At 44.4% G+C, this 238558-nt stretch overlaps 2 protein-coding genes across 2 annotated transcripts; one reads left to right on the top strand and one right to left on the bottom strand.

Moving 5' to 3' along the window:
- The first annotated feature begins 58442 nt into the window (after positions 1-58442).
- Positions 58443-185052, top strand: DCUN1D1 (defective in cullin neddylation 1 domain containing 1). Its single transcript, XM_086950651.1, has 7 exons — positions 58443-58625; positions 102410-102626; positions 126783-126951; positions 130662-130792; positions 134405-134487; positions 158159-158255; positions 180614-185052. The coding sequence occupies exons 1-7, from the start codon at positions 58623-58625 to the stop codon at positions 180691-180693; spliced, it is 780 nt and encodes a 259-aa protein (XP_086806777.1). The 5' UTR covers positions 58443-58622; the 3' UTR covers positions 180694-185052.
- Positions 185053-221843: 36791 nt separating this feature from the next.
- LOC147663129 (uncharacterized) lies at positions 221844-223517 on the bottom strand. Its single transcript, XM_086950648.1, has one exon. The coding sequence runs from the start codon at positions 223515-223517 to the stop codon at positions 221844-221846; it is 1674 nt and encodes a 557-aa protein (XP_086806774.1).
- Positions 223518-238558: the final 15041 nt, after the last annotated feature.

The raw sequence follows: 238558 nt of genomic DNA, 5'->3' as shown, positions 1-238558 counted from the left end.
TTGAGAGGGATTGCCCAAATAATTATTGGTTTTTCATTTGTATAGATAGACTTTCTAAGAGATGTTTTGTGCAGATTCATCATTCAAAGTCAAAGTTATGAAAAGAAGAGCCATAAAATCATTTTTAATTAAAACTGAAGAAACCATAACTAAAGGCGCTATCACTGGCTTTGCTATGTATGTTCAATGAAAAAAAAACAAAAGTTAAAGTGAAGGTATGGCTGACTTTGGTTAAAAATGAAAACCTAAAACCACTGAAATTTACAATTCATAGCTTACACAACAGCCATGCAAACCAATACTCTAAAACCGAATACAGTGCTTAAGACCTCACTTCGAAATGTTTATACCAATGAATAAAGCCTAAAATCAAAAACTAATTAAACAACTAATAGTACTTTCATAGTCCTCTTTCATGGTGTTTATATATGCTGCACGCACACACACACACACACACGTGTGTGTATATGTATATATTTATATATAATGATAGATGGATATATATAGATGTTACCCAGATGGCGACTGGGTAGTTATTGTTGAAATCATATTGGTTCCATAGGAAACACATTTTTTCTTTTGCTGATAACTTTGGCGCCGTTTGATGAATCTCCGCAAAACTTTCCAAAAAGTGTTTTGCCTAGTTTGAAAATGGCAAGTTTTGTGGTGTTGATCCTTCAAGCAGAGGCCGAGAAAAAAGGTGTTTTCCACATCCATTTTCCCATAGGAACTTTAGACACACCTACAGCTTAAACCGCTGAATGGATTTACACCAAATTTAGCAGAAAACTAGATCTCAACCATAAAGTGGTGGCAGCCATTTTCCCTGCCTTCGGCCAAAAACGTTTTTTTTATTTTGCTATGAATTCGCTGAGAATCCCCAGCCACGTTTTTTGACAAAAACAAGTGGTGTCTAGAGCGCTTGTGGTTTTTAAAGTCCTCCCGGGGGTCCAGGTCCTGGGTGAACAAATATTTCAACTTTGGGGGAGGGGCATACGTGGCCCACTCCTCAAGTCAATTTCAGCTCTGGGGAACCCAACCCCTGGGGCCCGGCTGCTTTAAGAGGGAGTGGTCTTGCAGTCCCCCTGACCCCAGGGACCCCATATTCCTGGGTACAGGATGTGTTGTTAAGGGGGGCATGCAGCCCCACTCTGCAGGCCGATTTCAGCCCTAGGAACCCCATTTCCCAGGGCCTGGGTTTTTTTTTAAAGGCGGAGGAGTCCGGGCATGCGTCCCTGCCCTAAGGTCCTGACCTCATTGATGATATCCGTGTGCATGGCGCAGGGCACAATTTATAGTTAGAATTATCTCAATAATCTATAACACATACCCTAAGGTAATTATATGATTATGTTGAACTTCAGTGGTTTTTAGAATTTAAAACTGAACATTTCACCTTGTTTTTTTCAGTGACTAGATATAGATGGGTGTGTATATGTATGTGTGTATATATATTTATATATACTAGCTTGCGCGTTGCTGCGATTTCAGAAGAAAGGAAATTTAAAGAAACTTGTTATGATAACATTTAATTTACATTGTGTGATTTTTATTGAAACTTATTCACTTTAATATGGAAAACATTTTAAAGTGTTTTAATTCTGTTTATTTATGCGAGTGCTTGTGGGTACACAGTATTTTTTGTTTTTTCCGTCAGGTGCGTACACGAATAAATCAGAAGGTTTTGCGAAGCGTGAGCTGGCCACATACAGTTGTCCATGTGAGAAGCACGGATTCTCCAAATCTAGTCCACACACTTGAAGCGATTGTCCTTGTGCTCTGTTTATGGTCATTGCAAAAGCGAGTCGCACCGGAAACTGTAAACGTCCAGTATTGGAAAGATTATGAGGGGCCGGGGGGGGGGGGGGGCCTAGGGGGGGCGATATTTAACAATTTTTTTATTTTATTTTTTTGCCAGAAATCTTCGCGGGTGTGTACTCAACAACTTTTAACAATTATTTTTTTTTACATTTTTTGGGGTTTTTTTGCCACAAACCTTCGCGGGAGTGTACTCCACAACTTCCCAAAGTTTCATGCCGATCAGATGAATGGTGTAGTAATGCATAAAGGACAGACAGACATACTTTTATTTATAGATACTGTGAAATCATGAAAGTATGTGATGTATCCTAAAGCTTTGAAAACCAGCAATTATATCAGAATGCTTGGCAATATTATAATCCTGGTGCAAAATGAATAACTGGGGAGGTGTTGGTCGGTGTCCTTAACTACAGGCACCTTAACCATTGAGATCTCTCAGACAATCATGTGTATAGGTTTGAGGTCTTTCATATTGAACTTCACCTAGTTTTACCGCCTATGTATTTTAATGGTGGAATCCGTGTTTATATAGCCATTTTATAAATACTCATATTTTAATATTTATAATTTTAAACAGACATGTATCTTGGGTTTATATCCATCTACCGTGGTTATTTGCCATATGTACTACATTCTTAACAAATGTTTATTAATGCTGCTATTTGTATAGACAAAATCAAATGTAACATCATGGTGCATTTATGCTGACATTACATATGTATATTCTTTTTTCCATTACAATTCTTGGCATGGCACGGCTGATTGTAATTCAAGTAACACTAGCACTTTAAAAGGGCGTCTAACTGTACGTAAGGCGTCATGTGATCAAGGTCCAGGTGGGACCAAAACGCGTCATGGCGGCTTTGATGCAGGGTGTTTTGGAATAAACGGCACGAAGAACTTTGGGTACGCGTGTTCATCCTTTTTCTACTTGCACGAGAAAGGTTTGGGTGAAGTACGAGAATATATATAGATATATATATATATATATATATATATATATATATATATATATATATATTCTTTTTGTCCCATAAACAATTCACCAGCTTTACTGCTGAACTTTTGTTGGACGGATGCCTCCATGCATGAAGGTAGAACCACGTCGTGGTTCGGCAGCCAAGCCTTTCTCAATGCTAGGTGAAGAAACAAGCATTGGAAATGCAATAGGTCTCACATTAGTGAAGTTTGATCTATTGGTGTTGTGGAAATGTAATTATTTTTTGAGTTATGTTTGTTTTTCCAATATTAAAAGTATTAATTGTGTTCTTTGAAATGGCAATAGTTATAAAAGTAGCAAATTTGACACCTATAGCATTAGTAAAGGTACATGTATAGTTTTTCCCTGTCTTACATGTATTGATCTGATAATTCTCAATGGCGTAGAATGTTTCTAAATAATTAATACTGGCATAATATTTGTTGTAATTTATAATGGTACTAGATTTAACGTTTGTAATTTATCACTTGACTATCGACGGCAGAAAGGGGCGTCGAAAGATGGGAGGGGGAGTTGGTATCCTTGGTTTGCTTGTGCTGGACGGTAGGGGTCAGACATGGTGCGATTGGGGGTTGGTTCTGGGCAGTCTAGGTGCGGGGTGGGGGATATGTGGGCAGCTGCAGTGCTCGTGGCGGCTTGAATGGTGGTGCAGTCTGAGAAGAGAGTGCTGCTGATACAGGTTGTTAGGTGAGGGGGGTGTCAGCCTCATGGGCCGCTCTGGAGCCTAGCGTTGTAATATCGAACGTTACGGCCATTAAGGGGCTCCCGATGGCTCTGGGGATGGTGCAGTGCAGGGCGAGCAAGAGGTGGGCGAGGTAAAGGGGAGTGGGGGGATTGTGGCACCAACGCAGTGCTCTCTTGCGCAGGACGTGGGGGGGTTGGCAGGCATCCAGGGGAGAGAGAAAATAAATGATTAAATAAAGTTTTCCGCGTAGCAGAACAGGCGGGTTGCAGGCGGTGCTTAGATGGGGTGGGCGGAGATCGGAATTAAGTGAGGAGATGGACGGGGCAGCGGGGGCGTCTCTAGGAGAGTCAAAGGGCTGCGTCTGGGGGAGCCGTGTGGTGTGTCCATTGGTGGGTGGTTGGAGTTGCAGTGCAGCGTTGGGAGGGGCAGTGCTAAGGGAGCAAGTTGGAGGGAGGCAAAGGGCGCCACATGGGCACAACACAGGGCAGCCAAGGTGGAAATGCACAACTCGCTGTGAAGTGTGTCAATGGTTTCATTGTGCTGAACCACTGCTTCCTTATGTGGTGGGAAGAAACAAAATGAAATGTGAATGACACTTTAAAATGCCATAGGATGACGATGCTGACGAAAAGCATATATTATGCTTTGGAAAACTGTTGAAGCTTGTGAGAAATCTAAAGCTATCTGTAGACGAGACCTAAAATAGCCTTTGTGGACAGAGATGATTTTAACAACTTTCGTTTTATATTGCGACTCCCTGTCCTCTTGAAGGTCTCGGAGAAACAAGCGTGCACATAGTGAGTTTGCCATGTCGTGTTTTTACTCATGGTTTGCACCATGTCAAGCAACCTGCATGCAGTCTGCATGCAATTCATATGTGGGTCCCTAGGGTGGCATAATACATGCTGCAGCCCTTAGGGACCCTTTTTACTACTAATGCCCTAGGTACCAGGGGTACCATTTACTAGAGACTTACAACTGCCTCACAATGTACCACCCCTGTAACACTGGCACGGGGGCCTGGTTAGCAGCGACCCAGTGCACATTAGTCGAAAAACATCAGTACCGGTGCCAACAAGCATTTGCAATGCAATAGGTCTCGCATTATTAAAGCATAAGCTATTGGCATTGCTAAATAATGCAAAACCAATAGCTCAAACTTTAATAATGAGAGACCTATTGCATTGCAAATGCTTTCTTAGATTTGCAAGTGTATTGGAAGCATATGGCTGTCATTTTTAGGGAACTACGTTTTCTTTTTCTTTTCTTTTTGTGGCCTGCACTTGCAATAAAAAATTAAAAAGTCTCATCAGCTTGCCAAGGCCAGACTTATAAACTTTGCCAATAATTGTTTTTCTGTGGATTTGCCCTGTTTTGCTTAGTTTGGCCCACAGCCCAAAAGATGCCAGAATACCTAGCCGTGGATATCAAATTATGAAGCAAAAAGATCCTTTGCATTGCTTACCAGTACAAACATCCCTGAGTTTCTTTACTTTTTCATCACTATAGCCACCTTGTGTGTATTAGGCTTCCTCCCGCTCTCCACCCTAGGCTTTCCCGAAAAAGCCAAGGATGTATCCCTCTAGCCAGCTTCGATTTTATCACAAAACATTGACTGCTCAGTCTCTGAGCCAAGTACACAATAAACCCTGGGTAATGATCGGGACTCCTTCGAGCTTGAAAATAGTTTAGCATTTGATGAGCCATGGTACAGTAATCTCTCACGCTTCAGTGCCGTCTGATCGCTATGGAGCGATAATGTAATAAGTACAAGGTCAGGGGGAATCCGACAGGATGTCCTGACCTAGGCGCCTCAATGAGAGTCCAAATGCTGTGACCCGTGTAAATTGACTCGGAGAAATGACATGGCTGAGGTAGCGAGGTGTGGCGGGGATGTGTTTATGTAGATTATAAACACTATGGGGCAGATTTACAAGCCCCTTGTGCCCCTTTTACGCCACCGTTGCGTCACTTTTGTGACGCAGGGCGTAAAAGATGCGCCATGGTGCGGGGTACTTACGTGACGCATCTGTGAGATGCGCCATGTTGTAAAGCCCTGCGCAGGAACGCCTCCTAAAAGTGGCTGAGTGAAATCTACAAGATTTCAATCAATCATTTTTGGGCCCATGCTGCATCAAAACCCTGCGCCAGCTTGAAGCAGGCGTAATGATTGACGCAGCATTGTAAGAATAGGGTCCCCCAGAGCATTGCTGGAGCTGCGTCGCGCTTGCGACACAACTCCAGCAAAGCGCCGCTTTTACGGCACAGATGTGTCACGCATCTGTGCTGTTTTTGCCCCATGGTGCGCCACATTGTGAATGTGGCGCATTCACGGTGGCCTAGGCATGGTGCACAATAACTGGCGCATCCCTTCTGATAGGCAGGGATGCGCCAGTTATTGTAAATCTGCCCCTATATCTGTTCTTGCTGTGCCCCATCTATTTTATTTATTTATATTTTTACAATTCCAGTTTTATTAAGTCGGCATACACCCCCTGAAAAAGTAAATAATTCGAACTACTTAAACAGAGGAAGGATTTAGGATGTCAACACTTGCCTCAGGTTTGGTGGCAAAGCAAGCCACAATGGCGGACAAGGTCTGCTGAGGCTCCGCAACCGGGCGGCCCAGAAGATCATCATAACTCGTCGACCGGGGGGAAACAAACGGCCCCCTGGACAGCGGAACTCCAGTGACACCAGGGAGTGCCCGAAAATAGTGGTGATTCCTGTAACAGACAATACAGCCGATGACCTCTGTCCCCGGGCCCGAATGCAATATGGCGGCCACCCGTCCCTAGCCCGAACTGAACTGCAAGACGCAGTCGGGCCGAATGATCCTTGGTGGCGGGTGCACGGACGGAGCGCTGGGAGCCTAAGCTGAGCCTGGTGTGGCCCCGCGACTCCGACCGCCACGGATTGCCATCAGTCCCTTATGTGCAGAAGGCCGTGCAGGACCAAGGTTCGGAGACCAGCGGCGACGACCGGACGGCGGCGACATCACCGAGCTACAGTGCATTATCGACGGATAGGTCGGGGACCTCCTCCAACGGTCAGCGGGTGACAGACCCCGGGGCTGACAACCTAGAGACCCCGCTCTGACAGGCCCTCTAACAGAGACTGCCTGACCCTGCCATGTCTCCTGCGAGATCGCAAGGCCTGCAATCAACCACCCACACTCCTTGAAGCCTGAGATTGCGGCGTTCTCAGAGGTGAGCAGGTGCGCGACGTTCCCCTGAGGTGCCCACACATCTACTCCCACCCAACAGACCTCATTGACCAGAGGAGGACCGGACTGTGGCCCGTCATTGCCTGACCCTAACATGGCGGCCAGGGTGCGGTGAATAAACTAGGCACCGAGCAACTCCCAGCCCTTAGACGCGGTGTGTGGATCCTATTCCAAGCAGGACCAGAACCATTGGACCGTGACCGTGCCCCGCAGCTGCCGTTCTCAGCGAGTGCCAGATTGAAAGTACCTGTGTGTTCTGGGGGGCTTCCAAGGTGCTGGGTTGAGCAACAGCCCGGGCAGGGAGCGGGCACCCCCTCCAGGTGGCACGACTGGCGGTACGGGGGAGCGGGCCCCACTGGGGTGCTGGGGACATACGGCGCATTACGCCCCTATAACAAAAGGGCCACAAGCAGGACAAACGATCCCCTGGGGCGCGCTGCCACAGCCCCGTCCCACGATCGACTTCACGGCAGCAAGGAGGGACACCCATGACCAGTAGTATGGGAAAGCCGAGGGTGACCCAACAGACATCGGTCCCCGAAACGGTGCCAGAAGATCAGCCCCGCGCCAACACTCTTTCTACCACACCAACGACCCAGCCAGACCCTACCATCTGAGACAAACTGGACCGGGTTCTGGAGGCCATTGAACTCTCCAGGGCCTCAATGGAGGAGCGCCTGGGCACGCTCACCACGGACATCAACCTAATCCGCGACGATCATCGGAAACTAGCGGAGAAGGTGCGGGAAGTAGAGAGATCCCTCGCTGATATACAGCCCACCCTGACTACGCAACAGCGGACACTCCAAACAGCCCTGGGTCGTCTGACGAACGTGGAGGAACGCTTGAATGATTTGGAAGGGTGCTCTCGATGCTGTAATATACGCTTCCTGGGTCAACCGGAGGGCGTGGAGGGGACACATCCCATTGAGTACGTAGAGGCCTGGGTCAAATCTTTTACTCCAACTAAAGACCGCACAGCGTTTTCTCGATAGAACGAGCCCACCGAGTCCCAGCTCATAGACCGCCATCCGGCAACGCACCTCGCCCGCTACTTGCAAAGTTTATGCATTTTCAAGATCGCAATGCGGTACTACGAGCCGCCAGGCGTGGAAGTCGAAAACCAACAAGTCATGGTCTTTCCTAACTACGCCAAAGCAGTGCAGAAACTCAGAGCGTCCTTCCCGGAGGTGAAGCGGCACCTGCGTGCAAATGACATACAGTACTCTCTGCTGTTCCCGGCCCACCTGAAAGTCCTCCACGCCGGCACCACACACTTCTTCTCCACTGCAGCAGATGCCTGCTCATGGGCGGACCGCCACTGTACAAAGGGACCGATCGCGGTCATACCGCAAAAACGTAGCCAAAGAGCACCACGAAACAGGAGACGCGCTTCCCAACCGACCCAAACACAAGGGCAACAGAACTGGAGAGATCCTGTGAGAAGACACGAGATCGACTCACTGGACCTGGAACAGATCATGCAGGAGCGTCGCAAAGCCCTCCAAGCGGTCACGGACCTGGGCCCCCCCCCTTCTGAGGAAGACATTGAGGGGATGCCCCACCTCTTCTCCTCGAGCAGTGAGAAGGACAGCAACGGGGCCTATCCCACAGGGGACTTTGTTACACTGCCCCTGGCCTCCCCACTGATTGATGATACCCTGCACTGAACACACCGGAAGATGACATCCAGAAGTATGCCACCACCAACAGACTCTTGCGAAGCAGAAACTCCTGAAGGGATGATACCCGCATAGTGTGTAACTGTACGCTCGTGACATCACACTCTTCAACGACGATCATTACTCCTTCTAACGCCCTAGCGGATTCCACCTCGCAGCCGCAAACTGCCTCCCCAACGTAATAGACAGTTTGCTCTTTGTTTCATAAGCATGAGTTTGGACGTATCGAGCTTGCCGATATGCCCCTAGTATTGGGACTGTTTTCCCACCCAGTTTTATGTTTTATTCTCCTTGTTATCTGGTCCCTTTCACCCCACTGGAGACATGAGCACCTGGGTCACCAGCACGTCGGGTAGGGGGCTTAAGAGAGCTATTCCTGAAGACAGCGCGTCTAGGTCACTCCCCTCTTCCGCGCACCTAACGGTTTGGATCGCGCAACACGACGCAGGTAGAGTTTGTCCTGCTTCCAAATGCAGATATTAGTATTCTCACCCTGAACACACGGGGTCTCCATACACCGCGCAAGAGATATGCAACATACGCTTACATTAAGCGCCAGCATGCGCACATTGCGTTCCTTCAAGAAACTCATCTCACAGCGCCAGAGACAGACACGTTACGATCTCGTTGTTGGGGCAAATTATGCGCCATGTCATACTCAGCATTTGCGCGAGGCACACTAATCTGGATCCGCCCGGGCACTCCCTTCCAGGAAACACGTAGAGTGGTGGATAAGGAGGATAGATATGCCTTACTAGAAGGAATACTTGACGGACAACCGGTTTTACTAGGCAGCATATATGCACCCAACACTGAACAAGATAGTTTTTCGGACTCCCTTACGAGCGTGTTGGCCCAATTTACATCCCTCCCATGGATCTTAGGGGGCGACTATAATTGTGAACTTGATGTTACACTCGACAGATCACACCCACCACCGCCACACTCCCCTGCCCTAGCACTGTCAGCACACTTCCACCGTTGGGTCAATCACTGGGCGCTAGTGGACGCATGGAGAGCTCACCATCCCCACAAAAAACTCTACTCATTTCATTCCATTCCTCACAACCTGCAGACCTGATTGGATATATTTTTGTGCACCCCATCCTTAATCCCGAAGGTCCAACATACTGATTATCTGGGCCGGGTAGTCTCTGACCAGGATGCACACATATTGCGCGTTCAATGGCGCCCCCCTCGGCGCCCACTTGGCACCTCCCACTGGACTGTCTCACTGACCAAGTATTCCAGCACACGCAGAGTATCCAGGACAATTTCACATGCAATGCAGGGTCCGACACCTCCTGACTAGTAGAATGGGATGCTTTCAAAGTGGTGACCCGGGAGACTTGTATCAAGCAGGTGGTAGGGGTACGCCGCACACTAGAGCAAACACTAGTAGACACGGAACGCAAACTGGAGACACTTACCAAGGAGGAGGATGCCGGGAAAGCAACGGTAGCCCGCGTGGCGGAGGCCAAAACGCAATACTAAACTGCCCTAGCGGACCTACGCGAATATAACTTTCGAGCTTACGCCGCCCGGGTCCACAAGGAGCAGGACAAAACGGGCACACTTCTGGCGTGGTCGGCGAAGCAAGACGTGGATACCAAGCCTATCACTGAGATTTTAACCCCCGTGCACATCTTCGTGCACTCATAATTACAAATTTTAAATGCACTCCAGCGATACTATGCCACGGTTTACAGCACCCCGACAAATTCTCGGCAGGAAGCGATAGGCCATTTCCTTGACCCGCTACCGATCCCACAAACCACAGACGCAAATAAGGCTGTGCTGGATCACGCACCTGCGCGCCGTGGAGAGGTACCAGACCTGAGAACACTTGTGGCAGCCTACACAGCAACCCCAGACGTACGCCTATTCCCTGCTGACGAAGGGTAACGACCCAGAAACACGTTTCCAGGGATGGCTGGGGCGAACCCGCTGGTGGGTGGAGCAGTGTGCGACCCCATGGTTTACTGTTTATTAAGGCTCCCTTGAGCTGGTTGAGCTGACAAGCTCGGGATCACGCACCTGCGCACCGTGGAGAGGTACCAGACCTGAGAACACTTGTGGCAGCCTACACAGCAACCCCAGACGTACACCTATTCCCTGCTGACGAAGGGTAATGACCCAGAAACACGTGTCCCGGGATGGCCGGGGCGAACCCGCTGGTGGGTGGAGCAGTGTGCGACCCCATGGAATACTGTTTATTGAGGCTCTCTTGAGCCGGTTGAGCTGACGAGCTCGGGATCACGCACCTGCGCGCCGTGGAGAGGTACCAGACCTGAGAACATTTGTGGCAGCCTACACCGCAACCCCAGACGTATGCCTATTCCCTGCTGACGAAGGGTAACGACCCAGAAACACGTGTCTAGGGATGGCCGAGGCGAATCCGCTGGTGGGTGGAGCAGTGTGCGACCCCATGGATTACCCTCTTTTAACCTCACTAAGAGCAGACAGTATTGATTGATGCATCAGTTCTGAGTTGGGTCGGCTACCTGAGAGGTGAGAATCAGAGGCCTTTGGTCTCTGGCAGAGTCCCATCTTTATATCAATATTCTGGAGCTGAAGGCCATCTGCTTGGCACAGAAAGCCTTTCTTCCATACATTAAAGAGAGGTTGGTACAGCTGTTAATGGACAACACCGCAGCCATGTGGTACAGCAACAAACAGGGTAGGTGGGGTCATAGATCTCTTGCCAGGAGGGCTTGCACCTCTGAAAGTTGCTCGACCATCCTGGTGGCGAACCACTTGGCAGGATCCCTGAATGCCAGGGAGTACAAGCTCAGCCATTGGTGCCTAGAGGATCACAAATACAACCGGAGGTGGTGCAAGGTCATTTCTGTGAATGTGATTGCGCATTCTTGACAGATTGAGAAATGCTCCATGTCAGCACTTCTGCATGCTGGAGTGAGCTTCAAGCTACTGAGTCAACCCACCATACACCACCTTCTTCCCAGACAAACTTGTTCTGTGGATGCGAGCATCCTTTTTACACAAAGTTGTGATGCCGTTTCACATCAGTTACACCATCACCATACGGGATGTTATGCTCCACCTCACCCCTTCAAGGAGGGGGAGAGAATTAATCACTTGGATCACAAGAGAACACTGAGCTTCTTCATAGATTGTACCAAAGGACACTGGGTGGACAATCAGCTCCATGTTCAGTTCTCTAGAGTGAAGAAAGGCAAGGCTGTACAGGAGAAAAACATCTCCTTCTGGATCATGCTCTGCAGCAAGATCTGCTATGCAACAGCTAAAAAGCAGCCTCAGAATGGACTGCGGTTCATTATATTGGGGCGAAACCTGCAACCACTGGAGTGGTGTCCCTTTCCTATATATATGCCAGGCCGATCCTCCAGACGTTCATGAAGCACTATTATAACGACGTTCACAGTTGTCAAGAGGGGCATTTTGCCTGCTCGACTTTGTTTGAGTCCAGTCACAGACCAACCCCCGAGTACATCCTGCTTTGGTATCTATTCAAAAGGCGAGGAATCTGTGGCTAGAAGCCTCTATCAAAAGAACAAGTAGCTTCCCTTTGGTAACACTCTTTCTGGAGGAAACTCTATTTAACCACAGATTCCTCACTGACGCTTCCATTGTCCACATTCTATGATTGGACTCTACATGAATAAGATCCCAAGTCGAGGAATCTGCACACTTGTAACACCAATTTGCTTTTGGAGCTCTGCATCTGGGGGCACGTTCAGTCTTGAAAGCAACCAACGTCCTCATGCGGGATTGGCACCTGTATGGGCTCATCGCATCATTTCTGGAGCGGGACGGCGTCCGATCCAATCCTGGGGAATATTCAGAACTTGAGGAATAAAGCAGCTAAATAGTCTCTACCAGAAAGAGCAATACTGAAGGTAAGTAATTTGTTTCAGTACTAAATCCCAATGACAATAAATGTAGTTTCTAGTATCCGGATCTCCTGCCATGTCAAACTACAAAGTTGGGGTCACATGAAATGGCACATGGGACCTCACATTTTGCACAATGTTGTTACCCCAAAATTATTGGAAGGATCACAACTAGTAGATCCCCAAACTCCTGTGGGTAACTGCAATTCTTTCATAGAAAAGGAGAACTGTCCTACAAAGAAATGATGTAGTAAGTTGGAGTGTTGGGAGAAGCTCTTATCAGCAGGAGATAGATAGAGAGATAGATAGATATTCACTTTAAAAAAAACAGGTTACAGGGACGTTATAGTTAGGAAGTGGAATTTAAAAAACCTTAGAAATTCACTGAAAAAAAAACAAAGTTATAGTTACCTTGGTGCATGAGTAATAGTTACTTGAGATAACTAGGACTGCTGAATTTCTATGGTTGTGTGTAAAATCTGAACCTAATTATAATGTCTGGGAACCCTAAGCAGCGCTGGCAAATTTTACAGTGAGTGATTCTGACCAGAAAGAAAGATCAAAACGGTGCATTTTACAGTCCATTTTTCCTTACTTATTTAATTGTAGTAACTTTAAAAGCATAGTAAATCATTACCTTAAAGAACACCACGATACCGAGTAATATGTACCCAAAGAAATTCTGACAGAGAACACCAAAAATAGACACAAGAGAGTAGTGAATCACAGAATACAAAAGTCAGACTAGTCCCTGTATAGTGCGTATCCAAGCCAGAAACTGAAAATGTCACACATTCTCACCCAGGCCGATACTCATGGAAATGTCACACATACTCATCCAGTTCTGTAAGCATGGAAATATCACAGAGATGCACCCAGGCCAGAAAGCGTGAAAATGCCACACACATGCACCCAGACCAAAAAGCATGGAAATGTAATACATACCTACCCAGCCAGGAAGCATGGAAATGTCACACAAAAAAACCCAGACCAGTAAGCGTGGACATGTCACACATAAGCACCCAGGCCAGAAACCACATAAATGTCACACATAAGCACCTAGGTCAGAAACCATGGAAATGTCACACATAGGCACCCTGGCCAGTAAGCGTGGAAATGTCACACAGAAGCACCAAGGCCAGAAACCGTGAAAATGGCAAACATAAACACCCAGGCCAGAAAACATGAAAAATTCACACAAAGGCATAGGATTGTGAGAAATCCAAGTATCACACAAAGAACAAGTGTCACAAATGAGCCACGCCCTTTCCGGCAGAGGTGATGAGGGTGTGGTACTTTGGCAGTGGAGCATTTTAAAGACCACTGTTGCAAATATGTTACTAAAACATGCTGTGGTAGCACTCGGTCAAGTGAAATTACTAACCATTCCCACTGACATTCCGTTTTACAGATAAACCTATGTAGCATTCAAACCATAATGTGTGGACATTGAGCTTCAGAAAATATTTGTAACTGCACACCACCAAGTAAGGTGTCTTGATTTATTTTGATCCTATTAAAATCTTTGTTTTCATCACACCTCAGAATTACGAAATAAGGTGCTATACTTTTCTAAATGCTGATGTCTTTTGAAAAACGTGTGCAGTTCCTTTACATATAGTACGTTTTTATAAAATCCTCTAACTTTACAGACACAGAATTAAAAGTAAACACCACTCTCCATTTAAAGAGTAAACAGCAATTTGTCAGACAACATAGCCTGACATTTGACACCCACACAGCAAATGTAACAAGATGGAAAAAAAGGAACGGCATCTTTATTGCCCATTCACCTTTTGAACTCCACCCTGGTTTTTGTGAGGGTGCTGCAGCAAACACGCACACTTACTTCCAGCACCTATGACCCAGGCCAGAAAGCATGGAAATGGCACATATAAGCACTCTGGCAGAAATCATGGAAATGTCATACATTAAGGTCAGACAATGCAAACTTAGCAGCTATGGTCATACTCCCTGCCAGTTCTCTCTGCCTGAGCCACCTTCTATACAAACGGAAGGGAGTAGTTATATCCTAAGAATAGGCTTTTTGTATTGTATATTGGATTTATATAGCGCTTATCACCCAGGGGTCTCTAAGCGCTTGCCTTGGGAACCCGTCCTGGCTTTTCCCTGTGAGATAGCCCCTACAGGGCATCCCCAAGGTGAAAGCCAGGCATCCCGCCGCGGGGGGCCGTTGTGGAGATTAAGCAAGCTTAATGCCCAGAGTTGCAGAGTGTGAACCCATGATTAGGTCAGGCACCGAAGCGAGAATTATCGAGTCCGTGGACATTTGAGCTGAAGACCCTGCCGCGCCGGGAATTGAACCCTGGTCCCGGGTCTGACCTCTGCTTCAGGGTCTGCCTGCTCTAACCAGTGAGCCACACTTCTCCACTTCTCTTATCACCTACCATGATGCGGTAGACACATTTGAACTGGGGAAAGGCAATTTCTGCAATATGCCAAAATAGCAGCTATGGCCCAACAACTCTGGCCGGCATCTCCAGAGGCCCCGGAAAGCACTCATACATTTGGTCACCATGATTTCAATGGCGGGCAGTCAGAAACCTGTCACTCACTTGTACAGAGCACTGAGAGATGATAAAAAGATCAGACCCCTGAAAGTCGAGGAGAAATGGCAAGTGGTTAGTCCACAGGAGCTAACGACAAGAGACTGGGAAAGAATTCGTGAAGGTGTTCGCAGAGTGCTAGTATGTAACAGATTCAAACAAATACACTACTTTATAGTACAAATGACCTACCTTTCACCCAGGTGGCTACATGCCATCAACGGAACTAGAGACCCAAAATGCCCCCAATGTCAATATACACAGGCAGATTTCGTACATAGGGTGTGGAATTGCCAAATAATACTAACCTATTGGACTGCCGTCCTGGAGCAATTGAATAGAGTAACGGAGTGGAAGATAGCCTTGGAGATAAAACCTGTCTCCTCGGTTTGATCCCAAAGAATCCCAAAGACAAGATGAGTAGACGATTCTTGATTCTGGGGCATACAATAGCTAGGAGGCGCATAGCGATCCACTGGCTGGGCCAACAGGGGTAGCAGGTGGATAATTGGAGAAAAGATTTAAAAGAATGGGCACTGGCCAAGGAGGCACATATGAGACATACTAGAAAAGATGATAAGCTCCTGGAGGAGCTGATGGCCTGGGGGGCGATGGTATAAGAGTTAGAGGAGCATGCCCCTCATTCTCTGCGTGAATCACAGGACGGCGAACATTACACTAGAATTGGTACTCAGTCAGGAAGCAGGTGGAGGGGACATCCAAAGACCAACTTAGAGGTGGATTTTAGATATCGATCTGGCAATGACCAGTATGAGGGCGGAGGGGGTAGTTAGAGGGGTTGATACATTGTTGGTCAATATACTTAAGCTAAGGAATGAATCTCTGGATTGAGAACTTGTAACATACTTCTCCCTACTTTTGTAATGTGACAATGAATCTACAGTTTTACCTGTGTGATACATGCTTATATATGAGTATTGACTATGGGCCAGATGTATCAAACAGTTTTACCCATTCTGTGTCTATGGGAAAAAGTGTTCGTACATCTACCCCTATGTCTTTGAAATAACAATAAAGATTTTTTTTTTTAAATCTATAAGGCCATGCTAAGCCATGCGGGGTGGCTTTGCATCGCCTCATCGATATAATTGAGAGGCATATGTCACCGGAGCATCATAAAAAATAGTGACGCTTCAGCTGCGCAGGCCTTCCTATAAATAAGCCACTTGATCCTTAATATTATTTTAATTCCTTGTTTTTTTATCACTTTTTATTGATTTGTCTTTTGAGATCTCTCTGATTATTTCAGGTTTCTGTGCATCATACCCAGAGCCATTGGATTAAGCGATTCAACCGATTCTGTGACATAATTCAACACATTATTATAGACTTTCTGCATTTGCCACGAAATCCATCATCTGCTTTATAATCAACAGAGTTTAACAAAACAATTGTTTAGAGCTCAATGCATTTGGATGCTAAACTGCTACTAATGAGGTGAAACCTTTGCCCAGGCAGTGTCAACATGAAAAAAGTAAAATAAGAAATATCACAAAAAGTGATGCATTAGGTTGCATATTTTGGCTTTTCTTGCTGCATGATTCGGTCCTCCTCTGCTGCGTAATTCCAGTGGCCCTTATCTATTTATTTATTAGCTTATTTGCGCAGTTAGTTAAAACCATTGCAATGGAGATGCCTCCAAAACGTCTTTACATCCTTAGTAGCAGGGCCAAACTGGCCGTCACATTTAAAAATCATTATTCAGACAGGACAATTTTACACAGTGGCCTTAACTACGAATAAAAAAACGTTAAAATCAGAGATAAATTGAACATTGTGACTTAATGTAGTGAGCGAGCACTAGGATGTACTATAAAATAGTCAGTAATACGTTTTTGAGGAGCAGGGACCGGATTGGGAGAGGCGATAGGAGGAGAAAGGAGGTCTTCCAAGATTCTCATGTATTTTCCGGACCTTGCGAGCGTTTGAATGTCTGTTCGTATAAATCAAAGTGCAGATGCCTCCAAGCATGTGTTAATGCCCCTTTTTTGATATAATGACTTTAGGAGAGCTCTTCTAGGGGCATCTAAGACAGGACAGCAGCACAAAAGATAAAGCCATGATTCAGACCTTTAATTGCACAGTCTGCAGGCCCCCTCCTCTCTACGTAGGGCCCATCGTTAAAAGCAATGGTTCGCAGTCCTAGGAGGCGCATAAACTTGATTCTGTAGTAGGGGATCTCTGTGTATAGTCATAATCTAGTGAATAGTCCCGCCCATGTGCGTGGACCCCGGAGCAATCAAAAATGATCTCTAAAGTGTCGAAAAAATGCAGAACTGCACAGACACTCAAGAGAGAATTTAAAGACATATAATGCAGCCTATAAAAGGCTACACTGTCCAGTACTTCAGCTAGAAATTCCACCCAAAAATCCACAAAAACAGCAAAGCCTGTTCAGATTTCCTTTGCCTTCAGCACAAACCCCTCTGGAAGATAGAGAGGAAGACATGGACAGACAAGCCCCATAGGCTGCCATTATGTGGCTCAGAATAGGATACTGTGCCTTTAAGAGAACTTTCCAGAACTTCACAGTATCCCAGAATGCCCTGCAGGTCTCTCTTACTTTCAGTTCTTTTTTCCGGCTCCTGCAAGCAGGACCCTGGAGCATTGAGCTCTCCCTTTTCAAGGGTTTTGTTGGTGTTTTTTCACTAAATTCGATTTTGTGTACTTTTAAAAGTACTTTGGTGTCTTCTTCTTGGCTGTTTTGCACCCTTTTGTTGTCTATAATGCCTGCATTATTTGACAAATGCCCGGAGTGCTCCAGGAAGAAGGCCAAGTCAGACCCCCATGAGGTCTGTATCCTCTGCCTTCCCTCTTCCCACATCCCTGAAGAGTGTGAGATCTGCCAAGGCTTCTCTGGCAGGACCCTGAAAGACCGACTGAAGATCAGGATTCAGGGTCTGGAAGAAAGAAGATTGAAGGCGCAAGGTGGGTCTGGAGGGGCTTCCTCTGCCCATGCTGAGGCCTCTGGGGGGCTCCCCAGAGGCAGGAAGTCCAGCACACGTACCCACTCTCCGTCGGGGTCGGTGGCACCCACCACGACGTCGAGAGGGAGGTCCAAGGCCGGCTCCCCGTCTCCCCAGGGCTCTGGGTCGAGAGAACGCTGCCCGTCGACGTCGAGGGACCTGCACAGGCCTCCGTCGACCCCAAGGACATTATCTTCTTCGGTGTCTTCGACGTCGAGCTTTCGGCGTCGACGGGTCCGGCGTCGACGCTCGCCGTCAGGGCGACACCGTCGATCGCCGTCGAGGACACAAGACATCATCGTCGTCGAGGGGATCCTCGTCGTCGAGACCGACGAAGCGGAAGCGGTCGCCGTCGAGGCGTAAGCGTTCGCCGTCGAGGAGGAAGAGGTCGCCGCCAATATGGCGGAGATCGACGCCGAGGCGGACGTCGAGGCGGTCGCGGTCGCCTTCGAAGCGCAAGAGATCGCCGTCGAGGCACAGAGGATCGTCATCGAGATGGTCCGGGTTGACGTCGAGACATGGCAGACGTTCGACACCGAGACAGGGGAGACGGTCGACGCCGAAGGGACGTTCGACGTCGAGGGACCGGCGTTCGAGGTCTGATCACCGTTCGTCGGCGCCGAGGGATGGTGCTGCGCGGCCTAGGGCTGTGGGGGGATCCCCTCAGTCCGGGAAGGATGGTGGGTCACCGGGATCGGTGCACTCGGAGGTCTCTACTCCGAAGAAGTCTGTTACACCTCCTCCTCCGCTACCTAGAGGTCCACGTCCGAGGGCTGCTACCTCTCCTCCGTTGCCTCCGCTGCCGCCTCTTCCGATCAGGCCAGGGGCCCCTGCACCGGACAAGCCTCCACCGGTTCCGCCGAGGTCGGTCTCGTTGCCCAGGCTGCCGACCCCTCCCAAGAAGACTCCTAAGTCTAAGGAACCGCGTAAGCCCAAGGCGGCCACCCCGAAGATTCCGGCTGGCCGTCCGAGGCCCAGAAGATCGAGGTTGCGCTCCGGACGGAGAGAACGATCGAGGAGCAGACACAGGTCCTCCACCCGTTCTAGACGGCGCCATAGGAGGCATAGGTCCAGGTCCAGTACGACTTCTAGGACCCGTTCCTATTCACCTACTCTGTCCGATTCCCCGGAGACTAGGGTGTCTCCGATCGACGACATCGGTACATTTCAGGAAGTTCTCCAGAGGGGGGCTGCGAAGTTGGGTATCACGGTGACGGCTCCTACACCTACGACGTCCGTGATATTCGAAACTTTGCACAAGAAGCACCTGTCTCGCCCTCTGTTGCCTCTGGTGCCAGGACTGGTCGAACCGGCACAAGAACTGTTTCTTACACCTGCAGTGGTGAAAGCTGCCCCGTCCAGACTGTTGAAGAAATACAGGGCTCCAGACTCGGATCCTGCCTTCTTGAGGATGGACCCAGTACCCGACTCAGTAATAGTGACGGCGGCCAGGAAACAACACTCTACCTCCCCGTCCTCCACCGTGCCTCCGGATAAGGAGAGCCGCTGGATTGATTCAGCGGGAAGGAAGGCATGTGGGACTTCCTCCACCACGAGGAAGGCTTCCAGCGACTCGGCATTATTGGGACGTTATGACCGTGCGCTGTGGGATTCCATGGAGCAGTTCGCGTAACTTGTGCCGCCTGACAGGAAGGAGGACTTCATGGAAATCGTGAAGGAGGGGATGCTGGTCTCGAACCAGGCCATCAGTGCCGCGGCGGATATCTCCTTGTTGGCCGCACATGGCTACTGCCACGGTATCAACCAGCGCTGCCATGCGTGGCTCAGGCTTATGTCACTCAAGCCTGAGGCGCAACAGCGAGTGGCCAATCTGCTGTTTTCCGGAGACACGCTCTTCGGTAAACACGTGGATGACGAAATGGCCCGTATGAAGGCCGAGGCGGAAACCCTGACGGCTGTGGGCTTGGAAAAGTCAAAGGACAAGAAACCCTACCGCCAGTTCCAACGGCGGTTCGGCTCGCAAGGGAAAGGAAGAGGACAGTCTTCGGGACAACAGCAGCAGCAACAACAGCAGCAGTTTCGAAGACCCTTCCAGAAACGCCAGAGGGGTAGAGGTGGCCAGCAGTCCTCTACCGCGAACAAGGGCCCGGCCGGGTCTCGACCCTGAGCGGTTACTTCCCCGTCATCCGTTACCCGCTCCGGTGGGGGGAAGCGTTCAATTTTATCTGGCAGAGTGGAGAAAAATTACTCAGGACATGTGGGTGCTGAATATTGTTTGCAATGGATACAGTCTTCGATTCATCAGTCCTCCTCCAGCGATCCCTCCGGTCAGCTCGCTGTATCAACTGCGCGAGCTGCAGGTGGAGGCCGATATCCTGTTAAGGAAAAGGGCGATAGAAGACGTACCTCTGTCTCAAAGAGGAAGAGGTCTGTACTCCCGGTTCTTTCTGGTTCGCAAGAAGGACAAGAACGAGTTCAGGCCCATTCTGGACTTGCGGCAGGCAAACCAGTGGATTCGCAGAGAAAAGTTTTGCATGCTGTCGCTGCATCAGATTTATCCTCAGTTGCAACAGGGGGACTGGCTTTGTGCCATAGACCTACAGGATGCATACTTCCACGTGCCCATCGCACACAAGCACAGGAAGTTTCTGCAATTTCAAGTCGGCACCAACCATTACCAATACACGGTGCTGCCTTTCGGGCTGAAATCTGCACCCAGGACATTCTCGAAGTGCATGGCATTGGTAGCGGCACACCTAAGGAAAGACAAGGTGTTTGTCTACCCGTACCTGGACGATTGATTGATCAAGGCCTCCTCCTTCTCAGAAGCTCAAGCAGACTTCCAGAAGGCCTGCGTTCTCTTGAACAAGTTGGGGTTGCACATCAACATGTCCAAGTCTGTCCCGATTCCGGTCCAATGTATTCAATACTTGGGAGCCACCATCAATACGCTGTCAGCAAGCGTGTCTCCTTCGGAGGAGCGACGGAGATCGATCCTTCGGAAGGCTCAGGCTCTTATCACCGCTCCATCTACAACAGTGAGGACGGTGTCTTCTCTACTGGGGTCGATGGCCTCTTGTATCTTCCTCACTCCTCATGCACGACTACACATGAGGCCTCTGCAGGAGTGCTTGGAGGACCAATGGGACCAGAGGAGAGGATCTTGGGACGACAAGATACGACTGTCTCTGCATGCTCTTCAGTCTCTGAAGTGGTGGTGTTCAGCGGAGAATCTCCTCAGAGGGGTTCCCTTCCACATGGACATTCCTACTCAGACGATCGTGACGGATGCTTCTCTCCAGGGCTGGGAAGCGCATTCGGGAGACTTACAGATCCAAGGCACGTGGTCTCAGACGGAGTCCACGTATCACATCAACTTCCTGGAACTCAGAGCTGTTCACTTGGCGCTGAAGGCTTTTCATCCATCCTTCCGGACCAACTCTCTGCTTGTACAGACGGACAATACGACCACGATGTATTACCTCAACAAGCAGGGGGGGTCGAGATCGCGCACCCTGTCTCGGGAGGCGCAGACGATCTGGCACTGGCTTCTGGCAAGAGGATTGACGATAACAGCTACCCATCTGCCAGGTGTGCAGAATGTTCTGGCGGACGCACTGAGCAGACTGATTCAGGAAAACCACAAGTGGGTCATAAACGACGACGTACTAGGAGAAGTCTTCGCAAGGTGGGGGACTCCAGACGTAGATCTGTTCGCCACCGCCGAAAACAGCAAATGCCAAGACTTCGCCTCCAGGTACTACCAGCAAGGGACGCTGGGGAATGCACTCTGGATCAACTGGTCGAACAGCTTTGTTTACGCTTTTCCGCCCATCCCACTGATTCCGGCGGTGCTCATCAAGCTGTCCCGGTCCAGGGCTCGAATGATCCTGATTGCCCCGGAATGGCCCAGACAGTGGTGGTTCACGGACCTTCTACACCGGTACCTCCTTCCACACATACGGTTGCCGTGCAGGCCGGACCTTCTCCCGAAGTTCGGGGGGCAAATGGTGCACCCCAACCTCTCGTCCTTGAGTTTGGCGGCATGGCTCCTGAGGTAGTGCAATATGGCCATTTGAATCTACCAGAAGATTGCATGGACATACTGAAGGAGTCTGAGGCCTTCCACTCGGACGTCCTACGCTTACAAGTGGAAGAGGTTTTGTATCTGGTGTGTGTCCAGGAACTTTGACCCTACGACGTGCAAGGAAGATGTCATCCTTCCCTACCTTCTACATTTGGCGCGGTCTGGCCTTAATGTTCATTCCATTAGGGTTCATCTTGCTGCATTGACTGCCTACAGTAAAAGCCCTTCACAGACTTCCTTCTTTCAGATCCCTGTGATCAAAGACTTTTTGGAAGGCTTGAAGAAAGTGTTCCCTCCTGTCAGGCTTCCTTCGCCTTCATGGGAATTGAATGTGGTGCTGTCCAGTTGGATGAAGGAGCCTTTTGAACCCATTCATAAGGCTTCGTTGCAGCACCTGTCCTGGAAGGCGGCGTTCCTCGTGGCCATTACATCGGCCCGCAGGGTGAGTGAAATTCAGGCGTTGTGTTGTAATGAACCTTATACTGTATTTCATGCTACTAAGGTTGTTATGCGTACTCACCCTAAATTTCTTCCCAAGGTTATTTCTGACTTTCATGTCAACCAAACTATAACTTTGCCTACGTTTTTTCAGAATCCTTCGTCTCCAGCGGAAAGGTCTTTACATTCCCTGGATGTTAGGAGGGTGTTGAAATTTTATCTGGATAAGACAAAAGATATTCGTAGGTCAGACCAATTGTTTATAAATTACGGATCAGTCAGGACGGGTCTTGCGACCTCTAAGCAGTCCATCTCTAGGAGGATTGTGTCCTGCATACAACTATGTTACCAGAAAGCTAATATGACCTTAGGGGGTAAGCCTAAGGCTCATTCCACCAGGGGCAAAGCTGCCACGACAGCCTTGCTCCGTAATGTGCCGATTGCAGAAATTTGCAAGGCCGCCACTTGGAAGTCGGTTCATACCTTTGCTAAGCATTACTGTCTGGACGCTGATGCCAGGGCTGATGCTCAGGTTGGACAGGCTTCGCTGCGGAATTTGTTCGCACAATAGTGGTGTTATTTCTCTTTTCTCCACCGACGCTTTGGTGTGGGGATGGGCTTGCCATTCTATTCACTAGATTATGACTATACACAGAGATCCCCTACTACAGAAGGAGTAGTTTCTTTTCTGTAACTCTAGTTCTGTAGTAGGGGTATCTCTGTTATAGCCATAAGCGCCCGCCCTCCTCCCCGGTGGAGAGATGTTCATGTAAAGAATGCTACAGGACTGGCGTGTTACGCCTTCAAAAAGAACTGAAAGTAAGAGAGACCTGCAGGGCATTCTGGGATACTGTGAAGTCTGGAAAGTTCTCTTAAAGGCACAGTATCCTATTCTGAGCCACATAATGGCAGCCTATGGGGCTTGTCTGTCCATGTCTTCCTCTCTATCTTCCAGAGGGGTTTGTGCTGAAGGCAAAGGAAATCTGGACAGGCTTTGCTGTTTTTGTCGATTTTTGGGTGGAATTTCTAGCTGAAGTACTGGACAGTGTAGCCTTTTATAGGCTGCATTATATGTCTTTAAATTCTCTCTTAAGTGTCTGTGCAGTTCTGCATTTTTTCGACACTTTAGAGATCATTTTTGATTGCTCCGGGGTCCACGCACATGGGCGGGACTATTCACTAGATTATGACTATAACAGAGATACCCCTACTACAGAACTGGAGTTACAGAAAAGAAACTACTCCTAATGGCACAGAATCGGATAACCCTTGCGAGATGTACATGATGCACTTTCTCCTTCCCTGAGTTTATGGGGACTATAGGTGTCCATGATAATGCGAGACCCACATTGCCAAAGCTGTAACATGAAGGGCACCAGTTTACCCTTGAAAAAGCCTCTTGCACTCTTTGCGCCGCCATTGCGTCACTTTTTGTGACGCAACAGCGACGTATACAATGCACCTTATTTACAACGTGGCGCATATAGGGAGATGTGTCACTTTATAAAACCCTGCGTCATATTATACCTGCATCAGGTATAATGTATGCAGGGGGGTGTTCCTACGCAGGAAAGCCTCGTAAAAGTGTATCTTGTAGATTTCACTGCGCCACTTTTAGGACGCCACTGCTTGCAGCAGGCGTAAGGAGTGATGCAGTGCAGTGGGAATATGCCACAAAATGCATTGCTGGAGTTGCGTCGTGCTTGCGACACGACTCCAGCAATGCGTGACTTTTGCCCCAACAGATGCGTCAGAATTCCTGACGCATCTGTCAATCCTTCCGCCATGGTGCGCCCAATTGTAAATAAAGCGCATCCGTGCTGGCGCAAGCATTTTTTAGGGTGGCGCAAGGAAAGTGATGCATCTCTATAAATGCGTCACTTTCTTGTACATCTGCCCTCCAGTCTGTGACATTTTTCCACTACTTGTACTGAAAAACATCTGCATAAACAGGTGTTTGTAAAGGGGGCACAGTTTAAGGAGTCACTCGAAATGGAGGCCTAACTTAAATTTGTAGTCATACTAACTAATATTCATGTTGTTCTTTAAGGTATAGTGCGTTTGGTTTTCTACATTGGCTAGAAGGCGACATCGTTGGCATTATAGAACTCCTCAAAAATAAATAAAACGATATGACGTCATTTCGAAATGCGTTTGTCTTCCCTTGGCCTCCCTGAACAGTTTAGTCTCAATGAGCCAGTGGGTATGAATGGCTTCCCACCCCTCGGTATAGAATAGTATATAGTGAACTAGTTTAACGGATGTAACCCCTAACTCACTGTCAGACTCTAGTAGATGCATTGTTTTAATATTTAAAAAGGACCTATAGGGGGCGCTCTAGGTCAGTGCTATCGACTTTTCAGGCCATGGCTGACGAGCCAATGAAATGTATGTTACTAGATGCGCGAGTCAATTAGCACTGCAATTTGTGTATAGTCAATAAAACATTGTGCCTTCGTAAATTCGGCTAGTGCGAGTTAAGGTAACTAGCGCGCAGTCAAATAAAGTAAAACCTAGACGAATGAAATGGAAAAACACGCTCCACAGGTAACTGGCTAAAAAAAAAAACTGAAAGATGAGCATAGACCACAAACACGAGCTGCCCCAGAGTACCTCGTAGTCATGACAACTGTCTGAATGCGAACAAAGAGTCTTGCAGAGCTCCTGCAAGGACACAGAGCATCGCGACTTGGCAGAAAAGAACTCAGTAACAATCGGTCACTGGAAAAAACAAGCATTGGCAAAGCCAGTGTGTCTGGGGATTTTAGAAGTAAAAGTGCGTCTTCATGGATTCGCGAGTTTTTGTATCGTTGAGTTGAGTGGAGAAATGTGAGAATGAGTGAATGGTTGGATGATTGAGTGAGTGCATGGGTAACTTAATCGTTGATGGAGCACTTGGATGCAGACAGATTAGAGCAATCTTGCAGGCTGAGGCCTCTGATAGTAGTATGTGCCATAAATGCTATTACCAATAGTATGTGAGTACATGCATTACACCATATCTGAGGGACCATTAAATATGAATGTCCTAAATGTATAAATAATTTCCACTATTATGCCATAACAAGCATTACACCGAGAGAGGTCAACATCATGCCAGTCAACTCTGCTAGTGGCGTGGTAAATCTGGAATAGGGACAAACACAGGACCTGATTTAGTATTTCTGAAATGAGAGAAAATCGTGCGATGGTCCAATCTTTTTGCCCATGTAAACTTCTCAATTTTTTTTCAGGAAAACGTGCCCTAAAGGTGAAAGCTGTTTTTTTTAATCAAATGCATATTTTACCTTATCCAATCATAGAATTAATAATTGCCCCAGTAATACCACAGGAAAGCTCATAAAAACATGACTTATGGTAACCTTCAAAACCCTGATTAATAGTCCTCACCGCTGCAGTGCTTATGACATAAGGCCAGACCTCCTCTCTAGGCTGATTACTGCTAATGTTTCCTCAGTATTTCTTTTATTTTTATAGAAAAGTCCATTCCTTACATAAACAAAAGCTCCTCCCCCTCCACATCCTCCTGCTTATCACTATGAGTGAAAAAGAAACTTTAAGAAAAGGAGGGGGCTAGGACTGTGCCGGGGAGGACTATGGATCGGAGTAATATGATGTTACCATTTAATTTCACTATTTGCAAAGGAAAGGCATTTGAGTGATAAAGACCACTGATACTCTGTTATATTCTCATTTTATAAGGACTGTAACGAGGATGGGAGAAGAGGTAATTAACTCATTACTTACCGGTAATCTTCATTATTGTTATTTACTTCTTAACAGATTACAGAATACCTGACCCAAAATTAGTATAATCATTTCCTAAATCCAAACAATAATGCTTTATAAACGTGACATAGTTCAATCAAGTCGCAGTAGGACAGATGTTTAGGAGTAATATACCATTAATCTCTTCTCAAGTGGCTGCTACACCTCTGGTAGACCTTCCCCAAATACTGTCAGGAATAAGAACCCCCATAGAAGTAAGCGTAAGCTTGAGCTATGGCATGTCACACCCACCTACGTAGTGTTGAAGGCGATAGGTTTTTCAATTTACTAGCTGGATTGTAGGATATAAAAAGAGATTTTGGCTTCCCAAATATTCTTGTCATTTCAAAACAAATAAGATCTGAAGGACTCTCCTTATATCCAAAGACAAAGGTAACTCAGATTCTGTGTCCAGCTGAAGAACCGGAAGAGCAACCTCCTGCGAATGAAATTCGGGTTTGAATTTTACATCTAACTTCAAAACTACCCTGTCTGGGCAGAACCTTGTGTATTGAGAAGATGAAAGAAAGTCTCTATTTGCCTTGGTCTTCTAGCTGGTGTAATGAATTGCTAGGGAGACCACCTTAGCTGTTAGCCACTGGACTGATGCATACTCTAGAGTTCACCTTTCCTCCTTTGTGGCATCCCGCTCCAACCTGACCTGCGGAGTCCCTCAGGGCTCTGCGCTATCACCCCTCTTGTTCAATCTCTACATGCACCCTTGATAACCTACCTTTGTAATAGCCCGGTCTCCGTTTTTAACTACGCGGACGACCTTCAGCTGGTTTTCAAACTTGATTCCACCTCAGCGTCTCGCACTAACTTCCAATCCACCATGCTGTTCATTAGCGATTGGATGTATCATAGCCAGTAGAAACTCAATCCTGACAAGACTGAGCTTGTTTTAACCGGAGGGCATGCCAACCCCTGGAACACTAGCTTTTGGCCTTCCCCTTTGGGTTCTCCCCTCCACCCCGCGGACTCGGTGAAGAGTCTTGGCATTATCATTTGCAAAGACTTATCTATGAAACCTAAGATCAATGCTGTTACCTCTTCCTGCTTTTTTCATCTTCGCAGAATTAGCAAAATCTGTAGGTTCCTAACCAGGGAGGCTCTTATCCTTGTCATCATGGCCTTAATCATCTCTCGCATTGATTACGCCAACGCCCTTTATTTTGGCCTTCCTGCCTACCAGCTCCATCGTCTGCAGTTGGTGCAAAATCAGGCTGCTAGGCTTGTCTTCCACCAGCCTAAACATCAACATGTCTCTCCACTTCTGAGGAGCCTTCATTGGCTTCCGGTGGCCAAACGCTGTATTTTCAAATTGGGGTGTACAATCTTTAAGGCCCTCCTTGATCAGGGCCCTGCCTTCATTGCCTCCAGAATTCACCGCTTTGTCCCCGCTCGGGCCCTTCGTTCTTTTCATCATAACCTGCTTGTTATCCCCTCATATAAACGGAAAAAACATGGTGGCCTCAGTTTTTCTTTCCTGGCCCCCAAGGTATGGAATTCATTTCCGAGCGAACTTAGATTCTGCCCCAGCTACCTCCCTTTCAGGACACTTCTTAAAACCTATCTGTTCCGGCAAGCCTACGAGTAATCATACGTCCATCAACATCCCTTCGTCTCTAGCGCCATGAAACCGCCTGGTGTCCGTGCGCTGAATAAATGCTTTTAACATAACATAACATTTCGAAAGGAGATAGTTGAGGACCATTTGAAACTGTTAGGAGGTCCCATGGTTGTACTTCTGCAGTGAGGATCACTCTCTCAAGATTAAACCTTTTTAGTTATCTTACAATTAGTGGAGCAACTTTAACAGCATTATTGTCGTGCTCCATAAAAGCCTCAATAGCTTCCCAAGGTTGAAGGAGATACCGGCAGATACAAAAAATCTACATCACAGGTCATGGCTGTCACACCAGGGGGAGGTCCCAAAACGCTTTTTCCCCATGCAATTTCCCATAGGGATTTTGAATGAGAGTACAGCCCGAACAGCTGGATGTAATTACACCAAGTTTGGCAGAAAGGTAGGTCTTGGCTCAGAAAGTGACCTTTTTAGGTTTCACCAGCACAGCGCTTGTGAAATCTATTGTATTTGATATAATGCTTCTGAAATTTATTGTATTTAATATAACTCTTAAAAGGGGCTTACATCCTGCCCCCTTGCTTTTCTTGCTTTTCATTGGCTCCTGTACTTGCCACTTAGATTTCCTCCGTTTCTATTGGCTGTGGCATACTGTTTCCTGTTGTTCCTCAGGTGCTTCTCTTATCAGTATCCTGTGACCGAAGTACTGTTTTCATCTGCTTTCCTGGGACTATTTTTTGAAGGATTTTAACTATATTGTTTCCTCAGAGCTCGTGGGAAATAGCCTTTTTCTATATTTAGAATCTGAGCATCTGTGCAGCACTGCTCGAAGTGCAGTGGTCTCAGCGTGCTGGTATTTTCGCTGTTGAGATCCTCCGATTTACTTTTTGTCATTTTCCCCACTTCAGTCAAGCGCACACAACCCAGTGCCCCTGGGACACAAGCATGGACTTACTTGAGTGCTTTCAGGCTAGTGTGCACTCAGTAGTCCTCGCGGGGCCAAAGCGGGCATCCTCTTTGGTGCACTTTCCTGGCTTGACGTACAATGGACATGTTGCTGCAGCTTCACCACGGAGCCTCTGATTACATTGATGGCATGCTGTGCACTGGGACAGAGTTTATGTCCAGTGTTGGGAAAAGGGACTACATGATACTTTTCTTGCAGGAGGAATATTCCTTTGTTGAAACATATGAATTTGCGAGGTATGTATAATTGATACACAGTAATGTATGCAAAGTATTAACTTGTTACAGTTGAGCGACACGCTGTATGTGTACGGAACTCGCATAAAGGGCACTTACAAAGCTTATACTTACAATTTGTATTTGTATAGCTTTCTTAAGCAGGAGGAGCCCGCTTATATTATAAGGAGCGCTTTCCAAGTGAGTGTGTTTAAAGGATATGACATTATTATTTTTCCAATTTCGTTGTACATGAATGGTGTTTATTTGCATGAAGTGTAATGCAAGATGGCCAACATTTTCCCCCTAACCTGGATTCTTCAGGAGAGTCATTTTTTTATGTTTACATAAAACTAATCATGTGTGTATTTAGGCAATCTGGAAGTATACGTAACTTGACTTGTAATTCCATAAACAATGAGCCTGTTGCTCTGAAACGCATCAGGCTGTTTTCTGACATTGTTTAGTCAATCATTCAAAATCATGCTAACAATTGCACCGTAGTGGTGGCCCGTCTCCTTCTTTCCCCGCAGATGTGGGGGACTTGGTTGAGGAGTGGATTTCTGGAATATTGAGGGCCTAGCTACCCCGTCGCACACTCTCCATAGTAAAGCGGCTTTGCGAATCAGCAACTTAATTTTATATCCGGGAGGAAAGGAGGCGGTGCTGGGGTCATTTAGCCCCACCCTGGGCGAGAAGCATTGCCTACTTGCCCCCGCCAAGAATACACCTGGATGGGATGGTCATGCGGTCTGGTGACCAAGGAGGTTTGAACTTTCCGAGCGCAACACAGGACACTTGTTTTGGTTACATCATGACGTCTTGCTGTCCGCATTACCACTGTGTTTTCCCCGGCCGCATCACTTACCTGGTCAGCACTACTGCATTCTGGGACTGGCAGTTCTTCTCGGCATTGGTGAACTGTTTCAGGTGAGCGTATTGAAGTTTCTAGGCGGAGCGGACTACTATCCAATCCGGAGATAGCAGGACATTCAAAGTCATGTAAGCGCCAGAACTCCCTGCTTATTCCTGGCCTGAAGAAGGCTACACAGCCGAAATGCATTTGCCTCAGCATTGCTGCATTTGGAATTAAAGAGCCTCCATGGTGTCCCCTACTGTGGCCTCTGCCTTTTTCTTATAGGAAGGTTTGCTCTGATATATACAGATATATATATATATATATATATATTTACCAAAGTTGTCCTGTGCTTGAAGGACGCCACTCCACCAGGATTTGTTCACAGAACTTTTTATTTGCAACAGACAGCTTGCAAGCAGAGTTCGTTTAATGACTCCCTGATGCGTTTCGAGACCATGTCTCTTAATCATAGGGCAAAGCGTGTGTGTGTGTGTGTGTGTGTGTGTGTGTGTGTGTGTGTGTACTCTGGAAATGATTTCTAAATCCTTAACACCTTTCCCTGAAGTATAAAATCATACATATACTCGACAGTGGGGCCCATGACACCGCGAATCACTCACGAAACACTTCCATCCTACTTCATGGATCAGTGAAATTCAAAGGAGAGCCACTGTATCATAGTGGAGTGTCTAAACTAAAACTGGATATTTATATTATTTACACCTGCAGTTTAAATGAGCTTACCATGGTTTTCATTTATTAAAACATTTAATTAGATACACCACCACTAAGGTTGACGGATCTGCTAGTAAAAAATTAGGCATAGAAAAACTCAAGATCAGCTTAATTCTCCATTTATCTAATTTTTATTAATAGCAAATTCAGCATGTCTAAAGAGTTATTCACTTTATTTATTTTCTTTATTCAAAAACAACAATTAAAGGAAAAAGAATTTATTTCGGACAATTAATCTCATTTGATTCAGAAATTCAGAAATAGACATTTTATTTAAATTTAGAAATGCAAGTATTAGCAAAAGACAGATAGTTCCCAATTTAATTTTCTCATATTTCCCTAACTTCCCTGACTAATAACTTAACCTAAGGCTCAAATCTCATTCAGAAGAAATAGAAAATTATTCAAAGTCTTACATCCCAGGAAAATCAGCATTCCAACAGCATCTCTCCAGGAAATCGAAAAGAAGTTTTTTCTTAAGTAAAATCAGCACTTTTTATAACTTTTTTCACTAACTTTATCTATCTACAAAAGTAACTATCAACATAAACGAGTTCTGATTGGACAATTTAGAGGTGGATGAGCATAACCTCATCTTTTTAATATTCGTCTTCCGTTGTGTCAGCAAAATCTAATAGGTACTTTGTTTAAGAAATTGTCCGGCCTAGTCACGTTCTCAAATTGATATATCCAAACATATTCCCACGTTATACAATAGTGACATCCACAGTTTTTGGCAGTCATCTGTATTCTCGGGACATGGTGGCCTTGAACCTCGCTATTCAGGCACAGTCAGCTTGCATTCATTCTCGGCTTTATTTGCGCATTCGTATTTCTCTTAGGGCCACAGTAATCCAGTGACTCCATTTTCTGATAGGCCTCACGAGTCAAAACAGGAACTATCATAGAAACAAACACAAATAAATGTTAAATATGGAACTATAAACCTTATGTTTACCTCCCCCATACTAAGGTTTCCCTGTTAGTTATTACCTAGCAAAGAAGCTACATATAAGCAATTTATACTCACATATCCTTCGGTTTCTGCCACAAATACATGTACAAAAAGCACATTTATGCCGCATTCCATTATCTCAAAGCTGCTTATTAGTTTTAGGACATGACATAATCACAAAATTAATTAATTATGATTGCAACATAAGCATAATTAGTTTCCCACGTATGTCTGTGTAGGTGCAACTTTTATTCTAAGTTGATTTGTTTCACACGTCATTCAATTAGTTCAAATTATGATTATGGAAGTGTGACTTCCCAAGGGGTACACAAAATGTTGTTTCTCCACCTTGCTCCATCAACTCCCCCCTTTAGTGATTTATCACCAAATATCTCCAAATTAAAAAAAAATTAACAAAACATGTTTAAAATTCTTCAGATTAGTATAGATTTATACTCTAGTATCTTTTTCTCTGGTCTCTTTAAAGACTTTTTCTCAGAATTCCTCCTTTTCTATATCACCTTTTTCTCTTTCTCTTTCTCCTTTCTCTTGGATCATCTTCTTTAATGACTTTCTAACATTTCTTCTCTTTCTGTATATGCAATATATTCTCATCAATAAAACTACTAATACTATTACTGTTACTGGAATTAGTATTTTACCTATAAACAAACTACCTATTTCTTGAAAATAATGTTTAACTGCTGTAAAACGTCTTCCAAGCCGTTCAAGAGCACCATCAACCTCCAGTCGTTCAATTTCTCTATGCAACTCTGTTATATTTGTAATGTACTTTTCAATGTTTTGACTTTTATCTGGAATGTAGGTGCAGCAACGGTGTACCTTCAGATTTCCACAAACTCCTCCTTCTATTGCTAATATTATATCAAGAGCAAGACCATTTTGCATTACCATAGTCCTCATAGCAATCATTTCAGTCTTTGCCATTAAGAATGCACCTGCTGTGACTGTTGACAAACGATCTACTATCGTTGACAATCTTCCAATTCGATTTGCATTGAACGATATTCCCACTGCTGGTATCAGTGCTCCAAAAACATCACCTATTATTTCTATAACACTCTCCCTTTTTCTACGACTTAAAGGTTTACCTATTTCATGAATGCCATTAGTACCTCTATCTACATGAAAGATTTTAGGAAAAACCAAACCCACTTAACAAGTCCCATACTATGGTCAGTTAATCTATAATAACCCTTGTTTCCATAAATGAAGTAAATACCAGGAAAAACTGGATCATTTCCCCCTTTAAATCCCCAACCCCCTAAGATTCTATAAGTATCTTTACATTGACTTGCCCCTACAAAATAATTATCATACACAGTGTTGTCTCTCCTAATACAACATTTCCCTAAGAATGGAGTGTCTATATTTATTGCTACATTCACATTTCTTTCATCAAGATTCTCGTCATTGAATGTCCAATATTTAGATTTTTCATGCTTTACTTTTCTTTTCTCTTATAAGCAATTCGCCTTCCCTCAACCATATCTAAAAATTTATTTTCTTCCACTCTCATTTTACATGTCACATTATTTTTAAATGCATAATCCTGGCTCAATTCGTCTATTTCTAAAATATATTCTCCCATAACTGTGGCAGGCTTTTTCTTATTCAGTGCATTATCAATCTTCAGTTTTGCAAAAACTTCATCTGAATTAGAATAATGATAATCCAGTTTACCTGTTTGATTAAACATGCTTGCAATCACACTACACGTAACTCCATATGTAAGTGGAAGGTGATGATATGTCACCCCCTCAGGAACAGATGCAGGTAATTTTACACACACATAACAATCACTAGCATCCATTGTCCTAACATATTCAGACAATAATTTTGAAAATGTAAAATCACTTATAGAGCTATCTTGATGTAATTCTGGCCTATATACATGCTGCTTGTTAGACTTTGATTCCACATTTTGTTCACCTGAACTCACATTATGTTTTAACCTCACTAGGTTATCTTGGAAAGGAATGACAATAGCTAAAATTATCCATACCAATATTAGTAATCCAGTGCAAATGAAGCACGATCGACACAATTTTATAAAAATAGAACATTTTGTTTTATGCTCATTGTTAACCATTTTTTTTTTACACAGCAAGTTTTTCTAACAGGTTTTCTTCGACCTTGTGTCACCTACAAGCTTTAAGTTTTTCTAACAAGTTTTCTTCAACCTTGTGTCACCTATTTTATTTTTCACTTACAATGCCTTCTCTTTTATCAGGATTTCAGTTTTACCTTTACCTCATTTCTTTGATCAATTACCACTTTTCTTTGCGATTCCGTCCTTTATTCACTTTTCCCATTTGTCTTTGGGCAATTCAAATTTTCTTGACTGCTGTTTATCTCTTCAGTTGGAGATAGAACAATATAAGTCCATTCAGGTGATTTGTACTTCTGATTTGGTCTTCTCACTCTTTTTGACCTTTGGACAACTTCTATTTTCTTTCCCATTGTCTCTCTTTGACTGGTTATTTCATTAACCTGCTCCTCTTGTTTTCTTTCTTTGTTAACCAGTTTGAATCTCAATCCATCATTTCCTTTAGGCCAATTATCTCCTTTACAAAATCTTTTTGTCATACGCTCCGTGGTGTTATGTTCCACTCTCCAAGCCCTTTTTCTCGGACTCTTTCTCAATGGAGTTTCATCGACAGTCTCACTTTCAGTATCTTCGACAGCTTCATTTATGATGAACTTTACAACGTCTATCTCTTTCTCAGTCAGTTTTCTCTTTTATCAGTTTGTTCACTCTGTTAGGAACATCTCCATAACTGGTACTTGGAATCTCATCCTTATCGTGAGTTTTTCTTTCTTTTCAAGTTTCAGCATCTTCGTTCCTGCTTCCAGAGCTTTCAGATTGTTTTTCAGAGTTGTCTTGCTCACCAGTTTTATGTTCACTTTGCTCAGTGTCCTTACTGGTGCCAGTCTTTACCAATTCTCGATCTTCAGATGGATCTTCAGAATTCGGTACTTCAAGAATTTCTCCTTCTCCTTCAGATGCAGAGCTAGTGTCTGATACTTCCAGATATCGACGTTCCTGTCGATCTTCAGTTTCTGGATTTCTCTCTTGTTCACCTTCAGAGTCTGAATTAGTTGTGCTTTCACCTTCTTCGTTTAGATGTTCAGGTTCTAGCACACGGATTGTATGGCTTGCATGCACCCATCTTTTTACTCCGGCACATTTAACAGCAGTGGTGCTAACCAAAATGACTTATCTTGGTCTATGCCAACGAGGTACCAAGCAGTTTCTTCTGCGGTGTACTTTTATGCGTACCCAGTCTCCAGGAACTAGATCATGAGCTGGACTTTTCTCCTTCGTGTTTGATTCAGTTCCCACCTGATGGAACACAGAAGTCACCACGTCAGACAAGTTTTTGCAGTAATCCAGTTTGATGTCATTGTTAATTGTTAACAATTTATCAACTAGCACAATTGCTTGTCTCATCACCCTGCCCATTAAGATCTCATGTGGTTTCAGTCCAGTTTTCGTGTCAGGTATGCTTCTTAAGGTCATCAAAACAAGTGGCAAGGCATCATGCCACTTTAGTCCTGTTGCTAAGCACATTTTTGCAATCCTGTACTTAATTGTTCCATTTACTTGCTCAACCACTCCTGAAGCCTCAGGTCTGTAAGCACAATGCAGTCTCTGACGAATGTCCAGTGCTTCACATACCATTTGCATGAGTTCATTTTGACAATGTGGGCCACAATCAGTTTCGATCGTCACTGGGAAAACAAATCTAGGGATGATTTCACGTAGGAGTAACTTTGCAACAGTTGGCCTATCATTCCTCCTTGTGGGGAAAGCCTCTACCCATCGGGAGGATAAACAGATGATCACCAAAACATATCTGAGTCTGTTACATGGCGGAAGCTCAATAAAATCCAATTGCATTCGTGTAAATGGACCTCCCTCCCGTCCTATGGTTCCCAAACTCACAATTGTTCTTCTGTTCGGATTAAACTGTTGGCACACAAGGCATCTCTGGCACAAACTCTCAGCTATCATCCTGAACTTGGAATTGTACCACTTCTGTCTGAATAAACGAAGCATGGCATCTCTCCCAATATGAGCTTGACCATGGTACATTCGGGCCATATTTAAGATCATGCTATCGGGCATTACTGTTCTTTCATCTTTGTAAACCCACATTTCATCTTCCTCTCTTTGTCTGCATCCTGCTCTTAACCAAACATTTTTTGCATCCTCATCAGCTTCTTCCTGCATTTGCCTCACTTCCAGCCAAGTTTCAACTACAGTTGTTAGCATTAAAGGACTTGAAACATGCTCTTTTTCCCTGTCCCGATTGATAGATGCCAGATTTTTAGCACAGTATCTGGCAATTGTTTCTACATACCTGTTACCTCGGGTGATGTAGTCATCCCCCTTTTTGTGAGCTGCACATTTCACAACAGCAATCTTATCAGGCAACTGAATCGCATCTATCAACATTCTCACAAACTCTGCATTTCGTATTGGCGATCCTGCAGAAGTCATGTAACCTCTTTGGGACCACAGTTGTCCGTAATCATGGACATCTCTAAAACCATATTGACTATTAATCACTATGGTAACCTTGATCTCTTTTCCCAGTTCACATGCTCGAATCAAAGCAATCAATTCCGCTATTTGAGCAGAACGAATTCCTTTCAGACAAGATACTTCCAATACATCTGCCACTGTACAGACAGCGTATGCTACACTCAAAACACCCTCATCTGTTCTCAGACATGAACCATCAACAAACATCACATAGTCAGATTCATGAAATGGCACATCTCTGATGTCTGGTCTTGGTTTGGTACAGTATTCAAGAATATCTAGGCATTTGTGATCAACCTCATTTCTCACTTCGGTTTCAATTGTATCAGGCAATAATGTAGAAGGGTTCACATTTACCAATCTAGAGATTGTCACATTTTCTGCTCCGTTTTTTCATATTTTGTCATCCTATTGTTGGTCAGGTACTGGGTTTTTGTCCTAGTGAGGAGAATCTCCACAGAATAAGGTACATACACCCTAACAGGAAATCCCAGCACTATTCCTTCACTTTATTCTAGACTGACGCTTGTAGCTGCTACTGCTTTCAGACAATCTGGCAATGCCTTTGCAACAGGGTCCAAACCGCTGAGAAATACGCAATAGGTTTTCTCCGTTTTCCATGTCTCTGAATCAGTACTGACAATGCACATCCTTCTCGTTCACTGCAGTACAATTCAAACTCTTTTTCATAGAGAGGCATCTCTAAAGCTGGTGCTTCAAATAAACTCGTTTTCAGTTGTTCAAATGCTTTCATTTCAGTTTTAGTCAGAACTATAGGGACTCTAAATGCTCGGGTTAATCTCTGCAATGGCTTCGCAGTCAGTGAGAATCCACTAATCCACTGTCTACAGTAACCCACCATTCCCAGAAACATCCTCACTTGTCTTTTGGTTTTCGGTGGCTGCATTCCTTGTATCATTTTAATCCTTTCTGCAGTGACTTGTCTGATTCATTTGGCAATCTTAGGACCTAAGTACTGCACTTCCTTCTGACAAAATTTTAATTTTGACGGAGACACTTTATGTCCCTCTTCGGCCAAATGATTCAACAATGCAATGGTATCTGTTACACATGCATCTTTTGAAGTGGGTGGATGTCTCAATCTGTATGGATCAGAGCTACTGCGTCAAGGGGGTGGCTGTTATATTTAAGAAAACTGCAAAGGATCGACTACTTTTGGTGGAAAGAGGAGGGAGTAGGGTGCTTAAAATAGTGGAACATCTACCAGCACATCTGTCAGATCATTTGGCGGTTTGTTTGGAACTAAAAATGGAGAAGGGGGCCCACCCTCCAAGGTGGACGCTGGATAGAACTCTATTATTAGATCAACAAGTGATTATACAATTGAAGGAGATAACGAGGGAGTATTTTTGCAAAAAGGGCACAAGTACTACAACTCAGATAATTTGGGATGCGTAGAACGCAGTTATAAGGGGGAGGCAGATTGGCAGTGCTGTCTTTCTGAAAAAGTTCATTAAGAATAAAATAAAGTCCTTTGATACATTAAAATATTTGGAAGAATTAGTTAGGAAACAGGATTAAGGACAAGTGTCTCAGGGGGGTTGGTCCCCGGAGGAGGAATTTAGGGAAAGGAAGGTATAGCTGTCTTGTTTGCTGGAGGGACTAGTTAAGATAAGGAAGTGGGAAGCGAGTAAGCTTGTGTATTATGAATAGGGGGAGGGGTACAGTAAACTTCTGGCTTGGAAATTAAAAACAGAGCAAAGCCGGAATAAAATCCCAGCCATCAGGATAGAAGGGCAAAGTGCACTCAGATGCGAAGATAGGGAGATAGAGGGGTCCTTCACACCAATGTGAGCAGCTGGCTTGGTATATGATATCCACTAATGTAAGTGGGCACCTTGCACCAGTCCAGGAAACCCTTGTGGTGATTTAAGAGGTCTTACAATCACAGAAAGCTCTCTAAGTGTTAGCTGTGGGAAGCAGCCTCCAGGCTTAGTCTTGAAGGAGTGTAAAGCAGTTTATTTTACCAGAATTCAATCATATAATATAGATTAAATGAAAAAGAACCTCAAAAAGTATTTATAAAAATATGTATTTATTATATAACACTATCTAGTACGTTACAGTATCTCCTATACAGAGATAATCACAAAGCACTCAATACTACAGCAAGAAATCACAGTAAATAGCACTAATACACGGAGGGACCAAACAATATACTAAGAAAGCGGTATAAGAACCACAACTCTAGTCAAGACAATGTTGAGAGGTCGTAAAATTGCTGGGACCCCAAGGAACCAATCATGGTGAGAAGATAGGGACTCCACGGAGAGTGTGTGCAGTGTTAGAACACAAACGCGAGCTCCGTACAAGTCTATGTGCAAGTCACGGTTGGACTTTTAGAGATTAAGGACCCTTCCCAGTGGACCCTGAAGAAACCCTGTGGAAGAAAGAAGTATGGAGAGCCACCCCACCCATGGATATCATAGTACCCACATTACCTATACCAGGGAAGCCTGGAATATAGGGGTGAAGTGGTGTCGGAAACCGCTGTCGAACCCAATGGAGGACTTCAGGAAAGTGCTGCTGCAGGAAAAGGAGAAAGTGTCCGTGGGCATCCAAATGTGGATTCTTGATGAAGAGTACCTGAAAGCAGAGGTGGACGGAGTCTATGTCACTCAGGAGTGACCCAAAGACTTGGAAGACGAATGCCCTCCGATATCGGGTGCCTCAGGGCTGATGACGTTGACCTTGACTTTGCAGCTCCGGGGACCAGGCGACACTGAAGATGACCAGGAGCCGGATACGAGCTGTCCCACAAACAGTTTAGGAAGAAAGCAGATAGATTGGGGTCCTGATTAGCAGGATCACAGTCAGACTAGCCAAAAACAGCATCACATCAAGCAAAAAGTGGGGGTAACCATAAGAAGCAGATCCTACTTTCCTCTATTGGGTGTCAAGGGTAACCATGCCATCTCCACTCTCATGTGCTGCACATTTTGCACCCCAAATTCCCTTTGGTAATTGCAGCGCAGTAAGCAGATCTACAATTCTTGGATCATTCTTAATGGGATTGCCAGAGGATGCCACAAAACCCCTTTATGACCACAGCTGCCCCAAATGGTGGACCATTCCAAAACCATGATGGCTATCAGTGAAGTTTGCAACACTCAATCCATTGGTCAATATCAAAGTCAAAATAATCTGTATTTGGATTTGTATAATCCATAAAAGAAATAAAAGATTATGTTAACCACATAAAGCTTATCTAGATAAAAACACCATATACAAGTCAGTTACCAGTACAAGGTAGATAAGTGCTTGTGCAAAATCATAGCCATTGGTCATGCACAATGCTCTTGCAATGGCAATTAATTCTGCTACTTCTGCTCAGGTTACTTCACACAAGTATGCTGGTTCAATAATTTATGCTCTTGTGCAAACTGTATATGCTGCTCTCAGTGCTTCTTGATATTTTCTCAGACAAGAGCCATCTACAGATAAAATTAAATCAGCCCATTCAAGTGTTACATCTTGAATATGTGGTCTTGATTTGGAACACAATTCTGTCATGGTCACAATCATTATCTATGTCATTGGTGTCCCCGCCATCAGGCACTGGCAAAAGTGTGGTGTGATTCAAGGTATTGCAACTTTTAACAGAAATGTTACCAGCCAGAAGAATTATTTGATCATACTTTGTTAGGAAGTTGCTTGTCAGGTGCTGAGTTTCAGTTGAGCTATGTTCCCTGAAGGCTGCACTTACCTTCAGTCAGTGCCCAGTGTCTCTCCAGAAGCTCACATGCTACCCTGAGAGAGAGATTTCTAATCAGCCACTGGTTTAGAAGGAGGACCAGCATTTCAAAAGCCTTAATTCTTCTCTGAGTGCAGCCTGTTACTTGAAGCATTTGAAAGTTCTGACATGATTTATTTCCATGCAGAGCTTAGATGAAAACTATTATCACCCGTAAAGCACATCCTAAAACACAAACTTTGACCTAATAGGAGTTATCCGAGAAACTTCACTGATATTTCTCTCATTTCACTTCATTTTGCATTCCCTGAAATGTTTTCCAGATGATGTATTACTGTTTTTTTTATTTAGCCTATGATTTTTGTATAGTGCATTTTGTGAACTGAGTTGCCTTTAGGTATCTGGGTAAGTTAGGGTTGTGGGTTGGTGTTCATGACGGGCCAAGAGTGAGAGCGGTGGAACTGAGGCTGAACGCAGGGCGAATTTAGCACAATACCTGTCAGTTGGCCATAAAGATGGTCAAAACTCATGCACAACCAGCCACTGGGCTCTCTGCTGAGTGCACCGTGCAGTAGTCACATATTTGCTAATATACCTGTGATTCTTTTGGAAAATGTAAGGAGGAGGGACAAAAGGAAAGAGAAAACATGAAATTTGCACGCAGAGGATTTCAGAAAGATGTGGGGAGAAAGGCACATCTAGGGCCACAATGTACAAAGCATTGGTCCCAGAGTCGCAATTGGCGACTAGTGCCGTATTTTGCAAACCGACCTATGTACTATATCAGTTTGCAAAATACTGATTCCCAGTGGGTTGCAGATCAATATACCTCATGAATAATAATAAAGTATGTTGCAATTTGCAGCCCACTAGGAATCGCAGCATCACAGTGATGGTTAGCTGCTGGGGTCATCAGATCACCATGTCTTTGACAGCTTCTAAATAAAACAATTTTTAGCTGGAGGCGGGGACGGATGACTATGCTGCCATAGTGAAAAGACGGAAGTTTGATAGCACAGTACAGGGGGTAGGGGAGGGAGACAGGGGGGTTGGGGAGGGGCGGTTGGTTTGGGGGGGGTTTCTTTGTCTTTCTTTCTCCTTTTGGTTTGTCCACGTCCACAGGTGCACTAGACATGTGACTCTGGAACAGAATGTGCCCATCGCACTGCACGAGATGACTTCATGACTATGTTGAACTGTATACACTTTTTTTACGGGGGGCACCTGTGGTTACTCGTTTGTAATGTTGTCCTTTTTTCTTTCAATGCTGCAATAAAATACTTTAAACCTAAATAAAACAATTTTTTTCTCCCAATGCAGCCCTTTTTCCTTAAAGGAATGAGAGTGTACATTGAGTATGAGTGAGCAAAATCTCAACTGACTGAGGAAGCAACACAACAGTTGTATAACCCATTGCAATCCCTTTACTCTGCTGAATGGCAACACAGGTTGAAGCAATGCTCCTCGGGCAGTCCGTAAGTGTAGCAGCTGCAGGATCTAATATAGCAGAAAAACAGGCTACTGACTGCTTTGCCCCTCTGGGTTGGTAAGTGAATACTGAAAATAAGCCCCCTTCTGTCTCAGAACAAAATAAATAAAATATTTTTCATAATCAGGCATTCCCAGAGGCGGTGAGTACAGTGACGAAGGGCCTGATTTAGATTTCGGGTGGCGGGTTACTCCGTCACAACGCATGTGTGTAACTTGGTCCTGTAGAAATTCTAATTGTAGCAGCAATTTGTGAATATTGTTGCTATAATTACTGAAGGATTTTGTTGAAAACCAGGATTCTGTTGAAAATTCTGTAAATTATGATTCATCATTTGAGCTTGAGGCAAGTTCCAATTGAACTGTCTTTGATTCTGAATGTTCAGCAAAGAGGCCAGTTGGGCGGGCAAGATGTATGTGTTAACCCTTTTCAGTACAATTTGATTCAGGTTCTGCAGTGTTTGAGGAACCATTTTCGACTCATTGTGCGCTCTTTCAGGATTAAATTTACACTTTTATTGGCAGTGCCCAAGCTTCCTACAAATAAGGCAAGGTGTAGTTCTTTCTTGCATGTTAATATTAGCATTATTCATGTTTGAATTATTGACAAAACCTTTACCTCTACGCTGTGGAACAACCTGTGGAAATGTTGTTCCATTTATTAAATTGAAAATTACTTTCAACACCAACTCCTAGCATGCCCAAATTTGCACCTGCAACAAAACCATCGTCAAAACCAGTAAATGCTAAAGGGGAACCTTTCGCACAACCATTCTCAAAATACTTATTCTACGGTACTACTAACATCTCCTTAATTCTTTTCTGTTTCACGTCAAAATAATGACTACAATACTTAGCAAACTTTCACTAAGGGATTTATTCTGTCAACACATCATGCTTTGCTGAATATGGGATCTAACTTCCAGGTGCAGACCGAATGTGAATGCTGAGACAAATGTAAAGGCTTCTTTTATGGGGTCTTAATCTCTGCTAAACCGTCTATAAATCTGCACCAATTTTCCATACTGTGCATGCACTGATTATTTGGGCTCCTGAGTCACCCTTATAATTGTTTATCAATTTATTTATTTCTGTGGAATCTTAGTTTTCAAATGTCAATCAATTTATATATCTCCATCACAACAAGTGATGGACTATTGTGAAGATTTACTTTTTTTATCAATTCATTTGCACTCAATCTACAAATCTTTAGGAAATATAATCTCAAACAATGTATTCAAATCTATAAAAAGTGATTTTGAAATTGTGACAACCCTTTCAACCACCGATTACCACTTTTCTGTCTCTTCTCTGAGATTTCGGAAAAATCTTTGTAAATGTCAGAAGATAGATCTCATCCTTCGAGCCTGCTCCTCCATGTACCTCTCTCAAATGGATATCCCATAACTACTTCACACTCGTATTCACTCAGGCTGGTTCCTTTATCTTTTTTAAATTTCTTCGGCTTCTGCGTCTTACCTCCTATCTTTGACCAATTATCGCTAAATCTTTTCAAACCTTCCCACACATTAATAACCTTATTAATGCTCTTTTATTCATTCTCATGCTTATGACACTCATGCTTAGCATTTCGTTTTCGGTCAAGTCTATTTGTTTCAGACCTCCCTTCCCTCAGTGGCCTCCCAAATTCCCCTCCTCTCATCTGGCCACTCTGATACTCAGTAAAAATATACCTCTGAGTCAGGACTGCCGAATATGGACTTTTAGAAGATACTGTTCCCAAGTTTTCACACTTCTAACAGGACTTCAAACACCTAGCATCCTTCAGGTTCTATATAGCTGACTCTTACTTCCAGACCTACCTTTACCTTGTCACTTTCTAGATTTGGCCTGGCAGAGCTGGTTTCTGCCACAGCTTTTGAATCTACTCTCAGAAAGAAATGTACACATGGTTGGCTTTTGGAGGAGTAAACATCCCTCACCTTAAACTAGTAGTTGTTTGGTGTATCATTCCATCTTTTAAAGAGTATATCCATCACAAAGCATGAGTGACTATTTTACATTGCAGAAACTAAAGTGAATTATCACATTTTATGCCACATTCAACTGTTTATGTCACACATGGATTAAAAACTCAAAGCCATCGTTTTTTCCCCCAGTTCCATAATTTCTTCTTTCCCATTGAGCAGCATGAAACGATGCATTTTAATTGTATTTGTCAGGCTTGACTGTGAGCTGAGCCCGACACTAACTTGGCTTCCAAATTGCTTTTTTTTAAAACAATTTTATTGACATTTTGTTTATCATAACTGTACCTTTTTGTACAATAATTTTCCACGGTGCACAGACAAAGATGAAGTATTTTACATAAACTTTCCTGCTGTATATATACATCGGAGACTCGTCCATCTAGGGTATTGGGACTAATAGACAAACTGTAACATATCCTGTAATCATTGTGTGCCAAAGTGTGTTTATTCACTTATGTCTGACCCAGACTCATCCTGTGGGGGTTCACATATATTTCCACGGTAGGCGTTCCACTTCCCCCATAACCTTGTCCATTTTTTGGGGCATTTTTTAGACTGACTTCTCCACCACCATTGCCATGTCCATGTCATTGCACCATTGACTGAGGGTAGGGTTGCGCTATATTTCGTTTGGCCTTTGTCATGCCTAGTATTACCTAGTCCTGAGCTGTATTGTTTAAATCCATAGGTTCCCAGATATTGAGAAGGCACGTTTTGGTTCTGAGAAAATCGTGACTGTCGTGACTTGTGAGAGCGTATGCATCACTGCTCTCCGATAGCGTGCTATTTTTGTAAACAAATCTAGGACCCTAGTGTAAATTTTCCCGATTCTGGCCCTTATATAGGTATACATTACCCAATCCTTATATAGGCATAGAAATCAGTACCATACTTGGCATGAGCCTTGCAGCCCAAATACGTCATGGCTACTTCCACTAGGTTCCGAGAATTCACAACGATTTCTTGGAAAAACCCGCCTTCAGCAGCTAGGGACTACCCCCTGCTTGAATATTGATTTATCCAAGAACTCCTGGAGTTTTCAAAGAATTGAGTCTTTGAGTGACGTTATTAAGTCCAATTATACGTCAAACTCGGCACCTTCAAGGTATAAATATGCCTACATTTGCCCAGACAAACACACTATGGTTTGGGAGCAGATCGACTAACTACTTGCCCGACGCCCTGCAGCAGCAAGTGCCGAATGAAGCCGACCCTCCAGCAGTCGCACTGAGAGACTCTGTCTTTTCTCCTGCCGAGAAATCCAGCTCCAGTGTTTCCGGCTTACCCTTGCGGGTATCTGGGAAGTAGAGTCCTGAGAGAGAGATACAAGACCTCCTTCATTCTAAAACGAAGGTACGGAGCTGATTAGACCCGTAGAGAATTCTTGGAATAGATTCTTGGCAGAGAACTACTAAACTTAAGATACTCCTCACTTACTTCTTCCCTTGTACTAGACTTAGGTTAGGTACACCGGTGAAGGCGTATTTTAGAAGCACCAGTTGAGTACTTTTAGTTATTATTTTATCACTGAATGTATTTTATACATTTTAGGCAGCTTATGGCTTAGAAACCATTTCATGCTTTTACAGTACTACTTTATAATACTGTTCATGTTATATGCCTTGTACTTTATAACCAGTATTACTATTGTAGCAGTACATTTCTTATGCTTGAGAAAGAAGACTGTTCAATAAATACTTTTTATTGAAAACGCCCGTCTCTCTATTTTCTCAGCACCTCTGGTGAAACGAAGCATGCACGATTGACTGAGTAAAATAGTTATCTATTGTTTCCGCGACTCTAGAGATTGATTTCTTATTCTTGGGAAACAAAGTTGTCATGTTTATGCTGTTGTCAGAAACTAATCCCTTCTTGTTTATTCGAGAAAGTTTCTAGTGACCTCTGAGCTAGCTGGCACTCACAATTAAGTTTACTATATTAGGTAGAGACCTAGTCAACCTCAGTCCTACGTCTAAACTACAGTATATATTATTCCAATGTGCAGAGCCTATTGGGAATATAGGAAATACACTACATGGGGCCCAACGTTTGGTAAGGCGATAATTTAACGCTAGATACTAGAGTAACTCAGTCGTGCTTTTCCCGTAAAATACTCCAATAGACGTCTGGAGTGGGTAAAAGGTTAATATCCACCAAAACTGAGTAGGACGAAAATCCTATGTATTAGTTTTTGTTTTTTTCAACGTTGAAGGATACAGTGTTCCAAAATATTGTGTACCTAATCTTTGTTTCCTTGAAACTTGTTCTGCAAACTTTCATAAAACAATGTTGAGTAACGGCGACAACAAAGCAACCGGTGGAGCTGCAGTAAATGCGAACCAACAGGGTTTAGACGTTACAGGGTTTCATGAAAATGACGAGGATGCTATAATCAGCCCCCGCAAATATAAGGAAAACCATAACTATAAAACTTATAGAAAATGGGGTATCATCGAGAGGTGGTAAAGTTATATTTGTTATAGAGGCACATGAGTATCAGCAGACAGAGGTATTCTATTCATGGATTACTTTTCCACAAGCAAATCCAGTAACACAGAAGTTCAACTACTACAAAGCAGAGGAACCTCCAGCGGAATACGTTCCTTTTGAGGACGTTGAAATACCACTAATTTACCAAGAGCATCAGCTCTGGTTTAATGGTGCCCTAAAACATCAAAATCACATCACCAGGCTCGGTCCACTAGGTAGACCAGGAGCTACATAGCATACTAGCCAGCTATACACCACATCCTGACATAGAAAATATGACAGGTAGAGAACTATTAGCTGAGCTAAAACAATTTATTAAAATACACAGACAATTGGTTCAATATGTCATACGTACTTTAACAGTCCAACCTGCTATAAGGATTCCACAGCACACCCCTCACCAGGGGAATACAAACAAAATCACACCCCAGACTATACAATCAGTCATTGGTAAATTGCCCTTAAAGAGGGAACAAATTCCGTTCTGGTTAGCTCAAAAAATTACCCAAATAGAGGCAGTATTTCCTGATAGTAGGCCTCGTGAAAAACACAGAATTCTGACAATCTGTTTACCAATGGGGATAGCACCACATTTGGAGGACTGTGACACTTGGGGTACAGTCTTTGCTTCAATCTACACAAAAACACATGGTGTACCGTCCATGGCGGTACTACCAGACGCTCTAAGACAGAGTCAGAATGAATACGGTCCAGAACCGGCCTTAAATCTGGGTATGAAATTACTAAAAGATTTCAAACAGGTCTCGGCTATATTATTAGCCAACATTAAAGATGAAGCAGCATCCGTAGCAATACGCCAAAAGTTAAAAGAAACAGTTATAGCAGACCAACCATATGAGCTTGCTAGAATTATTAGTTTGGGTGGGAAACCGTTAAAACCCCAACTAACTAAAAATCCTGAAAAAGTTTTATTAAAAATAATCTCACTACTCCTAAAAAGAAGTGGGAAAACACTAAACAGACTCTTCCTAAAGAAAAACGTTCTCAGTCCAGAGGAAGATCTCCCCAACGGGGAGGTAGGTCGCCCCAACGGGAGCCCTCTGAAAAAAGGTATAACCTTAGAAATAGGGATACTTTAAGAAAACCTGATAGATATCAAGATAATGATACACGTCCCTCTCGATCTTTTCAGACTTCCTCGCAGAAATCGGAAAGAAGAGGATGGTCAGAACACAAGGAAGAACGCGTCAAGTCCAAAGACAAAGAACACGTTCAACAAAGTAAAAAAGCTCAGTTTTCCAAAAAGAAGGTAGCAAGCATAAAGATCAGACATGCCGAGGATCTTGAGGACCCAACTCAAGAACGGGGAGTGGGCTCAGACAATGCTAGACAGTGCAGAAAAAGTAACAATAGCTCACAAGATCCTGATGGATCATCTGGAGATAGTGGCCTTGAATGAATGCATTCAAGCTGAAACTGCCGACACCAGGGTTAGTGTACCCCACAAGTTATATGAAGTAACACTCCGGATGGAGGGGGACATAACTAGAAAAATAAGAGCACTCTTTTGGGAGAAGCTTTCTAAGGGTTATGACATTCTTCTAGCTGAACAAGATTGGCCACCTGAATTTGTCAGGGAGTGCCCACATGGCGAATAGATAATTATGCCAGCCTTCTCAAATCACATTCCAATTTATAAAAAATACACATATGCGAGAAAATGGGCAGTAGCTCAGGCTCCAGCATTATATAAAAATCATGTAGGATGGGATGAGGACTCTCCTCACCATAAAATACAGTTAAAAAATCTACCTACTGCACAAAGGCAGTATCTAGTTAAGCAAGAAGCTAGGGAGATTTTAAATCAACTTGAATACCAAGGGGTGATTAAAACATGCACCTCGTCAATGAACAATCCTTTGTTTCCTGTCTCCAAACAAGACAATTCATATTGTCTAGTATTGGATTACAGACACTTAAACTCTTGTTGCAAAACGTTTGCAGTACAAAATGCGCACAGTGCAGCACTAATGATTAACATAGTGCGTAAAAAATATAAAACTACATTAGATATTTTGAATAGGTTTTTCTGTCACAATTTGCACCTGAAAGCAGGCATTTGACCGCTTTCTCAATAATGGGGACACAGCGACAATTTTGCCGTCTCCCCAGGGATTCAAGAATAGTCCAGGGTTATTTTCAGCCAGAGTAACAGAGTTACTACAAACGTAAGATGATGAAGCATTATCTTATGTCGAAGACATCTATCTTACAGATGACGATTTGGACGTGCACTTGAAAAGAGTGAACACCATAATACTTGGGTTCGCATCTGAAGGCTATAAATTAAATTTTAAAAAATCACGAATTGCCCACCTCAACGTCCTATTTCTAGGCTATGAGTTATCAAGTAAAGGCAAAAGCCTGGCAGCCAACTTTCTAGAGAAATGTGCGCTGCTCTAACCTCCAAAGACGCTGAAAAACTTACAGTCAATTCTAGGTTTCCTAAATTTTGGAAGAACTTACGTTCTAAATTACACAGAAAGGGTAAAACCTCTCTACGAATTAATCAAACCTGATTTCAAACCAACTAATTGGACTCAAACACACACAGAAATTCTGCGTTCAGTCCAAACAGACATGTTAGCAAAAACACAATTACAGACACGCGAGAACGTACGCAACCTTGTGATCCGAATCATCCCAGGGAGATGCAGATTCACATACCTGACCTTCAATGAAGGAGAAACGGTACCAATAGCATACAAATCACACTTGTACACACAAGCAGAAATGAAATTCACTTTTACTGAGAAAGTTCTGACAGAGGTTCAAACTGCAGTAGCAAAAGAGAGAGCCCTCGTACAGGGTAAACGCATAATGATCGTTACACCTGTACCTGCCTTTGAGGCAGTGACAAAAGTGAGCATTCCGAATGCTAAAGCTTTACATCCAAGATGGATACAATGGGTTAACTCTCTTGCTGCAACAGACGCTGAATTTGTGTTTGACCCATACTTAAAAACACAAGAATTTCTCCAATACGAACATGAATGTCCTCTGCCGACCGAGATTCTGCATCTAGAACATTACGGATGTATAATATATACAGACGGGTCAGCACAACCCGCAATTGAGGGTTAACAAGCCTATAGTGCTGTGTGCGCAATTGTTAAAGGTCGCTGGCGCGAAGGCAAATTTAGACCTATGGTCACTAAAACTCAATCACTCGTAGACTGTACAGCTCAGCGAGCTGAACTACAGGCTTTCAAGATGGCACTTGAAAATACTGGTCGCGAATTCCCCACACTCATAGTGTGCAATTCGTATTTCTGCGTTGTATCTTACAACGAAAATTTGCAGAACTGGGTTAAAAACGGGTTCAAAAATTCAAAAGGAGGCACAATTAAGCATATCACGCTTTGGGAACAAGTAGTTCTTTTGCAGAAAGAACTACAAAAGACTCAAGTGATTCATACTCTGAGTCATCAGCGTGATGGCGTTCATGTTGCAGGGAATTAATTGGCTGATGAAGCCGCGAAGGCAGCTGTGCTTCCGTAGCTGCAATCACCCGGTCAAAAACAAAAATAGACAGCGAAATAATACAAGCTGTCACTGCTTCAGTCAAAGACAGTGGTAAGACACTCCTGAAAGGCTTTCCAGTAAAGTTCTCATATATAACTGATGCGAATAATGTTCCTTTTGCTCAAATCCCTGGAGTGGGGGATAGGGCAATTCCAAACATGGAACATAGGTTAGGACTAATCTTAGCAGCTATACACGTAGGAGTTTCCGTCACAGTACCATTATTGAAACAGAGATACTGGTGGCCACGCATGAGGAAACAAACTAGAAACTATGTTCTAGAATGCGAAATCTGCCCAAAAATCAAAGTTTCTACAGTAAAACGTCCTGCACAAACGCTCCTTTTGATTTCTGTCAAAATATTGCACCTAAAAGCAGGCATTTGACCGCTTTCTCAATAATGGGGACACAGCGGTGTTTACCTGGACCACTGTGGTCCCTTAACAAGGGACGGCAACTATAAATTTATCATGGTCGCAGTCGATTCCTGCACAAGATTTATTTGGATGTGGCCCCAGCGCTCGGCTGACGCCAGAACTGTTATAAAGGATTTGCCAGTCTTTATCGGCACATACGCAATCGGCACGCTACATTCTGACAAGGGTCCTGCGTTTAGCTCTCGAGCTTACAAAGAGGCCATGGCTAGCTTGGGCATTGCATTGTGGTATTCTAGTCCCTTCCATCCTGAGGGCAATGCGGTAGTGGAAAGAAAAAACTGTGACATAAAGCAATCCATAACAGCTAAGGTATTAGGTTCGGGTGATGGGTGGGTCAAACATCTAATAAGTGTCCAACGTAGTCTTAACAATCTGCCAAGAAGTTCTCTTGGTGGAATCATTCCATATGAATTACTATTTGGTACTAGAATGATAATCGAAGACCTCGATTGTCAAACTTCAGTGGTAGAACAAAAACCCTTTGATGCCAAAGATCGTTTGGCTGTTTTACAGGACTTAAATGAAACAAGAAAAAGTCTGAGTAACACAACACAAAAGCCACCAGCCACTGAAGAAAAACCACCTGTCCCAGCAAGGCCTGTCTGGATTCCAAAGACTGGGGATCTAGTCAGGGAAAAAATTGCGGTGAAGAAGGAATTTGGGCCTTCAAAACAGTACCTGTCTTGGCAATCCAAGGAACAAGATCAGTAGTACTACCGCCCCTTGCTGGTAAAAAGGAGAACTGAGTCATGCCCATTGACCTGGTCAAACCACAACATGTGGCCGATAATAAGTAGTAGGCCCAGTGGACTCCCAAGATGTAGCAGACGACCAAATCTTGCTACAATCCAAGAGGTTCAGACTGAAAGACTTATCACCTTTGATAAACCTGCAGTAAGAAAAGAAGGACTATGTAACAAAGCCATGGAACTCGTGCCTCTTGAAACCCAAATAACAGTTCGTCAAGAAACACCTGTCTACAATGATGTAGCCTCTGACTATACCAATATGACAAAGGAAGAAGCAGCTCCACAGATTAATAACAATCCTGGTGCAATTCCAACAATTGACAGAACTGCCTCTGGCTATTTCATCAACTTGTGAACCTGAAGAAACACCAGCAAATAAAATGTTCAAAGGAAAAATAACAGAACTCTTTCATCAACTTGAAAAAACATATCTGGTTTCACCATGGATTGAATTTTGGATTGTGTTAGGTGTACTTTTCCTCCTGCTCTGGCTCATTCTGGTTTTAAGCTTGGGTGGTAGATGGAAAATACAGTACAATGGACACAGCAAGTCAGAAAATCAACTTGGTCCTAAAACCTCACAAATCATCTCATTGTGAAAAAAGAGACCTGTCATCAGTGAACATCACAGCCATTCCTATACCCGGTGGTATAGCATGGGTTAGAACTGATTATGACATCTATGGCCCGGTGGAAATGCTGAAGATTCTACACCAGTTCAAGGTTTCTTTAAGTGACTTTGTATCACCCAGCACATTTTCTGATGCGGAGAATGTGTAATATGTCAAAGATAATCGAGGACATTATACTATTAACTCTGATGTGTGAGACATATAAGTAATTCTGCAACCATGGATAGACTTTATTGGGGAGAAAACGGAAAAGGTTGACTGATGACTGCATATGATGATTTGTAACTGTTATATTTTGTCCTGAACAGCCCCGAATAAAGTGTTTTTTTTAAAAAACTGATCGAGTAAGCATTGTAATTGGATATTTTGGCTATCAACTAATACAGACCTGCCAAGATGTTTTTATGCCTAATTTTACATCTTAACTCTCTTTATGAAAACTAGTGATTAAAACCTTCTGACACTAACAGTTATCATGAATTGACCAAGTTCTCAAGTGAGTCTTCGAAGGATGGTCGGGTCTCTGCTGCTTGTGGTCAGTGTATGTAATGGGAATTAGTGACCTATATAAATGCATTGAACCATCAGTCAGACTAGCCTGTGTAGGTATGCTACACCTCTATATCTGTACTGTCTGCTTCCACTACCAAATGGTGGTACCTGATGTACGTTCGGACTGTTGCTGCCACCAATCCCTAGTTGGTTTCTCTTTAGTATGTCGCACTATCGGTGACTCTGACTATCAAGTTGTCGTGTCGCCATGCCTGACCCTATCTGGGACTTCCGAGTCAGGCATGGCAGGAAGCGGATGGGAGGGGCGGCGCGAGGGAGCGCCAGTGGATGTAAGGAGCAGGGTGAATAAAGAAGTGTCTACATGCAGCTCGTGTCCGCGTGTCATTTCAGCACGCAACATTAAAACTGGCGACGACGGTGGGATGCGACGACACCCCCGAGGCTCAACCGAAGAGAGAATGCCGCCTGAGGGCCGTTACAGCGGCAAAGCAGAGCATGCTGTCATCAAAGCGAGTACGCCCGCCTGATCGGCTCGCTCTACGGCCCACAACGAGAGCGCCCTGTGAGACAAACCCCTGAAGCTCTAATCAGATGAACAGTGCACAGCATTGGGGTTAGAACACTGATTCCCCATTACTAAAACTGGCATACAGAGGTCGCATCCAGTGGCCATCTTGAAGTCAGGTGCGCCCCATAAAGGAGCATTGCCACCAGTCCGATGGCCATCTTAAAGTCAGGAAACTAACAGAAAACCCCCCCTGGGCTGCCAAAATATATTTTGACGTCTTGTAAACGCTGCTGGGAGTATCAGAGCAGACAGTGAAGACAGCAAAATTTCACCATGACCACTCAGCCTGACCACACAAGATGCGTTGCCAGATCCAGCCCCAGCAGTGTCTCATGGACCCATACTAATGGGGGTATCATTCCTACATCCCCAGTGGAAGAGCTAGCTAGAAGACTTTGAAGACTTCATGAAAGGCTCAAGAGTAAATGACCCCGACCATCAACTCATTGCATTGAGGAACCTGGTGGGTAAAGACATTGGACAAATAATCAAAGAACTACCTCCAGCAAATACTGCGTCGTATGCAGACATGAGAGAATCCCTGAACTGGAAATGTCTTCAAAAACGTAACCTAGATTACGAACGCTTCACATTCAATCTCGCGTTCCAAGAACGCGATGAACCCATGGGCGACTTCATCTCACGACTAAAACGTCTGGTACGATACTGTGAGTTTGACAAATTTAACACAGAAGATGCGCTTCGTCTACGCATCATTGAAGGTTGCAAATCAGAGTCAGTACAACGTTGGTTACTAAAGAAACATTACTCACTTGACGACATTAAGGAACTCACATGTATAAATGATCAAGCCGAGGAGCACACAAAGAAAATGGAAGCTGGGAAAACAGAAAAACAAGAGCAAGCCCTCCAAGTTCAATCTCAGATGGAAGCAAGACGTAGGTCAGATCATCGGAGGCCTGGTAAGTCCACGAGCTGGTCCCGTGGTGGGAACAGAAGCGGCAACACCCAGAAACAACCTCCACACTGCTATTGCTGTGGCCTAGACTACCCCATACCGGGACCTGCCCAGCCATGGGGCAACAGTGTCACCGATGCGGGAGAGACAATCACTTCGAAGCGATGTGCCAAACTCATCGTAAAAAAGAAGGACCAGCTAGGCGAAGTACTGGATCACGCCACCACATGAGGGCCGTGCATGGAAGGAGAGATCGCTCAACGAGCTCGTCCATATCCAGCACCCAGTCACAGACCTCATATTGATCCCGCCTGTATACATCAAGAGAATCGTACCCCCTCACTCCCATATCGCAAGACAGTGGCGGATATGTGTGCATGGTGGCAGACCCAGACAAGTTGAAGAAATATCCCTGACTGCACATTCAAATGGGAAACCATTCCACCATATTTGTTCTAGACACGGGAGCATCACTCAATTACATCTGCACAACAGAATATGAGAGGATGTGCCCAAAGTCGAAGTTAGAGCCAGCTGCAGCGCGCGTCTATACGTGGATGTCTAAGGAACCACTGCGGTGCCTAGGAGGATTCCACACATCGTTAACTTACAAGGACAGAACAATCCAGGCTCAAATTCACGTAATAGAAGGTCCTGAAGCTGCTGACTGTCTTCTCAGCCTTCCCACAGCAGAACGGCTGAAGCTGGTAGAGATCCTATTCAAAGTGGACGACTCACCCGACATAATAAACAAGTTCCCGAAACTGTTCTCAGGCCTTGGAAAACTAGCCAACGTCAAAGTCAAACTACACATAAATGAGCAAGTAACACCAGTGGCTCAACAAAATAGGAAAGTACAGTTCCACCTCCAACAAGCAGTTGATGATGAACTTCAAGACCTGCTGAGAGCGGACATCATAGAAAGGTCGTCCGAACCTACTCCATGGGTGTCACCTGTAGTAGTCGTGCCTAAACGAGGACATGAGAACAAAGTGCGCCTGTGCGTGGACATGCGAGCCCCGAACACGGCCATTGAACGAGAAAGGCACCACGTACCTCATTTCAGCGACATGATCACTCGCCTGAACGGAGTGACAGTTTTCTCATAACTAGATCTCAACAAAGGATACCACCAGCTCAAACTCCATGAAAAGTCGAGGTACATCACCACGTTTACCACACACCAAGGACTCTTCAGATACAAACACCTTAATTTTGGTATCTCTTCAGCGGCGGAAATCTTTCAAGAAGCCGTTCAGCGAGTGATCCACCACATTCCGAACTCATTCAATTACAGTGACGACATTATCGTATTTGCCGCAACCCGCGAAGACCATGACAAAGCCGTAGACCGAATGTGTCATGCCCTTCTTTTTTTTTTTATAAATTATTTTTTTTATTGACAAAAGAAACCAACAATACAATTCACAAACATTGACCAGGGTGTATCGGGTGACCACTGTTACATATTTATAGGTGCTTCTCCCAACAATAATAGCGAGAGATTTAAAAAGGAGGAAACGGGCCTAGGCGTCCTCCTGGTCCACGTCTGTAAGTTCGAATTCTGGTGGCTCACAGATATCACCACAATAAGTATTCCAGGTTCCCCAGATCTTGACCGATTTGCGGGGTCGCCCCCTGGATACATACACTGACTTTTCACGAAACATACACCAATCAAGATCTTCCATCCACTTTCTTATCCGAGGTGCCTGAAGGGCGCCCCATAGCTACGCTAAATTCCGTTTTGCAATCACACTGTCATGCTCTTCTTAACGCCAACCTCACACTCAACAGAGACAAGTGTGAATTCCACAAGTCAATTCTCAAGTTCTACGGCCACATCTTCTCCGAAAATGTCATGAGACCAGATCCCGAAAAAAAAAGTCTCAACACTCGCTGATACTCCACAACCTCACAATTTCAGCGACATTTGGTCCTTCCTGGGCATGGACAGCTATTGCACCCGATACATCAAAGACTATGCAACCATCAGTTACCCGCTGCGAGAACTCACGAGACATGGCCAAACATTCCATTGGTCCAAAGCATGCCTTCAACAAGATCAAAGGGGCTGTGAGCTATGCCGCCCATCTGGCATATTTTAACCCCAGACGAAAAACTGAGATCACAGTCGACGCCAGCCCCGTTGGCCTTGGCGACATCCTAGCCCAGTATGATGACGAGAGAGACCAGCATCACATCGAAGCATATGCCAGCCGCAGCCTCACCGACATGGAGAAAGAGTACTACCAACCTGAGAAGGAAAGTTTGGCAGTCGTGTGGGCATGCGAGCGCTTCCATCTATTCGTAAATGGGAAACACTTCACACTCATCACCGACCATCAGGCCCTAATAACCAGCTTCGGCAACCCACGAGCAAAGATGCCTCCAAGTATCAAGAGGTGGGGGATCCGCCTGCAAGACTACGCGTACACCCTCATTCACAAACCGGGGAAGGCGGAGAACCCAGCGGACTACATATCACGTCATCCCCAAGTACGGACACAGACACATGACTTGCTAGCCCAAGAATACCTCCACTTCGTCATTGACCAAGCACGCCCACCTGCCGTCCCACTGGACGCCATTATAGAGGCCACTGCCAAGGATGCCACACTCCAAGATGTCATGCAACGAATCCGCACAGACTCCTGGAGACACCTGGAGGAAACACAAACCACCATTGCTATCAATATGCAAAAACTCTCATCTTTCAGACACGTCAAGGATGATCTCACAATCAGTGAAGATGGGTTGCTATTGAGAGACAGAAGGATTGTCATTCCTCACCAACTACGACAAGGGACCATCAATCTAGCACGCGAAGGCCACAGAGGCGTAGAAGAAAGCACTGAGAGAGAGGGTCTGGTTCCAGTCCCTTGACCAAATGGTAGAAGCCACGCTTCAAGACTGCCCACAATGCCAACTAGTAGGGCGAGAAGAACCACACTCCCCACTGCAGATGTCTGACCTCCTAGACAGTATGTGGCAACAAGTAGCTGTCACCTTCTTTGGCCCGCTAAAGTCTGGGAAATATGACATTGTCATCATGGACGAGTATTCCCGATTTCCCATTGCACATTAACTGTCATCCACAAAAGCATCCATCGTTATACCCATCCTTGACTAATTGTTTGCAGCATAGGGAATCCCCAAGGCAGTGAAGACAGACAACGGACCACCTTTCAATGGACACGAGTTCACAGAATTCACAAATCACCTGAATTACAAACACCGTAATCACTCCTTTATGGCCCCAGGCCAATGGGATGGTTGAACGCTTCATGGCCACCCTGAAGAAAACAATACAACAAGCTGAACTGTCCCAGCGTGACATCCAACCAGCGCTAAATGTAGTACTGGAAGCATACAGAACCACACCACACAGCACCACCAACAGGTGCCCTGCCACCCTGATGCTCGGGAAGACCCCGCGGACCAGGATACCGACTTCGGATGCAGTCACACAATCCAGACTCCTGACCTCAGATCACGAGACACTGAAGAATCTCGGTAGAAACAAGAAAGCAATAATGAAGGAATATGCTGACGATCACCTACATGCAAAGACGTCTGACATTCAAGAAGGAGACTGGGTATTGGTGAACCGAGAACGGAGAACTAAAGCCGAAAACCGTTATCATGCCCATCCGCTCCAAGTGCTGAAGAGAAAAGGGACCATGATCACAACTGCTTCCACGACCAAGAGGACCACAAGACATGTGTCGCACTAGAAGAAGTGCAACCCAGCGGCAAACGGTTGAGAAAACTAAACAGATGGGGACACAGACACCTCAGGTTCAAGAGCGGACAATCCCAAAGAACGCCTTTGTATAATCGACACGGGATATGAAACCAGAGAGAGGTGTCCTCCTTGCCGACCACAGAGGACCATTCGAAGACCTGTTCGACTTATTGAAGAACTCTAAGAAGAGAAAACATCTGGGGCAGCTGACAAATCACAAAAGGGGGAGATGTTGTGTCGCCATGCCTGACCCTGTCCAGGACCTCCGAGTCAGGTATGGCAGGAAGCGGATGGGAGGGCGGCGCGAGAGAGCACCAATGGAAGTAAGGAGCAGGGTGAATAAAGAAGTGTCTACCTGCAGCTCATGTCCGTGTGTCATTTCAGCCCGCAACCTTAAACAAGTAACAGTGATGTACCTACTTAATGTGACTACTGTAAAGTGCCCAATTTATGGGTTTAACCTACTTCTGCATTTTTTGTCACTCCCCAGAAGTTACCTTTGCCCCTTGAGGTCAGCGTAGTTGAACATTTTATAGACTTTACCACGTCAAGAAGTTCATGCTCTGTAAATATGTAATATATATTTGTCCAACCCTGATCGCTTCTTATAATGTAATCTTGTGTGAATTTACATCTTGTAGATATGTAATTCTAACCACTAGTATCTGTACTTATACTTCCTACCATTCTTATTTGAATTTAGAGTTCATCTGCTTGTATCTTTTCCTTTAGTGAATTAGCAACGTGTATATATGTAACTCTAACCACTACTATTTATTAATTCCTTTATGCGTTTTTATATAGCGCGGACTTTACCCGAAGGTGTCAGAATGCTTCACAATAGGAACAGAACTGATACATGAGAACATTACAAGTGAGCAAAATACAAAAGCAAACGTTACATTAAATGAAGCAAAAATGACAATCGCGAGCCAACAAAAAATAAGAGGTAGCAAACGGTGCATTACAAAAGTAACAATCGTGAGCCAACAAAATACAAGCTCTGTAGTAGACTTTTGTACTTACTACCATTCTTATGTGAATTTAAAGTTTTTATCTTTTCTGTAACTCATGTACTCCGCAGTCATTATGTAATGTAACTGGTGCTCCTGTAAAGAGCTCTGACTACCATTCCTATGTGATTCTTAGAGTTTATCCATTTGTATCTCTTCCTTGAGTGACTTTACAACTTGTACATTTGCAATTTTCTCTGTTTGTATCTCTTCCTTGTGTGACTTTACAACTTGTACATTTGCAATTTTTTCTGTTTTTGTCTTTTATGTAACTCATGTAATCCTAAATCCTTATGTATCGCAACTGGTTCTTTTGTAAAGCGCTCTGACTCCTTCGGGTAATGTTTGCGCTATTTAAAAGCGCATTAAATAAATAAACAAACAAACAAATAAATAAATAAATAAATAAAAGCATTAAATAAAATAAATAAATAAAATAGGTGCCTCGGTGGACTTTTTGAATAAATGAACATATAAATTTTTCTGCTTTTTTGTGTGTTTATTTTGGCAGGGTCATAGGGTGCCTGGGTGGAAGAGCCGCCTTGAAGCCCCGCTGTCGCTCTAGAAGGCGCCCGGCGTTGCTGTCAGCTCTGCCTCATATAGTGTTCCCACTCCGGGCCGCTGCGGTGCCGCGCTCTATCCCTTCCCCCGGCCCGGCACGGTTTGCCGGCAGGCCAGTGGCTCGCAGTGCGCATGAGCGAGAGCCGGAAGAGGCACCGCCAGGAGCCGCCGCCGCTGCCGCCGAGAGAGAGGGAGCACTGCCCGTCTCAGCAGCTACCCGAGCCGGGGTGGAGGTGGAGGAGGAGAGGAGGCCGCACAGCAACATGGTGAGTGCCCGCCGCCCTGTCCACCCGCTGCCGGGCCGCGCGAGGGAGGCCTAGAGCAGGAGGGATGCATGGGAGCCATCAGCAGGGGGAAGAGATTCACTGCGACACCGGCGGCCTCGGCTAGGCCCTCAGCGCCGGGTGCAGGCGCCGGGGAGAGGTGGGGGGCCGGGGCACTGGGTCCACCTGCTCGGGAGCACACTTTTCAAGGGGGTGCGGGTGGGGGCGTCGTGCCCCCCAGTCGAGAGGGGAGATGCTGCCTCCATGCTGCACTGCAGAGGCGGGTTGTTGTTATCCATTCACCAGAGAGGTGGTTGTTGAGCCTCTCAGCTCTAACGCAGTATGGTTGTTTGCCCCCTGCCATAGAGAAGACTGCCAGTCACCACCATCTGTGCAGCAGGCCACGATTCTCCTTAAGGTTACCCATGCTGACAATTAGACCACAACCCCAATATACAAGTTACCAGGTAACTTACACATGTCACCCCGGACAAAGTGTTCCACTCCTGATGTTTAGTTTAATGCATTGCATTCTGGGAGTTGTAGTCCTTCATTTGATCCAGTTGTACTAACGTTTCAGGAAATAACGATCTGTAAAAGAAGAGAACAGGACTCTAACATTGCTGTTTGGTGGCATGAAGACATCTGGTAACCTTACCATTGCGTAATATTATAAAAGCCATAAGGCCACTAAAATGGTACTGTACCATGTTCCTGTTATGGGCTGCCACTGACCCACGTTATCAGCGCCAGCGTATTTTAGTATGGATTTTTCAGCCAACAACGACTTGCATGCTGTGGGTTGTAATGCTGATATTTCCATAACAAGAATGAAGAGACAGTACCCAGCAGGCAATATGTTTATGGATAAAAAGCGACTGGTTCAAGGTGGCGCATGTGACAAAGGATCAGTGCAAAGCTATATTTCCACTTCATACGGGTGTAGTTTGCTCCATGCCTACGACTGCAAAGGTCCTAGGTGCCTAGTACTTACCACAAAAAGGTAGTAAATCACACTGCCCAAGATAGGAGCTAAGGGAGTCTCTCCATGTCACACACCACGGAAGGGAAACTGCCATGTGCCTCCCTCTACTAGAAAGGAGAAGAGGCTCCTTCATGAGTCTCACCACTGAAGAAGTGGGACTAACCTGTATCCCACCACAGATGAGTGGGTACCTGATTTTTCTCAGCCCAGTAATATTAAGGTAGTGGCCCTAAGTCTTCTCCCCAGATCCCCAGTGGGGTCTAACCCACACCCCCTAGTGCAGAAGTCTAGGATACTATTTGGTAAAGGTCTATAGTCAAGTGACAACACAAATGTAATATCCACAAAATTATAATAACCAACAATTACTAACAGATGAACTCACCACTCACAAGAAATTAGATGTTCTTTTGTATAAATTTATTTTATATTAAGGATTTATATTTTCATTTTTTTGATTTTTTTAGGATATATTCATTGTATACAGATATGTTTTTCATCAAATTCTTAATAGTGTATAAATATTAAAATCCATTGAAAGACAGACATAACAAAACACGTGATAATGCAATATGGCAAGATAGGTCACAACGCGCGTTTCGGCTGGCTAGCCTTCTTCAGGTGGCCATATATTGCACTAAATACAGTTGCAGAAAAAACTAAACGTCCTTTATGGGCTGGAGTATAGGATAAATATCTTGGGGGATATTATTCCGTCCACACGACTTTACATGATTGGTTAAGGTTGTATAGTCCTTTGAAGGTATTTCCTCTTCATTCACAAAATTTGATACTTAATGATCAGCTTTATATAGGTACCATTTTATGGCCTCTACGCTGGGTTGGGTATTAAGAAAGTGGTCATCCAGAGCGGGGTCAGCTATGCAACACAGGTAACTGGAACGTATGGATACATTTGTAGATATATGCCTGATGGGTTCCTATAACTAGCTTCCGAGAGTCAGAAGTCTTATGCTGTGTTTAATTCTTGTAGTCGTAGTTTCAAGAGAATAGCGCAGGATATGGCTCTCGTAAGTGTGGCGGTCAGCGAGGAAGGGCGTCTAGGATACTTCCATGCGTTTCACTTCAGATTCCGCCGGGGCTACTCCAATCTTCCATTTCCTAGGGTCGACTGCCACATGCAAATGTGGGTGGGCCCAACGTTCCCTACACAGGGGACTTCGTCCTGTCATTCATGCCAGTGGGTACACCTATCAAGGCCTGGCTTGCACCTAACAATGAAATGGGTTACAACACTCGTTCAGATTGTAGTCCTTGTTCCCTACCTCTTACAGAGGGAGCAGTGCTTCTACCAAGCCACTACCAAATTAGACTGGTAAGGCACATACCCACCAACACAGAAGTGGCGAGGCCCTGCCCTTATACCAGTGTAAAGGAGAGATGTCACGTCATTCTCGCAGTAAAACTGGCCAGGCTCTACTTTGGCAGATGAGGGCTTACCTGCCCCACTCACCAGACAAGAGCCTTTGCTACCCCATACTCCTCACTGCAAGCTAGGGCTACTGTAACTCACACCCCACCATCCAGTCCATATGCTCTTGTGTGAGACCTTGCAAAAACAAAGATGACCATTTTTGCAATCTAAACTGTAAGCAACAAACAATGGTCAAAACAGCTATTCATAATTTGAGTAATATGATGCAATGGAAAACTACTAGTATTTACTACCCGCCTGTTTAGGGATCTGCTACTGATTATCTTTGGACCATTACCTCTAATGGGGTGTCCTAGTGTCCCGCAGAACCTGGGGGATTAATGCTATAAGACAACAGTTGGTTCTGTAGGGAAAAGTACAATTTCTTTCAAGATAGGTTGTTATCCTGATTAACTAGGATATACCAATGAATGGTATATCCTAGTTAATCAGGTTAATGGTTTATCAGTTAATGGTTTATAATAATAATATATTATTATAAACAACACAAAAATCACTGACACAAAACAGTACTTTTTTTCATATATCGGAGACACACATAAGTTCTACATATTACAAACAGGACTATTATGCAACATAAACATAAATTGGGGCTCATACGAAAAAACGGTGTGCTCATATGAACAATAATGATGTATAACAAACAATTGACCATACAGAAAACAAAAAATTGCACATTCGGGTGTCCTTTCATAAGTCTTAAGTGTGCTCCAACATATATGCTCAATTCTTGGCGGTAGATATGTGAGCTATTGGTACGGAACGCCTATTTGTATCGTCGAAGTTTCGACCATCTCAACAAAGTGTGTTTGTGAAAAACTTCACAACAGGTCTTCCTCAGGACTAGAAAGTGTAAGCACAGCCTGGTCATAATAGAAACATTTGCTTGATGTTGGGCTCGAAGAAAAAACTCCTCCACTTGGTGATGAGGTGTGTAAAGGATTAAGCGTATCCCAGATCAGGGAACCTAAAAAGGAACCGTGAAAAGAAATCGTGCAGATTCAGATTTCTTGCAAGGTAATGAATCCAATTTGAAAGGGTTTATACTTATTAATTTCATAATGTTTATTTCGGCACAATTGAGCCAAATAAAAGATCCATAAAACATATATTTTCATTATTACAAAGTCCATATATGGGAGTTAATGATTTTACAGATAAGATACATACGGTTGGGAAATCCTTCTGTTTCAAACTTAATTTAAATAGGTTAAAAAGGCATCAAGATATAAAAAACACATGGAATTCATTGCTTCAGTACATAATCTTCATCATTTTCAAATGTTAATAACAAGGTTAAAAATATATGTACACGGCATAGTCTAAACAAAGTAGGAGCAACCTTTGTAACTATTAGCTTCAAAGTTATATTGCAATTCCATTTAGAGCTTCAGACCCACTTTATCACGTACAAAATTTATTGCTAGCAGGAATCTACTGACACCGAAAACTAGCACCTGGCTAGTATCGGTCTTTAAAATCCTTTCCGCTTCTTTGTGTGAGCGCACTCCTAGATTTAGACAAAGAGGTTTAATCCATCTTTTCCTAATAACCGCGTAAGCTGGACAAAAAAAAAGAATATCCGACTCATCTTCTCTTATATTACATGGGCACATGGTACATAGGTCACTAGTCTTTTCGGTATGTGTGCTTGTCCACCTTGCTTTAGTCATGTTTGTTTTCAAAATTCCATTCCTAAATTTCATGTATAGTGTTTTGGCAAAAGGTGGATGGACCTCGTCCAGAAACTGTTCGAAGTAAGCACTAACTTTAAATGCAAGGAACTTACTTATCAAGATTCGACCTGCTCGTTCGTTTAACAAACTCTGATCATTGTATACCCAGAATGCAGATTTTAATAGCTTTTTCGAGTTTTGGGTCAGTGTCAATGGCTCATCCCAAAACTGCGCCAAGCCAATCCTTTTTAACCATGTAGGGACATGTTTTAACCAAATATTTGCATTATTCTGGTCTAATCCCATTATTTCTTGAAGACCATCTTTGTAATCAACCAGCTCCGGTGTAGACCAGAGTCTCACCCAAAAGGATAATGGTCTCAGGATAACATGATGGTCAAGCATTACTGGTATTAGTGGTGTACTTGTCGGCAGTCTCCGGAGCGCCCTATAAAATTTGTTTTCGCTGTTCGCGAAAACGTTCGTGTTCGCAGACCCCCATATTTCCGCCCCATATAATGCAGCGGACTGGGCTTTGAATTTAAAAACCTCGAGTGCCGGGGAAACAGCCTTGCTATGACTGTTCCCATGTTTTTTGATAATTGGTAAGGTGGTCTGTGTTAGTATCATTCTGCTTTTTCTACTTTGGTTTTCCAACATAATTTTGAGTCCAGTGAAACGCCCAAGTATGAAAAGTTCTGTACAGATTCTAACTTTTGGCCGTTTAAGAACAAATTCCCCCTAAACGATTTATGAGGATTTATGGCCATACATTTGGTCTTTTTAGTATTAATCTCAAGTCTCTTACCGTTGCAAAATGTTTGGAAAGAATTTAATAAGGTTTGTAGACCTCTGGGCGTTTGGGATATCAATATAGTGTCGTCTGCGAATAGGAGGGCTGGAACCCTTTGTCCTTTTAATTTCGGTGCATCGTTTTTGCAGCCCTCCAAGTATGATGGGATGTCATTAACAAACAATGAAAATAGTGTGGGTGCCAGCTTGCATCCTTGGCGACTCCCCTCTTAATAGCGATGGCATTTGTTAGTTAGCCCTTTGGGCCCCATCTTACTTTAGCATAATTATTTTCATATAATCTGTTGTAAGAGGCTAACCGGGAGCCCTTGGCAATATAATGACTCCCATAACAATTTGCGTGGAATAAGATCAAAAGCAGCCCTAAGATCTATAAAAGCAGCATACAAATGCCCCTTCCCTATATTAACATACTTCCAACATAAACAAAAAAATCTAAAAACATGATCTATAGTACTTATTTTGGGTCTGAAGCCTGACTGGAACTTCGTGAGGACAGCATTATCCTCTATCCATGTGTTCATACGGTTTAAAATATACCTTGCATAGATTTTTTGTAAAATGTCCATTAAACTGATGGGGCGATAGTTAGCCGGATCATTCCTATTGCCCTTTTTAAAAATTAGTACGATTTCCGCACCCCTCCAAGTTTCCGGAAAGTCCATGCCTGCTGCTACAGCATTACATAAATAATTGATGTATGGCCCCCAAATATTGGTTTCATGCTTATATAAGTCACCCAGAATTTTATCCAGGCCGGGGGCTTTTCCATTTTTTACTGCATTGATAGCTAACGTTGTTTCTTCTAGATCAAATTCAAGTTTAGCTACACTAGGGCTTAATAATAACACATCCTTGTTTGATACCCCAACATTATCTGGTGACTTATATACTTATACTTATTAGGCTCAAGAAGGAGGTTTCACTTGTCAGCTCAAACCACTGAGATCCACAAAGTATTCTCTTGTTAACTTTCACAAGGGCAAAGTGAATGAATCCGTCTACTGCCTCAGACTGCTACATCCCCACCGAAGAGCGTTATATACCACTCCTCATCTTTGGGCACCTGCTATAACCTCAACCCTAGTACTGCAACAGTTTCTTTCATGAAGCCCTGCTCCCTTCATTTCCATTTGTCATTTGGGTGCAGAATACTCGAGCGACCTGGCCTTACTTGGCTCTAGGTCTTTAAAGCCATATTTTCTTGTGACTTGTGTCATGCCACCTCCCACCCATCAGTCGGGCCTTTGATCATACAACAATTTAAATCCTTCCCTTTTGAACTGACCCCCTCAGTCTTTCTCTCCCGCCCAGGTGACCTTCGCTGGATCTGTCCTATCCCAAAACTATAGTAGAAGCATAAATAAGGCCCAGTTGCAGACTACGTTCCCTACAAGTACACACATACATAGAATTCCACGGTTCTCATTTGGAACTGAGGCAAGACCAGGAGAGGCAGTCTAGTACTTGTTGCTCCTGGCTTTGCTTTTTCAGTCTGTCTGCTTTTTCTGGGTTTAATCAGTCCAGGAACATACAGGGCTTTTCCCCCCATACAGTCTGTCCTGAAGGGTCAGGTGACTCCTTAGTTTCTCAGCTGACAGACTTCTAGGCAGCAGACAAACCCTCTACTCCTCTAGCAAAAATGGCAGACTTCAGGTGAAGTTCCCTCCGCACGAAGACACTGGCTGTCAGGCAGCGACGAGTCCTAGTCACGCAGTAGTCCTTCAAGTACTATATGGAGCTCTCCTTTCCGTGATCATTTAGAACTTGGTACTGACACACATTTTCTATACAGGGGATGTAATTTCATTATCTCAGACTCTCAAACCACTTTGAAGCGGTTCTCTTGTCAGGCTCCTCTCCCGGCACATACTTTGTGTAAAGTGGTGCCTCTTGCAGTACATAGAACTGGGGCTGCAGCTCTCATGGCATGGGCTCAATAAACATTCAGGTTTATGCACCCTACCTGTCGTCAGCCTCTCTGAAGTAGGAGTTGGGGATAGACAGATGGGCAGGCCTGACCTAGAAACTTCCTCACCTTGCACAACAGAAACTGAAGTCCCACATATCACCCGTACCAGCTACCAAATGGCAGCTATCAGGAATAATTAATCAGCTGCCATTGCTAAAAAAGCCTCCATGTAATTTCTAAAAAGTTGCTGTGTGTCTGTCCTCACTTCAGTGTTTGGCCTGGCATCTTCCAGAAATCAAGCAATACACTTCCTCAGTTGGAGGAAGCTGTCCTCTTCCTCCATCTTTACTGTGGTAAATAATGCCTATTTGCTAAATTCATACTACACATGTACTCAACATACACACGCATGATGTCAGCGCAAGTGTCTGGGGTTTCATGTTACAGCGGAACTTTACACGAAAGGTGCCAATAAACCTGTATCAGTTCAGTTCAATTACTTTATCCAGCTAAAACATATCCATGAAAGGACAAAAAAACGCACAGTAATACATAAAACACACAAGTTCCTAATGGTCATAAAAAATGATATATAAAAAAAAAACAAGTACAGTACATAGCAATAAAAATATTATTTATACAGCGAACATCATTTTACGTGTGCGGGCGGCTGTTGTCAGAAATGCACCCACATGGGAATACTAATTTCATCATCTTCCAAGTTAAGTAGAGTTCCATATGCGTCTCTTCAATGGACAAATTAATACCTTTTAAAAAGAGGATGTAAAAACAATTTAGCGCATTGTATGCAAAACTTGCAGAAGAATAAAAAGTGCAATGTGGTTTGACCTGAACAACCATCACATGGGCATTGCACAAGATCGAGGTTAGTATGGAAATTAAGTGGAAAACATAATGGATACTTCACAGTATCTGTCCTAAAGCGAAAAAGGAGACCCTACTCCCAACAGCACATAGGTTTTATCAGGTAACTGGTCGGATCTTGATCATTCTCGTTGGTCATAAAGGTAGCTTTATTAGATTTCCTAGACTCCCTGTTGAGTCTATCCTTTCTATAATACATATATAGGGCCGCCCAAAGGTCTTTTTTATTTACAGTGTCTAGCTCATGTGGGCTATCAAAAATATGTTTATTAAAAAAAATGTTTATAATTGATCCTGCATAAACTAGATCTCACCTGGGCTAGCTATGGAATATCCATACCTTTTTCACAACTGAGTCAGTCTATTATATTTTCTCTTGTAAGAGGCGTTGCCATATTTTTCCATATGGTTAGCCATAATAGAGTGGGACGGGCCCTAGTGTAATCTTCAATGTGCTGTAAATTTAATTCACTATTACAAATGTATTGGGACGTGGAGATTGGGGCTCCCAAGAGTTTTCAACAAAACCTGTTCTCCTCATGCTGAATATTACTACATTTGGAGGTGCCCTATACCTCGGCACCATAGGTTGCCATAGGAGCGCCCTGAGATTTAAAACCTTTTTAAATGGCTAAAATAGTCCCTGACCTCCTGGGTTGGAGGAGGCTAAGTATCATGTTAATTGTTTAAGAAAACTTGTTCCTGCAATATATGATATGATCAGTCTATGAAACATTAGCAGCAAAAAATAGCCCCAAATAGTGAAAAGTGCTAGTGCATTGTAAACTCTAGTTGCCACCGGAAATAACATTTCAAGCATGCTTCCTCAGGCCATTCTAAAAGATTTTTTTAAATTAGTACATAAGTCTAAAGAGGCCATAAAATCGAAAAGTCCCGCGCTAAGAGATGCAAGGCATTAGGTGTACGGCCCATTAGGAGCAATTCATTGGCCTATAACGGGGCTGGGAGAATACGGCCAATAACTCCTGGGACGTCTTTAGAAAGAGCTGTTACAGAGGTGTGCAAGTTATTAAATTATAAAATAAAAAGTAATGGGGCCAGAACGCACCCCTTCCTGATCACTATAAAATCACCAATATCATTAGAAACCTCCCCATGCCTGTTTATTCTGATCCTGGCTTTCAAATCTCTATGTAGATATGCTAAAAAATGTACAAATGCCTCATCCATTCCATATTCTAAAACGGTAGTGCATAGACTAGACCGGTTAACATAATCAAAAGCGGAGGTCAAATCGCTCTTCAACGTCTACATGGCGCCGCTCGCCCCCATCGTCGGAACCTACGGACTCAACATTGTGTCATACGCACACATCACCCTACTCATCCTCTTCCTAGCCAACGAACCCAACACTGCCTGACACAACTTTCGAGAAGGCATGGAAGCTGTCACCAAATGGATGAAAAACAGCTGCCCACAACTAAACACCAACAAAACAGAAATACTCATCATGAGCCCGAACCCCGATGCCTGGAACGACACCTGATGGCCTCCCACGCCCTCGGAAGCCCGTCCACCGCCACACACGCAACCTGGGAATCATCCTGAACTCCGAGCTCAAAATGGACTGCCAGATCAACTCCGTCTCCTCCTCCTGCTTCCACACCCTCCGTCTCCTACGTAAGACCATCAAATGGATCCCCCTCTAACACCGAAAGGTTGTCACTCATTACCTGGTCACCGCAGACTCGACTACGGTAACGTACTCTACTCCGAGATAAATAAAAACCTCACCTGCAACCTACAGAACATCCAGAACTCAGCCGCAGGACTGGTCCTCAACCTGCCAAGGCACTGCCACATCTCCCAGCACCTGGGCACACTCCTCTGGCTCCCCATCAAGGCTAGAGTCACCTCCAAGATGCTTACCCATGCCCACAAGGCCCTCTACGACCCCTAACCAGCATTCCTGAACAGCCTACTCAAATTCCAAGCACACCAAAGGACTCTATCATCAGCCCAGCTCTCCTACGCCTTGATCCCTGTACCACAAAGACCAGATCGGGAGGCCGCTCCTCCTTCCTGGCGGCCAATGCCTGGAACCCCCTTTTGCTCCACCTCACAGACCACATTGCTCCCCATCTTCGCAAGAATCCTCAAAACCTGGCTCTTCGACAGACCCCCTCCTTGATGGACTAGAACCTGCACCCCCCCTCCACCCCTAGAGCCTTGAGACCCTTACGGGTGAGTAGTCGCGCTTAACAAACCCATGTTTGATTGATTGATTGATTAAAATCCATAAAAGCCAAGTATATTGGTGACCAATGGGCAATTGTATATTTTCCAGTATTTAAGTTAAGGTGGAGGCCTTGTTCAATTGCACCCACTGTGTTCCTGAAACCAAATTATGAAGGATGCCGGATAGAGTTCTCAACCCAGATTTTGATCACATTAGGCCATGTGTCTTTCAACCATTCTAAAACTATGATTACACTTTCCCCATGTATTGGTGCACTTAAAAATTAATTTTTGAATGTGATAAGTAATGCCAATTACGAGATTCCTGGTTACAATGGAGAATGACATGCAGATATTTTTGCTTTCCATCACACACTCCACATGTCTTTTGTAATTACAAGGCTTTTTTTCCTGGAGATAAGTCTAGCTGTAGAGAAGGACACCTTTGAGAGGAATGAGACAAATTTTAGGAAGACCAGTGAGGAATGAGTTACAGTACTATGTGTGTGATATTACTGTGGCCTGAACAGTCAGCTTTACGTCTGCTCTCTGTATACATGGTATTCATTTATTATTATTTTTTTTTTTTTAAACCTTTATTAGTTGCGCACAGTACAGAAGTGACAAAAAACAAGAGAAAAAGAAACATGACAGCGGCAGCATCTGCTATACAGTAAAGCAAGTCACATGGTACATTCAATAGAGAGGTAACAGCTGCACACAGTTCATTGCAATACAGGCATTGTTTCATGTGTACATCAATGGGCTGCCAGAGCGCCAGCATCTTCCCTGCTAGGTATTGCAGCTATTCTCCAGTGAAGGGATATGCGGGGCGAATCACAGCGCTAGGCCGTGCCCAACGTCCCCCTGCTCCAGCACCGATTGCAGCTCTGGGTGTATGTGGCTATCTGTGTGTGCGTCCACCCCTCCTATCCCGGGATCAGGATGGGCGCGGGAGGTCCCTCCCTACCCCATTGTCTCAAGGTCTTCAGGTATCCCCAGTCCCTCACTATCAATGTTTAATCATCCGTCATGGCCACCCATTGCATGTTAGGCGGTGTGAGTACCCCCCATCATGTATGAAGTAATATGGTGAATGCAATGCACATTGTCTATATGCTCACAGGCCCGGGGTCAGCTCGTCATCTCCAGAGGATTCGCTCAGTGTCGCCTGGGACAGCCAGTATACCTGCAAGGGAGACCAGAAGTCGCTAGGCGTGCAGCGGGTCGGCAACAGTTCCGCATATACACCATGTTGGTCCTGGCAGTATGTGAGGTCGTCAAGCCAGTCCTTAAATTTTGGCGCTCTCCCCCTTCCCCACCTGCAAGCTATCCTCCGCTTAGCAAGGAGCAGCGCAATGTCGACAAATTTGCGATCCGGTTTGGGCACGTGTTTGGTGTAACCCAAAAGCATCACTAGTGGCTCCATGGGCAATGAGCTAGCAATCATTATCTGGAGTGCGGCATGTACCTGTTCCCAATACGCGTGTATGGCTCCACATTCCCAAGCCAAGTGGAGGAAATCCGCGCCGCTCGCTCGGCATCTCACACATCTATCATCTTCCGAGAGATGGAACCTGAGTTTCCTGACTGGAGTATAATAATAGCGTTGCACAAACTTGTAATGAATTATTTTCAGCCGGCAGCTGGAGGAGACTCTCGCAGTGCCCGAGCAGCAGTAGTTCCACTGCTCATCTGTGAGCGCAGAGGGCAGTTCGGAGTCCCAGTTAGCACGAGCCTTTGACGACATCGACGGGCGTTGCCCACGTATAGCGGCATACAGTTTGGACACTAAGTGCTTGCCATCCGATACGAGCATGGTATGCAATGGCAGCACCGTCCCAGGTTCTTCCGGGAAGTTGGGGAGTATGTCTCGCATGCCCTGCCTGAGTCTGATATAGTAAAACACCTCCATGGGCGTCGGGGGGGGTAGCCTGGAACATCTGATCTTTTGTACGGAACGTCCCTTCTAGAAATAGGTCACCCCAAGTATTGAGGTGTATGCGTTTGCACATGGACCGAAATCCGGTTTCCGTTAGAAGTGAAAGTTTCGGATGGTACGCAAGGGGCAGTGCCGGGGAATAAAGTAAGGGGGCGTCCAGCAGTTTAGTTACTCTCCGCCAAGCATCAATAGTGCAGGTAACAGTAGTAGCAGGCGTCTCGACATCCCCAGTTAGTCCCATCAGCATGCCCTTAAGCGGGAGCGGATGAACGATCCAGTCCTCGGCAGCGATCTGTGGCATGAAGGGAGCGGGATTAACCCAATGATAGGAGTGTTGAGTCTGAGCGCTGAGATAGTATAATTCCATATCGGGCACATCGAATCCGCCCCTATCGTATGGCTGCGTCAGGACCCTCCAGCTAATGCGTGGTTGCTTTCCGCCCCAAAAGAGGCGCAGGAGCTCAGAACGAAGCCGTTTAAAAAAATAGGCCCCTGGGTAGTAGGGAATGTTTTGGAATAGATAGAGGAACCGGGGGAGGACGACCATCTTAATCAGGGAAGCTCTCCCTGCCATTGAGATTGGTAGGGCCCGCCAGCGGGATACATTGTCAGTCAGCTGCGAGATAGCCACCCCATAGTTTGATCGAATAGTGTCGTCCTTAACGAGCGACACCTCTATGCCCAGGTACCGCAATTCGGAATCACACCACTCCAGGGGGTAATCCAACGGGAACCGAGCTACTGAAGGTGTGAGGGGGAAGAATTGCGACTTCTTCCAGTTTATATGAACCCCTGATATGCCGCCAAACGCCACGAACTCCCTCAGCAGCGAGTTAAGGTGGTCTTGTGGGTTACGCACGTATAACGTGACATCATCCTCATAGAGCGAAATACTTATCTGCCGCTGATGGCAGTTAAAAGCACTAGCCTTGTGCAACTGTCGCACTCTACAAGCCAACGGTTCTATCGCCAAGGCGAAAAGCAGGGGCGATAGGGGGCAGCCCTGCCTAGTTCCTCTCGTGATTGGCATATGTGCCGAAAGCACCCCATTGACGACGACCCTGGCGACAGGTGAGGTGTAGAGCAGCTTCACCCAGGCTATAAAGATACGGGGGAACCCCATTCTGCCAAGTATAGCAAGCAGGTAACCCCATTCCACCGAGTCGAACGCCTTGGTGGCGTCCAGGAATATGGCCGCGATCGGCAAGTCGGGTGATATGGTGGGTATAAGGGAGAACAATGTGCGCAAGTTGTGGGACGTAGCTCTTCCCGGGACAAAGCCAGATTGATCAGGTAACACCAAGGTGTTCATAAGCAGGGACAGCCTCGTCGCCAGTACTTTTGCGAGGATCTTCGCGTCGCAGTTTAGCAGCGAAAGGGGGCGATAGGAATCCGTGTCTTTCGGATCCTTCCCCGGCTTCAACAGCGACGTTATCGCCACCTCTCTCATGGATCCCGGCAGTATCCCAACCTCGAGAGAGTCCTCGAAGACTTCCTTCAGTACCGGCGCCATGATGTCGATATAACATTTATAAAATTCGGCCGGTAGGCCGTCCAACCCCGCCGCCTTGCCATTGCTAAGGGACATAATCGCCTCCCTGATTTCGTCCAGTTCGAACGGGCACCCCAAGAACGCCCTATCGCTATCCCCAAGCCAACAGAGTGCGATATCGTCCAGGAAGTTCCCGAACTCCACCTCCCCCACCTGCTGCGTGGAGTATAAACGCTGGTAGTGCTGTAGGAAGGCGTTATGAATTCCCTGGGAATCTTGGTGAGTCCTACCCTCCCTATCAGAAATTTCCAGGATATGGGTGGCGAAGCGCTGGTGCCTCGTGAGAGCTGCCAAGGAAAAGAGAGAAAGGCTGGGTCCTGTCTCTGACCGGCTGGACCACTCTTTTATAACAAACACAAGAAAGTGCCGGACAGTCTGAATAGAAGCAAACAAATGCACACCTAGTATAAGTAATTACCAGGTGGACAACCCATTCGTGATTGATCACTTATGTTTTATAGAAACGTTTTTTGAAATGTTTTTGGCATCAAAAGTTACACACCACATTCACAGAAAGTACACAAATGCATTGAAACCAAAATACAATACATAACGTAACATTATAACATACAAATATAGTGATTATGAATACAATAAACAACTGTGCTATGCCTCACGATGCAGTGTTATACTGAGGCACCAATCCTGAGAGCTGCCAGCACCTTACCCGGTCGGTCCCCTTCGCAGTAGCGCCTAGCCGTCCAATATTTGCCCCGGAACTTCGTTTCCCTGGCCGCTTCTTCCTCATAGGTCGACAGCAGTGCCCTGAATTGCCCGGCGAGGTCAGGACAGGGGTCCCTAACCATCTGTGCCTCCAGCGCTTTAAGCTCTGCTTCAATTTTAAGTAATGTGCGCACAATGTCCCTTAGTATCCCGCAACTTTTAGAGATCGTGATCCCCCTCACTGTCACCTTAAAGGCTTCCCAGATCGTTTCAACCTTATCGACCGACCCTTTGTTCCTCGGAAAGAAGGCTTCAATCTCCTCCCCTAGTTCATGTCTAAAAACAGGGTCCAGCAAGGCTGAGGGGAAGAGCCGCCACGGCGGGCGCACCCTAGCGTACCCCGGCATCTCCAGGACCGTCAGAACAGGGCAATGGTCCGAGTAGGTACGAGGCAGATGTTTCACCCGAACAACTCCTCCAGCGAGGCCTCGTGAGAGAAAGCAGTAATCGATCCGTGCCCATGAGCGCGCATGTGCCGTAAAATGTGTACCCTCCCTAACTGTCGGGTGTGTGTGTCTCCAGCCGTCCACTAGTCCAGCCTCTGTCAGTATGCCCTGAAGTGTATCCCTGGCGTTCGTGTTGTATTGTGTGCTGCCGTCCGATCTATCCGCCATAGGGCATAACGACAGGTTGAAGTCCCCCCCCCAGAGGATGTGAGTGGCTTCAATGTCCAGCACATGGCCCCACAGCGACAAAAAAAATCCAGGAGTGTCAACATTAGGGGCATAGCAATTCACAAGTATTATCACATCAGTGCCCAATCTTCCCCAAAGAATGACATATCTCCCCTCGTTATCCACCCGCACCCCCAGCTTTTGAAACGGTAATCGTTTGTTGACCAGGATAACAGTCCCCCTAGAGTAGGTGGAATAGGAGGAAAACTCTCGCACACTCGCCCATCTGCACGCAAACTTAGGGATACCATTCGGGTTAAGGTGGGTTTCCTGGAGCATTGCTATCTGCACATGGTGCCGATCTAAATAAGCAAGCACATTCCTGCATTTGCGGGGGTTGTTAAGGCCACGGACGTTCCAGGACATTATGGAAACAGTATTCGGCGTGTCATCACCTGTATTTGCCACCGTATCCCTGTAGGGAGCTTTCAGCCATCACTGCAGCTCTCGACCGAAATGCACCTGACGCAGATCTTTCCGCTGTCCAGAACATTCTCGCCATGCAAACATCCGAGCGTTCACACACACGGAATCCAGTACCTACGCTCTCGTCACTCATTCCATACGCAACAGTAATTCTACGTTCAACAACAACTCTCACCCCAACATCAAAGTCCCGCATCCCCCCCCACGCACAACAGTTCAGCCCCCAACCCCCAGCTCCCCCCTCCACCCACTGAAGCAACCCAATCTTGCCAGTATCACATCCCATCCCCCCTCCCCGACCCCAACAATCGAGAGCATTTGAACAACCGTTTGGGGAATCCCCTTCTGAGGACACCAGAGGAACACACTCCAACACCCCAACACTCCTCCCTCGACCCGCATGCACCATACGGAGAAGATAGAGAAGGTGGGGTGATGCCTGGCATATGTTACCCCTGCAGGTTAGTACCCATATGACAAGACATTTTCACATATCCCCTCCCCTCATGCCTGAAAAAATACCAAAAGATTCAGGAGGTCTATCACAGGAGCAATCGCTACCCAGTTCAGTGTAAATTCCGCCTCCAGTGTGGACAGCTCTAGAACAACTTCAGCAGAGGGGCGGGTATATACCAAAGCAGTCGTCGCTCACCAGTGACCCGCAGAACAGCAGGCCTACCAGAAGAGCCATCACTGGCAGTTCTTGATCCCCACACCGGCAGCAGGCATCTCCAATCTGAGTCCAATCTCTAATCCATAGTTCAGAGCCAGCAAACCATCGTCCAGAAGGACGCAGTTAAGGATCCACGTGGTCAGCCGGGTTAACGTCTGCCTCTTCGTCACCCTCGTTTCGCCTGTCCCTCCTGGCGGCGCGCAGCTTACGGACATAGTCCTCGGCCTGCTGTGGGTTTGTAAAAAAATGCTGTTTACCCTGGTGGGTCACCCTGAGCCGCGCCGGGTATAGTAGTGCATAGTCCACTTGCATGTCCCTCAGTTTTTTCTTCACGTCTAGGAATTTCCTCCTCTGGTCCTGCACCATCGGTGTAAAATCCGGATACAGGGAAAACTGCACTCCGTCACAAGCTAGATTCCGAGCCGTGCGGGCTGCCCGCAATGCCGTGTCGCGGTCCCGGTAGTTAAGTAACCGGGCAATGATGGGACGCGGCTGCATCCCCGGCTTCGGGACCGGGCCCAGGGAGCGATGCGCCCGCTCGACGATAAATTGGCTGGAAAAGGCCTCCTTTCCCACTGCTGTGAGGAGGATGTGCTCCACATAGTCCTCCATGCGTCCAGTGTTGGTGGATTCCGGAACCCCCGTGACGCGTATGTTGTTGCGTCTGCTCCTCGCCTCCAACTCCTCGTTCTTTGCTGCTATCACTCTTAGGATGTTATCCATTCTGGTGAGGCGCGTGTCGTGGGACGCGGCAGTGTCCTCAGAGGAAGAAATGCGTCTCTCCGCCTCCCCCAGGCGCTCCTCATGGACCTCCAGTTTCTGTGCAACCCCATCCATTCTGGAGGACAGGCGGTCGACCTTGTCGACTATCGTAGCGAAGCCCTGCCGCATTTCCTCCATCATCAGCTTAAGTTCTGGGGCCATGGGGGCAGTGGGGGGCTCAGCGTTCGACGGCCCTGGGGCTCCGCCGGTCCCCGTCGTGCTGCGCAGCGGTTTCTTGGCAGTCGCCGGCTCGAAAGATAGCTTGGGCTGCTTGTTGTCGTTCTTGCCCATAGTGCCGCGAAAGGAGGCACCCACCCGGGCACCACAACTGGCTGTTCAGCACGTGTCTGTAGCCCCCAGAGAGTGCGCGTCGATGGCCCCCTCGAGCGGCAGCCCCGTACAGAGGGGTGTCCCTTCCTCGGTGCACCGATTGACCCAGGTAGCCCCTCGTCACAAGAATCTCCGCACTGGCGTATCCGCTATGGGAGGTGGGCGGCCGCGGCCGACACCGCGGTCCGGAGCCCAGGGAGAGTCAACAAGGGGTGGCGGCAGGCCGTTGGGGCTAGGAGGAGGTCAACTCGCTACATGCGCGGAGCAGGATTCGCAGTCCGGGCAGCCACTATGCCCTCTGAGTGTCCGCTGGTGCTTAGCAGGACCCCGCTCCCAGGTGGCGGCAGTGATCGGTGTCAGTAGCGGGGATGCGGGGAGATGGCCGTCCCACACGGCGGCTGCAGGCGCGTCCCGCGATGGTCTCCCTGTCTCTGTGAAGGGCGCCGGAGCAGCACAGAGCCCCCACACGTATTGCAGCGGCTCCGCAGGGGGAGAGACTCACCTCCGCAATCCCTCGAGGGTCGCCAGCCTCGCCCTCCGTCCAGGATACAGGCCTCTCAGTCCCAAGGCCTAGCCGCCTCGTGGAGAGCCGCGGCCTTGCGTGGGCCGATGTCCGGGCGCCACCGCAGTGCACAGCAACAGCGCCCACCGGTCCGGACGCTCAACCCCGTATCTCAGGCTTCCGAGGGCGGATCGCTCCCAAAGTTGGACCGGAGCAGCAGCACAGGCTGGGCCACCAGTGCAGCGATTTCTGGGCGTCTATTCGCAGGGGAACAGGATAAATGCAGGATCTTTCTGGCCAGGCTGCCAGAGCCACGCTAGAGTGCGGCCATTAGCTAGTGCGCCCTCTAGCGCCTTACCACATGGTATTCATTTAGTCTAATTTAGCAGTTTGCATTTCTGGCCAGGGCTTTTATGAGAGAATTTCATTTTTGGTAACCTGTCGCCTAAAAGTTTAACATACCGGCTAAAGAGTGAAGACCTAATTTTGTCTCCCCAAATGGGACAGGCAGAGGTTTGCAAAGAGTTCATTCAGCCTTTACAATTTGGTCTTGTGTCCGAATCGATACATCAAAACCAATATATTTCCTTCCGTTCAAATTGATTCATTTTTTCAATCTCTCCCTAATGCTCCTGATGTTTCTGTAGATTTTAAGTCATTGGATACCCCTATTTTGGAAAAGGAATTTCTCAATGCTTTTCATCTCTTACCCAAAGTTAAAAGACATGGCCCGGATGGTTTCACTGTTTGGTTTTATCTCCAATTTAAAAAATCTCTAATACCTCATTTATTTTCATTGATAAATTACTTTCTTGGTGAATGGAAATCAAAGGGAACCTTCACCCAAGCTATGCTTTGTTTAATCCCTAAAAAGGAAAAAGATCCCTCTTTATGCAAAAATCATAAGCCCATCTCTTTAATTAACACTGATTGTAAAATCTTCGCTAAAATATTGGCCATCCGTATCAACAAAGTGATTCCTGAACTTATTAATATTTATCAATCTGGGTTTGTTAAAGGAAGTTCTATAACTGGTAACTCGAGAACCCTCCTTCACATTATTCACCTTGCCTCTAAAATGGATTCTCCTATTGTTGCCATCACGCTCCACACTGAAAAAGCATTTGATAGGGTTAGCTGGGACTTTATGTTTGGAGCATTGAGATGGCATGGTTTTAGCCCCCCATTCATTTGTTATATTAAATTGCTTTATTCTGACCCCTCTACTTCTATATGGGTTAACGGAAGTCAATCTAATTATTTTTTTCTTCATAGAGGAACAAGACAAGGATGTCCCCTTTCTCCACTTCTTTTTATTCTTGATTTAGAGCCTTTTCTCAAAAAAATCAGGCGCTCACCTTTTATACTCGGGTTTCCGATTTCAGAATATTGACATCATGTTTACTGCGTATGCAGATGATATTCTGCTTTACAACTCCAACCCTTCCATTTCTTTGCCGGCTCTTTTCTCCTTATTACAAGAATATTCATCAGTCTCCGGCTATAAATTGAATATAGATAAATCTGAAGTTTTACCATCAAACAAATTCTGCCTATCTCATATGTTTTATGGCCCTGGCTTTGAATGGAATCCCAAAAACATCAAGGGCCATATGTATCAAAAAGTCATTTTGCGATTCTCAAATAGCGATTTTTTTGTGAATCGCTATTTGAGAATCGCAAAATGCTATGTATGTAGGATTTGCAATAAATTTTGTGAATCCTACATATTCCTTAATTGCGAATCGCAAATTACGATTCGCAATTAAGGAATACCTCCCCATTAATTCCTATGGGCCTAGAGGCCCATAGGAATGACTGGGAAGACATTCTCAATTAGCAATTAGCGAATCGCAAATTGAGAATGCAATTTCAAGGGTGCAGGGATGTCAAAAGGACACCCTGTTGCACCCCTGAAATAAGCATGGGTGCACATGTGGCGCACATGCATGCCCTAAGGGCATGTATGTGCTTCACATTGCACTTTGAAAAATGCAAAAAAGTGAATTTTTCAAAGAAATGGCAAATTACCACCAACTTGAAGTTGGTGGTAATTTGCGATTTCTTAAGGCCAAATTGCACTTTTTTGGTGCTTCTTACATTGCATTTAAGGAATCGCAAAATTTGCTCGAACAGCCAGGTCTTGAGCTTCTTCCTGAAGGAGAGGTGGTCTTTGGTCAGGCGGAGGTCGGTAGGGAGGGTGTTCCAGGTCTTGGCGGCCAGGTAGGAGAAGGACCTTCCTCCTGTTGTCGCTCTTCGGATGCGGGGGACGGCAGCGAGAGCGTGGTTGGTCGATCGGAGGTGACGTTTGGGAGCGTAGAAGTTGAGGCGGTTGTTGAGGTAGCTCGGGCCTTGGTCGGGTAGGGCTTTGTGTGCGTGGGTGAGGAGACGGAAGGTGATTCTTTTGTTGACGGGGAGCCAGTGCAGGTCTCTCAGATGTCCGGAGATGTGGCTGCGTCGGGGGATGTCGAGGATGAGTCTGGCTGAGGCGTTCTGGATCCGTTGGAGTCTCTTCTGGAGCTTGGCGGTGGTTCCGGCGTAGAGGGCGTTGCCGTAGTCTAGTCGGCTAGTGACGAGCGTCTGGGTGACCGTCTTCCTGGTCTCAGTGGGGATCCACCGGAAGATCTTCCGTAGCATGCGCAGGATGCGGAGACGCCGTTGACTTGTCTGGTCATGGAGAGGGAGGAGTCCAGGATGAAGCCCAGGTTGCGTGCGTGGTCTGTCGGTTTGGGTGCGGTGCCCAGGGCGGGGGGGCCACCAGGAGTCGTCCCAGGCGGAGGGCGAGGAGCCCAGGATGAGGACTTCCGTCTTGTCTGAGTTCAGTTTCAGGCGGCTGGTCGTCATCCACTCGGCTACGTCTTTCATCCCTTCGTGGAGGTTGGTTCTGGCGGCGGCGGGGTCGTTGGTCAGGGAGAGGATCAGCTGGGTGTCGTCGGCGTAGGAGATGATGTTGAGGTTGTGCTGGCGTGCGATGGCCGCAAGGGGGCTCATGTAGACGTTGAAGAGGGTGGGGCTGAGCGAGGAGCCCTGAGGAACGCCGCAGATGACTTCCGTGGCTGCTGATCTGAACGGTGGTAGGCGGACTCTCTGTGTCCTTCCTGCGAAGAAGGAGATGATCCACTCCATTGCCTTCTCCTGGATTCCGATGTTGCTGAGGCGCTGCACTAGGGTGCGGTGGCAAACAGTGTTGAACGCCGCAGAGAGGTCAAGGAGGATGAGGGCCGCTGTTTCACCGTTGTCAAGCAGGGCTCGGATGTCATCGGTGGCAGCGATGAGGGCGGTCTCGGTGCTGTGGTTGGCTCGGAAGCCAGACTGTGAGGGGTCGAGGGATCCATTCGTCTCGAGGAAGGCGGCCAGCTGCTTGTTGACGGTCTTCTCGATGACTTTGGCTGGGAACGGGAGGAGCGAGATGGGGCGGTAATTCTTGAGTTCGGTGGGGTCCGCTGTTGGTTTCTTTAGTAGAGCGCTGAGTTCGGCGTGCTTCCAGCTCTCCGGGAAGGTGGCGGTGTCGAGGAGGTGTTTATGATGTCCCGCAGGTGGGGTGCGATGACAGCGTCGGCCTTGTTGAAGACGTGGTGGGGGCAGGGGTCAGTCGGAGATCCGGAGTGGATAGAGTTCATTGTGCAGATGGTGTCTTCTGTGTTGATCTGGGTCCAGGCGCAGAGGGTGGTGGTGGGGGGCGTTGGAGCGGTCGTGGGGAGCGTTGTTTGTGGGCTGAAGCTGTTGTGTATGTCAGCGATCTTGTTGTGGAAGAAGGAGGCGAGGGTCCCTTCCTTTTTTTTTTTTTATCCTGGTGAGGTAGACTAGCCACTATTAAAATGATGCTTCTCCCTATTGTTAATTGTTATCTCTCTATGCTTCCTGTTTCCCTCCTGCTTTACTTCTTTAGCACCATTAATCATTCTTTAACAAAATATTTATGGAATAACCGTAAAGCTAGGATTTCTCTCTCCCGTCTACAGAAACCCAAAGACGTAGGTGGAGTCCATTGTCCCGAACATCAATTGATATCACACAGCATTCACATTAAAGCAAATTTGGCCTTTTTTATCTGATTCTCCTTGCCCTCCTGTAACATCTTGGAGTACACTTGAACTAGCTCAACTGCTACCATTTACATTTCTTACAGCTACTCGTTTATCTCAACCACCGAAACGTCTTTCCACTCCCATTTTTAACCACTCCAAAGCCCTTGCTCTTTCTCTGTTTCGATCTCATCTCTCTTCTAAGGACTTTTTCTCCCAAACCCCAATATGGTATAATACATTTTTAAAGAATAACAATAGAGCGCTCTTCTGGAAGGAATGGATTGATAAAGGTATCATTACTCTTCATCAATTAATGATGGACAATTGGCCGAGGGAATTCTCAGACATTGAGGAATCTTTCGGCATCTTAACACTCACTCTTTTCACTACCCCCTCTTGACAGCCTCTCTCACTCAAATTTTTTCTGAATTATGCCCTCCAGCTACTCCTGTTCGGGCTGCTTCCTCTCTAATTAAGTTTCTATCCCTCTCGGAGCTGCTGCCATCTATAAATTGCTCTCCCGTACTTTAGCTGATAGTTCAAAGTCGCCAATAGAACTATTATGGGAGGAAGACTTAACAGAAAAATTTTCACTGCAGCGCTGGGTATCTGTTTGGTCCAAAATACACACCTCTTCCCGCTCTGCTATTACTACACAAACTCTACTTTTTTTTTTTTACAAACAATTTTTTTTTACCCCTTCTGACTTATACAAATTTAAATTACTTGAATCTAAAAAATGCTGGTCATGTTCATGTGAAGACCGTTACCTTCACCATATGTTTTTTCATTGTCCGTTGAATGAATCACTATGGCTTCGTATTTGGTCCAAATTAAATGGACATTTTATCCACAATTTGTACTTTTGACATTACACAATTACACATATATTTTTAGGAGGCTCCTCACCAATATGGGATGCTCATTGTAATGCACGAAGATTTATAGATGTATTTATTGCCATCTCCCTCCAAATTATCACAACCACTTGGAACGATACTTCCAAAATTTCATATCAGGCTTGGTGGAACTTGTTATGTCATCACCATCGGCTGGATCGTGCATTCGCCACTTATGTGCTTTTACTAATTAAAAGGGATTTAGTATAGTCACCTTTTACTGCATATCTTTCTAAGCATGCTCTCCGATTTGTTTTTTGTTTTTCTTTTAAAGTACCTTCTTCTTCCCTCACCATCTGTTTACTTTTAACTCTTGCAGATGTTATAGTTATTGTTTTGGCACTTTTCCTTTTTGCCACTCCTTCCCTCTTCCCCCTCTATCTCTCATTTTCTATCTTTTATTTCTTCTTCTCTCTCCTATTAACATTGAAAAAACATTTTTTTATTAGTATAGTTTTATTTCTCAGTCATGGGACTCATTGTGAAAGTATTATAATATAACGCAGTTTGTTTTATCATTGTAAATTATTTACTCTGTAATGATCTATGTTTACAAATTGCAATAAAGCTCTTTAAACTCAAAACCAATATATTCCTTAAGTAATGGTAGGAGGATGTTGTGGTTTATAGTAATGAATGCAGAGGAGATGCTGACAATCACTAGCAGTCATGCTGTCCCCTTCATCATGCTGCCGAAAAGTTTTCTGTTTTCCTGATAATAGTTCTTTCGGTTCTGTGATCTAGATAAACTCTCATATTTTACATATCACAGGTACCTGTAAATTGCCTCCTAATTAGTGACATGTCCCTACACTATTTTCACATGGGCATATCCACATCTACCATAAAAGGCAGTAAGTAGGCTGCACTGCCATGAAATGTTTGAGCTGTCCTACTAATGACAATAGTGTTTAGTGGCCTCGATCTGCCTGTTATTTGACCCCTCTCTAGACTTCTATGTTCTACCATTACCAATTTTTTTTAACATCTAAGGTTTCATCACGACTGGGACTGTATTAACGGTGATCTTTTGAAACCTAGATCCTGTGAACAATTTCCTCATTGGTTTTGCCGAACAGTTTTAAATCTAAGCATTGTCCAGGCCACCTCAGTTTACTCGTTGATTCCTGACTTTGAAGTTATAATGCCCCTTCTTTCTCTATTTTTCTGCGTAGTTCTTCATGCATTCTGCCATGCTGATGGATTACCTTCAATTCAATCTATCAATCTCAATCTAATAATTCACCCCAGCAGTTAACTTTTTAGCACACCCACATTCAACTTGGGTTTTAAAATTTTTTAAAAAGATTGTTTACCTTTTTGATACCTTGAACCTGTTGTGTCGTAGCTTAAGTCACGTAATCTCACGTTCATCTGTTTTTCAACGTATGGCGCTTACCTGAACTGTTCATCAGTGATGAGAAAGGTTAATAAATGAAACACATGAAAGCTTGCTTCCGTTAGTTAGGGGCAATACTAGGTGGCGTGTGTCAGGCAGAAGTGTGTTGTGACACTTTATTTTTGCTAATCCTATTTTTTATTTTATTTTGATGAGGTGGGTATTTTTATTCGCAGTCACTGAAAAATAAATTGAACATTGGAAACTGTTTCAGTTATTAGGTGGTTCAAATGAGGACGTAATTGTCGATTCAAGCAAGGGATAGTCCGGTCTCGATAGGTGAACCAACCAAAGTCACATTCCAAAATCTGGGCGCACTGTATTTCTTAAGGCTTCAACTGCGTATTCTTTGCATAAAATGATGCTGCCTCCTAAAACGGTACAGTTGTTGGATATGTCTCTCGCTCGCGGGCATACCCGTCCTTACAAACTTGCTAATGTGTCACTAAAGCTCCAGACTTCAAGCGACAGAGCAAATATTGAGCAGTGAAAGCTGTGTTTGAAAACACTGCAGTTCAAATGAGGATACAACCCTGTGTTAAAAGATAACATTTTAGTCCAAGTAAAGGGCTGTTCTGGGTATAAAAGTAACATGGGTGTCCTCAATCCTTCACTACTAGTGCCTTGGTGAGAGGGCTTTGGATCTGTTTCACGAACCGGGTATCAAAATGCAACTTAGATGTGCTGAAGCTAAACTTTTTTGGTGGGTGTCAACCTGCATTCAGTGAGTACTAGCCATCAGCTTACTGCAAATGTTATTTCCGTGATAAGTGAAAGGATATATCTGAGCTTCGATAATGGACCTTCGATAATGGACCTCACTACTTGCATTTGGTTGAAAATATAACGTAGTCCACAGATATTCTGTTTTGAGTTTAGGGTTTAAATGCTTTGTTACGTTTTTAAAGTCAAGTGATTGGAACATTTGTGCAGTGCGGTTGTCTTCTGTGTTCCTAATCAAAGTACCAATTGATCCGACAAGAAGGGGGTTGTATGATTCTCCCAGGTTCCTAGCGGCAATGAAGAATTAATTAAAAACAAGCAATAGGACATGTGCCCTACAGGTAAAAGTGAAGCTAGTGGAATGCGTTCAGCCATAATACCTGATGGTGTCTACTTTTACATCAGGCATACCTTAATCGGACATACCCATATGACATCAGTCAATTTCTTTGTTATGCTTTAAGAAGGGCCTCCCTGCTCTTGTGTGTTTAAAAAAAGTATTTAAATTCCCATAGAGTAATAAATATAATCTACATTTGTTTCTGGCACAATTTGAATTGGTATGGCTTCGCAGCCCTTTTGGTAATCTGGATCTGACTTTCCAAATGAATCAAAAGTTTCCATTGCAAGTAAAGTCTGATTCAGCTACTGAAGATGTGCTAAATTGGTAATAATCTCTGTTGGGCGGATGTGTCCTCTTCATTGCGTTGTGGGCGAATGTTCTTGATATTTGGCTGAAAACAGAGAGCACCACCGAATTGTTTCTGCATCATCTAATATTGAAGGCATATCCATTGCTCAATAGAAATGTGCGAGTCAGTTGGTGAATGTGAGAGCTGTTGGATAGCATTATATGCAATTAATTGTTTAGGTGGGATGTATTGGATGTATGTTACGAGTTGTCGTAGTGTATTCCCTTGTGTGATAGTGGATGTCCTGTCTAACCTGTTCTGTTGTTGGTTCATGTGTGTGTCCATGCCCAGAGTGGTTTTGGAAAGTGGATTAAAGCTGGAAACCATCCAAGCAAGGAAATTAAGTGAGAGGTGGGAGAAAGCCAGTGGGCGTTTACAACAAAAGTGATGCTGGTAGGGTAAAAGTATGTATCTATGAGTGGAGAAAGTGGCGAGGCCGTGGGCAAAGGAGAATGGCAGAGCAATACCAGGAAATCCCTGGAGCAGAGGGAGTCAGAACTGATGGAAGTAAGTGAACTTGCAATTTAAGAGTATAGAAATTACAGTGATTAGTGTTCCTGAAAGCCTTTTGAACCTTGAGTATAAGGGGAAACCTGTATCTTTCCGAATTCACGCAATTGACCAAGATCTTATTAATCACTTGAACCAGATGGCGGGGTGATGGGCCAGGCACCGAGTTGAATTTGGTCTTCTGCAGCAAAGGGCTCAGAAGCTAAAATGTGGCAACTTTTTGTTTAAGCAACTGCCAGTTTCCTGTGGACACTTACGGGAGGAACAGCAGGCTATAGTAAAACGGAGTGGATGTTTTGAAATTAAGAGTACGTACGACAGTCAGATTTAACAGAACGTTATAGTGCTGGATAACCAGGGAGTTTTGAAGCTACAACATTAGCGGTTAGAGAATTGAGTACAACGTACTAAGGTTCGCCCCTGAGGAAGGCACTTTGGTAGTGCCGAAATGCATTGGGCTCTAACAAAAAATGTACAATATATGGCACTGTAAATCATAACATGAAGTGAAATGTTATTGTTATCTTGATTGTTATTTGGACTGTGAATAGAATATGAATAATTGTATAGCAATACTATGTGGTAAAATATACACATGATGAAAAGAGATAAAAAAAAGTTAAAATAAAAACAAGAAACTGAGAACTCATAGGGTTTATTATTTGTTGAACAAATGAAATTAGTTTAGGTGCATAGCACCAAGTGAACAGTGCACGGTTCGTTGGGTCGACATACCCAACATAAATAGGATGTGATGCATGGCAGTGTGGTGGTTGTCTGTACTGGAGGTGCACCAACAGAGCAGAATCTATCGGCAACTTTGACTGCACACTGATCATCTAGTACTAACTTATTGCCTCTGCCTCCACTATTGACGCTCTGTCATCACACACCGGCCATTTCCCTTCCTATTATTGAGATGTACTCGAAGTCAATTGGTTATCCTCCTCTTTTCCCACAGGATGACACTGCAGGATTCCCCCACACTAGTGCCTGTACCCCCAACTAGACTATTCGAGGGCTGAGCCAGGCTGTTGGGAACACTACATGCATGTTGGTCTTGCCTGTCAAAGTTGTACACTAATATCAGTAGAAATACTAAGCAGGGTACCAGTACATAGCAAGGCCAAATGCAAGATTTTTTTCCAGTGCAGGGAGTGCTTAATGTTGTTGTACAGTCACTCTTGATCAGCGCGTGGCTTGTCAGAGAATGGTACTGAGGGCTGCGGTTGGGGGATCAAGTTGCACAAAGACTGCTAACACCTTGGACAAGACTCTGCTGCAGAATCCTGTGTCAAGGGCATCCCCCCCCCCATCTACATAGTGCATCCTATCCTTTTCAAGCCTGGACAGCTCTTCCTAAGCCACACATGAGCATGGATGTGCCTTACCATCAGAGTGCCACGAACTAGCTGACTTGCTTTCTGTGGAAAACAGTTTAAACCTAATCGGTTCAAGTTCGCGCTATAGAAAACTCTAAAAATAAATAAATAAATAAAACCGTGGTGCAATCAATGCATGCGGTAAGTAGTCACAGAATTGCCTATGGAGTGTACAGACCATGACCAAATTATTTTTTATGTGCACTTTTCTTAATGCATATTTTAAACATTACATGTCAAACACACTATTATAAGAAAAATAGGTTTGTGAGAACCTAGTTATGGGGTTTTATGACTCTAAGAAATTTAGCTGAATCAGTGCGTTTTCACCATGTATGTCTAACATCTCATTTCCAGAGATATAGCCTCAGACTTGTCATTTTCTTTGTCCCATCATGTTTTCTAGATTTTAAACTGCATTTTGGAAAAAGGACATTTTCAGCCTTTCTTTTTTATGATTTGGATTGTTTTAGGGTTGACTTTATGAATATTATAAAGCAGCATTCACATTCCAAATGATGGAATGTGCACTACCTTAGAGCGCATCAAGAACCATACTCTGCACATTCAGTGAATGTTGCAAGTGATGCCCATATTTGTAGGAAAGTATTCTAGAAGGTTTGCAAGGCCCACCATTAATGACACAGTGAATCACTGAGTATCTGGGATGTCCGCTTACTGCTCCTGATGCAGCCAACCTGATTTTTCAAGAAGGTAGGGGTTCCCAAACTGTGAGGGGAGCCGCGCACCAAGCACTTTAATGCATTTAATGATGAAGGATCTGTTGGCTTCAATTAAACTAATGAGACTTAAATATATGATGTAGATGATTTGTAAGTGCGTGTAACAAGAGGGAGAGCGAGGACTAGGTAGCTAGTCCGAGTCCCCGAGGGTTTATATGTGATTAAACAAAGAGGACTAGCTTAAGTTGACCAAAGTGTTGCAGTACTCAAATTAGTTCTGTCACGGGCACCTTGTTGGTGTATTCATGAAGCCCTCACCCACCAACCTAGTTGGTGGCATGCTTCATCATCGGGCCCACCCAGTGACACCTAGTATGTCCCGGGTGTGCTACGACGCCTGATTACAGCGGAGCTGGTATATTGCTGAGATTGCAGTGAGGTTGAGTGAGTTGTGATTTAAAACTGCTTGGTGGTGGTCCCAGTACCCGAGGGTAAATTAAATTTTAATAACTGGGCCGTCACCAGCGGTTAAAAGTAAGGCTACAGGACGCGTGAGGGTGGCGAGTTACTGCCCCCTGCGTCCTTCAGATGGTCGAGATGTTTCAGCCAGTGCCTTAGAGTATTCTGGCTTTCCTCAGGACCGTTTTTTAAAAAGGTGTGGTGAAATAAAACAGACTAAGTGTTGTTGTGCGCAATCGCCCTGCCACACTAAGTCAACTCCTTTCAGTGTGATTTCCGTGTTTTAGCCACGCCACGCTCCTAATTAGTCGCGTATTTTCACTCTGATGGCACCACCAGTACCATCACACCTAGCCGACTATAGTCCTCTCACCTTGCACTATAGATCCGGCCACCAAAGCATTGTTCACCATATGTCTAAATTGACTACTGACTCTCTCTGTAAATGTTTTGTCCTTGTTCTTAATGTTTGTTTGTACAGGTATGCATGAGAAGGGAATCCCCCTCTCGCATATAGAAAAACGCCTTAGTGAGTGTATCACATAGTCTGTACCTCAACACTTAGTCTGTTTTATTTCACCACACCTTTTTAAAAAACGGTCCTGAGGAAAGCCAGAATACTCTAAGGCACTGGCTGAAACATGTCGACCATCTGAAGGACGCAGGGGGCAGTAACTCTTCACCCTCACGCGTCCTGTAGCCTTACTTTTAAACGCTGGTGACGGTCCAGTTATTAAAATTTAATTTACCCTCGGGTACTGGGACCACCACCAAGCCGTTTTAAATCACAACTCACCCAACCTCACTGCACTCTCAGCAATATACCAGCTCCGCTGTAATCAGGCGTCGTAGCACACCCGGGACATACTAGGTGTCACTGGGTGGGCCCGATGATGAAGCATGCCACCAACTAGGTTGGTGGGTGAGGGCTTCATGAATACACCAACAAGGTGCCCGTGACAGAACTAATTTGAGTACTGCAACACTTTGGTCAGCGATGATTTGCAAGTGACATGCTCAAAGCTGAAAACATAGTGCTTAATTGATGGCATGTCGAGGGAGATGACCTCCGTATTTCACTGGATCCCCACGTTCTAACACTCCCAAAGTAAGTGGAAGATGCCTGATTTATTTTGTTAGACTTGTTAAAAGCTTTTTTTTTTAAACGCATTTTACACCAATGCAAGTTATCAGTAAAGTACAATTGTTCTGTCTATTAAACGCACTAAGGGTTCGATTCTGGTGTCATTCAGAGGGGTTTTGAATCGGATACAGGTTTGCCGAATCAGATCCAGAACCCTTGTTGTCCACCGAATCGTACACACTTCCCAACGACCGAGTATGATGCTTGGAAACCGGTAGGCCTGTCCGAATTGGTTCCGAAAGGCTTTCAGACAGGTCGCATCTTTCTGAGCCTAATTGTACAGCTCTATGGACTCGGTTTCCAAGGGAGCGAGTACGATTACAGATTCGGACAGCCGTTCCGAATTGGGTTCTCCGGAACAAATTGACTGACTGCTGGAATCTGTCTTTGGAGGCCTGTAGCAGGACCCCCTTCACCAGGGGCCTTCTGAATCGGTCCTGTGGGGGTCCCCAAGGGACCCCCTTTCCAGCCATACACATGTGGCAGGCACCATGGTGAGCCCGCCACAGGGTGATGGTTTTCCCCAGCCACCCCTTTCTTCAATGTGAGCCTGTGTTCTTGTTCTGAACACAGGCTCCCACTGAAGTCAATGGGAGTCTGACCGAATCGTATCCAAAAGCATCTGGATATATCCAAACTGCTTGGTCGGACTCCCCCAATCCGAGTCGTACGGAAAGCATTCCGGAACCGATTCGATAGGATTGCTTTCTGAACGACATCAGAATGGACCTCTAAGTATTAATAAGCATTGACATTTGTATTTGAATCATAGGTACTTCCAGTACACATTTCTTTCAGTACAAACACATTTCCAAACAGGCCTGCTCTCTCCTTGAGCACAGGGAACTAAAACCCCATTAACAGCATAATGTCAACATTTGGAAGCAAGAAAGAGGGCCGTTTATAAAAAAAGAATCAGTGGAATGTATTTTACTTGCGTTGATTTGGAAGCAATTTTAGGGAGGAGACAACAAAAATAAAGCTGTAAGTGGTTTAAAAAAAATTGTGAGTCACCCTGCTGAGACAGGTGTGTTGGCACTTATGGCATGGGTAGAAATGGAAGTGCTTGCAAATATTCTTCAAGTGCAGAAACACTTTGCACCCCTATGCATGCAGGCCTTATTGCCAATCTAGCACTGTAAAGTGGGATAAAAAACGTTTGAGTGGGTACTGGAAAAAAGGCATGGGCAAAGAAGTGCAACTAGGAATATTTTATCAGAGGCGAAGCCTTAGTAAGGCGAAATACCCGGCGTATATGATTATAATACCTTCATCAGCTTCATCCAAAAAATTTCAAGGAGAAAATGCAAGTACTCCCGAGGCCGGGCTTACATCCACCCTACCCTCCAAAATAAATAACAGTGGGGAGCCATGGGCAATGGCCAATGGGTCAAGGGAGCCGCAGGTCGAAAATGTTTGGGAACCACTGAGGTAGGGGTTAGCAGGCATGTAATACGTTGCTGCAAGTCACAGCTACATACTTACAGACACTGCATTTTTTAAATATAGCTTATTGGTATTTTATTACAAGCATTTAATTCTAAGCGACATTACAAAAGACATGGTTTCCTTCAAAAACTGTATATAAGCAGTCTTGCTGATGAATGGAATATTCGTCGTAGTATCAGACGTCTAAGTGATGTAATGCACCTGCCAATAATGTTTGGAAAATAGAAACCCAGCAACCAACAACCTGCAACATGCTACATCTTGTAGCTGTGGGAGGGAGGAAGCAGAGTCTTAACAGAAAGGGAGAGATAATCTGTGGGGCAGCAGGGATAGTCCTTTTAGAAGCAGCATTCTGCTATTCCACAAGGAGCACATCCACTCTCTGTAGTTCACCTAAGTGCCAGGGACTACTATCACCCAAAAGTTTTTCTTTTAGCCAAGGTTTTTTTGATTGATAAGAGTACAGCATCTTCCTCAGCAATAAGATTTTGCAGTAACCATAACTCAACAAAAGCAGTTGAATTGACTTTGCTCATAAACTCACACCATGTGTATACGTAAATGAAACCGTAGTCACCATTGTTACACATACTCAACAAAAGCATTGACAAATACAAAATGCTAGCAGACCTGTTGGCCTTACCAGTGCTTGTGAGGTTTGGCTTTATGAATACTGCAAAGCGATATGATACATGCCAAAACCTAATTCCAGTGATACCTAAACTGGGCTTAATGCCTCTGCAGTTAGTTCATCTATCAGCATAATTATTTAGGAACTGACATGTGCTTTGACTTATTATTTTCCATTTTCATTGGTTTGGCGATGTTGGAAAATAAATGTGGTCTCACTGAATCTCTCAAATTGAGGAGTGCATTGGCTCACCGCAGCAAGGGTCATTCAACAATCCAATATCGTCATTCATATGTAGCATTGCAATATTTTATTGCACTGTGCTATTCGTGTCCGCAGTGTGATAAATAAAAATACTTTCAAATATTACCTTAAAACGCTTTTCTTTGTTTAGAACCTGGGACGCCTACAATATTAGATATTGCGCCCTTTACACATTCACCCCCACCCCAGTGTACCACCTGTGCACTCATCCCTGTATGGCTGTTGACACATTTATGGAGGCTTGTATGTTTGTTGGTAGGTTACATGGACGCCTGTATATTTGTCTGGATTTCTGAAAATTGATTTGTAGGTCTGCTGGGTATGTTCTATTTTAACCATATGTTCTGCTTCTCTGTGTGAATACACTACAGGAAATCTAAATATGTTAGCTTTGTTGATGATTGTTTAGTAGCCAGTTGAATACCTCCAGACTCCAATCAAATATGCAGCTTTCCTAAGAGAGGAGTAGCAGGAGCTGAGGTTTAAAACTGTTCAATTCATCCAGTTGTTGCCTGTTTATCTTTTGATGATACTGAAGATGGGTATAGGTTTGTAAGTATTCAAAATTGTTTTCCTGGCTGTGAGGGGGGAGGAAAAGTATGGGTCATCTACGTTTCAAACAAATCTCATACCTGGATTAATTGAATCTTCTTGGAATCCGCTATGTATGTTTATTGAGAGGGATGGCACACTGAACTTTGTAAAACCAGAGTCATTGTAGAGTAGGTAGTGATCAAGGCTCAGTCCATTTCTGTCTCACCCACATAAATGATGAAATGTGCCCGGCCACATGTTTTCTAGATTGAAAAATCTATGCTTCAGGAGTGTCAAATGCATTTAAATGAAACCAGACAGATGGGTTTTCACCATATTTTTCCCCATACAGAACCTTTTCTCCCATAAGGATGTGTGACCATATGGTTGAGGAAGTACTATTTGAAGACTCCACTTTCACCAAGTACCATCTTGGCACAAAGAACTGACTTCAGTGGCAATCCATTCTTGGGTCTAAAAATGGACTGCCAGTACAGATGTCAGAGAAAATGTTACAAGAACTTGGTGCTAAAAGAGCTTAGCACTGCCAGAAGTAGAACTAAATTGAAAGTCACTGGATCAAGTATGGCGATAGATTGCATTTTAGAGTAATAGAGACGTGATTATTATCTGCAACGCCGTTGGAACGGTGCTAGTGGAAAGAAAAAGATTCTGAATGTGAATTGGGACAGAGTTCAGGATTTGTGTAAAATGACAGATTTCTTATAAAACATGAGTCCAAAGTGGTCAACGATTCAAGGTTGGGAGCTGGGCTAAGAACTTGAGACCTGTAATCACAGATGAATACCAGTATCTTTAATATTCTGCTTTAGGACCTTTGTCAATGAATTCATAAAGTTTAGAACATAAATTTAAAGCTCAGGGTAGGTTTGTCAGAAGCGCTGCTTAGGTGGACCTCTCACATATCATTCATTTTGCATTTTTGGAGCAGAAGTGGCCAGTATGAGCATGCTTATAAAGCAAACTCTATCTGTATGCACACGCATCTTACAAAAGCAAACAAACTACTTTTTAGATTTAACGATCTTCGATGATATATCCTCTCACAGCCAAGTTGGACAAGCTGAGAAGTAGGAGTCCTATTCAAAAAATAAGATGAGGCTCCAAGCTAGAGAAAGTTAAGGCATTCACATGAGCCTCGACCGGTTTAAAGTAGCAAATCTATGCAGAGTACATGATTTGTCAAGTAAGCAGAACAAAAAGTAAAAATACAGCCTACTTTGTAGCCAGTTACATAAATGGGCCTAAATAGAAATTGTAAAAGCCTGAAAATATCTATGCTGTATCTTTAGCAGGCTTTGAGACCAGATCCTTAACGCGGAGGAAGAATTCACCACCAGCAAAGGTTGCATTGCCATGATATCTGGAGAAATGATATCGCAGACCACAGCCATTGTAAACCAACTTAAAACCACCATAAATGGGGGGCGTGGCCAAGATGGCGGCGGAGTAGGACGCCTTTCCGTGCCGCTCCGGCGCTGATCCAACATAGCAACTAATAGCACGATTTTGGGGGCACCCACGAGCCCCTAAGGTAGCGGAGACGTTCGCCTAGCGGAGCGGCGGACGTTGGCGGGGTCCCCGGAGCGGTGGGACCCCCAGAGCGCCTGCGAGGACGTTCGCAGCCTACGGCCTGTGAGACCCCGGGCTTTCCAACTATCGCGGCCCGGCGTGGTCGAGGGGCGGGGCCCTAGATCCGCCTGCAGGCACTGGAGCAGACGCATGGCTGAGCGGACCGGAGTTTGGACGAGGGAGGTTCTATCGGCGAGACCCGGCTCATACCCCGCCACGCCTGGGAGAGGACCCCTGGCCGAGTAGCGCCACTTGCATAACCGGTGGCCCCCTGCTAACGCCATCGACTGGCCCCCCACGTGGGTGGCGTCTGCGGCTTGCTTGAACTGTCCGGGCCTAGGGCCGGGTCGTTGCACGGAGCCGGACGACGACGGAGCACAGGAGTGACTCTATCGCTCATTGGTGGCGGAAGCTTGGAGGACCGAGGCGGCAGATCGCTGCCCCCCTGGAACTCCCGTCTGGGATACAGAAGACGCTCACGGTCGAGTGCCTGGGGGCGAGGAGCCTGGAAACGACTGGTGGCGAAGGAAAGAACCGAGTGTTTGGCCCGCCGGCAGCCTCCGCTGCATACTTGGCCACGTGGAGTCGACACAGAGCGTCATGTCTACAGTGCAGCGCAAACGTAACCAGGGAAAGGACAAGGCCTCCCAACAACCGGCCTCCCCTGGAGCAAGTGGGTCATCAAGGCAATCTGATGAAGACGCTCCGGTGACGAAGGCCTTCATGTCGGAGCTGTTTGCCTCAATCAAGGAGGACATATCGGAACTCAGGTCGCAGCTCGCCTCCGACCTGCGGGAGGTGCGGAGGGACGTGGACGGCATAGGTGAGAGGGTGGCGACCCTGGAGGACAGGGACTTGAGCGTCGCCACAGATGTTCATATGCTCCAGCAGGACATTATCCGCCTCACCGAGCAGAACCTGGACCTCCAATTGCATACGGAAGACCTTGAAAACCGCTCCCGTAGGAACAACATCCGTATACGGGCGGTGCCCTGGGACGGTGAGGCGGGAGACCTCCGGGGATACGTACAGGAGCTGTTCCTCCAGGTCTTAGACGAGGAGGACACGAAGGAGATACGGATGGACAGGGTGCACAGGGTGGGCCTGCCGCGGCGAGGGGGGGGGTCCTCCCCCCGACATACTGGTGTGCGTCCACGATTTTCAACTCAAGGAGAGGATACTGCGGAGGGCCAGGACCATCGACTCATTGCAATTCCGTGGCCATAGACCCCAGCTGTTCCAAGACTTGGCGGCCTCTACCTTACAAAAACGAAGGGACTTCCGTCCTATCACAGCATTCCTGAAAGAGAGGGGGATTGCCTACTCTTGGGGGCACCCCTTCAGAATAATCTTCAGATGGCAGAACCGCCTGGCCCAAGTACGCACACTTCAGGCGGCAAAGGAGCTCCTGGGATTGGCGGATGTTCCATCATCGCAGGCCACGGCGGCCTCCCCATCTCGGCGGCGCCGCCGATCGAATTCCTGGCACAGGGTAGGGCGCTCTCCCGCCGGATCCCCTACAAGACAACGCCCGGACCTCTCTACTAGCCTGCAGGAACGAGGAGCAGCGGTCGCTTCGGTGGCATCGGCCACGTTGACTGCTTCACAGCTCAGCTCTGGGGCGGCGTGAGCCCCAAAATGGCGGATTGGCGCCGGGAAGGCTCGGGCCTTCTGATCGAGGGTGTACAAGTACTCTGGTGGAGACGACCTTGATTACGGCCAAGGGGAATAGTGGCTTCATTCCTCTGGCCTGTCACTCGATTGGGGGCTTCCTACGAACTTCGGCCTACTGATCCCGTTGAGTATGGTTTTTGCCCTTTTTTTTCCATTTTTGTACACTGTTCTGTGTTGGTTCGGGGGGGTTTTGGTTGGGGGACTGTTGGGGAGGGGGGGCCGTGACGGCGGGCCTTTGGGGATGAATGTAGAGAATGAGTGGTGGAATGCGCGCCATGCTGTAGAGGGGCTGCACCTACGACGGTTCTGGGAATGCTTGGGAGCACGTGGTGGGGGGGAGGGGTGGAAGGAGGGTTGGCCGCCATTTTGTATTTCTGATAGCAAGATCTTTGGGAGGTGTTTATCATGCCGATTAGTATAGGCACTTGGAATGTCAAAGGCTTGAATTCCCCTCAGAAGAGACAGAAGGTCCTGAAATACCTTGTAGACCATCACCTTGATGTGGTGGGGCTCCAGGAAACCCACTTAGCTCGAAAGGATGAAATGCGGCTCCGACACAGGGCGTACCCCATTGTGTACAGGTCCTCAGCTGTCACGAAGCATCGGGGGGTGGCGTTAATGTTTAAGGCAGCGCTGCATTTTCAGCCTGTGGGAGTCCGCACTGATAGAGAAGAGCGGTGGTTGATGGTCAAGGGGCACATCCAGGGCAGGTTGTGTACGTTTGTGGTGCTCTACTTGCCTAATTCTGGCCAAAATAAGTACTTGCAGGAGCTGCTGGAGAAGGTGGGGGACTTTGCGGAAGGACTTGTATTCATGATGGGTGATTATAACTTGGTTTGGGATGGGGAGATGGACAGCTCTGGGGGTCGAAGGGCGGACACGGGGGTTTTCTCGGGGAGTACACAGAGGGGGGTGGAAGAGATGGGGCTGGTGGATGGTTGGAGGTTTTTTCACCCTGCTGTGAAGGACTATACGTTCTTTTCCCATGTGCACCACTCCTACTCCCGCCTGGACTATGTCTTCCTCAGCCAGTCCCTTAGAGGGAACATCTTAGATGCCGCCATTCTCCCGATTTCTGTCTCAGATCACAGTCTTCTAGTGCTCACGCTTCGGTGGTCGCCGCCGGACACCGCGAACCGGAAATGGTACTTCCCGGCCTCGGTGGTCCGAGACGATGTATCCCATCAGGCCTTGCGTCAGGCCATCCGGGACTTTTTTGATAGCAACCCTCCCTCGGACACGTCCCTAATGACCACCTGGGACGCCTTTAAGGCGACGATCAGGGGGACGTGCCTGGGCCTCAACTCACAATTGAACGCCTTGCGTAGGAAAGAGAGGGAAGCGCTGGAGGCAGAGGTGCTCACGCTTGAGAGGGAACACAAAGCTAACCCCTCGAGGGTGACTCTACGTCCCCTGACGGCAGTACGGGGCAAGTTGAAGTCTCACTACACGAATAGGGCTGAACTTACACTGCTGCGGCTGGGCCGGCTCTCCTACTCTGGGGGCAACAAGATTGGTAGACACCTTGCCCGGCAATTGAAGGACAAGAGGGAGCGGGAATACGTAGGTGGGATTAGAGACGTGGCAGGAGTGCTCCAGCACGATGACGGAGCGAAGGCTGGTATCTTTGGCCGCTTCTACGCTGCGTTGTACGCGGGGGGAAGAGTTGGACGCGGCTGATCAACGTGCTTTTTTGCAGCGCTTATCGCCTCCGCAGGTACCAGGGGCCTGGAACGATTTACTTGAGGCTCCGATCACAAGGGAGGAGGTCCTCGCGGCTATTAAAAACCTGAAACTACACAAAGCCCCCGGCCCCGACGGGTTCACCGCTGTCTTTTACCAGACCTATGCGACTGAGGTGTGTGACTTCCTGGCCGCCCTCTTTAACGACATGTCTGGACCTGGGGTGAATTCTGGGACCCTGGCGGAAGCAGTGATCACGGTCCTGCCGAAGCCAGGGAAGGACCCGGAGCGGTGTGCCTCATACCGCCCTATAGCCTTACTCAACATCGACGCCAAGCTCTACTCGGCTATATTAGCGAGCCGCCTGCAAGACCTGCTGCCGTCGATTATCCATGCGGACCAATCGGGCTTCATCAAAGGCCGCCAAACGCATGATAACACCCGGAGGGTCATCCACCTTATAGAGAAGGCGGACAGGTTCCGCATCCCGGCGGTCTTGGTGGGGCTGGATGCGGAGAAGGCCTTCGACCGCGTAGACTGGGGCTTTCTCTTCCACACGTTGCGGGCATTTGGGTTTTCCGATCGCTTTATCGCGATGGTAAGAGCTAACTTCTGCAGCCCGCGTTCGAGGGTGGCGGTGAACGGCCACTTGTCGGCCTTCTTCCAACACTCGCGAGGCACTAGGCAGGGATGTCCCCTCTCGCCCTTGCTGTTTGCACTCAGCATTGAACCTCTGGCGCTGGCGGTCCGGGAGCATGAGGGGGTGAAGGGCATCCCGTTCGCTGGGGAACAGCACAAGATTACCCTGTTTGCGGATGATGTCCTCTTGTCGTTGGCCGACCCCGCTAACTCCCTTCCGTATGTTCGTGATATGCTGCTGGAATTTGAGGCAGTGGCCGGCTTCAAGGTCAACTATGGCAAATCGCATGTCTTGAACCTGACTCTATCTCAGGCCGAGGTGACACGGGTGAAGGCGACGACCCCGTTGGCCTGGGCCTCGGGCTCCCTGCTATATCTCGGGGTACACCTCACCCCGACAGTGGGCGGTCTCTTTGCGGCCAATTTCCCGCCCCTCATGGCCAGATCACGCGTGGAGCTGGAGAAATGGAAGCCTAGATTCCTGTCCTGGCTGGGACGGGTACATGCTGTCAAAATGGTCCTTCTCCCCAAATATCTACACCTGTTCCAAGCCTTGCCTATTCCACTGCCCTCTACCTTCTTCAGCCAACTCAAATCGACGATGTTGAAATTTATCTGGCAAGGTGGTCGGGCGCGGCTTTCATTTACACTTCTGCGGCGCCTGCGGAATGACGGAGGGGTAGGCCTTCCGGACTTCCACCTCTACTACAAGGCGGCCCAACTTAGAGTTATGGTGGAGTGGTCACAGCAGTTCTCTGACAAACACTGGCTGCACATGGACCGGAGTGTGGCAGGCCGGTCCATCTGGGACCTAGCGTGGAAGCCGAAGCGCGACCGCCCGGTTAACGCGTACATTAGTACCCCCACGGGGACCACGCTGAAAGTTTGGGACACACTGGCCAGTGACGAGAGGTGGACGACCTTCCCATCCCCATTCACCCCTTTGCATTTTAATCCGGAGTTTTCCCCGGCGCTCACTGAGGGCCCCTTTGACGTTTGGAGGGAGGGGGGATGCCGGGCATTACTTCACTTGTTCCATGGCCCCGACCCCTTGACGTTCGAGAACTGCATGCGGGACTATCAAGTCCCGCCGGGAGAAAGGTACCGGCATTTGCAACTGCTACACTGGGCCACTTCACCCGCGGTGCGAGAAGCAGCGACGAGACCTTTATCCGACTTTGAGGCCTTTCTCCTGAAGACCTCGGCCATGAAGGGGGCTATCTCCTTTTTATATCAGCTGCTGCTCCGCTCGGCCCTTTCCCCTAGACCGCGTTACATGGAGCAGTGGGAGGAGATGGTGGGGAGGGATATCACTGACGGAGAATGGTCGGCGCTCTGGAAGGACATGACGCAATTTAACCACTCCATACTCTTGAGGGAAGCCCATTACAAAACCCTAACGCAATGGTACATGGTTCCGGCCCGACTTCATCGCATTTTCCCGGCGGCCACGGACAGGTGTTGGAGGGGTTGCGGCCTCTTGGGGGATTTCCGCCACGTTTGGTGGGACTGCCCGATCATTAAGCCCTTCTGGGCCGAGATCTTATCGCATATTAAAGACATTTTGCAGTACCCTATCGATGACTCCCCCGAATTCGTTTTGCTGGGGTTGAGAGATCCCGGCCTGGAACACCAATCGCGAGCGGACAAAAAGATCTTATGGCTGTGTCTCGGCGCGGCCAAGCTCACGCTGGCCTCGGCCTGGAAACGTAAGGAGGCCCCGGCGGTTTCCCTTTGGCACTCCAGACTGTGGAGACTTCTGAGTCTCGAGAGAATGGCGGATATATTTATAGGCAAATATAAAAACTTCAAGCACGTGTGGGGCCCCTTGGTGTCCTTTCTGTCTGCTGGCTTGCCTTCGGCTGTTTGCCCGGCGTCATTGAGGAACTTGCACTTGTTTCAACTCTAGAGTGTGCTTGGTGTATGAATGAGATTTGCGAGCGGCGCCGTCACGGGGGGGGGGGGGGGGAGGGGGGAGTTTTGTTTTTGGGGGGAGGGTAGGGGGCTGCTTTGGGACAGTTACTTCACCGAGATGAGGCATACTTGACCGCTGGAGAGCTCTTGGACTAGTTGCTGGCTGCACTGTTTGAGCTACCCCTGGCGGGGGATTGCTGCGGGACTGCCGACGTTACCAGCACTGAAGACTTTTTGCTTTACTGCCCTGCCTCATCTTCCTTTTCAGCCTTCCCACTGTGTGGGACCTTTCGTGCGCCCACTGTGACGCCTTTTGTTAACTGTCATTTTTTCATTGTATGCAAAATAAAAATTTTACAAAAAAAAAAACCCACCATAAATGCCACTTTGAGAAGGTTCAAATAAAAAGGTATTCTCACTGTTCGTGTGGTTCTCGCAGTGTACTGTAAATGCAGTGAGACACTAAGCTGCACCTATTTTTGGCGGAATTCACACAGCCCCTCTGTTCACAGAAAATAGGGCACATTATCACCTCCATTATTTCCCAACTTGAGATGCTTCTGAAATTTAAAAACTGTTCAGTAATTCATAACTTATCGTGGGACTGCTCCTTCATTCCAAAACACAATTACCAGACCTTCTCCGAATTTGGTACCATCAGTTTAATGGACAAGTGTGGTAAGCGCTCAGCGAATGCCAGCTCTGTTGAAACGCTGCTGACACCTATTGCTATTTTAACTTTTCTTGGTACTGCCTCCCTTCTAATCTTGCTTATTTGCACTGTTTAACTGATTCCTGAACATTTTTAACTTTTTTAACCTTCAAAACAACTACTTTTATTGGTGTACTTCATTTGAGAAAGGAGATTTTCAGCAGAAGAGGGTGGTTCTGCTTTTCACGAGGGGACAATTTGCCATATAATACAAAATAAACCAATATAAAATGGCTGGTCATCTTTTACATTTAAACACGAAGTCCAACACATTTGTTCATAGATAACGGCTAACAACTTTAATTTATCCAGCATTCCCCAGTGAAAAATCCAGTATATAAATTAATGATGAGATTCTGATTATAGGCATGTGCTGAATGTAATGGCCTACATAGGTTTGGACAGCCATTTTGAAACCACCCGCCATCACGCCTCCCATAGTCTCTCCCACAACATACCTTGTTCCCTTATCCTCTGCTTTGAAAAAGGACAGGATTGCTTTCCATTAATATAGATCCCATATCTTAAATAGTTGCTTTTTAAGTCTTTTCTTGTGGGCAACATATCCTTTACAAAGTAGTAGGAATTGTCTTATTTCCTTACGTGTTACATTTGTGTTGAAAAGAGCCTCTCTCAATAGTTTGCAGCCTCTAAACCTATTGAAAAAAATCACAGCAGACATGAAGTTACTCCTTTAATTTGCTTTGCAATATGCATGTTCCTTCTGCCCATTTGATTAGAATATGATATCAAAAGCTGTCTACTCTTAGCAGTTCTATCAATTCTTATCCAGGCTACCAGATGAATTGCAGTGCCCATGCCAAAAACAACTACTCTTATTTTTGCTATGTTTAAAAAGTAGCAGTCAATGGCTAAAATAGTTATAAACCAAACCTGGTTCCCATTTCTTTAGTTGCCTTTTGGTGTTATATACTGATGATACAGCTTTAATATCTAACTGTGATTTAGAGTAAAATTATTTACTGTTGCTGGTTCTTGCATAACTGCTGGACTGCAATGTTTACCAGAAAGTACTCTGCCTGTGCTGCCACAATCCGACTCATTCTCTACCACTTCCTGACCATAGACAGGACTGCGAGCATGACCCAAAGTGTAGGTCGGCCCATCGTATTATTGGCTTGGGCAAAATTCAAACTATTTGTACCATTTCTACTTCTCAGTCAGTCAAATACACTTTATTCGATTAATTAAAATCATAAAAGACATAAAAATTTACATACATACAAAAAATTGAGCAATTCATATATTTACCAACTCTGTGCAAGCCCCTTTAGAACAAATACGCTACAGTTAATCAAGTTAAAATCAGAGTGGTTATTAAAAATCGATCAGGTTAATACATTTAATGGCACGTTTTTCATTTTAATTCTAAATGTCGCAACTAGAAAACTGGCTACATAAAAAATGTTGCGGGTGCTACTCAACATCTGAAGACGAGTGAGAGCAGGTCTGACTTGAATAAAGCCAGCCTCTCTAAGGATTGGTAACAGATATTTTTTCCTTATTCCTGAATAAAACCTGCAGAACATAATGAAGTGCATTGTATCTTGTTGCGAAAAATTGTCGCAATTGCAGGGTGGGCAACCTTCTGGTTTACCCCATGATTGATAAGTACCCAGGGAATAATGTATCAAGTTAAATCTAAATTTCGTCAATAGGACTCTATGAAAGGGTTTGGTCACTATTTTTAGAAATGGCTCGAGTGAGGGAGAAATTGTTAGCATATAATGCGATCTAACTGTCGGTTTCAATAATTCCAGCTCCTCTGGAGCCAATCTAGTCCTTTCTACAAAGTGTAACTTGATCCAATTAACATTCTCCTTCCTAATGCAAGATGGGGTTGAATAAAGCTCCGGGCGTCCTAACTGTTTAAATGTTTTTCTCAGATATTCCAACCAGGGTACCCTTTTAGCATGATCCAATGCCACAACATCGCTCAAAATAGCATGGTTCAAAGTTATTTCTTGGTTGAGCCATGTTTTTACCCAGAATATTAATGGGGCTATTTTCAGCTTATTTCTACTTCTCATTTGTTTTATTGAAATGCTGCCTGTGGCAATTGAAATGGTAACTTCCTCCGAGTAAGACGCACAACGTTTATTTCTCCCACCCTACTTGCGGTTAGTGTTTAGTTTGCAACCAAGCTAACTAACTCTAAATGGCTGTATATATATATATATACAAGTAATTAAAAAGGAACAAGCTATCACCTGTTACCCAAAGGCGAAGCCCATCGATGTCTGCAGATCCTCCTCCCCCGAAGAAGGCTGAGTGAGTGGCCGAAATGCATTGGGAAAAATTTGCGTTTTTGTCCACCTTGAATAAATACTGAAACCACCCGTGATGTTGTGCGACTCAATCTTTCCCAGCAGGGGAAGGTGCAATGATATATATATATATATATATATATATATATATATATATATATATATATATATATATATATATATATATAAAAAATCTCCTCAGTTAATTCCTTCTACCCAAGGTCCGAAAACTGGTACTTCTGTAACTTAAATTACTTTGTGTATATAAAAGAGAAACATGTGCTCATGTAATCATAGGATGTGCCCCAATATCTCCTTTGTCTGCTATTCGAAAAAGTTGCCCTTTGGTTATTGCTCTGCTACTGCTCCATGCCTGACCTATGGTGTATAAAACGGACTCACAAAGTGTTCTTTTATTGCACCTGAGATGTACACATCCAAAGTCTATGGTTATGTGTGGTCTACAGAGAGAGTTTGAGATTGCCGGAAACATATTGCTACAGTAATCTGACTAAATCCACTTTCTCTGCTTCCTGGTGTTGTGCATTCCTTCCTGTGAGGTTGGTTTAGGGTATCTTTATTTAGGAAAATTCACTTGCTGCTACTTACTGGTTGTAACCATTGCTCCGTATGTGTCCTTCTTCAGGGCTTCACATCACATGCTCAAGAGTTTACATACAAATCCCACTGGGATTTCCTTTATGCAATATTTCCCTCTCTCAACAGTTGACTTGGAGAACTGATATGCTAATCTCTACAGTGTTTGCTTATTAACTGATGCTCAGAATTCTGAAAATTGTCTATAAAGGTGTGTTTAAACAGTATTCTATGGAAGGGCCTCCAGAACAAAAGAAATGGTCTAGAATTTTTTAATGTTTGCTAGACCAAAGTTAAGAAAATAATTTTTTTAGGCGATGAGGTAAAAAATATTTAAACTTTTTTGTAACTGTATCTTTATCTTCTTCTTATTCTACTAGAACAAGTTGAAGTCGTCACAGAAGGATAAAGTACGTCAGTTCATGGTTTTCACACAATCAAGCGAGAAAACTGCAGTATGTTGTTTGTCACAGAACGACTGGAAGTTGGATGTTGCCACAGACAATTTTTTTCAGAATCCAGAACTTTATGTACGTGACAGTAGTAAAGGAACACTGGACAGAAAAAAGTTAGAACAGCTATACCATCGATACAAAGGTGAGCACAGTGAATTTCAAAATGTATTGCTAAGATCTTTGGTGGCCTTGATTAATGGAAGCAGGCACAATAATGTGACCCTTTAAAACGTACTCAAAATTCATAACATGCAACTTGGTAAGAGAAATAGGTTTGAGGGATTCTGGTTTGTAGTATTCATGAATAGAAAACAATTATAACTTTTGGAAGTACACCTGAGACTAGGAAATTAAAGCAAAGATTGGCAAAGCCAATAAGTCTCGTCTGTGCAAGAGCTATTGGTGTTTTAGCCATGTGGTGCACCAGAGTGGCTGCTGTTCAGCATAGTTAAAATGTAGTGGGGTAAAGGAGAGTGGCATGGAGTGTCATTAAGTGGAGTGTTATAGTTCGGCATAGAGAGTAGTGGAGTGGCATACAGTGGAGTGGAGTGTTGTGGAGGGAGTATAATTTCGTGAGTGGAAGGGAGTAGAGCTGAGTAGAGTATCATAGTGGAGTAGCATTGAGTGTTGCGGGGTGGTGTAGAACATAGTGGAGTGACGTAGAAGGTGTTTCATAGTATGGTAGAGTGGAGTAGATTGTCATTGAGTGGCACAGAGTGGAGTAATATAGGAGAGTGGAATGGCAGAGTGGAGTAGGTTGTTATAAAGTCGAGTGGCATATAGTGGAGTGTGGAGTAGTGTGTCATAGAATAGAGTGGAGTGAAGTGGCATAGAGGGAGTTGTGTACAGAATCGTAGAGTGTTGTGGAGTACTGTTTAATTGAGTAGAGCGTCATAGAGTGTAGTGTCGTGGAGTTGCCTTGCGTACACTGGTGCAGAGTAGATTAGCATAGACTGATTTTAAAGTGGTTTAGAGTTCAAAGGCGCAGAGTGGAGTAGAATGGTTTAGAGCACAGTGGTGTATTGTGCAATGGTGTATAGTAGATTTTTTCAGAGTAGAGAAGTGATGTGGAGTGGTGCAGGTTAGAGTGCAGAGGTGTTGAATGCAGTAGCGTGGAGTGCCTTGATGCGGATTAGATTAGAGTGGCATAAAGTGCAGTGATGTGTAGTGGAGTGATGTGGAGAGCATTGGCGTAGAGTTCAGTGGCATAAAGTAGATTTTCATAGTAGACTGAAGTATAGTGGAGTGGTGCTTGGTACAGCACTGGCATTTAGTGCAAAGTTGAGTGGAGTAGTGTTGAATTGTGCAGAGTAGAGTGGAATGACCTAGACAGCGCAGTGTGGAAGAGTGAAGTAGTGCATAGTAGAGCATAGTAGACTGGGGTAGCGTATATTGGCATAGAGTGGTGTAGAGTAGAGAGGCATATAGTGCATTGTCAGTGTTGTGGTGCAGTAGATAAGAGTGGATTGGCGGTGAGTGCGGCTGTGTAGAGTGCACTGGCGCAGAGAAGACTGACGAAGATTAGAGTGGCGTAGATTGCACTGCTGCAGAGTAGAGCATCAGAGTGCAGTAGTGTAGCTTGCCTTAGTTTAAAGTGCAGTGTTGTAGAGTGTAATGGCATGCAGTAGTGCAGAGTAGATTAACGTGCAGTGGTGTAGAGTGCATTAGTTTTGAGTTGTCGTGTGGAGTGGCGCAGGGTAGAGTGGAGTAGTGTAGAGTAGATCAGAGTGGCTCAGAGTAGAGTACAGTGGATCGATGTAGAGTGTAGTGGCGTAGAGTGTTTAGAGTGCATTAGAGTGGTGCAGATGAGTGCAGAGTAGAGCAGCATAGAGTTCAGTGGTGGAGTGGTGCAGAGTGGAGTGGTGCAGAGTGGAGTGGTGCAGAGTGGAGTGGTGCAGAGTGGAGTGGCGTAGAGTGCATTGGCAAAGTGGTGTAGAGTGCTGTGGCATAGAGTAGCTTGTTTTGGAGTGGTGTGTAGTGGTGTAGAGTGCACTGGCATAGAGTAGAGTGGTACAGAGTAGAGTACAGTGTCGCAGAGTAAAGGGGCGTGGAGTGGTATAGAGTGCAGTGGTGCATAGTAGAGTAGTATTGGAGTAGAGTGCTTTGGCATAGAGAAGAGGGGTGTAGAGAGGGGTGGAGTGCAATGACGCAGTACAGATTCGCATTGAGTGGTGCAGAGTAGAGTAGAGTAGAGTGCAGTGCAGAGTAGAGTGGAGGAGGGTAAAGTGGAGTATGCATGTTGTGGTAGTGTGCTGCCAATACAGACAATGCACCTTCAATTGAAATGACCGTTACATTTGCACAGCCATACAGTTGTACTGATGAAAGTATACAGCCCATAAACAATAGTGCGTGGAAATGTCATCACCTCGTGTATTGATTTGTTTTGATCATATTAAAATATTTGTTACCATCACACTTCAAATTTCCCCCCAAATTTGCTTCATTTGTGCTGTCCTAATTATGATATATTAAATATCTCCACAGTTCCTTTTATCTACATTTACATTATGTTATGTATTTAAAGAATAACATTGTACAACCTGCATCATTGTCACGCAAATCCTCTCACGTTGAAGTTAGAGAAAGAAGAGTAAGCATCATGCTTCATGGAAGACAGAACCTGATATTTGACCTCCGATTTTGATTAAATAGCAAATGTGACAAGATAAGAGCACAATTTAAAGGCCTGTTTACAGAAATCTAGTACTAGTGGAAGAATACAGTAACTATGGTTTGGAAAAGGAATGGTCCAATTCAAGCTAGACATCATAAACACTCACAGCCAGCATATAGAAAGCAAGCAAATATGAGTTACAAACCATAAAGCCAATTGTTGGTAATGCGCGGAATACATTACCCGGGAAGATTTCCTAATGTCCTCCTTGTTGGAAAACCAGACCGCTGGGCTGTCTGGTAGGCTTTGACCAGAAAAACTGTTTAACCCTTTTATTACCAAAGTGTTTGCATGCTCCGTGGTTAAAGATGTTATATTCAGTTTTTTTAGTAATGTGGTTCCAACACGTTTACCTATTTTACTATCTATTGTATTTTAGGTGCATTTACCTAACTCTTCATACCCTTAACTGACGGGTAGCACACCACCGAGTTGTGCTGCTTTTGATGGAAGAATGTGTATGCCTTTATGGGTAGTCTTTTAATGCCATATGTGAGACGTGAGTTATGGGAGGCTTAATGAATTTGATGAGTATGGATGGCTAGAAAGTGGAGGAGTACAGTGTAGCTTATGTGGAGAGTGGTTTGGTGTTGTGTGTGTAAATGTGGTAGAGGTTCCTCAAAACTATGTAGCTGTGTATATGAATAAGTGTAAGATAAAGTATGAGAATGGATGCGGTCATGTACACAGATATATATATATATATATATATATATATATCATCTTGAAAGTGAAATAAATCCTAAGGTTCAAAACGCTTTGAATATGAGGCATAAAATATGCCAACGGTGAAGGTTGTTTCTATGGAGGTACGGTCTTAATTAAGTTTAGTATATACACTGAAGTTCACACACTAGCGGTAGAGGAGCAACCCATAGGATTAGGCTGCCGGCTGTGCCATACACCAGCCACAATGCCTTCAGCTAGAGATCGCATTGCCAAGCGGGACCAGATACTGACTAACCCGGTAAGCTCCACTTCACCGTCCCACCTGTCTCTTTTTCAATGGCCAGACCCCAGGTAACAGTCCTTTACCTTGATTCCTCCCCTCCCTCCCAGGTACTCCCAGCAACCTAAGCGATCGGACTCCCGACGGAATTTGGTGGTTCCCGATATTGGTAAGCTCCTTGTCCACCTTCCTGTTGCTTGCCATGCACCGATCCGAATCACTCGCCTTACTCTGACTACCCTCCCTGTTATTTCCTTTAGGTGACCACATTCACTCTTCCTGCCCAACCCATAGCCATGGATTTAACATGGTAAGCCCGCTTCTTCACTGCGCCGTTTTTTATCGTTTCACGTCACCCATCCACCTCTCTCCCTTTAACCGGCGCCCGGGAAGTCGATTTCGTCTTCCTTGGCCACACACGGCATGTTTATCACAGCCTTCCTGCGCCATTACTCCCGGAAATTACACCACTGCGGTAGTCTTTCCTACTCTGTAATGGTTCCGTTCACTGCAGCTCCTCGCCCACGTGGTACTGCAATTTTTCACTGGATCCCATACAAACATCCATATTCATCACGTTGGCAGATTCCCACCCACGGGAACTACTTATAGTCATTAAGTCTAAGGGCATATCCTTGTATCCACCCATTGGGGACATTCGGTTTCATCTGTTGCCCCACTCGCACCTCATGGCTACAACCTCTAGTAACCTTGATATATCCTGCCCGATCAGATAAATGTCTGAAGCCCCACTTCAGTCAATCTCACTTTTGTTTTTAGCCCTACCGTTAAGGATTGTTTTCAATCAACACCACTTCTCCACCCATCACCACGTTGTGAGTTAATATCTACAAATGTCGAGTTTATATATCTCCCCATATCTCTTTCTTCCCCACATTTTCTTTTAGGTTTTAGAGGCTTGCAATTAATTAGGCACTTACCAAATGTCCTGATGATGATCCCTTTGATTTAAAAGTGGGATCGAAACGCCGTCGACCATTTTGTGCCTTATACATTGTTTATATCATGTACTTTGTTGATGTAAAGGTGCATCTTGAAATTCTTGTTCTTACTACGATTTTGAGAACACTTAAAACTTTTTGCCTAAAAGCCCTTTCCTGTTCACCTGGAGTGTACTAAAGTGTTTGTGCTTAATTGGGGTACAGGCTTGTGCCCCACAACGTGAAACTGTTGAAGGAAATTCTCTTTGTAGTCCTGTTGAAAGTAAAAATATTTAGACCTCTGTCCGGCTGGACAAGTCACTTAATACAGAATCGACTGTGTCTGTATTTATCTTTATGCGTGATTCCTTGTTTCATGGGACCGTTGTTTTTTCTAAACAGTTGCTCCCTGAGGTGCTGTGCTGACTCGCTTGGGGTTCCCTTGTTGTTTGAAACATACACTCAGATAGGTCCAAGGTAGCGTGATTGAGGATCACCCATTATGCAACCAGTCATGGGACTTGCTCTAAGGAGTTCAGGCAGGGAGACAATAAACAACTCCTAGACAAACTATTATACTACCACTTATAGGATATCCTTTGAGGTGTCCTCACAGGAGTAGCATAGGATCAACGTAGGGGTTCCCAAACTGTGCGCCGTACCTCAAACTCCCTGGGGAGGCATCAAACCTAGCGAGGGGAGCCGCGCACCAAGCAGTTTAATGCATTTAATGTTGAAGGATCTGTTGGCTTAAATTAAACTAATGAGACTTAAACGTATGATGTAGATGATTTGTAAGTGACATGCCTAAAGCTGAAAACATAGTGCTTAATTGATGGCATGTCGAGGGAGATGACCTCCGTATTTCACTGGATCCCCACGTTCTAACACTCCAAATGTAAGTGGCAGATACCTGATTTATTTTGTTAGACTCGTTAAAAGGTTTGTTTTTTCCAAATGCATTTTACACCAATACAAGTTATCAGTAAAGTACCATCGTCCTGTCTATAAAACACACAAAGGGTTTGATTCTGATATCGTTCAGAAGGGCTCCGAATCTGATTCCGGTTTGCGGAATCAGATCCGGAAGCCTTGTTGCCGACCGAATCGTACACACATCCCACCGACCGAGTATGATGCCCGGAAACCGGTAGGCCTGTCTGAATTGGTTCCAAAAGGCATTCAGACAGGTCACATCTTTCTGAGCCAAATTGTACAGCTCTATGTACTCTGTTTCCAAGCGAGCGAGTACGATGACTGATTTAGACAGCCATTCCGAATTGGGTTCTCTGGAACTAATCGGCTGTCTTTTGGGGCCTGTAGCAGGCCCCCCTTCACCAGGGGCCTTCTGAATCGGTCCTGTGGGGGTCCCCAAGATTGAATTCATTGTTTCTATAAAGATACTAGATTTACAGAAGAACGACAAAGGCAAATTATTATCCAGGCTTCTCCAACGAGTAGCTCTGGAGCTACTGTTAGCTCTTAAGATGCCTGTGAGTAGCTCTCCTGTGCAGCCAATCCTACTAGATAAGAAGCTTTTACTTGGTTAAATAAATGTGTATAGCATCATTGACAAGTGTTTGTTCGAGAAGAAAATGTGTGTTTTTCCAAACTCCTGAGCTGATAGATGAATTTCCCAAATATATTTGAAGCTGGTGTTTGATAAATCCTTCAGCGTTTAGACTTAAAATTTATATTTTTTGCGGCAGGAGAGGCATTCCAAATTGACAATCTTTTTTTTACATTAGTGCTGGAACCCTTCCTGGTGAACTGAGGTGAACACTGCTGGTAATCTTGCATATGATGGCCACTAATGTAATCTTGTCTGATATGGTCACGATTACAACGCTAATAATATTAGTTGCGCCGGGTGATTTTCACTGAACATAATTAACTCTCATTAAAGTTGAGCTTGAGTATCTGTGATATAGGAGGACTACCGTTACTCATAGAATCACCATATTGGAAAAAGGACGACAATGGCACAAAGAGTGACATTGGAAGTGGAATGCACAATCTAATCTTGGTAATAAAGCAGGGCCAAACTAAACTAATGGGAAAGATCATCAAGAAAAGTGTGTAAATACTGGACAATATGTGAGGTGTAATTTTTTGCATTATATTAAAAAAAAAATGTTTTCACATAAAAAATTAATTTCTTTATATATAACACGATTACATAGTTTTAGGAGCAACCATTTCTGTGTAATGCATAACATGTAGCGACAAAAGCTCTGGCAGACAGTTATGATGTTAAGGCAGACCTACTGAATGGATTTTTTTTAATCGTTCTTTGTTTCTGGTGTATATCAGCATAGCCTTAGGCATGTATTGTTTTCTATTGTAATTGCATTTATGAAGCACTAACTACCCCTGTCAAGGCGTCAAAGCGCTTTTTCGGCGAGTAGCACGCTACTCTGGGACCGTAAAGGATTAGTGAAAGCCACACAACTGATAATTTCTGAAGTGCATATTTTACTGAGGGGGGGGGAGACGGACGGACTGGCGGAGCTACATGTAAACTGCTAGATTCTGCAGAGTTCCATAGGCGGAAATCGAGGCAGCGCACTGATTGTTAGCACCAGGAGCTTGTTCTGCGCTGCAAAATCGATCGAATGGCACCTCGCAGCATGCCAGAGTCCGCTGCTTCGTTGCTGCTGCTCGAGTAGGATTTGTACTTGAGCGACCTCTTTCTCACAGCGAATGGTCGCAAACGCCTGCATTGAGAAAATCTTGCCGGGTCCCCTCCTAATAGCACCCGAAAATAGCTCTAGGGGATGCCAATTCTCGCTCACCAACTTCCCATTGGCAAGCCACACGTGAGGAAAAACTTCACCACTCAGCAGATGGTGGAGTTTGGAGGAACTCGGCGTTACGCGGAGTAGCAAAAATTCCGCAATCTCCACTGGCAGAGCGGAATTTATCGCCCACATCTAATCGTAATGAAAGGAAGTGTTTAAGATAAGGCCAGAAGTCTACTAAACAATATATTATCTTACCAATTGCCTAAATGGTTGCTATTTCTATTTTTCAGTGGTGTCTGAAGTAGGATATTAAGAGTGGTTAATAGGTGATGGCAAGAATTGTTGTAGATGTCAGTCTACGGGAGCCAGGGTTTTCTTACAGAGTACCTTCATGGAGTCTTCCTGTCCAGGAGGTGAGGATTGCCAGAAGAGGAATGAGTGTGATATGATTTTTCTTTTTGTAGGAAGCGACTATTTAATCCTTTATATATGTAGATATCACTCATGGGAGAGGTTGATAAATGTTCTCTCTCCCATTTATTAATTAATCCAGGAACTACATGAACACCTTAAAGAAGGTCATTTGCAGTGAAATTTCTAAAAATATGAAATTGGCAGTGGATTAGGAGATCCCTGAAATATATTTCCTTGGGTCTTTAGAAGACAAAAACAGAGGCAGTTCATACCAGCAGTTTAAGGACCGACTTTCCAAGACCCCGTTTTAGGGCTTCTTATCTTTGTTAAACCATATTTTGCAAATCATGTTCTCCCTTATAAAATTCGTAAATGTTTGTGACTGTTATACGTTGTTGTTTCTGACTAATTAAGCTATGCTAATAATTCGTTTTTGCAGTAAACACACATGTATCTGTTGTGCCAAGTGACCCACTACACCAACCTTACTGTAGCCATAGCAATCTAATTGTGTAATGAGAAGTATAGGTTTTCTAAATTCTTATGCAAACAAAGCATGAATAATTCTGCTTCATCAGTGGAGACTGCAAAAAACAGCAGAGCAGCAGTTCCTGATTTCCAAAGACTTTACAGATTCACATCCAGGTGTCTGGTCTGTGAATGTGTCAACTTGCTTGGTTCTACTCCCGTAACTTGAATCAAGACCTGCAAAGCCAAATTAATTGGAACTGCAAGTAACTGATTTATTTAAAGTGTCTTCTGCTGAGGGGGGGGGAAGGGTCTTGCTTCAGCAGTGTAATACTGCATGGAGCATATTATTGCACAAAAATCACAGTTTGGCAAAAACAACAATTTGATGGATGGAAATATTGAATTGGTCTCCGCCACTGGCAGTCTCTTTTGGCCGCATCCCAATCCCATCATTTATCGAACACCAGGCAACTTGGTCCAAACTGAAGGCAACTTCAGTTTGGACCAAGACATATGTAAATCAGTCTTGACCCTGCTCCTCATGGGAACAGTCCAGCTCGAACAGCCAAACCAGGTCTTCCCTGAGCCAGAGCACAAACAACTCGGGACCGGTTTCGCCCTTATTAGGGCTCCTCATTCTCTAACATACGTAAGCCAACAAAGATGGTTAACATGGTCAAGGCAAATGCACTCCCTTAAAATAGCCAAACTATGGGCATTTTCCTTCTTATTCCCAAATTTACATCCACAATGCTAAGGGACGAAAAGCCATCACATCTGAGAGGAAGGTCATCCCAAATTCTTCATGCTCTGCAAAAGACGGGATGCTCTGCGGTAAGCAGAGTACCCGTCTCGAAATAGTATTTGTGGCAATTTACAGTGTCTCTTGCCCCATATAACCACAGATCTCACTCCCATAGATATCTCACTCCCATAGATAACCTTAAAGATATATTTGCCTCTATAGATCTGCAAGAGTGCCCCGATCGGTCTACCTCCCAGCCTAGATGTGAAATAAAAAACAGCGGCGATTGCTCTAGCCAAATACCCTTTCTTTTGGCTTGTCAAAGAATGCCAGCTCGGGCATCATCGAGCACTAGATAAGGAGAAAAACGTCAGTCTTGGGGATCAACCTAGTCCCTACCCCCTAAATGGATGTAGCTTAGCTGGTCTAGGGCCGACCAGCATTACAAACTGTTTACTATGATTTAACCAACAAGTCCAAGTTCTCCATGAAATGTACAGAGGAATTCAGCAAAAGTTGTAGACCCCTCACTGTCCTCGCCATGAGGACAGCCTCATCTGTATACAGGAGGACCGGCATTCTACGCTTACCTACCTGAGGACAGTTCATTTTTAGATTCAAAAGGACCTGCTCAAAATTGTTGATACACAATTTAAAGAGGAAATGAGCTAAGATGCTCCATTGACGCACCCCCTCTCGGGATGGAGAACTCATAGGGCACTTTAAGACCTTTAGAGTAATGGACTACAGCTTTAGTATCACTGTGGAGATCCCTTAAAAACAGGACAATGTCATAATCAATACCAGTAGAAAGCATCATCTACCATAACTTGGGTCTGTTAAATTGGTCTAACACGGAAAACAGATCCATAAAAGCCAGGTAGTTGGTGCCAGAGCGGCCAACGGTATATTTGTTCAGACCATTTATAAGTTTAAACATTGGTCCACAGTTGAACAACCAGAGAGAAAACTGTATTGAGCCGCAGCCAGGATGATATCATCTGCCCAACTCACAAGCCTGTCTAATACCATGCGACCCACCACCTTTACCACAGAATCCAAGAGAGAGATGGGCTATAGCAATGAGTGCTCCCTTTTTGAAGACAGGAACAATGGTGGATAGGGCCCAATTGTCTGGGCGGCCAATCTTGACCAAGGCGTTGATAAGTCGTAAGTACAGGTACTCAGATGTCCACATTCAAAATATTAAGGTCTGTCGGGATGCCATCAGGACCACAGGCCTTGTTTTTAGACCGTTCCAAAATACCCGTTCCTCTTGCACTGTAAATATGACCTCAGATTTGCCCACTGCAGTTTTCTTGGCTTCCCGTTGAGGTTGGATCAGAAGGAAACATGCCCTCAAAATGGCTTACCCAGTCATCCTGAGTGATGTGGGCGTCCAGTACATTGGCACTTTCGCCTGCCAAAAAAGGACTATTGATAATGCTCCAGAACTTGGAGCTGTTACCCAAGGTGCTAGCCTCCAACAGTTCTCACCAAGCCTCCTCTTTCAGGGCGGACATGCGCTTTGCCAGGGCGGCCTTGTAATATCTATGCTTTCTTGATGGCCAAGGGGTCTCTTGGTGTGATACTCTTGACCTCCTTCAGTCTCCTGGACACTCTTGAGTCAAACCACCACAGGCCTATACGAGACGAATACCTGCTGGTTGACTATGGCTCCAGACATGCTTCTGAAAGCCTCCAAGATGTCTGATGGGTTTGTTGTGCTATCTTGGCAGATTACAAACTCCCTATTTCACTGGGGTAACAAGGACTCATAGAACTGGTCTGGTACAATCTGACCCCACATGTGTCTTCTCCCCCCTTCCACAGTTTGCAGAAGCCCCTTGCTCCATCCTTAATTAGCTTTGCAACCCAGGGCCATCCGGGCGAGAAACACACCGGGTTATGATCACTGTGGATGTTTACCTTGATGAAGAAGTCGGAAATAGAAAAATAAAAAGGCTTAGATACAAGAAAAAAATCAATAAGAGTCCCAGAAAAGGGAGAGGGTGTGACTTCTGTTTTGTCCGGGGGGAACTGGTTCATAGCAGACATTCGGTCAAACTCATGCAAAATAGCATTGAGTATAGAGCCCTGAAAGGTATGTTCCATGTGCTGGCGGGAATGGCGCACACATCCCATATCTTTAACACCCCCCAACCTGAGATTCTCACACATATAAACATTGAAATCTCATACAATAAGGTCATCAGAACAGTACTTCTTGCTCTGGGTCATGTTCCTCAGTAAAGAACCCAATAGTGTAATATCACATGCTTCCATCGAGCAGGCTATCTCGTAAAACAATTTAAACAATAGCCTGCTCGTCCCGCTAGATAATGATATCACCTGTAAAGTAGGAGAAATGTGGGGCAGCATAACAGAGCTGCCTAGGGCTGCTAAAGACCCCCCTTGGCTCTTCCTGAGATAGAGGGTGTAGCTGGCACAAAGAGAGTTTTATAACTTTTCAAATGAAATCTATTTTTATCAGCCCATGTCTCCTGGTGGCATATCGCACCAAAGCCTCTTACAAAAAGCACCCAATCTGGATCATCAAACTTTCTCACAAAGCCCTGCAATATTCTATGAAATAAACTTGCACCCCTTACAGTCTTGATAACCCGAACCTAAAGGCCCAACCAAACACTGTAATGAAGGGACATCTGACGTGGGTAGACTGACACCCAGTCAATCGCAACATTCTAATGAACTCAGGGGTGCAAACATGTTCAATGTACTTATACCTGGAATTCCCTTCTGCTGGCTCCTGTAAACCACAGTTGTTGACCACCAACTCTGAGTATTTCCAAGTGAAAGCAATGGGTGGATCATAAGCCTGTAAAAATAACCCAGTGGAAGTACCACAATGGGCGAGATACGACCCCTGTGATTGAGTTGCGCGTTTGTACTTAAGATGCTATTTACCACCAAACGGCTGTTAAAATGAATAATAACACATTCTCCATCCCAGTCTTTCTTGCACTATCCACCCATGATGTTCTACGCAGCATGATGATATGGCTTTTTACCCACGACCCTAAGGCAATGTTTAAGTTTACCCCAAAGTACAACTTTGTTCTTCAGTAGGTCAAAGTCTTCCTTTGCACCTGAGATGTGAGGGATCCCCAACATTTTGAGTAACTGCCAGTGTCCATGTTAATGTCCTGTTCAGTGATGGAGTCAATGTAGATGAACATGCCGAAGGCACTAGATGGCACATACGCTGAGTTTACCACCTCAGACACAGGCTTAGGTAAGAGCTTGGAGCCAAGCTCCGGCACGTGGCAGCAAGTGCTAGGAGGGACTGTTAGGTCACCTTGCAGTAAAGTGGTCAGCTTGTTCAGATCGTTCTCAGTCGCAGAAAGGTGGTGTAAAGAGTGTTCTAGTTTAAGATTCAGGGCATATAGCAAGCCTACATTAAGAGCGTTTAGTAAAACCATCATGCCCAGGCTGGGCTCTGCTGAGGAATCTATGGGATTAGGTTGTGAACCAATGTTCTTCCCATGCTTCGCATGACCCTCTATCAAAGGGCACTTCCTCTTTGCTCTTACTCCCTTCCTCACTCCAGAGCCAACCCCTGGGGCTACGTACACTGTCTGTGGTGCTGATAACTGAGTGCTGTCCTGTTGAAAACGGGTCTGGGAACGCAGGCTAGCACCCTCAATCTAGGCCGGTGCCACATCTGCAGGGCCCGCAGGGGAAACTTGTTCCAGGGATGCTAGGCGTAGGGGAACTCTGACTGGGGAGAGGTATATTGGGATAGTCGACGAGTAGCCAGCTCAATTTCCTTATCCAGGACCCCTACAGCTCATTGCAAAAAAGTGTCCATAGTAGACACGGTGTTCACAGGCTCCTTAGAAGGGGATCCCACAGGCCTACTTCTCCCCATAATAGCAACCCAGGCAACCCTGAAAAATGGCCCAACTGAGTCTTAACAACTATGCAGTTAAGAATTAAGTAGTTCCAAAAGATGAAATGGCCACTAGGATGGCAATAAATCAGAGGGGCTGTATACAGCAGCACCGAGAGATAACTGATAGGCAAGAAGGAAGATAAGAAGGCTCAGGCCGCTGCTCCCACCAGTTCACACACAGAGCCCAGAATACTCCTGAAACAAGTAAAACACGCATTGGCATAGCCAATAGGTCTCACTTTTGGGACCTTATACGTGTGTAGCGTTACAGCACATGATCTTTTATGATTCAATATAGCTTAATTTCTGAAATATTTGTAAGGTTATATCAATCCAAAATTGGAACCTGTGGAAGCTCGTTACATTAGGAGCAGTGTTCTAATAAACGGTAATGAAGAAAAAGTGAAATCAAATATTTCCCTAGGATCCCATAATTTGTTAAAGCAGAAAAGTTTTGACTAATCTCAGATTTTGTGTTTGTGCAAGTCAGACACTAGACAAACCCTTTATCTCTGCTGTGGTATCTCACTGCGACATCTTAAGGTAACCAGTGTTTTCCGATGATGGTGCTAAATACAAGATGTGACTGACGTGCGACAGGAGGTATGTCAACAGCAGAGAGGGAGCAGTGGCAACATAAAACAGTAGTTTTTGGGGAGATACTGTTGCGTTTTCCAAGCTGCAGTCAAGATCCCTAATACTGGGCACACGGAGGATGAGTGGTGGCCAGGACTCCTCGACGAATGCAGCAGCCCCGGGCTTGTTCTGCTAAACACAGGTCGTTCCTTTATTAAGAATGGAAGCTCCGTAATTAAAGTCCGGGTAGTCAATACACTAGATCAAACAAGCAGACGGGCTTGGAAGCATACGTGTAAATAAATACCTGGAAGTAACGCGTGTGCCATGTCGCCACGACTGAGTACGTTGACTCTAACACTGTGTACAGAGAAGCCAAGATGGAGTTCAACACGATGAACGCATGTGGAGCTTATAAAACACATTTATTTTAAAATATAGTCATGTTCGGCGTGGCTGTGTTGAGATTAACAAGCGTTCGCAACAAAGAAACTCCATTTGTGTTTATTAAAGCAGAGAAGGGTGAAAATAGTGCATTTATCCACCGACGCACAGAACGGACTTTCATGTGAGTGCAGTGCCATTCATTGATGGAAGCCATCGAGGATACGTGTGCTCTTATGTTTTAGACCTGCCCTCATAGAGCATTTAAACCATCTGCTCACATGTGTACTTAAAGATTCCAGTCAGCCTTCAAAGCACCTTCATTCACTTCATGGAAAAACTAGTTTTAGTACATAGTGCGATGAGGAGGGGTGGGGGCTGACCCTGAGCCTTCTTCCAGCACCATTGCCCGGTTTCGGTTGATCTGAAAGCACGGAGCTGAGTAGGAAAAGCAATTAACTAAATACAGGCACACGATCGGGCGACCAAACAATGCAAAAGTCAGCAAATTGAAAGCGCGCATGGCGCACGGAATGTAACAAGCATGTTCCTGCGAGTATATAGGGTAGAGAGGCGGCGCCAGAGAAGAAAGGCGCTGAGATACCCCCATGTTTGTTTATGGAACTGAAAACAAGCGCGGCCCCAAAAGTTTAAGCAACCGCGCTGAGTTAAAGAGTAACATGATCCAGGAATGCAGCTTGCACACTGCGCGTCGCTGCTCGCTCCCGACACCCAAAGGCAATGGGAGTGAACCTTTACAGAAAAGGTGATACATGCACCCGCCTTTGGCCAATTGCGTGCTTTCATTTTTGAAAGCCACACGCAAAGGCCAATAGAATGTGTGGAAAATAAAAAGAAACACGCACTGTTTAGCGAAAGTCTGGAGTTATTCCAAGAGGCCCTCTCCTAGAGCAGCGCATGGGCGCTTCGCTAGGCTTGACCTAAAAGGGCTCTTACCTCCGCAGGAATGCCTATAATGAGCCCAAGACCAAGATCCTCAAGGTGATGATCCTAATTCTGATGTGGCTTTCCCAATCAATGCTAAAGGAGCTCCTGCTCTCAGTCGTTTTAGGGGATGTCAATGATAAACGGCGACCAATGGCCAATACCCTAGGTCCCAAAAAAACAGAAAACCAAGAGGGGGGGGCACAGCTCAGCCTCCTCCGGGCATGGATGCGCCCGCCCTTAGCCCGGGCGCGGCCTGTGCAGCGAGAAGTGATCAGCGCCTTTACAGCAAGGCATGGATCAGCTGGGTGCAGGCTCCTCCTTCCGCCTGAACAGGTAGTCCCTCTCCACCACAGACCGCAACGGAGCCTCCAAATACAAAAATAACGTTCTGCGTGAAGTGATCAGCACCTTTACAGCGCTGCGCGGGTCAGCTGGGTGCAGGTGTCTCTTTCCGCCTGAACAGTGAGTTCCACCACATACCGCAACAGAGCCTACAAATACAAAAATAACATCCCTTTACAAAATAAAAATACTGTTGGGTCCACTAGACTCTTCTAGTTATGGGGATAGATAGAGTTTGTAGGTTCATCAGGAACCCAGGTACCCAAATCCAACAATTGAGCGCCACCCTACAATCAATTTTCATTGTGTACGGAGTATTCAGCAATTCATATAGCAAATTAAAAAGAGTGAAAAATGCATATGAAGGAAACCTATGTATTCATGAAATGTACACCAGGTGCTAAGTTAAGGAGCAGTGGTTATTTGTACATTCTAGAATTTCTTGGTACACGTATTAGCACACTGGCTTACATTTGGAAGGCACAAATAAAGGGAAATCCAATTTGTAATAACAAATGTTCAACTATTTTGTGTTCCCACGTCTCCCAATAAAAATGGTCCCTCACTTGTTTGGGTAGGCTTAGTGCCCGTGACAAGAAAGGGTCCAAAAGGGAACATGGGCACATTACATTCTTTAACTGAAAGCTGATCTTTTTTTCCATTGTGGGTAGCTGTGAATTTTGGGCCTTAGCTCAGGCGGTGCCTTGGGAAACCTAGCAAACCTGCAAATGTTCTTAATGTGGTGGAGTGACTTGTATGGGTGTATTTATTGAGAAGCCCTTGCAAACCTCAAACTTTGGCTAAAAACCCACATTTTATACTCATTTCTGTGAGCAAAACATCTTTGGGGAGCCACAAATTTCCTACCAGCAGCATTCACCCATGTCTCACACATTTTCCTTGTATTTTTGTGACGTAAACTTCCATAATATGCAGGGATCCACAAAATTCCAACCACCCAGTGTCCCTTCACTGGTCCCGATAAAAACGATTACCCACTAGCGCCAGACATGGTCTGAAGTCATCAGATCATCTGGGGAGTTATTGGGGGGGCAGCAAAAGGGCTTCTACTGTCATCCATCATGAGATCATGTGGCTAGGGGCACGTGCAGGGGAAACGTCAGATCTTCCCATGTGGGTTGGTGCTTGGACATGCAGGACACATCCTTAGCACCAGAACACCAGTGCTTTGGACATCTCCAGCAATTTCATAGCACCGAAAGGGTTAACGAATTATGATTAAACGGAAGAAGATGACGTTCTATGCAAAAGACACTAGTAACAGAGGATGTGCAAAGAGAAGGTACATTTTGCAGAGAACATAATCAAAGAAGAGCTCATTTATGTTCATGAGTCAGATTATACTTCGAGAAAGCAACATATTGACAGTGTTTTTCCCTTGTACACTCCCAATTTCCTCTTCCTTTTTTTTCATTTCCCAGTTGTCTTGCCTAAGTTCTTCATACCCCTTTTTAGGTCTCGGGTAAGTCTCGCTGGCGAGATTTTATATTTTCTAGTACGGAGGTAAACGAGCTAGCTCTTCTCCATTGGCTGGCTTCCTATACGGCAGCCAGCCATTGGAGAAGAGCTTTGTCTGTCACTTTAAGCCCTGTCCGTTTTGGATTGAGGGGCGTGTTTTTTGCTGTCCTTTCTATCCTTGACGTCATCATTCACTCAACAAAAAACACGACCCCAGTCTGAAAAGGACGGGGCTTAAAGCGGCACTCAGGTGCTAGACAGCCCAAGGCCTGACACACTTCACCCGGTTGTGCTGCGGCCTCATGTACAACGCTCACACCTGAATGTGTCCGGCCCAAAACCTGACACTTGTGTAAGAACTGGCAAAGGCGCTGAGATCCCGCTGACTGCGAAGAGCCGTGTATAAACTGATGTGTTTGACATACTATTATTTATTACACAACACAGGGACATTTAGAGTATTCCTGGAACAGTCTATCTAGTGACGGTATCAGCCCACTTTACATTTACAGTAATAAAAAAAACATTGTCTCCAGCCAGAGATGGTTGTTTATGCCTCGAGACACTTAGCGTGTTTGTGGTGCTGTACAACAGACAAACACAAACAACACACAGGAGCTGGAACAGGAGGCGTTGTGGAGGCCGGCAGGACTTGCAGTCCTCTCCCAGTACCCCCACATACACAGATGACCACTACAAACACTGCGCACACAAACATACAGAGACACTACCTCCCGGTACACGCTCATGCACGGTACACCATCACACACCCTACACCTCCCGTAAACACCACACATTAAACGCATAGGGCAGTGCATGAACAAATGAAAAATAGTAGGAAGACACTTTAAACCACCCCATTCCCTCTCACACTTCTGCCTGCTCTGAGCCGGTGTATCGCTGGCGGGATTCCAGCTACCCGGCTGCAGTCTCGGTCTACAGGCCACGTATGGAATGTGTATGTACGTGTCAGCCAGGGCAAGCAGGGAGCATCGTCGGGTAAAAAAAAAAAACAACCCCGACCTAAACAAATAGCAACGACAGGTTGGGTTACATTTGAGGTTCCCCAATCCTACTAACTAATGGTTGAAAAAGTCACGCGTCGCCATGGATGCAGGAGGAACCATATGGATAAGGGGGCCTGACAGCAGGCAGGGCTAACAAGGGGCGCTGACGTCGGGGGAAATTTAGGAGCCCGTTGACACCAAAATACCTGAGACAGCCTTCCTCAGCGAAACTCTTGGTTTCAGAAATGACTAAGTTTATTTGTGAGAAAAATGGTTAATTTGCGTGACAGGAGAATTGAGTGCAACGTCCTGACTATTGAGTTGAAAGGTTCAAAATACATCCTCCCACAAGAAACATGCGCAGATTGCATTGATTCCAGCGTGGCCGGCATCTGACAATGTGCATCAGGACCGGGGCTGGGAGGAGGCAGAGCGGGACACTCCGGGGCAAGCAGGACACTCCGGGGCTCCGGGACACGCTAAGTGACCGAGGGTTCTGTTGTGGGAGCACTTAATCAAGAGCGTGGGTGACCAGAGATAGTGGACTGTGAGCAGAGGCCGAGCTGTGGCCTCTCAGCGAGTGCCGAACTTTGGCCTCTCAGCGAGAGCCGAACTGTAGCCCTGAGTCTCATACCAGGCGCCAAGCTGCACCCCCAAGGAGAGGGGCAGAACTGTGACCTCTCAACTCGGTACCTCTCTGAGCTGAGTGTGAGCCTTCACTCACTGTCGAACTGTCCACTCTCCACTCTGCCGGAACATCCTTATTGACGAAAAATGTTGGAATCGTCTATATTTTTTTTTTAATAAAAAAAACTGTACTTTAGCATGCAAACATTCCACACAGCCGTGCCTACCAAAAAGCCACCCGAGAAGTAGAAATAAGAAAAAAAACATATGGCGGTACCGAGGATTCGCATTGCTTCCGGACAGGAAACCGAAAACCTCTACAGATGCACTATTTTGTTTCTTGTCTTGTCTTTTAGTGACTTGTCCGGTGATACACTTTTTTTTCCCCTCTGGAAGAACAGATACAAAGTGAAATCATTTTTATTTATTTATTTATCCGTGTATAAAAAAAAATGCAAATAGATCCGGTGTCTAAATGCATTCAATATTTTTTATGATTGTTTTGTAAATATCTTTGCATATTATTTTTCTGCCATGAATAAATATGTTTGAAACTTGAAGATTCCGCGGTTTTAATTTTCCAATCTACCAAGCTCTGGGCAGAAGTAAATAAAATAAATACCGGCTTGTTTAGTCGTAGAGGACCCTTGAGAGGCTGGATAACAAAGACGAGCCAGAAAAACTCAAGTAAACCAGCTACTGACACAAGTATTTACAGAGATAGATTTATTGCCTGATTTCCCACTCTGCTTTTTTTGTGGCAAATGTTTGTTGCCCTCAAAGACCCCAGCCGTCAGCCCACCCGTCAACCTCTTCTCAGAGTCCGAGTGGCAGGTATGTGGTCCATTGGCGTTTTATTTTTTGCATAAGAACAAATGCTCCAGGGGGAACATTTGCCTTCTAAATGTGAGAAAGGTCCGGGGACAAAATGAACACTTTAGCTAGCCGTAGTAGCCTGCAGCTCGAGCTCTGGTGAGAGTTTACAGCTGGCCTCGGGTAAAACAGGGACCCCTCGAGTTGAAGTGACGCGAGCATCTGGCGATCAGCAAGTCATGTGCTAGTGTCTTGCTTTCCTTTTCGAAGAAGGGGCTACAGCGGGCAGACGGTTACCAGAATCAGCATAAGTGAAGGAACTTGATTTCAGTATAATAAGGGGTTGGATGTCGGGGCATGTGCCTGTTTTTATGTTCCCACTTTTCATGCACGAGGCAACCGAGCCATGGTCTTTTAAGAGCGGGGCCCAAACTCACACGGTTTAGCCAAGTGCGGCAGCCAAGACTCTGCCTGGCAGTTTCAAAGTCCACAGTTTAGGCAGAGTTCGAGTCACTCACACTCTGTCGGTCACAGCCCGCCCCTCCTTTTCTGGCCTAATTGACCAGGAGCCGTCTGGCCTTATTTATTCACCCAAGAAGCTCTGGCGCTGTAGGTTGTGAGGGAAAGCTTGGTCTTTGGGGGTCTTCTTTGCAGACCCTAATTGCAGAAGTGGGTGCCAGATTAGGGATGCAATTGATGTCAGGAGCGTCTCTGTAAAACCCAGAATGTCTATGTTGGACAGTAAATGTGACCCCTTTTGTTTAGTTACAATAAGAAAGGTTTGAAGTATCCTTTGCGTCCCTGTCCTAGCACCGATTTTAAAATTATGTGGCATTTTGTACATAACATGTCGAGTTTGGAAAGTGCAATTGGGGTAAGCATCTTTCTAATCACACGTGCACATCCAGCTGTCCCTCTCTCTATGAGCACTTCTCTCGCAGGCTGTAAGTGTGTGTGTGTGGCTGTATGTGTGTGTGGCTGTATGTGTGTGTGGCTGTATGTGTGTGTGGCTGTATGTGTGTGTGGCTGTATGTGTGTGTGGCTGTATGTGTGTGTGGCTGTATGTGTGTGTGGCTGTATGTGTGTGTGGCTGTATGTGTGTGTGGCTGTATGTGTGTGTGTGTGTGGCTCTGTTTGTGTGGCTGTGTGTGTGTGTGTGTGGCTGTGTGTGTGTGTGTGGCTGTGTGTGTGTGTGTGTGGCTGTGTGTGTGTGTGTGTGGCTGTGTGTGTGTGTGCGGCTCTGTGTGTGTGTGTGTGGCTCTGTGTGTTGCTCTGTGTGTGTGGCTCTGTGTGTGTGTGTGTGGGGGGGGTGTGTGTGTGGGGGGGGTCTGTGTGTGTGTGTGTGGCTCTGTGTGTGGGGCTCTGTGTGTGGGGCTCTGTGTGTGGGGCTCTGTGTGTGGGGCTCTGTGTGTGTGTGTGGGGCTCTGTGTGTGTGTGTGGGGCTCTGTGTGTGTGTGTGGGGCTCTGTGTGTGTGTGTGGGGCTCTGTGTGTGTGTGTGGGGCTCTGTGTGTGTGTGTGTGGGGCTCTGTGTGTGTGTGTGTGTGGGCTCTGTGTGGGTCTGTGTGTGGGTCTGTGTGTGGCGGGGGCTCTGTGTGGGTCTGTGTGTGGGTCTGTGTGTGGCGGGGGCTGTGTGGGTCTGTGTGTGGGTCTGTGTGTTTTTGTGTGGCATTTGCGAGAGATTAAGCTATTGGCATTGTAAATGACAATGCCATCTATCTGTTTTCAAAACCAAAACATAAATACTAAATTTGCCATTTACAATCCCAATAGCTCTAACTTTTGCGAAGGCGAGACCGTTGCATTGTAAATGCTTGTTTACCATCTGTAAGGTGAATGTTTGATTTAGACTTTTTGAAAAATCACTTGATGGGATAATTATGGGTTCATGATTTTTTTTTTAACCTCCAAATTTGAAGGGCACTCCCTGTTAGATATCCTTAAACCCCAATGGGATAATGCTTGTCGCACCCCCTTTGGAGAAAAGATGAACGGATGAGTGTCTCTCACTCTTCTGTATGGCGAGTAAAGCTGATTTAGGTTCAGATAACCAGACAAACTACAATCTACAGAGAGTTTCTCTTTCTTTCTCTTCCTCTTTCTTTTTTTCTCTGTCTCTTTTTCTTTTTCTTTTTCTCTTTCTCCCTCTCCCGTCTTTCCCCCTCCTTTTCTCTTTCGTTCTTTCTTTCGCTTTCTTTCGTTCTTTTGTTCTTTTTCTTACTCTTACTCTCTTTTGTTCTTTTTTGTTCTTTCTTTCTCTTACTCTTTCTTTCTTTCGTTCTCTTTAATTCTTTTTCTTTCTCTTTTTTCTTTTTCTTTCTTTTTAACTATTTTTCTTTCTCTTTCGTTCTTTTTCTACTTTCCTTTTTTTCTCTTTCGTTCTTTAATTCTTTCTTTCTCCCGTTTTCCCTCTCCCTTAATACCCGGTTCTCTGTATAGTTTTCTCACCAGTGATTCTCTATGTACAGGGTAAGGGAGCTTCTGTGCGGCCTTTCTTATCTGCACTCTGAACCACAAACAATGCCTCTGTCAGAGGTGCATTCGAAAGATAACCAATTCTGCCTCCCAACTTGAACCGTGCAGTGTTAATAGCTTCACATAGTTTTCAGGGCACCCGAATGGAAGTTTCTTGTCAGTTGCACTTTTGTTATTTTTCTTAGCTTGACTGCTTTTAACTTGCTGCTAAAAGAAGATAAAGGTCTCACCCAATCTGTTAGCTTGCATCTTCATTATGAATTTAGTTCTCTAGGCCTTATGAGTACATGCTCTAGAAAAAGTACACCCTCCTGTGAGAATACAGTTAGGCACAGTTTGTGTGTAACCTGTACTACCAGGAAAACATTGATGTGTGTGCAGTTTACCTGACTACACAGAATATCTCCGAGGTTCATTGCATCCAGTGAGAAGTCCGTCAGCTATATGCCTAAAGCATTCTTGAAATGTGTAGCAGTTGTGGCTGCACCTTGACAGGTTGTCATAGATCTATTCTTGGATAACTGGCTACGAAAGGCCATCTGCTACTGAAAGTCATGCAAGATTTCCAAGTACCAACCACCACTCTCAGAAACTACGTCTCCACATAATTTACTTCCATTTTAGTATAGAGTATCCAGTATTTGGGAGCTGTAATGGATGCAGGTGAAGTTGAGTAATCATTTAAAAGAAATTATTTTTCTTAAAGCCCTTCATGTAGAAACTCTGCCTCTGTTCTCTATTGTTTGTTTGTTTATGTTGCTTCCTGTATTTTCATCGCACCCTATGCATGTTTACACATGAGAACTCTGAATCTTGACCCTAGGGTTCTCTGAGTACTCTGTCAGAGTACTGCTAGGATAATAAATTGAAGCTTTGCACAGCATCTCAGTCCTCCTTTCCACTCTGATGTCAGGAGAACATGATGGAATGCCATCCCAACAGCCCTTACAAGATTATTCTTAGAACACATAAATATCTTAATTATTCTTTCATTAATATCCAGTTTTTTGTGACTGCAAAAAGCTGGTGTAGAGACTTTGTTTACTCCACGAAATGGAATGCCATTTTAATTAATATGGTGAAAGATCGTTCTCTTTCATTCTTTTACGCTTATGCCTCTAACAATCCTCCGGCATATGTCAGACCATCGCCAATGCTCAAGTAAAAAAATGTTTTTCTTTTTCCATGCTCTATTACTTGAACTCATTGGATTAGCGAAATGCTGGTAATATGTTCTCATAAGATGAGGGTTCCATGAAGAATGCACTTTTTTCTCAGATATAAATTTTCATGTAATCAGTCAGTCTCCTGGTTAGTCTTCCTTTCAAATTCGTCTTCTCCAGAGGAAAGGTACCTTCATATACTGTATTTAAAAAGAGCCCTTTTTTGTTGCTCAACAAAACTAAAGAGTGTAATAACTGTTTAACTATAGTGCTATCTTTGCAGGCTTAGTAACTTCAGACAGTCTATTGTATGGTGAATTCTAGATCGTATAAATATGCACATGTATTTATTTGTTTTGGAAGAATTTTGTACGGCACAAATCCTCAAGGACCCTCAGGGAAAATATGATAGTAACAGTGGCAACATATGTTTAGGTTTTAACATTTTCAGGAGAAAAAAACAATGTTTTATGGCATTATATACATATCCATGTTTTTAACTTTTTTTCCCTCTTGAGATAAGGCTCTTCTAGGCTGGCCCAGAATACATTACACTCAAGGAAAGACTACTATTACAGCAATAATATTGTAATTAGTTATGGAATCTTCATGGAGATCAGTCCATACATGTGACAGACACTGCAATTTGGACTTAGGCGCTAGAGCAGGCACCACAAATGAACTGCTGTTCAAAGGTTCAGCATTTTGTCTTTCTCAGTCTTTTAGTTTGTTAAAAATGCCTTTTTAAAAAATGTTAACAAGGTTAATGCCTTTTAATGTCTGAATAGGTTTTTAAGTGTAGATGTTTTCTTCAAAAAGTGTTCTGAGAACCCGTACATAAAGAGACAGAATGTTGCCACACTACTTAATTTGCCCGAGGTTCCTTTACTTTGAAATTGTGAACAAACTGCCATTGATCTCTGAACTGGTTATTTTCTGATGGTCTGTGGCATTCACGATTTAATGACCTTCTGTGGACTGTTATTGTGCATGATTTAATGTTCTTCCTCATTGAAACTAGAATAGGAGCTTATTATGGGTAGCCCTATGTATGCCTGACTACTCCGAATTTCCTCCCACCTATTACCAAGTTTGTGTGGGAAGGTGACATTTTGGGATTTTGAGGAGTTGGAACTAAATGGGTAGATTGAGGGCAGGGGTTAATGTGTGCTCCTTCTGCCCATCTGTGTAAAAACCCAGGTATTCTCCACATGGGCCCATGTTGAGAATTTTGGGGCGCAAGGAATGCTCCAATGCACATGAAACGTGGGCACCTGTGGTATGAGTCCATAATGTGTTGAAGAGCACTTAACAGCCTAATGGCAGAAGGCAGTACTTCATTTTCAACAAGCTGTTAGCAAAATACATTTTAAAATCCCTTATCAACTGACTCACCAAATTCTTCTTTGTTACCCTCTAAGGCATCTTTTTAAAATGTATACACTGGTATCTTTGTGTTGTGTTCTTGTATTTTGCACCGATTGTCCATTAATATGGTAACTCGCGTACAGGTTTTCGGTCCCCCCTTCTCAGTTGCGTTCAGCAAACCTGCCCTGACTCTGACTCATACTCCTCATGCAAGCGGCTGTAAAAAGAATGTCATTGTGCTGTTTATCTGTTTTTTTGTAGATCCCCATGATGAGAATAAAATAGGAATAGATGGAATCCAACAGTTTTGTGACGACTTGACACTTGATCCGGCTAGCGTCAGTGTTCTTATTATTGCTTGGAAGTTCAAGGCAGCAACACAATGTGAGTTCTCAAAGCAAGAATTCCTTGATGGAATGACAGAGCTTGGGTGAGTATCTAATCAAAATAGATAGTTGGCATAGTAAGAATGAATAAATACTATACAGCACTACTTGTTGACTTGTGAAAAAAAAGAAAATCTTAGTCAATGCCCAACTTTTACAGTTTGAACAAATGCTTCAAAGCATGTTCTTTATAATTGTGACTACTTTTGTAACATTCAAAACTGTCAGTTGCTTCATTAGTTACTTTGGTATTGTAGTGGACTAATAATGTGAAACCTTAATGTGATTTCTATTTTCTTTACTACGTTTACCATTGCTTTGTTGTGCTTTCATGATGAGAAAATTAGGGCACCAAGTTTGAAGATATATTGTTTCAAGGGCACCTAGTCAGAGACACAGCATAGTGTCCCTTCACTTATGTTCCAACCTTTCGAGTATTTCTCAAATGTTTCATATTCTACAGCTAAAGTAGTGAAATGTAAAGTTGGCTCGCATCAAAATGGAATTTCTTGTTACAATTCAGAAATGTATTTCGTTTTAATTTCACACCTGAGCTTTTTAACCCCTTCGATGCTCATGACGAGCTCAGCTCGTCATGCAGTACACTGGTCGTGTGCTGATGACGAGCTGAGCTCGTCATGAATAATGGCATCCTGCATATCTCAGCACACAGCGGGAATTGCCTTAGCAGCGAAGGTGTTAAAGAATGTGTGTGTGCTCCTACTTATTTCTTTTGACTATTTGCAGCCGGTTTGCTAGTTCTTGGTTTGAGGTTTCCTGAACCTTTTTTTGCTGTCTTGAATTCAGGAGAAACATGTTTTTTGCAAAAATCTGCTTTAGTGTTAAGTAAGAGCCTAAATGCCTGTGGTTGGAGAATATGGGCCTGTGACGCACTAGAAGCTATCACATGAGGGCCCAATATGGCGAGTGGTTAAAACAAAAATTGTAAAATGCTGAGACCCAGTTGAACTGTGTGATTGTCCTTCTATCTCTTATTATTCTGAATGTTAAAGTTTGAGGAGCATGGTAAAGAAGAAGATTTGATTAGTTAAACTTTCACTATTCCTTTTTTGATGATTGCAAACTGAGTGACATCTGCTTCTTCCTTTCATCTGAAACTGCAAATTGAATTTGTGCTTGGTGATGGTCATTGTTTTCCTTAAGATGACTACAGCTTTAGAAAAACTGGATCTTGTCTTATGTCTGGCCTGATTCCTCACAGAGGGGATTGATAGAGTTTACACTACTACCTTTGACGGTCCTGATCTGTTTCAAGAGGACATTGCACTTCCCTGACGGAGCTCTGCCAGTAAATTTGCATGGTTACTTTGGACTGAAGAAGTTGGTTTGCATTGCCTAGACTACTTCAACTTCTGTTGAAGTCTTTTCCGGTGTCATGTAATACCTTTAGCAAAAGCGATCATTGGCTCCGCTTCATGCTCAGAACGCTCCTGTCTTGTAATATCTAGTGGCTATGGCCTTTTTTCCTTCCGTTTCTCAAACAAAACAAGAGTAACCCTGTACGCCCATGCGAATTGGGCATTAAGTTACAGCTTACAAGTTTTCACATGGAACCTATTTAGAAACAGTTTTATTTCGTCACAGATTGTGATTCAGTGTTGAATTAATCAAAGGCAAGATAGACAAAGTTAAATAAGACGTGTCTGCCATACAGTATTATAAAGAGAGAAAAAATGTATTCTCAAAACAAAAATAAAGTAGCCCAATTATTGTTTCCATGGCCTCAATTCAGCCAAACTGGTTCATATATATATTTATTCATTTATTACAGATCATGTATCTAGGAGAAGAAATGTATGCAATAAAAAATATATATTTGACTCTGTACATGTGTTTTTTACGACGCAGAAAAAAATGTAGTGGTGTCTTGAAGAATAGAATTAGAGACCCCTAGTAAAAGTAACCATAACCAGACATATAGAAATATGTGTCAAAGTGACTTAAAATTTGAGATCATGTTATTGGTATATACAAGGATGTCTGAATTCTAATTTCTTAATCCATGAAAGATCAGCCAGATTGTTCCTTGGTGTTCTCCTTGTTAGACTATCCTATAATAATGTTAACGGCGTTTCAACCCTACTTGGAATGAGAGGGTCTCATCTGGACAGCGTTGACCTGGGGACTGCAAATTGCATTGTTAATTGAACTCTCTCCCGAATAGATACAGATAATAATTCTAGCTAAGGGGCTACTAAGATTGGAATCAGTGGCTTACTTAGAAGTGGACTGTTCTTCTCTTCTTGTCACTATCCCAACAGGCTACCGGTCTAGTGGCCGATCACCGCCGTCTGATGCCTCCTCTCGTGTACACGCGTATCATGTGAGGAAGGTTGGAGGACTAATGTGCTAAACAGAAAATAGCACGAATCACAGGAGTACGGGTGCCACTAAGATCCAGAGTCCACACCCATTTCTCCATCTGATAGCCACGCAAATTAAATGGGGCAGCCAAGAGGGACTACACACTACCTACAGTGAGTCAATAAGACTCACACAATTGCTTGTGCCTGCAAGTATATCAGCAGATGTGATGCTAGCAATTGTACTCTCTCTTCTCCAAAGGCATCAACGGTTTACAAAAAAGGAGAACCAATATCCTGGTTCCTTTGGAATGATTCCATACATGAACTTTACTACATACATGTATCAGGGGCTGTGGACATTATCACACGATAAGTTTCGAAATGGAATCCTTATAATTATAACCCTTAACAATACTCTCATTCCCCCTTAGGCATTCATACTACATGAGGGAGGATCAATATCCAGGACCTCCTGACGTATAGTTATAACTCTGTGCACAAGAAGGGAAGAACAATCCACTTCTAGTAAGCCACTAACTGCTATCTTAGTAGCCCCTTAGCTATAATTTGTAGTTGTATCTATTCTGGAGAGATTTTTAATAACGACGCAATTTGCATTCCCCAGGTCAACTCTGTCCTGATGAGACCCTCTCATCACAAGTAGGGTTGGAACGTTGTTGACACAATTATAGGATAGTCTAACAACAAGAACACCAGAGAACAATCAGGTTGATCTTTAATAGATTAAGAAATGAGAATCCAGTCATCCTTGTATATACTAACAACCTGTTCTCAAATTTCAAGTCACTTATTGTCCCATATTTCTATATGTCTTGTTCTGGTTACTTTAACTTGGGGTTTCTCTATCTCTAATTGTATTCTTCAAAGTACTAATCTCATTTGTTTCTGAGTTGTAAAAAATCACGTGCAGAGTCGAATATATATTTTTTATTGCATATTTGTCTTCTCCTTGACACATAATCTGAATAAATATATGACCCATTTTTCCTGAACTGAGGTCATGGAAAGATAAAATTGGGCTACCTTATCGTTTTGAGAATACGTTTTTTTCTCTTTATAATACTGTACGGCAGACATGTCTTATTTGACTTATGTCTATTTATTCATTTAACTTCCCTTATGATTAAATCAACACAGAATCCGTGGCCGAAATAAAAAAAAATCTAAATAAGTTCCATGTGAACACTTGTAAACTTTTTTTCTTTCAGGCCTTTGTTTGGGCACTATTTTATAGTATTTTCATAGGAACATTCAGTATGCCATGTGTTTTAAATGCCGTAAATTGATAAACGATTACTCTCACGATCTCACTAGTTGGAGTACTTCTATTTCACACATAGATTGTACAGGGAGTATTCCTGTAGTGCTCGAAAGCAACTTAAATGTCCATTTTGATTTTTATGCAGATGTGACAGCATAGAGAAATTAAAGGCACAGCTTCCAAAAATGGAACAGGAATTAAAAGAGCAGGGAAGGTTCAAGGATTTTTACCAGTTTACATTCAACTTTGCAAAGAATCCAGGTCAGAAAGGTTTAGGTATGTATTGTCAATTTTTATTTGCTGCAAACGATTTAAAAATTATACTCTTGCTTTTTCTTTCCTGACACTACGTATGATGTAAATAGAGCACAATAAAATGTAATCTTACTTTTAATGCCATATTGACTGGTGAATATCACTTTTTTTTTCAGGAAAGCCATTTTATATTCTTATTGCTATAAAGGATTGTTCTTGTGACAAAATGTCTTCTCAAGTGTGTATTATCTTTTCGAACGTACATTCAAATTCTTCTGGTTTCCTCTCAATGTTTGTGACATTTTCAAAAAGGTCTTATGTTTATTTTAAGTCTACTTGCACTCTGTCGTACTCTATATGTTTACGCCACTCAACACTTATATTTTTTACAGCGTGGTCATAAACGATATTCTAAAGCTGAATCAAGTGCTGCCAGTATCACATCAGATTATTTTTAACAAACAAGGGAACCCGAAGAGTAACTAAGGACCCCGGATGTCAACTAATATATAGAACAATAGTCCTTAGGGAGCAAGTAAAAAGAACAAATACGATATAGACCTTAATGGGTACTATAAAGTTTCGATGCCCAGTCGGGCAACAAATTTTAATTTGCAAATTAAAATCAATTTGTGACAAGGAAAGAGAGGACGATACAACGGGACGCAATCCTGCACCCGATAAAAGAGTTATGTTGCATGGGCATGCTGTGAATTGATGAAACCATGTCCTTTTCATAAATGTACTCCACATGTTTTCCTGTTTTCTTTCCTTCCTGTTTCTTTTCCCAACAGGCATTGTGGTTAATTCCAGGCAAATCATTTTTTAGCCCTGATGATGATCCCTTTAATTTATGAGCCTGGGATCGAAACGTCGTCGACCTACTATACTAAATAGTGCCATTGTCCTCCATTGTGTATGATCAACGCGGTTACTATGTTCGTTAGCTTGCTGCATTGTATGCTATGTTCAAGCTTTCAATGCTCAAGTTTTTGCCTGTGTTCTCTCTTTTTTGTTGTATGCTTAATGTTTGCTCGTTCTTTTGTCTCTTTTATCGGGTGCAAGATTGCGTCCCGTTGTATCGTCCTCTCTTTCATTGTCACAAATTGATTTTCATTTGCAAATTAAAATTTGTTGCACGGCTAGGCATCAAAACTTTATAGTACCCATCAAGGTCTATATCGTATTTGTTCTTTATACTTGCTCCCTAAGGACCATTGTTCTATACAAGTATCACATCAGAGGCAGAAGTACAGTTTAATGAGCGGTGTCGGTTGCAATCTGGTACAGTGCACCTATTACAGAAAATGCACCATCTCAGGGCAGACACAGCCTCCCTTATCCTGAGACTAAACACTAGTGAAAGGTTAAGCGGCTGTTTGCAGCAGATCAGTCTTCAACAGTGCAGGCATCTCTCCTACACATCATATGGAGGACAGAGTCCCTCCATTTGCAGGCACGTGCACTGACTGCACCTTCTTGGAGGTGGGGCTGGAAGGTTCAATGGACTAACTTTCTCCCCTTTTTAAGGGCCTTTCAGTCAGTACACTTTCTTGCTGCCTCTGTGCCCACAACCATATGACGCAGGCACAGAGGGTTCCCCTTAGCTAGGCTCCCATGCTAAGGAGGGAACGTCCCCTTAAGAGAGCGCCAAAACTTTATGTGCGATGGTGCTATCGGTATCACAGAAGTGGCTGGACAAGCCTCTGTGGCCCCTTTAATACTACATTTCCCATCGGTCACAAAACACTAACACGCTCACCTGTTGAGTCCCTGGGGCACTGTATGTAAAACTGCTCCAAATCTTCTTTGACCCATTCTTCCGGGAATTTATTGGACCGAATTCCTACAGCACCCACCCACGGAAAGGAGATTGTGCCACTTTCTCTCCACGCCTGAGTCCGCTGGCTGTCAATTAATCATTCGAGCATAATGGCGTACTGCATTCACTGCAGTGCGGAAAGCAGACCCCTCATACCGCGCAGTGTATAACACTGCGCAGGCTCCATTTCTCTGCTTCCTGTCTTGAGCCTCTACCCCCTGTCTTGATAGTCAGCCCGGCAAATACATTAGACTTTTGGGCTGCAGTTCTAGTGAATGCCAGCATCACTGCAACAAAAAGCACAGTGAGTGTCACTGTGCATCAGGTGGCAGCCTAGGACCCCAGCAAGACAAAGTGTGTACATGTGATTTTCCTGGAAAAAAAATGATTTTTTTACCCTTAACGATTTCTTTCATTTTTGACATGTCTGGGGGATGAAAGTAAAGGGGGCGGTAGCCTGACGCCCTCAAAAAGAAACCGCCACAGCTAAAAACCTTTAACTGACTCATTGGAGGCAAGAATTGTCCTTTGGCATTATACCTCTACCTGATGGTGACAATACTACGCTTCTTTCGTCCTACCGACCAATATATGAGACACATTGGGTCACTGATTCACCCTCCCGATGCCCTCACTCAGTGCGCTCTCTATACTAGAACACTGTTATAAGCCTGCCACACACCCAAGGTCTACCTGAACACCTATGTAACGGGATCCATGACTTGTGCCGTTTTATTACCTGTTCACCTGACTGTATATTGATATGTTTTATGTATTTTGTTTTATTATTATCCTTTCATGTTAGTGACTACTACATTGCTCCCATTACCTCTGTTCTTTCCTACTGCCCCTACCTTGCCATTGTGAAGCGCTCTGATATCTGTAAGGATCTTGTTCGCGCTATATAAAACTTTGAATAAATAAATAAATAAATTACATTCCAATTTGTGCTCCTCTTGTACAGAGCATGCGGTAGCACAGGCATACACTACTTCTAAAAATTCGTGCTGCTCAAAAGACCGGCCATATTTCTAATTTAAGCAACATCTACCTTAATCCACCTTAATCTTTCAAGCAGCATTCAGATACAAATATGGAAGCAGAACTTTGAATAATGGTTATTGTAATCATAAATGTTGTGTTGTACAGATGCTCCATTTTAAAGCATCTTATGGGATTTACTTTTTTCACACAGGTGAACTCTCAACCTAACAAATACACTTAATCTCTGCAGGCAACCATAGTTTTAAAAACAACTTGCAGACCTTCTTGAATTACACACTTGGGCTATGGAATGTTCTCTCTTTTCGCTGTGCTTCAAAAACATATCAAGATTCACCTTGTTGCATTCCACCTTTTAATCACACCTTTAACTTTCAGAACCCTTACATCGCTCTTCCTCCACTTAATATACATGCTATTGATTTTCGAACACCCAACACTGTTATGAAATATTGCTCAATGAGCACTTATTCCTTGCTGTTAATGTATAGTGACCCTGTTACAGTATGAGCTAGAAGTTATTCATTAGTATGTTTCCTAAATCGAAGATTTAATGCCAAACTGTTCTTGGCATTGTATATTTGCTTTTCTCTCTGAGTTCTTAATGGATTGTTTTTAATTAAACTATTCCTGTTTTGCAATGTTCACTTGCTTTAATTCAGGATTATGCATTTGCTATTCCATTAGCAGAGTAGTATAGAAAGCTAACCGCACAAGTTGAGCTGTTAAGTTATCAAACAATTAAACATACTATCTTCTTAATTCTTGTTTTACGCATTTTGTTTGCGCGATACATTTATGTTTTGCAGATTTAGAAATGGCCATTGCCTACTGGAATTTAGTACTTAATGGAAGGTTCAAATTCCTCGATTTATGGAACAAATTTTTGCTGGTAAGTTTAAATCATATGCTCCGTATTGCTTTTATTTTGTTATTTAACTCTAAATTTCTCTAGCTTTTTGTACCCATTTAGTTGTTGGTGTTGTATGACATTTTGTCCTCCTGCAACAGCTTGTTGAAGTTATAAGGCAAAATATATTGTTGTAGGCACAAAGTGAAAGCATCTATTACCTATTTAGAACAACAGTGTAGGGCATATGGGTTCTTACTTCATTGAGGTGAACACTTTTACAGTACAGTCAAGAACTTGAAATATTGTCAGTTGCTATCCTTTATTTTACTTGCCTCCTGTATTTTAAAGTAGTCTTTTGCATAAAACATGTATATCTGTCCTTTTATATAAAGAAAACTTACTGCCTGTTTCAGCTATCCTCTGCTGGTGTACACGTCACTGTTTATTTACCTTTTTATGCTTGTACATGGGATTTTCCTGATAGTATCTCTCAAGGCAACTGGGAACAAGAATTCATGTAGTGCCTAAGTTACTGAACTTTTCTGTTTGGCTTGTTACATCATATAATTTGGGTATTTCCATTCACTGCAAAGGTATATACATATGCTAATAAATGCTAGACGTGCTACAACGCAATTGCGCTTCGCAGCAGCATCGATGGGTTTAGTACAGTGGGGACACTTGGACCTATAGAAATTTCTAAACCAGATATACTGTAGAGGGTAGTAAAGTAGTTATTGATAGTTAATAAATATGATTACAATTTACAAATCTATTGTAAAATTACAAGTTAATTAAATAAAATTAACGTGACAAACAGTGTAACTATTGTATATATTGTTACAGTAAGTTACTCAGAGCTAGATTCTTGTGGAATATGATTCTTATTATAATTTTATTATCAAAACCCAAAACGGAAATACAAATTCATCACGAAAATATCCATTTGATCAGTAAGCAAACTGCACTCTATTCAGCACAAATGCAAAGAAAATGATATGAAAACTTGAGCGTCTGATACAGAAACTAAAACATGTTAGTTTAAGTATGCACCATTCCTTACGTTTCATATGGAAGACAAACTGTAAGTTCCCTCTAGAGCAAAATGAAACTGATCAAAATCAACAACTACAGCTATAACGCCTACTCACGCACAGTGCTTCGAATATACACCTGTAATGTATATCATTAGTCATATGGCAAGAGGGTTACCTTGTTCATCACCCTAAGAAGAAATTATGCACCATGAAGTTTTAAAGAGCGAGGGCGATACATTTAAGTACCCTTCCTAATAATTATGGATTCTTACCACTCAATACAAATTTGTATCTGTTCATAGTCGGAGTCCTGCCTTATTAAGGAAGAGTTCCATCCAATGCATCTTTTCGATGTCCAGCTGGTGAGGCGCACAAAATGAGTTAATGATTTTTTGTGTGATTACATAACAGACAACTTTTTTTAGAGGCTAGCAAACGAACACAGAGCATTCTAACTTCGCTGGTAAACATGCTTGACTGGGGGAGGTTTTACACGAATCTGGAGCTCCATCTGCCTGAGTCAGCTAATACCCAGAGTATATCCTAGATCAGTATTCCCAGAATTAGTCTTCATCATTAAAAAAAATGTTTTGCCTTGTCTCTTCCTTAAACCATGGATAAGGAGTACCACTTTGCCACCTGAGCCAAATCTAAGCCCATTTGGGCGATCTTTAGACAATGGCATTCAGAAATGTGAATGTTGTCTTTTTCCACTTTAGGTTTGCTGTGTACACGTTTTTAAATAGATTTAGGTGCAGCAGTACATGCTCTAAAGTATGTCTTGAGAAATAGGGTCTTTCTAGCCCAGGAATAACTACAGAGCATAAACTCTAGGCTAGCCTTGTACTGGTTTTGAGGTAGACACAGTGACCGAAAGCTGATCACTGCACCCTACGAGCTATGTTTATAACCTCCTAGAAATAGCATCCAACCCATATGTTGATTGTAGTTAAAGTCAAATTGATACTACTGAGAGACCCAGTTCAGCAGTGGGGCCAATAGTTTAGTTTGTAATCTTATAGGAAACAAAATGGAGAGATTCATTTGTTAGTAATAGTTATGATGTTGATTTCCCACGCATCAAACTAGATCTTGAGATAGTTCTTTGTGAGAGAGTTATTGATGTACATGCGGTTTATTGCATTGTAATTGCACTTATATAGCGCTTACTACGCCAGACGAGGTGTCCAAGCTCTTTTTCGGCGAGTAGCAGGCTACTCCGGGACCCATCGAGGATTAGTGTTGAATTAGTATAGTGAAACATGCAAGTAAATTTTAAGTGGTGGATAGGTTAGTCAGTTATTTGGATTCGGAAAGATAGCAGAAGGATAGAAGAGAGGAAAAAAATGTTGTATTTATATAGCGCTTGTTACCCTGATGGGGTGTTGAAGCACGCTACTCCAGAAACCCATAAAGGATTAGTGCTGAATTAGTAGGGTGAAGTATGAAAGTAAAATGGGTGGTGGATATTAGTCAGTTATTTGGTGTGAAAAGGCAAGCGAAAGGATAAAGGGAAAGAAAGGTTTGCATTCATGTAGCACCTGTTACCCCTGATGGGTGTTGAAGCGCTTTTCTGGTGATTAGGACGCGACTCCGGAACCCATAAAGGATTTGTGTTGAAAATTAGTATAGTGAAATACGAAGTAATTTGAATGGTGGATATGTTATTCAGTTTTTTAGATAGAGAAGGGCAGGTTGCGGGATAGAAGAGGGAAAGAGGTTTGTATTTATATAGCGTTTGCTACCCCTTGATGGGTTTTTGAAGAGCTGTATTGGCGAGTAGCACACTTCTCTGGAACCCATAAGGATTAGTGTTGAATTAGTTTGGTGAAACATGAAAGTAATTTGAGTGGTGGATATGTTAGTCAATTTCAACAAGCTTTATTCGAATTGAATGAACAAATTCATAAAAGCATACAAGATAAAAAATAAAATCACATTAAAAACAAACAGCGATTATATTCATGATGTAGTCACTATTTGTACTATACAAATAAAAATATTAATGGAATAAGATTTGGTAAAAATTCATCATTTTTTTTTTTAAAGGATTATTAAATCTTTATAAACAGACCTTTACACATTGCGAGGGTAATCAAGTTAAATGGTCTTTCTAAACCTCAGAATTGCTTTCAGGAGGGAAGTTACCGTACTAATGGTGTACTCATCGTCTAAAGTTTTTACCTTATTGTAAGCCTCTCTGGATGATCTTAAGCCCCATGAAACAAGTAGGGGTTTCAACAATTTCCTCCTTGGATGAGTATAGAAGGAGCAAAAGAGGATACAATGAATGTTCGATTGAGTAGACACCTCATTGCAAGGACAAGTTCTTTTTTCCCTCGACCAGTCATTGCACTGCAGTAAGGTTACAAGCCTGTAGAATATTTCCAGTCGGAAGAAAGTGAGAAGAATGCGATGATAAAAAGGTTCCTCTAGCAAAAGATACCGCTGGATGCCCTGATATAGAGTTACCACATCGTGATTCACAACAGTTTTCTTTGCCCTTTGTTCCTTCCATCTTTTGGAATCAAGATGTTCTCGGAGGGATTTTTTTAAAGCAGATCTTGACAAAGACTCAATTTTTGATATAGGTAAACCATTTAATGTTCTTGACTCCATCAGATGCCAGGCAGTCCTCTATTATATCTCTATTAAGAGTCGTGGAAGGATTAGTCCAGACATTATGCCAGAGTAAAACCGGGGCAGATTTTATAATGTCCGAAACGTGCTGTAGGGCCACTTCCGCGTGCAACACATAGGTTGATGTACTCTTTGGGACGGCCAATAGGTATCGCAGAAACGTGTTCTCGATTCGTTGGATGGACTCCACTGAGTCGCAACCCCAGATACCCGCCCCATAGGTTCCGATTGAGACACATTTAGCCTTAAATATTTGCAGCAACTCCCTGACTGGCCTGCTCTTTAACTTTTTGGCAAAATTTAAAAGTGCGCCTGTTGCTCTAGTGAGTGTTAAAGCCCCTAGCGTTTACCGCAGGCTTCCATGAGCCCTGTCTTTGAAAATGTACCCCCAAATAGCAAAAAGTGTCCGCGAGCGCCACCCGCCTGTCGTCCAATGTAATCAAACATGGTCCTCTGCGTTTGTTTGGCCCGCATGACATGGTAAAAGTCTTTGAAACGTTTACACATAAACCCCTTAATTTCATAAAATGTGAGAATTTTTGCACTACTTTTTGGAGGCCCACCCTTGTCTGCGAGAGAATAGCCGCATCATCGGCATAAAGGAGTATGGGAATGGGGTTCCCTTATACTTTGGGATAATCATGGTATTTATCAGTGAGGGAAGATCCCACGTTATTTATATATAAATTAAAAAACAGGGGTGCAAGTATGCACCCCTGTCTTACTCCTCTATGAATGCGAAAAAAATCTGAACATTACCCCAGTCTACCGTGTCTTACACGGGCACCTGCCCGATTGTCCTGATTAACCCAATCGAATGCAGAACTGAGGTCTTCAAATGTTATGTACAAATTGTTTTTTTTTGGAATGAATATATTTAGATATTATTAATGATAAGTTTAGGCCCTGCTCGACTGTCCCTCTTCCTCTCCTAAACCCATATTGTAGATTAGATAATATCTGTTGATCTTCCAACCAGTCCTGGATTCGAGCAAGAATGATCCTGCCTGCTATCTTCATAAGGCCATCAAGGAGGGATATTGGGCGATAGCAAACAGGATCATTCCTGTCCCCCTTTTTGTAAATCTGGATCACCGCCGCCTCTGAGCAGGTGGGGATAAAGCCGAATTTATTTGAAGAGTTCAGGACTCTAGTGTGAATTGGCACCCAGAGGTCCGGTAGGTATTTAAAGACATCAATGGGAACAGATTCAGGGCCTGGGGCCTTAGCCGCTGGACTTTCTGCTAAAGCCTTATACACTTCTTCCAACTGAAACTGTATATCCAGTGAGAAGGAAGTGCATAATTCCTCATTGATAGATATTTCAGAGGGGGATCCTTCTAAGGGGACTAAGTTGCTATAGAGGGCCTGAAAATGGTTCACCCATTCCTGTGATGAAATGGCATTGTCTATCCAGGGACCTTGACGGTCTTGGAAAAAAGGGGCATTTACCGCCTTCCAGAAAGCAGTGTTATCCTTTAACTTTAGCTTTTAGTTTTAACTCTTTCTTCCTAGTTGTCAAGGAACTGTGATATGTGCGCCTTGCTGCTTGGACGTTTAGTCTGGATTGCGATGGGGAATGCAGGGCTTTTTTAAGTGCTGCAAGTGCCCTAGTACAATTCGCATCGAACCAACTGGGGGAGCCCTTAACTTTATTACGTGGGGTTCTAACTAGAAGCTGTTTTATGGAGGAGCAGATTTTCATAAAGGATCCAAGAATAAGATGGGGATCCTCCTCCGATGTCAAACAGATGTTAATTTCCTCTTGGGTATTAGTGACCAGATTTTTTAGGAAATTCGCCGGTATGACCTTCTCCCATTTAATACAAAACCCATTTTTTTGGGAAAGAATGGGATTCAGGTCCTAATTAGCGAGGTTTTTTTGACATGAGTTAGCATACTAAAGGTTAAGAGTTACAGAAATGGGGAAGTGATCACTCAAACCAGTGAGGACGGTCTCCCATTTAGTCACCAGCGAGGCATAACGCATTGAGAAAACAGTAAAGTCAATAATTGATTTTGCCCCTCTCCCATTAAAAGTGGGACTAAATATTTTTTGGGGACTGCATAGCTCATTTATGAAGCCTAAGGAGAAGTCAGCTAGTATGTTATTAAGTAAATATCCTAACTTAGTATGAGAAAAGTGGCTCATGAGCCCCTGATTATCTTCCTCCATACCACACACACACCTAGGGCCAGATGTAGGAGCCCTAATACCGGTTGGAAACGGCCGATTTCGGCCGTTTCCGACCGGTATTAGGGTTTTCAGATGTAGGGGGCTGAAAAATACAGAATCGGTATATATACCGATTCTGTAATTACAAATGTAGGTGGCACAGTTTACAGTGCCACAGGCCCTTAAGAGTCGGTATTTTACCACACAATCCTATTGTGTGGTAAAATACCGAATTCAGGTGTGAATGCACATCTGTGCATGCACACCTGTGCAATGTGACACACAGACATGCCCTTAGGGCATGTATGTGTGCCACATTGCACACAAGCCTGTACTTGGGGTGCTAGAGGGTGTCAAAGTGACACCCCTTGCAGGATTCGGTATTTACCGATTCTGTAAATACAGAATCGGTATTTCCCATTGATTCCTATGGGCTTCTAAGCCCATAGGAATCAATGGGAAATACCGATTCTGTATTTACAGAATCGGTAAATACCGAATTTTACAGATTCGGTAATTCAGATTTTAAAATTACCTACATCTGCCCCCTTCCCATTTACAGACTCTTAAATACCGAATCGGTAAAATTCGGTATTTAAGAGTCTGTAAATGGGAATTACCTACATCTAGCCCCTAGTGAGCTCCGGGGGCAAAGGAAACTATTAAAATCTCCTACCCACATCAGAAGCATATCTGCTGACAGACTTTCTTCTATCTTGGTCAGGGCTTTTGAGAGTGTTTTAATAACATTCTCTACTTGCACTGTGGGGATGTTGTTATAGAGATTTACTATAACGAAGTTTTTTAAAGGACCCCATGATGTAATTAAAATTTGATAATCGTTATTGTCAGTGACCCTTTTAAGCACGGAGGGACCAGTGGTAATTGAGGTGTACAAGGATAGACCTCCCTTATGTCTACCTCTTCTACTTGGTAGTGCCAGAGTAGAGTAAGTTTTATAACCTAGGAGATGGAGCTCTTCAGTTGCACATGTTTCCTGGAGGCATATGATGGAATGGGTCATGGTCAATGTTTTCCAACTTACGTCGTTAATTTTTGCTGCAAGACCCGCTACATTCCAAGTTATAACACTTGCAGGGTTTTCGAAAATGGGCAAAAGATTTGGTTCACTCGGTAACAGAGAGGGAGATTCAAGGTTACATGTTTGTGGGGAGGGAGGGGTCGACACCATAGAGTCAATAACAGCTTAACCGTTTGTAGGTAATTGATCATGTGGGTTATTGGTTCGGTTCTGCAAAGGTGTCTTAGGGCAGTCACCAAGTCAATCTACTCCGTCTAATCCTGTTATGGGAGCAAATCTATTGGCTACTGGGACTAAATAGTTACACGCCCCTTGAGGTGCCTGGTAGGGGTATTTCGGGGTATGTTGGGTGAGCATTAAGGACCTAGGGTAAAAATAATATAGTTGGCGGATCTGTATCCCCAGGTTTCCAGATTCCTGATACCAATCACTTAGACACTTAGTAACCCTGTGGTCTTTAAAATTAATTATTACCACGTCGCCTTTAGTGTCCTTTGGTCTCTGGCCCAGCCATTTAACTCTCCTCACAAGCAGGATATCCCCGTTGATATTGGGAGGTAAGGGTCTGTTAATTTTTAGCCAATAATTGACTTTGTTTTTAAGACTCCTATAATCTTCAAACTGCCCTGATGTTAATTTGGGGACCCCAATCAGCACAGCAACGTATGGAGCTGATTCAGGAGGGAGATTGATTTGTATGTTCAGGTGAGTACTGGAACCACTCTGTGTGTGAGACCTTGAATTATTACTATAATGGGAAGTGGCTGTTGCGTTTTGGCTTCCCTCAGTACCCTCTGTCCTTTTACAATTCCCTCTAGTGGGGACAGTCTCAGGTCGCACAGTCCCTGTTCCCTTTTCCCCAGCACTCTCTAGCCCCAATGGGCGCTTCATTGGGGTTAGAGCCTGAATGATCTCCACCGGCATTTGTGAGTGCTGTGCAGTTTTATTATTTACACTGGTGTTATTGGGATTTGAGTGCCCTTTCCCTTTTTTCATAAGAGTATTTTTTTCCCTCCCTGTTATCAATTGTGGTTCCTTACTGTGATTTTTACCTAATGAGGGGTACTGGTGATGCTTTCTTGCAGGTATTGTTTTTATAAGTATTTTTTATGAGCTACCTAGTCTGGTCTGCGTTCATCTGTGTTGTAGCTTCCAACTCCCCCAATTTCTCAGTTATAATTTTTAACCTGTGTGCAATGGGTAATATGAGGGATTTAACTTAGTGGTCAAAGTTCCCAATCAGTTCTTTCATAAAGGGAGGAGGCAATACTTGATTTTCCAACCCAATTTTCCCAGGCGGTGGGGGAGTTTTCAACGGGCTTTCGGACGTCCTCAGGGAAATTTGCGTTTTTTATGGAAATTTAGCACTTCTGCCTTGTAGGATGCCCCCCCTTCGTTTTCTTTTTTTATTTCTGGAGGTCTGGTCCTGTTTCACAGTTGGAGGTGTAGATGTTAGTAGGTACACCATGGATATCTCCTCAGATGAGACTTCCAATGGTATTTCTACCTGCGAAGGATCTTTAGTAAGTTCAGTCGATTTATCCTGGTCCCTTAGCTGGAATGGAATGCTAGTATAACCTTCATAGGTTTGGCCCCCGCCCTGTACTAGTGGGGAAGTTGCTACATTAATCATCCCCAGGGAGGAACGCTTATTGCACATAGAAGAAGACCGGGATAATCTAGTAGGCAGGAGCTGTGGCTCCACGGGGACACTAACAGTATTAAGTTGCGTATCTGTTGAGGGGTAAGTACCTGGAAGTGATAGAAAGGATGGAGCAAGATATGAATCTTGGGAATTATTTGTAGTCATGGATATGTTAACTGATGGGTAAGGGGGAGACGTCTCTCTGTATGTTCGATGGGGTTTACCACCACTCCAATAGTCTTTTGGAGCATGCGGTCAATAGCCGTTAGAGTGGGCAAGGTAGATTTAGACTTTTTCTTTGTGAGTAAGGCAGGCATTGTACTATACTTTGAGACTAAGCTATCCCACTGATTTTATGAGCAATAAGGATGGTCAACAGTACAATTTCGCGTGTGGCAAGTAATAGTTCGTGGTAATGCTTACTGAGTTCTGCAGATTAATCCGAGGAAGTCCTGTCGCGAGGGCAAGGGGGGGGGGGGCAGCCCAGCCTCCTTAGGCCCCCGAACGGCCACAAAACTTCCCCGCCCTTGACCCGGGCTTCACCCGGGCTACTCCCGCGTGCGTCCCGCGGCGCGGGAGAAGCGCTGCTCTTTTAGTGCGCCTCTGGGCGCGTCGAATGAGCTGGTGGGCGGGACTAGAAGGGGGTTGTGGGGGCTGTAGTCCCCCCGCTCAGCGGCCGCGTTTGATAGGCGGTGGCGGGGGGGACCGAGTGCCCAGATGGTAGTCCTTCAATGCCGAGGCAGAATAAGAGTGTGTAAGATTCCCAGCAGATGGTACACAAAAGAAAGCTCCAACAGGGTTCCGGTTTAGTAAAGGGCTCCCGCTCCCTCAGCGGAGCGCTGCTGTTTTTGTGCGCCTCCGGGCGCGTCGAATGAGCTGGTGGGCAGGACTAGGAGGGGGTTTTGGGGGCTGTAGTCCCCCCCCCCCCCCCCCCCCCCCCCCCGCTCAGCGGCCACGCTTGATAGGCGGCGGCGGGGGGGACCGAGTGCCCAGATGGTAGTCCTTCAATGCCCAGGCGGAATACGAGTGTGTAAGATCTCCAGCAGATGGTACACAAAAGACAGCTCCAACAGGGTTCCGGTTTAGTAAAGGGCTCCTTCTCCCTCAGCGGAGCGCTGCTGTTTTTGTTCGTCTCCGGGCGCGTCAAATGAGCTGGTGGGCGGGACTAGGTGGGGGTTGTGGGGGCTGTAGTCCCCCGCTCAGCGGCCGCGTTTGATAGGCGGCGGTGGGGGGGACCGAGTGCCCAGATGGTAGTCCTTCAATGCCCAGGCGGAATAAGAGTGTGTAAGATCCCCAGCAGATGGTACACAAAAGAAAGCTCCAACAGGGTTCCGGTTTAGTAAAGGGCTCCCGTTATTTGGATTGAGATGGGTTGGGGAGGGGTAGAAAAGGGATAAAGGTTTGCATTTCTATAGCGCTTGTAACCATGATGGGGTGTTGAAACGCTTTATTGGCGAGAAGCATGCTACTCTGGAACCCATAAAGGAGTAGTGGTGAATTAGTATAATGGAATTTGGGAAGTGAACATGTTAGTCTGTTATTTTGATTGAAAAGGATACTGGAGGGATAGAGTGAAGGATTTTTTTTATGTCATAGCAGTAGGAGGAGGCTTTTGAATGAGTAAAAAGGGTTTTTTGAGGGGAAGAGTCAGAGGGAACAATACACGTGTTAGCGGTCCTTAGGATATCATGGGCTGCCACCTGAGCATTCTTGAGGGTGGCAGCATCATGGTACTGCTGAAATATGTCATGCTTGGTAACAAACAACATGCCTTCTTCTCCCTGACATGAATCTTGTGCCCTGGGTGACGTGGCTTACACCCAGGTGGCGACCTTAGAGGTTGCTCCAACTTCTCTGTGCTCTGGCTGGCAAGCCTGCGCTGTTCCACGCCTACTGCAGCCTAGACAGGGTTCTGACCTCCTGCCAGGCAGTGTTATCACTCCCATGAGTTAGGAACAAAGGCTTGGGTAAGAAGGTCACACCTCTCCTCCCTAGCAGGCTATTGAAGTGGCACTTCAAGACTGTGAGCTACAAAGGCTGCACCTTCTCTGATATGCGCCAGGGCTGGCTCCCAGTGGAGGGAACATCCGCCCCCCCCAGGCACATTTGAACCCAGGAAGGGGGAAACGTAGCAATGCAAGGAGGTGTACACCCGCAGAAGGCTAGCTACACCTCCAGGGTGAGCAGCCTGGTCTGTACACCACAAATTGATTTCTACCATCTTTAGGAATGGCAGAATAGAGGATTCTGGATAGAAAAGGTGACCTACATCCCCGGATGTAGTCACCTCGGGGGAGGACTAGCTGCAGGGACTAGCTTCCCATTGGCTACTACCTCCCACACTCCTAATTACCCTAATTTAGGATTTAAGGGAATCCCCTGACACCAGAACCTCAGATCTGAACAACTTGCATCAAGGAAGGACCAAGAAGAGACCCGTGTTGCCGAAAACAGGACTTTGATCACAGCACCAGAGCAAAAGAAGGATACTTTGTGCCTGTGACAACGGACTTTGAACTGAGTGAATGAGCCTCGTCCTTGTATAAAACTTGGCACTCCCCAAGAGAGGGATACGTGGAAGTCAAAAGCACCCTCTGACTCCCCTGAACTAATGGCGCTAGCCCCCCTGCAAACTGCAGGTAAAAACACACACCAGATCTGAAGAATCACTGGCCATCAGGCCCTCCGTGGGATTGCACAAATGCAGATGTTCCAGTGCATTGTGAGAGTTGAAGGCCTGTCTGCCATGCCTGAGACCCCACGAATTACTAGTACCTTTTTGTTGGGTTTCCCACTGCCAAGGCTTGTTGGTCGCCAATACGGCAACTAACCCCCACACTCAACAATTTATCTACATGCAAAACTGTGCAACCTTCATCCGACATCCGCAGGTGTGCATCTGTTGTGCTTTTGCATTCTGTTTTCTTTCAGCATTATGTAAACTGTAAAACAACGTTCAGCACCATGGATAGCCAAGACAACTCTGCACTCGAGGTCCACGGGCTGGGTAAAACTTACTGTTCCTCCCTCCGCACTGAAGTGAGGCCTCGCACTTCGCCCGTGCTGTGGACCGCACAGAGCCCCAGAGTGCATCCCTAAGCTGCAGAGGCGAAAGAGTGTGTACTCCAAAAAAATCAACAAGTACTTGTTTGGATTAATATCCGTTCTTTGAAGTCGTCATACAAGACCAGAGCTACTTTAGATTGCAGTGAAACATCTTTATTGTTTGATGATAAAACATGGACAGCCGACACGTGTTTCGCCCCCTATTGGCGAGTTGCGCCGGGGCTTCCTCAAGGCTATTTCCACATATACAGCATATATTATTTCATTCCTGGTTCCAATTTGACAAGTTCCAAAAACCAGAGTTTAAATACTCAGGGAGCAGATAATATATGCTGTATTTGTGGAAATAGCCTTGAGGAAGCCCCGGCGCAACAGTACAAGTACTTGTTAATTTTTTTGGAGTACACACTCTTTTTCTCAAACCTGTCTTCCTTTATGAAGCTCAAGAGGTCCAGAGCTTAGAGTGTCTCCAACCATCTATAAAAGGAGCTTATATAAGCGTTGTTCAAACTTGGGAATCTATGGACCTTTCTGTTTTGCTGATCACCTAAGCTGCAGGGGCCCCTGGACACCCTGGAAAACCTTTTAATCAGTGAGGTGTCCCCTGGTGTCAAGAGCACATGGAACACGACTGCACCGCGGCACACCCGTGATGATCAAGGCAGTGGCGGGCATGTGGCGTCGCGCGCGGGCAGACTGTGCATAGGCCCTCGCAGCACCCTGTTGGGCTGGGAGCATTCTGGACGTTGGAGGGGTGCTAAAGCAAGACATACAGCCTCCGGTCCCGGCATACACGGTTTTCTACCGCAGCCAGCCTGAGGCTCTCAAGATGGCTGTGCCCAAGAGGCGCGGTAGCTAGGCCAAGGTGCAATTTGCTATGGGGTGTCGCACCTCTTTGGGAGAGAAAGCAAAAGACACACAATCGATGGACGCAATGCAGAACGAATCAAAACATTCACCCCCAGTCAAGAGATCTGGGTTAAATCCATCCATTATTGTTTTGCTCACCATGCAACCCCAGTTTAGACCTGACCATATACAAATCGGTCACTTCTCACATTATGAAGGACAGAAAAAGCCAGGTTGTGTTGCCCCTATTCGGTTAGATGCTCTGCAGCTCTCCTTACAAGTCTGTGTCATGTTCAAGGCTTAAATCATTCTACTTGAAACCGTCGCCACTTAGAAAGCGGACGCCAGTGGAAAGGTGCACTCTGTCTTTGGCCAATCCGGCCAAGCAACAACTTTGCCCTAGTTATAAACTTATAGTATTTTGTGAGCATTGTTACATGGAGATATGTTTGGCACCAACATTTGAAGGAAATGCTTCCAATGTTCTCCACCTAGTTCTGGATTCTATGAATAAAAAAGCAGTGTTGCGAAAACCCTCACCTGCTTCACACCTTACTTTATCAAAATCTTTAACACCTCCCTTTCCATGGACCCCTCTCTTCGTATATGGACTGTGAAAGGCACAAAACAAAGATGGGGAAATAGTCTCATCATTTCATATTTTCGATGATAGGGCCTTCTGCTCCCCAACAAGAGAATTCTGTAATCTTTGAAGCAAAGATATGGACTTACTTAGTGTGGTAAAAACAGTGTACTCTTAGTCAAAGGGCTGCATGGTAAGAGATTTGCCCTCCTGTGGCTAGTCTTCCTGTTTAGTTAATAAAACAACAGCATGCATCTTAGAATCTTTGCCTAAAATGTCAGTCCGGTGGTAGTTGCTCAGATCTGGAATTTTACCTGTTTTTAGGACCCCTGCATGACTGCGGAGTAAAAGCGGTTTGGAAACTCGAGATAAATGACGGAACAGCTCAGTTACTATATAGCCTTCTCTTTAAACAGTCTGGCATGCACGCCATTTGGACCTTGCATCCCAGTGAATCAACACTTTTTGATAAGTTGTTCTACTCTTTCGTGAACTGGAGCAGTGGATTTATAACATTTACATTAACATAAAGACACTTGATGTGAGAAACCCGATTGAAGTGGAGGGTAGAGTAGGCTGCCAGACTCTCACACCCGGTGTCTCACTTCCGGTTTACCGAGAGGAGGAGTCACAGGTTAGCGCTCTAGCACGATCAGCACTGCTGATACTTAAGGGCCATGTTATTCCTTACGCACAGTGGGCGTGCCGAAGGCGCACTTAAGGCAAGCCTGTCTGCGCCCCGTCGGTCCCTGTTCCTCGTCCAGCATTAGCCATGCTGCCGGTTGACCCCCCGCCCCCCTGGAGCACGCATATGTTGGTCCAGGTCCCAATTATTGACAATTAAAAATAAAGGGTGCAACACCCTGTCGCCTTACAAATTTTCTGCGTCTTTCAATTACCATTTTAGCTGTGGCTCTTGCCCATTTTCTCTGAAACTGGTTCCTGTTGCACCATCCAGAACACTTCTCTCCTCTACCAGACCAGTAGTTAAGCCTTTTGGACCCTCCCCTTTCATCAAGGCGTGCCTGCTTAACTGTAGATCGCTACCCCGTCACTCGGGAGATATTTGGCTCTCCCTTACAACTCATTCCTGGGACTTATTGTTTCTTACGGAGACATGGGTAAAACATTTCTCTAATTGTTTATGTTCACTATCTATTGAGATCTTGAGGATCATAGTGCATTGCATATCATCGTACTCTCATTTAGCTCTCAATATGACCTTATATCTACGTTTCTACTTTTTTGCTCCTGAAAAAAGTGTTTGAAGGGTATAACCATTATCATAGATTCTGTCACACTTCTCAGCTGTCTTCAGCTTGGTCATGGACCCTAAACACTTTTGTTCCTGAGAAATTCATCCATACAGGACGATCAGCCCCCACCCCGTTCCACCACTGGCTCGCCCGTTTGAAGTGGAGGGTAGAGTAGGCTCCCGTACTCTCACTTCCGGTTTACCGAGGGAAAGAGTCACGGGTTAGCGCTCTAGCACTATCAGCCCTGCTGATACTTAAGGGCCATGCCATTCCCTACCTGCAGCGGACACTCACAGTGGTGATACCTCGTGCTAGCTGCTGTACCTGCTCTAAGGTCTCTGCTGTATTTTTTAAAAGGAAAAAGATATTGTTTTTATTCCTAATTGTACTTTTCACATTGTTCTGTTGTTCTGCTCCAGGCTACTTGATCACGCATCCCGCACCTTCCTTGCCTCAGCTCTACCCCGGTCCACCACGGGCTCGCCTGATTGAAGTGCCCGATTTGAGTGAACTCCCTTCGGAACAGTTGTGTTCTTAGTGGTTCTCCCTGCCCGCCGCCATTTCGAGTTCACCAATTTGATAAACTCGTATTTGTAACCCCTGTTGCGGGAAATTGCCTCCACACACTTGGATCTTTTTTGACCTTGAACTCTCCAGCATTGGTCATTGGATATTGCAGGCAATCATGACTCCCTCCAAGCCTCAAAAGTAAGGCACTGTTCTTTCGCATCCGATTTGCCCATGTTCATAGGTATGAAGCCAGACACTCAGAATATGTAGGGCAGAATGAGGACAAAGGACATCCCAACTGAGTGGGCCTCAGACGATGTAGTCCATGCTCACACAACTGGTTGTAACACCATCTCAGTGCACCACCTCTTCATGAGAGACCCCAATGGGGTGAATCAACTGCAGCACTTATTCAGGGCGCCGCACCATCATTGCCCAAACAGCAGGCTCAAAGGCTGGCCCCAAAGTGGAGCCACCCGGGTGCAGACCAGCATGAAAAGGTCCGAAACAGCACAAATACAGAGATGAAACAACAAGCCAGGTCTTATTGCACATTGACAGCCGCTATGACGGGCATTTTGCTCGCTGGGTAGATAGGGCTTATCCAGATCTGTTGGTGAAACTGCACAGTATGACCAGGACTCAGCCAGCATGGACGCACCCAGTCATCACTGGTGCTACCCGGCCTGGTCCACATTCCCCAGCCACACACAGCAGCAAACCAACCCTCCTTGAAAGATCCATCCAAACTATAGATTTCATTGCTTTCTCAACTTTTAACATGTCCTTCGCTGCTATTACCTTTGCAATTGGTGGTTATATGTAAAGCTGCTGACATTGGCAAAGCTCATAGAGGCCATCTTAATGGAGAGGAGCAGCACTGAAAAGTCCAATGGGACAACATTCAGAGTATCACCAAAGGTCCTGTCTGGCATTTGGCAAACAATGGACGAGCACTGAGGGGGGAGGTTGTTAGAGGAGAGACAAGGTAAGGAAAACAAACATGGCATCATCAAGACTGTTGTCCAACACCTGGCATGGCACTAATGTGCATTTAGTGTAAGAGTGGAAGTGGAGAAAGGGGGTGAGTCGGGTTGTGAATAAAAGTAAAGAGCCCGGGTACACTCTGAAAACCAAGACCTGCAGTTCCATTGAGCTAAACATGAAATGAAAGAAACTGAAAAAGTAGTGCTGTGCAGTCAATAGTGGAAGCCTACACTCTAGCTAATCAAAAGCAAACACTATTCCAGTGGAGAGACCAAGAATTGTGAGGATAGTCACAATTTTAAAGTAGGTACCTGAGATTGACAAGAAACCCATCTAACCATAAGTAAGGGCTGTGTGTAGCACTACAGTGCTGTCTGTAACAGACAGTTGGAGCTGATCTGTAGCAAGACTTCCTAAATGGTAAAGATTACTTTTTTGTTGGTTCTGTTATAGGAACCTTTGGAGAATTCCCAGCCATCAAACTGTGTTTTAAATGTATTTTATTTGTGTACTTTAGTGTGTCGCCCTAAGTTGGATGGGTATGCCCAGACGTGGGTCCTGTACACACTGTCACTGGAACTTAGCTGTACACGACTGATGAGCCCATAACTAGAGTGAAAATGGTCCTGGGTTGTGCGTTCCTGTTCAGGGAGGACCTGGCATGGCCGTTCAGGCAGGACTATTCCAGTAGGAGCAGGGTCAAGACTGTTTGCATATAGCAAAGTCCAAACTGAAGTGACATGGTGTGCAACATAATGATGGATTGGGATACGGCCCGAGTAATTATCAGTGGCTGAAATTAATTCAAGAAATCCATCCAACACTTTTTCTGTGTACCTAAATGTAGGTCTACTTGCATAATGTGTGCTCCCTTTGATCCATCCCAAAAATGCTAATAAGGCACCCTTTAAGCGGGTTTCTTAAATATTGATCACTCAGTTCAGCTGGTCAGTGTATTACCGAACATTACTTACCTGCAGGAGTAGCTTTGTGGCTTCTGTCAGTTATAGATTTAAAGCAACAAACTCAACACCCCTGCAAGGTGAAGGGGTAGCCAATAAGCATTAATTTACACCACACAACTCCCCGTAGGTATTTGACATGTTTTGATGAATATGCATTAGTACTAATTTGCATCATGGAACAAAGTCACCTTCTTTGTTGTAGAGATATAACTGCATTTAGCTGAATACATTTTTTTACTGCAATTAAATGAAATAGTTGAGCAGGTTTTGATGAACCATGCATTAGTAATGGTTAACAGTGGTTGACTGTCACTTTATAATTATTAAATCTAGGGGTTGTGGGAATGAGCACTGCCACTTTATTAACAAATAAGACACTAGGTGTTTAGGAATTGCTGATAAAAAATGAATACTGTTTAAGTAGGTAAACTTACTTACATGGTTGATCAGGCTATTTATATCTTGTTGTGTATGAGTTTAAGCAGTGCAACTTTAATAAAATTGAAGATGTGGTCATAATCCAGAAACCAAGATAAAATAGAAATACGTTAGATGCATTAAATAGAAATGGGAGAATAGATGTGCTTGGCTGAGAAGATATGTTTTTTTGTGTGGTATACCAGCAGTTGCACCTAAGCATGTTTAAAAAAAATTGTTAATTGTGATAAGTGAAGATTTTTAGTTTTTTTAATTGAAAGTACTGTTTAGCCAAAAAGAGAACAGAGTAGTATTTTTATTTTAAAGGTATGTTTTTTTTTTTATTTAAAGCAAGCACTGGCAAAGCCAATAGGTCTCGCCTATGACCATTATATTTGCACAGACATTATAGTTTTACAGATAAAACAATATGGTGCATAAACGATAATGTGTAGAAATGGCATCGCATAGTGCTTTAATCGTATCAAAATATTTGCTTCCAGCATACTTCAGAATTACAAAATATTTGCTTCTGTAGTGCTTTCCTAATTCTGATATATTCTGAAAGATTGGCACGGTTCATTTACAGATATTTAGATTTTGTTTTGTGCTAGAGTAAAATAACACCATTCAGCCTTCCTCTAGCACACCCCCAGTACCAACCATGAGTGTCACATAAATCCTCTCACTTTAAAGTCAGAGAAAGAAAAGTAAACACCAAGCTCGTAAACACCAAGCTCCCTCGAAAGACAGAGCCTGACATTTGACCTCTGTCTTTGATTGCACAGCAAATGTGACAAGATCAGAACAAAATGTAACTGCCTGTTTACAGAAAGCGATTACTCATGGAAGGATACAGTAAACGGGATATGCTCCACAGGAGGGACAAAAACCTACTGGACTGCGTAAAACAAATAAGGCCCGCAAATAGAAAGCAAGAAACTGTGAGTTACAAAACACAAACCAACGGTAAGCAATGGGCAAAATACTTTCCCAGAGAAGCTTTCTGAATGTCCCCAAGAAGTCTATGCAAACCAGTCAGCTGCTGGTAGTCTGGTAGATTTCAACCTAAAAAAAAAACTGGCTACCCATGGAAAGATTACATCAACAAAGAGGGCTTTTTCTCATCGATTGACATAATGTGCCTTTCAAGATGCAAGCTTGGTTGATACTCTCAATTTTCAATGACATAAACACAATTTACCAATACAAGCCCAATTAGTAGACCAAATTTGTGCATCTAGTATAAATTCATAATAAATACAGGCAACAAGATTGCTGTTGCCAGTTTTACATAATACTGAAATGGATATATGCAAGTAACATCAACACCAGAAGGGACTCCTCTATGCTATGTTGATCAGGATTCAATTTGTAACTAACTTCAAGACATCAGAAAATGGATTACATAGCAAAATAATGCCTATGGGAAATGTAAACCCTCTTCTGTGGAGAATTTACATTTCCCATAGGCACGCTATTGCGACCAATAGAATTATGGACATGATAGCTGAAAAGCCACAAGGAACTTCTGACAGGGAAACAGACCATTAAAAATTCAACCATACCCCATGACTACTGTGTTGGAATGAATTACTTTGATCCAATGAAATGCGTTAAACTACGCAAAGAATTGGAAGTTAAATTGACCCACTCTATTAATTGACTGAAAGCTGTGCAACAACACAAACAAATCTCGGATCATACAGATAACCATATTAATAATGATCCTTGCTGCCCTGAGTCCTTTGGTCTACTTCTAGCAGGGTTTAATCAAGGCATTAATGGAATAAATAATGAGCCGACCAAAAGGGCGAAATAAATGCTTTCCTTTGCTGCCATGAGGTAGTGACAGCTGTCGTGAAGTATTTGGAATGGAGGAAATGGCTTCAAACAAATTAACTGAGGAGGGTTGAAAAACTGCAAGAAGAAAGGCAAAAAGCAGGAAATGTATTTAAGTGGCCAGTGGTGAAGCTGAACCACAAAGTAAGTGAGTCTAAAAGCGCTGGTTTATAAAAGGCTTGTAGTGATCAAAACACAAAGCTAAATAAGACAGACTAAATCCAAAGGAAATCAAGCTAAGCAATCCAGTGGTTTGAGGTAAGGAGCTGAACCTTCATAAGCAGATGAAGATTCAGAAATTAACCATGTAGGAAAATATGTTGCAAGATTGAGCTAAACTGTATGCTATCTTTGCAGTGACAAAATCTGTAGTAAGTGGACGCGTTTTCCAATACAAGCATAAAAGCTAACACTTCCAAACGGATGTCATTCGTTCCAAATGATCAGTGAGGTGCACTGGCTTTTTTTTTAGCCCTTTGTTGATCACCTCATCCTTTTAATAGTGTGAATTATCTATGCAAATACCAAGGTCTGATGAAGGTATCTCAGCTAGCAAGGTTGTGAACAGTTATGGCAAGTTAGTCGCTATAAGAATATTGTGCACTGCTCTCGGTTTTCTGTGATTGTTATTATTCTATGTCACTCATACCAGTGGCCAAGACGACCTCTCTAGTCGTGCAAACTCAAGCAGTTGCCTACAGAGCAGCTTCTACTAATTATGTTGCTATAAAGGAACATACCTCTAAAGGTAGAATTATCTATTCCATTGCTCTACACTTGCAGGCTCATGTGTATTATCCTCTCACGCCTGCAACGTTAAAACTGTTGGCTCACTCTGTGATCATGCAGACTGTCATTTGTGACACCAGACCTCCACCAGTTAGTCTAAACTTGCAGTCTCACATCCTGTATAGAAGGATAGCAGACTAACCACTACTCTACTCTTGGGCTTGCTACTATTCCCCTTGTCTACATCTCCAAGGAGCTCACATACTTCTCTTCAAAAACCATCTCACTGTTGGATGTTGATCTTTGACCCTCCTCTACCCTTCTCACTCTCTGTGCTTCCCTGATACATTTCCATTACTTTTGCCATTTTGAACAGCACATCATTGCTTTGTAGATAGGTTTGTGTTTGGAATACCACACATACGCCCAACTCACCTCAAAGCAGTTCCGGTTTTCTGATTTTTATTGTGGGTGAGGAAGTAAAGCCGAATGAGGTTCTGTGAGCTGGCCCCTAATGTACACTTAGGAATGGAAAGTCCCTTTAGGGTGATTTGTACAAGTACTCTGTGAATTGTGTTAGTTCCATTTGGGAATATCAAAACAAAAATCTGACTTGGGGAGGAAAGAAAGGTGAAATTCATTTATTCCTTTAAAAAAAAAATGTTTTATTATTTCCAAAACAGAAGTATTCAATCCTGATCAGAATACGAAGACAAACAGGTACTCTTCCTACGACAACACACCCTGGTCGCACCCTGGTACAAATGATATAGCCATAATCAGCAGATATTGTATACCGTTCTTCAATATAATATTACCAACTGTCAACAAGATTGTTGATAAGCTGACATATTAGTAACGGTCAGTTATCAATCAAAAACATGTTAGACACACCTGTGCAGCACACTTAAGAATACAAAACAAACCTTTCCCTCCCCCTCCCCGGTATATCACACATAGCAAAAGGTATGGCAACAACAAGGTATAGTACAAAGGAGCACAATACAGGTATACTGCAACAAATATCACAGAGTTCTGCAGCGTCCGAGACAGACGTAGTCAGGGATACAATAGGTACAGACAGCCAATTATTGAAAATACATTAAACAGGGCAATATAAAGCAAAGACAGAGCACAGCACAAACAAGTATACAACTGATTTTCTCCAGTCAGGAAAGATTATTTAATACATAGAACATAGGAGCACTGTATCCAGCAAATGATCTTAACCACTGTTGTCCGGTTTTTTTACAGCAATGGTACAGCCGACATGTGTTTTGTCGCCGTTAGCGACTTTTTCAAGGCTGTTAACAAGATGATACAATAGGAATTCAATATTTTCACTCTATTGGAAAGATTTACAACAAAGTATTTAAACTCCATTTAAGCTGTTCGTGCGACTATTTCTATCCCATTGGCATAGAATAAAACATAATTACAGAAGATAGGAATGGAGCACAGTAGAGAGTATATAAAAACTCTCAGGACACCTCTGTGTGAAGGAACAGTAGTCATAGTACATGCTCAAGTATGCGCATTCACCGTTATCGTGCCTAATTGAGACAAAGGTTATAAAGGTTGAAAAGAAAGATCAGAAAGAAACCATCAACCTGTGTAGTGTACTACCAAGAACAAATATAGATTAGTAGCTAAAATTACCTTCCATGTAAAATCGTCCTTGATTAAGGGCTACGATCTTTCACCATGTGGGATGTGGATAACAATTGTCTAGATCCCTATTTTGACGTCCTATGATAGACCAGCACTGGAAAACATACCCATATGTGTATTAGTTTTCCACAATATACTTTCATCCTCCGTACTATTGTTTAAGTGGTTTGTATTGAAAAAGAGGAGGAAGGTAAGAGGAAAAAAATTGGCCAAAAACCATAATTATTTCAGTCATTTAAAAAGTCCCTTCTTTCAAGCTAGTATGCACGTAGCCTATATGGGAAGATATATAAAGCATCTGTCCCATTAATATTTGTCTGTCTACTAAATATGTTCATCTTCAATATTATCAATAAAACCCAAATGTGGTAGTCGGGACCAGTCCTAAAATGGTTTATCATATACTTCTAAGCTGGTTGGCCTGCTTTCATATATTGTCATATAACACTTACACACACACTTATATATATATATATATATCGGTCCTCGCTTCTTAGTTCTATTTTTCGAGGATACTAGAAAGTTCACTTAGTTAGTGGTGATATGTACGTATTTACAAGTTATTTAGTGATACGTGAAAATCACTTACGCGGTGGTTATACTTGTGTAATCCCCCAAGTGGGGATTGGTAAGCTTCGCAGCTAGCGCGGCGCCCACTTGACTTCGTCTTTTGTTTGTTAAAGTCCAGTGGCTGTAACATAAAAAACATACGCTATACGCGATGCTCGATGATTGAGTATTTAAACACCCCCATTATCCATATGGTCTAGCTGAATGCTATTCGTCTCCCCGGTTTAATCCCATATCAAGCTCTCACCTTCGCCCGGCGGGTACTGGTATTAAGCACAATTTTTCAACGAAAGTAGAAGCGGCCAGGCTCGAACAAAGTTGCCCCGCCAATTGTCAAGTTTACGAAGGAGTACGGTAGCTGCAACAAAACATATTGCAGCTATAAGTAAAAATCGGAATTCGGTATAATTGGAACTTTGTTTAGAAAATTAATAGCGTTGCCATTCACCTTTGATCTAGTATGCGCTAACACACTTAAGAAACTCACATCCTCCATACGGTCTCCAGCGATCAGTCAGTCTCGATTGTTCTGAGAGTTACGCGGCAATCAGGGCAAAACAGCTGGATCTCCAACCGTTGGGTCTGCATCCAGATCAGCATCCGGGACTTTCAGCAAGACTACTAAGGCTTCCCAAGCCCTTGCTGCCTCCAAAACTTTCTCGCTAGTTGCTCGGTTAGCCAGCTGTACTGTAACGGTGCCTTCACATTCCGCCCCTTTAAGGAGGTCAGCCTTCCATCTCTGAACACTTGGGCCCCTTTTAGATTTCCAATGTGCTGTAATGTCCCTTTTAGCCAAGAGTAGGCCCAAGTCCAAAAACTTACTTAGGATCTTATTCTTAGATGTATGGGGGAACCAGTGCAGCAGACAAAGGCCTATAGTGGGCTCTACTTCGCTTTCATTATTGTCTCACAAGAAAGAAAGGTGCAATTCATGAGTGAAAAGTATGGAGCACAAACAATACCTTCTATTCCTATTAAAAAAAGCAAAGCTCACAGTTCCTTATTTGTTTGTGGATGAGGGTCCGAAGCAGACAGTGGCTACAGGTGGATAAAGTTTGTAAGGGAAACAAGTGCCTCCAAGGTGTGTCATAGCAGCTTGGGTTAGGGAGTGCAAGCGTATGCCAGGGGTGGGGCAATTTGGGGCAGCTAGTCAAGGGACAGAAGATTAAACCATGTGGGATAACAGTCTGATTGTCCGTGTCATCAGCTTGGATATAAATAACCTGTGCTGGAAATTATTGCTTGTTAATTGTAAAAAAGACTCCCTATGAAATATCACTCCTAAAAATCAAAGCTAATCCATTTTCATCAATTTGTATTGTATTAATGAGGTATTCTTAATATTGTTATAACTGTTAAAAACACAAACTAGTCTTGGGTCTAGCAGCAGTGATTTAATTTGTAACCCCCTTCACGCCACCGGCCGAATCCAGTATTATTATCAAAGATGTATTATTTAGTCAGTATGAGTTATAATATTACAAAATGTATTAGTATAGTGTAGGGAGCAGGGTTCTGGCGATATAAACCACTGAGATGTAGTAGCTAATATTTGTTTTGTATAATTGTAGTTGTTACCTATTGAATCTCTGCCAAAAATCTGATCTTTGTAAACCTGTTTAAATTTGTTGTGCTGTGCTGTTCATTGTTGGTCAGATTGTAATTGGGACTTACGAGTTAATTGTCTTCCTGTTTATTTTTTTTGCCCAAAAATATTTTTTTTAGGAACATCATAAAAGATCCATACCCAAAGATACGTGGAATCTTCTTTTAGACTTCAGTACGATGATAGCAGACGACATGTCTAACTATGACGAAGAAGGTAGGATTTTTCCACTATCAGATTTTTTATGTTTTTCACCCTGGGTTTTGAAAAGTATTAAAAGGATTCCAACTAAAATCACGAGTTTTTATGTTTGTTTTATCTGCATATATCTTCTTTTCAAAAGTAATACAGTTTGAGATCTGCTATAATGTGCGATCAAGGAAGGTAAAGAAGGTTTGCTATCCGCATATACTGCATCTTATGGCATTTGTTTGTTTTGCATGGACCCAAGCAAGCTAATACTTTAGGTATGTTGTTGAATCAGTAATAGTTGCAGCTGATTTATTTGTGGAAGAATATAATTGGATCCATATTTGAATACGACCTGTGGAATCTGAGGCCTGGTCAACCAAGTTGCAGGAAAATATCTATGCAGCAAAATCCTTATTAAAACTTGCCATAGCTTTCTGTATGGAAACATTTCTAGTTGCTAATACTGCCTTGTAGTGTTTGATACCAATTTTACTTTGGAAGCTGAAGTGTGGACACCATCCATATGTCCATGAGCTCACTTTCCTTTCCCTCCAAGTTCGGAGCTTGCTTAGTACCTTGTGGGGCTGCACAATGCAGCAGATCAATGGCCATGGGCTGGAACAGAGTCGGTGTGCTACCTGGGTACTGCAAGAGATGGCAACCATGTCATGTATATTGCCAGACTGAATGACCATGCAGTTTGGCACTGGGCACTCTAGAACTGGTTGGGGAGTGTCAGACATGATTGTGGCACTGTCATTAAGCTCCATGGGCTGCTGCACTCTTGGCCCAGCCCTCAGTAGTTCTGTGAGAGAGATAGTTGATGGCCCTCTGATGATCAATATCTTCTAGAAACCTTGTATTTAAGGTTTGGGGATGGTGAGACCGGTTTGGTAAATTGATATGGTGTAGATTGGGAGAGGCAACCACAGCTTTGCTGATCAAATTACAAAATAGAAATAAGTACAGCAGAACCCTGGCCTTTACAAATTCGTCCTTTTTGTTTACAGCATTTTACCTGGATGCCTGGAATACTAACTAGACCATTTTTTTAAATACCCAAGAAAACTCCTGTGATATCAAGTGAGAAATAATGAAAAAATCCCCTTTCTGCCATATGTTATCTCTCCCTAGCAGCATAACACTGGATCAGATACCGGATGCAGTAATACACTCCCTGCACATAAGGACAGCTTGTGAGCAGGAAAAATAGAAAGATGGAATTCCAAAGATTTCTGTGTGCTTCATTGGAGGAAAGCGAGGAACCAGTCTCCTCCCATGAAAAGTGTGGTCCAGGCACTAATTATAGGACTTTTTTGTGGGTGGTGCAGGCTATCATAAAATAGAAAATAAAGAAAATTGTTATAAGGACAGAAACAAGTAGGAGAGAGAGACTCGTAACTTTCACCATTCTGCATTAGAGCTGAAAAGGTGCCGAGGGTGTTGTGAAAAGAGGATACCTTGAAATCACATACTATTAACTATTAGAGGTAATGGTAAGAAAATGCTTGGCATGTAGTTAAATTAACCAAATTGAAAGATCAATCCCACCCAAAGGGTTATGCCATTTGGAGCTTCTCAAAGATGCACAGCAAGGTACTACTAGGAGTCATTCTTTGAAAAATTTCTTCTGACCCAATTTACTGATAAGGCAGAACCATGAGATATTTATTACCATGTACAGAATGCTTAACACCCATTTACAAAAGCTCCTCCGTGTAGTCTGTCTCTTAGGCAGATGACTTAGGCAAGTGTTGAAGAGTAGCTGACCTACAACAGGTTTCTGTATTTGCAGATCAACATGGCAACACAGAGAAAATCTATGATCTTGAAGGTAGAAAAATAGTTAGGGAGATGGGGAACTAACTCCCTCTACCACGGTTGTAATAGGGAGGAAGATAACCCCTAGTCTGCGTTCTTCAGTTTGAGTGTACATCTAGATTAATGCACCCCTACAGAGCTTTCAGATGCCACCAGTAGATATTAATGGGTACTTAGTTAATACTTTTGTATATATGTAGGTCTGGATTTACGTATGGATCTGGTATTTGTATATTGCAAATGTCACTTAAATGCAGCACAGTGTTGAACAGAGTAAAAGCAAAGATCTAGTCACTGTGTGATTGTGTGGTTATTAGGTTTCTAAGAGCAAAAGTGCAGTGTTGCTGCATCATGATGTAGCGTTATTTAATAAGGTATGCCTTCAGCAGTCTTCTAAATTGCTGCAGGGGTGCGGTAGTTCATCAACTTACCAGGCGGGGGGAGTTGTTTGGGGTGATGTGATCTTATTTATTCAGGCCCTTGATATGGTATGCTGCAGTAGATAGGATGTCAGCCAGGATAATGATCTGCCCACTCCTCAAACCAGTTCTGGGGCAGCTGTTCTCCCACTGGATTTTGTGCAAGCCGGACTAGGACAACAACAGCCGGGGGCTTTTCTACCTGTAAAATCAGACTCATCCCGCTGACCTTTGAGAAATCCAAGGTCCAAGAATACTGCCAGCCTCTGCCAAGATGAACCTTAGAAATTAAATATGGAGGAAGAACACTCAAAGTTCTGGACTCTCCTTTAGTACAGACTAGACTATCCTTAAAAGATTAACTATATTACCCAGTGTAATTGTGTTATAAAAAGGCTTTAGCACACCAGTCACTGAACTGATATAGCCTCTCTTTCTGGGGGCAGATCCCCGTTTGCCTAACGGGACTCTCCCAGGTATCTTCAATATTACATCCAGGAAATGTATTTAAGCTTTCTACTTGTCTGGTCTAAAATGAGTCTTAAGCAAAATCTATTACTTAGCTCTATGAAATTGCTGCAAAGCAGCATGTGGCAATGATATACCAATAACTAAACACAACTATCCCTACTCTACTAAACTCCTGATACTACAACCCTTATACTATAGATATGTAGGCCATTTACTAACTGGGATGTTGCAGAGAAGGAAGCCGTGCAAAAGACAACAACTACATTTTTACCTCTGATTTCCTGAGCTAAATGAAATATTAAGAACCGCCAGTACAAATTGTAAAAGCCTTGAAGTCCTGATGACTATGTAAGGGCGAAACATGTCTGCTGTCAAAAATCATATACTGAATATTGTAACATCTTGGAAAAAATGATGAAAATCATAATCCGAGAACTTGAAGTATTCTTCATGTATCAATATTGAAGATGGATAAAGATGCACTCATATACCTCAAACTATAGTTATGCATGTTTAATAATTGTTTTTAATGTTCAGTCCTAATATGTCCAATTCCTGGACAGTCTATATATGTACCCACCAAAATCTGCTGCTTTCCTGTACAACGTTTGATAATGTTCTTTTGTTGCCCATAAAAAATATGGTTTAAGAATATGGCCAGGTATCTGAAAGAAACAGGTTAGTATTAGATTCCTTACCTTGGAATATCCCCAGGCGTCCGACTGGATCCGGAAATTTTTGCATAGCAGTACCCTTGCGCATCGGTAGGTGTCGTCTGCGCCGTGATGACGTCGTTTGAGTACTTAGACGCCGCACCGCGTGCTGACTGACGTCAGTTCTTCTTTTTTCCTCGCCAGCAGCGCAGATCTGGAAAAAGTGGTACCTTAGTCACTTTTTGACTAAACTTTTTTGAGATCTTTTTGATCATTCTTCGACTCCGATTGGTGCCGGTAGGGATGCCAGGTTTTAAACCTTGTGAGGACTGCGACCGGCTGATGTCTGTCACGACCCTCACCGACGGTGCCTCCACTGTCTCGGTGTCGATCATGACGACAAGACCTGCTCCGACTGTCGGGCCTTAACCTCGAAAGCTAGGCTGGAGCGGTCCTGCAAGCGGCTCGAGCTCCGGCAGTCGGACCCGCGCCGTGAGAGGTTCCAGTCCGGACGGAGGTCGAGGGACTGATCGCGGTGGCGGAGCCATCACAGCTCCGGGAGTCGACATCACTCCTCAGGATCGAAGTAGTCGGGTAAGCACAAGAAGTCGAAGAGACGTCATCGCTCTTCCGACTCTCCCGCATCCCCCCCCCGACGCTCGCGCGATACGGCCGAGGGTTCGGGTGACACCGCCCACGCGGCTCCGTCGGACTCGTGGGCGTCGCGACCTGCCCCATACTCTCCGGTCCCTGGGCAGCAAGCGACACTGGAGGAGATCGAGCGCTTCCTCATGGCCATGAGGTCCCTCACTCCTCCGGCGGGCTCCGCTGCACCTTCAGGCCCAGCGGACCTGTCTGGGGCCCCTAGCGGGTCGGTTGCTTCGGCCCCGACGCCGGCGGGTGCTTCGGCGCCTTCGGGCCCGGCGCCGCAGGGCCCCACTAGATCCGCTTCTGGATCCGGATCGTCGCCGGTCGACCTGACGACCTCACCGGCGCCGGTCCCACAGGTGTCCCCTCCGGCGCCGGTACCTCTCTCGACGCCTCTTGGGGAGTTTTACTTCAATGAACCGGATTATCAGGAGATGGGTGATGAGGAGTATTGGGAGGGGTCTGAGGACGCTCTGACACGTGAGTGTCAGTCCCAGGAGGACTGGACAGGTGGACTTGGGGATGCCAGTGGTCTGGACACTTCGCCAGACACTGGTTTTGTCTCACCTCCTAACGTGGCTTCGGAGTAGGGGGCAACCTTCAGTGTGGTGTTGACGCGGGCAGCCAAGGCCTTGAGCTCCCTGTCGCAGCCGTGAGGACAAACCTCCTCACTGAGGTCCTTAAACCGCAGTCAAGCTCGGCTGAGCCTCTGCTGCCGTTTAATGAGGCCTTGACTGACGTTCTTTTGGGCACTTGGTACAGCCAAGCCTGTAGATAGGAACGTGGCCAGACGCCACCGCCCGGCCACGGGCGACCCTTGTTTCCTGTCCACCCACCCCACCCCCGAGAGCCTGGTCATCCAGGCCTCTAACTCCCAGACTGCATTCCCGTCGGCTCCGCCTGATCGGGAATCCAAGAGGTATGAGAATTATGGAAAGAGGATATTCTCCTCCCTTAGTTTGGGACTGCGGTCTTCCAACATCGCATGCCTCTTGGGCCGTTACACCCACTCCCTGTGGGACACGGTCGCGGACGTGCTGCCACAATGCCCGGCGGAGGTCAAGGCTAAACTCGCCCAAGCCCTTGCGGAGGGGCGAGATGCGGCACGTTTCTCCATCCGATGTGGGCTGGATACCACGGACTCACTGGGCAAAGCGATGGCAACGACAGTGGCGATTCGTCAACACGCCTGGTTGAGGTCCTCCAACTTTTCAGCGGATGTCCAGAATACCCTCATGGTCATGCCGTTTGATGGCCGTCGCCTCTTTGGCGACAAGGCAGACCGAGCGCTTTAAGGACTCCAGGGTTACGGCCAAGTCCTTGGGCCTCTCGGCCCGCGCCAGCAACCGGGTGTCTTTCGCTCCTTTCGTGGCCAAGGAAGGGGCGCCCCCACACGTGCTGCCAGCCACGCACCGCAGACTAACATCCAACGCTGTGGCGGCCGTGGAAACCGCTGTGGAGGCGGTCTGGGACAACGGCGAGACCAGTCCACACCTTCCCCCGTAGCATCCGCCTCAAAACCTTCCTAGTCCGTATTTTTGGGCCCATGTGACACCAGTGGGGGGCAGGGTTCGCCATCATCACTCCCACTGGCGCACTGTCACATCGGACAGGTGGGTGCTGCAAATCGTCCGAAGGGGCTACTCCTTCCCCTTCGAGACGACCCCTCCAGCCATGCCACCGCGTATCTGGGGATCATTTGCGGCTTCTGCAGGAGGAAGTTACGGCCCTCTTGGCCAAGGGGGCCATTGAGTGCGTTCCTGGGCCAGAAGTAGGGTGTGGTTGCTACTCCCACTACTTTCTGGTACCCAAGAAGGGCAAAGGGGGCCTACGCCCTATCTTGGATCAACGGAACGTCAACGGCTTCCTCCGGAAGGAGAAGTTCAAAATGCTGACACTGGCTCAGGTCTTAGCTGCCCTGGACCCAGGAGACTGGATGGTAGCGTTGGACTTACAGGACGCTTATTTCCACATCCCCGGCCCACCGGCGCTACCTGCTGTTCACGGTAGGCCACGGGCACTTTCAGTTTACCGTGCTCCCCTTCGACCTTACCTGCGCCCCACGGGTGTTCACGAAAGTGATGGCGGTGGTCGCAGCTCATCTGCGCAGGTTAGGGGTTTCAGTCTTCCCCCACCTCGACAACTGGTTGTTGAAGGCGGGCTCGCCCCAGACAGTTGTCAGCCACCTCCAGACGACGGCGGATCTCCTGCACCTGCTGGGGTTCTCCATCAACGTGCCGAAGTCAAACCTGTGTCCCTCTCAGAAGCTCCTCTTCATCGGAGCGGTTCTCGACTCGGCACAGTTTCGGGTTTATCCCCCCGAGCAGCGGGTTTGGGATATTCAGGCTCTGATTCCGATCTTTCAGCCTTTATCCCGAGTATCGGTCAGGTTGACGCTGCGGCTTCTGGGGCTGATGGCTTCCTACATCCTTCTGGTGCATCACGCCCATTGGCATCAGGGCGTAACCCTGGTGGTTCAACACCTGGCAGGTTCTCTGAATGCCAGGGCGGACGAACTCAGCCGCCGGTGCATGATGGATCACGAATGTCGTCTGAACTCAGACGTGGCGCAAGGTCTCTTTCTGCAGTGGTTAGATATATTCGCCACAGAAGAGAACGCGCAATGTCATCAGTTCTGCGCGTTGGAATTTCCAAGGCGCACTCGCTCGGAGACGCTTTTCGTCGCGAGTGGAGTTGCGGTCTGTTGTACGCCTTTCCGCCTATACCACTTCTGCCCAGAGTGCTGAAGAAGATCAAACTCGACCGGGCCCAAGTCATCCTTGTGGCTCCGGACTGGGCAAGAAGGTACTGGTATCCCGAGCTACTCAGTACGTCAATCGATCTCCCGGTTCGTCTGCCTCTTCAGGAGGACCTTATGTCGCAGCAACAGGGGACGATCCTCCACCCGAACCTGTCCAGTCTCCACCTCCATGCTTGGAGATTGAGCGGCGACAGTTGAGGCCATTTGACTTGCCTGCTGAAGTCTGTAATATCATTCTGACAGCCAGGCGTACCTCCACAAAGTCGGTATACGCCTGCAGGTGGAACAGATTTGTGGCATGGTGCACAGCAAAGGCTGTGGATCCTCTCTCTGCCCCTCTTTCTGAAGTTCTTCTCTTCCTTCTTTCTCTTGCCCAGCAGGGCTCTGCTCTGTGCACTATCAAGGGCTACCTTTCTGCCCTTTCAGCCTTTCTCAGGCTGCCTGATCAGCCATCTTTGTTCAAGTCCCCTATTGTAACTCGTTTTCTGAAAGGCATCACACACACACGTTTCCACCTGTTCCCTTCGTGAATCCTCAGTGGTACTTGAACCTGGTTCTTAGTTATCTGATGGGCGCTCCCTTTGAGCCACTTCACAACTGTCCTATCCGCCTTCTTACTTTGAAGACTGCTTTCCTGGTTGCCATCACTTCTGCCAGGCGAGTGAGTGAGCTTTAGGCTCTTTCCTCTAAACCTCCTTTCCTTTCTGTCCATCCGGACAAGGTTGTGTTGCGGACTAGGCCCTCTTTCCTGCCCAAGGTTGTCACTGCCTTCCACATCGGGCAGTCTATCACCTTGCCCACCTTCTTTCCGCCTCCGCATCCCTCAAAAGAGGAAGAGCGGCTCCACCGTCTGGACCCAAAACGTGTGCTCTTGTTTTGTCTTGACCGCACTCGCCAGTTCCGGGTGAATGACCAACTCTTTGTTGGTTACGTGGTCGATAAGAAGGGACGGACGGTACACAAGCGAACCATCTCTCGGTTGGTCGTGTTGTGTATCAAGGCATGCTACTCCTCGACTAAGAAGGAACCTCCTGTTGGGCTGAGGGCCCATTCCACTCTGGCCACGGCGGCTACTACTTCCCTGGGTCGGGGATTCCCCTTGCAGGACATTTGTCAGGCAGCTACGTGGGCCTCGCTGCACACGTTCGCTAGACACTACTGCCTGGACAGTCAAGTCCGGAGGGATGGCTTCTTTGGCCGTTCCGTCCTCCAGGACTTTCTGGTGTGATTATTGGTTCGCAGACCGACCACCGGGGATGGTATTGCTGGGGTATCTATTCTAAGGTAAGGAATTGAATACTAACCTGTTTCTTTCAGATGAACAAGTTACTTACCTTCGGTAACGATATATCTGTAAGAAACAGTAGTTAGTATTAGATTCCTTATCACCCCACCCATCCTCCCCGTTCTGCGAACCGATATCTAGGGTTAAGGTAATCCCCTTTCAGGGCCCTAGTTTCAATGGCACCAGTGTTGGTTTTTGACATGGCTCTGCGTTTTTGGCGCGAAAAAGCTGTGTCTAAGAACTGACGTGAGCACGCGGAGGCGGCGTCTAAGTACTCCGAGGACGTCATCACGACGACGGACGCGGAGCCGCAGACGACGCCTACCGACACGCAAGGGTACTGCTACGCAAAAATTTCCGGATCCAGTCTGACGCCTGGGGATATTCTAAGGTAAGGAATCTAATACTAACTACTGTTTCTTACAGATATATCGCTACTGAAGGTAAGTAACTTGTTCTACAGGTAGATCAGGGCTGACTAGTGAAAGGAGTGGAGATGTTTAAGACTTCAGTGGATGGACAGTGAATTGGGCGGTGGAGAGCTCAAACACACTGCAGGTTCAGCACGAGAAAGCTGATGTAATTCCAGCTGCGAAGTAGAGCTGCACATTTGCATCACAGGGTGAGGTAGTGAAATTGAACATGTTCAAGAACACCACCGTAATCTAATGCACACATCAGGGTAGGAACAAGTGTTAACTAACTGAAAATGTTTGATTGGAGAGATTCCAGTCATGGTAAGGGAAGGCTTAGTTTTTCTACAAAGATTGACTAATAAGTGGTTATAGGCTTTTTAAAAACCTGATTCAATACAGAAGCATGCCCTAATCTGTGAGATCTTTTTGGCTGTACGATGCTTATGTATAAGATTAACATCTCTGGAACAGGAGTTGGAATTAAGTAAATCCATTACACCTTCATCTTCGGCAAAACCTATCTGTAAAATGTGGCCTACGTTTTCTTAGCTTTCTTACTGCTCCACACTTTGTTCTCAATTGGTTGCTATTGGGGGAGGGGGGGTGCTAGCTGAATTGGAGAGAAAAGCATTATTAGGAAAAATTATGATTTTTTGATTTCTGAAGGTGTAATCGATATGCAGATGCCAAGGTCCTTGAAATGGCAGATTTAAATTCTATTTACATCCGTTATACTTTATTCCACATACGCTGGGAAAATGTAATGGTGGAATTAGATCCGAACATCCACAAGTGTAAAGGCAAGCAAACTTTGTGCACGTAATTGCACAGTTTACCTGTGGTTTAATTTGGGAGCAGAATTATCGATCTTCTAAGAAGTGCATACGAAAGAAAGACTTCTGGATCCATGGTGTTATGTATTGGCCATTTTCTTAAAATACAAATTAAAGGGTACGATTTATAATACTATTATTGCTACTAGCAAACAGATTGGTTGTGAACTGGAAGGATCCTCTAATTAAAGCTGTGGAAAGGAAGTAATCAAATAGAATGAGATGTGAGACGTGTAAGAGCCTTCACAGTGGAACTGTATTCTTTTCATTTGTTACATCTTTTTTCTTTTAAAAGTTTTATTCAGTTGTTTCATAGCAACCTTGAAAGTACAATCAAGAATTCAATACATGCGGGCGTGGCTATGCGGCGGACTAAGATGGCCGCTTGCTAGAACACCTCCGTAGCCCTCCGATCCCCATTCACCTATCCGTCACACTAATCCGTTTTGAAGGTGCGGATTTCATACCTCAAAGAGAGTGGTGCCAGACGCTGTTGCTGCGGATCAAATCGGACACCGGGGGCCTGAGTTATCCAACTTTTACTCCTGCTGCCTCTTGGGCTGAAAGCCAGGGCCTCAAGTTACAGACCCCGCCGCCTGGTGTTAGAAGGGTGCCGGCGTGCCCCCTCCCCCTCCTACGGGGCCCCATCTATTCGCCGGACGTCTTGTATCCCAGCTGCCTTACTCGGTCCCCCGTAGGGGCGGGGCCTAATTATTGCTGCCGGACTGTGTCGCTGTGGGGATTGCGTCCCCGACTAGGTTGTGACCCGTCGTGGAGCGGCGCAATCACCTTTGACCGCGAGGGTCCTGGAGCGACCTACTGTGAGTACCGACTCTGAGTCACACTGCCACTGCAGCGGAGACGAAAGCTGCGCCAAGGAGGACGCTGGGGGCTCCGGGCTGAACATTGGGTTAGTCTGGCCATTAACCTCTGACATTCATGAACCCCTGCATTCCGCCCCACCTCCCCGAAGATGATACTAGCCTGAGGCGGCAGCATACACCAATCGATAAGTATACGTGCCCCGAGAACCCCCCAGTTTCACCGCCCAAGGAGCTTTTCCATACCTGCTAATTACGGACCTCTTGCACTACCAACGGCCAACCCGTGCACTCTGCGGAACGCCTGCCTTGGCCGCTTTTGACTGCATCACCCTCTGGGGAAGGGGGAGCCCACACAAACTATCAGTGGGAGATCATTGTATGGACGGACACCACGGGAACCCACGACTGGAGCCTTAACAGCTGTTCCCGACACATCAGGGGCTCGTTCTGAGGTACGGATTAGCCACTGCCTTTTCTCACTATCAGTATAACATATCCCAAGCACACTTGCTGGTCTGTGCGTCCACTGACCCGTGATCTCCTTCACCCCTACCATGTCCAATTCAAAGGGCGCAAGGTCTTCTCAGCAGAGTAGGATGGACCGCTATGCCTGCCCGAGGACCGACCTCCCTGACAAGAAGGGACCTGGTGATAAACAAACAGTCACCTCAGAGCCGGAACCTCCAAAGCTCACAATGAAAGACCTCATGGCGGCAATTACTGGGGTTCGCACGTCTATTGATACAGTTTCTACTGAGGTAACATTGATCAGGGTGGACCTTGCAAAAAATCGCGAAAAGGTTAAACAGCTGGAACTCCCTACCGCCAGCCTGTTGGAAGATAACTTGCAATTACAAACCAAAGTTAAAGAGCTTCAGGAGTTTCGACACTTTGCTGAAGATAAACTGGACGACTATGAAGGGCGCCTGCGACGCAATAACTCCGCGTTCTTGGCGTGCCGGAGAACGCAGAAGGGCCTGCCGCCAATCTATTCTTAAAAAACCTGATCACCACGAAACTTCAACCTAAGGGATTTTCCACCCTGTTTGTTATTGAGAGAGCTCATAGGGTCCCTGGAGGCCGTCCAAGGCCAGGTGCCCCACCTCGTCTAATCCTGGCCAGACTGCTTAATTATAGAGACAGGGACACCATCCTTCAGGCAGCCAGGGTTGCACCAACAATTCAACTGGACAACTCAGAGTTTTCCTTCTTTTCCAGATATCACCCGGGCAGTACAAATGCGCCAACGCTCCTTTTTGGATGTTAAGAGATGACTACGCGAAAAGGGACTCAAGTATGCTATGCTTTTCCCTGCCAGTTTGCGCGTTGTTAATGTACGAACCATGTTCTTCGATCTGCCAAAGGTCGCGTCTGACTGGCTGGACACCCTTTAGCCATCAGCTGAGTGAGGTCCTATGGCTCGGAAACGCAAGTACTCTATGATCAATATGTCTTTTGCAATCCCAGGCCCATTTTCATATTTTGTATTGTCCACGCCCACAGCCCTTTGACTTTTATAACCTTGAACTGTGCACCCGCTACTATTGGTGACCAATGATATTATAATTGTAGTATCACATAAGTACGCACCTAAATTTATGTTGATGGGTAAAGGGGGCACGTGGGATAGTCGGGCATCCCCCCCCCCCCCCCCCCCCCCCCATACGTTATTTTTTTAGTCACATAGTTGGGTGACAGGCACTCTGCATTTTTGTATATGGGCAGTTCGAAGCCCAGGGTGCAGGGAAGCAGGGTGGGGGGTAGTTGGGAAGGGTTATTTTTTCTGTTTGTTGTAATCTGTTTTATCTCGATGGTACAGCTTTTACTCACAAGGTAATCTGTTACACGCTATACACATCTATGGGGACGCAGCGTAACAAGGAACTCCAAGTCCTGAGCTGGAATGTTAACGGGCTGGGGGATAGAATCAAACGGACAGTCGTACTACACTACATAAAGAGGTTTGCACCCAAAATAGTACTCCTCCAATAAACCCGTCTTATAGGTAATACATGCAAGGCAGTTCATAGATATGGTTATCACATGGTAGCCCACGCGAGCTAAACCTCGGGCTCAAGGGGAGTGGGCTTACTACAGAGGAAATCATTCCCCCTATCCGTTACAACCACACATCTGGATGATCGGGGAGATATGCGGGAATCATTGGCACCTGGAAAGGCGTTACCTTTACTCTCCTCTCCATATACGCTCCACCAGGACTACAAGCCGCAACATTTAATGATCTCTGTGCCCTATTGTTGACAGTTCTGAAAGGTGAGGGATGCACACCTAATTTTCAAAATGTTTCATCCAGCGTCCTCTTTTTAATTTTTTTATAGCGTGCAGATTGGTAATGTGGCATGCCCAAATGCCACCAGTTACGACCATGGTAATTACAAATGAGACGCGTTCATGCCGCAGCCAAATGCACAGCTTAGTGCCGTCCTTGCGACATTCACAACTCTGTCAGTTTTATTCCAAATTTTCAATTTTAAACTTATCCGTTTCCTCCTTTTTGTCATAATTCTTCAATCACTTATTTTAGAGTCCACGTGTGGAATGTATGCCTTTTTTCAAATTTCTTATATTTACTCTGTGCCCATCCGGACCTCTTGAATAAATACGATCAATGCCTGGCTCATTTCATTTTTATTCCATAAAACCTAATGCATTTCGGGCGACACAGCGCCCTTCTTCGGGGGTCACTAAAAATATTAAGACATTTGCCAATTAATCATCCATTGTCAAGTGTACATTCAAAAGAAGAGAAAGAAAAACTTCACACAGGTTATCAACAGATTATAAATTGTTGTGCCCTGCTACCATTGCTACATTGTGATTCATGGTAATCCTATAGTCCTTCTCACAGGCCGTGGTTAACTTAATCCGTGAGTCGTCCCACCCAATAATGTTCCGACCTCACTCGTCAGCAGTGTACATTCATATCACTCCGTTACCCAAAACAGTCTTCTCCCACTTGCTTCTACAACCCCTCTACGTGTTGCGACATATAAATCAACACTTTTTTATGAAGACATACAAACCCTCCAACTCATAATGCTGCAAGACATTTTTTAAACATTGTCAAAAATTATTGGGTAGGACGACTCACAGATTAAGTTAACCACGGCCTGTGAGAAGGACTATAGGATTACCATGAATCACAATGTAGCTATGGTAGCAGGGCACAACAATTTATAATCTGTTGATAACCTGTGTGAAGTTTTTCTTTCTCTTCTTTTTAATGTACACTTGACAATGGATGGTATCTTCAAAAGAGACTGGCTTTTTACCATCCTGCTCGTTCTCTGAGATCAGAATCTTTGCTCTTGGCGGCTGTTCCTCGTGTTAAGAGAGCGCGCCTGGGTGGCCGTTCCTTCAGCCTGCTGGCCCCACAGATGTGGAATTCGCTCCCGCTCCCTCTTAGGGGGGCTTCAAGTCTGCTTGAGTTTAGGAGAGGTCTTAAGACTTGGTTGTTTACTCAATAGTCCTGTTAGCAGTCCCCTCTTCTGTCTTGTGTGCTTTCTGTTGCTTTTAATGTGTTATGTTATTGTGTATTAGTTCTCCTTACCCAAAGCGCCGGGACACTCTTTTTGAGTAACCGTTGCGCTATACAAAAGTATAAATAACATAACATAACATAACATTAATTGGCAAATGTCTTATTATTTTTAGTGACCCCCGAAGAAGGGCGCTGTGTCACCCGAAATGCATTGGGTTTTTATGGAATGAACACTGCTTGAGATGAGCCAGGCATTGATCGTATTTATTCAAGAGGTCCGGATGGGCACAGAGTAAATATAAGAAATTTGAAAAAAAAGGATACATTCCACACGTGAAAATGAAAATTTGGAGTAAAACTGAGTTTTGAATGTCGCAAGGACGGCACTAAGCTGTGCATTTAGCTGGGGCATGAACGTGTCTCATTTGTAATTACTATTGTTGACAGTGCCAGAGGGACACCTGATTTTGGGTGGCGACTTTAACTCAGTCCTATCAGGCTCTCTTGACAGACACCCACCTCGCACATTACCTAAAGCCGCTTATGCCTTTCCCAGTTTTTTAGAGGCTATGGGTTTACTTGACTGCTGGAGAACCTACAACCCGGACAAGTTACAACATACTTTCTACTCGGGGGCCCACAAGGATAATCAAACACTCACACCCAGTCAAAAGATCTGGGTTTAATCCATCACCATTCTTTAGCCCACTCTGCCACCCCAGTTCTCGGAAGCTTGTTTCCGGTCCAGGGAAGACTTGCTTGGCAGTTCGGGCTGGACTGCTCCTATGAGGCACAGGGTCAGACTGATTTGCATATAGCCATGTCTGAACTGGGGTGGCAGAGTGGGCTAAAGAACGGTGATGGATTAAACCCAGATCTTTTGACTGGGTGTGAGTGTTTGATTCAGATGCTCCGTCCATCACCACCCCCTTTTGTACCGCTCTTGGCCGCCATAAGTGTGGCAGGGTATGCTCAGACGTGAGTCCCTTGCTCACTTTGCCACTGGATTCAAGCAATCCGGGCTGAAGACTGCTGGAATGCCAGAAACCGGTCCTCGGAAGCTTGTTTCCGGTCCAGGTAAGACTTGACTTGGCAGTTCGGGCTGGACTGTTCCCATGAGACACAGGGTCAGACTGATTTGCATATAGCCATGTCTGAACTGGGGTGGCAGAGTGGGCTAAAGAACGGTGATGGATTAAACCCAGATCTTTTGACTGGGTGTGAGTGTTTGATTGATTCAGATGCTCCGTCCATCACCACCCCCTTTTGTACCGCTTTTGGCCGCCTTAAGTGTGGCAGGGATAGCTCAGACGTGAGTCCCTTGCTCACTTTGCCACTGGATTCAAGCAAGCCGGGCTGAAGACGGCTGGAATGCCAGAAACCGGTCCTCGGAAGCTTGTTTCCGGTCCATGGAAGACATGGCTTGGCAGTTCGGGCTGGACTGTTCCCATGAGGCACAGGGTCAGACTGATTTGCATATAGCCATGTCTGAACTGGGGTGGCAGAGTGGGCTAAAGAACGGTGATGGATTAAACCCAGATCTTTTGACTGGGTGTGAGTGTTTGATTGATTCAGATGCTCCGTCCATCACCACCCCCTTTTGTACCGCTTTTGGCCGCCTTAAGTGTGGCAGGGATAGCTCAGACGTGAGTCCCTTGCTCACTTTGCCACTGGATTCAAGCAAGCCGGGCTGAAGACGGCTGGAATGCCAGAAACCGGTCCTCGGAAGCTTGTTTCCGGTCCATGAAAGACATGGCTTGGCAGTTCGGGCTGGACTGTTCCCATGAGGCACAGGGTCAGACTGATTTGCATATAGCCATGTCTGAACTGGGGTGGCAGAGTGGGCTAAAGAACGGTGATGGATTAAACCCAGATCTTTTGACTGGGTGTGAGTGTTTGATTGACTCAGATGCTCCGTCCATCACCACCCCCTTTTGTACCGCTTCTAACCACAACATTGCCACGCGATACAACCCCTCCGAACAGCTCCCCCCCTAGAAGATAGTCTATTAGATGGCCACCTATCTGAGAGAGCCATCTCCCTTACCTACCGTGAACTAATAAATAATATGGGCGACCCCCTATTGGCACTCCGAGAGAAATAGACCAATGACCGGATCGAACTGGATGACAAGGACTGGCAAACAGCAGTCTCGTCCCCCAGGACGGTCGCTATTCCGGCGCAACTCCGCCTAGTGCAACTGAAACTCCTCCACAGGACGTACATGACTGGGCCCCAACTAGTACACATAAGTGGACTGCCTGACGACACATGTAGACGAGGATGCATATATACAGGCAATTTTGTGCACATACTCTGGCACTGTGACTTGATCCAAGAATATTGGCGTGCAATCCACGCGGTCATGAGCGAACACTGGGTGTCGAAATTAAACCACTTTCATCCCGCTGCCTCCTCAATATTTGGGAGCCTACCGATCTCAACACATACAAGACACAATGGGTCACTCTCTCTTGCATGCTCGCTAAGAGGAACATAGCCCAACTTTGGGGGGCTACACATACACCTACTGTAACTGACTGGGAAGAAGACCACGACTGGAGTACGATGCATGAAAAAACTGTGTAAGTCGCACCGGGCTGTCTCCGGAAATGGTCTAAAATATGGGCCCATTGGAACGCTCACCGTGGAGATCTCTGTTTCCCCCCTCAAGAACTAGACAATGAAGATTCTCCCTCCCCGTGACTTACATCATACTCGCCTTTGTAACTTAACACTGTTTCCTTTGTGGCGTACTGTACCCTACCTACTATTCACTGTGACTATGTATCATCATGTCAAGATTGTTTAATAAAAAGATTTATAAAAGAAAAAGAATTCAATACATTTAATTATTTAAAAAATAAAAGTTGAAAACATCCACATAACAAGTTTTAAAAGATCATCAAATTGTGCAAACAAATGGCATTTAATAAAAAAAAACTTTTGAAGAACACACCAAAGGACTAGATAACGTATGTAAAAGATACAGTGTGGCTTTGTGTTAATAAAAAGAATATGATTTTAAAGAGATGCATACTATTTACAAAAGAAAAAAAAGTGCACCAGAGTCTGAGTGAAAACCTCAAATCAGGGACAAATTAGGATGGATGCTGAATCCTATTGACCAAGAGAAAAAGAGCCTGATCGTACCTAAAAAAAAAATTGGTAAGCAATGATCTTTCCCACGAGTTTTTCTCCGGATCAATTTAGGTTTCCTCACCATCACAAATTTGAATCCTAAATAGTTCCCTGTAATTGCTTTTTTGTATTCTTTGTCTTTTCGTTTTGTCCTACAGAAAGACATAAATAGTTCTTTGACTGTATTGGCGTCTCCCATAACAATCACATGTGGGGAAGTCAATCAGTTAGTTCTACCCAGGACTTCTGTGATATTCTTGATATAACTTGACCATTCAGTTTTGTGGTACTGCTTGCAGGCTAGACAGTCAGTGATAACTGCGAAATAAATAAACTAAGTATCAACACATTGAAAACTAAGCACTTTATATTCGGTAAAAAGAAAAAAGGAGCTTAGTAGAAATGCCCAGAAAATTGAAAGAGCATCATGTACCTAGGAGTTTGGATTGATGAGCGTGGCCTTCAAACCTCTCATATCAAGTCCTTGGTAACATCAGCCATGGCGCTTACTTTTTCTTTCCAGTGCCAACTTCGAAATCTCTCTGCCCGAACCGGACAAATACGCAAAGTTATTGAATGCAAATAGATGCCTACATTGGCATATTGAGCATTTGTTTATTTAAATTGCATCACAAGTTGGCTTAACTAGGCTCAGTGCCAATGTTATAGGTGCTTATTCAAGTTAGCTGCATGTTCTGCACAAGCACATATCCTTTTGGAGTTTAATCTGGTTTGTGAAAACGATGCATTATACGCCAGCTTTTTATCGATGTGCTCCAAGCTTGCAATAGCTGACCAGAGATCACTAAATAAACTTTTGTGGGACATTAAACAGGATCTGAAATTGTACTCCTATAAGCCTATCCAGGCAGCCACAGACCATCTGAGTGACTGAGACCTCTTGAAGATTGCTCTACCCCCGAAAAATCTCCCAAAGTTTCTGTCGGAAGCATGCGAGGCGCTAATCAGCCCATGAGAACCTATGTTTCATTAATACGAAGATGCACACTGACATAAATTGTTTTATATTAAACAGTAACTCTTCCTGTGTACTCATCACTTCCTATAAACTTTACAGTCTATTCTCAACTAATATGTTGAGACTTGCCTTAATACCACTCAAAGCATATAAGTGCGGACACCGGACTGGCACCTCGAATGTTTAATGTACCGGCTGTAGTTTTAATCCGTAGTCCCTTTTACCTTTTTAGGTCATGCCTCTGCCCTTTTCTACCCTCACTTAGGCAACATTATCTTTTTCCAGTTTTCAGGCATTTGAGTATTTAGGCTTGCAATACAACTGTAATTGAGTGTTTGAATGGTGACTCCTGCCAATTGAAGGCAAGATTGGTTAAGTTCATGACAGTTGCCTCATCTTGCTTAAAAATGTCCCACTTTGAAAGCAAAGCTTTGGACCCAATGTTGTGCAAGTGTTCCTCGAAGATGGTCCAGGTGGCACAACAGTTAATTGGGACTGACACTTCCTACACTTTAACTTTGGTATACGCAGGATGAGGGTCTTTTCTCCACTGGAGGCTGTTTTGCATTTGAACTTGTTTTAGTCTCCCTACGATCTCCTGCAGCTGCTAGAATGAATGATTTTTTTGTGTGCGATTATTAATATTTATCATGCGATATGTTATTTTTCTTGTGCTTGGTATTTTTTTTAATCAGCATGATAGTTTTTTGATATCTTTGTACTCTTTTATCATTATGTTTGCTATGTTTTTTTAATTAATCGTGCAATCATAATAAGCTCAGAACTTGAATAAACTCCTCTGGTTGAGCTAAAGGGTTCAGTATGCACCCCTCGCCTCCATGAGGCATACGTCATGAAAGAAATCACCCCTTTTTGAAGTGCACGTAAAAAATCATAAGGGGTTCAGGTAGGCCCATGTACGACAAAATATCCCATAGCTTTGATCAGTTGACCCAATCGAAAGCACTACTGAGATCCATAAAAGACTTACGCAGTTTTTATTTTTTAGCTGTAGTATACCTTTTAATAATTAGGTGGAAGTTCAGATATTGCTATTTGGTTCCCAATCCTGGTCTATATCCAAACTGCTATGAGAAAAACAACCTAGGCCGTCAGTAAGAGTTAGTGAACAATTGGTCTAAACTATACAGAGAGAGGAACAATGAAATATAAATATATATTAAAAATATGTTTAATTAGCATAGATAAAAATCATATAGTAACTACAACACGTTGAAACTATATGATACAATAAAAGAAACATAACACATTATATTCACAATAAATACACAGTGTATATAAATCATAATCATTACAGGTAAAATAATTCATACAGAGATATCATAATAAAAATTGACAAAAAACTCGACGCGCGTTTCGGCTGAAAAAACGCCTTCCTCAGGAGTCACTGGTGATAACTCTGAAAATACATTTTACAAGAAAGACATACATCAGTATACTAGTGAGCAAATTATGTTAGATAATATACACGAAAGACAAAATCCATACATAGATGCCAAAAAACAATTGCAAAGATATAACAATTTCACATTTCTTGTTATTAAAATCAACGTTCTTCTCAACCTGAAAGTTCTAGACTTATGAATTTGGACACTAAAGTCATATGATAGACAGTTATTTACTCAAATATTTTCTCAGTGCTCAGTTAGATAACATTCAAAGTATCTTAATTTGTATATAAAAAACAGATAAGTGCCTTCTTCTTGATGGTGGTATAATTTCTACGTTTTAGATAGAGATAACGGATAATTCAAAACATAATATGGCTTATATGAGTAATTCAAAAGCAACTTACAGCAAAAGTGTTGTGTTCTTGCTTAGTACATCAAAAATTGAGTAGCATCATCTCATAGTTTCATATTCACAAGGGGAGCCACTTGATAAAGGCTAATTCCTGGTTAATAAAAAAACATCCAAATATATAAGATATGGATATAATGAAATCACTTTGAACACACATGGTTGTATAGTGTACCGGACACATTGACTTAGCTGCAAATAGTCGAGGGTAAAGACTCATTTCTCAACCAAAATATTACCGGAGTAGATACAGAGACAAAATATATATATATGATGTTGTTCTCTCAGTCCTATTTTTGGTAGTGGATAAGGGATAGAATAGGGCCTAGTCTGTGGCACTATAGAAAAGATAAGGACATTGTTTCAGTTTCTATTAGATGAGCAGCTAAAGAAGTGCTATGTAGATTTGATTCATGGTCGTTAAATTCATAGAGCATACAGATGTATGTTCTCGGATCTATAGATATCAAAGAAACAGAATGTAGCAAGTAACAATATCACTTGCTCATATCAAATATTTGCAGCTGCCTAGATATAAGGAGGAATGAATTTAATAAGCGGAAACAAGTAGGTAGCTATATTACCTGATAAATTGTGTTGTGATCCTTGTGGTAATCTTGTACATACACATAGGGAGAGGTTGGTTGGAATAGTCGGAACAGCTTGTTTCAAGCAGTTAAAAGTGTAAATAAACACCTTTTATATTCGCGTCAAATTTCACATCACTAAGGAACAAGTAAGAGGAAAATGGAGAGAGATCAGCTGGAATAATGACATCTCGCAATGACTATGACACCAAATTGTGCCAGAGCAGTGACGTTGTAGTGATGTAGTGATGTAACACTATTTAATTACCTTAAATTCCTGGATTGATGCGTAAATTCAAAAAAGGGGGGCGAAAAGGCTGGTAACCCCACAGATGACTGGTATAATACCAATTGCTTGATAGCTTGTTACTGCAGAGGGAAAGATATGTACACAATATAAAGACAAAAAGGTTACTAATGATAACTTAGCTACGGATGCTCTACCTACATAAAAATTAATTAGAAAAGGTATACCAGCAAATATACCTTATTAAACGTAGCACAACGTCTTCTAGTTCGGAAACAGTGGTTTCAACAAAATGTTAGAGACGCCTCTTCTGACTGGATATATAGGGGCTGTAGTAAACTAGAAAAAAAAGGAGAACCACGGGTTTGGACTAATAAAGATGGTCCGTTTTAGGATAGCAAATAACGAGTGTAATTGCCGATAAAACAACTTCGCTCCTCTGCTATGTCTTACCTATTTAATGATCAAAGCCGAGCGTACAGCAAGATGGTGCTGTTCCTGGCCGGGAGGACTCCGCTTCGCCGATAAAAGAAATGAGCATTCTAACTCGGGCTCGTATTTAAAGCCCATAGAAAGGCGCGAAAATTACCGAATCGGGCATTGCAAGGAGCAGCGATGACGGACTAAGATCCCTACTAGTGGGTGAGAGCGAAAACGGGCTATACTGCGGAAAAAGTCCGTTTCAGGATGGCAAATAACAAGAGTTTGATTAGCGATTATTATTCTTTCGGTAGCTATACTACAAGGATAAAAAAGAAAGAAGAAATATGAGGATATTCCTTAGCGTTAGTTTATTTTTATTAATGTCTTGTCAATATTATCAAAAAACGGGGGGTAAAGGCTGCAATACCTGGTATCCACCCTAGTCAAAGATGGCGCTCGGGCTGGAGCCCCAGGGATGGTATATCCAAACTGCACCATATTAATCAAATTTTTCTTTCTAACCCAGGTCTCCATTCTATGCAGAATAATGCGCCCAACTATCTTAGCCTCTGAATTGATTAAAGCGATTTACATATAACACTTAAGGTCTTGTTTATTACCTTTTTTATAAATAGGGACGATGATAGCTGCCTGCCATGAAGTTGAAATGCCGTTATTCACGGCAGTCTTCAAAACATTAGCTATGATTAGCCCTCAAAATTCGATGTTCGATTTATATAGGTCCAAGGGTACCCCACCAGGACCTGAGGCCTTAAAAGATGGAGTAGCATTGATGTAATAAACAGCCTCTTTAAGTGGAAATACTAATGTTTAGAGATTGTAGGGACATACCGCGTAGCGGCTCGCCATCCATACCAAAACAATAAATGTGGCTTAAGTGCTTCACCCAGTCATCTGCACTAATGCCATGGCCATTTGATGTATTGCATCCACTTTTTTTGGCATTTTCCAGAAAACACCAGAATCTTTGACTTTACAAGCCTTGGTGACGTTTTGCCAGGTTTCTTCCTTAATTTCTGCTTTCCGTTTCCTGATTGCTGACTCATAAGTGGCTCTAGCCCTGACTATATTAGCCTGATTTCTAGGGAAGCCGTTCGAGGTAGGACGCAGCATATTAGCTATTCTAAATTTATTTGATATTTGGGGAAGCACTTTTTTTGATTGAGGAGGGACTTGGAAGGGCTTTCTTAATTAAAATATTGCATGAGTTACATAAATTGCTTTTTATGCTAAACCAACTAGGTCATAGGGGTATTGTATAATATACTTTGATTGCTCCAAGTAAACCATCAAATGTAATTGCGGGGGTCAATGTGTTATGCTACTGATAATCTAGGGAACAACCATAATGGATGTATATCTAGATATACATCTAGCATTCTTAGTTTGAGTTTTATTTGTTTTATCTTTTAAAAAGTAAAGATTTATCGTTGCACTATAAAACATTTACTTTACAATAATCTTTAAAATCATTTGGATAGCAACTGCTTCATTTTGTATATTTATTTGTTTTTGTTTTTTTCTTCCAGGAGCATGGCCGGTTCTTATTGATGACTTTGTGGAATTTGCACGCCCTCAGATAGCGGGGACAAAAAGTACAACCGTGTAGCACTAAAGAACCTTGTAGAATGTACATAGCCTGTACAAAAATAAATACAACAGATAATTGAACAGTCAATTTATGCTGGCTGGATTGAACTGAAGAGCATTGAATCCTCTTAGTGAGGGTTGAGGCAAACCTTGCGGATGCATCTTAGACCATATCATATTTAATTCAACCAACATTGCTTTGGACTGTGACTCTTCCTTTATGGCTGGACCTCCGACAGTCGTTTTCTAACATGGTGGATCTCATCTTATGTCTGTGGATCATCTTTGCTAATTTTCTCATAAGTTGTGGACGCTTCACCCTGATTTATTTTGAAGTTTTTCATTTTTTGGAATGAAGCACAAGGTGTCCTCATCAATGACAAATGTTGTTCAACACAAATGCAGATCAAGACAACCAACATGTTTAAAAAAAAATACTCAAGAAATATTTGATTTGGTTACAGAGACTTTACAGAGGGCTCTTCTGGAAATATTGACATTTGTTTTTGTTCTGATTAAAAGTCTTGGGTAAATTTCAGTTTATTTCCAAATGTGGTTCACAAATATGATTATTATATTGCAGTAACCTATTACAAAGAAGGATGCAGTTGTTAATACAGTTCTGTGCCTATCATATTAATCATACACCGTTCAGATTCAGTTGTCTGCTCATAATGAACTGTGAAAATGTGTTTACGTAAATTTTAATGTGCAGTGAAATCCAAGTTGTTAGTTGATAGTGAAGAGCAGTCACTTGAAAATACTAAAGTTATTTCTCTACTAATATTCCAGTGCCAGTGACTTAAAGAGAAACTGGAATTTTGTTTCTTATATCCACACAATGTTTTCAAATAAAATATAATCCCTATATAGAAGTAGATGAGAATTCTAATTGAAATTCAGTTTTAAAGTGGTGGCATGGCTTGTGCATCTATTGCCACTGACTCAGATATTAATTTGATTAAGTTGTTGCACAGTATTTTCTATTTCCGCAACACTATGCACTGAAATTTGCAATTGTATGACCGTAGAAGTTATATTTTTTTGTGCAGCAAGCTTGAAATGAAAGGAGGAAAAAACAGATTCCCTCCCAAATTATGTGGTTTTTACACTTTTTCTATTGTATGTATGTTAACATGGGCACATTTTACTTGTTAAGTTTTCTGGCTTGTGCATTTTATTGTTCTGGTTCTTTTTACCCGATACAACACGATTCTGGCTGGAAATATAGATACTGATTTTAGTTATTGAATTAAAATTAACAACGGAGCATCACTTTCCTTGGCCAATATAAAAAAAAAGAATGTTGACATGTTAATTTCTAGAATAACTAATGAACTTAGTGACATAAGCCATACCTCCTTGAAGACAGCTAAAAAGTGTACATTTTATTTGACCCATTAGATTCTATTTCGAGCATGTTAATGAATGGATTACAAAGGTTCCCAATTTTCTTTTTTTCAAATTGCAAGAGTCTGATCCTGCCGTCTTTAACCACGGCTCTCTACATTAATTGGTTTAGTAGAACAGGTTAAAATGGCCAATTCTAGAATCCAGCAAATACTTATTATTTAAATAAAATGTTCCACTGATCCTTCCTGTTAATAAGCACTTTAGTTTCCTCCTGATATTTTTTATCCTTTATTTTCTTTTCCTCTAAATAGAACTCTATTTGAGTGGGTTGAAGCACCTGTATGTGTGAGTGTTTTGGTTTAAAAAAAAAAAAAAATACCCTAATTTGCTTAACTATCAAACAACCCATTTCACAAAAAGTGGAAAAAAAAGTAAGGCATTTTCTGTAGAGAAATTCCTTGTATCTTGAGTCTGCCATGCTTGTTGATAAGGGAATGGATTGTTACATTGAACTGTACTAACAGTCACCCGGACCATGGATTCCAATGTACACAAACGTCTGTGTACAAAGTAGGGTATACAAAGGACTCCATAGGTGGGGCAGAGTATTGGTAGGGCTTGGGAGGAGTTGTTCGCTTTCTCCCCACTCTTTTTAACACACGTATGTGTGTGCTAGTCTTATGCCTTGAGCTCTCAGTGTACAATTAAATACCTTGGTGCACAAAGAGAGACCTGTAGAACATCCTGGAATATCCAGTTGATGCTACTTTGTAGAGTGAGATTTGTTGGATTACCTTACATTGATATTGCACAGACATACGCTCTGTGGGAGTGAACACGTAATCATCCCTACACTGTTTCATACTTCGGGTAAATGACTCTTATCGGTGCGGGGGTGAAGCATTGTACATGTTGAACATAATGCAGGAGCAAGTGTGTAACATAGACATCATTCACTCCCTAAATCTAGTTCCCTCTGCATGCTCCTGTAATTCAAATCTGAAATACATGCTCATTTAAATAGAAATATCAGTTTGTCCCCATTTCAAAACTGTGCTTGATTTCTTTTTCCCTGCACTACACTTACTGATCATTTGCAGATGAAAATAGAATGCTTCACAAAGCATTTTATGATCTCATTGATAAAAAGATCTAAGAGGGTTGTGTTTCAAAGACCACTTTTTTCTAATGGCTTTCTTTTATTATAAACTGGAAGGATACTTTAGCACTTCTGGTTTGCTTGCCTTCAGCCGGGGCAGAAAGCCCTCATTGGTAAAAGATGTACAGTACACCACAACTTTTTTCTGTAGATTCATTGCTGTGTGGATCCAAGATTGTCAACCTGGCAAGGATGCCCAAGCTAAGAAGAGGTCCAAATTACCATTAAAAAGTGGCCTCTGGCTGGCTGTGAGCAATTTAATTTGGTCTGTTATGTTGTGCAGAGTCCCCATACTCTTAGTGCAAAGTATAAATATTTGCTTAATAATTGAAAGTATATCACTCTCCGTGCACAAAATTGAGGCCTCCACTCTCAGGAACAAGAATGCTAATGACTTGCATGATGCAAAACACGATTATCATTTGATACTTTACCTTGTTCACGTTACCCATGGAAACATTTAAACATTCAGCCAAACAACCTGAAAATGTTCTCTTAAATATGTTTATTCATCAAATCATTTCAGACATGGTTCATAATTTGGGTAGTTTAGGAAAGCAAAGTATTATTTGGGGTCGCCGAGGCATCAATAATTCACAATAAAATGTGTAGTTGTTAGCTAACCAAGTTAATCTTTTATGAAGTTCTCTTCCAGTTCTAATTGCACAAGTTGTGTTAAAAACCAGGATGTAACTTGAAGTGAATCATGCAAACGGATGCATATTCCTATTAATTCACATCCTACGTTCATCCGACTTATTTTCTGACAATAAGAAACCAATGGCAATTCTTTAAAAACAAAATAACAAAGTATGGCTGCACGTGAATGAGATACTATTTTTTCCATTGGCCATGATCAATTTACTAAACATTAGAAGCATTTTCTTTAAGGTCTTAGGCACAGTCTTGATTTGTGAAAATCTCTACAAATGTCTTCAATAAATATGGAACTGTTGTTTTAGCTCTTGTAAACTTTGCTGTTTACCAAAACCAATTTCATCGGTGTCAACTCACGTTTTCTATTTCACGATCTGATTAGAAAGATTATATTTGTCTAAACAGATTTAAAAATCCTTCAGTGCACACCCAAGCTACTGGAAATGGCTACGCCAAATAAAAAAAACTGTTTTGCTGCTTTTACCTTCTTTTATATTCATCTGGGGTTTATTGTAAATATGAATGGTGACTTGAATTAAACCTCTTTGCGATGTTTCCTCTGTACTAAAGGTTTTAAGTTGTTATACATTCTTATTATTTGAGATGAACTAGTGTAAGTTTGCCAGTTTGATTCGACATGAAGTCTAACTTCGATTTTTACTATAATGCAACTTTTTTCCTTTGCAAGTCTAGTACTGGTCAGTGGCCTATTGCCTTGATTATTTGAAAGAATTCTGTAAATTGAGAACTAGTGTCACTATCAGTTCGGTACTACATGTTATAATTACTGTGTAATTATAAAAATGTTATATGAAGACCATAAGTGAAGGGTAAAAGTTATTGTGACATGCTTGTAGCTTAAAGTTTTAACATAAAACCAAGAGTAATTGACTGGTAGAAGATGAAATATTAATTTAACGTGGTGTGGTTTATTCTGCGGATAACTGCCTGGTTACAGGGAATATTTAGTGTTTATAAAGTGCTCAAATGTTTGGATGTGTGTTATTCACTTATTTATCTTTTCTTTGAGATTTCAAGCAAAATACACAGTCCACCTGGATTCATGAAAGTCCTTAGTATCCGTGGCCCTTCTAAGGGTTTTTATTTTTAAGCTGTACACAAAGGTGCAGGACATGTTTGCCAAATATCAAGAACGATGGGTGAATATATATATATATGTATAAATATATAAATAAAAAGTGGTTTGTATTCTGTGTTTGTTTGTTTTTTTAATGATAAAATGTGTACAAAGTGAGGAGTGCCCAGGAAAGAAAATGCGTTTGATCAAGAAAATAATTAGTTCAAATCAATAACCACTTGCATATCTCCGGAAATTTAACTGTAATTTCCCTCAGATCCCTGTCATACTACCAAAAGAGGCAATAAAGTTTCAGTTCAATTTCCACGACTAAGCCTTTTCATGAAGTGTTTTAATGTGTATGCATATTTTATTTGGAAGTTTTTAAAAATAAAATGTATCTAAAATATACAACCTAAGCATAATTTTGTACTACAGTATCTCCCTTAACACACAAAGAAGTATTGTATTTGGACAAGCTGTCTTGTATTAATAGACATGTAATCCACAGTTGCTCAGTGGTACTCCATTTAATGGGTCTGGAGGATTTATCAAAAATATCTGTGTGTGTATATATATGTGTGTATGTATGTATATATGTATGTATATATGTATGTATTATACGTGTGTGTGTATTATATATGTGTATATGTATCTAATATCTGGATCAGCGAACTCTACCCTAATGGATGCACGTAAATATTGCTGTTGCCAAAAAGTTCAGAGAACCACAGATGGGCCTCCGCATGTGAGTGCCGTTCAATATCCCAAGCAGGGGTCCCACATAGTGGCTCTGTGAACTACAGAGCCCGTGGCCCCCTACCTTAGTAGCGCGGTGCGTCTTTTGCGGCCGGGGGCGCTGCGTAAAAAATGAAAGCTCCAAGCTTAGAGTTCGCTGATCCAGACTGCAACACCCACAAGTCAATACGCTCAACAGAGCAGCCCGTCAAAGGGTAAAATTTTTCCTTGTGTGTGTGTGTATGGGTCAGAACAGCACGAAGGACTGTTGAAGCCTCTGATGAAGTGCGGCAGCACTGAAACGCGTCAGGCTTGCATAACTCGACACGAAAGCTGTTATTTGCATCGGCATGCCGGTTATATATATTTATATATATATATATATATATATATTTGTTAGCATATGTGGCTATTGATACACATACTCTGCGTCCACCATGGTCCTCAATGCAGTAGAACATGGGCTCTACCTGTTATTTCTTCCTTCCTCCACTGAGTTTGGACATTTGAGAATGCAGCTGTGGGACTAACGGATTCTTCAGTGAGAGCTACTCGCCCTTCGAACTGATTGACTTGAAAAAACTTCAGTGCACGCTGAGAGATGGCCTTGCGAGGCTTGGGATTCTTCGTCAACAGACACCAATCATTAGCCTTCGATGCACTGCCCCTTTGGTGCTTTGGCCTTCAACGACCCTCGAACAGTGTTGTGTCACATCTTAGAGAAGGCATGTAGGGCAAAGGTATGGAACATACACCTTTTTCAGTTTTGCCTCAACGTGTAACACAAAGTATCCCTGGAGCGAAAAGAACATCATCCGCAATCTGTGCATGTCTTTCACCAATTCACTTTGAAATCTCCTGTAACGCCTATCATAACTTCCCCTGCAAGAAGAACCTCTTGTATCAGACAGAACAGTGTTAAGCTCACCACATGATGCAGAGGCAAGTTTTCTCAGAGACTCCCGATCTCTTTGGATCTGAAGACCTGCTTGGTGCCGAAGAGGAGCATTCCTGGACCATCTGGCATCCTGGTGGCCTAAGGAGCTGCGACTCCTGAAGCCTGTTCTCATGAACTTTCAAGGCAGACCAAGACGAGCAAGAGCTCGTGGTGAAGTAGGCGCTGCACCAGACCCTGAGTCTAAAGACCATATCAATTCCTGAACTTAAGTCATCACCTCAGGTGCCACAAATTCGGTATCAATCTCCCAAAACGCCTTCCAACAGAGGTCGCGCACAGCTTCTTAGGGAGGCAGACTTCGAACCAAAAAGGCACAAACCTTCGATACCGAGAGAGACCTTGAACAAACCCCACAAAAGCAGAGTCAAAGGCCACTGAGCAGTGTTGCTCTGAGACCCTTCCTCAACCCCAATCCTCCAAAAAAGGTCCACTTCCTACTGAAGTTGATTCCAAAAACTGCCTCACCCCTGGCTTTCAGTGCAACACTAAACGTCACAGTCCAAAAATACCACCAGTCCCCTCTACAATTTTGAGAGCAGACACTATTCAGGACTCAATCTTCTGGAACCTTTCCGATAACCTGGAAGCAATTCAGAAGAAACTTTTTATCTATTCGGACACTGGCAAGACACTTGCCACGGTCCCGGCCCCCAGGACTCAATCTAATTCTGAAGAAATGCGGGCTGGCCTTCAAAGAAAAAAAACAGGTTTCTAGTCCTCCACACCACCTACTTCAAAGATTGCAAGCCCTCCACCTGTCCCACTTTGCCTCCAGCACCTCTCCATCCCCCACGTTTCACGGGTGTAAGGACACCGACTCAAACACTGGTAGTCCTTACCGCCCACTACATCCATCTGATGATCCCTCTATGTCTGGGCTTCGGGAAGACATGTGAGAAGACTCTGTGGCCTATCCCCTGTAAGATCCTGACCTTGAACTTTATCCTGCTATGACCTTGCCTCCTAATGATACCATCACTTATGCAGTCATTCAACGGGGTGCCTAGCACCACAAAGTTTAAATGCACAAGGTGCAGGGCAAGTAGGATTTTCTCCTGGAGACTCTTTCCAGGATGAAGAGGACAGTTCAGTACACTCCGGTTCAAGTTGTAATCAGCCATGGGCAACTTTAAGGAGCCTGTTAAAGCCAAAGTTCTAAGAACTTATGTTGAAAAGAAATGTAATCACATACCTAGAGTATCCATGGGTCTACACTAATTATTCTGTACCCTGTCAACTCTGCAAGAGAAACAATACTGAAATAAACGTTGCAAATGAAAGGAAAACCAAGACTGTCAACTGAGCCGTCGGGGAGGTACCAACGGGGTGAATCCGTTCCATATTTAAGCCGGTTTGCTTTTCCGCCTTCGAGCGCCCGTTAATGCAAAACAGTCTTCCCATTAAAGACTCGCAAAGCAAACCAGAGTTGTTCTGGTTTGCTGTGCGAGTCTTTAATGGGAAGACCATTTTGCATTAAAATCGCCCCGACTCAGATGATCAACTCGCTCGTTTACATGTGTAGGATCACATTTCCCATGGTTCTTTGGTTGCGCACTGATGACACCATCACGTAACGGATGGCTCGGATGACCGTCTTGAGGTACAGATGGAGAGGTGAATGGCGGGTTGATTAGCTCGGGCACTGTCTAACGTGGTTAACATCTGCGAAGGGTATGCTATCTGTATACCGGGGTTAAACTATGACTGAATGTGACCGCGTATAACGTAAAGGGTTTGTTACTAGCCACTACATTTTGGTAGCTTCTGAGTGTCGTCCGACGTGAGATATACTTTTTTCTGGGCTGTTCTAATGACAGATATGTGTAATATTAGCTTGGCACTATTTTTTCTGTATAGAGGTGACAAGTAAGGATGCAATTCGAGTTAGATGTCACCACTCGGCTATGCTTTATTATTTTGCTGATGGCAAGCTTAACACGTTTGTTTTAAATGTGTATTCTGTCGTGAGGGCAAGCTGTAATATTAGTACTTCATGCTAGTGGTTTACCATCTTAACGTATAAAAAAGGCTAGCTATATGCAAGTAATATTTTCTAATGAATCTCTGTGTGACCGACAAGGGATGCATGTTATGGAGAGCACAGTAGTATAGACAGAGATTGTATAAAAAGTCGGATGAACCTATTTATGGTTCTACTTATTTTTTTAGAGCGGTGCCTCCGTCTTTTTCCTGAGCTGTTGCCAGGTGAGGTGAGGTAGCTTCCTTGACACATCTAGGTAAGAACTTAAAGCTTAATTTTCATTATTGAAGTATAATAGATGGTAACTTTGGCACCACTATTTTTGTAAAATTACTAGTATTCCTGTACTGTTTGAGGACTTACTTTATTGAGATGTAAGTTTTTTCTTTTTTAGACACCATCAATCTTATGATGATCGCTAAGGAAGGAAAGTATACACCTTAACATAGGTGATTCTGGTTGTATCATCACCAACCATTTTGAATGATATTTTTTTTTTCACATTAACATCTTGCTTTTGACACCATTGCAGTAGCAAACATTGAGTGGGTCCTGACGAAGGCACTGACAGAATGATGTCTATATGTGCTGAAACATGTTGACCACTTTAATATTTCAGACAGTGATTTGCTAGCAGTCTTTTTTTTGCACTGTTTTTAATTTGACTTGTGAGAGACATCAATAAAGTTATGGTCTGTCAAAACTCCATTTTAACTTCACTTTTCACCCATGCACTGCCCTTAGTTCCCATTTAATTAACCACTCTCATTTGGTAGTAGCATTTACAACGATACTAAAACATCCTCAGGCTCCCTATCACTATGATAAGGTTGTAACCCTTAGAGTCACTAGTGTGACTAAAAAGAGGAGACCCGGATGATGAAGCATGTCACCAGGTTTGGTGAGTGATGGGAATCCGTAAATTTATTGAAGATTTTCCTTTCATTAGCGACGTTTATTTCAGTATTGTTTCTCTTGCAGAGTTGACACGGTGCAGAATAATTAGTATAGACCCATGGATACTCTAGGTATGTGATTATAGTATTTTGGGGCAAGGTATCCAGGTTGGTCTTTAAATATTGCCTCTGGCCCTATCTTAAAGGTAATGTGTTTTTGAAAAGAAATGTAAGCCTGCTCCTGACAACCATATCTATATCCATGTCATGGTTCCTACTGAAACTCTGGTAATGCATGCTGCAGGACCTCAGCACAAGCTGAAGTACTTCTTCCCTCAGTGGGTACGTTGCTATACGCAGTATATATTGTCTCAAATTCAACAGCATGCCACCCAACATTCTTTCCTGGCACCACATCTTCAGCCCAGACTACCGTAGGTTGTTAAAGAGGTCTAGGAACTGCTTTCCAAGAGTGCCATCAAAACAGTGCCCCCATACTGATGAGGCAAAGGAGCTTACTCCAGTTACTTTCTCATCCCAAAAGGATGGATTTCTCCAGCTGATCCTAGATGTCCGACCATTCATCCTCAAACACTTGAACATGGTCACCCTGCAGAATATCATCCCTCTGCTTTGTCAAGGCTCAATTCTGGATCTGAAAGATATGTACTTTCACATTCACGCAACATACCACCTGTACTTTTGCTTATGATAGGTGGACATCACTACCAGTCCAAGGTGTTAATGTTTGGAGCCACTAGCATTCTATGGATGTTCATGAAGTGCTCTGGAGTCGTGGCCACAAACCTGTTCAGAAACACCGTACACGTGTCTGCATGCCGGATTGGCTGATCAACAGCAGCAGCAGTTGACAATAACTAGCATGGTGTCCGACATCTATCTCCTTACTCTACATGCTAGGTTTCACCATCACGAAAGCCCACCTCCAGTCCCAGAAGACTTATCTATTCCTAAGCTCAGGCCTAAATGTTGTTATGGGAAAAGTATAACTCCACAGAGGGTGATTGCATTTCAACAGCCACTGCCTGTTTTTCAGACATGTCCTCTCACTGTAAGGGTTGTGATCAGACTTTTGGGGATGATGGTCTTGTGCATTGCAGTAGTGCCAGTGATGAGTCTTGCTGCAGTGTTTGAGGCTCTCAGGGGAGCTGTAATGACTTTTGGGAGGCCGCAAAGAGAGATACTTCCACATTCCACCCGCGGGATAACTAGCGCTTGTACAGCTATCTTGAAGTCATTGGCTGGCAGGAAGGGCTTTAGCTTCCTCAAAGTGTTTATCTTGAAGTTTTCTCCCTTTGTGGCGTTGCTAATGTGTTTCTGCATAGTGAGATTGCTGTCTAGGGTCATTCCCAAGGATTTTGCTGAGTCCACGATAGTAGGTTGAACGTTGAGTGCAGTGAGATGTTGGATTAGGTCTTGCTTAAAAGGGACGTTAGCAGGTGGAGCGAAAAGGAGGAATTCGGTCTTTAGAGCGTTCAATTTGAGATGGTTTTCTGCCAACCAATTTTGAGTGTTCATGAGTGTGGTGTTAAGCCGTTTAATGTCTTCTAAGGTATTGATCTTAAGATAAAGTTGTGTATCGTCAGCGTACATAAGATATTGCACGTTAGACGCCTGTAGCATTTCGGTGAGTGGTTCCATAAACGGGTTAAAAAGTGTCTGAGATAGTGAGGATCCTTGTGGGACGCCCAACCTTACTGGAACTGGCTTGGAAAGGGTGTTGTTGATCTTGAATTGTTGTGTGCGGTTATGTAGAAAAGAGGTAAACCAGTTTAATACTACTACTGACAGACCCATCCTAAGGTTCAGAAGATCTATCAGATTCTTGTGTTTGACCGTATCAAAGGCTGAAGATAGGTCTAGAAGAATGAGTAGGCATGATCCGTTCTGGTAAGGGTTTTATATCGCATCATCAATGATGTGAGTCATGGCTGATTCCGTGCTGTGACCTGCTCTGAAGCCTGATTGGTGATTGTTAAGAAGGTCGAAGTGGTCAATATGTTTAGTCAGTTGGTGGTGTATGCATTTTTCAAGTAATTTGGCTAAGGTAGGGATATTGGAAATAGGGCGGTAGTTGTTAAGATCCGTGGGGTCGGCTGTTGGTTTCTTTAGGATGGGTGAAACCTGTCCGACTTTGAGGGAGTTTGGAATGCATCCTTGTTGCAGTGAAGTATTAATGATTTTGGTCCATAACGGAAAAAGCCACAGTGTTAGGTCTTTGACAGCGTTAGCGGGAAGTGGATCGATGAGGTGGTTGGAAGGTTTCAGGGCATTGAGAATCTTTCCTATGGCCTCTTCAGTGTAGGTGTGAAAGGAGGACCATGTTGCTTCGTTCTTAAGATCATACTTTGAGGGGATTTGGTGAGGCAAAGCGGGTAGAGAAGGGGAGATTTGCATATGTGGTAACGAGTACAGTAATCGATCATTTAGATCATTCTCGATGTTGACCGTCTTCTGAGTAAAGAAGGCAGAGAATTGTTCACAATTAAGTTGCATTTGGTCTGCGTTTTGTAACAGTTGAGGTGCTTCCGTAGATTGAGATTTCATTAGCTCAAAAAGCTTTTTAGGGCGATTTTTAGCTTGGTCTAGTTGGTGGCTAAAGAAGTCCGCTTTGGTGCGCTTGATCTTTTTGTAATAAGCATTTCTTTTTTTCCTGAATAGCTTAAGGTGATTAGTAGACGGGACTGATCTCCAGTTACGTTCAAGAGCTCTGAGGGATCGTCTGTCTTCGTTAAGTCCGCCATTGTACCAAGGTTTTGAGTCTTTAGTGGAAATTCTCTTAAATTGAAAGGGGGCAACCTCATTAATAATTAAGGTCATATAGTTGAGGTAGTGGTTGGTGATGTCATTAACGTCTGAGATGCCAGCAGGTGGCAATAGTAGGTTGCAGGTTGCTGAGGGTAATGAGTTTGATTTGAGGCGTTTCAGGTCTCTTTTCCATACCGTTGGTTTTGTGGCTTTAAACTGAGTTAAATTTTACTGTTTCTTTGATGAAGAAGGTGATAATATGGTGGTCGGACCAATAACAGGGTTGTATCGATTCCAGCTGAATGACGACACTTTTGGAGATAATTAAATCCAGGGTTGATCCTTTCTTATGTGTAGGGCTATTGCAAGTTTGGGTAAGGGCTAGATCATCAACGAAGTTTTTGAAGCAGTTGTCCACTGTGTCGTTGTTGTCATTCCAATGGAGATTGAAATCGCCAAGGTATATTTGGGTGTTTTGCCGTCCGTTGTTCGTTGAAATCAGATCCATGAGTTGTTCGGAGAATATTAGGTTGTCACCTGGTGGATGATAGATGATATGAAGTGAGCACACTGGTTTGCCGTTGCTGCTCTATCTTCTCTCTGATGTTTGTAAACTCGCAGCTTGTGTGCTGCATGGCTAAACACTTATATGGTCCAAAATGCGAGAACTATTGGCTATGCCAATCCTTGTTATAATAAACTATCTCTTGTCACGGGGAGAGTGGTTAGGTCGTCCAGTCCTTTTCCACAGTTTTTTATAACATGATATCCACGTTTGTATTCTATGGTATTGTAACAATGCTGACTATATTGTGTTTATGCATTTTGCTGCTAGTATTGGCTCGTGTACTGCACTATAGAGTGTGTTAGTTGAAATAAACATTTTAAACTATACCGAGTCTCTGATTACTCGCATTGTGGACAGGTATGAGTGAGTGAGCGAAAGTGTGTCTGGCTCCTGCGATTCCCAAGAAAGTGACGTGTTATGGGTTGTCTGATCATTGGTAACTACGCTGTAGACAGAGAACGAATGAGACTCTATAGCTAGTTGGTTTGGGATTTTAGGTACGGATGTGGTAGGTTGGTACACAACCTATTCACTGAGTTCCTGTTTTCCTGTGCATAGTTCTGTATATGTGCAGAATCCCCGCAACATCGCGCCACCAACGTTTGGTCAGGTTCTTATATGCGAGACGCTTGAGTAGTACTCGTGCTTGTCCACAATATCCTCACTTCTGCCTCTGGAGGCGGCTGTGACGGGACAACCTCCTATATTGACGTTTTTATAGGTTCTTTCAAGCTTGAAGTTCTATAAAAAAGGTTACTCTCTCTTATTGGCCCTGGTTGTGCTGTCTGATGTTAAGTTATACTTCCTCCTTTCGTGATGGGGCATAACAATGCCGCACACAATCGTGCCCCACTCAGGGAATTCTTACGAAATTATGGAGTCCCTGATGCTGGGGTGTCTTTGATTTTTGTAGTAGAAGCGGATCCTGTGTATCTGTTCGAAGTCTTTTACTCTTGGGTCACCTTTCTGGCGGTTGAAGCAGACGATAATGTGTTTCATGAATACACCGCTGCGGCTAATTCAGTTGCGTATCAACCCTATCAGACCCTTGAGGTTCCGCTCACAGCTTGGCAACACCAAATTTGGTTTAATGGCGCCCTTGCTCACTCATTTACACCGGTCCGTTTAGGTCCTTAGCTGGATATGCTCCACACCCATGTGAGTTAACGACTGTTACGCTCGATGAGCTGCGGGTGTTGCATACTTCCTTAATTTGTGTACACAGAGCTGTTCTACAGTTTGTGTTGCATGCTTTCCAGGTGGCTCCACCTGGAGTTGTCGCACAGCCTACAGGGGCTGGTGGGGTGACTATCAGTCTTGTTATGGTCTTGTTATGGTTAACTCGGTAATGGGCAAGCGTCCGACAAATAAGGATGAATTGCCTTATTGGCTTGCCGAGAAATTTGGACAGCTTGAAGCTGTTTTCCTAACACCTCTCCTGTAGAAAAACACAGAATTTTAACTATTAGTTTGCCTAAGGATTTGATTCCCGAGTTAGTTGATTGTAACACCTGGGGAAAGGTGTTTGAAGCTGTGTATTCAAAGTGTTTCGGCACACCATCTATGACGGTCCTCCCCTCCGTGATAAAGCGTGTTCAAGATGAACATGGCGCTGAAGCGGCTGTGGAACTGGGGATGCGTCTGGTGGGAGTGTTCGACATGGTGGCCGATATGATCCTTGCCAATGTCAAAGGCGATGCTGTTAGCTTTCAAGTCTAACGGCTTGGCAGCAGTCCCTGAAGGGGACAAACCATTCTAATTACCAAAAATTATTGCAAAGGCTTATAAAACCATTGGCCTCAATAGTTTGGGGAACAAACCTTTTACTCAATCTCAAACACAGCCTAAGGTGCCATCTGACACAAATGGACACCCAGTCTTTTCTAAAAAGAACTGGAGAAACAAAAAAAAATGGCAACCACAACAGAAACGGGGGTTGCGTGCTAGTTCCCCAACACATGAATCTTCTGAGCGTATTCATGACTTGCGAAAATTAAGACTCCTGATAGATTTCAAGTCCCTGATCAGCGTTCTCCTCGTTCTTCACAGGACACATCTGGCTCACAAGCTGGTGGTGGGGATCACCAGGATCGCAGCAAGAGTCAACCAGTTCCAAGGGGACGGGATTAGCCTAGTCAGTTCGATGGCAAGGGGAAGCAGGACGAGCAACCAGGCTTCTGTGCCCCTTTTCAAAAGAAAAAAGTTGCTGCTTTGACAGCGAGATATGCCTCGGACAGTGAAAGCACATCTACTGGATTGGACTTGGGCGGTACCCCTGCTAGACAGCGCAGCGGAAGTTACAATAGTGCGGGAGGCACTGCGTCCTTGTCTGGAGGTGACAGCGACTGATACTTTCCTTACTATGGAGACAGCGGACACCCGGGTGGCCCCCCCGGATCGACTGTACGACATATAATTTTTCATATAGAGGGTGACATTGAGAGTGTAATCACTGGGATTTTTTGGGAGAATCTGACTGCTTCCTATGACATTTTGCTAGCGGAGGCAGACTTGCCCCCACGTTTTGTTCTGGCCGTGGCTCGCGGGGAGGACGTGATACTTCCTAGTTTTTCACGTTACGTTCCCAAGGAGCACTCAGAGGCTTTTGCAGCGGAGTGGGCTTTGGCCTTGGCGTCGGCTCTGTACCGTAATCAAATTGGCTGGGATAAAGATTCACCACATGATATTCCATTGCTGTCGATGCTGCAACCCCAATATCCCATTCGACAGGAAGCAAAAGGTCCTGTTGCTGATATTCTCACTCAGTTGGAATATCTAGAAGTGATCGAAACATGTATCGCCAATAAATAATCTGCGCATTACTGTATCCAAACCCGATGGGTCTTACTGCACAGTTTTTGATTACTGGCATTTGAACTCCCATTTTCGGACCTTTGCAGTACAGAATACCCGTAGCTCTGCTTTAGTAGACAGCATAGTTCGTAAAAAATATGAAACACTTGATATTTCCAATGGTTTTTACAGCCACAACCTGTCCCTGAATGCAGTTAATGGACAGCATTCACGACCGGTGGAAAACTGAAAAAATGCTTGCGTTTGCCAATGGGGTACAAAAACAGCCCCTGTGTTTTCGCAGCACATGTTGTCTCTGTTGGACAGCACAGACCCAGAAGCATATCCGTATGTGGATGATATCGATCTCACAGACGACAAATTATGGCCGCATATGTGCCGAGTTGACCGCATAATTCTGCAATTTGCGGACTACGGTTACAAATGTAATTTTGCCAAGTCTTGCATCGCTTGTTAAGCGGTGCTCTTCTTGGACTATGAGCTCAACAATGAAGGTCGAGGCCTGGCTCCCCACTCTCTGGAGAAATGCGCATGGTTGCAATCTCCAACCACACTGAAAAAACTTCAGTCCTTATTGGGATTTTTACATTCTGGGCGGTCTTATATTCCCGAATATGCCCAGCGTATCAAACCACTTTATGCCTTGATACAACCTACATTTTCAAAATCCCGCTGATTACATTAACATTCTGCCCTTTTACTTTCTTTGCAATCTGACTTGCTTGAATCTAAATACTTGATGACGCGTGATAACTTCACTAACCTGGTGATACAAATCGTACCAGGCACAGTGGGTTTCACTTATTTGACATACAATGAAGGAGACACTGTACCAATCGCATACAAATCACATTTGTACACTTTGGCCGAAATTAGGTTTTTGACTGTTGAGAAAGTTTTGACAGCTGTGCAAATGGCGGTCCTCAAGGAACGCGCCCTGGCACCGGGAAAGCGCATTTTGGTGGTTACACCCTACCCTGCCTTAGAAGCAGCAATGAAGGCAAGTGTAGCAAACTCAAAAGCTTTGCAACTCGTTGGATTCAATGGGCTACTTCCTTGTAGTCCTCGGATGTCACTATCTTTGACCCCGCTCTACAGACACAGGAGTTCTTGCAATATGAACACGTCCATCCACTTCTCCTGTCTTTACTTCCTTTGAAAGGATATGCATTTATTATTTACACTGATGGTTTGGTGCAACCGGCCACGGTTTCTATATATGCTCACTCAGCAGCTTGTGCTATTGCATCCGGTACAATGGTGAATGGAGAACTCCAATCTTCCACAGTGCATACTCCGCCGCTGAAAGACTGTACTGCACAATTGGCTGAGCTGCGTGCTTTGGTTCTTGCTCTCAAGTTTGCTGATCCAAATGTTTCGACTCTTATTTTCTGCAACTCTTATTACTGTGTACAGTCTTTCAATGACAACACATTCTTTTGGTCTCAAAATGACTATCGAGATTCTAGGGACAGCACAATTGAGCATAAAACGCTTTGGGCTTGAGTGGCAGATCTTAAACAGCGTCTGCCACTCACACATGTTATACATACTCTTGGCCACCAGCGTGTGGGAGCACACGCTGTTGGGAATTGTTTGGCTGATGAAGCCGCCAGATCTGCAGTATCCACGTGTTCCGTAGCAGCCGTTACAAGATCCAAAACTAAGATTGATAATGACATTTTGGCCGCAATAGCTGCTACAAAGCAGGGCCTCAATTACCCGCAGGGTTTCCCTTCGAAATATGCTGATCAGTCAACTCCCGAACAAGTTCCTTTTGCTAGAATACCAGGCGTTGGAGATCGGCTGATTCCCAATGCGGACCGCAGACACACGTTAATCAAAACCGCACACAAAGGCATAGCTTCGGCCCATGCAGGAGTATCTGCAACTGTTTATATTTTGCAGCAACGTTAGTGGTGGCGTGCTTTATATAAACAGACCCTGTAAATATTTACTTTCTTGTGACATCTGTCAGTAAATTAAGCCGTCTGCGTTAACAAGCCCACCACAAACGCCGCATAGCATTGCTAATAGGCCTTTTGCTTGTGTGTATCTCGATCACTGCAGTCCTTTATCTTCAGATACTGCATAAAAATATATTTTAGTTGGTGGATTTGTGCACTAGATTCATTTGGGTGTGGCCACAATGCAGTGCTGACGCTCAAAATGTCATCAGGGATTTGCGTGTCTTTGTAGTAATTTTTGTCTGTGGCACCTTTCATTCTGACCAAGGTCCAGCGTTCGCCGCTAAGGCGTACAAGGATGCAATAAAGTCTTTGGTGGGTGCTGGTGCAATTTTCCGTCTCCATACAGGCCTGAGGGCAACTCAATTGTGGAGCGAATGAACCGTGACTTAAAGCTATCATAGACAGCTAAAGTCTTAGGTACCGGCAGGAACTGGTTAGCCCATTTGTATGGAGTCCAACATGCATTTAATAATCTCCCTAGAAGACCTCTGGGTGGGCGGTCCTCATACGAAATGCTCTTTGGCATCAAAATGTTTGTTTCCAGACCTTGATGGTCTAGACCAGGGGTCTCCAACCTTTTCTGTAGTGGGAGCTACTTCTGATCAGTGAAAATCATTATGAGCTACTACAGGCCAAGCAACTGCTGCCCACTGCTTACCATTGGATTATCCCACTTCTGTAGCATTGCCCAATTACTTGCATCCTTCCACTACTTTCACTTTTGAAACTACATTTTTATCTTTTTTGAAGTATTCCATAAGAGTGTGTGTCTTTGCAGGCCTTCTCCTGCATGTGCTTTTCTCCACTTCAGTGTTGCTTTCTTTTACCCTTGTACTTTAGTCCCCTTCTGTGTTGTTGTTGCTTGCACCTTCCATTTGTCCATGTTGTTGCTTCCCACACCCGCTGGCTGTGTTTTTGCTTGCCACTACCCTCTCCATATTGTTGCTTATGCCTAAAGGGTTTTTGCTTGCCTCCATTCACTGTCCATGTTGTTGTCTGACACCTCCCTGTACTCTCCATGTTGTTGCTTGCCCCTCTGTCGTTGCTTGTCCCTACCCACTGTCTGCCTTGTTGCTTGTCCCTCCTGCCCTCCTCCAGCTGTCCATCTGGTTGCTAACCCTCTCATGCTGTCCATCTTAATGCTTGGGGCAAGCATTCGTTGATCGGGGTTCCTCCATTTCCACTTGCCATAACAAATAAAAGGACTATGGCTTTGCCAGCACTGGCCATGTCCTAACACTTAATAGAACAAAAAAAAGTTCATCCCTCCCCTTGATATTGCGATCTCCCCCACTCAATCCATTGTCATTGCTTGCCTCCTACCACCTGTCATAAAACAAAAAAGGCTACTTACGCATAGCACATTTTTTCTCCAACACTCTCCCGCCTTCTAACACACCTATTGCCCCACTCTCCACTTATGCTATGATTTGACCCAAGTCAGATTATTAGTGCATTGAGCTTAAAATCTGGTACGAGTGTCTCTAAATGGGAATGAATCACTTGTTTATTCTGAAAAGACAGTCACAATCAAATTTTTCGAGGATTGAAACTCATGAACCTTGTTTTAAGAACATATAATTTTTTTTAAGGAAATGAGCAACTGGGCCACTTGCTGGTAGAGGATATCCCTCTAGACCAGGGGTCTCCAACCTTTTCTGTAATGGGAACTACTTCTGATCAGTGAAAACCATTGTGAGCTACTACAGGCCAAGCAACTGCTGCCCTCTGCTTACCATTGGATTCTCCCACGTCTGTAGCATTGCCCAATTACTTGCATCCTGCCACTACTTTCACTTTTGAAACTACATTGTTATCTTTTTTGAAGTATTCCTTAAGAGTGTGCGTCTCGGGGGAGGAGCCAAGATGGCGACCGGAGCGGACGTGTAAGCTCCCGGCTCCGCCAGCCCTTGAGCCCCGCATCACTATCCTGCCTGCCATCCTGCTCACCTCCCCGGCTGTTCAAGCGGGGGCGACGCGCTGATATCGCCCATGTCCTTCCGGACTCTCAGCTCGTCCGGAATGCTGAGATAGCCTGGTGCCCGTCCCGACGCCATTGCCCCGAAGTAAATCGCCGCTGGATGCCGGACCTCGGCGGAGTGGAGACGGACAACCTGCCTGCAGGGCGCTCACAACCTGAGAGAGGCTGCTTTCCCTTGATCGCGGATCACAGCGTTCGGATGCCGTGGAGTGCTGACTATCGCGACTGTCACGCAATTGGAGGGGAGATCGTACTGCACTCCGGCTCCTTTGTTCCGTGCTGGGAGAGGGCGGCTCGACTCCATTACGGGACTTGCCCGGACTTGGCTGACCGCCCGTTCGCCCTGACTGCCTGTTCTTTCCGGCGGGGGCTCCTCACCGGCGACGCTACACTGCAACCCATGGCGGTGGGAGACGGGGCAACTGCTGGTTCATGTCGCACCCCCCCATGTTCCTGTGACTGGCTGGTGGGCGCTATGTATGTTCCCGCTGACCCGCGGGATGAAGATGGACGTCCGCCCTTGCCCTGTGCCTGTGGCGCCGTGGCCGTGCCGGGGATTAACTTGCCTACATCTACTGTGTCGCAGGCAGGGGGGACACACAGCCTACCCTGTCCTATGGCGATGTCCTGTTTGCCCTATGTGAACTGCGGGCGACGCTGATGCAAGACTCCCAAGGGCTTAGTGACAAACTCGACGACATTGCCTTCGACCTGGCGCAGATTCGGAAGGACTGCTCTCAGCAACAATTGTTCGCTCCCCTGATGGTTCCTGCGACTGCTACTGTGTTGCCAAGTGTTTCCAGCGGGGCTGAGATTTGTGATGCCTGGACTGGCGCTTGCAGACGATCGTTCACCGACTCTGCCTGTGATACATTGTTCCCACATTCGGTGACAGCTCCATTGTATTCGTTGCCACTACCGGCGATGGGACTGCCGGCTAGGCGACTTCTGGCCCCCTTGACAACTCTCATCAGAACCTCCGTTTTTTCCCCTGTGGTATCTGTTTTCTCAGGACAATTTTGTAACTCTTTTGACTGTGACCGATGCATTATCGGGTATGTGGCGCCGTCCATCTTATACTTGTGAGTCTCCCCCTTCTTCTTTGCTTCCATCTTGTTCCTTTGTTGTAGAGGGGGTCGACACTCGTCGAGTGATGTGTACTGAAGGGCGTCCGAGATCGGGCCAGGGTTAGGCAATTTCTCTGCTGTATTGCTCTCTTACCTGATGGGGGTTGGGTTCAGAAGGCTATGTGGAGGGACTGTATGGATCACACGCAGAATGCAGCTTGATTTTTTCCAGCTGGTTTGGTGTTATTAGATATTGCCTAGCACTCGCTCTCAAAGCATCCTTTGGGACATTGCAATCTTGTTTGCGGCATAGTCGGCACTACAACTGGCTATCCTGGTAACTAGTGAGCCGTCGGCTCTGTTTCATTCTCTTGGGTGCCTGACTTGCCAACAATGTTCATTGGGACAGGGGGGTTGCTTGTGAAGGGTGGCGTCCATTTCGCTTTTCTTTGTCTTTGCACCGCCTGGGGCGGCCATCTTAGTCTTTGTTCCAGCTGGGGCGGGCTCCGGGCGGGTACCATGGTGTAGTGGTCGCTTGCGACTTACATAGAGCTAGGGGTTTCCGGGTGCTAACTTTTGCTGGCCTATTTGATGTGGTCTAGAATTGCTGCGCCTTTTTGGCGCGTATCTACGCTACAGCTCCTCACATTTATTTTGCTCTTCTTGTCTATCCTGGCACCTTCGATTGTGAGATGGAGCTGCTCATATCCTGTTGTCTATTTTACAGATGGGGTGGTGACTCATGGGCTCACTCCGCGTCCTGGGTGTACCTGTTTTTGTTCCCCCTTTGATTTTATGGCCTTTGACTTTTTTGATTCCAATGGCGTAGGAACTGCTAATGGCTGGGTGCCCGGGAGATCTGTTATTGTATTGGCTCCTCCCCACCTTCTCTAGTGGGAGTCCTGGGACAGATTTCTTTCCTTGCTCCCTATATCACTGGTGAATATTTTTCTTTGCCTCTTCTTTCCTTTCTCTCTCTCTACTTCTCCTTTCTTCCTAAATTTCGGGTTTTTGGGGCGACAGACACTCTGCTGGGGGGGGGGTGGGGAGTTACATTTAATTTTTGTTAGTTTCTATGGTGCCTATGTATGATCTTCTTTTATAATTTTCTCTTTTTTCTGGTCTGGGTCTGTGACAGGGGTTTAGTAGGGAGTGGGTAGCGCTGTGGGTGGTACGTAAATGCGAACTGTTTCCTTTGTCGATTTGTACAATACTGCCAAGTTGACGGGGTGTTCTTCACTACTGTTGTTTCTTCTTGATGCTGCCTGCCCATGTTGTGAAGTTAATGTACGGACTCAGTTCTCCTTGACTCTATTCTTCACTGATTTATCTTTAGACTGAAAAATTTAAAAAATTTTAACCTTCAATGCTCCTTCTCCCTGGCGGCATGAGTCCGTTCAGTGTAACTGCTGTTAATTGTAGCTGTATTGCCTGATGGCGCTGGGGAACCGTATTGCTTGCTCCTGTGCTTAAAAGTATCGTGGCCGGCCTGACGGTTGTAGGCCCGTATTTGTTTCATTTTTCATGCACAATAAAGGTTTTCAAAAAATTTAAAAAAAAAAAAAGTATGCGTCTCTGCAGGCCTTCTCTCATATGTGCTTTTCTCCACTTTAGTGTTGCTTTTTCTTACCCTTGTACTGTAGTCCCCCTCTGTGTTGTTGGTGGCCCTCTACCGCTGTTGATATTGTTGTTTGCCCCTTCCATTTGTGCATGTTGGTGCTTCCCACGCCCGCTGCCTGTGTTTTTGCTTGCCACTACCCTCTCCATATTGTTGCTTATCCCTAAAGGGTTGTTGCTTGCCTCCATTTGCTGTCCATGTTGTTGTCTGACCCCTCCCTGTACTCTCCATGTTGTTGCTTGTCCCTACCCACTGTCTGCCTTGTTGCTTGTCCCTCCTGCAGCTGTCCATCTTGTTGCTAACGCTCTCATGCTGTCCATCGTAATGCTTGGGGCAAGCATTCGGTGATCGGGTTTCCTCCATTTCCACTTGCCTTAACAAATAAAAGGACTATGGCTTTGCCAGCACTGGCCATGTCCTAACACTTAAAACAAGCACTGGCGTTGCCAATAGGTCTCGCAGTAGGGAAGTTGGAGCTATTGGTTTTGTAAATGACATTTTATATTTATATATTGTTATTGGCATTGTCAATAACAATCTATAAATATAAAATGTCATTTACAAAACCAATAGCTCCAACTTTACAAATGCGAAACCTATTGGCAACGCCAGTGCTTGTTCTTAGTTTAAAGCTTGGCAGTTTCTGTAGCAATACAGGGCATTTCGCGTGTACTTGATCTGTATCACTTTTGCCCCCATAATTGTGAGGCAGCTGTTTCATTTTGCAGCTGCGATAAAATGTGCCCTGGCACACGTGTTAATGCGTGTTGGAGGCAGCAGCATTGGTTATTTGTACCTGCGGCTTACTATTAAGTCAAATGCCTTGAGCGGCTATAAATAGTGCCAAAGGTTGTAGCGTGTTTTTTGGGCCTTTGCGTTATGTTATAGAGGGGCTATGTACTATATTTGATAGCCCCAGCCAACATTTTATGTTGTTGCTGGGGCCCCCTTTTCCAAATTCCCGTGTCTCTGCCTGTTCTCAGAGAGCATTAGAGGAATGCGCTCTTGGAGATAAGCTGATAATTTATGGGTGGGGGATGGCCTTCAACTCTGAAGAATCCCTTGTGCCCGCTTTGAAGTGGAGTGGGGGGTTTTATGACCCTTCCCTCCATCTGCCGAGACGTGAGCAGCATATGGCGGCCCGCTCGAAGTGTTGTGTCCAGATAATTGCGGCTGTGGCTTCCGTTACTTAATGTTTTGTTGCAGTTTTATATAGAGTGAACTCAACCCAAAGGTATTGGAGCGCCCAACATGAGCATCTTTTACACTACACTAGGTCACTGTGTTATTTTAAAGGCACAGGGAGATTACTTGAATTGCCCAGAACCACAGGATGTTGAGCCAACGCCGAGACTCGAACACGGATCCCTAGTTGCGAAGTGGGCAGCTATAGAGTAACCACGTCCTCTCCGGATAACTTTTCAGGTTCTGCTTTTCTCATGCACGAGGCATTTTTGCGGCAGAACGTTTTAGAGCTAAATGAGAACAATAAAGGAATAAGAGACCTCAAAAATGCCAGGAGCATCACATAAATCATTTCATATGTGTAAGAAAAACTCATTAATAATAAACACCTTACTGAGGCTGTGAATTCGGTGGACACGTTAAACACAGTGACACGTTTATGGTGTTGAGTTTGGCAAACCTGTAATGGGCATCCCATCCCTGACCACCATGTGCTTCCTGGCTGCTACGCTCACTCCTGTCTCTAGCAGGAGCTTGCTCGGGCCTTTGGAGTCTGACGGTGAGGGCTGGGGCTCGGGCGCCCCTTTTCACTGTGCTCAGTGCAGCATCACTGAGGTTGAGTGGGTACAAGCTGCCGGCATGAGCAAATATAGACATGGAGTGGCGAAAAGGGCTCAATCAATCATCCAGCAAACTCTGCAATAAAACAAGTGAACCGCGCGTATAGTTTTTTATTTTTACTTTCGAGTTTGTTCGCGTTTCACTTTTCTAGTTATTTTTTATTTTTACAGATTATTATAGAATTATTTTAATGTTCCTTTGGTCTATTACACGCAACATCGAGAGGTAAGGAAGGGGTGAGGGCAGGAAAGCGAGGGAGTGAGTGGAAGGGGACTGTCTAGGGTGGGAGAGCAATAGAGACGAGAGTGAGTAGGTCAATGAGAGCGGTGCGGGAGAGACAGAGGTGAAGAGACAGTGTGGGTGACAATGAGTAATAGACAGGGAGGCACAGAAGGGACGCAGGAGAGGAAGCAAGGGTCACAGGAAAAAGAAAGAATTATGGTGTGTGTGCGAGAAAGTTTAGAGCGAAAGATGCGGGAAGAGAGAGAGCGGAACACAGATGTTGAGAGATTGAGGGGTGACAATGAGAGTGCGTGAGAGACAGAAAGAGGAAACGTGAGGATGAGAGAGAGTCTAGAGAAAGAGAATGAGAGAAAGAATCAAGGGGGTAAGAATCCAATGAGATAGAGAACAAGAGAAGCAAATGAAGCAGAGAGGCGACTGAGGGAGAATGAGTGATAGACAGAGATGAGGAGAAGAGGAGAGAGAGGAGGGAGAAGTGGGCAGAAAAAGAAAGGGAAATAATGATAGTGTGATAGAGACACATTGACCTAAGTGCAAGAGATAGGACCTAATGAACGAGAGGATAACATTAAATAAATGCACGCATGGAGACAAAGTGAAATAATGCGTCACCAACACGTACCTGATAATGCAGAGCGGCCGGGAAACTGAAAGTACGGCCGGCCAGCCATGATTAATTAGGGGAGGAGAAGCCGCAGAGCGCACGCTGGGCGAAGCCCTTTGATGTGCTGTGCGGACGTTAAAAAAAATGCAATTAGGAGGGAGGGAGGCTGATGCGCGTGCTTGTTTGGTCACGTGATTCACGTGAACTCAAAGAAAACCGCAGCAAGAAGCCCTTGGTTTGACGAGGATTTTGAGCACTTGAATTCTCGCTCCGCTCAATGCGCTTGCACGCATTGATAGGTCGCGAGACCTCAAAACTAAAAAAGAATTCATCCCTCCCCTTGTTATTGCTATCTCCCACACTCAATCCATTGTCATTGCTTTCTTCCTACCACCTGTCATAAAACAAAAAATGCTATATACGCATAGCACATTGTTTCTCCAACACTCTCCCTCCTTCTAACATGCCTTCTGCCCCACTCTCCACTTATGCTATGGTTTGACCCAAGTCAGATTATTAGTGCAATGAGCTTAAAATCTGGTACGAGTGGCTCTAAATGAGAATGAATCACTTGTTTATTCTGAAAAGACAGTCACGATCAAATTTTTTGAGGATTGAAACTCATAAACCCTGTTTTAAGAACATATCAATTTTTTTAAGGAAATGAGCAACTGAGTTACTTGCTGGCAGAGGATATCCCTAGACGTTGCGACGGCTGCCGCAACCTTTTACGTAGATAATCACTCTGGTATGTTACAGAACCTATAAGAGACCCGTGCCAGCCTTGCTACTGAACATTTGTCCTCAGCAACTGATGCAGCACTCCAGAATCCGGTGTCCGACTGCCTTCCTGAAGTTGGAGATCTGGTCCAAGAAAAGGTGGAGAACAAAAAAGAATTTGGTCCCTCTTATTGTGCATCGGTTCCAGTGCTTGGCCTGGAGGGTACTTGAACAGTCATTTTACCTCCTCTTCCAGGTCGCAAAGACAACAATTACATCTCAGTGGACAATGTCAAGCTTAAACATCTGGCCGATTCTAAATAGTGTGCTGTTTCGTGTCCTACAATTTCAAGGACTCGAGAGAATATAACATCTTCCAATTTGCCACACGACACTGTCATCAAGATGGACACTGTTGTTGACCACTCTTCTGTCCCCCTGCGTCCACTTGCAATGCAGAGGCTGAATACACATATCCCATGAGTGAGTCTTTGCATGATTTGCCGGATAGTCCTTTGCACCATGGCAGTTTTTCTTATGACTGGTCCTCCACCTCCTCAAGGGACCCAACAAAATTGTTCATTTTTTTAACCTGGTTTAAACAGACCTATTTGGTTCCTCCATGGACATACATCTGGTTGATACAAATTTTGATTTTTCTTTTTGTGTCAATTGGATTTGTAACTGTATTTTTCCTACTCATCAATGGTCACTACTTGCCTGAACGCTCTGCTGTGAACTCTGTTGGTAGTTTGGCCCGCATTCCTCTTCACGCATCATGAAGCGCGACCAGTCCTTTGTTAACATTTCAGTGTTCCCAGTTTCGGATGGTATTGTTTTGGATAAAGTGGATTTTCAAGTTCATGGTCCGACAGAGCTGATTAACCCCTTCCATGCGGCAGCGATTCCCCTGGTGTGCTGTAAACAACACGAACAGGGGCGGGCCGTGACGAACCCCAGCCGTCATCAGCACATGAGCACCGTAGTACATGACGGCTGGGGTTCGTCATCAGCATGGAAGGGGTTAACGTACTGTATATCTTTAGAGTCTCTATGGGTGTTGTGGCCACCCAAGACATTCGTTCTGATGATTGGGATGTGCATGCAATACAAGCTTTGTTTTCAGATTTAAAATATTATGCTGCCTTTGATGCTGAAGACTTATATATGAATTCTGGAAATTATGCTGACCTGTTCCGTTATCAACACTATGGGCATCATTTCATACACAAGACCAGTACATTATGTCCTGTTGTAAATTACACACAATGGGAACATTGCCCTACACCCCTAAAAACCAGCTCAAAAACACTTATGAAAAAGTTTACATAATTCTCAGATGTTGATAAAGCAAATCCTGAGTCCTAATATTTCAAGTTAGGTGGCCCTTCCACTCAAAAAGTCATGTTAACCCATAGTAAATTGGTTTATTCCACTTCCTTCCGCAATGCTCTGTCCCTAAAAGGCTATGATCATTGGAAGAACACCATTGACTTTAAATCAATTTGGGGGTTCTAAGGACTGGAAAGTGTGCGGACTGAGGCCCTACATTGTGCCTGCCACATACTAACACAAATTTTGTTTTTTTAACAATACAGTGTCCCAGACCACATGCTTTGGCCTGGCAACTGCTAAGAAAATGAATACCCATACCATTCCGACATTAGCTGAATATAATAATTGGCGCATACATACAAATTATACCATAGAGCCTTTACAAAGTTTGTTCCAAAATAATTCATTTAATGAATCTGAAATGGACCCCCTGGGTTGCCTAGTTTGGCCAACTAGTTCAAATGCCAACTTTGTTTCCATAACTGTAGTTTAGGTTTCACACAAGACAGACCCGACCCTAGATTTTCAGATTTGCTTACTGTCACAAACTATTCTGTTGGTTAATTGTGTCAGCAATGGTTACAGCACTCTACACTCTTGTCCAGTAAACAATATTTATCTTTGTTGTCTAACAATACTAATTTGGCCGATTTTGTCTTAGGACCTAGTGCTCCTAGAACAAAACGATGGATATACGCTGCTTACAATGAAATTTGGGATCTTTCTAAAATTGAAGCAGCATCTCATTTGCTGGAAATAGACCAGCTGTTGTCGACAACAGTATTAATACACGGTCTTCCCGCATTTATACATTCAATAATATTGTTTCCTCTGTTACTGACATTGTGCAAAAAGATGCGTCTCTGTTATATCATGGTCAGAATCAATTGCGTTCTGTAAAGCAATTTGCATGGACTTTGCAAACATCAAAAATGGGAACAGTGCCATGAGATTATTTGATTGCAACTGCTTTGTTTTCTCCATTCAATTTGACAGACAAACATCAATTTATGTCCATGAAAGATGCAACCTACACACTTATGCACATTGAATAAATAGACCCTTTGCCCTTTTCTTTAGCAGAGTCTGACTCTGCTGTTTGGTTGATCCGTGGGGTTATATCTTTGCCTTTCTCTCGGTTTCAGTTTAGCTCCTGTATGAAACATTACCCTGTAGGCTGCTTTGAACCCATTGGAAGTGCTTTTTGCATGAACTGTGGTTCTTGCTTTCAATTATCGATGTTTAAGGGAAGACACCGAGGTTTATCTCACCGGGGAGAATTTTGATTCCACAGTAGGACATTCCCTGGTATGCCAAAACATACAGTTGCATGGAGTTCGTAACCTTTCAGCTCCAAAACTCGGTCTATTGTTTTAAAAAGTAAACCAGTGCCCGCCGTGATTCCCACGTTCACACTGCTTACTAACGGTAGCTATCTTATTTTAAATAACCAGGAATGCTGCGGCTTGCTTGTTGGCATACCTTACATTGTAACAGTTTCCCAGCGCGTAATTTGTTGCAATAATATGCTTTTACCACCCCGGCGAGGGCGGCTGTTTGGCCTTCAATAAAAACTCTGAAAGCAGATTACAACAAGCTGAGCCGATTTAAGGCGCTTTTAACGCAACACGAAGTTTCATTGACTTACGCACAAGAAACCTTCACCCTCCAGGTGGGTAGTGCGGCCACTGAAATTCAATCACTTTTAAATACTAACCTTCCCCTAATTTTTTATGGAGTTGATTTATCGCATATTCAATGCGTCTAATACTTCAGGTCCAGCTAATTTTTTTAAACGTGTGTTCTGGCCTTGTCTTCTTTTCAGACTATATTTGGTGTAATACCTGCATTCATTCATTCATTTGATCTTTTCCAGCGTCTCTGGCGGTTTTCCGTTACTATTGCTATTGGCAGTGGGAATCCTGCATCTGCAGGCCAGTTGCAACTGCTTCGTGACTGCATGCATGAATTCTTCTGTACACTGCCTCTTGCGACACTCAGTGTGTCTTATGGATTATCCTTCCGTATTGCGTATTTTACTTGCGTGCAACCAGTGTTTTTGCCTCAGCTGTGAGTTTACGTGGGCATTTAAATTATGCCTCACCAACATGTCATGCCCAGTCCCAGATTTCGATCGGCTGATGGGTCCCTTAGTTGCTCATGAGCAGGAGTGTACTGGGATTGGCTTAATGGCGCATGCTGCTGCACTTGGAATTTTGCCACAATGGGATCTCTGTGAGGCTTCACAGAATCTCCTACTTCAGAGCTACATTGAATATCATGTAAGTTATCCTGCATTGCTAATGGAGGCTATCAAGAACACTTGTGTTCCTTCACCTTGCTGAATTGGATGGCATCTCACTTTTCCACCAACCAAAATGATATTCTTCTGGAGGGTATTGCATTCTTTTGCACTTACACCTTGATGGATTTATCAGGTACATTGCCAGTAGGCATCAGCTGGGTTTCCGGATGCCTTGTTTTCAACAATTGTTTTACTCTCACTTCTTCCTCTCTTTCTCGCCTTTCGACTTCTTCCAGGACTTGTTTTTTTTTACTCAGACTTTCATCTTTGCGTTTTCCAATTTTATGGACACGCCTATTGATATCTGCTCACGCTTTTTTAACTTTTTCTTTTTGAGTCTACGTACGATGGACTTATCAGAGGGAGTGTGTAGTAAGGCTTATAGGTCCATTGTCGACATTTGCTAAGTTAGCATGAGCTTTGCTGCCATGGGGCTGCTTTTGCGCACAACACTGCATGCATATATTTCACAACTCGATTTGTGCCCCTTTCACATGAGAACCTTGCAAGTTCTTTGCTGTGCTCTGAGGTTTAGCCTGCACATGATGTTCAAGGTTAAACAACAATGCCCCCCTGTTGTTCTGTGCTGATCAGTCTCTCGCACCTAGACAGAACATGCTACACACAGCCTCACTCCTGGAATCGTGTACTTTAATATTGGAACCGCAATCTGTTTTAGACACACTTGGAGAGACACATTTCCGGAGAGAAGAGCTGTGCTAGTCCTGCGATGTGAACATTGCATGTAGGCCTTGAGATATGGGGTCTGCTGACAAAGCCCAGAGGTCTTCCTTTTTATAATAAACTATCTCTTGTCATGGGGAGTGTGGTTAGGTCGTTCAGTCCTTTTCCATAGTTTTTTATAATATGATATCCCTGTTTGTATTTTATGGTTTTGTAACAATGCTGACTATATTGTGTTTATTCATATTGCTGCTAGTATTGGCTTGTGTACTGCACCATAGAGCACATTAGTTGAAATAAACATTTTAAACTATACGGCGTCTCTGATTACTGGCATTGTGGACAGGTATGAGTGAGCGAGCGAAAGTGTGTCTGGCTCCCGCAATTACCAAGATAGAGTGACTTGTTCTGGGTTGTCTAATCATGGGTGGCTTCGCTGTAGATGGAGAACGAATGAGACACTATAGCTAGTGGGTTTGGGACTTTGGTTACGGATGTGGTAGGTTGGTATGCCACCTATTCACTGAGGTCCTGTTTTCCTGTGCATAGTTCTGTGTATGTGCAGAATCCCGCAACAGTATTACATCCCAAAGCAGGGGGGAGTCCACTCCCACTGCTCTTGGTCAAGAGGTCTGCGACAGAACAATCTGCAATAACCTGTTGTTGAAGCATTTGCCAGGGAACTGCACTCACAAGTCTGCCACAAGTACTTCCATAAGTGGGGAACCCCAACCATTGACTTTTTCCCCACCCCTGAAAGTGCAAGATCCCAAAGCCTCATCTCCATGTACCTGCAACCACAGTCCATCCTCGAAACACTATGGGTAAACCTTGTGAGGGATATTGCCTATACTTTTCCTCCTCTCCCCCTCATCCCATACAGATTTAGGAAGACAAGGCAAGTGTCCATGACCCTTATCGTAGTAGCACACTAACTTTGCCTAGACAGCCATGATACTTGCCAATCAGCCATTCCATATGAAGCTCCTGCTGAAGTCAGACCTTATCACTCAGCATAATGGCCTACCCAGGCACCTAAATCTAGCAGTGTGGCTTCAGAGATCCTAGAGTTTGGCTACCTCAAACTTCCAGAAGAATGTACGCTCATTCTTTCAGAGGCACACACTAATTAATAACTATTATTATCTTCTGCTTATGTTTAAGCAGCTACATGCATAAGATAAAAACACTCTAAACCTTTTAAGGTATTAGTTCAGGAAACTAACTGCTACATATATTATACAAGGCAAGCCTTGCTTACACTTCCATATGCCTACACCCAACAGCAGTTGCAGCATACTTGCAAAACAGGTAAAACTCAAACCCTTTCAAATAACCTATTAATACATTTTCATGAAGGGCCCTGACCAATGTGAAACTTTAATGTGGTTCTGACATAACTTAAGGGTCCACCATCAGAACCTCTTCGATGCTCTGACTTACAATTTATGTCCCGGTAAAGTGGCTTTTCTAGTAGTAGTCCCCTCTCTGATGTATTAGCAACCCCCATGCTCTTATACTAAATACAAGAAGCATTTACTTAGGTTCAGGAGTACATGTTGTTGCTTCGGACCAGTGAATTTGGAAGGGTGACTGCACTCTATTTACTAAGCGTGTTAGAGCGTTAATCCGGTATGTGTGCTGTGCTGGTATGTAGCCTGCAAACTATAAAGTCAGAAGTAAATTAGGCCTGGTTGAGAACCAGGACACCAGTACGCACTACTTGAATTGAATTTAGACGTTAATACATTTATTAAATTATCTTCAGTAAATTAGCTTAGGTCAACATAACATTCATTTTCATGTTACATTTGTTCTGGCGCATATTCATTTACCAACAAATACATTGTCGATTTCAATCATTAAATAATAAACATCAGAGTATCAAAACATTCAGCGTTCACCCAATGCATTTCGGGGCGCGAAGCCCCTTCGTCAGGGGTCTGTGTGTGAAAAAAGTAGAAAAAGGAAAAGTAAGAGTAAGGAACCTTTTACTGTTGATGCACTATCGTTAGTAGAACAGGATGTATGAATGATGTGTTAATCTTACCGCAGGCTGAGTAGGATATATGGAATGACACTCGACTTTAGGTAAATGGTGTGAATCTAAATAGCAAAGAGAACAGGGTTTAAGCATATGGGTTGTATAAAGCCAAGGGCGTGTGCGAGCGCCTTGCGTGAAGCATAAGGTTACCTGTAACAATGTATTGATGCAGTCTGTGAAAACAGAAGAGAAAAGGGGCATGGAGGGTTTAGACTGATATCATTGTAAAATATTCGAATAGGTTAATGGTTCGAATATGTTTGTGAGACCTCACCTTGTCAGTGCTGACTTGAAAATAAGGAGCCTGTTTGAAAAACAAATAAAAAATGCTATTCAATGTTGCAAGACTGTGGTAGTTGCGGTAAATAAGCGTGCCAGGAATAGTAATGTTTACCTTAGAGTCCTACTCGGTGGATGTCAGACTCCACAGGTGCTCAGACTAGAAGCCTGTGTAAAGAATAATTAAAGCGCTGATCAATATTCCAAGCTAGCAGTGGTTAGCAAAAAATGAACGTGCCAAAAGTGGCTGTGGTTACCTTAGAGTCCTATTAAGCGAGCGTCAGACTCTATGCGTGTTCAAGCAGTGCTGTAATGAAGATCTGCCGAAAGAAACGAACACGAGGGTTTTTGTTAAAAAACAGTGCTGGCTAGCGTGCGCTTTTAAATAGAAAAATGATTGTTGAAATGCTCGGTTTAGCTATTTCGAAACGCAATCTTACCGGAGCTCGGGGTTCAAATGTTTTGGTGTCAGCGTTCTTCGGGTAATGTCACGGAGACAGCTCGTCCTTCTTTTATGTTAACAAGAAAGTTATGTGCGTAGCTATCAAAAACGGACTACGGAGGTCTCGACTTCGCGTGTGCATAAACAGAGTAAACGGGCGGCTGGTCCTTCCTTAATTGAAGTGACCGTGTCATTCAAAAAAAATTTTATAGGTGGGTCAAACACGTAAGAAAGCGTGAGTTACAGAAACGATATGATGGAGAGTACGTTATGTCCACGCAACGGGTAACAGTCTAGGTTAAGTGGCTCAATTATCTGTACAGGGTTCTAAGTGGCGACGAGCGCCATCTTGGAGTGGGGATATTCGCTGCTAGCTATGTGCATGAAGTGAGCAGAGTTGATTAGATGCTATGAAAGGAGATGATAAATGAAAGGGGTGTTTAGATGATGTACAGAAGAGTGATATAAACCAACCAGTATTTATAACTTTAAGCAAATAAACACCTTATGTTTCATCAAGAGCATAAGAAATATGAGCATAAAAAATATGCCTGCCTATTTACATTCTATAGGTAGAGTGCGATTTGCATCTGTATTCGGTCAGAAATGCTTGTGGAATTGAAGTGCACTTAAGTACCTGTGATGGGGTGGTAACTTGAAAATGTTAGGTTGAAGAATGAATACTGTGAAATGGTGAGAGATGATGTGCAATTAGAAGTGCTTATAAAAAGCATACGAGATCTAGTTTGTCATTCAATCCGTTCGGGGTGAGAGTTTGGAGTTTACGGATCCAGAATGTTTCTCGCTGAATTAGTATTTTAGCGTTGTCAGTGCCCAGTTTTTGGGGGACCATTTCAATAACTTGGAATCTTAGTTGGGCGATGGAGTGTCCAGCTTCATTCCAATGTTTAGCAAGGGGAGCAGTTAGATTCTTGTTACGAATACGACTTTTGTGCTCCGTTAATCTGATCTTAAGTTTTCTGTCCGTTTTGCCAACATATAACAGTCCGCAAGGACATTTTATGGAATAAACCACGTGTTCTGAGTTGCAGTCGGTTGTGTGTCTCAATTTTATTTTTTCACCCGTCCGTGGGTGCAACAAAGTGTCTCCTAGAATTACATTGTTGCAGTTTTTACAGTTGTAGCATTTCTGGGTTCCTTTATGCGTTCTTTTTGACGCCATGTCACTATCGGTAGCCTTGTTCAATAATTCTTTTAAGTTTTGCGATCTTTGGTATGCGAACAGTGGTTTGTCCCGAAACAATGTTGTGAAATCCTTTTCAGCTGTGATGATATCCCATCTTTTAGAGATGATTCTTTGTATGTCTTTTGACGCAGATGAGTATTTTGACACAAATACTGTCCTTTGGTTGTCTGTTTTGGTCTTTTTTTGCAGTAAATTCTTTCTCGGCATATTTTTGACTTTCTCCAAATGAACTTCTAGTAGTTTTGCTGGGTAGCCCCTGTCCAAGTATCTCTGTTTCTGTTGTTCTAGGCTTTTCTCACATTCCTTCTCGTCGGATGATATTCTTTTAATCCTCATAAATTGGGAAATTGGGAGATTATTTATGAGATTAGTTGGATGAAAGCTCTCATAAAGCAGTGCTGTGTTTCTGTCCGTTTCTTTTTTAAAAAGTTTGGTGTGGATCAACCCATTTCTGAGTTCAACAAGAACATCCAGAAAGGGGAGTGCTGTGTCACTGATGCTGTGGGTGAATTGTATTCGTGGGTTAGCCAAGTTTAAACTCTTGATGTTCTGTAATAATTCTGCAGCTGTGTGTCTCCATATGATGAATATATCATCAATATATCGTTTGAAATAAACTAGTCCAGCTTGCCATGTTGGATCTTCTAATATGTAGTCTAGCTCGAACTTTGCCATGAAAATATTCGCGTAAACGCAGGCTCCTGGAAATCCCATGGCCGTGCCTGTTTGTTGAATATAGAAACTTTCTTTCCATGCAAAGTAGCTGTTTAGTAGGCAAAATTCAAGTAGTTGTAATAGGAAACATTTCAATTCATCCGGTATTTCCGATCTCAGTAATGCCCATTCCATCGCTTCCAGCCCTTGTTTATGGGGAATTGATGTGTAAAGCGAAGTTACATCGATCGTGCATAGTGTCCAGTTTTCATTGTCCATTTTCGTGACTTCAGTTAGGCTTCTCAAAAAGTCTGATGTGTCCTCTATGTATGTGGTCCATTTTTGCATGAACGGTTGCATGTGCGCATCTATGAAGATGCCAAGATTTTCGAAGATTGAGGAACAGCCCGATACAATTGGCCTGAAGGGAGGGTTTTCTAGGTTCTTATGAACTTTCGGTAGAAAGTATATCTTAGGTCTGCGTGGATGAAGTTGTTGTAGGTAACGTTTTGTTGAATTGTCAATCCAGTTGAACTCCTCTGCTTTGTCTAGAATAGTATCTAGCTGCTGTGCCATGGTCATGGTGGGATCTTGCTCCAGTTGAGTGTATGTGTCGGCGTCCTGAACATGTTCATCTCCTTTTCGTATATAAAACATTGTGTCCATTAGAACCAGTGCGCCGCCTTTATCAGCTCTTTGAAATGTGAGGTCTTTGTTGTTCGCTAATCTTTGGAGAGCACTGTATTCCGCTCTGGTCAGGTTTCGACTTTTCCTCCTCAGATGAAAGTGTAGTTTCGGACAGCGACATCAGTTCAAGAAGGCAACCAGTGGTAACCACACAAATACAAAAACCCACAGCGCAATACTCTGCTTCAGCGGGTGGTACAACTGAATCATCATCGGCTTCTTTTTTAGCCACGGATCCCCTACCAAGCAAACCACCAGAAGCTTCCACAACAACAACTGGAGAAAAAAATCGCGAAGAGGACAGGGAAAGGGACAAGCAGCGGGAGAAAGACAGAGACCTGCTGAAGAAGACCGGATTAAGAAGTCAGACCAAGACCTCATAATCAACATCTCACACCACACCCTCACGGACTTTGAAAAAAAGGTATTAAACAAAGGCACATCGTTCGTAACCACGTACCACACAAATGCCCTAGAAATGGAGGTAGCACTCTTCAAATTTATGCGAATCTTAAGGTTAAAGCACTTTTTTTCAGTTCTTAACCCAACAGCGGACAGCATGGAGACAGACAAACGATTTAGACCTAAGAGCAACTTCATGCCCCCAACATCCCACAAAACATTGGACACATTCGAAACTCTGGTGAAAACGGATATGAATAAAATTCAATTTAAAAGGAAAAGTCGAAACCTGACCAGAGCGGAATACAGTGCTCTCCAAAGATTAGCGAACAACAAAGACCTCACATTTCAAAGAGCTGATAAAGGCGGCGCACTGGTTCTAATGGACACAATGTTTTATATACGAAAAGGAGATGAACATGTTCAGGACGCCGACACATACACTCAACTGGAGCAAGATCCCACCATGACCATGGCACAGCAGCTAGATACTATTCTAGACAAAGCAGAGGAGTTCAACTGGATTGACAATTCAACAAAACGTTACCTACAACAACTTCATCCACGCAGACCTAAGATATACTTTCTACCGAAAGTTCATAAGAACCTAGAAAACCCTCCCTTCAGGCCAATTGTATCGGGCTGTTCCTCAATCTTCGAAAATCTTGGCATCTTCATAGATGCGCACATGCAACCGTTCATGCAAAAATGGACCACATACATAGAGGACACATCAGACTTTTTGAGAAGCCTAACTGAAGTCACGAAAATGGACAATGAAAACTGGACACTATGCACGATCGATGTAACTTCGCTTTACACATCAATTCCCCATAAACAAGGGCTGGAAGCGATGGAATGGGCATTACTGAGATCGGAAATACCGGATGAATTGAAATGTTTCCTATTACAACTACTTGAATTTTGCCTACTAAACAGCTACTTTGCATGGAAAGAAAGTTTCTATATTCAACAAACAGGCACGGCCATGGGATTTCCAGGAGCCTGCGTTTACGCGAATATTTTCATGGCAAAGTTCGAGCTAGACTACATATTAGAAGATCCAACATGGCAAGCTGGACTAGTTTATTTCAAACGATATATTGATGATATATTCATCATATGGAGACACACAGCTGCAGAATTATTACAGAACATCAAGAGTTTAAACTTGGCTAACCCACGAATACAATTCACCCACAGCATCAGTGACACAGCACTCCCCTTTCTGGATGTTCTTGTTGAACTCAGAAATGGGTTGATCCACACCAAACTTTTTAAAAAAGAAACGGACAGAAACACAGCACTGCTTTATGAGAGCTTTCATCCAACTAATCTCATAAATAATCTCCCAATTTCCCAATTTATGAGGATTAAAAGAATATCATCCGACGAGAAGGAATGTGAGAAAAGCCTAGAACAACAGAAACAGAGATACTTGGACAGGGGCTACCCAGCAAAACTACTAGAAGTTCATTTGGAGAAAGTCAAAAATATGCCGAGAAAGAATTTACTGCAAAAAAAGACCAAAACAGACAACCAAAGGACAGTATTTGTGTCAAAATACTCATCTGCGTCAAAAGACATACAAAGAATCATCTCTAAAAGATGGGATATCATCACAGCTGAAAAGGATTTCACAACATTGTTTCGGGACAAACCACTGTTCGCATACCAAAGATCGCAAAACTTAAAAGAATTATTGAACAAGGCTACCGATAGTGACATGGCGTCAAAAAGAACGCATAAAGGAACCCAGAAATGCTACAACTGTAAAAACTGCAACAATGTAATTCTAGGAGACACTTTGTTGCACCCACGGACGGGTGAAAAAATAAAATTGAGACACACAACCGACTGCAACTCAGAACACGTGGTTTATTCCATAAAATGTCCTTGCGGACTGTTATATGTTGGCAAAACGGACAGAAAACTTAAGATCAGATTAACGGAGCACAAAAGTCGTATTCGTAACAAGAATCTAACTGCTCCCCTTGCTAAACATTGGAATGAAGCTGGACACTCCATCGCCCAACTAAGATTCCAAGTTATTGAAATGGTCCCCCAAAAACTGGGCACTGACAACGCTAAAATACTAATTCAGCGAGAAACATTCTGGATCCGTAAACTCCAAACTCTCACCCCGAACGGATTGAATGACAAACTAGATCTCGTATGCTTTTTATAAGCACTTCTAATTGCACATCATCTCTCACCATTTCACAGTATTCATTCTTCAACCTAACATTTTCAAGTTACCACCCCATCACAGGTACTTAAGTGCACTTCAATTCCACAAGCATTTCTGACCGAATACAGATGCAAATCGCACTCTACCTATAGAATGTAAATAGGCAGGCATATTTTTTATGCTCATATTTCTTATGCTCTTGATGAAACATAAGGTGTTTATTTGCTTAAAGTTATAAATACTGGTTGGTTTATATCACTCTTCTGTACATCATCTAAACACCCCTTTCATTTATCATCTCCTTTCATAGCATCTAATCAACTCTGCTCACTTCATGCACATAGCTAGCAGCGAATATCCCCACTCCAAGATGGCGCTCGTCGCCACTTAGAACCCTGTACAGATAATTGAGCCACTTAACCTAGACTGTTACCCGTTGCGTGGACATAACGTACTCTCCATCATATCGTTTCTGTAACTCACGCTTTCTTACGTGTTTGACCCACCTATAAAATTTTTTTTGAATGACACGGTCACTTCAATTAAGGAAGGACCAGCCGCCCGTTTACTCTGTTTATGCACACGCGAAGTCGAGACCTCCGTAGTCCGTTTTTGATAGCTACGCACATAACTTTCTTGTTAACATAAAAGAAGGACGAGCTGTCTCCGTGACATTACCCGAAGAACGCTGACACCAAAACATTTGAACCCCGAGCTCCGGTAAGATTGCGTTTCGAAATAGCTAAACCGAGCATTTCAACAATCATTTTTCTATTTAAAAGCGCACGCTAGCCAGCACTGTTTTTTAACAAAAACCCTCGTGTTCGTTTCTTTCGGCAGATCTTCATTACAGCACTGCTTGAACACGCATAGAGTCTGACGCTCGCTTAATAGGACTCTAAGGTAACCACAGCCACTTTTGGCACGTTCATTTTTTGCTAACCACTGCTAGCTTGGAATATTGATCAGCGCTTTAATTATTCTTTACACAGGCTTCTAGTCTGAGCACCTGTGGAGTCTGACATCCACCGAGTAGGACTCTAAGGTAAACATTACTATTCCTGGCACGCTTATTTACCGCAACTACCACAGTCTTGCAACATTGAATAGCATTTTTTATTTGTTTTTCAAACAGGCTCCTTATTTTCAAGTCAGCACTGACAAGGTGAGGTCTCACAAACATATTCGAACCATTAACCTATTCGAATATTTTACAATGATATCAGTCTAAACCCTCCATGCCCCTTTTCTCTTCTGTTTTCACAGACTGCATCAATACATTGTTACAGGTAACCTTATGCTTCACGCAAGGCGCTCGCACACGCCCTTGGCTTTATACAACCCATATGCTTAAACCCTGTTCTCTTTGCTATTTAGATTCACACCATTTACCTAAAGTCGAGTGTCATTCCATATATCCTACTCAGCCTGCGGTAAGATTAACACATCATTCATACATCCTGTTCTACTAACGATAGTGCATCAACAGTAAAAGGTTCCTTACTCTTACTTTTCCTTTTTCTACTTTTTTCACACACAGACCCCTGACGAAGGGGCTTCGCGCCCCGAAATGCATTGGGTGAACGCTGAATGTTTTGATACTCTGATGTTTATTATTTAATGATTGAAATCGACAATGTATTTGTTGGTAAATGAATATGCGCCAGAACAAATGTAACATGAAAATGAATGTTATGTTGACCTAAGCTAATTTACTGAAGATAATTTAATAAATGTATTAACGTCTAAATTCAATTCAAGTAGTGCGTACTGGTGTCCTGGTTCTCAACCAGGCCTAATTTACTGTTGCTTCGGACCAGCCACAAGTACTTGCCAAAGGTTGTCTCACCTGTTCGCATGATCAAAACCATTCAGCTGCTTTCCTTTCTGCAATCAGTGTCTGTACCTGAAAAGACTTTTCTTGCCGTGGATACCAAGAATGTGCTCATGTATTAAATTGACAGACCCAAGTCATTTTGTAAGACTAAACAATTTTTTGTAGCCTTTGCCAAACCCTAGAAGGCCATTCCATCTTTAAATCTGGCATTGCAAGATGGCTTGCCAAGTGCATCTAAATGTGTTAAGCTAACGCCAAACAGCTACTTTTTGTGCCCCCCACACATATGCAAAAAAGAGTGCTACTGTGGCTTCCTGGGTAACCTTACTTTAACTGATACCTGTTCACCAAGCACAACTGTGTGGATGTTCCAGCCCATCAACAGGTTTAGTTGGCCAAGTTTTTTGCTAGTCAGCTACAGATTTTGAGAATAATTGCTCTAAAGCCTGTGTATCTACAATCACACAGGCTAACAAACGGAAAATGTTACTTTCCCTGTAACCATCTGTTCTGCTGTAGATTAACATGCACCCACCCATCTCTCAGGAAGCCCATGATCACAGATGTTTTGCTTTATTCTTTCCCTTTGCAGTTCACAGAATGCTCTAAACTTGACACTGCTCTACACTTAACACTACTCACACACGGGTAGAAAACAATCTGAGTTGAATCTATTTTCTAATGCATTATGGACGAAGGCTGAAGTGTCAACATATATTGTAATTCAAACCCCTTTCAAATAAAAAGAAGTTGCTAATGCCCGTCCCCAGGAGTATGCAGAGCATATGAATCTAGTGCCCTATACACTACAAACCAAAGATTAGAGCTTAAGTAAAGCTGCACATTTATATTCTCTCTCTCTTTATATATATATATATATATATATATATATATATATACTAGCAGCCCGTCCCGACGTCCGGGGATGAAAAGTAAAGTGTGTAATGTTGTTACAGATGAAGTATGACATTATTGTAAGATTTCGCGGTAAACTACATTTTTAGTTTCATTTGAATGAGGATGTAGAATAAATTGATTTTGCACATTCCCGGTGCGAGAGAGGGCAACATATAACTGGCCATGAGTGAAGCACTCTTCTCGTAAGTCGATGCCTATAACTTTATATGTTTGACCTTGCGATTTGTTAATGATAGAAGCAAAGGCAATGTTAATGGGGAATTGCAAACGTTTAAATTGAAATGGTAGATCTGTAGGTATCATGGGTATGCGTGGAATGTGAGCTAACTGGCCGGCAGCAGGGCCAGATAGAATAGTTGCTTTAATGACATAAGGTAAAAGACTTTTAACTTGTAGTCGGGTTCCATTGCATAGATTTGGCGGATGTAGGTTTCGCAATAAGATGATTGGAATGCCAACTTTTATGTGGAGTACATGAGGTGGAAGTCCCGAAGGGTTAAGTGAGTTTAGGAATTCTTGAGGATAATGTATTGCGTCTTCAGTATCTAATACTGTGTCAATGGATTTATATACTTTTGTTTCCCCTGGAATTTGAAGTAGTATGTGTTCATTGATGTGGTTGACACTTTTGTTTCTGGGTGCAACTATAGCTCTTTGACAAATCCATTGGTAGTCTTTGTTAATAATATTGTGAACGTCTGGGTATACATGTTGTATGAGTTCCTGTAAGTTCGAGACAGCCGTCCCTAAATTTTCAATATTAATGGTATCATTTGTGTTGTGTAAATCTCCATTACCAACTTGTAGTAGAAGATCAGCAAAGAGATTATCTCCACCTCCAAAATGTGTTCTCATGTTAGTGCGTAAGGTAAGAGTTTGTACGGAGTCCCATAGGTGTGATGCTTTTAAGCATGCTTTTAGTATATCAGCACGTGTTCCTCTGGGGACAACAGGAAGAGTCTGACGGAAGTCACCTGCAAAGACAAAAGTGACCCCACCCATGATTGTAGGACAATTTCTAATGTCTTGTAGAGTTCTGTGTACGGCGTCTATATGTGCGCGGTGTGTCATAGTACATTCGTCCCACATAATAAGAGACACTTTTTGAAGCAGGGTGCCTAAGGGTCCGTTTTTGCATACTGAGCAAGTGGATACATTTTCAATTGAAACAGTTAAAGGTAGTTTAAACGTGGAGTGTGCTGTTTTACCTCCAGTTAGCAAAGTGGCAGCTATTCCAGAAGAGGCAACTGCCAGAGCCAATAGTCCTAATGAGCGTATTTTTGCAAGTATTAGGTTGATTAAGTAAGTTTTCCCCGTCCGTCCCTCCTGGTGCGTCTAAGAAGAATATTTTTCCATCTTTTGTTTGCACACTTTCAACAATGGTGTTGTATGCTATTGTTTGATCCGGCACTAAGTTTGGCAAATGTTGTGCAACATATTGCAGTAGGTTCTCTGTCGAGTTGTCAAAACCAGTATGGTTGTACGATGTATGTATAGTTCTATTTGTTTGCGGCAGTTTGAAATCTTTTAAAGTTTTTTCACTTAGTACATACAGCGAGTCTTCAATTAGTATGAGACCCTGGTTAAATATGTCATTACTCATTGGTATTGATTCATCATTTGTTTCTTGACGCCTATTTTGTAGTATATCTTCACACAAATCTTCTTTGTATTGGTCCCATAAAGTAAGAGGATCAGATGGGTTACAAAACAGCAGAATAGTAACAAATAATTCACGTGACTTAGATGGGGAATGTGAAAGTGCAGCATCACCTAATGTATGTTTCCAATGTTGGTCGTCTTCAATGAGTCCAAGTTCTTTACAGGCTGCTTGATAGGTAGGCATTAGTTGTCCGTTAACCGTTGAAAGAGTTTCAAAGCCTGTAGGTCCACGAACAGGTTGTAAAAGAATGCGTAAGTGGAAACACTCGGATTGGTTTGGGTGAATAGTATACATTCTACCAAGAGCTGAGTTTTTTTTACACCAGGGTGTCCTAATGCTTGTTGTCCATGTTTTCGCCGTGTAAAACCTGATTTTGACCCATGTATAGTATTGTGGTACTTCTTGGTATAGCAATGTTTTTGCAAAATTGTCGGTGGCACACAATTGGAAGAAGGCAGTAAGCGTTGTGTGCGTTGGGTTCTGTGCTACATGTACAATGTTCTTGTCATTGAAATAGACTCTTTGACCATTTTCAAGAGGCACAGCTAGATGTGTGACAGTGGGATGGCGTTCATGAATGTGAAACTCTAGAATGCGCCACACTGCTTCGGAAGTGCTAATATACCGTCCATTTAGATATGTGTCTATTTCATTGTGTTTGTTTTCAATAGTAGCAGTTGCTTGATCTGAGCCTTTGTTAATATATTTGCAAATATATTTGATAGCTTTAACAGATTGGCAGTATTCAATATTAATGTGAGCATTGAAAGTGCGACAGAGTAGTGGGGAATATGGAACAACCCACTGATTATTGACAGTGACTTCCTGGCCTCTAACCGTCATTGTGACAGTATGTCCACCATGTTCGGTGTTCCTTCTACGATAAATGGGGTAGCCGTTAACCCCAGTTTCGGTCTCATTAATGAGAGGGCGTGGGTATTTTTTGGTGCAAATCCCGTTTTTCATACACGGTGAAAGAATGTTGTGTTCACCACAAGGACCGTGTATCATGTTTTTCTTGACAATAAGAAATAGTTTTGGATCGTCAATAGGATCAGGCAGCTCTGCGGAGATAATGAGATCAACATCATCTGCATTAATTTTTGGTTCAAGCCATAATAGTATGTGTACATGAGGTAGTCCTTTCTTTTGCCATTCAATAGCAAATACGTAAGCTTTAGCAGATCCAAAGATACCCTGTTGTGTTAACCTCATTAGTGCTGCGCCTATTCCAACGGCCGACGGCACCACTACCTCGGCAGTGCTGCCGTCGGCCGTTGGACGTTCCAACTGCACCTGCGCAATGGAACGTTCAGCATTGGAGCTGGACGTTCCATAGCTGCTAAGGTGTTAATAGTTTCATTAGTGTTTTAACTTTCAAATTGAAGACCCGTGCAATGATGCCATGTCTATCGCATGGTTTTTGTTTTGGGAACAGTTAATTTTTTATTTCTTGCCACTCTGGATTGCATGTGAAAGTAATGAATAAGTCTGGTCTGCCGTAGTGCCTGATGTACGTCATAGCATCTTGTATTTTTTCATGCATGTACCTTAGTGATCCAGTGAAGGTAGCTGGTAAAATAACGTGCTGTCCAATGTCTTGAGCTTGTACGTTGTGATCTTGATTGACAGCATCTTTTAAATTGATGTAGTTGTCTGCGAGTAGTTGTTTTTGATTGTGCCTGATAAAGTCTAGTCTTTCTTTGATCATTTTGGCCATCATATCTACAATGTATTGATTGAAGAGATTGCGGAACCAATGCAAGGTATTGAAAGTTGTATTTCTAAGCATAAGAGTATAGGCATAGTACTGCATGCATGTAACTGTTTTGTTTGTTGCAGAGTTTGATTGTGGTATATTGAGACAATAACCATCTTCACCTGTAGGGAATAGGATGGGGTACTGTAAAGGATCATAGGATCTATGTAATTCAGATACTTTGCGTAATACTCCCTCTCGGGTATGTAATACAATGTTGCGTGGTCCCTTGTTTCGTTGACTAAAAGAACTGCAACTTCATCGGTAGTTGGTGCATTATATCTTCCTGCATGTGTATTTGGTGGCCGTTTATCAGCGTGTATAATAATGCGCAAATCTTCCTCTTGTGAATTCATTTCATAGTTGTACTTTAGTGAACGAATGTATGTTATGATGGTGCAATGTGTCTTGTAGTAGTTGTATAAGGTGTGTGTTGAAATTTGGCACCATGTGTGAGCGTGCGTCTATTTGTTGTGGTTGGGATAGGAAATATATTTGTAGGAACTGTGGCGCTTTCCCTTCCATTGGAAGCATACTTCCAATCAAGTGGTATAACTGTCCCTGTATTTTAAATGTTGGCATGAAATTGCCTTCCCTAACTTCATTTGCACCAAAGGATGTCATTTGGAATAGAGTATTGTAACGGCGTGTGTTTGTTAAGAAATGATTTGAAAGTGTGTGAGTGCCATCTAGTAGTTGTCTAATGAGTGGCGGTGGATCTGGAATGTTGTTAATAAGTACTTTTCCTGATGAGCAGCAAAGGCCTTTAGGTTCTGCCTTCAATTTAAGTGCGTTGCAGTGAGTACAGACATTGTCCATGTCTCCAATTTTGACATGTGGACTGTTGCAGTAGTCATGAAGTGGGTTGTAGTTGAATGCAGATCTGAGAGTGTTTGTGTGTTGTACTGTATGTTCTTCTTGTTGTGATTGCATATTTGGAGTTATTAAAGTTTGCTGTTTTTGTATGTGAGTGGTGCCTTTGTTGGTCTTGTTAGTGTTGTCCACGTGTGTGGTATTAGAGGTTGTTGGCTGTGGAGTACTGTTATAATGCTGTTGTGAATGTGTTGTATTTGTTGTTTGTGAAAGATATGAGGTTGATGATGCATCGATGTTATGTAATGTTTCCTCATTATTTGTCTGTGTCAGTCTTATGCGCTTGTTTGTGTTTGCGCGTTTTTTATAAGTAGTCTGTGAAAGATGTGTTTTCCTCTTCACCATATTGAAATGAATGTGTTTTAAATATTTTCAAAAGAGAGAGTAATGTAGTTACGTTGATGTTCACTGTTGCATTCCCTAATTGTTTTTGCGTAGTAATGTCACAATTGTCACTTTTCCCTTATGTATCTTAACGTCTGCTTTTGTAATCTGTTTACGTGTATTGTGCTCCCTATGTTTCTTGTAACCTGCACACTTGTCACTGTTTCCTCCTGGCAGTTTTTGCTACCTTATGTATATTTTTTGTTCTCAATTGTCACTTTTCCCTAATGTATGTTAACGTGTGCTTTTGTAATTTGTTCACGTGTAATGTGCTCCTTATGTTTATTGTGACCTGCACACTTGTCACGGTTTACTCCTGGCAGTTTTTTTTTTTTTTTTAAACCTTTATTGTGTAAAGAAAGGACAGTTACAGACCCACAACCACGGAGGCTGGTCAGTCAAGCATAATAACATCAAATTATACAGCTCATCAGCCGACAACCCGGGGGTACGGCAGCAATACTTCACGATTACGTACAAGCCTGTGGTATGCTAGGATTCGTGAAAGGTTCCACATTTTGTATTTTATTTAAATAAAACCACTAACAAAAACACACAAAAAAAAAAAAGGGAAAACGAGGCATGGCTATGTATAAACTGGTAGTTCCCTATGGCCGGGGGGGAGACAGGTGAAACATATATGTCAATGAGAATGAGGAGAAATATCGGGGAGGGCAGGGGGGGGAAACCTGGTAGCAACCAATACAATGCAATCAACAAGAGCTGAGGACAAGGAACGCACGATCAAGGAAGAAGGAGCAGATCCGGAAGGTCGGTGAATGGGGGGGTACAAATCTCACCACGATATGCATTCCATTGTCCCCATATCCTACCCCATTTCTTGGGTCTGCCGCGGGACTCCTGGCAGTTTTTGGTAATTATTTTTTTTTTGGTCACAATTGTCACTTTTCCCTCTTGTATCGTAAGGTCTGCTTTTGTAATCTGTTCACATGTAATGTGCTTCTTATGTTTTAATTATCCTTGTACTTGTGTTTAGTACCCGTTTGTAAGTTGCACACACCACTTTTCCCTTGTAACACACAGTATGCAACCTCTTAAATTTTGTTTGCTGTTGATACTTGCACAAGTGCCACTATTGCCTACGTAACGTTTCTTTTTGTGCCTGAGTGTGTAGCATATATTGCAGTATTATACCTCTAATTGTACGTTGTTTTGTCTTATAACCTGCACACTTGTCACTGTTTCCTCCGGGAAGTTTTTGCTATGTCAAGTATATTTTTTGTTCACAATTGTCACTTTTCCCTCATGTATGTTAACGTGTGCTTTTGTAATTTCTTCACGTGTAATGTGCTCCTTATGTTTATTGTAACCTGCACACTTGTCACGGTTTACTCCTGTCAGTTTCTGCTTTTTTTTTCTTTTTATTTAGTGACAATTGTCACTTTTCCCTCTTGTATTTTAAGGTTTGTTTTTGTAATCTCTTCACATGTAACGTGGTTTGTTTGTTTAAATTTTTTGGGTCACAATTGTCACTTTTCCCTCATGTATTGTAAGTCTGCTTTTGTAATCTGTTCACATGTAATGTGCTTCTTATGTTTTAATTTTCCTTGTACTTGTGTTTAGTACCTGTTTGTAAGTTGCACACACCACTTTTCCCTTGTAACACACAGTATGCAACCTCTGAAATTTTGTTTGCTGTTGATACTTGCACAAGTGCCACTATTGCCTACGTAACGTTTATTCTTGTGCCTCAGTGTGTAGCATATATTGCAGTATTAAACCTGTAATTGTACGTTGTTTTGTTTTGTAACCTGCAGACTTGTCACTGTTTCCTGCTGGCAGGTTTTGTTACCTTATGTATTTAGTTTTGGTCACAATTGTCACTTTTCCCTTATGCATGTTAACGTCAGGTTTTGTAATCTGTGTACGTGTAATGTGCTTCTTATGTTTCAGTTCTGTTAGTTCCACACACCACTTTTCCCTTGTAATAGAATGTATGCTACCTCTTATATCTGGAGCATATATTGCAGGATTATACCTCTAATTATTGTTTGTTTTGTGTTGTAACCTGCACACTTGTTATTGTTTCCTGCTGTTCATTTTTGCTACCTCATGTATTTTGTTTGGGCTCAATTGTCACCTTTTGCCTCATGTATCCTTAAGTCAGCTTTTGTAATTTGCTAGTGTGTAATGTCCTCCTTATGTTTGTTATTTGATGTGAGTTTATTTTTGTGCCTGAGTGTGGAGCATATATTGCCTCTAATTGTTGTTTGTTTTGTGTTGTCACCTGCACACTTTTTATTGTTTGCTGCTGTTCGTTTTTGCAACCTTCATGTATTTTGTTTGTGCATAATTGTCACCTTTTCCCTCATGTATCTTTAAATTAGCTTTTTGTAATTTGTTGTTCTTATGTTTGTTGTGCTCCGACGCCTTCGGGTAATCTTGGGGCTATGTAAGCATGCGTTCGGCTTAATGGAGCGCTTTGTATTTACGGGAGCTAAGGAAACACGCCTTTGTCTCAGTAGAGCGCTGTGTCAGAACGGGTCCGCGCTATGTGAAGATGTTTGTTCTTTGATATGCTCTGACGCCTTCGGCTAATCTCGGGGCTATGCAAACACGCCTTCTGGTAAATGGAGCGATTTGTATATAAGGCAGCGCCCGAGTGTAATGTCCTCCTAATGATTGTTGTGTGGTGCGCTGTGACGCCTTCGGTAATGTCGGGGCTATGTGAACACGCCTTCGGCTCAGTTGAGCGCAGTGTAAGAACGGGTCTGTGCTATGTGAAGACGCCTTCATCTAAGTTTTGCGTTTTTTTTAAATGGGATTGCAGTATTTAAATACACCTTCGGCTAACTGTCTCGCTCTGTTTCAAACGCATAAATCAATGCTCGATAGCGTTTTGTAAGTGATGAAACAGCGCCTTGTTTTCTTCCGGTCTTGCCCCTTTATGAAGTCGTTGGCCAATGGTTAGAGAGTTGTTTGGAAAGTCGTTCATGTGTGTTCTTTGCTGCGTTTTGATTGGTCTACAATCGTATTCACCCTGCCCCCTGTGTGACGTAATTGTTGAGTCATCGTGTATTGAATGCACGGCCGCTTTAGAATGTAATGGGAGTACGAAGGCGTTAATGTAATGAGGGTAACTACGAGGAATGTGTGTATATAGCGAGCCCCTCTTATACTGCGCTGATGGCTGTATGTGTGTATCACATTTCCTATGTATTTGCTTCCGCGCTGTTTATAATTATGTTGGTTATACTGCGCTGATTTTCCTTAGCATTTCCGATGTATTTGCAAATGTTGAAAGTATATTTGTTATACTGCTCTTTTTCTTCCTGCTCTGATGGCTGTATGTGTTGATTTTATTCCTGCTCTGATGGCTGTATGCGTGTATCTAAATAGCATTTTCTGATGGCTGTATGTGTGTATCTAAATAGGTATTTGCAAATGTTATACATCCACATTGGTTGTTTGATACGCCCACAGCCACGTTGTTACACAGGACCACGCCCCCAAGGGACTACTTTTACACTTTTTGCGTTTTTGCTTTGTAATGTATATGGTGTACACATCTATAGCCTATGTCCTTCTGCTATATCTCCCCTTTCATATGGTGTATTGGGTGTGATTGGTGCATTACTTTTTAAGTTTACCTGGCTCAAAGGTTTGTGTTCTCTCTTTCTAATAGTAGTATAGATATATAAACTGAAAAAGCCATAGGTTTCAGGCCTTATATAGTTAGGAATTAGCATTTAAAAAACCTTTGAAATTCACTCAAAAAACTAAGTTTTAGGGGTGTTAGTTAGCTGCACATTTCACTCATACAATACCATTGAAATTGCTCCTATATAGTTAGTTGTACTAACTATATTTCGCGCACCCGCAATCCACTGCTGATGATGTCACATATTACATCATTCATGACATGGTCAGTGACATCACTGATGACATCATCCAGTGAATGAGGTTTGCTTCGTTATTTAAATATGCAATATATATATAGCAATTTGCATTGAAGAATGAGTGGATATATTTAAATAAATATTTGGATGGAGGATTTAGTAGCAGTGTAATTGACTGTTTACTTGACCAATTTATAGTGTCTCCCTAAATATAGTGGATAGTGACTAAACTGTCTGAATATCTGTATCACTTTGTCAGTTGTTGTGTAAACTGGTTCTACAGTTGGTTACTAGCTATGTGAAAGTCTATATTAGTTAACTGAGTACTTGTATGGGAGAGTGAACGTGTGTGTGGTTCGGTGGGGGGTGTGTGCGACTGTCCAAAGATGTGTGAATAGTTGATTCAGTAGATATATGAAATTAAAACGACATGTTCTAACAGTTGTTTGGGTGAGTGAATCTCTTTATGGGTGTGGTGATGAGCAAATATATTTCTCAATGGTACATGTCCAACAAACTAATAAATAAAACGCAGTGTAGGTGTCAATTGTTGTATATAAATAAGTATACATAAGACTCAATGATTGTGTGAGTGACTGTATGGATAACTGTATACTTGTAATAATGATTCTATAATTCACTAAGTATGACTTACTATCTAAATGAATAGATGAAGTGGTGTTTGTATAAGTGTGTAGCTAAGTAAATATGTAAGTATGATCCATTGTTTGCATAACTGAGTAGGATGACTTCATATGTGAATAGGATGTGTGCTGGTGTGTAATGTCAATATAGGTGTATAAGTATTTTTGATAGTGTTGTATTGTTCATTGACAGCATGTATGAATGAATCTACAGGTAAGTGATTAGATGTGTGTATACATCTACGAATCACTGAGTGGGGTTTTAGATACTTGTATTGCTGTGATAATGGATTCAAATATGATACTCTGTATTTTACAAAGAGTGATGAAAGATTTTACTAGTGTATGAAAAGGTGTATGTAATTGTCACGTGGATTATGTCATCAGTGATGTCATTTGAGATGTCATCAGTGATGTCACGGACCATGTCATGAATGATGTAATATGTGACCATCAGCAGTGGATTGCGGGTGCGCAAAATATAGTTAGTGCAACTAACTATATAGGAGCAATTTCAATGGTTTTGTATGAGTGAAATGTGCAGCTAACTATAACACCCCCTAAAACTTATAGTTTGAGTGAATTTCAAAGATTTTTTAAAGGCTAATTCCTAACTATATAAGGCTGAAACCTATGTTTTTTTCAGTGAATTTGAAAGGTTTTTTAAATGCTAATTCCTTACTATATAAGGCATGAAACCTAGGGTTTTTTCAGTGAATTTGCAAGGTTTTTAAAATGCTAATTCCTAACTATATAAGGCCTAAAACCTATGGTTTTTTCAGTGAATTTCAAAGGTTTTTTTAATGCTAATTCCCAACTATAAAAGGCCTGAAACCTATGTTTTTATTAGTGAATTTCAATGTTTTTTAAATGCTAATTCCTAACTATATCAGGCCTGAAACCTATGGTTTTTTCATTTAATTTCAAAGGTTTTTTAAATGACAATTTTTAAATGTATTAATTGTTATTTTTTTAGGCTGATTTACTACATTTTTGCAGGCAAGTGTTCAGAGGGCACGACCCCTTTTTACAACACTCTGCAGCGCAGCTCCATGGAGCTTACTGTAGAAACCTGTTGGACTAGTTGCTCTCTAGGGGACCTCTGTCTTGAAGAAGAATTAATTCCCCAACTTAAAACACGCCACAGGGAAGTGTAATGAAGCCACGTCCCTTTTTACACCTCTCTTCATCGCAGTCCCCGGGCGTGTTTGCAGAGGGGGAACTAATTCCCCTTGCATACTGGTGGTCCCTGTGGGCCAACTAGCCCACCTGCAGTATGTGCCAGGGGGCTGCATTGCAGAGAGGTGTAATGAGGCCATACCCTTTTTTACACCCCTCTGCAACGCAACCCCTGGCGCATTTGCAGAGGATGAACTAATTCCCCTTGCATGCTGGGGGTCCCTGTGGGCCAACTAGTCCACCTGGAACCTCCAGTATAAGCTAGTGGGCTGCATTGCAGAGAGGTGTAATGAGGCCACACCCTTTTTTTACACCTCTCTGCAACGCAGCCCCCGGGCGTGTTTACAGAGGAGGAACTAAATCCCCTTGCATACAGGGGGTCCCGGGGGCGGGCAACTAGCCCACCAGGAGCCTCCAGTATGCGCCAGGGGGCTGCTTTGCCCCGGAGGGCGGCGGTCCCAGGGGCAGTGTGGAGGGGATTGGCCACCCCCCACACTTCTTTATCACTATGCCCCCGCGATTTGGTCCCCCTGGGGGATAATTTTTAAATAAACATACCGTTTAAAAAAAAAAAAAACATTTTTGGGGGGCGTGGTCAAGATGGCGACCGCAGCGGACGTGTGGTGAACATGCTCCCGACCCGGGCCCCAGTAATCGCCCAATTTCTACCACCAGACCCCCCCCCCTCCCTGGAGTCACCATCTGGGGGCCTCTGATACAGAACCCATAGTGCGACCCACGACAGGGCTACCGGAGCAGCGGCGGACCGTGGGGCGGTTGGCCCGGCTGCAGAGGGGAATTGGCGGCTCGCAGGCTGCGAGCCAAGGATAGCGGTGTGAGAGGGGGCTGGTCACCATCGCCTGGCCCGTAGGCGAGGAGCGCCCAGCGGTGGTCCGCTTCCTGTGGACCTCTCGGCGGACGCTGCGGCTGAATCAGCGAGGTGTGCGGTGCCCTGGGGCGACAGAAGAACACAGTCGAGGAGCGCGAAAATAGAGGGCCCGGCTTGGAGGCCCACCCCTGGTACAGCAGCGAGCGAGTGGCGAGGCCCCGACCCCGGAGCCCCCGGAAGTGGGACGTTGGGGGCGCTCCGGGCTAAGAGGCACTGAGGTGAGGAGCGGAGCGCGCTGGTGGAGCTGCAGAGGAGGGCACAGCACCCCCAAGGCTCAGCAGGCATAGTTCACCTTTAGAGGCCAACAGCGAGGAGAGGGCCTGCCGGTGAGGGAGGACAAAGCGTAGGACAGGCCCGAGACGGGGTGGACGGAGATGTTCCACAGTGGGAGACAGCTGAAGTGGAGAAGCCAGCCCCTGCGAGGCAAGCAAGCGCCAACAGCACCTCGCGCTTCATTGGCAAAACAAGGATTTCTTGGGGTGCGCTCTAGCCACGGACGGGGGGGTCGGTGCCAGAAATCGACTGGCCCATTCAGGGAGGTCTGTCCCCGGACCCCTGCTGGAGGAGGCATCGCCTGGGGGCCTGCATAGTTCTCGTGTGGCTCCCCAGACACGAATACCGTTGGTGGTGGCACAGGTGAGCCCCACAGAGGGCTAGTAGTGGGCAGACTGGGCCTGAGCAAAGAGGACCCCTCTGTTGATAGTCTGCCACACGGGTATTTCACGAGTGCACGGTGGACCAGGACGTCGTAGGCTGTGACTGTGAGAGACATCCCTGAATCGCAGGAGGGAGACCAGAACTGCGTGTTCCTAGCGAGCTCAGTCCTGTCCGGGGGATCACGCAAGGGTGGACGCACCATTACGGACATGCTGACGAAGGGGACCCCGAAAGGCTCCAAAAGCCCCCCGGGTCCGGCGGCGGGAGCGGACTCTGGGAAACGGGAGGAGGAAACTGCTCCGATCACCAAGGTATTCTTGGAATCCCTATTTAACTACTTACGGGAGGACTTCCAGTCCCTAAAACAAGAAATGGCAGGTGAGTATCGGGAGCTCCGCCGTGATGTGGATGGCCTGGGAGAGAGGGTGGCGGCAGTCGATGAATCTGATCACGCACGCAGCGAAGAAGTGGAACACCTGCAGCAGGAAGTGCTGTGACTGCAGGAGCAGCAGGTAGACCTTCAGGCGCATGCGGAGGATTTGGAGAACCGCTCCCGGAGGAATAACATCCGCGTCCGGGGTGTTCCGTCCAAAGCAGAGGGGGGTGATGTCGCCCTGTTCTTGGAGGGTTTGTTTCGTGACATTTTAGGAGACGGAGAGGACTTTGAAGTACGCATTGATAGGGCAAACAGAGTGGGATTAGCTCGACGGGCGACAGCCCCTCCGCCGGACATTTTGGCCTTCCTTCCCGATTTCCCACTGAAAGAGAGGATAATGCAAGCGGCGCACAAAAAGCAGCTGTTGCGCTACCGGGATCATCAGATTGCGTTGTACCAAGACCTTTCTGCTATCACCCTGCAAAAAAGGAGAGCTTTCAGGGTGGTCATCTCCTATCTGCATGAGAAGGGGGTCCCTTATTCCTGGGGCCACCCCTTTCGCTTTGTTTTTAAATGGAATGGCGCGCTTCATCAGTTCCGTTCACTGACAGACGCCTTTGCCCTGCTGGGGATAGCAACGGAGGACTCTTCGGAGGCCGGGGGAGAGGCGAATAACCATTCGCAGGGGAAGCCCCCTCGCTCCTCGGGGGAACTTTGGCAGACAGTGCGGCGACGGCGAGCACCCAAGTCGGCCCGCAGGCGGCGGCCATCGAGGAGGTGTCTAAAGACACAGCAGCAATTGCATAAATCTCGTCCTCATGTGTAGTTTATGAGGGGGGGGGGGGTCTTCTTCCATCAGCACAGTAATCGACAGGGCTGGGTAGGGGGCCAATGGCGCAACTGGCGCCACGTATCCCATAACCAGGTTATCCCGGGGATCTGAACAAGGACACAACAGGTCCAGGACTTTTTTGACTATGTGGGTACTCATGGGGGGGGGGGGGGGTTGGGGTTAGGGAGGGCAACGGGGAGGGGGGGGGGTGTTGTTACTAAGATAGAGTGTGATGCCAAAGTGGGGTACATGACAGGGTGGGGGGAGGGGTTCCAAGTCCCGGTGAGAATGAATGATGCCAGAATGGGGGTGGGGCAGAAGTCACAGGGGACACAGCAGATGACTTCGAATGTTCCGTTTGATGGCGACTGAGTTGAATCTTCTCGCTCTAAATGTCAGGGGGTTGAATAACCCAGTGAAGCGTAGGGCAATTCTGTCTCTCCTGGAAAACTCGCAGGCCGACATCTGCCTTTTGCAGGAGACGCACCTACTGCCTAAGGACAGTCACAGGCTGAAATCGCGCCATTTCCCGATCCAGTTTTTCTCCTCAGCTGGTACAAAGACAGCGGGGGTTGCGATACTGGTGTCCCATCGCTTTAGAGGCAGGGTCCTGCAGAAAAGAGCTGAAAGAAAGGGGAGGCTGCTGTCCTACAGCTTCTCTATAGGTGAGGCCACCTTCACAGCCAGTTCAGTATATGCACCTAATGAGGGACAGGAGAGATTTCTGGATCGGGTCGTAGACGAGGTGGCGGCGTCCTCCGATAGGCACATAGTGGTGGGAGGGGGTCTCAACCTAGTCTTTGACAACGGGCACTTTGTCTGAGGATGAGAGAGCTTGGGCTGATTGACCTGTGGCGACATTTCCATCCCGGCACCAGACATTACACGTACTACTCCAATGCACACAAGACATATGCACGGCTAGACTATATACTGACAAAAAACCTCACTCACAGCGATGGCACTGTCTGACCACGCACCACTCACGGCTACATTTTCTTTCCCGCCATTGACCCGCGCCCCACGCTGCTGGAGATTGCGCGACACCCTACTACACAGAAAGGAGGTGATTGCTAAAATTAAAGGGGTCCTTACGGACTATATGACACACAACCAGCCCTCTGACACATCACAGGCCACACACTGGGCGGCTCTTAAAGCGGTGGTACGGGGGGAGTTCATAGCTATTGCGGCGGCGGAAAATGCGGAACGAGCGCGGAAGAGGGAAGAACTGTCGGCGGCTACGCGCAAACTGGAAAGGATCCACCAGCGAACGGGGGCACCGAGAATTTAGAGGCAGCTCCGGTTAGCGCGCCAACAGCTGGCGGCGCTCGATCAAGATCGCACCGAATATGCGGCTTTGCGGGTCCGCCACATGAACTATACAGGTTGAGACCGCTGTGGGAGGCTATTGGGAAGGGCTCTTAGAGAACGGGTTCAGCGCCACACGGTGCAGGAGCTGACCACCCAAGCGGGCGCCCGAGTCAGCGCGGATGGGGACATAGCGAATACCTTTAGAGACTTCTACGCCACTCTTTACGCAGGAGCTAGTCTGGACCTAGCGGATGGAGAGGCATTCTTACGGGATGCAGCGTTAACTTCTATCTCGCGGGAGCAAGCTGAGGCGCTTGAGAGGGACATACGACCGGAAGAAGCGATTTCAGCGATCTCCTGACTGAAATTAGCCAAGGCTCCAGGCCCAGATGGCTACACCGCCATATTTTATAAAACGTTCTGCGTCCAGCTAGCCCCACTACTCACGTCTCTATTTAACTCATTCGCAGAGGCAGGGGCCATTCCAAGGGACTTGATGGAGGCCACCATCTCGGTCATTCCCAAGCCTGGGAAAGATTGCACGCAATGCGGAGCTTATAGGCCCATTTCCCTCCTCAATGTGGATCTCAAGCTCTACACGAGCCTTCTCGCCGCCCGGCTCGCACCTCAGATGCAGGGCTTGGTGGATCCCGATCAGACGGGGTTTATCCCTGAGAGGCAGAATATACAAAGAGGGCTTTACACCTGATCGAACGGGCCACGAGACTGTCTGGCGAATACATGCTGCTGCCAATCGACGCAGAGAAGGCGTTCGACCGAGTTCACTGGCCATATTTGGAACAGGTTTTGGTGAGAGCTGGCCTGGGGCCCAAATTTCGCACGTGGGTGCTGAACTGCTACACCTTTCCTACTGCGACCGTCCGGGTCAATGGTGCCTCGTCGGCCCGGTTCCATGTCGAACGTGGGACCCGACAGGGGTGCCCGCTCTCTCCCTTACTGTTCGCGCTGTATATGGAACCCCTGGCACAAGCGGTTCGAACAGACGCCAGGGTTCAGGTAATAAAGATCGGAGCGTTCCAGCACACCATCAGCTTGTATGCTGATGATGTCCTCCTATCCTTGGCCACCCCGAGGGACTCACTGCTGCCCTGTGTAGAGATTATGGACGCATTTGCCAGGGCCTCAGGCTTCAAAGTGAACGTGTCGAAATCGCTAGCCCTGGACCTCTCTCTAAAGCCCCAGACTCGGGCCTGGTTGGAGGAGCGATTCCCTTTTCATTGGTCCTCGGAAGCGGTCCCTTATCTAGGGATCCAACTGGCGAACACTTTACAGGACACGGTGTGTATCAATTATGCCACTCTTCGCCGTACAATCCGTGCAGAGCTGGGGCGCTGGCGACACCTGCCTATGTCCTGGTTGGGTCGGGTGGCGGCGGTGAAGATGACCATTTTGCCGCAGGTTCTGTATCTCTTTTGGACCATCCCGCTACGACCCCCGGATGGCTGGATCCGTCAAACAGAATCGGTACTAGCGAAATATGGAACGGGAAACGCCCGAGAACGAAGCTGCGGTTAGCAATGCTCCCCCCAGAGAAAGGAGGCTTGGGTTTGCCCGATCTGGCGCTATATTTTCAAGCGACGCAGCTCCGCACCCTGGTGGAGTGGAGTAAGTGGGAGTAGGAACGACATTGGCTCTTTCAAGACCAGGCGATAGCCGGGCGGCCCCTGCAGGAGGTCCCCTTCCTTTGTAGACAACACAGACAACCGAATCTCTACGCCTCTTCCATTACCAGAGTTCCTCTGGAGGTGTGGGACCAGACCAATACGCGACACGGCCTGACGACGTTCCCGTCGCACTGACGCCGCTGTTAGAAAATCCAGACTTTGGGCCCGGCTGTGATGTGCGGGCGTTCTCCCGATGGTGCCCGGCGGGCTGCCGAGTCCTCGCTCATATGTATTTGAACGGAGGGGTGGCCCCCTTCGAACACCTACGGCGGGAATTTGACCTCCCGGAGTCGGAGCACATCAGTTATCTACAGATAAGTCATTGGGCGAGCGATCCACAGGTGCGGGAAGATGCGGACCGGAGGTTTACAGTATGAATATTGGCTGCTTTCCGGTAAATCGGATAAGCGACTCATATCTGACCTCTACCGGTTGCTCCAGGAGAGATACTCGTGGATCCACAACGCAGGCAGGGCACGCTGGGAGAGGGAACTGGGAAGAGACCTAAGTATTAAGGAATGGGAGGACATTTGCTATCTAGCATGACACTCCGCATACCACATGGGCCTGACATCCACCTTTACCAAGTTGGTGTCTTACTGGTACTACACGCCTGAGAGACTGCACGAGATGGATCCCTCCCGCGGTGCGACCTGCTGGAGAGGCTGCATAGAAAAGGGCACGCTGACACACCTCTTGTGGGACTGCACTCATCTCCAGGGGTTCTGGAAGGTAGTTCTAGATGAAATTGATGCACACTTTGACACGGAGCTTCCTAGATTCCCGGCCTATGTCCTCTTGGGTCTCCTAAACGCTATTACGTTCCCCCTTAAGGCGAGGAGAGGGAGGCTGATCGCAATCGCCCTGGGCTCCGCTGTGCAGACCATCCTGGCCCTGTGGCGCACGACGCAGACACCCACCTTGCAGGGCTGGCTGGGCAGGCTCTGGTCAGTCTTAGGAATGGAAAAGTTGTCCCTGGTGGCGGCGGGAGAGAGAGACAAATATGCAGAATTATGGCAGCCCTTTCTATCACTGTTGGCCATGGAGTTCAGAGAGGTGACCTGACCCCGCTATCTACGGCTGCTTCGACTATCCCAGCATGATGATGGAACCCCGATTGTGTGACAGGGTAGGTGAGAGGAAGGAGATACCGGACTTGGAACGGGGACGGCGGGTGGGTAAGTCGGGAGGGAGGAGGGTCCAGGTTTGGAATTGGGGCGGGCTGGGGGTTTTGTTTTCTCTCCTGACATTAGTCTTCCAGCATCTTATTCGGCTGCATCTCAATACGGCAAGGGGACGCATTTTGCTTTACATGTTTTATGTTGTACTTTCAGCGGATGTCCCTGTTGTAGACCTAGCATCTATTGCAAATATCCTATGTACCGTATGCTTTCTGCATTGCCTGAGAGATTTTTGTCTAATAAAAAGATTTAATACTAAAAAACATTTTTGGCCTTGGGGGTCCTTGTGGGACCCCCTGAGCAGGCCTAGGGGATCAGGGTGCTTCTACCCTGCCCCCTTTTTTTCTACACGTTTGTTTTTCTGCTTTCTTGTGCCTCGGTCTACCTAGCACAAGATGGATGCCAACACTTCCTGGTTAGAAGTGTTGACAGCCAATGAGCATGCTGCTTTCTCAGGGAGGCATGCTGATTGGCTGCCACTGTCTGTCAACACTCCAAACCAGGAAGTGTTGGCAGCCATCTTGTGCCTCGGTAGAACCAAGGCAGAAGAAAGCAGTGAAACAAAGGTGGAAAACACGCAAAGGGGGCAGGGTAGAAGCACCCTGACCCTCTAGGCCTGCTCA

This window comes from Lissotriton vulgaris, unplaced genomic scaffold, assembly GCF_964263255.1.
Source record: "Lissotriton vulgaris unplaced genomic scaffold, aLisVul1.2 SCAFFOLD_959, whole genome shotgun sequence".
Lineage (NCBI taxonomy): Eukaryota > Metazoa > Chordata > Amphibia > Caudata > Salamandridae > Lissotriton > Lissotriton vulgaris.
Note: the sequence above shows the minus strand (reverse complement) of the source record. Positions and strands in the feature narration are given on the sequence as shown.

Bases quoted from the DNA above. Each gene is read 5' to 3' on its own strand.
- DCUN1D1 (XM_086950651.1), top strand. The intron at 126,952-130,661 runs GTGAGTATCTAA...ATTTTTATGCAG, and splicing joins GATGGAATGACAGAGCTTGG to ATGTGACAGCATAGAGAAAT. The intron at 134,488-158,158 runs GTAAGTTTAAAT...TATTTTTTTTAG, and splicing joins TATGGAACAAATTTTTGCTG to GAACATCATAAAAGATCCAT.
- LOC147663129 (XM_086950648.1), bottom strand. From the start codon at position 223,517: ATGAGGTTAACACAACAGGGTATCTTTGGATCTGCTAAAGCTTACGTA.